Source organism: Pinus tabuliformis, chromosome 2_1 (genome assembly GCF_031772625.1).
Source record: "Pinus tabuliformis cultivar Carrire ecotype Pingquan chromosome 2_1, CPIR1, whole genome shotgun sequence".
Lineage (NCBI taxonomy): Eukaryota > Viridiplantae > Streptophyta > Pinopsida > Pinales > Pinaceae > Pinus > Pinus tabuliformis.
In genome coordinates, this window is record NC_142299.1 from 46,957,168 (window position 1) to 47,245,525 (window position 288,358).

The following is a 288,358-nucleotide window of genomic DNA, read 5'->3' on the forward strand; positions in this document are numbered from 1 at the left end:
TGAAGAGATCAGCCAAGTAGCTAACCAAAGCATGGAAACCGTGCTTAAAGAAATCTGCTTGGTAGCCTTCTTCATCGATTGCTTTGTTTCTATTCATCAACCCAAATGGCCTCTCTAATATCTCTGTCTGAGAATAGGTAAAAGGAAGAGGGTGGGGAGGTAACATGAATTTGGGTCTGCTAGGGAATATGAATTTGGAAGTGTGAGAGAACATGGATGTAGGGTCGAGATTAGGTGGAAGAGAGGAGCGTCGGGGAAGGATGGTACGCCAGAATTGTTTAGGGGAGTGGATAAGGAGAGCAGAAAGTTCTCGTCTTCTATGGGAGACAAAGAATCGTTTCTTGTGACAAAGGAGACGACGATAAGAAGCTCTGAGGTCGGAGTAGAAGGGTTGAGAGTGGGTGAAAGCATATCGAAGTTCTCGATGTAGAGTCTTGCATTCATCATTGTACCATTTGTTCATGGGGCAAGATCCAACTCAGCTATATTTAGAGAACGAATGGCTTTGTCTAATTATTAGAGGTTTTAGAGTTTTTGTTTGAATCCAATTAATTTTTTTTTTGTTAAATCTTGATTTGTGTTGTTTAAACCAGTGTAACAGGGATCGCCGAGTACTCGCCAGTTAAAATCGGATCGGCCTTCAAACAAGCAGAGTCAAAACTCTACAAGTCAAATCGTGTTAACCGAGTTTGACTCGTGGTCAACACGAGTTTGACTCGCGAGTCTGCGATTGGGCTGATTTTCGTGTTTTTTCCCGATTCCCGTCGGTTTAGGATTGTCACTTTATCAGGTTTTCATTGTTCACTACGCTGCTGCCAGTATCATTGTTCACTTCGCTGCTGTAAAGAAACCTCATTCTACGACACCGCAGAGAGCTTTCCAGATAGATGCCGCAGAGAAGCCGCATTCCACGATGTCACAATTCGCTTTCTAGACAGATGCTGCAGTTCGCTTTCCAAACAGATGGGCAAAGAAGCCGCGGTTCACTTTGAAAATTTGCTAACAGACAGGTTTTCTAGTTTCCACTATGAACCGTGGGATAGCCCTAGTCTAGTAATCCTCCATCTTCGTTAGTAAACAACTTATCTGAAGCATGCACGCGGTACCACATAGGTTCTAGGCGAAGGAGTGGGCTTCAAAATGGAAATTTCTTGAGCGGTCCAGGAAGTCGCGGAAAATCCTCTGTCAGCTCTATCTAGGTAACTTCTATTTCAAAGTGGGATATAGGTCTATAGGTTCTATGGGTAGCTTCTTTGTTTTCATCCCTGTTGGGGGATCTACCCCTTCCTAGTCGAGTTACTAATTAAAGTTGGGAACTTATCATAAAAGAGTGCCTTCAGAGTGTCCTTAAATGTGTTCACAAAGAGCCTGAAATATCTTCAGATAACATGGCATTGTGACCTCGAACACACCTCAATAAAACCTAGAGTAGACTGCAAATGTTCTCAAAGAGGGTCTCTAATATTATGTAAAGTAGACAAAGGAAACAATTACAATGCCTCATTGGTTTTTAATATAGACAGAGCACCCTCTTATAACTAAGAAAAAAGGGATTTCATTTAATTTTTTAGATTTCTAGCATATTTTAGATTTTTGGATCATTTTTAAATTTATTTTTTTATTGTCTTTCACAGGAGCCACAAATTAAATAGAAGCCACGACTCCAAATCTTAACAGAAACCACAAATTAAACACAAGTCCAAAACAACAACAATGCCGAGGGAGAAGGACTTTGCCTGGGCTTATTGTGACAAGATTCCCGGAGACCCCAAGCTAATTTGTAAATTTTGCAAAGCGAAATGTAGTGGAGGCATTTATAGATTCAAGTTCCACCTTGCACAAATACCTGGCCATGATCTAGGTCTTTGCAACAAGGTTGACGATAATGTCAAACACCAAGCAACCTTGGCCATTGATATGTTGCGTCAGCATAATGCCAAGAAAGCAAAACAAAATAGTGAAATAGGAACTCTTGGAGTTGACAGTTTTTCTTCCACTACCCCCTTGTCACCTCCCTCTGTTGAATCCTCAATGTCTCTCCCAAGTTTCCCACACATGCCTCCAAGTCCAAGTCAAACTCAAGGCCAAATGAGTCCCTCCTTCAACACTGGAGGTGGAAACATAAACACCTTTTTTGCTTCCCGCACAAAACCTGGTTCCCAACCTACCCTGGATGCCACTGGTTGGAAAAAAATATCCATAGTCAAGCAAGGAAGGCCATTGCTAACTTTTGGTACTATTCTAACATACCTTTCCACTGTGCCAGAAGTCGTAATTGGCAAGCTATGATTGATGTAGTTGTTGTTGCAGGTCTAGGGTTCAAAGCCCCGACATCAGAAAGCCTTAGGACAGATTTGTTGTTAGAGAGTGTTGAAGATGTCATGCTTGTGCTAGCTGAGTTTCGTTCATCATGGGTAGAAACAGGGTGCGCCATCATGAGTGATGGATGGACATATTAGAGGAATAGAACTTTAATAAATTTCATTTTATCTTGTTCCGTAGGCACAATGTTTCTCAAATCAGTGGATGCTCCAAACAAGGTTAAGATTGTCCAACTTATTTTTGAAATGATGGAGGAAGTCGTTCAAGAAGTGGGAGAAGAACATGTTGTACAAATTGTCACCGATAATGCAGCTAATTATATGGCTGCTGGTAGACATTTTGAGATTAGGCACCCCACTATTTTTTGGACCTCTTGTGTTGCCCATTGCATAGATTTAATGCTTGAGGACATTGGTAAGCTTCATTGGATACATGAGGTTGTGGAGAAGGCAAAATCCATAACCAAATACCTATGCAACCACACTATTGTCCTAAACACGATAATAAAATACACTGAAGGTAAAGAAATTGTTCGACTTGCAGTGACTAGATTTGCAACAAATTTCATATCTTTGCAATCTGTGGTTGAGCAAAAGATAAATCTGAAGAGGATGTTCTTGGGACCTGAGTGGATGGCATCTAAACATTCCAAGACCCTTGAAGGCATTGAAATTCTTGCACTTGTGTTTAATGATGGTTTCTGGAAAGATGCCGAAGAGCTTATTGCTGTGACGGAATCAAATGTTAGAGTTCTTAGGTACTTCAAGTCTTTTAACTTTTTCATTTTTTAAATTTCATTTCAAGCTTCTTTTTATTTACAATGTTTCATATTTCTTTAAATTTGAATGCTTGAACTTTCAAGATGGTTGATGGTGACAACCCCACTATGGGTTACATTTATGAGGCGATGGATCTCGCAAAGGAGGCCATCAAAAGAAGACATGGGGATGATGAGACAAAGTATATGCCTCTTTGGGACATTATAGATGCACATTGGGATAGGCAATTGCATTGCCCCTTACATGATACTGGGTACTTCTTAAACCCACAATATTTTTATGATAAGAGCAAATTTAATGAGGATGGGGAGGTTGGCAAAGGACTTATGACATGCATGGAAAGGTGCTTCCTTGATCCATAATTTCAAAGTCGTGTCTTTTCCCAACTACAAGATTATAGGGCGCCATCTAAATTGTTTGCCTGTACCAATGCTATAAGAGAAAGGTCTAAGATGTTGCCAGGTACCCAGCTTGAAGGCTTCATCAATTCATTAAATTTGTTTAAACTTTATTTTGTATGTTAAATGTTTTATTAAATTTTCTTGTCTTTTTAAGTTTTTACTATTTAGTACTTCTACTCACAAACCCTTTCCACTTGTTAGGTCTTTGGTGGCAAAACTTTGGTAGTGATATGCCAGATTTGAAGAGATTTGCCATTCAAATCTTAAACCAAGCATGCAGTGCTTTAGGTTGTGAGCGCAACTGGAGCATGTTTGAGAAAATACATTCTAAGAAGCGCAACCGATTGACACAAAAATGCTTAAATGACCTTGTATTTGTCCATTACAATCTATGACTTCGCAACAAACAAATACTAGGTGAGACTTGAGAGATTGAATTTGAAGGTTTCATAATCTAGTTCATACTTTAAAGTTCAAACTTCAAACTTCAAAGTGAAACTTTAATTCACATTTCAATGTCTCATGATAATGACAGGTTTGGATCATTCACCAATCAACCTTGAAGAGATAGATTTGCAAACTACAAATGCAGCAGACTGGGTCCAATTAGAGGAGGCTCCTTTTTTAAGCCTTCATGACTTGGAGAACTTTGAGAGTCAAGCAAGCAAAGGAGTGGGAGGAATCGCTTCTAGTTCTCACTCTTAAGAGTCTTAGACTCCTAGTTACTGATTTTTTTCTGATCAGTATGCACTTTTTTGTAAACTTTTAGAAGCATATGCTTCTGGTTCTATGTAGTCACTGGTTAGGACTCAGGGGTCAAGACTCAGTACTTTGGATCATGTTTGGACTCATAACATATATGAGATACTTAGTCATTCATGATATTTTGGACATCTATTGATATTATGCATTGTTTGGACATGCCTTTACCAAATTTTAATGAAAAATGTTTTTTTTTTTTTTTAATTCAATATATGTGTATATTTTTATGTAATGAATTCACTGATTTTTTGCCGATTTTTGCCGATCTGATTAAAACTCTTCGCTCTTTTGCCTCGCCGATTCCGAGTCTGGTAACACTGGTTTAAATTGGGTTTTTGACTATATATATGACACTTGGATCATGGAGAGCTCAAAACTCAAAGTTGTGATTCCAACAAATTCCTACCAGATTCTAAACAAATTAAACTGGAAAATAAACCAATAAACCTCCAAAACATTTAACCGATAGACTTTGGCAAAACTAACATGTTAATCTCTTAGCCCCTTTAGGCTTCGTTGAACCTTTTTAACGGAAGCCGATATAAATACAAACTGATAATCTCGCATCCCTTGGATCATATTGACCAATCTCTTGGTTATCATATTTTACTCGACCACATGTAAAATAATTATGAGATTCACAGTGATACATAAAATGAGTAGTGCTACATTTCTGCTCAAACAGCTGAAATGGATAGATCACAAGATAAGCTCCAAGGTAAAGGCCTAGCAGCCAGCTTCATGTTAAGTTCTACGTTAACTTTTTTAATCGTCTGTTGGACCCTTTTTTATTTCTTTCTGACCAATAAAAATAAAAAATGATCTCAGTATATGTGCACAAGAATAAGAACCATCTTCAATTTCTTTGTTCCTTAAGGACTGACTAAATTGCCAGATTGTACGACCTAAAAATGCAATGACGGCAGCAAATGATGCCACACCTAATATCATGAAAAGGCACCAAAAGCTTTCCAGCCGAAGTTGAGAGGAATCAACTTGATTGGTTTGCGAACCACAACGATCTTGGCTCAACCATTTATCATGAATTCTCTGAAGATCACCAGTTTCTGAGAGGGTCAGGATTGCTGTTGACAGGTCAATTGCTAGCTGGGAGCCCTTTGGGAAACCCTGTGCAGGTGCCAATGACAAAATAAAATAATTTAACCAACCGGACAACTTAAGAAATAATGAAAAACCCAAATTATCATTTTGAGTCATAACACTAAGGGAAAAAGGCTATATGGCTATGAGAAAGAGTGCTTACAAATCCCCATCCTCCTTTTGTGAATTCTGAACCCACAGTTGAGAAACTGCATTGGGTTGATAGAAAGAGTTGGATAACTGGTAATGTGTCCACAATTGCTACTACACCTCCTTTGCTTGGACCTAGAGACAATGCTCTGGCATAACTTGCTGGTGAATCCACGGGAATAAGCTTAGATTCATCTATATTGAACTCCTCTACTAGATAGTTTTTAATAAACGATCCTGCTGGATATCCTATTGGTATGTTGCTTCCTCTCAAACTGTCGATACCTTTCACTGTTGCTGAAAGCTGTTGTACCGTGAGAATTGAAGTCAGAGATGCAGTATAACTTGAAGTGACGATTAAAATAACAAATAACCATACGATAAGCACAGTTCGTACGACGTTGCTCTCCACTTTTTCTCCTGCATTAGCTCCAAATTATTTGCCTTGAGTTGCACACACCAAGATATAGATATACATTGACATGGACCTTCTTCTAGAGCAGACACTAAACTACTGCATTCCCCTAGTTACACTACGAGCTCAATCTTTGACAGAGTAACTTCCAGGAAATTATTCACAAGCTGAAATGGTACGAAATTATGAAAATCGAGAAAAGCCTTAGTATGGTTTGCAGTTAACAGTACTGAAAACATGTAAGGATCAATAGTAAGTTTGACAGGAGAAATACAGAGTTAGTTAGTTTACTCACTATGGGCTCTAAACAATGTCGAGATGCTGAACCTGCACAGAAACATAATGGAAGGCCATAAGGTGTCTCGACATTTATGTTAAAATTCGGCTTCAATCTATCCCACTAAATCACTGAACCAGTTATTTAAAGAAAAACAATATAATATCTTATCTGAGTAATGCACTCATTAATGAACATTATATCCTACTCCAACAGGAGAAACAGACTTCAATAGGAAAATAAATTCGAAGAATCGGTTCAATTAATGTCTTAAAAGGATGATACAATACAAAACCTCTTTGGTAACAAATATCATATAACCCATGAGGCTTCAAACAAGTCTTATCAAAACTGAGTTATGATTTTTTTTTATTTTTTTATTTTATTTTTTTTACAGGTGTGAAAACCTATCATAACTCAACTCAGTTGTCAAACCAGCAGCGAGGACAGTCATTTATAGCAGTTATCCGCGAATGCAAGCTGACTCATCACCGTTATTCAAAGAAAACCATGCCACTTGGAATAACCCCCTGGTGGTCTGTAAGGGGGCAAGCTTTCACTCCTGCCAGATGCCTCTGGGTCTTGGGCTGTTAACCTGTTTCCTTATGTCCGAGGAAGACGAGCTCTTAACCAAGCAGAAGCAGTTTTATGGCATATTCCAGACCCAATAATTCACACATGCTACCTAATTTCAGTTTCCCTTCAAGATATATAACAAGCCAATTTCATTATTGGATGTACAATAGAAAAGTGGATTGTTATAAGCTGTCTTCCACAATCTGAACATTATCATATTATTTGTAACACTCCGGTTTTGACAAGTAGAATGGGCTAGAATTGGCTATAAACTTGGATACGTGTCAGTTAAGTATGACCATTGATTTGTAAATATGTACATTGTAAATATACTAAAAGACTGCAAGCAGAGATGGAATTTGACAGGCAAATTGCCTATCATGAGGCAATTTTCCTATCAAATACAGCTAAAAATTCCTCCAGCTCATCAAGTTCTTTTGTCAAACTGTTGAAACAAGCTCCAAATCTGTCAAAATGGTCAAATTTAATGGGTGCTTGAGTTTCGAAATTCCTACCCTGGCCGCAAGCTAAGAGGGTTAAAATAACGAGCTGAGTCCATGAGAAGTGAAGGGGGGCTTAGGAGACTGAGACAAAATAACAATATTTTATTACTGCCCTCCTTTTATCCTAAGTTTTCTAACTCTTTTGTCTATGCTAATTAATTGTTTGCCAACCTTGGGAAATAGCTGTACAAGAGAAAGATACACGGACTTTGAATTCCTGCAATATACCCAAGATTGAACACATTGCAGTCTACAAAATATTGCAGCCTTAAAAACTATTTTTTAATAGATTTTTATGCATAAGAAAGGAATGAGTTGGGGACAAGCATGGTTGGAAAATTTCTAATGTTATTTTTTCATGAACATCCCCTTTGTGCACTTCCAAATTAGCCTTATTAGGGAGATAACATTGCTGCTCATGCATCATGAAATAAGCTTCATAATCCTATATTATGTCAACTTTGTCAACATGACCAGAAATTTGCAGTCTTGACCTCAGAACCATCATCATCCATGTCATAGACGACATTTCTATCACAATAAAAGTAACTTATATCTCATTTATGTCTTTTAATGTGGAGAAAAGCATCAATATTTACAATCTTATGGTTGTCATGATATTCATTAAATGAGGGTTTCTCTAAAAGAATTCTTCTTTCAAATTGCCAAAAGACATCACAAAACTCAAACACTTGGAAATGAATGCAAACCCTTGTTTTCATGTGGAGGAAAGTGTAATGTCCCCAATTTTGATTTTCGGCAATAGAGACGATTTTGGAAAGAGGAGACATTTCTGGCATTGGTGTGAAAATTCCTAAACCCGAAATCCCTACTACAACAACTGACGACATTTCTCCTATTTGTTATATTCCTTTAAACAAATTACTTGCAGTTTCCTACGGAAAATATTGAAATACATACACTGCAATCTTCACTTAATTAAATATAATGCAGAAACAAGAGACTGAGCAAGAAAGAAAATACAACACAATGACACTGTTATTTTTGGACAAATGTCCCCGGAAAAACCCAATGCGGGAAAATCAGTGTATCAGCTCTGAAGTTTTATCATTAAGCAGTAGTAATTTATGAATACAATCTTTGGATGTCTTCCCGACAATCCAATTACAGAGAATATCACTGACAGAGAGATTTGTGAGATTACCTCACACTATACTGGCAATCCCGGCTGATCCAGCCCTTGAATGAATAGCCCCTGGCTGCCTCTACACAGTGTCTGCATCAGCCTAGCATCACACTATCTAGAGACCACGTCACTCTTCCCGGTTGATCAATTTGCCTTTGAGATTCAAACTTCCGCTCTCCTGGTCTCACACCCCAACTTCCAGCTTCTGAAATCGAACCCTCCAGCAAATTTCAGACTCCCTCAAGGCTTCCCCACTGCCTTTGTGTGGCCCTCCGTGCCCTACGTCAGCCTCTCTGGATCTGCACTACCTCTGTTGTATCTCTCTCTGCCTTCTATGCTCAGTATTCTCAGATTAGGAGAAATCTCCAATTGGAACTATCTTTTCCCCTCATTGCAAAATGCTCACTTCGAATTTCTCTCCGGCAGCTACTTTGCTTCAGAAATTCAATTTTCTAAACTCTACTCGATGTGTTCTCCAAGTGACCCTCAAGCCTCTTCTTATATCTTCTTGTTGGACAACCAATGACCCAGATTAACTTATAATCAATGGCTCAGATCATTTTGGCTTGATCTTTGTCCTCTTCTGGAAGTTTCACCCACAATTTAGATTAATACATATTAATTATTTTAATTTCCTAAGTTTAGAATTAGGAACCCATTAAAAATAATTAATTATTTTAATAAAAATATCTCTGGGTGGAATTTCCCAAAAACATTTCTAGGTTTTGGAGAATGCATGCGTCTAAGCCTCCCTGCAAAATTTGAGACTTAGAGCACATCTGGTTCTACCAGAAATCAACATTCCCTCTTAGCGAGAAATGTACTTTAGTAATGCAAACTGTTTATGCATCATCGTGTTCTGAAACATCTCCCTCTGCATTGTTGATGTTTGACGTCCTGTCCACCAACTACTATGCAAATGATGCATCTGTCTTGTTGTTGACCCTACCACTGTCAACACAATATCCGTACTGCAACTTCCTCTGAATTCTACATCCATGCTACTGCTGGCATTGCCACTACCAACTACCCCTGCACTGCAAATTTTTGTTGCTACTGCTTAAGTCACCGCGTTTGTGTTCATGTTCGAGTTTGGCAACCTTGAAATTCGAATAAAGTTCGACGCCTAAAATTTTGCTAATAAAATTCGGCATAAAATTCGACATATAAAATTTGAAATATTATATATAATTTATGTTTAAGCAGGCTGAAAAACACATTTAGCCACAGTTATTCACAAATAAATCATGTAGATTACCTTATAAAAAGCAAGAAATTGCCATTAACTTTCACTAAATCCATACAAACAATTACAAATTATTCCGCAGTCGATACATCACAATGGAATTATATGCTGATTAATAGAAATATAAATTTACAAAAAATAATTGTTGTTTTAGTTAGTGAATTCTATTAACTAAACTGGAAAAAAATTCATTATTCATCCCGATGATTCAACCGTCTTGATGGGTTGGTTGACAGAAACATTACTTGAAGAAGATTGATTATTGCTCCCATTAGAAAAGTCTGTCAATTGGATTAAAAACCTTTCTAGTTTTTTCAATGATTCCAAATGCCCTAGTGGCCTAGTTATCCAACTTCCAGGTGGCTCGTTATCCAACTCCCAAAGGCCCGATTATCTCACCGGTTGGTGGTGGAGTAAGCGAGTGTGACTTTGGGTGGGTATATTTTTGTGTGGTGCCAAGTTTTAACCTCAAATTCATTAGGGTTACCAAACTTACCATTTTCAATTTTTTTTAATTAAAACCATGGAAAAATGCCGAACCACAAAACCATGAAATGAACTTCAACAAAATTTTGGCAAATTTTGTCGAATGTGTTCATGTTTGTGTTCGGCATAAAGTTTGGCAAACAGAAATGAATTTGTTCGAATTGTTTTGAGGTTCGGTGAATTTCAAATTCGAAGGACTAAATTCACCGAACTCAGTGACTTAGGCTACTGCATCAGCAATGGAAAAGCACCCCAAATTACTAAGTTGGTGTTCAATATGATGCATATCGTTGCTGGAGTCTGACTACTGTTAGTCTCTGCGCTAACCCTTTGAAGCCTCTGCACTGCTACTGACCTCTGCTCTGTGCCAACTGCACTGCTGCCAACTTTGCTCTGCGTTGCTCAGTCTCTACCACTCCTAGCCACCGCAACCGTCACTCCCGCACTCCTCAGAACCAACTGACACTGGTCCATTCTGCTACTACTGATTTGGGCTCCCGTAGAAAGGTATTGATCCGAGAGGTGGGTTCCTCAAGGATCCTACCCATCTATAGTCCTTTCAAACTACAACTCTAAATCATCCCACCTCCCTCCTGGAGGTATCTCCGCTGTCATGGCAAACTCCTCCTCCTCGATCTTCGTGGGTGCAACCTTCAGATCGTGCTTCTCATCCTTGTCCCTCTTCTTGAGAGGACACCATGTAATGTAGTGACCATATTCACCATAGCTGAAGCACTTGATCTTCGACACGTCCTTCTACCGCCTTCGTTGCTCCTGCTGCCCCTTTGCTGTGAGGGTTGCATTCTCCTCCTCTTCCTTGAGCTTCGACCCATTGGTGCTACTTCTGTCAAGTTTTCACTTGACCAAGTCTCTCCACAGATCCTCTTGCTTAAGAGCTACCCACATTCCATCCCAATCTGGCAAAGTCGCTCTGCCCAGGATACTCTAGACAAAAACTTGCCACTCCTCTGAGATTGAATTTAGGGCCAGTCTTACCATCTCAGAAGCTTGAGGTGTCGACCCCACAGCTGCCAACTCGTCATGGGTCTCCTAAAGCTTTGCAAGGAATGGATCAATGCATTCCCCCTCCCGCATCTGCATGGATCTTAGTTTCTGCTCCAAGTACATCTTTCGTTGCTCGGAAGATCCCTAATACAGTGCAGACAATGCATCCCACATCTCCTTGGCAGTATCTCTGCCAGTGATTTGACTGACTATATGATCCTTCACTCCATTGAGGATCATTCTCTTTGTCTTCACCATGTCTCCCTTGTACTTCTTGAGGATCTGGATCCGCAGGCTCAACCACCATGTTGTCGACGTAGACTTTGAGAAAATGCTCATCCAGAAGGCACGACAGCCTTGCCTTCTAGATCACATAGTTGGATGCCCCATCCAACCTGTCCTGATCTCTCAGTCCCCTGGCTGCCATTTCTGCCAAACAAAAATGTCGAATAGCCTCCTCTCTCCTGCTGCTTCTCAACAAATGAGAATTCAGATTTCTTAGCTGGAAGTCCTCTGAGGAATAATTCCCTCAACCATGTCTCTCACTTCCTTCTGACGTCTTTCTGCCCAGCAACCGCCTGCAGAAAACTGCATCCCACTAGAACCCCCTCTTCGTTGAAGCTTCTGCTGCGTTGTTCCCTCTGCCACTCATAGATCTTGATCTGGCAATCCTACCTCTTTGTCAACTCACTCAAGACAGAGATTTGCCACAAAAACTTGCCCTCCTGGCCTAAACTATGCAATCCCTCTGGCGATTCGAATTGTTGCCTCTGCAAGAATTTCAAATTCCCTTCTGCCTTCAGCGTTGGGCTTTCCAACTCTGCTCTTTTTGATTCACCTGCAACTCTGATACCATGTGAAAATTCGGAAACCTCAAATCCCTACTGCAGCAACTTATGATATTTCTCCTATTTTTAAATTCCTTTAAATAAATTACTTGCAGTTTCATATGGCAAATATTGAAATACATACACTGCAGCCTTCACTTAATTAAATATAATGTGGAAACAAGAAACTGAGCAAGAAAGAAAATACAACACAATGACACCGTTATTTTTGGACAGATGTCCCCAAAAAAACCCAACAACAGAAAATCGATGCAACAACTCTGAGGGTTTTATTATTAAGCAGTAGTAATTTCTAATTACAATCTCTAGATGCCTTCTTGGCAATCCATTTACAGAGAATATCATTGACAGAGAGATTTGTGATATTACCTCACACTATACTGGAAATCCTAGCTGATCCAACCCTTGAATGAACAGCCCCTGGTTTCCTCTGTTCAGTGTTTGCATTAGCCCAACATCACACTATCTAAGGGCTGCATCACTCTTCCCGGCTGATCGATTTGCCTATGAGATTCAGACTTCTTCTCTCTCGGTCTCACACCTCGGCTTCCAGCTTCTTAAATCGAACCCTCCAGCGAATTTTGGACTCCCTCAAGGTTTTTGTGTTGCCTCTGCGTGGCCCTACATCAACCTCTCTGGCTCAACATTGCCTCTGTTGTATCTCTCTCTGCCTTCTCTGCTCAGTATTCCCGGATCAAGAGAAATCTCCAACCCGAACTATCCTTTTCCCTCACAGCAAAAAGTTCACTTCGAATTTCTCTTCGGCAGCTGCTCCGCTTCAGAAATTTGATCCTCTGAACTCTACTCGATGTGTTCTCTAAGTGACCCTCAAGCCTCTTTTTATATCTCCCTGTTGGACAACCAACAACCCAGATTAACTTATAATCAATGGCTCAAATCATTTTGGCTTGATCTCCGTGTTTTTCTAGAAGTTTCACCCACAGTTTAGATTAATACCCATTAATTATTTTAATTTCTTAAGTTTAGACTTAGGGACCCATTAAAAATAATTAATTATTTTAATAAAACTGTCTCCGGGTGGAATTTCCTAAAATGATTTCTGGGCTTTGGAGAATTAATTGTCTAAGCCTCCCTGTTGTTGATTTTTGGTAGCATCGGATGTTCTCTAGCCTTGAAATTTGAAGGAGAGGCTAAGACACATGAGATCTCCAAGAGCCAGAAATCATTTTGAGAAATTCCACCTGGATGAGGAGTTAATAAAATAATTAATATTTTTAATCGGTTCCTAAGTCTAAACTTAGAAAAATAAAAATATTAATGGCCATTAATAAAGATAAGGGTGAGAAACTTCTAAGAGACGAGGATCAAGTCTATCTTAATCTTAGCTATTACTTAGAGACTTAATATCGGTCGTTGATTCATCAAAAGGAAAAGTATAAGAGAAGACTTGAGGATCATTTGGAGACATACCAACAGATACTCATTATCTCAAGGAAAATCAATTCTCAAGAGAAGGAGATCGATTTTAGAGGGAGAGTTGCAAGGTGGAGGAAGAGGAGGGCATCAACAACAGTCTGTGACTGAGGAGGAGGTCACGTGGGGACAGTGAGAGAGCGCAGAGAGAGATGCAGTCTAGAGGAGAGACAAAGCCCTCACACAGGTTGACGCAAAGGGACGTAGAGCCACGCTAAGCCACACAGATTGATGCAGAGATGATGCAGGAGTGAGAGAAGGGTCTCCAAAGTGTCAGAAAGTCAGAAAGGGAAAGTCTCAGGTGTTTTCTTTCAGTTTCTATGTAAAATCATTCCTTGTAAAAGCGATTGTTGTTGAAGATTAATAAAACCCTCATTCGCTGCACCGGGTTTCCTGCATTGATTTTTCCGGGGACAATTGTACAAAAACAACTGCGTTGATGTGATTGGTTCTTGTGCATGTATTTTTTCTGTGTAATTATGTGATAACTGCAGTAGAATTTATTTTAATATTTGCTGAAGGGACTTCGTGGATAACTTATTGTGAAGAATAAGTAGGTGAAATAAATCAGTCGCTGCAGTAGAATTTCAGTTTAGAAATTTTCACTTGGTATCAGAGGAGAGATCCGACAACAGGAGAGAAAAATCGACTAGGGGTCAAGACCATGATGCAGGGGCATCAACTCAAAGGGATTCACATAGATTTCCAGAAGAATGCACAAGGGACATGGATCATGATTATTCTATGTTAGCTTCCAAATTGGAAAAATAAGTCGCTTGCCTAGCAAGCTCTGCCTCATCTGAGGTTTGGTATATAGACAGTGGAGCTTCCCAGCATATGACAGGAATTCGAGAATTTTTTTCAGATTATTAGGAAGAGAGAATGATTTTTCAGATCACCATGGGAAATAAGGCAGAGTGTACCCCAGTAGGAAGAGGTATTGTAGTATTTCAAAACGAAGCAGGAGAGAGGCTTCGAGCAACCAATGTGCTACACGTGCCAGGATTGGGGATGAACTTACTCTCTGTATCTCAACTTCAAAACAAGGGCTATGATGTTTTCTTCATTAAGGAGAAAGTATATGTCAAACACCCGAGTTGGAAAAAGAAGGCCTAGATTCGAATCAGAAGTAACAGGGTGTACAGGTTACAGCTAGAATCACCAATGGCACTAATAGGCAGCAATGGAGACAAAGATTTGAATGAACTATGGCACAAAAGGATGGGACACTTACACTATGGGGCTTTGAGAATTCTCAGGAAAAGAGTATTAGGAGTTCCAGAACTAAGTAACGAACAAGATGATGTATGCAGAGGGTGCGCTCTGGGCAAGTATGCCAAACTAGCGTTTTCCAGAAGTAACAATAGAGCTAAGAGTGTGCTAGGGTTGATCACTCGGACATCTGCGAATTGATGTCCACAAGAGCTCTTATTGGTGCCGAATACTTCGTCACCTTCATCAATGACCATTCCAGGAAGACTTGGATCTACTTTCTGAAAACCAAGGATGAGTTTTTTGGTCGATTCAAAGAGTTCAAGGCTCTAGTGGAGAATCTGATAGGAAAGAAGATAAAAGTGTTGCACTCAGACAATGGTAGAGAGTATGTTGACAAGGAATTCACCAATTATTGCGCTAAGGAAGGCATCAGAAGAGAGTGGACAACTCCCTACAATCTAGAGCAGAATGGGGTAGCAGAAAGGAAAAACATGACTATTGTGGAAGCAACAAGGGAAATGTTGTATGATCAGGATATGCCCAAATTTTTGTAGGTAGAAGCATGCAGCACGATAGTTTATCTCTAGAACAGAACTCCTCACAGGGCATTAGGCAAAATCACTCTGGAAAGGGTCTTCATCGGGAAGACACCTGAACTCAATCATTTCAGGATATTTGGGAGTTTAGCGTATTGCCGTATACTCGAAGAAAAGAGAACGAAATTAGATCAAATTGCTGAGAAAGGATATCTTGTGGGATATAGCGAGAATGCTAAGGCATATAGAATCTATCTTCCAGGGAGTAGGAAGGTAGTGGTTTGGCAGATGTAAAGTTCATGGAGGACAGAGCTTTCAGGAAATCCTAAGAAATTCCTTCCGAAGAGCAGTCAAAAGACAAACCGTTGGTCCAACCACTTCGACCAGTAAAAACTAGTACCAAAAATTCCCCTAAAGACAACTTCAGAACAGGAGGAATCTCGGGAAGAGGACGCGCTAATGAATGTACCCACTACCACTGGAAAAACGAGCCAGGAACTCTGACAGATTCTACGGGATGCAGAGGACTTCATTGGTGCACCTAGGAATAATAAAAGGGAGCGAAGACAGCTAGACAGATACCAGGCCCTAGTAGCTCAGGCTAGAGTACCTTCTAGTTTTTAGGAGGTCGTTCAGCATAAAGTATGGGTAGATGCTATGGTGGAGGAATACAGTTCTATAATGGTCAATGATGTCTGGGAAGTGGTACCTAGGCCTTTGGACAGGTCAATGGTAGGTTCAAGATGGATCTACAAGGTCATATGTTGCAGACGGCAGTGTGGAGAAATACAAAGCTAGGTTTGTGGCTAAGGGTTATGCTCAAAAGGAAGGGATAGATTACAAAGAAACTTTCACCCCAGTAGCCAGGTATACTTCTATTAGAATTGTGATATCTCTTGCAGCACAGATGGGGTGGGAGATTCACCAAATGGATGTCAAGATGACATTCTTGAACAAGGTAATAGAAGAGGAAGTATACATTGAACAACCAGAGGGTTTTGAGACACATGAGAAGAAATCTCATGTGTGTAGATTAAAGAAAGCCTTGTATGGGCTTAAACAGGCACCTAGAGCTTGGTACGGTCGAATTGATGGCTACTTGCAGAAGATGGGGGTCGTCAAGAGTGACGCAAACCTTAATCTCTACTATCGTGTCGTAGAGAATGAGCCTCTAATCCTAGTGTTATATGTGGATGATGTTTTCCTGATAGGATCATCCAGGCTCATGAAAGACTGCAAGAAGAACCTACCCACAGAATTCGACACGAAGGATTTGGGGCAAATGCATTATTTCCTGGGGTTGGAATTTTGGCAACAGAAGGGTGAGATCTTCCTTGGACAAGGGAGATATGCTACAGAGATCTTTAAGAGATTTAGGATTCAGGACTGTATATCTATGGCTACTCTAATGGTCACCAACTGGAAGAAGATTGATGCATCAGAAGATAAAGACATTGATCCCACCTTGTACAAGAAGCTTATTGTTGATTTCGGGTAGCATCAGATGTGCTCTAGCCACGAAAATTAGTGGGGAGGCTAAGGCACATGAGATCTCCAATACCTAGAAAGGGTTTGGGCAGTTCTAAACAGTTTGGGAGATATTAAAATAATTAATATTTTTAATGGAGTCCCTACGTCTAAACTTAGGGAAATTAAAATATTAATGTGAATTAATATAAAACTATGTTAGAATGGTCCAAAAGACATGGATCAAGCCAGATCTAATCTTAGCCGTTGATTAGGGATTTAATCTCGACCGTTGATTTGTCAACGAGAAAAGTATAAGAGGAGGCTTGAGGGTCACTTCGAGAACACACTAGAGTGATCAGTCATTCTATTCTCTAGAGCGGGGTTTGCTAAGAGAGATAGAATTAGTGATTAGTCGCAGGGAGGGGCAGTTAGTACGAGGTAGAGAGGCAGGGATAGTGCCAAGAGACCAGCGCAGAAGCAGAGAGAGGTAGACGCAAAGCCAGAGGGAGCCACGCAGAGGCAACAGAGACTGCACAAAGCCAGAAGGGCCTGCATCATCCATGGTGCACACAGAGCCAAAAGGGCCTGTGCATCGACGCAGAGGCTACAGGAGTGACACAGAGAGCCGGAGAGGTTGTGCAGAGCCTCAGTAGGCTGACAAAGAGGGTTTCAGGCTGACGCAGAGGCCAACAGGGCTGACGTTGAGCTTCAGATTGTGCTGGAGAGGGATTTCGTGGAGCAGGCTTTCCGAATTCCTGTTTCCAAAGAGAGGTATTGCTGCCATATTTTTTATCTCTGTCGGGTTAACCAGTCTGGAACCCAGTGTACTCAGAAAAGAGTTGCTTGATAATAAAACCCTTAGATAGCTGCACTGGTTTTCCCACATTGGGTTTTTCCGAGGACATTAGTCCAAAAATAACGGTGTCATTTGTGTGCTTGTTTCCATTTCCTTCAATTGATGATCTGTAATGTGTTGAGCATGCACTTGTATTTATTTTCAGTATTTACATGGTAAATAACTTGTTAATTAACAAAACAAGTAGGTAGGAATAAATCAGTAAAGTGCATGGAGGGTTTCTAACGAGTTAGACTTAGAAATTCCAACATGGTATCAGAGCGTGGTTGCAGATCACAGGAGAACTGAGGACATCAATAGAGCAGAGCAGAAGCAGCAGAAAACAGTTGTCCCAAGTGACAGAAGTTGTTCCTAGCAGCAAAGCAGCAAGGAAGGGGTGACACAGTGCCTGCATCATCAAGTTTGAGCCAAGAAGAGGTTGCGCAGAGGTTGAAGGAGGCAAAGATAGGCTCATGCAGAGCCACGCAGAGGCCAGAAGGGCTGACACAATTGGCTGAGGGAGCTAGTTTGCCATGCCGGGATTGCGCAAAGCCTAGGAGCTCTCACCTTCAGGTTGTTGGGGTTTAGGAGTTTTTGGGTAAGTTGCAGAGTGGAGCTGGTGGGGTAATGTAGTTAGAACAGAACCTAACAGGGCAAGGCCAAGGAGGAGGGAGTTGCTACTGAGGGTTTCTAGCCGAGAAATCCGGATCAGTGGTGCAGTTGCACAGACGATCAGAGTAGGGGCATCTCGACATCGATAGAAGGGTTTCTAGGAGGGAAATCAAGGCTCAGAGGGAGTCATATTGAAAACTTCGAGGAGGAAAGTAGAAGTGCAACACGACACTACACGGAGTAAGAGACTAGGACAGACTGGACGAAGCCTCAAACTTCACAGTTTGGAAGGCCAAAATCTTATCTGTACTTGACAAAGCTCATGTCAAGCACTTCGCCTTGAGGACGATAGCGATCCCAGTTGACCCAACTGATAACGATAAGTATAAGGAGGCAATAGTGAGAGCCAATAGCATCATCCTTGACGGGGTCAAGGACCATGTAGTACCACACATTACCGAGAAGGAAACGACAAATGAGATGTGGGAGACCCTAAAGAAATTGTACCAGCATACTTCTGTGCAGAAAAGGATGTTACTAGAAAATTAGCTGTGGTCATACCAGATGAAGAAGGGAGAACCGATCAATACCTTCCTCGGTTGACTGAATGAGATCCGAGATCAACAAACTTCCATAGGGGCCACGCCGGATCAGGAATTGATGGTGAGAACAGCCCTAAACGCAGTCTCGGAAGACTGGGAGGTATTTGTCCAGAGTATACTGGGTAGAGTGACCCTTCCACATTGGGAAGAAATGTGGGCAGCTCTTCGCCAAGAAGAGATCAGAATGCTAAGCAAGATGGGAAGCAGTGGTAAGGGGATCAGAGTCAAGAAGGAGGAGGAGGATGATGTTTCTCTAGCATCTGAGGGAAAGCAAGAGAAATAGAAGAAGGACCTCTCCAAGATCAAATGCTTCAACTGTAGTGAGCTGGGTCATTATGCGACCCAGTGTACAAGGAAGAAGAACAAGGGAGAGGCCTCCGAGACCAAGGCAACGCCAGCAAGGGCAGAGAAGGAAGTGGAGACAAACGATGAGTGTGCCATGAGTGCAAACATGCCACTTAAGTGGAAGTGGGGAGACATCGAGCTGTAGTTAGACAAACTACAAGTGATGAGGGGTATGATCCTCGAGGTACCCAGCCTCTTGGATTAGACCATGCTACGGGAGCCCCGAAGAGGAGTAGCAGGACTGGCGGATGTGGGTAGATACAAATGCAGATGAAGCAGCAGAGAGAGCTACAATGAAAAATTCCCAAGACAGCGCGAGGCTAGTAGGTTGGAAAAGTGCGAGAAGCACAGGAGTGTTGCACTAGTGCAGAATGGCACAGAAAGGTGCAACGGTGCGAGATGTAGGTAGTTGTTGCAGAAGCGCATAGGTCAGTAGAGGGAGCACTTGTTAGCGGCAGAGGGAGATTCAACATTGGGAGTGTTTCTAGCCTGGAAGGGATGTCAGAGCTGGGTGGATCAATTACTTACTTCTCAGTAATTGAGTTGCAGTGTATAAGCCGTATGCAATAGCACAATGCAACATGATGAGAGGGGATGCAGTGCAGATGCAGTGCCGGGAGGATGGACCAGCAGTAGAACGGATGCAGATGGAGTTGTTGTACGGATGTAGCAGTGTAGAGGATGTTGGGCAGTAGGCCTAGCATTAGCACAAGGACTGATGCCGGATAATTAGAGTGATGCTCAGTGAGGAATATTACTAGAGCACAGTCCTGGCTAAGAGGGAGTGTTGATATGGGGTAGCAACGGATGTGCTCTAGGCATGAAAATTGGTGGGAAGGCTAAGGCACATGAGATCTCCAATACCCAGAAAGGGTTTGGGCAAATTCTAAACAGTTTGGGAGATATTAAAATAATTAATATTTTTAATGGAGTCCCTAAGTCTAAACTTAGGGAAATTAAAATATTAATGTGAATTAATATAAAACTGTATTAGAATGGTCCAAAAGACATGGATCAAGCCAGATCTAATCTTAGCCGTTGATTAGGGACTTAATCTCGGCCATTGATTTGTCAACGAGAAAAGTATAAGAGGAGGCTTGAGGGTCACTTGGAGAACATGCCAGAGTGATCAATCATTCTATTCTCTAGAGCGGGGTTTGCTAACAGAGATAGAATTAGTGATTAGTTGTAGCGAGGGGCAGTGAATACGAGGCAGAGAGGCAGGTACAGTGCCAAGAGACCAGCGTAGAAGCAGAGAGAGGCAGACGCAGAGCCAGAGGGAGCCACACAGAGGCAGCAGAGACTGCACAGAGCCAGAAGGGCCCGGGTCATCCACGCAGAGGCTGCAAGAGTGATGCAGAGAGCCAAAGAGGCTGCACAGAGCCTCAGTAGGCTGATGCAGAGGGTTTCAGGCTAACACAGAGGCCAGCAGGGTTGGCGCTGAGCTTCAGATTGTGCTGGAGAGTGATTTTGTGGAGCAGGCTTTCCAAATACCTGTTTCCGAAGAGAGGTATTGCTGCCAGATTTTTTATCTCTGTTTGGCACCTAGTGTACTCAGAAAAGAGCTGCTTAATAATAAAACCCTCAAATAGCTGCACTGATTTTCCCGCATTGGGTTTTTCCAGGTACATTAGTCCAAAATAATGATGTCATTTGTGTGCTTGTTTCTGTTTCCTTCAGTTGATGATCTGTATCGTGTTGAGCATGCACTTGCATTTATTTTCAGTATTTACATGGTAAATAACTTGTTAATTAATAGAACAAGTAGGTAGGAATAAATAAGTAAAGTGCATGGAGGGTTTCTAACAGGTTAGAATTAGAAATTCCAACACTTATAGGTTCCCTGATGTATCTAGTCAACAGCAGGCCAGACATTTGTTATCTTGTCAACACTCTCAGTCAGTTCATGGTGGAACCCAAGAGGGCGCACTCGGCAGCATCCAAACATGTTCCCATGTATATTTAAGGAACAATCAAGCATGGACTATTGTACACCCAAGGCAATGACATCGGGATGAGTGGGTTCACTAACGCAAATTGGGCTGGAAGTTTAGTAGATCGGAAAAGTACAACTAGGTACTATTCAACATTGGATCAGGAATGACCTCCTGGTGTAGTAGGAAACAGAAATTTGTGGCACTGAGCTCAGCTGAAACAGAATATATGGCGGCTAGCACAGCTTCGTGCGAAGCCATATGGCTTAGGAAATTGCTTGTGAATCTATTCAAGAGAAGGATGGAAGCGACCAGGATTTTGTGTGATAAGCAGAGTTGCATCAAGCTCTCTGAGAATCCAGATTTCATGATCAGTCGAAGCACATTGATATTAGGTCACTTTGTCAAAGACTGTGTCCAACGTGGAGCAGTACAGTTGAGGTACACTCGTACAAGAGAAAACGTGGAAGACATCCTCACCAAGGCTCTAGGAAGAACAAAGTTTATTTATTCCAGGGAGAATATGGTGATGGTGAAGAATCCATTTCAGTAGCAGAAATGGATAAGTGTCGGAGTTACAGTGCGGCAGTTAGCAGTGGTAGTGCTATGGGAACAATGATGCAGCATATTGAGAGGTAGTTGCAATACAGATGTAGCAGTGGCAGTGGCAATGTCATGGATAGTAGTACAGGAAGCAGTAGTGCAGGGGATGTGAGGCAGCAGGCCAAGCGTCAGCACAGGTACTGATGCGGAAGATCAGTGTGATGTTTCTGTGGTGAAGCATTACTAGGGCACATTCCTCGCTAAGAGGGAGTGTTGAGTTTTGGTAGCATCGGATGTGCTCTAGCCTTGAAATTTGGAGAGGCTAAGGCACATGAGATCTCCAAGACCCAGAAATCGTTTTGAAAAATTCCACCCAAATGAGGAGTTATTAAAATAATAAATATTTTTAATCGATTCCTATGTCTAAACTTAGGAAAATAAATATATTAATGGGAATTAATAAAGATAAGGGTGAGAAACTTCTAAGAGACGAGGATCAAGTCTATCTTAATCTTAGTCGTTGATTAGAGACTTAATATCGGTCGTTGATTCATCAACAGGAAAAGTATAAGAGAAGACTTGAGGATCATTTGGAGACACACCCACATATACTCAGTGTCTTGAGGAAAATCGATTCTCAAGAGAAGGAGATCGATTTTAGAGGGAGAGTTGTAGGGTGGAGGAAGAGGAGGGCATTAGCAGCTGTCCTCTACTGAGGAGGAGGTGACTCATGGACAATGAGAGACAATGCAGAGAGAGACGCATTCCATAGGAGAGACATAGCCGTCACGCAGATTGACACAGAGGGATGCAAAGCCACTCAGAGCCACGCAGAGTGACACAAAGGTGATGCAGGAGTGAGAGAAGGGTCTCCAAAGTGTCAGAAAGTCAGAAAGGGAAAGTCTCAGGTGTTTTCTTTCAATTTCTCTGTAAAATCATTCCTTGTAAAAACGATTGTCACTGAAGATTAATAAAACCCTCATCTACTGCACCGATTTTCCTGCATTGGGTTTTTCCAGGGACAATTGTCCAAAAACAATTGTGTTGATGTGATTGGTTCTTGTGCATGTATTTTCTCTGTGTAATTATGTGATAACTGCAGTAGAATTTATTTTAACATTTGCTGAAGGGATTTCGTAAATAACTTATAGTGAAGAATAAGTAGGTAGAATAAATCAGTTGCTGCAGTAGAAATTCGATTTATAAATTTTTACACCTGCAAAATTTGAGACTTAGACCACATTCGATGCTATCAGAAATGAACAATTGGGACTTAGGAAGAAAAAGGAAAATCATAGCCTTAGTGGAATGTGGGGCCACAAGGAGAGAGAGTTCAACCCAAAGTAGGCAATTCACACTAGTGAAAAGAGGAGGAGAGAGAAGAGGTGTGAATTTGGAGAGGGGGCGACCAAGAGAAAAGGGGGTGTGAAGTAAGAGAGAGAAAGAGTGGGGACCACAAAAGAGAGAAGATGCCAACAAATTACAAATAGAGCTTGAGGGCATCACTCTTGGCATCTTTGGTCATTTTACAATTCAACATTATTTCTCTTGAGTTGCTTAGCCAAGAAACCCGTTCTATTCAGCACAAGGAATTTCCAAGTGGGAATTCCACCTCTACCTTCGATGAACTTTGAGGGTCACCCTATGAGAGAAACTAGAAAGTCCATCCCAGGATTTCATTGATCCAAAATTGCAGATCATCATCATTTGGTGCATGCTTCACCCAGGGTGCAAAAGCAGTTCGAATTGCTTGTGTGGATACTAGCTACCGAGGAGTAAAACACTAGAGGATTCATAGGGATTTTCCTCCTTTCTAATCAGAGATTTTGTAGTGTTATTGCATGGATTGGGGGAGAGGCATTTCAGAGTGCTGGAGTGCTCCATTTTTGGCATGCATAGGGGTTCACTAGAGAGGCTGCACAGGAACCGAGAGGACAAATGTTGATGGGAGTTGGGCTAGGGGAAATAAGGGTTTTCTAGAGGAATTTATATAGGAATTGGGGAGATCAATCCAACAAATATTTTTGGGGCATTCTTCAGTAGTTATTTCTCCTATAGCTTGCATTCGCTGGCTAATAGAGCCACACGCACTTGTTGGGGCCATCCGGGGTCGATGGATTCAGCCTAAAACCTTTTGGGTTTTTGTGGGTTTGGTGAGAGGAGTCCAAGATTAATTTTACATAATTTTCCAAAAAAATTTGACAGTATAAATTCTAGATTAATACCAAACTTCTGGTAGCAGTTTTTCCGGAGTAGGGCGTATTTATTTGGGAGAGCCATTCTACCACTTGGGTCGATGATGTTTTATAGGGTTTTGTTGGGTTTATAGCGAGGAGGCCACCCATAAATTTTCAACTTTTTCTGAGCACTCTTTAGGGCAGATATTCTAGTTTCATTCAGCAGCCAACAACAGAATTATTGGGGGCAGTGCACAGTTCTAGATTGGGCCAGTATTTCCTTAGGATCAGAGTTGTACCACCCGGGGTTTGCATAGCTTGCATAGCAAGCTCGAGTTCTATTGTTCCTCCCTACTTATGTACTCTGATTTTTCATTATTAAGAAAAATGGCTCAGTTGTTGAATTGTATTTTCCCAACAATTTTGATGTGTATAAGTGGTATTTTGTTTATGGTTGTTGTTTCTTTGCATATGTCTCTGTTATTTGCTGTAAATTTCAATTTGGATCATTACATAAAGATGGATTCTTAGATGCTCTTGCCATCAAGTTTTCCACTAGAGCCTTGAACTCTTGGAACCAACTGAAGACCTCATCCTTGGTCTTCAAAAAGTAGATCTAGGTCTTCTCGGAGTAGTCATCTATGACGATGACGGAGTACTCGTACCCTTTGAGAGATTTAGTGGACATCGGGCTGGAAATGTCTGAATTGTGAAAATTTGGAGGCCCAAATTTCTACTGCAGCAACTGATTATGTTTCTCGTATTTGTTAACTACTGAACAAATTTATTTATTGTTTCCTACAGTAAACACCAAAACTAATACATTGCAGCCTTCACCATTTAAATAAAATGTGGAAACAAGAAACTGAGCAAGAAAGAAATACACAAGACATCTACAGTTATTTTTGGAAAAATGTCCCCAGAAAAACCCAATGTTAGAAAACCGATGCAGCCGTTGAAGGTTTTATTATTATGCAGTAGTTTTTTTAATACAATCTTTGGATACCTTGCTGGCTATCCAGTCTAGAGAGATGAGTGAGATTACCTCAAGCTATCACTGGAGATCCTGGTTGATCCAGCCACTGAATGGGCAGCCCCTAGCTACCTCTGCGCAGACTCTATGCAATCACTACGTAGGCCCTGCATCACAGCTATTGAGCTTTGCGTCACTCCTCCCGGCTAATTGATTTTCCTCTGAGACTTCGACTTCTGCCCTCCCGGTCTCACACCCCGACTTTTGGCTCTGGAAATCGATTCTCCAGCAAATTTATAGATTTTCTCTGGGCTTCTGCACTGCCTCTGTGTGGCCCTACATCAGCCTCTCTGACTCTACGCTGCCTCTGTTGGATCTCTCTCTGACTCCTCTGCTGAGTATTCCCTAATCAAGAGAAATCTCCAACCGGAACTATCCCTGCCCCTCACTGTAAGAAATCACTTTGAATTCCTTTCCTGCCAACTGTTGTGCTTCGAAAATTTGAAAAATCGATCTTCTGATCTCCACTCTATGTCTCTTCCAAATGCCCATTGATGTCCTTCTCATAATCCTCCAGTTGAGAACCAACAACCCATATTAGATTCTAATCAATGGATTAGATCATTTGGACTCGATCTTCGTCCTCTTATAGAAGTTTCACCCACAATTTAGATTAATACCCATTAATTATTTTAATTTCCTAAGTTTAGACTTAGGGACCCATTAAAAATAATTAATTATTTTAATAAAACTGTCTCTAGGTGGAATTTCCCAAAAAAAAAAATTGGGTATTGTGGAATACATGTGTCTAAGCCTCCCTGCAAAATTTGAGACTTAGAGCACATTCGATGCTACCAAAAATCAACACTCCCTCTTAGCGAGGAATGTGCTCTAGCAATGCAACCTGTTGAAGCATCACCATGCTCTGTAACATCTCCCTCTGCGCCACTGATGTCTGACATCACTGCCCATCAATTACTGCACAAATGTTGCATCTGTACTGCTACTGACCCTACCACTTTCAATACTGCATCCGTATTGCAACTCCCTTTGAAATTTTGTATTCATGTTGCTACTAGCCCTGCCACTGCCAATACTACATCTGCATTGTAACCTTCTCCAGCTGTTGTTGCTACTGCATTAGCAATGGAAAAGCATCCGAAATTACTAAACAAGTGTTCAGTATAATGCATATCAATGTTGGAGTTCTAACTGCTCCTAGTCTCTACCCTGACCCTCTGAAGCCTCTACGTTGCTACTGACCTCTGCTCTGTGCCATCTGCACTACTACCAACTCTGCTCTGCATTGCTCAGTCTCTAGTGCTCCTAGTCACTGCAACTATCACTCTGGCACTCCTCTGCACCAACTGACACTACTCCATCCTACTATTACTGATCTGGGCTCCTGTAACAAGGTATTGATCCGAGAGGTGGACTCCGCAAGGATCCTGCCCATCTGCATTCCTTTCGAACTACAACTATAGATCACCCCACCTCCCTCTTGGAGGTATCTGGGTTGTCATGGCAAACTCCTCCTTCTCGATCTTCGCAAATGCAGCCTTTGGATCATGCTTCTCATACTTGTACTTCTTCTTGAGAGGACACTGTGTAGCGTAGTGACCGAATTCACCACACCTGAAGCATTTAATCTTTGAGACATCCTTTTTCCGTCTTCGCTGATCCTGCTGCACCTTAGATGCGAGGATTGCATTCTCTTCCTCCTTGGGCTTCAACCCACTGTTGCTGCTGCTGTCATGTTTACACTTGACCAAGTCCCTCTGCAACTCTTCCTGCTTAAGAGATGCCCACATTCCTTCCTAGTTCGGCAAATTCTTCCTACCCAGGACGATCTAGACAAAAGCTTGCCACTCCTCTGAAACTGAATTCAGGGCCAGTCTTACCATCTCAAAAGACTAAGGTGTTGACCCCACAACTGTCAGCTCGTCTCGGGTCTCCTGAAGCTTAACAAGGAACGGATCAATTCGTTCCCCCTTTTGCATCTGCGTGGATCTCATCTTCTTCTCCAAGTACATCTTCCGCTGCTCGGAAGATCCCTAATATAGTGTCGACAAGGCATCCCACATCTCTTTGGCAGTCTCTCTGCCAGCAACGTGACAGACTACATGATCCTTCACTCCATCGAGGATCATTCTCTTGGTCTTTGCCATCTCTCCCTTGTACGTTTTGAGCAAATTTGGATCCGTAGGAACAAATACCACACTGTCGACGTACGTTTTGAGAAAATGTTCATCCAGAAGGCACAACATCCTTGCCTTCCAAATCACATAGTTAGATGAACCATCCAGTCAATCCTAATCTCTCAACCCACTGGCTGCCATCTCTGCCAACAAACTGTCAAATGACTTCCTCTCTCCTCTGTGCAACACTAGGCTAGCCTACACACTCCCTGTTGGAGTCAGTAGATCTGTTGCTTAGCAAATGAGAATTCGAATTCCTTGGATAGGAATTCTCTGAGGAAGAAATTCCGTCAAGTGTCTCTCTTCTTCCTTCTGACATCTTTCTGCAGAACAACTGCTTACAAAAACTACGTCTCACCAGAAATTTCTCTGCACTGAAGCTACTATTGCATTGCTCCCTCTATCGCTGACAAATTTCGATCTAGAAATCCTACCTCCTTGTTGACTCACTCAGAGAGAGATTTTCCACGAAAATCTTGCCCTCTTGGCTTGGACTACACTATCCCTCTGGGGATTCAATTTGCTACCTATGGAGCACTTCGACTTCCCTTCTTCCTTCAGCGCTAGGCTCTTTTGGCTCTGCTCTCTTGTTTCACCTGTAGCTCCGATACCATGTGAAAATTTGAAGGCCCAAATTTCTACTCCAGCAACTGATTACGTTTCTCCTATTTCTTAATTACTGAAAAAAATTATTTATTGTTTCCTACAGTAAACACAGAAACTAATACACTGCATCCTTCACCATTTAAATAAAATGCGGAAACAAGAAACTAAGCAAGAAAGAATTACACAACACATCTACACAGTTATTTTTGCACAAATGTCCCTAGAAAAACCCAATGCGGGAAAACCGGTGCAGCAGCTAAGGGTTTTATTATTATCCAGTAGTTTTCTAAATACAATCTCTGGATGCCTTGTTGGCTATCCAGTACAAAGAATATCACTGACAGAGAGATGAGTGAGATTACCTCACACTATCACTAGAGATCCTGGCTGATCTAGTCACTGAATGGCCAGCCCTTGGCTGCCTTTGCATAGTCTCTACGCAATCACTACGTAGGCCCTGCATCACAACTACTGGGGTCTACGTCACTCCTCCCAGCTGATTGATTTGCATCTGAGACTTCGAATTTTTCCCTCTCGGTCTCACACCCCGGCTTTTGGCTCTGGAAATCAATTGTCCAAAAAATCTACGGATTCCCTCTGGGCTTCTTGTTAAAATTGGCAACTAGGGCCAAACTTCATGTGCGTCATCATATTTAGGGCAGATGATATTTTTCTTGGATCCCTCTCATCGAGAGGTGTAGGATTGATCTAAGGATCATCCGATTTTGATAATTATTCATGGAGTTATGAATTTATTTGTGTTATAAGACAATTCGTCAAGGTCGGCCAGCAACTAAATAACACCCACATGTGCTCAACATTTTAGTATAAAAAGAGGTGACTTGATAGTCATTTCTACACACACTTCACTCTTGATTTCTCTCCACTTGTTCTGGGTTTTAGTGGAAGAGAAATATAAGAGAAGAAGCCCTAAACGCAGAAGGTAAGATGCCCTAGTATGAGCCCTAGACACAGTCAAGAAGGAGGGCTACTCGCTGCCCTGGTCTCTAGAAGTCCTAGATGCAGTAAGGAAGGAGCCCTAACATGATCTACGCATGACCTAGCCGTAGTCGTAGATAATCTACGCATGACCTAGAAGTAGACAGAGAGGTAGAGATAGTGCCGGGAAAACTAGTGCAGTAGCCAAGGAGAGTGATGCAAAGCCAGTCAAGGCTCACGTAGGGCCACGCAGAGGCAGTCGAGAGCTGCGCGGAGCCTTAGAGAGGCCAGCATTGCTGACGCCGAGGACCAGAGGGCTGATGTAGGGCCTCCCAAGGCTGACACAGACTCATCCAGGGTGACGCAGGGCCAGCGCTGGGCAAAGAGGGGCTGACGCAATCCAAAGAGAGGCTAACGTTGGGATTTTAGTGGCAGATTAGTGCTGAGGAGTTGCCAAAAGGATTATCCAGGATTTCAGCCAAGAGATTTGTCAGAAACTGAGAGGTATTACTGCCAAGGAAATTCTCTGTTGCGTAGGCCAGTTTCGGCACCTAGATTGTACTCTGATATTGCTTAATAAGAAAACCCTCAGATAACTGCACCGGTTTTCCCACATCAGGTTTTTCCGAGGACATTGGTCCAACAATAATGGTGTCATATGGTGTGATTGTTTCTGTTTCCTTTAGTTGTTGATCTGTAATATGTTGAGCATGCACTAGTGTTTATTTTCAGTATTTAAATTATAAATAACTTGTTAAGTAAAATAACAAGTAGGTAGGAATAAATCAGATAAAGTGCATGGAGGGTTTCTAACTAAGTAGACTTAGAAACTTCAACATGGTATCAGAGGGTGATTGCAGATCACAGGAGGACTAAGGACATCAGCTGAGCGGAGCAATAGTAGCAGAAAACAACTGTCTCGAGGTGACAGAAGTTGTTTCTAACAGAGTAGCAATAAGGGAAGGGTGAATAGTGCCTGCATCATCAAGGGTGAGCCGGGAAGAGGTAGTGTAGAGGCTAAGGAAGGCAAAGGGAGCCTCACGCAGAGCCACGCAGTAGCTAGGAGGGCTGACGCAGTTGGCTGAGGAGGCCGGGTTACTGGTGTCGGGATTGTGCAGAGCCTAGGAGCTCTCACCTTCAGGTTGCTAGGGTTTAGAAGGCTGTGGGAATATTGCAGAGTGGAGCTGATGAGTTACTATAGTCAAAACAGTAGCTGATAGAGCAAGGCCAAGAGGAGTTGCTACCGAGGGTTTCTAGCCGAGGAACCCGAATCAGTGGTGCGGTTGCACAAGATGATCAGAGTAGGGGGCATCTCAACAACAACAAAAGGATTTCCAAGAGGGAAATCGAGACTCAGAGGGAGTCCAAAAGAGAACTTCTAGACGGGAAGTAGAGACCTAGAGGAGTTGAACATTGAACTTCCAGGAGGGAAGTAGAAGAGCATCATGGCACTACACAGAATAAGGGACTAGGATAGAATGGACGGAGCATCGAACTTCGCAGTCTGGAAGGCCAGAATCTTATCTGTACTTGACAGGAATCGTGTCAAGAACTTCGCCTTGAAGGTTATAGCTATCCCAATCGACCCCAATGATAATGACAAGTATGAGGAGGCAATGGCGAGGGCCAAGAGCATAATCCTTGACGAGGTCAAGGACCATGTAGTTCCACACATTGCCGAGAAGGAAACAACATATGAGATGTGGGAGGCCCTTAATAAATTGTACCAGCATACTTCTGTGCAGAGAAGAATGCTACTTGAGAATTCGTTGAGGTCGTATCAGATGAAGAAGGGAGAACTGGTTGACACCTTCCTCGGAGGACTGAATGAGATCCGAGATCAGTTGACTGCTATAGAAGCCACACCGGATCAGGAGTTGATGGTGAGGACAGCCTCGAATGTTGTGTGAGAAGACTGCGACGTATTTGTCCAAAGTATACTGGGCAGAGGGACTCTCCCGCCTTGGGACGAGATGTGGGCAGCTCTTCACCAGGAAGAGATCAGATGACAGTCGAAGACAGGTAGCAGCAGCAAGGGGATCAAAGTCAAGCAAGAGGAGGAAGATGTTGCCCTAGCATCTGAGGGAAAGCAGAAAAGCGGAAGAAGAAGGATCTCTCCAAGATCAAGTGCTTCCACTATGGGGAGTTGTGTCATTATGCGACCCAGTGTCCAAGGAAGAAGAGTAAGGGAGAGTCTTCCGAGACTAAGGCAGCGCCAGCAAGGGCAAAGAAGGAAGTTTTGACAGACGATGACTGTGCCATGAGTGCACATACACCACTTGAGCAGAAGTGGGGAGACATCGAGCTGTAGTCAGGCAGACTACAGGCGATGAGGGGCAGGATCCTCGAGGTACCCAGCCAACAGACGATGACTATGCCATGGGTGCACACGCACCACTTGAGCGGAAGTGGGGAGACATTGAGTTGTAGTCAGGCAGACGACAGGCGATGAGGGGCAGGATCCTCGAGGTACCTAGCCTCTTGGATTAGACCTTACTACAGGAGCCCTGAAGAGGAGTAGCAGGACTGGCTGAGTGGGTAGAGATGGATGCAGATGAAGCATAGAGAGCTACAGTGTAGGAGTCTCGAGACAACGCGAGGCTAGCAGGTTGCAGCAGTGCGAGAGGCACAGGAGTGTTGCACCGGTGCAGGATGGCACAGAGAGGTGTCCAACCGTGCGAGATGCAGGCACTTGTTACAACAACATAGAGGTCAGAGAGGGAGCACTTGTTAGCAGCAGAGGGAGCTTCAGCATCAGGAGGGTCTCTAGCCCAACAGAGAGGTCAGAGTTGGGAGATCACTTACTTACTTGTCAGTAACTGACTAGCAGTGCAGCAGTGGGCAGCACGATGCAACATGATGAGAGGAGGTGCAGTGCTGGGAGAAAGGAACAGCAGTAGCACAGATGTAGAGGGAGTTGTGGTACAGATGCAGCAGTGGCACTGGCAAAACCATGGGCAGCAATACAGGATGCAGTAGTGCAGATGATGATGGGCAGCAGGCTTAGCATCAACACAGACACCGATGCCGGATGATCAGGGTGATACTCAGTGAGGAGTATTACTAGAGCACACTCCTCGCTAAGAGGGAGTGTTGATTTTGGGTAGAATTGGATGTGATCTAGCCACGAAATTTGGTGGAGAGGTTGGGGCACATGAGATCTCCAATACCCAGAAAGGATTTGGGCGGATTCTAAACAGTTCAGGAGATATTAAAATAATTAATATTTTTAATGGAGTCCCTAAGTCAAAACTTAGGGAAATTAAAATATTAATGTGAACTAATATGAAACTATGTTAGAATGGTTCAAAAGACATGGATCAAGCCAGATCTAATCGTATTCATTGATTAGGGACTTAATCTCAGCCGTTGATATGTCAACACGAAAAGTATAAGAGGAGGCTTGAGGGTCACTTGGAGAATACACCAGAGTGATCCGTCATTCTATTCTCTAGAGCGGGGTTTGCTAAGAGAAATAGAATTAGTGATCAGGAGTTGCAGCTGAGGGGCATTGAGTACAGAGAAACATAGAGGCAGAGATAGTGGCAGGAAAACAGTGCAGTAGCCGGGGAGGGTGACACAGAGCCAACCAGGGATCACGCAAAGGCAGCCAGGAGATGCACAAAGCCTCAAAGAGGCCAGCGTCGCTGACACAGGGCCTCCCAAGGCTGATGCAGACCCATCCGAGGTGACGCAAGGCCAACGCTAGGAAGAGAGGGGCTGACGCAATCCAGAGAGACGCTGACGCTGGGGTTTCAGGGGCAAATTAGTGCTAAGGAGCTGCCGAAAGGATTATTCGGGGTTTCAGCCAAGAGATTTGTCAGAAACTGAGAGGAATTACTGCCAAGGAAATTCTCTGTTGAGTAGGCCAATTTCGGCACCCAGATTGTACTCTGATATTGCTTAACAAGAAAACCCTGAGATAGCTACACCGGTTTTCCCACATTGGGGTTTTCCAAGGACATTGGTCCAAAACTAATGGTGTCATTTGGTGTGATTGTTTCTGTTTCCTTTAGTTGTTGATCTGTAATATGTTGAGCATGCACTAGTGTTTATTTTCAGTATTTACCTTGTAAATAACTTGTTAAGTAAAATAACAAGTAGGTAGGAATAAATCAGATAAAGTGCATGGAGGGTTTCTAACTATGTAGACTTAGAAACTTCAACATAAGTGCTGCCCTAACTCCTAATGCAGTGATGGAGGAGAGGCCGAAGTGTTGTCCTAAAGGAGATTCTGGGACAACGTGATATAGAGGAGACTAAGGAGGCCAAGCCGTGGATGTTTTGAGGTCCGTTCTCTTGTAACAGACTGGGTAAAGGGACCTTGCTAGGCTGCAGCTAAGGTAGCATTCTAGCAAGGAAAAGAAGGCAGCGTGGAGCCTTCTAGGATAAGTTTTGAGGGTTGGTTGCTACAGCAAGAAGGTTGAATGTGTTCAAGGCTAAATGCAGGTCTGTTGGGCAGCAAACAAGGTATGGAACACTGTTTTGAAGAGGGTTGCAGGTGACAGCAAGGACTGTGGTAGGCCGCAGGCCTAACCACTTCAAAACAAGGACAAGATGGGAGTGTTTGGGGCTGTATAGTGCCCAGAACAACAGCACGAGTGGAGAGAAGCCTTACTAGCATAGGTTGCAGTTCATAAGGGCAATTCTGGGCCAAGATTTGTGGACGGTTAGGGACTATTGTGTGCCCTAACTAGTCCCAGAAATTACAGCTGTAATAAAGTGACAAACAACAGCGTTTGTATGGTGTGTTGGCAGCAAGGTAGATGGGACAACAAGGACATGGTGCTTGCTGGAGCTTGGTACTTGGGACAACAAGCTATGACATGGCATAACATGCTAAACAGTGGGATAGCAAGCAATCATAGGAGAGACAATGAATGAATAATAGTGGGACAACAGTATGACACGTGGGACAACTGTGGTAGCATGGTGCCGCAATTGCACATGGGACAGTTGTGGCAGTGTGGTGCAACAATGGCACATGGGACAGCAGTGGCAGCATAAGGTGCAGTAGTATGATCTGTGCAGCATGGTCATGAGGTCCAACATAGTGATGAGGGGTTCAACACGGTGAAGTGCAACGTGATAATGAGGTGCAGCACAATGATAGGTGAAGGAGTCACCTTGGAGAATCAGTTGAGGCAACACGTCTTCAACTGAGTTCAGCTATCTCATGTATCATCTTCTTAGAGATGATCTATGCTCTTATTTAGATGAGTCAAAGTGTTGACTTTTTTTGTAAATGTACTATCTCTCTCTCTCTCTCTCTGTGCTGAAAAATTGATGAACATATAAGAAGAATTGATCAAGGGTTTCCCCACATTGGGGTTTGTCCATGGCTAGTGCCACATCTTGTGTCCTCTTGTCTCAGCTTGTCTTCTACGATCTATGTTTATGTTCTATCTGCAATTTACTTTAATGGTTATGTGATTGCTAATCTGGAAAAGATATTGAGCTAATTGTGAAAATTGAAATAAATTGCTCTAAGCATAGAACATACCTAAAATTAACATGGTATCGGAGCTGAGGTGAAGACAAAGCCCAAGCAAGAGTGAAAGAGCAATCACCGAAGACAGTTGGGAAAGGACAAAAGGATCAATGGATTCCTCATCCCTCTTCTAATTCACCAAGGATGAAGTCGAAGCAGAGAATATTATGACAATGGCGCAGCGGAAGATTCTAATGGCCTATAGATCACTTCACTGGGAAGTCCGGATCTAAGGGTGGAAGGAAAGGCAAATTCCTTGTTTGTAATAAGTTTGGCCATTATGCGAAGGAGAGTCTGAGGTAGGGACACATCACTTGATGATGATAACCATCATTCTAGGGACATCTTCAATGACTGGAGGAATGACAGGTAATGCAGGTCATCAAGGAAATAGTCGACTCTTCAAAGAAAGCAAGGAACCCCAGATATGAAGAATCAAATGTTGTTTCTAATAAGATAAAGAAGTGTTATCTTATATTGGCCCTCTCCTTTAGACTCACTGGGAATCTGGCTTATTGATTGTAGTGCTTCAAGGCACTTCATTGGATAGAAGGGTTCTCTCTCTAATTTGGTAGAGATGAAAACAATAGTGGGATTATACTTGGAATCGATGCCACCTATCTCAGAAAGGGTGTAGGGAATGTTACCCCTCAATTGAATGAGTGTAACTTGATTCATTTACAAGAATCTCTTTTATGTACCTGATCACAAGAAATACCTGGGGTCCATTTCGGCAATAGAAGTCAAAGGTTTTAAGGTGGCATTCATCGATGGAAAGGTACATGTTGAAAATGAAATTTTCAAAGATGTTTTTTCTCATGGGTTCAGGGTTTGGCAATTTGTATCAAGTTACAGGAAGTCCATTGGGGACCATGTCAGTTGATGCATCTCATCTATAGCACCAAAAGTCTACTTTATGGGGCCCTACCCGATGTGAGTTAGATGGTGACAAGGATGCCTGAATTCAAAAAGAGCATGAAGGTACATGTCTGAGATGTGCCGAAGGAAAATCTTACAAGGGGACCATTCCCCTCATGTAGCAGGTCCACAGGTTTGGAATAACCTGAGGGGTTTGAGATTCATGATCGGGAATCTCATGTATGCAAGTGGAAGAAAGCCCTCTATGGCTTGAAGCTAACACCCCGGGCTTAATATGAGAGGATTGATAGTTGTCTGATGAAGTTGAGATTCACTAGGAATGACGCTGATCCAAACCATTGCTTGAAGTTGTGGATGGTAGATCTCTCATACTAGCACCTTATGAGGAGGGCCTCTTTCTGACAGTCGTAGACCCTCTCATTTGCAAAAGTAAGAGGGAGTTGGATTCCAGATTTGGAATGGTGAACTGCAAGCCCATGACTACCTTGAAGGAGCTTAACTTTCAGAAGTTATGTGGTAGTGATGCTGAACTAGATTTGGGAAATGCCACTGAGTTTCATAAACTCATTTGCATTGGTGTTCTTGGTGAACTTCCAGATATATGTTTTGCATTTAGCATGTTGGGCTCATATTTTGGTTGAGCCTCACTAGATTGGTGCCAAGAATCTTCTCAGATATCTTCGGGGCATAATCTCTCATGGATTGAGATACACTACCGGAAATATGAAGCTGCATGATTATTCGAATGCTAACTGGGCAGGAAGTGTGGAAGATCTCAAGAGTACTTCTGGGTGCTGATTCTCTTTGGGTTCTTCTCGATATCCTGGATGAGCAGAAAGCAGAAGATGGTTGCTTTGAGCACCGCTGAGACCGAATATATAGCTACGAGTATGATCTCGTGTGAAGCTGCCTAGTTTTGGAAGCTCTTCAGTGAGCTGTTTATACACATGATGGATACCACCGTGATCTTTTGTGTCAACCAAGTGGGATTCGATTGTTGAGGAATCCCGTATTCTATGATTGCTCCAACATATAGACATCAAATACTACCTTATCTGGGATATGGTACATCGATGAGCGAGGAGGCTCCATCGCATTGACACTGATGTACAGGTCACAGACTTTCTGTCAAAGCTCCGGCGAAAGGTCAAATGTGTGACTTTCTCGAACGACCTGGAGTCGTTGAGAGACCCTCTTATGAGGGTCTTGCATGATGCATGCATCGAGCTCTGGGAGCTCCAGGGGGTTGGGGTACTTCTTGGAGCAACAAGCGACCGTAGGACGACTCACCCTCCCCTAATGGTGCACTGTGTACAGGGTGAATGGTTCAACCTTCCCCTGTGATACCCCGTGGCAACTTATGGACAAGATGAGTGGTTCTCTTGTCGAGGCATCCTACCCATGCAATCTGGGACTCATGGGAAGTACCTCTCATTTGGCCAATGAGCAGGGAAATGGAGTTAGGGACCATAGTAGTACTATCGATGGACGCATCGTTGTATCTACCATACTCCCTATGCTATGATGACCTCCATTGATCTAGGATCAATGAAACTGATTTGGGATTAGTATGAATGGTTTGAGACACTCTCTTGTGATATTGATCTAGGATCAATGAAATTGATCTGGGATCAGTATGAGGGGTTTGAGACACTCTCTTGTGATATTGATCTGGAATCAATGAAACTGACTTCGGGTTAGTAAGAGTGACATAACTCACTCTCTTTTGGAACTGATATGGGATCAGTAAGATTGGTATGACACATTCTCTTCATATGGAATTGACTTTAGGTCAGTAGAGAATGGTATGGGACATTCTCAATCAATTATTCTTCTTCATGGTTCAGCAAAGCAAAGCAAAGTAGTGCAGGGCACTGATGCCAAAGATAGTACAGTCAAATAGATGGATCAGCGAATGGAGTTCTCCCTAGTTGAGAGGGAGTCTTAAAATTGGCAACTAGGGCCAAACTCCATGTGAGTCATCATATTTAGGGCAGATGATATTTTTCTTGGATCCCTCTCATTGAGAAGTGTAGGCTTGATCGAAGGATCATCTAATTCCGATAAGTATTCATGGAGTTATGGATTTATTTGTGTTATAAGACAATTCGTCAAGGTCGGCCAACAACTAAATTACACCCACATGTGCTCAATGTTTTAGTATAAAAAGAGGTGACTTGATAGTCATTTCTACACACACTTCACTCTTGATTTCTCTCCACTTGTTTTGGGTTTTAGTGGAAGAGAAATCTAAGAGAGGAAGCCCTAAACGCAAAATGTAAGGAGCCCTAGTATGAGCCCTAGACGCTGTTGTCGCGCAGATTGGCACGACAACGCTCGGACCGGGGGCTGTCACTCTGATCCCCGATCCCTCCGTTTAAGCCCGTCTCCCGCAGCTAGGGGGGTAGACCCTGCGAGATAGTGAAGACCAACTGCCAAACAGTTGGGTGGGAGACACGATACACGATATGATAAGCACTAGATGGATTTAGAGATTTAATAGACCAGTGCCTTGTGGAGTCAATTTGTAAATGATTACTTTTTAAATGATAAATAAACATGGACCATGAACAGCAACCATCTATCATCAGCTAAATCATGTGACCAAAACGATATCCGGCAACTGAAAGCTTTGAAGAGATAAATGCCTTAAACCACCATGAGCATCGTGAATTATTAACCAGACATTGGATTTCGTGTCTCGACTTGAAAATTTAGCATGAAAGATATAACATGATATTCGTATCTCGACTTGAAAATTTAGCATGAAATATATAACATGATAAACAACTGAAACTGGATCCAAAAAAAGAAAAATTTCCAAATTTTTTTTTTTTTTTTAAATGAAATCTAAAGATTAGTCTAAAACTAAACTACAAATAAAAAATTAAACTAAAAGTAAAATTTTTTACTTTTTTATTTTTTATTTTTTTTTATTTTCATATAATAAAAATCTATACAAAAGAAACTAAACGATTTATTAAAAAAAAGTTTAAAATCTAAAAAAATTAAACCAAAAGAAAACCTAAAACACTAACATTTTCATTTTTTTGATTTTTATGAAACTATTTAGAAGGAAAATTAAAATCTAATTGAAATCCTAATTCTAAAGACTAATTAAAATCTAAAACAAAACTATAAAAAATTTAAATCTAAATCTATTTGAAACCTAAACTAAAGCGTAACCACTAAATAACCTAAAATTGTAACTATAATAAAACAAATTAAAATCTAAGAAAAACATCTAAAATCTAACATTAAAAAAAATCTAATTAAAAATCTACGAGAACTAAATATTAAAATCTATTTTAAATCAAAACTATATAAAACATATATCTAAACATGTTAAATCCTAAGAGCATTAAGATGAAACGAAACCATAAAATAAAGACTGAGCAAAAAGGAGGCTACGACAGCGGAAAACGCAGTGGAAGGTAACCCCTGCTGCCGGCGTATAACCAGAACCCCACGCAGATACGCACGACGGTTTGAGGAGAGCCACGCTGACCAGACAGATGGGTAAAGGAGAAGAAACCGGCCTGCGGCTTGAAAGCACACACCAGACAAACGAATGATATAATGAATCGTAAACCTGGCTCAGCGAAAGGATAAATGCGCAAATATGAACCACGATGAAAGAACAGTCAATGGCGGCGGACAGAAAGGGAATCAAATCGGTTTATCGTTTTCATAGCACAGATTGACGGCAACTGCGTGAAGAGTTTCAATGTGATAGCAGATGACAGCGATGGATAAAACATTGACTAATTCGAAGCTTAGCTGAAATGTCTGCGAACGATATAAAAAAAAAACTTTTAATCCTTACCACAGTTAAATACGCAGCAAATCGTGTGCCAATCTGTGGTCACGTCTGGAAAAAGCCGCCGATCCATAACACGCGCTTTTTTGTTTTTCTGAGGAATTCTGCGTTTGAGGGATTTCTTACTTGAAGAGAGACTGTTCACGCCATAAAGCTTCAATAAATGTTTATCTTGAATATGCTACCGCAGATTTGGCAGTTTTAATGGCGGAAGAAATGAGATAGAAATGCAGCGTGGAGGGAATGGCACACGAATCCAGCGGAAATGGCAGACAGAGAACCCTTAACCCACGTGGTTTGAAATGGCAAATGCCCACAGGATGACCAACAGCAGCGTGGAAAGATAGCTCTTTGGACAACGAAGAAATGACCCTGCAATTTTTTTTTTTCTTCAGATCTTAATTTTGTAACCTGCAAAAGAAAGAGAACTTAAGATGGAGTATGCCAGAAAAGAAACTAAAAACCCTAAACCCTAAATGAAGACTGCATAAAGCAAAATATGAAACCCTAGATCAGCTAATTAATTTACAGATTTTTTGGCCCCTGAAATGCCAGATTTGACAATAATCGCAGTAATGTTTTCAGTATATCAGAAATTTTGAACTTCACTATGAACAGAAAGAAAATCTCTCAATGTAAAACAGAAAAGAAAACTTTGAATGATTAACCCAGGGAACAATCAGCTGGGCTCTGCACAGAAAATGCTCGCGGGAGTTGGCTGGTTCAGCCGAGAACTTCCCCGAACGCCCACAAAATTTCCTTCAAAAAATGTTTTCCTGCACATCTCAAGCAACCATCAGCAAAGAGAGAGAGAAAGCTGCTAGATCTCAGGAAATAATGGAGATACCTGCCATTATTTCAGAAACCCTAGCAGCCCTCAAACCCTAGCAGGTGAACAAGATACCTGTGCTCACACTACTCTAAAAACAAGCTATGATTAATGGCTGAAAACTGAAATATGCAGAAAATTAAAGATCTCACAGCAATTCCAGAGAGCAACACCAACACGATTTGGACCCCAAAGTCTTTTTATTAACCAGAAAATCAAATTTACAAGAGAGCTTTTCAGTACAGACTCACAGATCAGATGAATTGAAATGACCCCCTAAGACCCTATATAAAGGAAATGATCCTAACGGCTAGTTCGAGTGATCCATGTAGAAATAATCTCGACCGTTGATGAGGATCAAGACATCTCTTGATCTCATCCGTCGATTTATTCACTTAAAATATTATTATTTTATTAGTTAGGGTTTTTGCTTGATTTTTTTAATTTTTTATTATTTTTCATTATTTTATTATTTTTATTCATTTTTTAATTTTTTAATTCATTTTAAAATGGATCACTGAAATAAACCTTCGGAAACATCACCTAGGACCTAGGACTTAGGACTCATGAGGGGATTTAAAACATTTCTCGACCCTCAGAACACATTACATCATGACTTTTACAAAATTACATCTTAAGGGACAAACCCATTTAATACAGACCCTCACAAAACACCCAGCTCTGCGACACAACGATAATCTAGCAGATCAACACACTAGGATTCTCCTAAAGTTCAAATGACAAAATCAATCCCGGCTTTGGGGTCAGGTTTGAAGGAAAACTCTGCCGATCCGTGGATCGGTGAGACAAAAAACCTTCCGGGACGTAGATTATCATCAGAAAGTTAGGTCCACCTAGGCAAATTACATACATGACTTCATGTCTGCTAAGATTATTTGCAATTAATACATGCAGACTGGGTTTACAATCAAAAAGATCAAACTGCTGATGATGGCAGGATGGCACGGACATGCTGCTCAGGAGCTACCCCTCTCTGCCAACAGAAAGGAGGTGTACTGCATGGGCAGTTGACCAGTAGTGGTCAACAGACGCAATCAAGAAGGAGGGCTACTCGCTGCCCTGGTCTCTAGAAGTCCTAGATGCAGTAAGGAAGAAGCCCTAGCATGATCTACGCATGACCTAGCCGCAGTCGTAGATAATCTAAGGAAGGAGCCCTAGCATGATCTACGCATGACCTAGCCGCAGTCCTAGATAATCTACGCATGACCTAGAAGTGCTGCCCTAACTCCTAACGCAGTGATGGAGGAGAGGCCTAAGTGTTGTCCTAAAGGAGATTCTGGGACAGCGTGATATAGAGGAGATTAAGGAGGCCAAGCCGTGGATGTTTTGAGGTCTGTTCTCTTGTAATAGGTTGAGTAAAGGGACCTTGCTAGGCCACAGCTAAGGCAACATTCCAGTGAGGAAAAGAAGGCAGCGTGGAGCCTTCTAGGATCAGTTTTGAGGGTTGGTTGCTACAACAAGAAGGCTAAATGTGTTCAAGGCTAAATGCAGGTCTGTTGGGCAGCAAACAAGGTAAGGAACATTGTTTTGAAGAGGGTTGTAGGTGACAGCAAGGACTGTGGTAGGCCGCATGCCTAACCACTTCAAAACAGGGACAACATGGAAGTGTTTGGGGCTGTATAGTGCCCAGAATAGCAGCATGAGTGGAGAGAAGCCTTACTAGCATAGGCCGCAGTTCATAAGGGCAATTCTGGGCCAAGATTTGAGGACGGTTAGGGACTGTTGTGTGCCCTAAGCAGTCCCAAAAATTACAGCTGTAATAAAGTGACAAACAACAGCATTTGTATGGTGTGTTGGCAACAAGGTAGATGGGACAACAAGGACATGGTGCTTGGTGGACCTTGGTACTTGGGACAACAAGCTATGACATAGCACAACATGCTAAACAGTGGGACAACAAGCAATCATAGGAGTAGTAATGGATGACTAATAGTGGGACAACAGTATGACACATGGGACAGCTGTGGTAGCATGGTGTCGCAATGGCACATGGGACAGTAGTGGCAGCGTGGTGCAACAATGGCACATGGGACAGCAATGGCAGCATAAGGTGCAGTAGTATGATGTGTGCAGCATGGTCATGAGGTCCAACATAGTGATGATGGGTGCAGTGTGGTGCAACATGGTGAGGTGTAGCACGATGACAAGGTGCAGCACAATGATAGATGAAGGAGTCACCTTGGAGAATCAGTTGAAGCAAAATGTCTTCAACTGAGTTCAGCTATCTCATGTATCATCTTCTTAGAGATGATCTATGCACTTATTTAGATAAGTCAAAGTGTTGACTTCTGTTGTAAATGTACTCTCTCTCTCTCTATTGAACTATTGAAGAACATATAAGAGGAATTGATCAAGGGTTTCCCCACATTGGGGTTTGTCCCTGGCTAGTGCCACATCTTGTGTCCTCTTGTCTTGGCTTTTCTTCTGCAATCTATGTTTATGTTCTATCTGCAATTTACTTTAATGCTCATGTGATTACTAATCTGGAAAAGATATTGAGCTAACTGTGAAAATTGAAATAAATTGCTCTAAGCATAGAACATACGTAAAATTAACACTTCTGCGCTGCCTTTGCGTGGCCCTACATCCACGTCTCTGGCTCTGCATTGGCTTTGTTGGATCTTTCTCTGCCTCCTCTGCTGAGTATTCTCGGATCAGAAGAAATCTCCAACTGGAACTATCCCTGCCCCTCACTGTAAGAAATCACTTCGAATTCCTTTCCTGCCAACTGTTGTGCTTTAGAAATTCGATCTTCCGATCTCCACTCAATGTCTCTTCCAAATGCCCATCGATGTCCTTCTTATAATCCTCCAGTTGAGAACCAACGATCCAAATTAGATTTTAATCAATGGCTCAAATCATTTGGACTCGATCTCTGTCTTCTTCTAGAAGTTTCACCCATAGTTTAGATTAATACCCATTATTTATCTTAATTTCCTAAGTTTAGACTTAGGTTCCCATTAAAAATAATTAATTATTTTAATAAAACTATCTCTGAGTGGAATTTCCCAAAACGATTTTTGGGTATTGTGGAATACATGTGTCTAAGCCTCCCTGCAAAATTTAAGACTTAGAGAACATCCAATGCTACCAAAAATCAACATGAATGTACAAGATACAACACACCATCTAATCTACTATCACTTCAAGGGAATGCTACCTTAGCTTACTTCCCAAGTACGCACACCCTGCACACATCATTGTTTTCCATGCTCAATTCTGGAACACTCGTCACTATCTCCTTGAGCATCCTCAATGCTCCATGGTGTAAATGTCCCATTCTCCTATGCCATAATTCATTCAAGTCTCTCCCACTGCGACTGGTGCTGGTTATTAGTGCCTTTGGAGAATCAAGTTGCAACTTATGTAACCTATTGCTACGAACCCCAATCTACTTCACCTTCTCCCAATTCTGATGTTTGATGAACACATTCTTCCCTATAAAGTGGACATCATATCACTTGTCCTATAGTTTAGAAATGAAATTAGGTTCATTACTAACCCTGGCACATGCAACACATCTATAACACTGGTGGTTTCTCTTGACTCTCTCTGAATCTCAATGGTTCCTCTCCCAAATAAAGTACATTTAGTTTTGTTTCCCATCTGGATCTGGAAGTCCATCTACTCCTTATAGTTGGAAAAGTGGTCTCTAACTCCTATCATGTGTGCTAATGCTCCATTGTCTATATACCAGACACCTTGTGAAGTCAAGCTAGAGAGGCAAGCTATTTGAGCGAATTCATCTTCCAATCTAGAAAACAAATCCATATCACCCTGGTCTCTAAATCTTTCTACACCCATATTTGGAAAATTTAAGTACTCAAATACACCATCTGATCTACTATCACTTCATGGGAATGATGCCTTAGCTTACTTCCCAAGTACGCACACCCTGCACACATCATCGTTTTCCATGCTCAATTCTGAAACACTCGTGACTGTCTCCTTGAGCATCCTCAATGCTCCATGGTGTAAATGTCCCATTCTCCTATTCCATAATTCATTCAAGTCTCTCCCACTGCTACTGGTGTTGCTTATTAGTGCCTTTGGAGAATCAAGTTGCAAATTATGTAACCTATTGCTACGAACCCCAATCTACTTCACCTTCTCCTAATTCTGGTGTTTGATGAACACCTTCTTCCCTATAAAGTGGACATCATATTACTTGTCCTATAGTTTAGAAGGTAAATTAGGTTCATTACTAAGCCTGGCACATGCAACACATCTATAACACTGGTGCTTTCTCTTGACTCTCTCTGAATCTCGATGGTACCTCTCCCAACTAAAGTACATTTAGTTTTGTTACCCATCTGAATCTAGAAGTCCATCTGCTCCTTATAGTTGGAAAAATAGTCTCTAAGTCCTATCATGTGTGCTAACGCTCCATTGTCTATATACCAGACACCTTGTGAAATCAAGCTAGAGAGGCAAGCTATTTGAGCGAATTCATCTTCCAATCTAGAAGACAAATCCATATCACCCTGGTCTCTAAATCTTTGTACACCCATATTTGGAAAATTTAAGTACTCAAATACACCATCTGATCTACTATCACTTCATGGGAATGATTCCTTAGCTTACTTCCCAAGTATGTACACCCTGCACACATCATCGTTTTCCATGCTCAATTCTGGAACACTCATCACTGTCTCCTTGAGCATCCTCAATGCTCCATGGTGTAAATGTCCCATTCTCCTATGCCATAATTCATTAAAGTCTCTCCTACTGCTACTGGTGCTGCTTATTAGTTCCTTTGCAGAATCAAGTTGCAACTTATGTAACCTATTGCTACGAACCCCAATTTTGGTGTTTGATGATCACCTTTTTCCCTATAAAGTGGACATCATATCCCATGTTACTTGGGAGCGGGAACGGGGAGCGGGAGCGGGGAGCGGGAGCGACCATTTTCAGAAGCTCCTGGTTTGGGAGCGAATCCGGGAGCGATTTTTTAAAAATATATATATTTTTTATATTTTTTAATTTTTGATACATATATGTCAACAAAAACATGTAGAATGATGAATTAGACATAAAAAACATAAAAAAACATAGATTGATCATTGAACCATATCACATCAATCATCTAGAAATTATAATCGTCATCAACCATGTCCACAAGTTAGTAAAATACATATTACAACTGCAACATATTGAGTCTTATAAATCATGATTCATCAAATTCAATATTAAAGTTTCAACTTCAAGCTTTCAGAATTGAAAATTCAATAACATTTATCATCATTGATCACCAAAGTTGTACTTGTAAGCTAAGTTTAACCATTACAAGAAGTAATATCGAAGATATTTCTAAGTCCTAACTTCTAACTCTTAACATGATATGAAATGTTAAAAATTTATAAAATGAAACATGAATAATGAGATGAAATGAAACAACTTTAGTCTTTCACAAAGCATCATATTCATAATTCACAATCATTACCAATGAGTTATAATTGCCAAGGCCCAACTTCAAACTTCAAATTTTCATTGTCACAGTGATATAATGTTTACATTGTACAAAAAATATCATAATGATATGAAAGAGTCAAGATTCAAGAGTCAAGGACTCAAAACTCAACAGTTATGAAAACTAAAGTCTAATAGAAACTAAAAAAGACAAGTAAACTGTAAATCTACATGTGGCCCTTGCCACGAGAGTCTCCAGGAGTATAAGCAGGTCCTGGTGGTCTTCTAGGAGTCTCCCGCACAGACCGACGACCAGAACTAGAACCTCCACGCGAGGGTGTAGATGGAGGTGGCGACAGCAAAGGAACAAGACTCGGACCTCGAGCACTGCTACTGGATGGCGGAGGTGGAGGTGGAGGTGGCATGGCTGCTGCTTCATTTTCATCCCTTACAAGTTCCTCTTCTAGTTCTTCAATATGTACAATGCCATCCTCCAAATTGTCATCCTCTGGGTGATTGTCCCAAATTTTATATGTGGGATCCTCATTAGCGCGATCATGGTAATGACTCAACAACCTCAAGTTGTAGTGCACATAAACCAAGCTTTCTGCTCGATTTTCATTGAGTCTGTTTCTTTTCACATTATGTATATAACTGTAGGTGCTCCAACACCTCTCTGCAGAAGAAGAATTTACAACCTGTGAAAGAACTTTTTTTGCCAATTTTGGCAAAAGTCCGTGGCCGCCATATGTTTCCCACCATGTGAGAGAATCAAATTTATCTTTGTCATCCATTGCATGGAAGTTACCATACAAACCAGTGCCACTGAAGTATCTGCCTATTTCAAGGCGCACAGCTGCACATTCCTCCCTGTCAGGTACCAACTTTTCTAATGCTTCCAGATATCCTTTAGTTACCTCTTGATCTAAAAGGGATTTGGTCCTAACCCCACCCCCTGCTACAGGTTGGCCCAACCAAGATGTAGAGTAGTATTTTGGCGTAAGGATATACGCCAAGCAATGTAGTGGAAGGTTAAGCCTATTCCACCGTTCACACACACAATCATGAATCAATTTGTACAAGTTGGGATCTCTATTATGAACAATGTCTTTTATTTCCCCCAACATGGTATCCATTTTCTCATACACCTCGCCAATCACTGGTTTGTCTGTATCTGCAAACCGAATCATGTGATAAATTGGCTTGGTGAAATCCAATACCTGCCTCACACTTGTCCAAAACTGCCCATCAAGAGCGGCCTCCTCCACCATTTCAAAACCTGCCATGTCAGCTACATTTGTAGCCCTTTCCTTTAACACCTGCCAATGTGGACTTGATACCATGCTAGCTAATGCCTCTCTTACCTTCAAAAGGCGCCTGAAGGTGAGGTAATAGCTACCAAATCTAGTCCTCGCAATCTTCAGCAACTCCAATCTCGAGTGATTGTGGAAAAGGCCATGGGTATTGCTATGATTTGTAATAAATTTTATCATTTGTTTTCCTTTCTTGTACAAATTACCAATCCATTGGTATTGTTCATTTTTGTTTTTGACAATATCATGCAACAGAAGGTTCAATGTGTGAACCAAACATCCAGACCAAAATATGTTCGGGTATTTATCCTCAATAATTGCTCCCGCTGCCTTACAATTAGGAGCATTATCAGTGATGACTTGGATGACATTGTATGGACCAATACGCTCAATTGTTTCAAGTAATGCTTCTGCAATGTTGATGGCGGCCTTCAACTTGTTTGAGTAATCATGTGCAGCTAGAAAGATGGGACCACTAAGAGACACAGCAAGAACACTTATCAATGGCTTGCCTTTTACATTTGTCCATCCATCAGATACAATGGACACCCCATTGTCAGTCCAAGAACTTGTCATTTTATTCAAAGAATGTGATATTTTTGCTTTTTCATGATCAAGGCCAACAGTTCTTGCCTTGTCATACCCAGGGCTCTTGTATCCTTTAGGGGCATCATTTATGGCAGAAACCATTTCGTGCCAATAAGGTGAGCGTAGAACATTGAATGGTATCCCACATGCATAGAGAAACCTGTAAACTTTTGAATCCACATCATTCCTACACCCCTCATCAAGGAAATCTGATATGGTTCTATGCCTTAAAGATGATGACCCTGTGCCTCCATGTCCATATCCACTGCCTTGGGAGGATGCTGAAGGAGTTCTTTGTGATTGTGAGCTTGGTTCAAAGAAACCCCTTGATTTTTTTGTTCTGTATTGGGCTTCCTCCTCTTCCCTTATGTATTTGGCTCTATCTGCTGTTGACACTGTTGTACAAGTTTTGATTCCTATTTGCTTCTCTCCATCCCATGGCCTTTTCCCGCAAAGGTGTCTTCTAGCACGGGTGTATGAACCTGTGTAATCAGTGTTGCAATGGGGGCAATGAAATTTAGTGGTTCCACCCCCTCTCCCTGTTTCAGCCCTGTGAACATATTTCCACAATGGAGTTTGGTCTTGTTTAGTTTTTTGAGGGTCATGTTCACCCTCCTCCACCTCCTCCTCACTGGGGTTTTCACCCATTTGACTTTCTCCGGCTTCTTCATCCCCCTCTTCAGTTTGGGGCCCCCTCCGTTTCCTACTCTCCAGCACCATAATAACCATAAAAGGGACCAGGAAGAGGAAAATGCCAATAATTATCGCCAGGTCCATGGTGTTTGATGTTTGTAGGGTTTTGATTCTTGAATCTGCAAATTAATTTAATTTATTGGGATTAATTAATTTAATTTAAATACATGATCTTTAAACTCAAACAACTAAATTAAATTAACTAAACTAACCACCTAACCAGCTAAACTAACTAAATTACTAAGTTACTTACCTCTGCAGGCTTGCTCCTCGCTCTTTGGCACTTGCTCCTCACTCCTCAGCACTTGCTCTTCGCTCCTTTGCTCTTGCTCTAGCTCCAAACTCAAGCTCAATGAAGTTATAATGAATTTTTTTTGGCCCATTGAGCTTATAAAACTAAAAAAAAATTCTAATTTTTTTTTTTCGGGTCCGGCGGATTTTTTTTCCGCCGAACTGCTCCTGGCCCGGCTCGAATCGCTCCCGGAGCGATTTTTAATGTCCGGGAGCGATCAAGGAGCGATCTCTCCCCGATCACTCCCGGGCATTAAAAATCACTCCGGGAGCGCCGGAGCGATCGCTCCCTGTGTCGCTCCCTAACAGACCAGGGAGCGCAAATTTTTGTAAGGGAGCGCGCTCCCGAACCGCTCCCGCCCGGAGCGCGATTCGGGAGCGGGTTCGAGGGGGGGGGCGCTTCCCCGCAACACTGATCATATCACTTGTCCTATAGTTTAGAACTGAAATTAGGTTCATTACTAAGCCTGGCACATGCAACACATCTATAACACTGGTGCTTTCTCTTGACTCTCTGAATCTCGATGGTACCTCTCCCAACTAAAGTACATTTAGTTTTGTTACCCAACTGAATCTGGAAGTCCATCTGCTCCTCATAGTTGGAAAAGTAGTCTCTAAGTCCTATCATGTGTGCTAACGCTCCATTGTCTATATACCAGGCACCTTGTGAAGTCAAGCTAGAGAGGCAAGCTATTTGAACGAATTTATCTTCCAATCTAGAAGACAAATCCATATCACCTGGTCTCTAAATCTTTCTACACCCATATTTGGAAAATTTAAGTACTCAAATACACCATCTGATCTACTACCACTTCATGGGAATGATGCCTTAGCTTACTTCCCAAGTATGTACACCCTGCACTCATCATCGTTTTCCATGCTCAAATCTGGAACACTCATCACTGTCTCCTTGAGCATCCTCAATGATCCATGGTGTAAATGTCCCATTCTCGTATGCCATAATTCATTCAAGTCTCTCCTACTGCTACTGGTGCTGCTTATTAGTGCCTTTGCAGAATCAAGTTGCAACTTATGTAACCTATTGCTACGAACCCCAATATGCTTCACCTTCTCCCAATTCTGGTGTTTGATGAACACCTTCTTCCTATAAAGTGGACATCATATCACTTGTCCTATAGTTTAGAACTGAAATTAAGTTCATTACTAAGCCTAGCACATGCAACACATCTATAACACTGGTACTTTATCTTGAATCTCTTTGAATCTCGATGGTACCTCTCCCAACTAGAGTACATTTAGTTTTGTTTCCCATCTGGATCTGGAAGTCCATCTACTCCTTATAGTTAGAAAAGTAGTCTCTAACTCCTATCATGTGTGCTAACACTCCATTTTCTATACACCAAACACCTTGTGAATTCAAGCTAGAGAGGCAAGCTATTTGAGCGAATTCATCATCCAATCTAGAAGACAAATCCATATACCCTGGTCTCTAAATCTTTCTGCACCCATATTTGGAAAATTTAAGTACTCAAATACACTGGAGAAATCCTGGGTATAAATATTCATGTGCTTTCCTCTTCCTTGCCTTGAGAGGATCTGCTTCTGCAAAACCCTTTGCTACAAATCTCTATGTAGATATGCTCTGCAAAATATTTGATCTGCCTTTGGAAACCCTTGCTGACAACCTCTCTGGTTGCAGCGGCAACTGAGACAACTTGATTTTCCTCCAGATCACCTCCTTGAATTGAAAATTGAACTCCTGCCTTTGCAATTCATACTTCCTAGCTAGGCCTGCACAGATTTGGGTTTTTGTGCTTCAAATTTCTCTTTGAACTGCACAACCCTTGCTCACTTCGCTCTAGAACCTTTCTGATCCGATCTTTTGGTCTAATACCATGTGAAATTTCCATGATTGCAATAAATTGGAAATTAAACTTCTATCTACTACAGATTATTTGTCTTCTGTAAATTTATTTTACGACAAATAATGATTAGATCACTTTGCAATCTTCACAAATAAAAATATGTTGTGAAAGATAAAAACTGGATATGCACACACATACAATAAAAATAACGTCGTTATTTTTGGACAAATGTCCTTGGAAAAACCCCGAAAAAAAGACCACTACAGTAGATGAGGGTTTTATTATATTTAGTAATTTATGAGAAATTACAACTGGTTGCCTTTCATTGGAAAACCTTCGGCAAACAGTGATCTCTTCTGGTAAAATAATCTGGACACTAACTGTCTCCCTTTGCAATTGGATATTGCCTCTCTCCTAGCAACTCGCACTTCCTGGCTATTCACATTGTGTGGATGGAAATGCACACTACAGTCTCCAGAAATTCGTTCAGCCTCTAGAAACTCCTCCTAACAAACCATCCTGTGTCCTAGACTACTCTTGGCCCATGCGCTTTGCCTCTGGATGATACATCTAACCTCTATCTCACTGAACAAGCTCCTCTACTGCTCACATTGTCAATCGACTACTCGCACTTGCTGAATACGATCTCCTCTTACAGATAATTCAACCTCCTCTTCCTATCTCCCAGGCACCGAAAAATACTAAGGAAACCTCCTTTGGAACCTTTCTCCCGAATCTCTGTTGAACCCCTGCTACTAATGCTTCCCTAGCTTCAACTGCGCCCTTGTTGAATACCTACAATTAGGTAGTCAAACTACTCTCTCTACTGATTCCATGTCTCTTCTCCAAACCCTTCGACTTGCTCTTATAATATCTCGTTGGAGTCCCAACGGCCACTATCACATCTCAACCAGTTGTGAAAATTCCAAAATTGGAATCCTATTGCAATGACTGGTATTATTTCTTCTAACTGATAAATTAAATATTTAGTTTATTACTACAGCAACATCGAAATAAACACACTGCAACCTTCACAAATAAAAATTGTGGAAATAAAATAGATGGAACTGAGAAAATAATAGCACACACACACATAAAAATGACACTGTTGTTTTTGGACAAAATTATCCAGGAAGACACAATGCGGAAAAACTAGTGCGGAAGATGAGGTTTTATTTTATTAAGCGGCAGTGAAAATTTGAGTACATCTATGGATGCCCAACTGACAATCTAAACAACAAGAATATCTGGGCAAAATTATTGAAGGGAATTACCCTTCCTCCACAAGTAATCCCGACACAACCTACCTTCAGAAAACTCGGCCTCCTGAAGCCTCTACGCTGCTCTGCATAGTCTCCTTGACGTCAAGCCTCCAACTGGCCTCTAATGAAGTCGTTATGCCTGCCTCTGCTAAGGAAATCGTCTCTTTGACACTCTGGAACCTTTGCTCGACCTCTGGATCTGAGAACGAAATTCTCTCCAGCAAATCGAACTGCCAATCTTAAGCAATCATGTAGTCATTTGCGTTGCCTCACTGGGAATAACTCAACCCTTTTGCTACTGCCTCTCCGGATTTGGAAAACTTCCTCCGGACTCATATTCCCTACCCCTCACTCACTGCTTCAATCTCTGGCTCTCAGGCATCTGACTGCTGCTACTCTAGAAATCGAACTACTCAAGTGTCTTCTCCATCACCACAACGATATCTTCTTATAATCCACTCTTGGGCACCAAAAACTAAGACTAAATGTTAATCAATGGCTAGGAACATCTTGGAATTGATTCGTGTGAGTTTCTAGATGATTTGCACCTGGAATTAATTAATTCTGATTAATTAACCAGATTCCCTAAGTTTAAACTTAGGAAATATTTAAAAGCTTGTTAATAATCTAACTAAGTCATCTCTAGGTGGAATTTCCATAAACGATTTTTGGGTTTTGGAGATCTCATGTATTCTAGCTTCTTCACCAAATTTTGTGGCTAGAACACATTTGATGCCACAAAACTAACACTCCATCTTAGCGAGGAATGTGTTCTAGTGTTGCACACCCTGCCACAACACTATGTCTCTGTATCACCTTTTTCAGGTTGTTGATGTTTGACAAGAAACTCTGCTGGAAATGACCGCATTTCTCCCTCGGTCACAGTGTTGCTCCCACAGTCACAATGTTGCTTCCTCAGTCACTGTGTTGTTTCCTCGGTCATTGTGTTATTCCCTCAGTCATTGCATTGTTTCCTTAGTTATTGTCCATCAACCACTGCGCTGACTCTAATTCATCTTCCACTGACTATAGTTAAACCAAACTGTTGCATCTGTGCTGCTGATGACACTACCATATGGCTACCAACTCTGCATCTACACTGCAACTCCTTCTCATCTATTGTTGTTGCAACCGCAACTAATGCAACTGACAAGCATCCAAAATATTGAATCAACTGTGCTCAGTCTGATGCATCCGTCTCCCGAGTCTCTGATTTCTACTAGCATCTGCACTGTCATTGAAGAATCTGTGTTGCTGCCGACTCTACATTGCTACAAAATCTGCACCGTGCTCCCATCATCTGACTGCTACTAGTCTCTACAATTGTCACTCGGTCTCTGACTGCATCAACTGCCATTGATCCATCCCGCTACTGAATACTATGGGCCCCTATAGTAAGGTATTGATCCATTAGGTGGACTCCTCAAGGACCCTGCCCAATCTATGTAGTTCTTTGGGACTCTAATCTACTCATACTGTTGTTGCTACTACTTTGTTGATGCTTCAGCACGATTGTTGTGACTACTGCAATAATGAGTCCAATCTCTCAGATTCTGAAGCACTAGATTTCATAAGGTTGCTCCCTCTAAAGCTAGACTCCCTTTGAGTCTCGATCTCACTTTGGGAAATCTCTCTCCTCCCTCCTGGCAACTCACACTCTCCTCCTGTACTGGAAATTGGACTGCGTAGCTCTGCACTAAGAATATTCTGACTGGAACTGCACCGACAAACTGCAACTGGGCAATTCACAGTAACTGTGTCACTACATCTAGCTTTGCAACTATCTCACGTGTACTGACTACAACTAGGTTTGCAATTGTCATCTAAATGACTGGTTGCATTTGCTTACACTGAACTGCTACTATGATAATGTGGGCCCCCATAGCAAAGGGATGGTCCTACTGCAACAACTTGGAACTGATCTCACTGATCTCTTTGTTGCAACTACGTTGGACCCTGACCATCTGACACACTGGAGTCTCATACTCCTCCTCCTGGATCCGGTGTTCCACTATCTCCTTTCGAGCCTTGTCCCTATCTGGGACCCTTCTTTGCTTTGCAACTAGCACTAGACAACTCGCACCTCCTCCAACACCTGTTGCCGACAATTAGAAGTCGATTAGCTATCCAAATCTGCAATCTGACGAACTCGTACGACCTTCTGCAACTGGAAAAATTAGATCTCTAAAACTAGAGATCACTTGAGAGAAATTTTCCCTCTGTTGTATGTGCTTTTCTCTTCCACCTTGTTACTCCTGCCACCTCAACTCATACCTACAAGTTATTGAGAAAAGCCTTCAACCCCACAAGGTGTGGTTGGTGCCAGGGAATTAAGAGAGAGGGATGTCACACTAAATCCCTTCTCTCTCCATTTAAGTTATCTCCTAGGTTAGCTAAGGGGGTGGTCCCTAAAGAAAAACTAAGTTAAAAATGTGAGTTTCTAAGAGAGTTGTTAGAGTTGAATAGATTAATTCTTAAGATTTATATGCAAAAACTGATATGAGCAATAACCATCAAGCATGAAATACATAAACAACCAGTGTCTTCAGAGTATTGCTCTTTAAAAAATGAAATTGTATTTTCTTAAAATGAAGTGAAATGCTTTCAAATGGAAAGCCAAAGTAATCCTGGAAAGTGAAACAATAAATTGTTAGCACAAGAGATTATAAATGTTTTTAAGATTAGTATGTCTACAAATCAAAGCATGGAAACTATCTTGCTGAAAAGGATACAATTAGAAATCTACTTGTGAGAATAAGATGACAAAAAAAAATCAAATGTTAGACTAATACGACAACATGAATTTAAGTTTGCAACCCAAAATAATAGTACTCGAAAGTGAAATCAATCATTCATGACAATACGCAATTAAACCAAAAGGTAAGCCAATTTCCAAGTACAAGAAAATTAAACTTGTTAAAAATTAAAAGAGATTACAATGCTTGCATCCAAAGTGCCTCTTGAAATAACATTTGCATGTGAGACTTTAAACCATCAAGATAGCAAGAAATTTAAGAACTTTGCAAATAAAGTAAATGTGATGGAATTTTGTTCTTAGTTTATTTTATTAATTAGTGCTAAGGAAAAGTCACAATTGAACTCTAGTCCTGAGACGTCATCCTCGCCCAAATATTTGGATCTCACAATGAAGATTCAATAGAGGTAGACGGTCCCTAAAAAGTCTATTCAACTAACTTAAGTTGGAGGTAAGTTTTTAGTGATGCTTGGGGCATGTAAATAAATTAACCAAACAATGAAAATTAACTTCAACTTGAAATGTATTTGTTTGACAAGAAATAGAATGTTACTTTATGGAGAAAATTTGTCCAAATACTTGATGCATGTAAGATGTGTTTAATGATGAAACATAAGTAGACTTGGAACTATGTTCAAGCCAAATAAGATCAAGAAAAAAAATGCTTGCATGCAAAAAATATGAACTTGTTATGGATTTAAAACATGTAGTAAATTAAATTAAAGTGCATGCAAAATGAGTGTGATGCATGTCGTGTTAATTTCCCAATTAGATTATATGCATGCAAAGTGAAACAAACCAACAAAATCAAACTACCAAGCCTCTCCAAAAGTTGGAGAGATAGAGATACCAATGGGTAAAACCCACGCTCCCAAAATTAGAAGATTTATTAGTTATTACAAGAAGGAAAAGACAATGAAGTCTTCTCTAAAATCCAAAGAAATGTGAAAATTCCTAAACCGGAATCCCTAGTACACCAACTGATGATATTACTCTTATTTGTTAAATTCCTTTAAACAAATTATTTGCAGTTTCCTAAATATTGTAATACATACACTACAACCTTCACTTAATTAAATGTTATGCCGAAACAAGAGACTGAGCAAAAAAGAAAATACAACACAATAGACACTGTTATTTTTGGACAAATGTCCCCGGAAAAACCCAATGCGGGAAAACTGGTGCAGGAGCTCTGAGGGTTTATTATTATTAAGCAGTAGTTTCTGAATACAACTCTAAATGCCCTACCGAAAATCCAGTTATAGAGAAATACAACTGGTAGAGAAGAATTGTGAGATTACCTCGCTCTACCCGGCAAATCCCGACTTTTCCTGCAGCTGAATCAACTATCCCTGTCTACAACTACGTTGAACCTACACAGTAACTACGTGGGCTTGCGTGGAGCTCTCTAAGGCTTTGTGTCAGCTCAACTGGGAAACATCTTGCCTTCTGGAGCAGTTTCCAACCCTCCCAGCTCAGAAATGCCAGCTCCTCTGCAAAACTCAAACTTCTGCATGGGTGACTGAGCTACCTCTGCATGAACCCTTTTGGCTCAGCGTTAAGCTTTGTGTGAGCCCTTCTGGATCAACGTTAACCCCTCTGGTGTCTCTTTTCCTCTCTCTACTACGTATCTTGGGCTCTGGAGAAGATACTCCAACCCAACTATCCTTGCCCCTCAACTGTAAGAAATCTACTCAATCAGAATTTTCTCCTGAGAACTTTCTCACTTCAGAAATTCGATCTCTTGATTTCTTGGTGTGTTTTCCAAATGACCCTCAAGCTTCCTTCAATAATCTTCTCGTTGACATTCAACGGCCCAGATTAAAATCTAATCAATGGCTAAGATCATTTTAGCTTGATCCTCGTCTTCTTCTAGAAGTTACACCCACAATTAGATTAATAACCATTAATATTTTTAATTTCCTAAGCAATGTTACTTGGGAGCGGGAGCGGGAGCGGAAACGGGAGCGGGGGCGACCATTTTCAGAAGCTCCCGATTTGGGAGCGAATTCGGGAGCGATTTTTTAAAAATATATGTATTTTTTATATTTTTTAATTTTTGATACATATATGTCAACAAAAACAAGTAGAATGATGAATTAGACATAAAAAACATAAAAAAACATAGATTGATCATTGAACCATATCACATCAATCATCTAGAAATTATAATCGTCATCAACCATGTCCACAAGTTAGTAAAATACATATTAAAACTGCAACATATTGAGTCTTATAAATCATGATTCATCAAATTCAATCTTAAAGTTTCAACTACAAGCTTTCAGAATTGAAAATTCAATAACATTTATCATCATTGATCACCAAAGTTGTACTTGTAAGCTAAGTTTAACCATTACAAGAAGTAATATTGAAGATACTTCTATGTCCTAACTTCTAACTGTTAACATGATATGAAATGTTAAAAATTTATAAAATGAAACATGAATAATGAGATGAAATGAAACAACTTTAGTCTTTCACAAAGCATCATATTCATAATTCACAATCATTACCAATGAGTTATAATTGCCAAGGCCCAACTTCAAACTTCAAATTTTCATTGTCACAGTGATATAATGTTTACAAAAAATATCATTATGATATGAAAGAGTCAAGAGTCAAGAGTCAAGGACTCAAAACTCAACAGTTATGAAAACTAAAGTCTAATAGAAACTAAAAAAGACAAGTAAACTGTAAATCTACATGTGGCCCTTGCCACGAAAGTCTCCAGGAGTATAAGTAGGTTGTGGTGGTCTTCTAGGAGTCTCCTGCACAGACCGACGACCACAACTAGAACCTCCACGCGCGGGTGTAGATGAAGGTGGAGACAGCAAAGGAACAAGACTTGGACCTCGAGCACTGCTACTGGATGGTGGAGGTGGAGGTGGAGGTGGCATGGCTGCTGCTTCATTTTCATCCCTTACAAGTTCCTCTTATAGTTCTTCAATATGTACAATGCCATCCTCCAAATTGTCATCCTCTGGGTGATTGTCCTAAATTTTATATGTGGGATCCTCATTAGCCCGATCACAGTAATGACTCAACAACCTCAAGTTGTAGTGCACATAAACCAAGATTTCTACTCGATTTTCATTGAGTCTGTTTCTTTTCACATTATGTATATAGTTGTAGGTGCTCCAACACCTCTCTGCAGAAAAAGAATTTACAACCTGTGAAAGAACTTTTTTTGACAATTTTGGCAAAAGTCCATGGCCGCCATATGTTTCCCACCATGTGAGAGATTCAAATTTATCTTTGTCGTCCATTTCATGGAAGTTACCATACAAACCAGTGCCACTGAAGTATCTGCCTATTTCAAGGTGCACAGCTGCACATTCCTCCTTGTCAGGTACCAACTTTTCTAATGTTTCCAAATATCCTTTAGTTACCTCTGGATCTAAATGGGGTTTGGTCCTAACCCCACCCCCTGCTACAGGTTGGCCCAACCAAGATGTAGAGTAGTATTTTGGCGTAAGGATATACGCCAAGCAATGTAGTGGAAGATTAAGCCTATTCCACCGTTCACACACAATCATGAATCAGTTTGTACAAGTTGGGATCTCTATTATGAAAAATGTCTTTTATTTCCCCCAACATGGTATCCATTTGCTCATACACCTCGCCAATCACTGGTTTGTCTGTATCTGCAAACCGAATCATGTGATAAATTGGCTTGGTGAAATCCAATACCTGCCTCACACTTGTCGAAAACTGCCCATCAAGAGCAGCCTCCTCCACCATTTCAAAACCTCCCATGTCAGCTGCATTTGTAGCCCTTTCCTTTAATACCTGCCAATGTGGACTTGATACCATGCTAGGTAATGCCTCTCTTACCTTCAAAAGGCGCCTAAAGGTGAGGTAATAGCTACCAAATCTAGTCTTCGCAATCTTCAGCAACTCCAATCTCGAGTGACTGCGGAAAAGGCCATGGGTATTGCTATGATTTGTAATAAATTTTATCATTTGTTTTCCTTTCTTGTACAAATTACCAATCCATTGGTATTGTTCATTTTTGTTTTTGACAATATCATGCAATAGAAGGTTCAATGTGTGAACCAAACATCCAGACCAAAATATGTTGGGGTATTTATCCTCAATAATTGCTCCCGCTGCCTTACAATTAGGAGCATTATTAGTGATGACTTGGATGACATTGTATGGGCCAATACACTCAATTGTTTCAAGTAATGCTTCTGCAATGTTGATGGCGGTCTTGAACTTGTCTGAGTAATCATGTGCAGCTAGAAAGACGGGACCACTAACAGACACAGCAAGAACACTTATCAATGGCTTGCCTTTTACATTTGTCCATCCATCAGATACAATGGACACCCCATTGTCAGTCCAAGAACTTGTCATTTTATTCAAAGAATGTGATATTTTTGCTTTTTCATGATCAAGGCCAACAGTTCTTGCCTTGTCATACCCAGGGCTCTTGTATTCTTTAGGGGCATCATTTATGGCAGAAACCATTTCGTGCCAATAAGGTGAGCGTAGAACATTGAATGGTATCCCACATACATAGAGAAACCTGTAAACTTTTGAATCCACATCATTCCTACACCCCTCATCAAGGAAATCTGATATGGTTCTACGCCTTAAAGATGATGACCCTGTACCTCCATGTCCATATCCACTGCCTTGGGAGGATGCTGAAGGAGTTCTTTGTGATTGTGAGCTTGGTTCAAAGAAACCCCTTGATTTTTTTGTTCTGTAATGGGCTTCCTCCTCTTCCCTTATGTATTTGGCTCTCTCCGCTGCTGACACCGCTGTACAAGTTTTGATTCCTATTTGTTTCTCTCCATCCCATGGCCTTTTCCCGCATAGGTGTCTTCTAGCACGGGTGTATGAACCTGTGTAATCAGTGTTGCAATGGGGGCAATGAAATTTAGTGGTTCCACCCCCTCTCCCTGTTTCAGCCCTGTTAACATATTTCCACAATGGAGTTTGGTCTTGTTTAGTTTTTTGAGGTTCATGTTCACCCTCCTCTAGCTCCTCCTCACCGGGGTTTTCACCCATTTGACTTTCTCCAGCTTCTTCATCCCCCTCTTCAGTTTGGGGTTGGCCCCTCCATTTCCTACTATCCAACACCATAATAACCATAAAAGGGACCAGGAAGAGGAAAATGCCAAGAAATATAGCCAGGTCCATGGTGTTTGATGTTTGTAGGGTTTTGATTCTTGAATCTGCAAATTAATTTAATTTATTGGGATTAATTAATTTAATTTATTAATTTAATTTAAATACATGATTTTTAAACTCAATAAGCTAAATTAAATTAACTAAATTACTACCTAACCAGCTAAACTAACTAAATTACTAAGTTACTTACCTCTGCAGGCTTGCTCCTCGCTCCTTGGCACTTGCTCCTCGCTCCTCAGCACTTGCTCCTCGCTCCTTTGCTCTTGCTCCAGCTCCAAACTCAAGCTCAATGAAGTAACAATGAATATTTTTTTGGCCCATTGGCCTTTTAAAACCAAAAAAAAAATTAAAAAATTATTTTTTTTGGGTCCGCGGAATTTTTTTCCGCCGACCCGCTCCCGGCCCCGCGCGAATTGCTCTGGGAGCGCCGGAGCGATCGCTCCCTATAACGATTCCTAACAGACCAGGGAGTGCAAATTTTTTTGAGGGAGCGCGCTCCCGAAAATCGCTCCCGTCCGGGAGCGATTTTGGGAGCGCGCTCCCGAGCCGCTCCCGCCTGGAGCGCGATTCGGGAGCGGGTTCGGGGGGGGGGCGCTCCCCCGCAACATAGTTCCTAAGTTTAGACTTAGGGTCCTATTAAAAAATATTAATTATTTTAATAAAATTGTTTTTGGGTGGAATTTCCCAAAACGCTTTCTAGGTTCTTTGGAATACATGTGCCCAAGCCTCCCTGCAAAATTTGAGGCCTAGAGCACATCCAATGCTACCCAAATCAACACAACCTCTTAGCAAGGAATGTGCTCTAGCAATATACATTGTTGCATAATGCTTTGACTCTGAAGCATCATCCTCTGCGTTGCTGATGTCTGACATGTTGTCCACCAACTACTGCGCTGCTACTGCAATTGAACTATTGTTGACACTTCCACTGTCGACACTGCATCTGTACTACAACTCCCTCTCAAGAGTTGCATCTATGTCGTTGCTAGCACAGCCATTGCCAACTACTACTAAACTGCAAATTGTTGTTGCTACTCCATCAGCGATGGAAAAACATCCAAAATTACTGAACTAACTGTGTTCGGTATGATACTAGGCGAATGTTGGAGCCCGATTGTTGCTAGTCTCTTCATTGGCCCTCTGAATATACTGCGTTGTTGCTGACCTCTACTCTGTGCCATATGCACTGCTGTCAACTCTGCTTTGTGATGTTCAGTCTCAGGTGCTCCTAGCCACTGCAACTGTCCCCCCGACGCTCCTCAACACCATCCAACACTAGTCCATCCTGCTACTTCTGATCTGGGCTCTCATAGCAAGGAATTGATCCAAGAGGTGGGCTCCTCAAGGATCCTGCCCATCTATAGCTCTTTCGAACTACAACTCTAAATCACCCCACCTCCCTCTTGGAGATGTGGTTGCCATCTCTGCCAAATAGAAATGCCGAATAGCCTCCTCTCTCCTCTGGGCTGTTGTTGGTCTAGCCTACGCACTCCCTGCTGGAGTTAGTAAACTGTTGCTCCTTTTTGTTGCTCAACTCTAGAGAATTCGAATTCCTTGGCTAGGAATTCGTAGAGGAAGAAATTCCCTCAGTCGTGCTTCTCTTCTCTCTTCTGACGATCTTCTACCTAGCAAACTGCCTGCAGAAAAATCTGCGTCCCACTAGCTCTCCTCACGTTGAGGCTTCAACTCTGCTCCCTCTGCCCCAACAAAGATTCGATTTGGAAGCCCTTCTCTCTGTCGACTCTCTCGGAGAGAGACTGTCTCGAAATTTTAGCCCTCCAGCTAAGAATTGCGCAAACTCTCTGAGGTTTTCAACTGCTGCCTCCTGTAGCTTTTCGATTTGCCTTTTTTGTTCAGCGCTGGATTTATCGGCTCTGCTCTTCTTGCTTCACCTGCAACTCTGATACCATGTGAAAATTCATAAACCGGAATCCCTACTGCAACAACTGATGATATTACTCATATTTGTTAAATTCCTTTAAACAAATTACTTTCAGTTTCCTACGGCAAATATCGTAATACATACACTGCAACCTTCACTTAAATATTATGCAGAAACAAGAGACTGAGCAAGAAAGAAAATGCGACACAATTGACACCGTTATTTTTGGACAAATGTCCCCGAAAAACCCAATGCGGGAAAACTGGTGCAACAACTCTGAGGGTTTATTATTATTAAGCAGTAGTTTCTGAATACAACTTTGGATGCCCTCCCGACAATCCAGTTACAGAGAAATACAACTGGTAGAGAAGAATTGTGAGATTACCTCACTCTACCTGGCAAATCCCAGTTGTTTCAACAGCTGAATCAACTATCCCTAGCTACAACTACGATGCGCCTACGCAGTAACTGCGTGGGCCTGCATGGAGCTCTCTGAAGCTCTGCGTCTGCTCAACTAGGAAATGTCTTTCCTTCTAGAGCAGTTTCCAACCCTCCCGCTCAGAAATGTCAGCTCCTCTGCAAAACTCAGACTTCTGCATGGGTGACTGAGCTACCTCTGTGTGAACCCTTCTGGCTTAGTGTCAAACTCTGTGTGGGCCCTTCTGGCTTAGCGTCAACGCCTCTGGTGTCTATCTGCCTCTCTCTGTTGTGTATAAGATACTCCAACCCAACTATCCTTGCCCCTCAACTGTAAGAAATCTACTCGGTCAGAATTTCCCCACAAGAACTTGTCACTTCAAAAATTCGATCTCTTGATCTTTCGGTGTGTTTTCCAAATGATCCTCATGCTTCCTTAAATAATATTCTCGTTGAAATTCAACGGCCTAGATTAAAACCTAATCAATGGCTAAGATCGTTTTAGTTTGATCCTCGTCTTTTTCTAGAAGTTACACCCACAATTATATTAATACCCATTAATATTTTTTATTTTCTAAGTTTAGACTTAGGGTCTCATTAAAAAATATTATTATTTTAACAAAATTGTTTCCGTGTTGAATTTCCCAAAACGCTTTCTGGGTTCTTTGGAATACATGTGTCCAAGCCTCCTTGCAAAATTTGAGGCCTAGAGCACATCCAATGCTACCCGAAATCAATAGAAAAGTCTTAACAAATTGTCATCAAACCATAGACCTTTCTTTGCCGAAAATTTCTGCAATTTGAGGCCCACAAAGGCTCAACAAAATGAAGATTTTTTTAAGAATTCAAAGAAGATAAGCCTCCTCTATGGCCACGACCAAGAGAGAGAAGTGATGGCCAAAATGAACTCAACCTCCCTCAAGAAGAATATGGCCAAAATGAACTCAACCTCCCTCAAGAAGAATATGGCCTTGTCTAAGATGAACTCGGCCTAAAGGTGGAAGTAATCACTAAATCCAAGCTCCAAGGTCCTACATGCAAACTTGTAAGTAGCTTTTTGATGATGAATCCCGCAAGTAGCTGCAAGTGAACAAGTTAGAAATAATATACAACAACAAATGTCTCAAGAAACTACAAAGCATGTTACAAAAATAATCTACAAGAGGCTAGGCCAAAGAGTATGAGCAAGCTCTCCTCTTTGACTAGCCATAACTTAGCTCTTTGGAATAACCAGATATTGATAAATGAAGTGCAATATGTGAAAAATAAAATTATTTTAAGTTTGATATTTTGATGCAAGAAATAAAAGCTTTAAGAAACTTGAAATAATCCTTGCCAGACACAAATAAGATATAGATGAGACTTTGGAGTTCAACACATGTGGGTTCTCTTTGAATATTTTTCAATAATGGGTTGATTCCTCCGAGAATTTCCCCTCATGCTTGAAAATATTGACCAAAGAATGATTCCTCTACAAAACTTCACCACAAATCATTAAATCCATATGAAATTAAATAAGTGCAGTGGAAATAATTCCTAGAGATACATCTATTATTCACTAGAAAATTTCTTTTCCTAAAGCAAATGTGTAATTCTTACGCTAATATGAGATAGTTGCATACTATCATGATTTGAAACAGGCATGAAAGAAACAATGACATGAGGAAATAAGTGGAAGCATAACAAAAAGTCAATAATTTACCACATATGCAAGGAGAAGAACACCATCACGCTTTACCCCAAAGACTATTGTATTATATTGCAAGTAGTGAATACAATCCCCCAGAGCCTCCTCAAACACAATAGCTCGTATTACATGATACAATATGAGATCCCATAACCTCATTATATAGAGAGTTGGGAGCAAATCCCAAGGAAGAATGCATGTGAGAACTAAACTTGTAGAAAATCCCAAGAAAGAACAAGTCGAGTTCCAAGTTGAGAAGATCGAGACACCAAGGCAAATTGAATTCCTCATGTGGCACCTAAATAAAATTGATTTCTCTATATGGCATAGTAAACATATCCATGAGTGAACCAAAGCAATGAGATAACTCTCGTCAAACCAAATCAAACTCGAACCAAAGTGTTGCCACCTCAGATGATGATCTCAAAGATGCTTTGTGCAAATCCCTAGGAACTACGTGATCTCCTCCAAGTGAAACTCGTAATCCTCCATGTGACGTGCTAAGTGTAGAAGAAACTCGAGCTAAAAGTGAGAGAAGGCCCCACGAAATCTTGAGTCTAAATATTCCATAGAATATTCCTTCAGTACATGAGTTCCTTTAATAAATTTGATTTTCCACGTGCAATTGTTGCTTTATCTCTGGGAAATTCAATTTTGCCAAATAATGGTGTATTTATGATGTAGTGTGCTCAATCATCTTCCACATGTCTGTCGACTCAACTCTTTGACTTAAGATAATTTTCAATTCATTTCCACGTCATTTTGTCACATGGAATAATCTATTTCTTTCTATTTTATTTAATTCTAGCCTAATTAAATGCCACAGTTTCTACTAAACTTAGGAAATGTGGGTTTTGGGGATCCAAAACACATTATTAACCCTTCAAAGTGTGTCATAGTAGAAATTTGAGGTTAGAGGTGTAATTTTTATTACTCATACCCCATACAACTTCTCTAGACTACACTTATTACAATTTAAATACAGTTTTATTTGCACTTTTTGACCTACGGGAAATCTAAAAAATTAAAAAATTACTGCCTAGACCTAACAAAATTCCATGATTTTTTTTGTGATCTAATATGGTAATATACATCAAATCTAGACACTAACATGTGTCAGGGGCTCAACCTTCAAACCGTCACCCTGGCTTTGGGGTTAAAAATGAGTGAAAAAACCTAGAAAATTATCCGCCTCTAAAAAAGAAGGAATAATTAACCAGATAAAAAAACACTCCAAGGTGTACTCATTCCCTGATCAATTCCCAACATCTTAGGCCTGTTACAGACTCAAAACTCATCATTACTAGTATCACTTATTACAATTCCCCACAGGGTGTGGTATCTAGGTACAAGAAAGATGATGAGAAATAGAACTAGAGTTTAAAAACTTTGTTGACTGATGATATCTAATGGTACAAGTCAGTGTTGAAAATATCGGTATTAAAAAAAATATCGGTGAGAGTCCTGAAAACATCTTATCGGCGAAAATATTGGCAAACATAAAAAAAATCAATTTTTTTCTTCAGATTTTTAAACATAGCCAATATTTTCAAAATATGGTGATATTTAGTCGATATTGTCAAAATATCGCGATATTTACTCGGTGATATATCGTTTTGCCGAAAATATCTCAATATTTTCAAATATCGTCGATATCGGCGATATTATCAACACTGGTACAAGTGTCCTTTGGTACATCCTTGGGCATGGAGTCTTCATATAATCATCAGGTGCCACTCCAGTGGTCAACACACCCAATGTTGGTTTTGCTGCTGCAAAAACCATTTGCGTCCAACCAAGGAATCTGCTAAGCGAAAATGAGTTGCAGCTGCTCCCTCTGACTGTTGGAATCACTCTCTTGGGCAAATCGAATTTTTTGCACCCCTGCAACTGAAAACGAACTACTGGCCCAACAATTCGGCCTGCTTGTCTGAGCACTGCATTGCCTTAATAATTTCGGCCTACTACTTGCTCTGAGCAACAAAATTATTTCTCCACTTTTGACCTTCCCGGATGATCACTCACGCTCTGATACCATGTGAAAATTCTGAAATTGGAATCCTATTGTTGTAATTGGTATTTATTCTTGTATTTGATAAATTAATTATTCAGTTTATTGCCACAACAACATCGAAATAAACACACTGCAACCTTCACAAATAAAAACTGTGGAAATAAAATAGCGTTGGAACTGAGAAAATACTAACAGACACACATGAAAATGACATCGTTGTTTTTGGACAAAAGTCCTCGAAAAACCCAATGCGAGAAAACTGGTGCAGTAGATGAGGGTTTTATTTTATTAAGCAGCAGTGAAAAACGTGAGTACATTTATGGATGCCCAACTGGCAATCCAAACAACAAGAACATCTAGGAAAAATTATTGAAGGTTATTACCCTTCCTCCACAAGAAATCCCGGCACAACCTGCCTTAAGAAAACTCGGCCTCCTTAAGCCTCCGTGTCAACGTCTGCGGAGTCTCCTTGACATCAAGCCCCACCAATCTCTGATGAAGTTGTTATGCCTGCCTCTGATGAAGAAATCATCTCTTCGACACTCTGGAACCTCTGCTCGACCTCTGGATCTGAGAACGAAATTCTCTCCAGCAAATCGAATTGCGAATCTAAAGCAACTGCACAGTCCTCTGTGCTACCTCACTGGGAATAACTTGACCCTCTTGCTATTGCCTCTCCGAATCTAGAAAACTTACTCTGGACTCATTGTCCCTGCCCCCACTCATTGCTTCGATCTCTGGCTCTCTGACAACTGACTGCTACTACTCTAGAAGTCGATCTGCCAAGGAAATCAAACTACTCAAGTGTCTTCTCCATCACCACATCGATCTCTTCTTATAATCCATTGTTGGAGCACCAACGACCAAGATTAAATCTTAATCAATGGCTAGGATCATCTTGGAATTGATCCGTGTGAGTTTCTACATGATTCACACCTTTACTTAATTAATTCTAATTAACTAACCATATTCCCTAATTTCAGACTTAGAAAATAATTAAAAATTGGTTAATAATCTAATTAAGCCATCTCTAGGTGGAATTTCCAGAAACGATTTATGGTTTTTGGAGAACTCTTGTATTCTAACCTCTCCACCAATTTGTGTGGCTAAAGCACATCCGATGCTAAAAAAACTAACACCGATGGCTAAAATCATTTTGACTTCGTCAATTAACTTTTCTGAAAGTATCTAGAGCAAAATCAAACCTCCTCAATTAATTGACTTTAATTAACCAATTTTCCTAAGTTAGACTTAGGAATATTTAGTTATTAGCTAATTAATTTAATTGAGGTGTCTCCAAGTCTTTTCTTGTGAAACTTTTTGTGGGTTTTGGAGATCTTGTGTTCCTTAGGCTCTTAGGCATCATAGAGACTAGAACACTTTCTGTTGCTACTATAATCTAGCATGGAAAAATAGTGTTGATGAAAGGGTAACTCAATTGATGTAAGTGCTTCCTCCACAATGGCGCTCATGGATGATGGCCTTTCATAACCCATGTATAAAACTATGACACTACTCATGAAGTACACCACAGGACATATTTGTTACATCTATTAATGATTTAAGGGTCAACCTAGGAATAGTTACTCCCCCTAGAGCTAAGAGCATGTGATAAGGGCATTTGATGGTCATCCCTTACTTAAATCTGGAAACTTGTATAAAGTCATAAGCTAGTCTAAAGTTTGATGATGATGCTCTTTGCAATATATTTACATGATTTTATAGGCCACATTTTATGTTTCAATGACTTGTGTCCATGTTAGATTATTTTACTTGATACCTTGAGCCTGCACTTGATGGTGATCCAGTTGTATCCATGGTCCTTTGGAGGATGTTGATGATACTTCATTAATACCTCTTGGAAATTGATGACACGGATTGTGGAGGGCCTTCTTTTATACCTAGGGAATTGCACCTCTTTTGATGGATGTTGAGCTTGATGATGACTTGCTATGCTCTAAGAGACACTCCCACACCTCCATCACCTTGGACACTACCCATTGGAGCTGGGATGTTGCATCTAGAGGGTGACATTATTAGTTTCATAGCATCAAGCAAGTGTTATAGTGTCAAATTTGGCCAGAGAGGCTAAGGAACACAAGATCTCCAAAACCCATAAAATGTTTCAGGAGAAAACACCTAGAGATGGCTCAATTAAGTTAATTGGTCAATAATTTAAAATTTCCTAAGTCTAACTTAGGAAAAGTGATTAATTAACAGTAATTAATTGAGAAAGGTTAGAATTCTCTAGAAACTCACACAGATCGAGTTGGAGATGGTTTTAGTCGTTGATGGGGATCTAATCACAATCATTGGTTCACCAATGAGAGATTATAAGAGCAACTTGATGGGTAGATGGAGAATACACTTGAGAAGTTGAGTTCCTTGGAAAATTGAGCTATCCAATTGCAAAAGTCACACAAGGAAGAAAATTTCGAGCCAAAAGGGATGCAAAGACAGAGAGGGAGTAGAGACAGTGATTCTAGAGGAGTCTCCAGTTCCAGAGAGGCAACAACAAAGAGGTCGAGTTATTCCATTAGTGGTTGTGCAAGGACTGCACAGGCAACTTCAGTGAGGTAGTTTGATTTGGCTGAGCAGGGGATTGATTCAATTGCCAGAGGCCAGGAAAAAATTCCAGAGAGATGGAGGATCGATTCCAGTAGCAACAACAAGAAAAATGACTTGATCAGAGGCAAATTTAGGCAGTGCATGTGAGGGCCTGTGCAAGCACTGCGCAATGGCTTGTGGAAGGGTTCTTGAGAGCCAATTTTTTTCTAAGGCAGGTTATGTCAGGATTTCCTGTAGAGAGACAGAAAATTCTCTCTACTAATTTTGGCCAAATTATTGCCGAGGATAGTTAGTTTGGCATCCTGATTGTACTTAGATTTTCACTGCTACATAATAATAAATCCCTCATCTGTTGCACCGGTTTTCCCACATTGAGTTTTTTCGGGGACATTTGTCCAAAAATAACTATGTAAATTTCATTGTGTGCTCCATTATTTTCTCAGTTCCAGTATTTTATTTTCTGAAGCGTTTTTACAGTGAAAATTGCAGTTGTGATTTTATTCATTATTTGTCATAGCAAATAAACTGCACTTAATATTAATGAGTTAGAAGAATAATTTGCATTTGCTGCAATAGAGTTAAAACTTCACATGGTATCATAGCAGTATTGAAGACAACTCAAAATCAAATAAGAAATTTGTGTAGGCCCAAAGGGAGTTTTCCAGCATAATTTATGGGTCTGCGTAGAAGTCTAGCCAGGCAGTGTGAATTGTTGGGTAAGGGTTCGATTTCTATTTGTGGGGGAAGAAAAAGTTCAAACAAGCTCAGTAGCAGTTCCAACAGGCAGTGGTGTTGCCAGGAAGCTATTTCGGTGAGCAAATCAGAAAATTCGTTGAGTAGATCTGGGTACAATTGGTTTGTAGCTAGACCAGCAGTAACAAATCAATGTCATGTGGAAGAGAAAAACACATGAAATTATACTCAGGATATCTTCAGTAAATATTCCACAATTCTCCAATATGGCCACAAACAGATTTGATATTCAGGGGATTACAAAATTGTCTTCTAGATTGGAGGACGAATTTGCTAGCTCAACTTCACAGGGGGTCTAGTATATAGACAATGGAGTGTTAGCTCATATGGTAAGAGTTACAGGATATTTCTCCTACCACAATGAGGATGAGATGGACTTCCAGATAACTATGAGAAATAAGACTAAATGCACTCAAGTTGGGAGAGGTACTGTTGACCACTACATGTCAACTTCCCATAGCAGTACACCCCCTTTTCTTCGCAAAAGGGATAGCGCTTGATTGACGTGTCCGTGCCATTCGACAGTCATCGTCGACTTGATCAATTTATGTTGTAAACCCAGTCTGCATGTGTGAATTGTAAATAATCTTAGCAGAGTTGAGTCATGTATGTAAATTGCCTAGGTGGACCTAATTTTCTAGTGATAATCTACGTTCCGGAAGGTTTTTTGTCTCACCAATCCATGATCGGCAGAGTTTTCCTTCAGCCTAACCCCAAAGCCGGAATGAATTTTGTCATTAGAATCTTAGAGGAATCCTAGTGTGTTGATCTGCTAGATTATATTTGGTCGCAGCACTGGATGGTCTATGTCAAATGGGTTTTCCCCTTTCAGATGTAGAATTGTAAAAGTCATGATGTAAAGTGTCTTGAGGGTTAGAAAATGTTTTAATCCCCTCATAAGTCCTAAGTCCTAGGTCCTAGGTGATTTTTCCAAAGGCTACGTTCGAGGATCCATTTAAAAATAAAAATTGAAAATTGAAAAAATAAAAGAAATAAACAATAAAAAAATAAAAGATATAAATAATTTTAAATATATATATATATATATAAAATTAAAAAAATAATAATAATAATAATAATAATAATAAAATAATAATAAGTCAAATTTTTGAGTAAATAAACGCGGAATTTTAATTTTTAATATATTAAAATGCATTTAAAAATTCGACGGATGAGATTAAAAGAAATCTTGATCCTCATCGATGGTCGAGATTAGTTTGACATGGATCACTCGAACTAGCTGTTGGGAATTTTTCCTTTAAATAGGGTGCTACGGGTCATTTGAGATGAGATTAGATCTAAGAGTTTGGTGCTAAAGAAAGTTCTCTTGTAGTCATTTTTTGTGCAATAAAGAAAGACTTTGGGGTTAAAAATCTTGCTGGTGTTACTCTTCTGAAAGTGCTGTAAGATGATTTATTTTTCTGCATAATTTTATTTTCAGCTATTGATTTTAGCTTGATGAAGATTGATTCAGGCACAGGTATCTTATCTGATCTCTGGGGTTTGAATGATAGTTTAGATTCTGAAATATAATGGCAGGTATCTCCATTTGATTTGGGTTTCACTATTGTTTTCTACTTCTATGTTAATAGTTGATTTTAAGTTGTGCAGGAAATCTTAGTTTTGAGTTTACCGGGCGTTAGGGGAAGTTCTCAGCTGAACCAGCCAACTCCCGGATTGTGTTTTCTGAAAGAGCCTAGCTAGTTTTTAATCTCGGGTTTATCATCTGAAATTTTTTATGAATGCATGCAGGGTTTTCTGAAGTATCTCACATTAAAATTAAATTCTGATAATATTACTGTGATTATTGACAAATCTGGCTGCTTAAGAGTCGAAAATCTGTAAATGCTGTAATTATTTAGTTAGGGTTTTCAGTCTCGTTTTTTTTTGCACATATTATTTTGGGTTTTCTTTTCTTTTGCGGGTTACAGGTGCAGGTTTTGAGAAATATTTCAGGGTTTCATTCAGAAAATCTGGAGCAGTTGGTTCAAAATTTTAAAAGCCCTGGTAAATTTTAAGAGGGTTTTCCGATCCATTTATTGGCTGTCTGGGGTTTCATTATTCGGAGGAAATTTGTTTCAGATGTGCACTGTTTTGCATCCATCAAACTGCAGCATTGGCCATTCAAATCCACGTACACCTGCACATTATCCATCTGATCGCAACTTTCAGCTGCCAACAACCTGCACACACAGCAAGCCAACAAAACCATCAAACATACTCATCCTTCCCATGTCCACCATCGAATCCGTATCCAAACGTAGTCATATTTCTACCCATGCCCTCCTATTTATCTGCCTGTCGAGCTGCCTTCTCCTCACTCATTTCTCACACGCCGTCTGCTTGGCATCTATCTGGTTAAAGGACAAGGATATAATAGTCAAGGTAGAGGACAATCTCAAAATAGAGGTCAAAGCAGAGGCAGAGGACAATCTTCAGGAAGAGGAAGAGACTTAAGTCAAATTGTATGTCAAAGATGTAATAAATTTGGCCATTATGCTGAAGATTGTCGAACATCACTTAATAAAATTCCCAAGTTTCAGCAGTATTCAACACAATTTGCAACTGATCAAGATGAAGATAACTCAGAATATGTTTTTACTTCCTCACCAGCATCACAAATTTCATCCCATCTTAGAAGTGACTATGAAGATGCATGGATCTTGGATTCCGGGGCAACTCAGCACATGACTAGTCGACGTGATTTTTTCTGGAATTTTCAAGATTGCCAACTTAATTCCATTTTTCTTGTTGATGATACAAAACATACTCCTTATGGAAAAGGAGTAGTAAAAGTTTTTCTCCCTGGTATTGGAGAAAAAATGATTTCCAATGTATGGTATGTACCCAGTTTCAAGAAAAATTTGCTCTCTTTAGTCACGATTCGACAAGCAGGACATCAGGTGATTATGGAAGATGGTTTAGTGAAGATTAATTCAGTGAAACAGAACTTGAAAACAGTTATGACAGGTTATGAAGATGGAAAACTGTTACGGATGAAAGGGACAGTTATTCCAAGGCATTCTGATTTTGCAGGGGCAGTGACTACAGGTATTTCACCTATAAGACTATGGCATGTAAGATATGGACATTTGAATTTTGAGAGTCTTTCTCAATTGCAGAAACAAGGAATGGTTAAAGGACTTCCCACATTCAAAAGGGAAAATGCAAAATGTGAAGCTTGCATTTATGGGAAACAAAATCGCGAAAGTTTTCCAACAAGTTCATGGCGTGCAAACAGGCGGCTACAACTAATTCACAGTGATGTTTGTGGTCCACTACAAACTTCATTTGGTGGTTGCAAATATTTCTTACTATTCATTGATGATTTCAGCAGAATGACTTGGGTTTACTTCTTGAAGAACAAGTCAGAAGCATTTGATAAGTTTAAACTTTTTCGCCAACTTGTTGAAAATGAAGTAAAAGAAAAGATAGGTACTCTCAGGACGGATAATGGGGGAGAATTCACTTCAAATGAATTCAAAACTTATTGCAGTGAAAATGGCATAAGACGACATCTCACTAATGTTTACACTCCACAGCAAAATGGAGTAGTCGAAAGAATGAATCGCACTTTGTGAGGAATGGCGAGATCCATGTTAACATTCAAGAGGTTAAGTCCAACATATTGGGCGGAAGCAATACATACAGCTGTCTACTTAAGAAACAGATCTCCAACTGCTTCTTTAGACGGAATCACACCTTATGAAGCTTGGTTTGGTTTCAAACCTCGAGTTAAACATATTAGAGTTTTTGGGTCAGTGTGTTATGCCTTAGTTCCGAAAGAAAAACGAACTAAGCTTGACTCAAGAAGTTTAAAATGCACAATGATTGGCTATTCTGATGAGAAGAAAGGGTATCGTCTTTTGACCAATGGAAAATTCATTGTGAGCAGGGATGTCATTTTTGATGAAACAGAGAGTAAGAGTGCTGAAGAAATTGAAAATCTTCTTCACAAATTAGAAACTAAGGGAAGTAAAAGAAATGGAAAAATGCAAAGTCAACCAACTTCACCAAATTGGTATGAACTTGATTTTCCTTCCTCTGAAGATGAGTCATCCAGTCAATCTACATCAACAACATCATCTGGGTCTTCTAGTAGTTCATCCGCATCTCCAAGCAGCAGCAGTTCTTCAGACAGTGAGTCTCCACATTCTTCACCTGAACGACGTACATCAGTTTATATTAATCCTCTTTACAATGATGGGGAATTTACAGAAGCACAAACAAGTGAGCACCAACTTCCGAAATGGGCAGTTCAACTTTTGAAAGATGTAAAGCCTGATGAACAGAATAAAACTGGCACCAGAAGGACACATAGAAGTGAAGGCAATTTTGCCTTGATAGCAAATGATTTTATTGAACCTTCCACATACAAAGAAGCAGTAAAACATAAAGAATGGCAACAGGCTATGGTTGAAGAATATCAAGCAGTAATTGATAACAACACTTGGAAACTTGTTGATTGTCCAGCAAATGTTAAACCCATAGGATGTAAATGGGTTTACAGAATTAAGTATAATCAGAAGGGTGAACTTGAAAAGTATAAAGCACAACTTGTCGCAAAGGGTTTTGCGCAGCAGGAAGGCATTGATTATGAAGAAACTTTTGCTCTAACAGCTAAATGGAACACCATTCGATTAACACTTGCATTGGCCGCTCAAAAAGGATGGAAAGTTCATCAAATGGATGTGAAAAGTGCTTTTCTCAACGGGGATTTACAGGAGGAAGTGTATATGACCCAACCACCAGGTTTTGAAGTTGAAGGACAAGAACATAAAGTCTGCAAATTGATCAAGGCTTTATATGGATTAAAACAAGCTCCCCGAGCTTGGTATGCAAAGATGGATGAATACCTTAAGAAAGTTGGTTTTCAACGAAGTGAATCTGATGATACTTTGTATGTGCGACAATAGGGCAAATATCTGGTAATTCTTGTTATGTAGATGATTTGATCATCACTGGCAATCATGATGATCATATTGCACAGGTAAAAAAGGAGTTACATGCAGGTTTTAAGATGACAGATGTGGGATTACTTCACTACTATCTTGGAGTTGAAGTCTTCCAACGTCCACATCATATTTTCATTTCTCAGAGTAAGTATGCCACAGAGGTTCTTCAGCGATTTGGCATGCAAGATTGCAAGCCCGTTCTCACCCCCATGGAGCAAAACTTGAAACTTTCAAAATTTGAAGGGGGGGAAAGGTGGACAGTACAACTTACAGACAGTTGATTGGCAGCTTGATTTATTTGACAAATACTCATCCTGATCTATCTTATGCAGTCAGTATTCTTTCACGTTTTATGCAGGAACCACGAGACAGCCACTGGAATGCAGCCAAAAGAGTTCTTCGATATATCCAAGGAACAAAACATTTTGGTCTTCTTTACACAAAGACTAAAAATTTTGTACTTGGTGGATATTCTGATGCCGACTTTGCTGGGAGTATTGATGATCGAGCATCAACATCAGGTTATTTAATGAATATGGGGTCAGCAGCAGTATCTTGGAGTTGTAAAAAACAAGCTACAGTGGCCACTTCTTCAGCAGAAGCAGAGTACATTTCAGCATGGGAAGCAGCATGTGAAATTGTTTGGTTGCGCCGAATTTTGCAGGACTTGGGCATTTCTCAGGCAGAAGCTACATCATTGTTCATTGACAGCCAGTCAGCCATCAAACTTGCCAAGAACCCAGTTTTTCATTCAAAGACAAAGCATGTGGACACCAAGTATCATCATATCAGGTCTCTCATTGCCAAATATGTCCTCAAACCAGTTTATTGTCATTCCGAAGATCAGATCTCCGACATTTTCACGAAACCGCTTGGCAGAATAAAATTTACTAAGTTCAGGGATGAAGTTGGTATCTGTTGTAATGTATCTTTGGATCATAGGGGGGAATGTTAGATGATCCAAAAATAATTTATTATCATAGGTTATAAAATTGAAATAAAATAATTATTAATTTAAGAAATTAAATTAATAATTATTATTCTAGAATGATTAATTAATGGAGACAATTAGAAATTAGTATATTGTTGTAACAAGATATGACTCTCCAAATGTGTCGTATCTTAGGCTCTATTTTAGGAGATTAGTTAGCTAGTTGGTTTGAATAGCATTTAATATAAATGGACACTTGTTATTTAATAAGTGATCCATAATTAGAGGTAGTTAGGACATGGAGCTTATAAATAGCTCATTGCAAGAGTGTTTGGTTGTTCGGGTGTAAACTCTTGCAAAATCAATTATGTAATTGTTTTTTTCTGATTAATAAAATTACGTGTCTAAGGACACTTCTGCCATTAAGTCGCACCTCCACCCTCTACGGTTTTTATCGCAGCCTTCTCTCACTCGCGTGCTGCCTACCGTATTTTTCTCAGATCCCTGCTCCTTATTCATCAAACTCTCCTCCATTGCCTCGACCTACATCACAAGCAAGCGTTAAACACGTTAAAATTTTCATCGAAACCTTTCATTTTCCACCATTGCCTCTTCTTCCTACGCAGCGGCCCACCGCTCTCCTCATTCTCTGCTATATTTATCGATGCTCTCCAATCTGCGGCTTCCTTTCCCTGTCACCTACGTCCTGCCTTTCCAAACCTGCAAACGACACTATTGACTCCTCATCCGCCGTCCAAGCCATCGACCTCTCCGCTGTCTCAAACCTGGAGGACGCAAATAAAAAATAAAGGGCACATTTCGATTTGTTTTTTTGCTGGTTTTAATGTGTGATGGTTAGATTTCCTTTACCCATTCGATTTTGTTACATACATTTCATTAGCCGCAATTTCCTTTTTTTAGTTTATTTTTATTTTTGTAATATGAAGGGTCTCGTTTCTATTGAGGCTAGGTTAATTCTTTTATTTGTATTTTAGTTGAGAGTTAGTTTTAGCATTTTAAATTCATTAGATTTTTCAGCTTAGGTTTTAGTTCTTCGCTTTGTATTTTTTGTTTTAAGTTTAGATTTGTTTTGATTTTGATTTTAAAAATAAATCATAAAATCATAAAAGGGTTTTTAGTTTTTTTTAAACAAAAAATTAAAAAAAAAAATTAATAAAAAAATAAATTTTCATTTTCATTTTCTTATATAAATTAGGTGTTAGATTAGAGTTAAGTTTTATTTTAGGATTTAGATTTAATTTTTCTTATAGTTTAGTTAAATTTTTTTTTTATATAAAATAAAAATTATATATATATATATATAAATAAAAAATAAAAAAGTTAGATTAGTTTTAAAAAAGTCATTTTTTTTAATAGGTTTTAATTTTGACTATTTTTAGGTTTTAGTTTTAATAAATCTTTAGTTTTAGATTTGGATTAGGATTTAAGTTATTTTGTTTGGTTTTTTCATTTAAAAATATAACAATAAAATATTCATAAAAATTAAAAATATATATATATAAATAGTTTCTCTTCTTGTAGTTTAGATTTTGATTAAATTTAGCTTGGATTTAATTTTGTTTAAAGTAAATTTCTTTTAATTAGATTTTAGATTTAAAGCTTCATTTAGTTTTAAATTTTGTTTTATTTGAAAAATATAAAAATATTTCGGGAAAGTTTTTTGCCAGTTTAAGTCTTGGCTCGGGGATTTGCCATGTTTGCGAAATATCTTTTCTGCTGAGGCTAAATTTTTGATGTGGGATTAATGTTTATCATTTTCATGTGGTTAAATATGCTTGAATGATCATTTAAAGATTAGCTATATGAATGTGATCTCTGGTTAACATTTGAAATTACGTGGTTGTTTAAAGCATTTATCTTTCGAAATTTTAATTGCTGGAATATTGTTAAGCCATTGAGCGTTTATCGATTATCTCACATTTGGTAAAAGTTAATCTTTGTTTGAGTTGTTTGATGGTAAACGATTATTAATGAGTTCATATTTCTGCAGCATTTGATAAATAATCGTTTAATCATTTATTTCATAAGGCACTGGTCTATTAACTTAATAAAATCATTTTAGTGCTTGTTTCCTCTCGTGTCTCCCAAACCAACTAGTCCACAGTTGGTCATCCATTGTCCCATAGGGTCTACCCCCCTTAGCCGTAGGAGACAGGCTTAAATGGAGAGATCGGGGATCAAGGTGACAACCCCCAGTCTGAACATTGTCGTGACAATCTGTGAGACAACAGGTACCATTTAGATTTAGAGGGAGTCAGGAGCAAGCACAAACATTACAGATGCATTGCATGCACCAGGATTGGGTATGAACTTGATTTCAGTATCCTAGTTATAGGATACGGGATATGATGTCCACTTTGTAGGGAAGAAGGTGTTCATCAAACAACATGACTACAAGAAGGTGAAACAGATTGAAGTACGAAGCAACAAATTGTACAAGTTGCATTTCGACACTCAAATGGCACTAGTGAGCAATGGCAGTAATAGTTGGATGTGGAAATTTCCTTAAATTGCAGCAACTGGAAATTTATTCTTCTAACTTATTAAAAATTAACTGCAGTTTATTTGCTATGACAAGTAACGAATAAAATCACAACCACGATTTTAACCATAAAAAGGTGTGCGGAAAATAAAATGTTGGAAACTGAGAAACACAGAGTACACAAAAATACGACATCGTTATTTTTGGATAATCATCCCTAAAAAAACCCAATGCGGTAAAACCGATGCAATAGTTAAGGGTTTTATTATTATGTAGCAGTGAAGTTTTGAGTACAATAAAATGGATGCCAAACTAGCAATCCTTTCTGAGAGAAATACTAGCAAAAACACTAAGGGAAATTTACTCTCCTCCACAAGCAATCCTAGCTTAGTTTGGCCACTCGAACTGGCTAACTCGGACCACTCTGCCCAGCTTTTGCACAAGCCTTACACAGTGACTCACACGAATTGCCTGGATCTACCTCAAATCTGCCTCTGACTGCTGCTTTGGAAATAATCCTCCAGTCCTATCGAAAATTATTCCAGCTCCCAGCAACTGAATCCACCTCCTCCAAAATCAAATTGTCTCACTAAGGGCATTGCACAATCCTTGCGTAGCCTCCTATGGAAATAACTTAGCCTCCTCTCCTGACTCTCCAGAACTAGAAAATTCCTCTAGAATCATTGTCTCTGTGCCTCTGCGTCCATTCTGGCTCGAACTCTCTTTCTCTGCTCGACCGTTGTAGCTTGATAACTTGATCTGCCAAGGAACTCGCACTACTGGCTTCTCTCTCGTGTGTTTAGCTCCACCCCATCGACCTCCTCTTATAATCTCTCGTTGGCTCACCAACAACCATGATTAACTCATAAATGGCTAAGATCATTTCTGAGTTGATCCATGTGAGTTTCTAGAGAAATATCACATTTCTTAATTAATTCTTGTTAATTAATCATTTTCCCTAAGTTAGACTTAGGAAAAATTTAATTATTGATTAATTAACTTAATTAAGTTATCTCTAGGTGTTTTCTCCTAAAACTTTTTCTAGGTTCACGAGATCTTGTGTTTCTAAGCCTTTCCGACAAAAGTTGAGACTAGAAGCCCTGTACAACACTACAAAAATCAACACTCTCTGAGCGAGAAAGGTGTTCTCTCTATCTCATAACATAATTTTGTGAAAATTTCACTACTGGAATTCTATTGCAGCAACTGGAATTAATTCTTCTAACTGATAAACAAATTAAGTAGTTTATTGCTATGATAACAATGAATTAATCATAGTGCAATATTCACAAATAAAAATATTGCAAAAGATAAATTGGACACAGAGAAAATACCGGCACACACACACAAAAATATAATACAGTTATTTTTGAACAAAAGTCCCCAGAAAAACCCAACTTGGGAAAACCAATGTAGCAACTGAGGGTTTTTATTATTAAGCAGTAGTGAGAAATTCAAAGTACCATCTATGGATGCCCAACTGACAGTCCAATCAACAAAATAATCTGGCCAAAATATCTGTGAGGCAAATACCTCAACACCAAGCCTGATCCAACAACGACAACTGGCAAAACTAGCTAGTCGTATAGCCTCTGCATGAGCCTCTTCGCAGTACTTGCGTACACCCCAACTTGCTAAGCCCCATAAATGCTAGAAAAATGATGTCCTAGCTGACTCTGCATCTGAAAGGAATTCAATTGGCCTCTTGGAGAATTTCCGGACCAACTGCAATTGAATTACCCTTTCCTTAAGCAAAATCGATCTCCCTCTAAAGATAATTGTACTACCTCTACGTAGCTTCTCTGGGAAATATGGCCCTTCTGTTTTTTTACTCTCTAGAACTAGAAGACTTCCTCCAGACTCACTGTCTTTGCCCCTCTTTGTCTCTGATCCCCTCTCTGGCTTAACCTCTTTTGACAAACTATTAATTCTTTCTAGAAAGTCGAACTGCCCAAAGAAATCAATCTCAAGTTTTTTCTTCCATCTACCTATCGACTTCTTCTCATAATCTCATAGTGGGACTCTAACGACCAAGATCAAATCTTAATCAATGGTTGAGATTATTTCCTAATCGATCTGTGTGAGTTTCTAGATAAATCTCACCTTCCTCAATTAATTACTGTTAGTTAATCACTTTCCCTAAGACTTGGGAAAAAATTAATTACTAATTAATTAACTTAATTAAGCCATCTCTAGGTGGATTTTCCTTAAACCTTTTTTGGGTTATGGAATCCTAGTGTTTCCTAGCCTCTCTAACAACTATCAAGACTAAAACACCATCTGATGCTACAAAAACTAACACTCCCTCTAAGAGAGGAAGGTGTTTTATTTGAAAATTTCATTTATTACAGCAACTGGAAATTATTCTTCTAACCGTAAATTAAATTATGCAGTTTATTTGTTACAAACAAGAAAGAATAAAATCACAATTGCAATTTTCACCATAAAAATACTACGGAAAATAAAATACTAGAAACTAGCACACACATAAGAATTTTGACACAGTTATTTTTGGACAATTGTCCATAGAAAGACCTAACGTGGGAAAACCGGTGCAAAAGATGAGGGTTTATTATTATTCTTCAGCTGTAATTCTGAGTACAATAATTTAGATGCTCTATTGGCAATTTAATATGAGGAAAATACTGACAAAATTATTGTGAGAATTTTCTCAAACCATAGCTAATTTCTGCCACCAAAATTGCCTCCCTAGCCACATGCTGAACCTTCTGCGTCACCCTTTGCGCAGTGCTTGTAAAGAACATCTAGAGATTTCGGCTTTCCTCTCGGTGCCTCTTCTTGGGACTCGAATATTTCCTCCTGGAATGTTGCTAACCTCCTCTACCACCTGCTACTCACCCTCTCGCCCTATCTTCTTTACTAAATCTCTACCACTAAGAAAATCAAATTGCTTGGGCAACTGAGTATCTGCACTGGTGTGTTCTCCATCACCACATTGATCCCTTCTTATATCTCCCCGTTGGGACTCCAACAGCCAAGATTAAATCTTAACCAATGGCTAGATCATTTTTGGATCGATCCATGCGAGTTTCTAAATGATTCTCACCTTATCTCAATTAATACTGATTAATTAACCATATTCTTTAAGTTTAGACTTGGGAAATAATTAAAAATTGACTAATAATCTAATTGACACACTTCTAGGTGGAATTTTCAGAAACGATTTCTGGGGTTTTAGAGATCTCATATATTCTAGCCTCTCCCCCAAATTCCATGGCTAGAACACATCCGATGCTACAAAAACTAACACTCCCTCTTAGTGAGGAATGTGTTCTATGTGAACATTCCTCAAATTGGAATCTTATTGCAACAAATAGTATTATTTCTCCTAATTGTTAATTAATTTAACAATTTTTCTGCTACAGAAAATAACAAAATAAACGCATTGCAACCTTCACAAATAAAATACTACAGAAAAAATAATGCACTTGAAACTGATAAATGCTAGCACACACACATAAAATATGAGACAATTATTTTTGGACAAATGTCCCTGGAAAAACCCAACTTGGGAAAACCGATGCAGTAGTGAGGGTTTTTTAATTATGCAAGAGCGAAAATCTGAGTACAATTTGGATTCTTGAAACTGACAATCCAAAACAAAAAATTCTGGGAAAAATTATTGAAGGGAATTTACCCTTCCTCCAACAGCAATCCTAGCATACCCTGCTCTCAAAAACTCATCCCTCTGACCCTCTGCATCAACCTTTGTGTTGCTTTGCGTATTTTGCTTGACACCAAGCCTCCAACCAGTCTCTGATGAAGTCGTTATGCCACCAGCTGTTAAGGAAATCGTCTCTCTGACCTTCTGGAACCTCTGCTCGACCTCTAGAACTGAGAATGATTTTCTCCCCAGCAAATCGAACTGCCCTCTCTGAAGCTACTGCACAGTGTTCTGTGTTGCCTCACTGGGATAACTTGACCCTCTTGCTGCTGCCTCTCCAAATCTAGAAATCTTCCTCTGGATCACTGTCCCTGCCCCTCACTCACTGCTTCAATCTTTAGCTCTCTCAGGCAACTAACTGCTGCTACTCAGGGAATCGAATTGCCAAGAAATCCAACTGCTCAAGTGTTCTCTCCATCACTGTTTTGATTTTGGGTAGCATCAGATGTGATCTAGCTCCGAAATTTTGTGGAAGGGCTAGAATTCATGAGATCTCCAAGACCCAAAAATTGTTTGGAGAAATTCCACCCGGATTATGAGTTATTAAAATAATTAATATTTTTAATGGGTTCCTAAGTCTAAACTTAGGAAAATAAAAATATTAATGGGTATTAATAAAGATATGGGTGAGAAGCTTCTAAGAGACGACGATCAAGTCTATTTTAATCTTAGTCGTTGATTAGGGACTTAATCTTGGCTATTGATTCATCAACAGGAAAAGTATAAGACAAGACTTGAGAGTCATTTGGAGATACACCGGGAAAATACTCAGTAACTCGAGGGAATCGATTCTCAAAGAGAAAGATTTCGATTTCAGAGGGAAAGTTGCAGGGTGAAGGAAGAGGAGGGTTTCAGCATCAGTTAGAGACTGAGGAGGAGGTTACATAGTGCCTCAGAGAGACAGCGCAGAGGGAGAGCTCTGAGAGATAGCGCGAGATGGGATGAGTTCTCACACAGATGACGCAGTGCTCATGCAGATGATGTAGGGATGACGCAATCCTCACGCAGATGATGCAGGGGTGACGCAATGAAGGCTAAAGGGTTTCTGGGGTGTTATAATTTCTCCTAGCTGAGGAGGAAATTATCTCAAGTGTTTTCTCGAAGATTTCTCTATGTACTGCAAAATCATTCCTTGTAAAGAGATTGTTGCTGAAGAATAATAAATAAACCCTCATTTACTACACCGGTTTTCCTGCATTGGGTTTTTCTGGGGACAATTGTCCAAAAATAACTATGTTGATGCGATTGATTCTTGTGCTTGTATATCACTGTTATTTTTTCTCTATGCTATTATGTGATAGCTGCAGTAGAATTTATTTTAATGTTTACTAAAGTGTTTTGTAAACAACTTATTGTGAGAAATAAGTAGGAGAAATAAATCAGTTACTGCAGTAGAATTTCATGTTACAAATTCTAACACACCACATCGAATTCCTCTTATAATCCACTATTGGAGCACCAACAATCAAGACTAAAACATAATTGATGGTTAGGATTATCTCTGGATCGATCCATGTGTGTTTGTAGATCATTCTCACCTTATCTCAATTAATACAGATTAATTAACCATATTCCCTAAGTTCAAACGTAGGAAATATTTAAAAATCGGTTAATAATCTAAGTGAGACACTTCTTGGTGGAATTTATAGAAACGATTTCTAGGTTTTGGAGATCTCATGTATTCTAGCATCTCCACCAAATTTCATGTAATTAACCATATTCCCTAAGTTCAAACTTAGGAAATATTTAAAAATCGGTTAATAATCTAAGTGAGACACTTCTTGGTGGAATTTATAGAAACGATTTCTAGGTTTTGGAGATCTCATGTATTCTAGCATCTCCACCAAATTTCATGGCTTGAACACACCGGATGCTACATAAACTAACATTCTAGTGCGACACACCCTGCCACAACACTTTGTCTCTATATCATCTCCCGTTACACTGCTAATGTCTGGTTGCTGCTACCCACCAACCACTGTGCAACTCTGATATGCACATCATCTGTGCTGCTGCTGACACTGCCATACTTCTACCAACACTGCATCTACACTGTAACTCCCTTTCATCTGTTTCTGCTGCAATTACAACATCTGCGACTGAAAAGAATCCAAAATACTGAATCAACTGTGTTCAATATGATGCATCTTGTTGGACACCTAATCGTCTAAGGGTTGGTGTGGAAGCTGAACAGCCAAATGGAGTCCAAGGGACCACTTGGAATATGAAACCAAGGGTCACTCCTATGTATTATAAATCTGTATCATTGTGAATAAGAAAAGCAATCTAATGTATCTTTCCTATTGCCTCTGCCATGTATGTGTCTAACATGGTATCAGAGCGGGCGTACTCTTGCCCTGCTCCAATTTGAGCCACTGGTATTGTGGCCTTTCTCTGCATGTTAGTTTTGTTTGACAGAACTGCACCTAAGTGCTCTGCCATTCCTCGCCAGAAAATTCTGGGCAAGCCAGACCTGAGCGTTTTTAGCGTGTCAGCTCTGCCTTATTGCTAAAGCCCGTCAGTGTTGCATCTGTCATCTCTCTTACTCTTATTTCGGAGATTCGTCTTGTTTTTATACAAATTCAAGGCATCATCGACATGATTATTTCTCTTACCTAACCTCACTGTGCCCTGCAAGATTATTCACACCTGCAATTATGGACGTTACTCTACCTGTTATTCTCTGGTCTAAAAATTAAATTTTGTGCCAGTTTTCTGCCATTCCACCTGCTCATCAAAATCACAATCTTCCTGCATTTCCTTGCTATACGTTACCATGGCATGTCTCTGTTAGAGTCATTCTTTACCGTTTTAAGTTCCGTGGATTTGGTGATGCCATTATTTTGGCTGACTGTGTCATTCTTAGCAGCATTCGACATTCTGAGGATCAAAAATCCCTATGAGGCATAACGGAGAAGCGAAGGATACCACTTCATCCTTGAGATCATGGACATCGCCAGTGGATTCATCCTTTGGAAATCAGTAAAAAAAACGGTCGAATCTTTCTCTGGCATGGTTATGAGGAACTATGATATTGTGGAGGACTTGAAGTCCTGAGATTAATTGACTTGTTCTTCTAGCGGTAAATTGCAATGAGAGAAAGAAAAAAAAACTGTGATGAATCCATTGGCAGCCCATACGCTACCTGAACGTTGGATTATGCACGCATTCGATTGTTGAGCCCCATGGTTTATTCTTTGTGCATCAATTCATAGTCTCCATGACTCCGGTGCATTGTTGAAGTTGGATTGGCTGAGAGGGAAGTATTAGCTTCTGAAAAATTGGTTTTGCCCGAAGTCAAATACTCTTATCAGTGATTCGCTCGACATTTATTATACGGTGAGACTCATGCCCTCTCCCCTCATTTTCGAATATTTTTTGTTATATTATCACATTCTTATTCAGTTTGGTTCAGAATTCCTTAAATTGATCAGCCAATCTCGAAGAATTTCATAGCACGCCTATGATGCTTACATAGATTCTTCTTCTATTGCCCCCCAACTCTACCTAAAAGACGTAAGATTTCTGTCATTTTCCTTGCCAGGATAAATATATTCTCTCTTGCAGGAGGTTTTGCAGTCTGTCCCTAGCTAACTACTCATAAATTCTCATTGTTTTCATTATCTACTTATACTCAAGCTAAGGATAAACATGATTCAGTGGAACAAATTCACGATACATAGTTTATATAGATTCTTCTCTCTACTTGCCACAGACCTTGTTCCATCAGTTCAACCTTCTTTGTGACATTTTGGACCTATCCTAACCCCTATGATTATTTTTGGATCACGACGAAGTATAGGTTGTCTTGTTTGATCTATTGTTACAAAGAAGACTTTTGCTGCAAGAAAAATCCAAAGGGAAAAACATAATAAGAAAGAGGTTCAACAGGAAAATAGTTACAAAAAGGTTAGCTCCAAGCCTTGTGATGTTGAATCCTTAGTGGAGATATCTTTCCAGTCTCCAATGTTCCGACAATTTCTTAGAGGCAGAGGAGTGGAGGAGTATTGCGAGCAGGGTAGCGTAGAGAGCTAGAGAAATAAACCCACGGCTCTGATCATCTATCAAAGGCAATAACACTAAAGGTGGGCATATTTTATAAACAAAAGTAATACAGAAAACTTCAAGCCTTCAACCATCCTTCAAGGCCTTGAGAGGCATCCTTCAAGGCCTTGAGAGGCTCAATAGCAAGGGATTATTTTTAAGTAAGGAAAATTGATGAGTTCCCACAAATTATCGAGGAAGGATCAAGTCAAGAAATTGATGAATACTTTTCTGATGTGAGGTATAGGCTGGTTATATCTGTAGTGAGTAATGTTGGTCGCTCTATTTAATTTTATATGCTGGTCATGAGTGAACTGTTATGCATATGTAGTGGATTACAGTCATTGTTGCTTGTTGGTTGGAGGATTAAGTCTTTGTGTTTAAGTCCTGGTATGTACATTGAATAGAGCTATTGCACACTGGTTATTTGGTGCACATTTACAGAGGATATTGCAGTAACATTGAATTGTGAGTGACTGTTGCTTCTTCCTCATTGGTTAATAGTTGTGATCGGTTTCTTTAAAGTGTAAGTTTGATAATGAAGAAAATGACCAGACTTGATAATGCATTAGAGTTGTTAAATACTCTGATACATTCCAGTGTTGATGGGATGGTAAAAATCAGTAAGGACACTCTTTCTGACATTAAAATTTGTCTACAAAATGCACAAGAAAACATGGAATTTTTGCAGTTGGAGTCCCAGTTCCAGCGAGATGAACTTCAACAGATTTCATTTGAGGTGTTACCTTCTGGGATTTGTCATTCTAATTTGTTTTTTGCTCAAAACAATCCTCTGTTCAAGGTTAAAACAAACACCCATCAACAACCAGCAAGTGATAAAATCAGTAAGGTTGAGGAAGATTCACATTTAGTGCCTAATGCAACAACAAATTTGCATGCAAAAGCATAAATTCAGCCTGCACTTCCCAAGTCGGTCATCAGACCTTGGGAAGAGCTTGTCCACTATAAGCACATAACATGTCTTGGATATGACAAGGATGTGTCCTTTCGTATTCCAGATTACTCAAAGTCCATTCAGTTTCAGAGTGCTGGATTCCTTCATGACAGTTCACCTTCAGTTGTTCCACACTCTGCTCCTCTTCCACAACAACAACAGATTGTGAAATTCCAACACTGTGACTGAGATGGCCATATGAAAGATCACTATTTTGATCTTCATCCATGTAAGCATTGTCACAAAACCAATCATTCTTCAAACAGATGCTTCAAAAACAAGCCTCCTGCAAGAACAGAGATCCATATTGGATGGATTGCTTCTTGGCAATGGGCTTCAACAGTTGAGAAGATATTTCGCTCATACAACAGGATTTGTTCTCGAATATTGAACAGTCTTGCAGTTGAGTTTTCTCCATCATCTCACCTTGTATCTGACAAGGGGGAAGTGATGGTCATCCACAAGCTTCAAAGCCACATCAAGCGAACCTGAGCCATAACCTGCCATACCAAATTCAGAGTTGTAGCCAGAGACAAAGATGCCCCTGAGCATGCCTTCAGTTGGTGATGCCTCTTCAAAGAATTGGTGACAGTTCCTCTAGCAGAAGACTTCAGCTTCTTGTCAGTTTTGGAAGAGTTCTAGGAATTGCATTAAGCATTCCAGAGTTGGTGGTAATCCTTAAACCATCACAGGTTGAGACCTCCCTTTTCAGGTTGAGGTTCTCCCTTTTTATGTGGGGTGAGACCTCCCTTTCAAGGTTGAAGGTTTCCCTCTTCAAGACGTCACGAGCACTTCCTCTAGCAGAAGTGTTGAAGTTTCTAAGTTTACTTAATTTAGAAACCCTTCATGCACTTTTTTCTGATTTATTTCTACCTACTTGTTAATTTTTCTTTAACAAGTTATTTACTAAGTAAATACTGAAAATAAACACCAGTGCATGCTCAACATATTACAGATCAACAACTAAAAGAAACAAGAACAAACACACCACATGACACCATTATTTTTGGACCAATGTCCCCGGAAAAACCCAATGCGGAAAACCGGTGCAGCTATCTGAGGGTTTTATTATTAAGCAATATCAGAGTACAATCTGGGTGTCGTAATTGGCCTACCCAACAAAGAATTTCCTTAGCAGCTATACCTCACAGTTTTGAGAAATCTCTTGGCTAAAACCCCGGAAAACCCTTCCAGCAGCTCCTCGGCACAAAACTACTCCTGCAACCCCAGCGTCTGCCTAATCTGGACTGCGTCAGCCCCTCTTTGTCTCACGCTGGCCCTGCGTTAGCCTTTCTTGGCCTATGTCAACCCCAGGAGACCCAGCGTTAGCTCTGGGAGCCTTTCCATCAGCTATGCTGGCCGCTCTGGTGCTCTGCGCAGCACTTGGCTGCCTCTGCGTGAGCCCTTGTTGGCTCTGCGTCACCCTCCTTAGCTGCTGCACTGCTCTCTCGACACAATCTCTGCCTTCTCTGTTCCTCTGTACTCAATGCCCCTCAGCTGCTCTCCCGATCACTGATTCTATCTCTCTTAGCAAACCCCACTCTAGAGAATAGAATGATTGATCATCTGGTGTGATCTCCAAGTGACCCTCAAGCCTCCTCTTATACTTTTCCTATTGACTATTCAACGACCGAGAGTACGTCCCTAATCAACGGCTAAGATTAGATCTGGCTTGATCCATGTCTTTTGGACCACACTAACACAGATTCATATTAATACTCATTAATATTTTATTTTCCCTAAGTCTAAACTTAGGGACTCCATTAAAAATATTAATTATTTTAATATCTCCTGATATGTTTAGAATTTGCCCAGACCCTTTCTGGGTATTGGAGATCTCATGTGCCCTAAACTCTCCACCAATTTTCGTGGCTAGAACACATCCGATGCTACCCCAAATCAACACTCCTTCTTAGCGAGGGCTGTGCTCTAGCAATACTCCTCACTGAGTATTACTTTGATCATCTGGCATCGGTACCTGTGCTGATGCTAGGCCTTCCTGCCCAACATCCTCTGCACTGTTGCCCCCTGTACTGCTGCCCATGGTTCTGCCACTGCCACTGCTGCATCTGTACAACAGCTCCCTCTGCATCCGTGCTACTGCTGGTCCTTTCTCCCAACATTGCATCTGCACTGCACCTCCTCTCATCATGCTGCATCGTGTTGCCTATCGCTGCACTACAACTCAGTTACTGAGAAGTAAGTAACTGATCTCCCAACTCATCTCCCTGTTGGGCTAGAAACACCCATTGATGCTGAAGCTCCCTCTACCGCTGACAAGTGCTCCCTCTCTCTGATCTCTGCGCTGCTGCAACAACTCCTTGCATCTCGCACCGTTGCACACCTCGTTGTGCCTTCTTGCACTGGTCAACACTCTTGTTCCTCTCGCACCGCTGCAGCTTGCTAGCTCTGCGTTGTCTCGGGACTCTTGCACTGTAGCTCTCTCTGTCGCTCCATCTGCATCCGTCTCTACCCACTTAGCCAATCCTGCTACTCCTCGTCGAGGCTCCTGTAGCAAGGTCTAATCCAAGAGGCTGCGTACCTCAAGGATCCTGCCCCTTGTCACCTGTAGTCCACCTGACTACAACTCGATGTCTCCCCACTTCCGCTCAAGTGGCGTGTGTGCACTCATGGCATAATCATTGTCTGTCAAAACATCCTTCTCTGCTCATGCTGGCACTGCCTTAGTCTCGGAAGACTCTCCCTAACTCTTCTTCCTTGGGCACTGGGTCGCATAATGACCCATCTCCCCATAGTGGAAGCACTTGACCTTGGAGAGATCTTTCTTCTTCCGCTTCTCTTGCTTTCCCTCAGATGCTAGGGCCACATCCGCCTCCTCCTGCTTGACCTTGATCCCTTTGTTGCTGCCCACATCTCGTCCCAAAGTAGGAGAGTCCCTCTGCCCAAGATGCTCTAGACAAACACTTCCCACTCTTCGGAGACAGCATTCAGGTTTGTCCTTACCATAAGCTCCTGATCCGGTGTCGCTCCTATAGCAGTCAACTAATCTCGGATCTCATTCAATCCTCCGAGGAAGGAGTCAATCGATTGACCCTTCTTCATATGATACGACCTCATCTGGTTCTCGAGTAGCATTCTTCTCTGCACAGAAGTATGCTAGTACAGGTTCTTGAGAGCCTCCTGTTGTCGCGTGGATTGGCACGACAACGCTCAGACCGGGGGCTGTCACTCTGATCCCCGATCCCTCCGTTTAAGCCTGTCTCCCGCGGCTAAGGGGGGTAGTCCCTGTGAGATGATGAGACCAACTGTCGACCAGTTGGTTGGGAGACATGAGATACGATATAAAAAACACTCGATGGATTTGATTAGTTGAGCAGACCAGTGCCTTAAGAGATTGTTGTAAAAACGATTACTTGTTAAATGATATAGAAACATGAACCATGAACAGCAATCATCTATCATCAGCAATGCTCAAGACGATATCCGGCAACTAAAATTTTTAAAAGGTATGGATGTTTTAAAACCACCATGAATCATAACCATTAACCAGATATCAATTTCGCATCTCGACTTGAAAATTTAGATCTCAGCATAAAAAATATGACAATTTCCGAAAATCACTGGATCTGACGAAGAGAATTTTCCAAAAAATATTTTAAATTTTTTATTTTTATTTTATATATATATATATATATATATATTTAAAAAAAAAAAATACAAACAAAAAGAAAATCCTAAATCTAAACTAAAACCCTAAAAATCCCTTTAAAAATATTTTTTTATTTTTTATTTTTTATTCTAAAATCAAAAATAAAATTAAAATTAAAATCTAATTAAAGTTAAATCTAAAAAATTTAAAATCTATATACTACACAAATTTCTAAACTAAACTAAAAGAAAAATAAATTTAAATCAAATTAAAATCTAACTAAACCTAAAACTAAGGACTAATATATACATCAAATCTAAACATTTACCAAACGCTGATATGTACATATACCCTCTTTTTTTTATATTTTTTTTTTTTTAAAATGAAAATCTAAATTTTAAAATAGAACTAAACCAAAAATTAAAATGAACCTAAATCGGATTAAAAAAAAAAGAAATCTACGCTAATAGCTAAACCCTAGACCTACGTCAACACACAATACGCATTTATATGACCATAAGAGAAATCGATTTTACCTGTTACATGGACGCAAACCGCAACGACTCTATCGGCCACCGGAGGAAGGGAAACCCAGCATTGAAGCTTAGAAAAAAAATTACAGTCGATGGCAGAAGGATATTTTACCTGGCCCGTAGCAGCAAAATGATTTTTCTGAGCCGCAGATTACCTGTTGCCGACGTGAATGAACCTCGATGCCCAGCTGATTCAAAACTACCCGAAAATTCCTCACCAAATTCGCGGTTGCAGGTTTATTAAATCCGAAGTGAGAGCAGGACTGATCTGGCAGTTTTGATGATAAATCTATGCAGGAGACAAAGGAAATGCGATTTTTTTTCTTTTTTGTGAGGTAACAACGGTGTTTTGGGTTGTTATTTACCCGCAGAGAGAGAGAGCTGAACGCGTGGTTTGAAGCTGCGGATTCGGGCGAAGGCTGTATCCAAAACGCATCAAGAGAAATCGCGGAATCTGAAGAACGTTAACACCTGGGCGATACGTTTACCTGAATCGAAATGCAACTGCGCTCAATCTCCTTGAATGTATGAATGGATACCGAACCGATTTTGAGATCTGATATTCTTATTGTGACTGTCGGCAGCTGGAAATCACTTATACATTCGGTGCAGAACCGAAATGATTTATCTACAAATGATTCTCTGCTAGATAACTGATAACACTTGCGTTTTCCAGCTCTTGGACGGTGGATTAAGCAGGGCACTGACAGCAAATAGAGGAGAAAGCGGCTGAGCGTTTGCAAATAGACAATAAACACAGCCAATCCTTACCAGACCAATCACGCAGCAGACATTTTCATTTACGATTTGGATATCTCCGCGCACAATGCACCCAATCGATGTCTTTAACGTTTAACTCCTGAAATATTTACGAATGGAACGATAACCTGAATGATTATGAGCTTATCCTGGCACGGCTTCAGGTTGATTGCAGCGTCTTTATGCTTTACACCAGGACTTTGACTGCGTAAAGATGAAGATCCAAGGGTTTTCAACAGCAAGAAGGATCACGCACAATCTCAAAAAAAACCTGAAAAGAAACCCTGTTTCTGCAAATACAAGAAAAGAAAACCAAAACCCTAGTGAAAACTGAATAAAACAAACATTTAAAACCCTAGATCAGAAAAATTTAAACCCTAAGACAGCTGATTAATTTACAAATGTGGCCCCTTAACAGCCAAATTTAGCAATAAGCACGGAAAACATTTTAAAGAACAGAAATTTCAGATCGTCACTGTGAATAACTTCAGAAAATCTCTCATGCAAACTTAGAAAAATAAACCGAATGATAGACCCAAGATCAAATCCAACTGGGCTCAGCAAAAAATACTTGCGGGAGTTGGCTGGTTCAGCCGAGAACTTCCCCGAACGCCCACAAATTTCCTTCAATGATGTTTTCTGCACAGCTCAAAACAACTGTCAATAAAGAGGGCAAAAAATGCTGCTAGATCTCAGGAAGTAATGGAGATACCTGCCATTACTTCAGAAACCCTAACAGCACCCAAACCCCAGCGAGTGAGCAAGATACCTGTGCTCACAATACTCTACGAAAAGCTATTATTAACGGCTGAAAATAACATATACAGAAAATGAAACAATCTCACAGCATTTCAAGAGAGGAACACCAGCAAGATATGGACCCCAAAGTCTTCTTTTATTAACCAGAAACAGATTTACAAGAGAGCTTCTTCAGTATCAGACTCCAGATCGAATGATCTGAAATGACTCCCTAAGACCCTATATAAAGGAAATGATCCCAACGGCTAGTTCGAATGATCCATGTAGAAATGATCTCGACCGTTGATGAAGATCAAGACATCTCTTGATCTCATCCGTCGATTTATTCAATTAATTTTTTATTATTATTTTTTAAATTTTTTAAATTTCTTATTATTTATTATTTTATTATTATTTCTTTAAATTTTTTAAATTTTTTAAATTTTTTTTATTATTTTTTATTGATTTCATTTTTTTTTAATTTTTAAATTTATTTATTTTTTATTTATTTTATTATTTCATTATTTTTATTCATTTTTTAATTTTTTAATTCATTTTAAAATGGATCATCGAACTAAGCCTTTGGAAACATCAACTAGGACCTAGGACTTAGGACTCACGAGGGGATTTAAAACATTTTTCGACCCTCAAGACACATTACATCATGACTTTTACAACTTACATCTCAAGGGGACAAGCCCATTTAACACAGACCCTCATAAATCACCCAGTTCTGCGACACAACTATAATCTAGCAGATTAACACACTAGGATTCTCCTAAAGTTCTAATGACAAAATCCATCCCGGCTTTGGGGTCAGGTTTGAAGGAAAACTCTGCCGATCCATAGATCGGTGAGACGAAAAACCTTTCGGGACATAGATTATCATAGAAAGTTAGGTCCACCTAGGCAATTTTACATACATGACTCTGATCTGCTTAGATTATTTACAATTCATACATGCAGACTAGGTTTACAATCAAAATGATCAATTTGCTGATGACTGCTGGATGGCACGGACATGCTGATCAGGTGCTGCCCCATTCTTGCAAAGAAAAATGGGGGTGTACTGCATGGGTAGTTGACCAGTAGAGGTCAACACCTCCCACATCTCAACTGCCATTTCCTTCTCGGCTATATGTGGTACCACATGATCCTTGACCCTGTCAAGGATAATGCACTTGGTCCTCACCATCGCCTCTTCGTACTTGTCGTTATCATTGGGGTTGACTGGGATAGCTATAACCTTTAAGGCGAAGTTCTTGACATGATTCCTATCAAGCACTGATAAGATTCTGACCTTCCAGATTGCGAAGTTCGATGCTCCATCCAGTATATCCTGGTCTCTTACCTCGTGAAGTGCCATGACGGTCCTCTACTTCCCTCCTGGAAGTTCTTTGTTCGACTCCTCTGAGTCTCTGCTTTCTGTCTAGAAGTTCTCTTCTGAACTCCCTCTGAGTCCTGATTTCCCTCCTGGAAATCCTTCTGCCGCTTCTCGAGATGCCCCCTACTCTGATCATCTTATGCAACTACACTGCCGATCTAGGTTCCTCGGCTAGAAACCCTCGGTAACAACTCCTTTGGCCCTGCTCTATCAGGTACTGTTCTAACTACAATAACTCACCAACTACACTTTGCAATATTTCTATAGCCTTCTAGACTCCAGCAACTACCTCTCTTTGAACTGCGTCAGCCCCTCTCTGCCTCACGTTGGCTTTACGTCACCCCAAATGGGTCTGCGTCAACCCTCTGGTCCTCTACGTCAGCAACGTTGGCCTCTCTGAGGCTCTGCATAGTTGTGGCTTCTTCTGCGTGGCTCTGGCTGGCTCTGCGTCACACTTCTTGGCTTCTGCACTACTAAAAACAACTTCTGTCACCTCGGGACAGCTGTTTTCCATTGCTATTGCTCCGCTTAGCTGATGTCTTTTAGTCCTCCAATGATCTGCAATCACACTCAGATACCATGTTGAAGTTTCTAAGATTACTTAATTTAGAAACCCTTCGTGCACTTTTTCTGATTTATTCCTACCTACTTGTTAATTTTTCTTTAACAAGTTTTATACAAAGTAAATATTGAAAATAAAAACCAGTGCATGCTCAACATATCACAGATTAGCAACTAAAAGAAACAAGAACAAACACACCACATGACACCATTATTTTTGGACCAATGTCCCCGGAAAAACCCAATGCGGGAAAACTAGTGCAGCTATCTGAGGGTTTTTTTATTAAGCAATATCAGAGTACAATTTTGGTGTCGTAACTGGCCTACCCAACAGAGAATTTCCTTAAAAGCTATACCTCACAGTTTGAGAGAAATATCCTAGTTGAAACCCCGAAAATCCCTTCCGGTAGCTCCTCAGCACAAAACTGCTCCTGCAACCCCAACGTCTACCTAATCTAGACTGCATCAGCCCCTCTCTGTCTCACGCTTACCCTGCATCAACCTTTCTTGGTCTGCGTCAACTCTAAGAGCCTCTGGCCCCTCTAGTGCTCTGCGTAGCACTTGGCTGCCTCTTTGTGGCCCTGCGTGAGCCCTTGCTGGCTCTGCGTCACCCTCCTTGGCTGCTGCGCTACTCTCCCGGCACAATCTCTACCTTCTCTGTTCCTCTGTACTCAATGCCCCTCAACTGCTCTCCCCATCACTGATTTTATCTCTCTTAGCAAACCCCGCTCTAGAGAATAGAATGACTGATCATCTAGTGTGATCTCCAAGTGATCCTCAAGCCTCCTCTTATACTTTTCTTGTTGACTATTCAACGGCTGAGATTAAGTCCCTAATCAATGACTAAGATTAGATCTGGCTTAATCCATGTCTTTTGGACCACTCTAACACAAATTCATATTAATACTCATTAATATTTTATTTTCTCTAATTTTAAACTTAGGGACTCCATTAAAAATATTAATTATTTTAATATCTCCTGATCTGTTTAGAATTTGCTCAAACCCTTTTTGGGTATTGGAGATCTCATGTGCCCCAACCTCTCCACCAAATTTTGTGGCTAGATCACATCCGACGCTACCACAAATCAACAAGAAGACCTCAACTTCTTTCCAGACTTGGAAAAGTTCTGGGAACTGCACTAAGCATTTCAGTGTTGGTGGTCATCCTTAAACAACCTCCCTTGATACCAACATTTCAGGGAGCACATTCAGCCTAGTGCTGCCATGCATTTTTGCACGTTTTGTATTACAACTCTCTTCTTGGACTCATACATAACCCTTCAGATTAAGGGGGGGGGGAATGTTGGATACCTAATCCTCTAAGGGTTGGTGTGGACGTTGAACAGCCAAAGGTAGTCGAAGGGACCACTTGGAATATGAAAATAAGGGTCACTCCTATGTATTATAAATATGTATCATTGTGAATAAGAAAAGAAATCTAATGTTCATCTTTCCTATTGCCTCTGCCATATATGTGTCTAACACATCTATCTCCCGAGTCTCTGACTGCTACTATCATATACACTATCACTGAAGAATCTGCGCTAGTTCCAACTCTGCACTGAGCCACCTGTTCTGTTGTCAACATTGCACTGCACTCCTCAGCATCTGACTGCTACTAGTTTGCCACTGTCACTCTGTTGCTGACTACATCAACTCCCACTGATCCATCCTGCTACTGAATACTGTGGGCCCCTGTAGTAAGGTATTGATCCATGAGGCGGGCTCCTCAAGGACCCTGCCCAATATTTGTAGCTCTCTGGGACCACAGTACCAAATCTTCCCACCTCACTCCTGGAGGTATATCTGCAAACTCCGCAAAGTATTCCTCCAACCTGGAGGACAACTTGTCAATTTCTGCAGAAGTTGCCTGATGGTCATGCTTCTCCTCCTTGTCCTTCTTCCTGAGAGTACATTGCGTACTATAGTGGCCGAACTCACCACACCTGATCATTTGACCTTTGACAGGTCCTTCTTTCTCTGCTCCCCCTACCCTTTGATGCGAGGACCACATTCTCCTACTCCTTCACCACCTTCGATCCATTGTCATTGCTGCCACTGATGGAGCTCTTTAACAGAGCTCGTCTCAACTCCTCCTACTGCAAATCGACCCACATTCTATCCTACTCTGGTAGCTAATCTCTGCCCAATATGCTTTGGACAAAGACCTGTTACTCCTCTGAGACACTGTGAGTGCCAATTGCACTACCTCTGTGGGTTGAGGCACTGTCCCAATCACTGACAATTGGTCTCGGACCTCCTGAATCCTAGTAAGGAAGGGATCTATGCCTTCCCCCTTTTGCATCTGGATGCATCTCAACTTCTCCTCAAGAAACATCTTCCGCTACTCGGAAGTTCTTTGGTATAACATGGAGAGAGCATCCCACATCTGTTTGGAAGTATCTTTTCCAACTATATGTGACACAATATGGTCCTGAACTCCATCAGAGATCAAACGCTTCGCCCGCACAATCTCTTTCTTGTATTCTTTTTGTTGATCTGCATCCTAGGGAACTGCCACTAGATTATCAATATCGACTTTCAGGCCATATTCATCTAGAAGGAAGGACATCCTAGCCTTCCAGATGACATAGTTGGAAGTTTCATCGAACCTATCCTGATCACAAAGCCCTGTAGCGGCCATCTCAACGAACTGTTGAAAACTCCCTCTTTCCTTCTGCTTGGATATTGCTCTGCTCTTCACACTCCCTTTTGGAGTGAGAGGATCCGCTCACAACTACTATCAATCTGCAAGGAAAATCAAACTTCTTAAGACTAGAAGTTCTCTCAGAGGAATTTTCCCTCCGTGTGTGCTTTTCTCTCTTCCACCCTGATGCTGGCTTCGCTCTAGCGAATCGCTGCAAAATCTTTTGTGTCCAGCTAAAGATCTGCCCAACGAAAAATCTGAGTTGCTCCCTCTACCTCTGGAATCATTCAATGTGGAAGGATCAAATTTTTCAGCTCCTCTCTCAGAAAAATCGAACTTCTTCAAGCAACTCAGCCGCCTGGCAAAAGACTGCGCTGCCCTTGGGAATTTCGACCTACTGCTCTGACTGAGCAGAGAAATTCCTTCTTTTCGCTTTTGAGCTTTCCGGCTGATCAATTGTGCTCTCATACCATGAGAAAATTCCTCAAACTGGAATCCTATTACAGCAACTGGTATTATTTCTCCTAATTGTTAATTAATTTAACAATTTTTTTGCTATGACAAATAACAAAATAAACACACTTCAACCTTACAAATAAAATACTGCAAAAAAAATAATGCACTAGAAACTGAGAAATGCTAGCACACACACATAAAATATGAGACAATTATTTTTGGACAAATGTCCCCGGAAAAACCCAACTTGGGAAAACCGGTGCAGCAATGAGGGTTTTTATTATTATGCAATAGTGAAAATCTGAGTACAATATGGATGCCTGAAACTGGCAATCCACAACAAGAAATTCTGGGAAAAATTATTGAAGGGAATTTACCCTTCCTCCACCAACAATCCTGACACAACCTACCCTCAGAAACTCGGACCTCTAACCCTCTGCATCAGCCTCGGTGCTACTCTGCGCAGTTGGCTTGACGTCAAACCTCCAACCAGTCTTTGATGAAGTCATTCTGCCACGAGCTGCTGAGGAAACCATCTCTCCGGTCTTCTGGAACCTCTGCCTGGCCTTTGGAACTGAGAATGATTTTCTCCCTAGCTAATTGAACTACCCTCTCTGAAGCTATTGCGCAGTGCTCTTCGCTACCTCACTGGGATAACTCAGCCCTCTTGCTACTGCCTCTCCACATCTAGAAATCTTCCTCCGAATCAATGTACCTGCCCCTCACTCATTGCTTTGATCTTTGTCTCTCTCTAACAACTGACAACTACTACTTAGGAAATCGATCTGCCAAGTTCTTTCCATCACCACATCGACCTCCTCTTATAATCCATTGTTGGAGGACCAACGACCAAGATTAAAAAATAATTGATGGCTAGGATCATCTCTGGATAGATTCATGTGAGTTTCTAGATCATTCTCTCCTTATCTCAATCAACATTGATTAATTAACCATATTCCCTAAGTTTAGACTTAGGAAATTATTAAAAATTGGTTAATAATTTAATTGAGACACTTCTTCGTGGAATTTCTAGAAACGATTTCTGGGTTTTAGATTGTTGATTTGGGGTAGCATAGGATGTGCTCTAGCCACGAAATTTGGTGGAGAGGTTGGGGCACATAAGATCTCCAATACCCAGACGGGGTTTGGACAGATTCTAAATAGATCAAGAGATATTAAAATAATTAATATTTTTAATGGAGTCCCTAAGTCTAAACTTAGGGAAAATAAAATATTAATGTGTATTAATATGAATCTGTGTTAGAATGGTCCAAAATACATGGATCAAGCTAGATCTAAACTTAGCTGTTTATTGGGGACTTAATCTCGGCCGTTGAGATGTCAACAGAAAAAGTATAAGAGGAGGCTTGAGGGGCACTTGGAGAACATACTGAGGAAGACCAGTCAGTTCAATTTCTAGAGCGGGGTTTGCTGAGAAATTGAACTAGTCGTCTGGAGAGCAGTCAGGAGGCAGCAAGTACGGAACAAGAGATCAGCGCAGAAGAGGTAGATGCAGAGCCAGAGGAAGCCACGCAGAGGTAGCAGAGACTGCGCAGAGATAGAAGGGCCTACTCATCCACGTAGAGGCTGCAGGAGTGACGCAGAAGCCTAGAGAGGCTGCGCAGAGCCTTGGTAGGCTGACGCAGAGGGTTTCAGGTTGACGCAGAGGGTTTCAGGCTGTAGCAGAGGTCAGTAGGGCCTACATTGGTGTTTAGGTATGTTCTATGCTAGAGCAATTTATTTGGATTTTTACAGTTAACTCGATATCTTTTCCAGATTAGCATTCAACATTAAAGTAAACTGCAGATAGAACATAAACATTAATCGCAGAAGACAAGCGAAGACAAGAGGACACACGATGTGGCGCTAGCCAGGGACAAACTCCACAATGTGGGGAAACCCTTGATCAATTCTTCTTTTATGTTCTTCAAAGTTTAGCAAAGAAAGTGAAATAGATAGTACATTTACAATAGAAGTCAACATTTTGACTTTTGATATCTGCAGAGATCAGTTGAAGACATATTGCTTCAACTAATTCTCTAAGGTGACTCCTTCACCTATCATAGAGCTGCCTCTCATTCATTTGCTGCACATTACCGTGTGACACCTTGCTGTATTGTCACATGTGTTGAACCTTAATGACTGAGTTGCTCTCATCTTCATGCTGCATCTTCCATGGTCTTATTCATCATCAAGCTGCCCATGCTCATGATCTCATTCTTCATTATGCTGCTCATGATCTCATTTATCATCACGCTGCTCATGATCTCATTTTAATGCTGTTGTAGGATTTCATAGATCCTCTTGCCATAGGAATACATTGATGATACATGTGCCAAGGATTTCCTCATCGAATATTTATCTCATCATAGAGTCATAGCAAGACAGTAATATAACTTACTATGGTTCCATGACCTTGACTGTGACTCCATTTGATTGTGACTTTGCTTGACTGTTGTTTCATGCCTTTGTTGTGGCTATGCCTTCATGTATTGACCCAATTCATAGATCATAGTTGCGTCCTTATCCTACTGAATATGACTGCACCTAATACGTCTCCTTTGCCTGTGTATAAGACTTGTCTCCATGACTGCGTAGAAGGTGACTTCATTACAGTGTGTAAATGTCCTGTTACAGCGTGTAAATATCTTCTCTTACTGCTGCTAAGTATTTATATTACAGTGTGTAGATGTCTCTATTGCTATGTATACATATTGCCATTACTGCATATACGTATCTCCATTACCAGCATATATATATGCCTGATCTGAGTATATGGGAGCCTCCTTGACTGTGTAGATTAGGGCCTGCGTATAACACTTCTGGACAGTGTATTAGGGCCTGTGTATAAGGCTTCTGGACATTGTATTAGGGCCTACGCATAAGGCTTCTTGATAGTGTATTAGGGCCTGTGTATAAGGCTTCTTGGACAACGTATTAGGTCTCTATCTACTGCGTAGATCATCCTCATATGCCTGCGGCTTCCTGTTGTTAGGACATCACCTTTGGGCCAATGTATCTTCATTGTGTCTCTCTTTCACCAAAACCCAAAGACGTGGAGAGGAGGAGACCACACTTGAAGAGGATGTGTCTTCCAAATGATTTCATGTCCTCTATATTTATACTAAAAAAGTAGATAATGAATAGACAAGACTATTGGGCTTCTGAGCCTACATAGGATGTTGGCTGACTTGACAATATGTCTTATAATACAAATAAATTCATAACTCCATGAATACTTATCGGAATCGGATGATCATTAGATCAATCCTACACCTCTCGATGAGAGGGATCCAATAAAAATATCAGCTATCATAAATAAGATGACCTACATGGAGTTTGGCCCTATTTGCCAATTTAACACTCCCTCTCAACTAGGGAGAACTCCATCCGCTGATCCATATGTTCGATTGTACTATCTTTGCCATCAGTGTCCTGCACTGCTCTGCTCAGCTTAGCTCTGCTCTGCTCAGCTTTGCTCTGCTTAGCTCTACTCTGCTCAGCTCAACTCTGCTCAGCTCTGCTTAGCTCTGCATTGCTCAGCTCAGCTCTGCTCTGCTCAGCTCTACTCTGCTCAGCTCTGCTTAGCTCTGTTCTGCTCAGCTTTGCTTTGCTAAACCATGAAGAAGAAGAATTGATCGAGGATGTCTCATACCATTCTCCACTAAAAGTCAGTCTCAAAGTGTGTACCACTGGTCCCAGACCAGTCCTCAACCGACCCGAAGTCAGTGTCATAGTAGGTACAACTCCTACCACTGGTCCCACACCAGTATTCTACTGACTCGAAGTCAGTCTCAGAGTATGTACCACTGGTCCCAAACCACTCCTCAACCGACCCGAAGTCAGTGTCATGGTAGGTACAACTCCTACCACTGGTCCCAGACCAATATTCTACGGACTCGAAGTCAGTCTTAGAGTATGTACCACTAGTCCCAGACCAATCCTCAACTGACCCGAAGTCAGTGTCATAGTAGGTACAACTCCTACCACTGGTCCCAGACCCATGTCATTGATCCCAGATCAATGAAGGTCATCCTAGCATAGGGAGTATGGTAGATACAACGATGCGTCCATCAGTACTACTATGGTCCCTATCCTCATTTCCCTTCTCATTGATCAAATGAGAGGTACTTCCCACGAGTCCCAGACAGCATGGGTAGGATGCCTCGACAAGAGAACTAGTCAATCCTGTCCACAAGAGAGCGAATCATCCTGTCCCACAAGAGATTGAATCATCTTGTCCACAATCGCCATGGAGAACACATCATCCAGGCCTCACAGGAGAACTAATCATCCTGCTAGACAATCGTCATGGAGAACACATCATCCAGACCTCACAGGAGAACTAATCATCCTGCTACACAATTGTCATGGAGAACACATCATCCAGACCTCACAGGAGAACTAATCATCCTGCTACACAATCATCATGGAGAACACATCATCCAGACCTCACAGGAGAACTAATCATCCTGCTACACAATCGTCATGGAGAACACATCATCCGACCTCACAGGAGAACTAATCAACCTGCTACATAGTCGCCACGGGGTGTCACAGGGAAAGTTTTGATTCGTTTACCCTGTACATGTACACCACCAGGGGATGGTGAGTCACCCTGTGGTCGTATGTTGCTCCAGTAAGAATTGCAAGCCCCCAGAGCTCCCAGAGTTCAATGTATGCAACATGCAGGACCCTTTTACAAGGGTCTCTCGACAACTTCAAGTCATTCGGGAAAATCACAAATTTAATCTTTCCCCGAGGCTTTGAGAAAGTGTAGTGACCTATACATCATCTCAATGCGATGGAGCCTCCTTGCTCATCGACTTACCATATCCGAGATAAGGCAGCATCTGATGTCTATCTACTGGAGCAATCATTGAATACGTGATTTCTCAATAATTGAATCCCACCTTTGGTTGTCACAGAGAATCACAGTGGTATTCATCATGTATACAAACAACTCACTAAAGAGCTTCCACAACTAGCCAGCTTCATTACGAGATCATACTCGTAGTTATGTATTTGGTCTCGGCGGTGCTTTTAACAACCGACTTCTGCTTCCTGCTTATCCATGATATTGAAGCAGAATCCAAAGAGAACCAGCACTGAGAAGTGCTCTAGTGATTCTCCACACTGCCTACCCACTCAGCATTCGAATAATCGTGCAGTTTCATATTTCCGGCAGTGTATCTCAATCCATGAGATATTGTGCCCTGAAGACATCTCAGAAGATTCTTGGCACCAATCCAGTGAGGCTCAACCAAATATGAGCCCCTCGTGCTAACTGCAAAACATATGTTCGGACGAAAATTCACCAAGAACATCAACGCGAATGAGTTTATGAAACTCATAGGCATTTCCCAAATCTGGTCCGACATCACTACCATATAACTTTTGAAAGTTAAGATCCTCGAGGTAGTCACAGGCTTGCAGTTCACCATTCCATATCTGGAATCCAACTCCCTCTTACTTCTACAAATGAGAGGGTCTGCACCTGTTAGAAGTAAGTCATCCTTATAAGGTGCTGGTATGAGAGGTCTATCATCCACAACCTTCGGATGGTTTGGATTTGTTTCACTTCTAGTGAATCTCAGCTTTATCAGACAGCTATCGATCCTCTCATACTATGCCTGGGGTGTTTTGCTTCAAGCCATAGAGGGCTTTCTTCCGCCTGCATATGCGAGATTCCTGATTATCAATCTCAGACCCCTCGGGTTGTTCTAGACCTGTGGACCTACCACATGAGGGGAATGGTCCCCTTGTAAGATTTTCTTTCGGTACATCTCAGACATGTATTTCATGCTCCTTTTGAATTCAGGCATCCCTGTCACCATCTGACTCACAGAACTTCGGTGCTACGTGACAATGGATATGGTTCCCAGTGGACTTGCTGCAATTTGATATAGCCCTAAACTCAAAAACATCTTTGAAAATTCTATTTCCAAACACGTACCTTTCTATCAATGAGTGCCACCCTGAAACCTTTGACTTCCATTTTCGAGATGGACACCAGGTTATTTTTGCGATCAGGTACATAAAAGTGATTTTGAGGTTCCTTACTTTCTTTGAAGAGTTGACCATTTCCTTGATGCCCTGCATTCCCAGTCATTCCTTGGATCATTGAAGATGTCCCTGGAATGATTGTTATGTTCATCAAGAGATGTGTCTATGCCATTCAGACACTCCTTCGCATAATGGTCAAACTTATTGCAACCAAGGCATTCGCCTTTCCTTCCACCCTTAGATTCGAACTTCCCAATGAAGTGATCTTTAGATGGGCCATCAGAAACTTCCGCTACGCCATTCTGATAATATGCTCTGCTTTGACTTCACCCTTTGTGAACTTAGAAGAGAGATGTGGAACCCATTGATCCTTTTATCTTGTCCCTATTGTCTTTGGTGATTGCTCCTTCACTCTTGCTTGGGCATTGTCTTCACCTCAGCTCCGATACCATGTTAAGTTTAGGTATGTTCTATGCTAGAGCAATTTATTTAAATTTTCACAGTTAGCTCGATACCTTTTCCAGATTAGCAATCACATCAACATTAAAGTAAACTGCAGATAGAACATAAACATAAATCGCAGAAGACAAGCCAAGACAAGAGGACACACGATGTCGCGCTAGCCAGGGACAAACCCCACAATGTGGGGAAACCCTTGATCAATTCTCCTTTATGTTCTTCAAAGTTCAACACAGAAAGTGATAGAGATAGTACATTTACAATAGAAGTCAACATTTTGACTTTTGATATCTGCAGAGATCAGTTGAAGACATATTGCTTCAACTGATTCTCTAAGGTGACTCCTTCACCTATCATAGAGCTGCCTTTCGTTCATTTGCTACACATCGCTGTGTGACACCTTGCTGTAATATCACATGTGTTGAACCTTAATGATTGAGTTGCTCTCATCTTCATGCTGCTCATCATGCTGCATCTTCCATGGTCTTATTCATCATCACGCTGCCCATGCTCATGATCTCATTCATCATTATGTTGCTCATGATCTCGTTTATCATCATGCTGCCCATCATCTCATTTTAATGCTGTTGTAGGATTTCATAAATCCTCTTGCCACAGGAATACGTTGATGATACATGTGCCAAGGATTTCCTCATCAAATCCTTATCTCATGATAGAGTCATAGCAAGATAGAATATAACTTACTATGGTTCCATGACCTTGACTATGACTCCATTTGAATGTGACTTTGATTGACTGTTGTTTCATGCCTTTGCTGCGGCTATGCCTTCATGTATTGACCCAATTCATAGATCATAGCTGCGTCCTTATCCTACTAAATATGGCTGCACCTAATATGTCTCCTTTGCTTGTGAAGTGTCTCCTTTGCCTGTGTATAAGACTTGTCTCCATGACTGCGTAGAAGGTGACTTCATTACAGCGTGTAAATGTCCTGTTACAACGTGTAAATATCTTCTCTTACTGCTGCTAAAGTATCTATATTACAGCATGTAGATGTCTCTATTGCTGTGTATACATATTACCATTACTGGGTATATGTATCTCCATTACCAGCATATATATATTCCTGATCTGAGTATGTGGGAGCCTCCTTCACTGCGTAGATTAGGGCCTGCGTATAAGACTTCTGGACAGCGTATTAGGGCCTGTGTATAAGGCTTCTTGACAGTGTATTAGGGCCTACATATAAGGCTTCTTGGATAGCATACTAGGTCTTTGTCTGCTGCGTAGATCATCCTCATATGCCTGCGGCTTCCTGCGGTTAGGGAATCACCTTTGGGCGAGCATATCTTCATTGTGTCTCTCCTTCACCAAAACCCAAAGGCGTGGAGAGGAGGAGACCACACATGAAGCGGATGTGTCTTCCAAATGATTTCAAATCCTCTATATTTATACTAAAAGCGTAGATGATGAATAGACATGACTATTGGGCTTCTGAGCCTACATAGGATGCTGGCCGACTTGAAAATATGTCTTATAATACAAATAAATTCATAACTCCATGAATACTTATCGGAATCGGATGATCCTTAGATCAATCCTACACCTCTCGATGAGAGGGATCCAATAAAAATATCAGCTGTCATAAATAAGATTACCCACATGGAGTTTGTCCCTAGTTGTCAATTTAACAGTTGGGTTTAGATTCTAGAAAAGTGTTGGAAGTTTGTCTATGTGTAGGTAAACTAGTTTGGCACCCTGTTGTACAAGAAAAATGCTGAATAATAAATTCCGGGGACATTAGTCCAAAATAACTGTGTCAACGTGTGCATATGTTTGTTTCTGTATTATAGTGTGATATCTGTAGCAGTATTTATTTTAATGTTTGTTGAAGTAATTTCATGAATAAATTATCATGAAATAAGTAGGAAAAATAAACCAGTTGTTGCAGTGATAGAATTTTCACATGGTATCAGAGCAAGTAATCAAAGACAGAAAGGGAAAATAAGTTATGGGTCGAGACCACGATGCAGAGGCGTCCACCTCAGGGGACTCACACAGCTTTTCAGAAGATTGCACAAGAGAGAGAGATTTCGATTTCTCTATGTTGGCTTCTAGGTTGGAAGACGAAGTGGCATGCATGACTAGTGTTGCATCATCAAAAGTATGGTATATAGATAGTGGAGCCTCGTGGCAGATGACGAGAATCAGGGAGTGTTTCTCAAAACATCGAGAAGAGAAGATGAACTTTCAGATCACCATGGGGAACAAGGCAAAGTGTACTCCAGTAGGAAAGGGTACCATACTTTTTCAGGAAGAATTGGGAGAGCGGTTCTGTGCCACAAATGTGCTGCATGTGCTAGGATTGGGGATGAACTTACTTTCCATGTCACAACTACAAGGCAAGGGCTATGACGTCTACTTCATCAAGGAAAAGGTATACGTCAAACACCCGAGCTGGAAAAAGAAAGTGCAGATCGGGATCAAAAGTAATCGGTTGTACAGATTAGAACTAAAATCTCTAATGGCACTAATAGGCAGTCATGGGGACAAAGACTTGAACAAACTATGGCATAGAAGGATGGGTCACTTGCACCATGGAGCTCTGAGAATTCTCAGGAGCACTGTAAAAGGAGTTCTAGGTCTGAGTACGGAACGAGATGATCTATGCAGGGGATGCGCTCTAGGAAAGTATGCCAAGGCAGCATTTCCTAGGAGCAACCACACGGCCAAGAGTGTACTAGGATTGGTACACTCAGATATCTGCGGACCTATGTCCATCAAAGCACTCAACGGTGCCGAGTATTTCCTTACCTTCATTGATGACCACTCGAGGAAAACTTGGATCTATTTTATAAAAACCAAGAATGAAGTTTTATGTCGATTCAAGGAGTTCAAGGCTCTAGTGGAGAATCTGACAGGTAAGAAAATAAAAGTCTTCGCTCAGATAATGATGGAGAATATGTTGATAAGGACTTCATTGATTATTGCGCTAAGGAGGGCATCAGAAGAGAGTGGACAACTCCCTACAATCCAGAGCAGAATGGGGTGGCAGAAAGGAAAAACAAGGCTATTGTAGAAGCAGCTAGGGCCATGCTGTATGATCAGGATATGCCAAAATTCCTGTGGGCAAAAGCATGCAACACAATTGTCTACGTCTACGTTCAAAACAGAACTCCTCATCGGGCATTGAGCAAGATTACTCCAAAGAAAGTCTTCACTGGGAAGACACCTGAAGTCAGTCATTTCAGGATATTTGGGAGTTTGGCATATTGTCGCATATGCGAAGAAAGAGGAAGAAGCTGGATCAGACTGCAAAAAAGGGGTATCTGGCAAGATATAGCGATAACACTAAGGCATACAGGATCTATCTTCCAAAGAGAAGGAAGGTAGTAGTACGACGAGATGTAAAGTTCATTGAGGAAAGAGCTTTCAGAAGATCTCGCGAAATGCCTTCCAAGGAGCAGTCGAAAGAGGATATGTTGGTCATGCCTCTTCAACCAACGAAAGTGAAGAATCCTTCCTCAGATCAGGAAGATTCTTAGGATGAGGAAGAGGAGAGAACAGAAGCACCTATTGACAGAGGAAGAACCAGCAGGGAACTTCATCAGATTCTGCATGATGCAGAGAACTTCATCGGAGAGCCAAGGAATAGTAAAACAGAGCGAAAACAGCCAAACAGGTAGCGGGCGTCAGTAGCTCAAGATGGAGAGCCTGCTAGCTTCAAGGAGGCAGCTCAACATCAGGTCTAGCTAGATGCGATGGTGAAGGAGTATAACTCCATAATGGTAAACGATGTCTGGGAGTTGGTATCAAGGCCTCAAGACAGATTTGTGGTAGGTTCAAGATGGATCTGTAAGACCAAATATGCTACGGACGACAGTATTGAAAAATACAAGGCCAGGTTTGTGGCTAAGGGGTATGCTCAAAAGGAAGGGAATGACTATGAGGAAACCTTCGCCCCGTTAGCCAGGTATACATCTATTAGGACCGTGATATCTCTTACAGCCGAGATGGGATGGGAGATCCATCAGATGGATGTCAAGATGACATTTCTGAACAGGGTAATAGAAGAAGAAGTATACTTTAAACAACCAGAGGGCTTTGAAACTCATGAGAAGAAGTCTCATGTATGCAGACTGAAGAAAGCCTTGTATGGGCTGAAGCAGGCACCAAGAGTGTGGTATGGTCAAATAGATGGCTACTTGCAGAAAATGGGGTTTGTCAAGAGTGACGCGGATTCGAATCTCTACTATCTAGTCATAGAGAGCGAGCCACTTGTCTTAGTATTATATGTGGTTGATCTCTTTGTGATAGGATCATCTAGACTCATTGAAGACTGCAAGACAAATCTAGCCACAGAGTTCGATACGAAGGATCTGGGATGAATGCACTATTTCCTAGGGTTGGAAGTTTGGCAGCAGAAAGGAGAAATCTTCCTTGGGCAAGGAAGGTATGCTACAGAAATCCTGAAAAGGTTCAGGATGGGAGACTGTAAACCTATGGCTACGCCAATGATCACCAACTGGAAGAATATTGATGCATCAGAAGACAAGGATGTCGATCCCACCCTATCCTGACAGCTCATAGGGTCCTTGATGTATCTAGTCAATACCAGGCCAGATATTTGCTACACTGTCAACACCCTCAGTCAGTTCATGGTGGAACCAAAGAGGGCTCACTGGGCAGCAGCCAAGCACGTTCTCAGGTATTTACAGGGAACAATTGATTATGGGCTCTTGTACAACAAGGGGAAGGATATCAGGTTGTGTGGATTTACTAATGCAGATTGGGCAGGAAGTTGAGTGGATCGGAAAGGTACCTCTGGGCATTGTTTCAACATTGGATTAGGAATAACCTCCTGGTGCAGTAGGAAACAAAAGTCCGTGGCTCTGAGCTCGTCTGAGGCAGAATATATGGCAGCAAGCACAACTTCGTGTGAGGCCATATGGCTTAGAAAACTGTTGGTAAACCTATTCAGAAGAAATGAGGTGACTAGGATCACGTGTGATAATCAGAGTTGTATCAAACTCTTTGAGAATCCAGTATTTCATGATAGGTCAAAGCATATTGATATCCGATGTCACTTTGTCAAAGATTGTGTCCAACGAGGAGTTGTACAGTTGAGCTACACTCCTACAGGGAAACAAGTGGCAGATATCCTCACCAAGATGCTTGGAAAGTCAAAATTTGACTACTTCAGGGAAAATATGGGGATGGTAAAGAACCCCTTTCAAAAGTAGTGTGTTAGCAGCACGAATGAAGAGTGAGTTGCAGTGCAGATGCAGTGTTGGGAGAAAGGACCAACAATAGCACAGATGCAGAGGAAGTTGCAGTGCGGGTGCAATGTTGGGAGAAAGGACCACCAGCAGCACGGATGTCGAGGGAGATGTTGTACAAATGCAGCAGTGGCAGTAGCAGAGTCATGGGCAGCAGTACAGGAGGCAGCAGTGTAGAGGATGTTGGGCAGGAAGGCCTAGCATCAGCATAGGTACCGATGCCAAATGATCAGAGTAATACTCAGTGACGAGTATTGTTAGAGTGCAGTCCTCACTAAGAGGGAGTGTTGATTTGGGGTAGCATCGAATGTGATCTAGCCACGAAATTTGTTGGAGAGGTTGGGGCACATAAGACCTCCAATACCCAGAAAGGGTTTGGGCAGATTCTAAACAAATAAGGAGATATTAAAATAATTAATATTTTTAATGGAGTACATAAGTCTAAACTTGGGGAAAATAAAATATTAATGTGTACTACTATGAATCTGTGTTAGAATGGTCTAAAAGACATGGATCAAGCCAGATCTAATCTTAGCCATTGATTAGGGACTTAATCTCGTCCATTGAGATGTCAACAGAAAAAGTATAAGAGGAGGCTTGAGGGGCACTTGGAGAACACACTGAGGGAGACCAATCAGTTCAATTTCTAGAGCAAGGTTTGCTAAGAAATTGAACTAGTGGTCTGGAGAGCAGTCAGGAGGCAGCAAGTACGGAACAAAGAGACGGGAGATCAGCGCAGAAGAGGCAGACGCAGAGCTAGAGGAAGCCATGCAGAGGCAGAATAGACTGCACAGAGCCAGAAGGCTTGTGTCATCCACGCAGAGGCTGCAGGAGTGACACAGAAGCCCAGAGAGGCTGCGCAGAGTCTCAGTAGGCTGATGCAAAGGGTTTCAGGTTGATGCAGAGGTTTCAGGCTATAGCAGAGGTCAATAGGGTCTATGCTGGGTTTAGAAAAGTGCTGGAAGTTTTTCTATCTGTGGGTAAGCCAGTTTGGAACCCTGTTGTACAAGAAAATTGTTGAATAATAAAATCCTCCCTTGCTACATCGGTTTTCCCACATTGGGTTTTTCTGGGGACATTAGTCCAAAATAACTATGTCAATGTGTGCATAGGTTTGTTTCTGTATTACGGTGTGATATCTGTAGCAGTATTTATTTTAATGTTTGTTGAAGTAATTTCATGAATAACTTATGATGAAATAAGTAGGAAAAATAAATTAGTTGTTGCAGTGATAGAATTTTCACATGGATATCTCATGCTTTCTAGCCTTTCCACCAAATTTTGTGGCTAGAACACACCCGATGCTACAAATAGTAACATTCTATTACTGCACACCCTGCCACAACACTTTGTCTCTATATCATCTCTTGTCACGTTGATGTCTGGCTGTTGTTGCCTACCAACTACTGCGCAACTCTGATGCTACATCCGTGTTGCTGCTGACACTGCCATATCGCTGCCAACCCTAATCTACACTGCAACTCCCTCTCATCTGTTGCTGCTGCAACTGCAACTACTGCAATTGAAAAAATTTGTCCCTGCACTGGAACGGGTTCTCCACCATACCCATATGTTCTCTAAAATAGACGAACTTATCTCTCCCTAGAGATTTTGTGAGTATGTCTACAACCTACTCTTCTGTAGGAACATACTGTAGCTGGACCGCCCCACACTGTACACAATCTCTAATGAAATGACACTGAATATCTGTGTTTGACCTATCATGAAACACTAGATTCTCGGAGAGCTTGATGCAACTCTGATCATCACAGTAGACTCTGGTCGCCTCCATTCTCTGCCTTAACAAGCTTACTAGCAGCTTCCATGCCATATAGCTTAGCACGTAGCTGTGCTTGCTACCATGCACTCTACTTTTGTAGAGCTCGTAGTTACCAACTTCTACTTCCTGCTGCACCACAAAGCCATCCCTAATCCAACGTTGAAGCAATACTCGGAGGCACTTTTCCTGTCTACTGAACTGCCTTCCCAATCTGCATCTGTGAATCCACATAGTCTGACGTCATCCCCTTGGGTATATCTTAACCCATACTCGAATGTGTCCTGCACGTGCCTTCGAATATGCCTCGTTGTTGCCCAATGTACCCTCTGTGAAAATTTATGAATCTAATACATCAAAAACCACTACTACAATATCTGGTTTATATTCTCCTACTTCTTCTTTACATTAACAAGTTATTTAATAATATAAACATCGAAATAAATACTATTGCAACCTTCACAAATATATAGAACACAAACTAAAATAAACTGAGACAACACAAGGGACACTGTTATTTTTGGACAATTGCCCCCGGAAAAACCCAATGTGGGAAAACCGGTGCAGCATATAGAGGGTTTTATTATTAAGCAAATTCTGAATACAACTAGGGTGCCAGAAATGGCTCACCCTTAAGAGATTTTCCTTGGCAACCACACCTCTATCCGAAGATAGATATTCTGGCTGATCAGCAGCTGGATGAACGATCCCACAGTGAATCTGACTATTCCTTGTGCTAGATAGCGAACGCTGCTCGACGCACTCTCTGGAACTGCGTCACCCTCTTAGGGACCGTTGCACCCTCTCTGGCTCTGTGTCATCCAATCAGCTCTCAATTTGTCTCACTAAATCACCTCAGCGCCGCCTCTGAATTCCTCTGCGTCAACTACATGAGCCTCTATGGCCTATGCGTCAACTCCATTGGCGCTCCGCGTGCTATGCGTTGGCCTCCTTAGCCTCTGCGTCAACCCTTGTTGCCTCTACGTCAACCTTCCTGAGCTCTGCACTGCCTCTTTAGGTACTCTGCTGCCTCTCTGGTATGTATTCCTCGGTCTCCTACGAGCTGCCCCTCACTGCAACTGATCACTTGTTCGATTTCCTCAGCAAACCTCGCCCCAAAAAATCGAATTGATTGATCTCTCTTGGTGTCTTGGTGTATCTCGAACTGACCCTCAATCCTCCTCTTATATTTTTCCTATTGACAATTCAACAGTTGAGATTAAGTCCTTAATCAACGGCTAAGATTAGATCTAGCTTGATCCTCGTTATTTAGAACTTTCTCACCCATATTATATTAATACACATTAATATTTTAATTTTCCTAAGTTTAGACTTAGGGTCTCATTAGAAATATTTATTATTTTAATATCTCTCAATCTGGGTGGAATTTCCCCAAACGATTTCCAGGTCTTGGAGATCTCAAGTGCCTTAGCCTCTCCACCAATTTTCATAGCTAGAGCACATCTGATGCTACCAAAAATTAACACTCCCTCTTAGCGAGGAATGTGCTCTAGTAATGCTTCACCAAAGAAACATCACACTGATCCTCCACATCGGTACCTGTGCTGATGCTTGGCCTGCTGCCTCATATCCTCTGCACTGTTGCTTCCTGTATTGTTGCTGATGACACTACCACTGCCACTGCTACATCTGTACTACAGCTCCCTCTCAACATGCTGCCCCTAGCATTGCCACTATTAACTGCAGCACTGCAACCCAGTTATCGAGAAGTAGGTAACTGACTTCCCCAAATACTCACATCCTAGACAGTCTGGAAGCCTCGTGATGCTCAAGCTACCTCTGTTGCTGCAACCTCTTCTGCATTGCTACAGAACTTTGCACTGTAGCCCTGCCTTCTTCTCCACCACACCTTGTTCCACCCGACAACTATCATCATGCTATTGTCGTTAAGGTCTCCCGTAGCCGGATGTGATCCAAGAGTTTGGGCACCTCAAGGATCCTGCCCCTAGTATGTAGTCCTCCTGACTACAACCCGATGTCTCCTCACCTCTTCCCTAGAGCTGCATGAGCACTCGTGGCACAATCTTCATCAATCTCGACCTCTTTCTCCACCTAAGCTATAGCTGTCTTTGAATTGGAAGTCTCTCCCTTGTTTTTCTTCTTGGGACACTGGGACGCATAATGTTCCAACTCTCTACAATGGAAGCACTTAACCTTGGAGATGTCCTTTTTCTTTCTCTTCCCTTGTTGTCCTGCAAATGCTAGAGCCACATCCTCCTACTCCTCTTTCTTGATTCGACCTCCCTTGCCACTACTCCCCGCCTTGGTCATCCTCCTCATCTCTTCCTGGCGAAGAGTTGCCCACATCTCGTCCCAACCAGGAAGAGTAGCCTCGCCCAAAATACTTTGGACAAATGTCTCCCACTCCTCGCAGACTGCATTCAGTGAAGTCTTGACCATAAATTTTGGATCCCGTGTAGACCCCACGGAAATAAGTTGGTCGCGAATCTCCTGCAACCTGAGAAGGAATGGATATATCTGCTCTCCCTTATGCATTTGATATGACCACAGATGATTCTCCAATAGCAACTTTTGCTGCACAAAAGAGCCCTGGTATAAGGTGGTTAGGGTGTCCCACATCTCCTTTGTTGTGTTCTTCTCAGCAATATGTGGTATGACATGATCTTTGACCCTGTCTAGGATCATGCACTTCGCCCTCGCCATTGTCTCCTCATACTTCTCATTATCAACTAGGTCAACTGGGATAGCCACTACTTTCAAGGCAAAGTCCTTGATGCGATGTTGATCCAGGACTATCAGGATCCTGGCCTTCCAGATGACAAAGTTGGAAGCCCCGTCCAACCTGTCATGATCCCTCAATTCGTTCACTGCCATCTCTTCTCCTCTTCTAAACTCCATCCTAGTCTTGACTTCTCTCCTGAAAATCAACCAACTGTCGAATCACTCCTCTCCAATCCCCCTGTGCTGTTGCAACTCGGATCTGGATTTCTTGGCTAGAAATCCGTCGAGGTAGGGCTTCACTCTACCTCGGTTCCATATCCTTAGACACTATTCTGCTTAGACAGAAACAGCGTCCCGCCATCTCCTCAAATCACAATCTGTACAACTCCCTTAGCCCTGGAAACTACAAAATCTGAGCCCTTCTGACTCTGCACAATCAATGAGATTTGGATCAGCTCCTCCTGGCCTCAACGTCAATCATTCCTTGCTGAGAAAGATGATCAGGCACTGTGTAGGCCTAATTTGCCTCCTTTTGTCTCTGCGCTGGCCCTTCCCTTGGCTCGAAATGTTGACGCAGGCTCTGCGTGAGCCTCTGCGTCACCCTTTTAGCATTATGTCACTTCTTCCCTTGTCGCTTCATCTCTGGAACAACGTTGTCTCTCGGGAGAGATGCTTTTGCTGCAAATTTTTAGATTTCTTTTGCTGGCGTCTTCAATCCTCCTGTGATCTGCAATCACTCTGATACCATGTGAAAATTTCTGAGTCTAATACATCAGAAACCCCTACTACAATATCTGGTTTATTTTCTCCTACTTGTTCTTTACATTAATAAGTTATTGAATAATATAAACATCAAAATAAACACAATTGCAGCCTTCAAAAATATACAGATCAGAAATTGAAAAAAACAAAGACAACACAAGGGACACCATTATTTTTGGACAATCGTCCCCGGAAAAACCCAATGCGGGAAAATTGGTGTAGCATATAGAGTGTTTTATTATTAAGAAAATTCTTAATACAACTAGGGTGCCAGAAATGGCTCACCCTTCAGAGAATTTCCTTGGCAGCAATACCTCTATCTTGAGACAGATATTCTGGCTGATCAGCAACCAGATGAAAGATCCCATAGTGACTCTGGCTATTCCTTATGCTCGACATCGAAAGCTGCTCCATGCACTCTCTAGAACTGCGTCACCCTATTTGGCTCTGCGTTAGCCAATCATCTCTCAGTCTGTCTCACTGAATCACCTCAGCGCAGCTTTTGAAGCCCTCTGCGTCAACTGCGTCAGCCTCTATGGCCTATGCGTCAGCTCCTTTGGCCCTCTGTGTGCTCTACACTGGCCTGCTTAGCCTCTACATGAACCCTTGTTGCCTCTGTGTTAGCCTTCCTAGGCTCTACACTGCCTCTTTCGACACTCTACTGCCTCTCTGATATGTATTCCTCAGCCTCTTGCTGAACAACCCCTCACTGCAACTGATCACTTGTTCGATTTCCTCAGCAAACCTCGCCCCAGAAAATCGAACTGACTGATCTCTCTTGGTGTCTTAGTGTATCTCCAACTAACCTTCATCCTCCGCCTATACTTTTCCTATTGATGATGCAACGACCGAGATTAAGTCCCTAATAAATGGCTAAGATTAGATCTGGCTTGATCCTCGTTATTTAGAACTTTCTCACCCATATTATATTAATACACATTACTATTTTAATTTTCCTAAGTTTAGACTTAGGGTCTCATTAAAAATATTAATTATTTTAATATCTCTCCATCTGGGTGGAATTTCCCCAAACGATTTCTGGGTCTTGGAGATATCATGTGCCTTAGCCTCTCCACCAATTTTCATGGCTAAAGCACATCCAAAGGTACCAAAAATCGACACCCTCTTCGGTTTACCATGAATTGACAGAGGATTCACTAAGAAGCAAATATTTGGCCTAGTGTTGACCAAACACATGAGAGACCCAGTAAGCTTTCTATACAAGGTCAGGTCGACATCCTTGTCATTTGATGTATCTATCTTCTTCCAGTTGGTGATCATGGGTGTAGACATGGGTTTATAATCCTGCATTCTAAACCTCTTCAAAATATCTTAGGGTATCTTCCTTGCCCAACAAAGATCTCCCCATCTTTCTACCACACTTTCAATCCTAGAAAATAGTGCATCAACCCCAAATCCTTCATATCAAACTCTATTGCCAGGTTCCTCTTACAGTCCTCTATGAGCCCTGATGATTCTGTCAAGAAAGGATCATCCACATACAAAACTAGGATGAGTGGCTCACCCTCTACCATCAAATAGTAAAGGTTGGGTTCTGCATCACTCTTGACGAATCCCAGCTGCCAATTTGATCATACCATGCCCTGGGAGCCTGCTTGAGTCCATTCAGAGCATTCTTCAGTCTGCACACATGAGTGCACTTCTCATGAATCTTGAAGCCCTCTGGTTTTTCTATGTAGACCTCTTCCTCTATCACCCTGTTCAAAAAAGTTGTCTTGACGTTCATCTACTGAATCTGCCATCCCATTTGAACTACTAGGGATATAATTGGCTGGATAGATGTGTATCTGGAAACTGGGGAAAAATTGCCACTCATCTTAGATAGAATTGAGGGCCAGTCTAACCAACTAGGAATCTTAAGGTATAGACCCCACAGCTGATAACTCATCTCGAGTCTCCTAAAGCTTTGTGAGGAATGGATCCACACGCTCCCCCTTCTGCATCTGAGCAGTTCTTAGTTTCTGTTCAAGGTACATCTTCTGCTGCTTGCAAAATCCCTAATACAGCGTAGACAACACATCCCACATCTCCTTAGTAGTCCCTTGTTGATTTTTGGTAGCATCGGATGTGCTTTAGCCATGAAAATTGGTGGAGAGGCTAAGGCACATGAGATCTCCAAAACCCAGAAATCCTTTGGGGAAATTCCTCCCGGATGGAGAGATATTAAAATAACTAATATTTTAATGAGACCCTAAGTCTAAACTTCGGAAAATTAAAATATTAATGTGTATTAATATAATATGGGTGAGAAAGTTCTAAATAATGAGGATCAAGCCAAATCTAATCTTAGATGTTGATTAGGGACTTAATATCAGCCATTGAATCGTCAACAGGAAAAGTATAAGAGGAGGCTTGAGGGTCAGTTGGAGACACACCAAGACACCAAGAGAGATCAGTCAGTACGATTTTCTAGGGTGAGGTTTGCTGAGGAAATCAAACAAGTGATCAGTTGCAGTGAGGGACAGCTCGGCAGGAGGCCGAGGAATACATATCAGAGAGGCAGCAAAGTGTCGGAAGAGGCAGCGCAGAGCCTATGAACACTGACGCAGAGGTTAAGGGGCCAGCACAGAGGATGGAGAGGGCCAAAGGAACTGACGCAGAGGCCATAGAGGTTGACGCAGAGCCAGAGAGGGTGATGCAATCCCTAAGAGGGTGCGTGGAGCAGCTTTCGCTGTCCAGCACAAGGAACAGCCAAAGTCATTGTGGGATCGTTCATCCGGTTGCTGATCAACCGAAATATCTGTCTTCGGATAGAGGTATTGCTGCCAAGGATATTCTCTGAAGGTTGAGCCATTTCTAGCACCCTAGTTGTATTCAAAATTTTCTTAATAATAAAACCCTCTATATGTTGCACCGATTTTCCCGCATTAGGTTTTTCCGGGCACGATTGTCCAAAAATAACGGTGTCCCTTGTGTTGTCTCAGTTAATTTCAGTTGTTGATCTGTATGTCTGTGAAGGCTGCAATTGTGTTTATTTAGATGTTTATATTATTAAATAACTTGTTAATGTAAATAACAAGTAGGAGATAATAAACCAGATATTGCAGTAGGGGTTTCTGATGTGTTAGATTCAGGAATTTTCACATGGTAAGAGCGATTACAGATCAAGGAGGACTGAAGACACTAGCAAAAGAAATCTGAGGATTTGCAGCAGAGAAGCAGTTGTCCTGATAGACAACATTGTTCTAGATTTGAAGAGGCAAGAGGAGTGACGCAGTGCTAAATCGATGACGCAGAGGCTCACGTAGGGCTCGTGTCAACATTCTGAGCCAGGAAAAGAGCCAGCGCAGAGCCAGAAGGGGGGCAGATCAGGCCTACGCAATGCCTAGTCATCTTTATTAGCCAGGAAGGATTGACGCTGAGGCTAGGAGGAGTTGATCCAGCTCTCACTGTGATTGCGCAGAGCCAGAATAGCTCAAATTCTTCAGTTGTCGGGGCTAAGGGAGCTGTGCAGATTGTGCTTTAAGGAGCTAGTGGGACGTTGTTTCTGTTCGTGCAGAACCGTGTCTAAGAAGATGAAACCAAGGTAGAGGGAAGCACTACCTCAATGGATTTCTAGCCAAAAAATCCAGATCTGAGTTGCAGCAACAAGGGGGATTGGAGAGGAGTGATTCGACAGTTGGCCAATTTCCAGGAGGGAAGTCGAGACTTAGAGGCAGTCTAGAAGAGGAGCAGAGATGGCAGTGAACGGATTGAGGGATCAAGACAGATTGGATGGGGCTTCCAATTTTGTCATCTGGAAGGCCAGGATCCTGGCAATCCTGGATAAAAATCGCATCAAGGACTATTCCTTGAAAACCGTAGTTGTCCCAGTTGACTCGAATGCTAATGAGAAGTATGAGGCCATGGCGAAGGCGAAATGCATGATTCTAGACGGGGTCAAGGATCATGTAATACCACATATTGCTGAGAAGTCAACAACAAGGGAGATGTGCGACACCCTGACCACCTTATACCAGGGCTCTTTCGTGAAGCGCAAGATGTTATTGGAGAATTAGTTCAGGTCATATCAGATGCAGAAAGGCGAGGAGATAGATCACTTCCTCCTCAGGTTGCAAGGAATTCGTGACCAACTTACTTTTGTGGGGTCTACACCGGATCCAGAGTTTATGGTGAGGACTGCTCTAAATGCAGTCTCCGAGGACTAGGAGACGTTTGTCCACATTTTGGGAAGAGAGACTCTCCCCAATTGGGAAGATATGTGGGCAGCTCTTCGACAGGAAGAGATCAGGAGGTTGACCAAGGTGGGGAGTAGAGGTAAGGGAGTTCGAGTCAAGAAAGAGGAGGAGGAGGATGCGGCTCTAGCATCTGCGAGACAGCAAAGGAAGAGGAAGAAGAAGGACATCTCCAAGGTCAAGTGCTTCAACCATGGGGACTTGGTATATTATGCATCTTAGTTCCCCAGGAAGAAAGGCAAGGGAGAAGCTTCTGACTCAAAGGCAACTCCAGCAAAGGCAAAGAAGGATGTCGAGACTAGTGACGATTGTGCCATGAGTGCTCATGCACCTCTAGAGAAGAGGTGGGGAGACATAGAACTATAGTCGAGAGGACTACAAAACGTGGGGGCAAGATCCTTGAGGTGCCCAAACTCTTGGATCACATACAACTATGAGATCCCTTAATGACAGTAGCATGATGAGAAGTGTTGGGTGGAGCAAGGTGTGAAGGAGCGACAAGGCAGTGCTAGAGTGAAGAAGTTTGTAGCAACGTAGTGGAGGTTGTAGTAGTGCGAGAGGCACAAAAGAGGTTACAGCAACACAGTGGTAGCAGAGGGAGCACAGGATAGCAGCAGAGGTAGCTTCAGCATCACGAGGCTTCCAGACTGACGGGGATGTCGGTATTTGGGGAAAGTCAATTACTTACTTCTCAGTAACTGAGTTGCAGTGCATCAGTTAGCAGTGGTAGTGCTATGGGCAGCATGATGCAGCATTTTGAGAGGGAGCTACAGTACAGATGTAGCAGTGGCAATGTCATGGGCAGCAGTACAGGAAGAAGCAATGCAGTGGATGTGAGGCAGCAGATCAAGCATCAACACAGGTACCGATGCGGAGGATCATTGTGATATTTCTATGGTGAAGCATTACTAGAGCACATTCCTTGCTAAGAGGAAGTGTCGATTTTTGGTAGCATCCAATGTTCTCTAGCCATGAAAATTGCTGGAGAGGCTAAGGAACATGAGATCTCCAAGACCGAGAAATTGTTTGGGGATATTCCACCCAGGTGGAGAGATATTAAAATAATTAATATTTTTAATGAGACCCTAAGTCTAAACTTAGGAAAATTAAAATATTAATGTGTATTAATATAATATGGGTGAGAAAGTTCTAACTGACGAGGATCAAGCCAGATCTAATCTTAGTCATTGATTAGGGACTTAATCTCGGTCGTTGAATCGTCAACAGGAAAAGTATAAGAGGAGGGTTGAAGGTCAGATGGAGACACACCAAGACAACAAAAGAGACTAGTCAGTGCAATTTTCTGGGGTGAGGTTTGTTGAGGAAATCGAACAAGTGATCAGCAGGAGGCTGAGGAATACATATTAGAGAGGCAACAAAGTGCCGGAAGAGGCAGCCCATAGCCTAGGAAGGCTGACGAGGAGGCTAAGGAGGTCAACACAGAGGACGTAGAGGGCCAAAGGAGCTGACGCAAAGGCCATAGAGGTTGACGCAGTTGACGCCGAGTGCTTTAGAGGCTGCGCTGAGGTGATCCAGTGGGACAAACACGGTGCTGATTGGCTGACACAGAGCCAGAGAGGGTGACGTGGTCCCTAAGAGGGTGACTGTTGAGCTGCCTTTTCATCGAGATTTTTTACGATTTTTATCGAATAATTATATGCTTGTGCCTGGTGATTTTAATAATTATTATCCTTTCTATGCTATTATGTTGTTAGCTAGAGGCATTCAGAGGCAAAAGTTGTTGAATTAAGAATTCTTCTTGTTTAGTTATTTTGTAGTGTTTTGTTTAATAATGTCAATAATAATATGCCTTCTTGGTGGCAGGTGAATAAGTCATGTACTAGCAGTTTTCGTACCAACAGTGCAGGAATGCTTCCTGAAGCACATTTGAGTAAGGATTCATCTCATTCACAGAAAGCATTAATGTCATGGACAAAATGTTATTATAATTTCATATGTTCTAATGTTGGTCCAAATGCAGTAATATACACACCCAATAGGAAGTTGCAAGCCACCTTCTTCAACAACTGCTCTTCTATTTTTTTCTCCAGACTCCAGCAATACCGTGTGCATTACCTATCTTCCTCAACCGTACAGTAGACCGGTTTCTCTTTGAACAATGTTTTTGTGGGTGTTGAATCACATAGTCTATCCTAAGCTAGTCGAGAGGATAAGGCGAAGGCGCGGTGTGTGACTCTGTTTTGATGCTCTTGTATTTTCATCAGCACTGGATGGAGGACGCATTAATGATGGAGCTCAACTCCATGGTATTTGTAATGGTTTTCTAGATGTACAGTGTTGCAAATATAAGTTGTCCCAATTGTGGGAAGCAGGTCGCTCCATATCCTCTGAGCACCGATGATACCTACGGGAACCCAAAATACCACATATTCTGTAACAATAATCATTTGGAATTCAAGTTGGAGAATGGCACTACTTATTCAATCGTGAGTTTTGACCCATCCACTTTCACTCTAGTGATTAGACCGCCGGCACTAGCAAACGATACATGCATTTCTACATATTTTTGGGATGGTGGACTTGTTCTCAATGACACTTTGCCATTCAACATCTCTAAGCGCAACACCGTCATGTTGTTTAAATTGCTTTGAAGCTTTATTGCTTTCCCCTCTCAACTACACCTCAAGTAGCCTTTGCCATCAGTTTGTGCGGGACACGAAAGAAGCCAGGACCTGCCAAAACAAGCTCTGTTGCACTTATCTCAAGGACAGTGCCATGATGTCTCATATAATATGCCTGCGCAAGGAAGGTTGTAGTGCCTTCACAAGTGTGGTCAACATCAATACTACATTGCCAACAAATGATTGGAACTATGGAGTTGAGATCCAGTAAGAAGAGTTGTGACCCAGTAAGAAGAGTTGTGACAAATGCAGTAGACGGACTGGAACTTGCCAGTTGTGCGTTGATGTGCCTCTGCTAGCAATGTGTGAGGGTCAAGTTATTTCTAGAAGCCGATCACCAATTCGAACCTAATTGGAAACAAATCCTCTTGTTTTGATCTTAATTGATTTGTATTAACAAAAATCTGAAATTTATATGCCAATGTAACAATCGATCCAGTTAATTAGGGGCAGCGCTGCTGCTATAAAAGAGAGCATTGCGCACTAATAGAGGAGCAAGCAGATCGCAGACTGAAGATTGAGATTTGAACCAATACATTGTATAACTTAAGGGTGGTTTTCAATTGCGCACTGAGAGGAATCTAAGCCCGGTGGAAAGATCCTTGGAGGGGACCACTGGAGCCCAGCGTTGTATGATTTAGCATGTATGTAATTGGATTTTAGTAGCAATACGATTCTGCACTTAATTTATATTTCCCAATTCTTTTGAATTTTCTGAAGAAGTGTTTTGATTTAGCTACTGCAGAACCAGCGACCTGGGTGGTTGGGCCCATCAATCAGTTCATTTCCTAAATTACTTAGGATTTATTTATTTTGTTGCATTCTATTTTCCGCATTGTGTGGTGTGATTTAAATTATGTTATGCAATTTCATTTTACAGATTTCCTTTATGTTTTATTGCATAGGTTTGATTAATGAATTTAATTATGCAGTTACTCTTTAGAATTTATTTATGTTCAAAGTAATTAGATTAAAAATAGCGTACAGTTAACAAGTGCTTCTTTTCTCATTTTCATTATTTGTCTGTTCAATCTATTTTCTAACGAAACATATCTCTAGTTTGCAAGAACTCACAACATGGATAATAATGGTATAAGATCAATAAGGTTTTCATTTAATTCGTTATTCATATTGTTGGGCACTTGTGAACAATTTAGATTATCATATGAATTGATCTTGAAATTTTAAGGAAACAACATTTATTATCATAACTTAAATATCAAGATTAGTTTGAACAAACTTTATTAACATAAGTAAAGTATTACTTTATTAACATAATTAAAGTGTCTAGTTGGCATAGTGCAGACTGCAGAGTCAGCAACAAAGAAGATTCTTCACTGACAGTGCAGATACTAGCAGCAGTCAGAGATTCAGATGACAGATGCATTACACTGATCACAGTTGATTCAGTGTTTTGGATGTTTTTCAGTTGGAGATGTTGCAGTTGCAACAACAAGAGATGAGAGGTAGTTGTAGTGTTGGCAGTTGTATGGCAGTGTCCGCAGCAACACAAATGCAGTGTATATCAGAGTTGCACAGTGGTTGGTGGGCAGTATGCCAGACATTAGAAATGTGACATGAGATGATGCAAAGACAGGGTGTTGTGGTAGGGTGTGCCGCACTAGAACACATTCCTCGCTAAGAGGGAGTGTTAGTTTTTGTAGCATCGGATGTGTTCTAGCCACAAAATTTGGTGGAGAGGCTAAAATACATGAGATCTCCAAAACCAAGAAAACATTTCTAGAAATTCCACCTAGAAATGGCTTAATTAGATTATTAACCAGTTTTTAAATATTTTCTATGTCTAAACTTAGGGAACATGGTTAATTAATCAGTATTAATTATGTCAAGGCAGGAATCATATAGAAACTCACACAGATCGATCTAGAGATGATCCTAGCCATTGATTATGTTTTAATCTTGGTCGTTGGTGCTCCAATAGAGGATTATAAGAGGAGGACGATGTGGTGATGAAGAATTCAATTGAGACACTTGAGCAGCTCGATTCCCTGGCAGATCGATTTCGTGAGTAGAAACAGTCAAATGCCGAAGAGAGATCCAGAGATCAAAGCAATGAGTGAGGGACAAAGACAACAAGGCTGGAGGAGGCATTCCAGATCCAGCGAGTGCATTTGCAGAGGCAAAAGAGCCACAAAGAGGCTAATGTTGGGGCAGTGCGGCAACCTCTAGAGGCAAGATCGATTCGCTGAGAGGGAGAGATGTCATAAGTTCCATAGGTTGGGAAGGAGTTGCAAAATGCCAGAGAAGCATATTTCCAGCTATCAGAAGGTAGAACGACTTCATCGGAGACTAATCAGAAGCTTGACGTCCAGCAGGCTGCACAGAGGCTGACGCAAAGGGTCAAAGGGCTGAATTTCTAAAGGCAAGTTGTGCCAAGAGTTTGCCTGCGGTGTGAGAAAAATTCCTCACTAGATTTTTGCTAGTTTTTTTTCTCCATAGGATTACTAGATTTCAGCATCCAGTTGTACTCAGAATTTCTCACTACTATATAATAATAAAACCCTCAGTTGTTGCACTGGTGTTCCTAGGTTGGGTTTTTCCTAGTTGTCTCAAATTTTATGTGTGTGCTAGCATTTCTCAATTTCCAGCACATTATTTTTCCACAGTGTCATTTGTGAAGGTTGTAGTGTATTTATTTCAATATTTTTCGTAGCAGATAAATTGTTAATTAATTAACAATTAGGAGAAATAATATTAGTTGTTGCAATAGGGTTCCGGTATTGGAATTTTCACACGTGGGCAATTTCTCTTCCACCCAGTGTTGATTCTACAATTTCAAAACTGCTCCAAAAATAATTGCGCACAAATCTACCCTGCGAATTTACTGATCTACTTCCCGAATTTACCACTGCTCGCTGGAATTGCTTCTAGACAAATCGAACTCTCCCTGCCACCTGCAACTGGAAAATCGAACCCCTGTCAAGCAATTTGCACTGCTTGGCTAACCTCTACACAGACCCTGAAGAAATTGTGTTGTTGCTCCCTCTGAGTTGTGAATTTCTCCCTCTTCATCTCTAAGCATCTGATCTATCAAACCTGGCTCTGATACCATGTGAAAATTTTCTTAAATTGCAGCAACTGGAAATTTATTCTTCTAGCTAATTAAAATTAAGTGCAGTTTATTTGCTACGACAAATAATGAATAAAATCACAACTGCAATTTTCACCATATAAAAAGGTTGCAAAAAATAAAATGCTTGAAACTAAGAAATATAGAGCACACAAAAAAATATGACACCGTTATTTTTAGACAATTGTCCCCAGAAAAACCCAATGCGAGAAAATGCAGTAGCTGAGAGTTTTATTATTATGCAGTAGTGAAATTTTGAGTACAATAAAATGGATGCCAAACTAGTGATCCTCTCTGAGAGAAACACTAGAAAAATCATTGAGGGAAATTTACCCTCCTCCACAAGCAATCTTAGCTTAGTCTAGCCACTAGAACTTGCTAATTCAGACCACTCTGCCTAGCTTTTGTGCAAGCTTTGCACAGTCACTCACACGCATTGCCCGTATCTACCTCAAATCTTCCTCTAACTGACTGTTGCTACTTTGGAAATAATCCTCTGATCCTCTGGAAAATTATTCCAGCTCCCAGCAATCGAATCCACCTCTTACTCAGCAAAATTGAATTGCCTCATTGAGGATACTGAGCAGTCCTTGTGCAACCTGCCATGGAAATAACTCTGGTTCCTCTCTTGACTCTCTAGAACTACAAACTTCCTCTGAAATCACTCTCTGCCTCTCTGCATCCCTTCTAGCTCGAACTCTCTTCCTTTGCTCGACCTTTGTAGCTAGATAGCACAATCTGCCAAGGATATCACACTACTGGCTTCTCTCTCGTGTGTTTAGCTCCAACCCCATTGACCTCCTCTTAGAATCTCTTGTTGGCTCACCAACGACCATAATTGACTCCTCATCAATAGCTAAGATCATTTCTGAGTTGATCCATGCGAGTTTCTAGAGAAATATCACATTTCTTAATTAATTCCTATTAATTAATCATCTTCCCTAAGTTAAACTTAGGAAAAATTTAATTACTGATTAATTAACTTAATTAAGCCATCTCTAGGTGTTTTTTTCCAGAAACATTTTCTAGGTTATGGAGCTCTTGTGTTTCTAAGCCTCTTCGCCCAAAGTCGAGACTAGAACACTTGTCCGGTGCTACAGAAAGCAAAATGGGAAAGACCTGAATGAGTTGTGGCATAGGAGGATGGGTCATTTACATCATGGAGCACTTAGAATGCTCAGGGAGACAGTACCAGGTGTTCCAGAATTAGGCACAAAACATGATTATGTGTGCAAAGGGTGCGTGCTTTAGAAATATGCTAAGGCAACATTCCCAGGAAGTGACAAAAAAATCAAATGGTGTGTTACAGCTTCTACACTTAGACATTTGTGTCCCTATGTCCACTAGATCTCTCGGAGGGTATGAATACTTCATTACCTTCATTGATGATCATTCCAGGAAAACCCGGTTCTATTTCTTGAAGACCAAGGATGAGGTCTTCGATCACTTCAAGGAGTTTAAGGCTCTAGTGGAGAATGCGACAAGGAAAAGGATCAAGGTGCTTCACTCAGATAACGAAGGTGAGTATACAGATAGTGTCTTCACAGGTTTTTGCGCGACGGAAGACATCAGAAGGGAGTGGACAACTCCATACAATCCACAGCAAAGTGGGGTAGTAGAGTGGAATAACAGATCTATAGTTGGGGCTGCAAAAGAAATGCTATATGACCAAGAATTTCCCAGGTTCTTATGGGTAGATGCCTGTAACAGGGTTGTGTATATTCTGAATAGGGTTCCTCACATGGCGTTGGGGAAGATAACATCAGAAGAAGTCTTCTCAAGGAAAAAGCCAAGATTCAGTCACTTCAGGATTTGTGGCAACACAGCTTATTGCCATATACCGGATGAGAAGCATAACCAAGTTGGATTAGACTGCAGAGGGGTTATTTCATTGGGTATATGAAACCTCTAAGGCATATAGGATCTATGTTTTTTGCAGCAGAAAGATTATCGTGAGACGAGATGTAAAGTTTATGGAGGATAGAGCCTTCAAGAAATCTCATGAGATGCCAACAGGTGATTGGAGTAAGCTAGTAGAAGCTCCATTGGTTCAGCAGCAGGGGTAGGCATAGGGACAACTACTAGGATGACAACAAGGTCAGTCACAGGGATCCAATACAATTATCAGTACCAGCGCATCTTCAAGTGTAGGGGATCCAGTAAGTTTGCACCAGAGGCAAGATGAGGAGTTGGTTGATCTTCCCAACACTAGTGGTCGAACCAGCAGGGAAGTTCTTCAAACATTGAAAGATGCAGAGGAGTTCATTGGAGCTCCAAGGACGAACAAGAGAACGCAGACAACCATACAGGTACCAAGCTTTGGTGGCATAGGTTGAAGAACCTTCAAGCTGTTAGGAGGCCGCAGAGCATCAAGTGTGGGTAGATGCAAGGGTAGAGGAGTATAGCTCTCTATCATGACAAACGATGTTTGGGAGGTAGTGTCGAGGCCTGAGGGTAGGTCAGTTGTGGGCTCTCAATGGATCTATAAGATCAAGTATGTTGCAAATGGCAACGTGGAGAAGTACAAGGCTAGGTTCATGGCAAAGGGGTATGCACAAAATGAAGGGATAGACTATGAGGAGACCTTTGCCCTAGTTGCCAAATATACTTCTATCTAGTCGGTTATATCACTAGAAGCACAGATGGGATGGTAGATTCACCAGATGGACGTCAAGACATGTTTCTTGAATGGGTTGATAAAGGAGGAGGTATATAGAATAGCTAGAGGGCTTCGAGACAGATGAGATGTGCACACATGTGTGCAGGTTGAAGAAATCTTTGTATGAGCTCAAGCAACCTCCTAAGGCATGTATGGTTAGATTGATAGCTACTGCAGCAAATGGGATTCGTCAAGAGTGGCGCAAATCCAAACCTTTACTATTTGATGGTAAATGATGAGCCACTCATCCTAGTGTTGTATGTGAATGACCTCTTCTTGACAAGGTCATCAAACCTCATAGAGGACTGCATGATGAACCTGGAAACAGAATTTGACATGAAAGATTGGAGGCTGATGCATAACTTCCTAGGCTTGTGTTGTAGCAGCTACAATCATCCTCCAACATTTTGCCTTAGCTTCATTTTGGAACCTCCCTACCAACCATCCTTAGCAACATGTCTTGCACTACCCAGGTACTTATGCTTTCAGTTGCGTTGTTTTGGCTTATCAGCTTGTGTACGCTAACTTGTTTGCCTTTTACCTGCAAGCTGACATCTCATGACTTGGTCTTCAACAGGTCCTTATGCTGACTCGGAGAATTGCGCAGAATTGGAAGGCAACCAACCTTGCTCTCCAGAGTTGTGCAAAACATCAAGGTAGCCAACTTCTCTCTAAAATTGCGCAGAGCATGCAACCTGACTTCCCCTTGAAAATTGCACAGAGTAGCGCATTACTGGGCTTGCTCTTAGAATTTGCGTAGTTCTGGATGGCGGCCTTGGCTTTAGTCCAGAAATTGCACATAGTTTGAGGGGCAGCCATAGCCACTCAGCCCAGAAACTGTGCAGAAGTCATCCCGAGGCTTGTTGTTCGTTGCATGTGCTCATAAGTTGATCGGTTCCATCCAAGACTGTGCAATCTTGCTTTGCATGCATGAGCATTTTTTCCTGAAAAAGCAAAAAGAATCCCTAGATTTTAGGGATCTATATTTAACAGATGGGGGTTACATGAAAAACTCGTTTTAGAAACCTCCGCCAAGTGTCGCTTTTTCCTAGAATTGTGGCATGCACGTCATAAGCCTTGATCTTGTCAAAACTATTTTTTCGACGCTTCAAAGCTCATTCTTCACTTCGATCTTGGAGCTCTGGCATTCCAATGCATCTAGAACATTCAACGCATCCATGTGCGGACATCATCCACTGGATTGTCTCACATACTAATCCAGAGACAATGGTGTTGAGCAGTGTCAGTGGAACATGCTTTCTATCTTCAGGGCATAGGACTTTCAGGATATGTATCACTTACCACAGCCAGTGATCACAATGGATGCACCCTTCACCAGGCCCAACAGTAGTGGAAACTCAAGAGACATCTTGAAGAGTTGGGTGAGAGAACCATCTACGTTGAGGAAAACACCCAACCTAGTAAACAAGACAAAGATACTCGGAAGGCTTATCATTTCTTGGTCATCTTTGCATGCCGCTTACACGGCTAGGAGAGTACAGAGACCTTCCTGCAGAGTTGGGTGATTGTGTTGGATCAATTGGCGAATGAAGGAAGATATTTCAATTGGTCTGACATGCTGGCTCTCCAGCTGAAGGGGAAAGTAACAGATGTCTGACATCTGCCCAAGGGCCAGTAAGCAAAGCTCTTCATGTCCGCCTCCATTCTTGATGCAATCTATGTCCGTTAGCAATTCCCTGGCTTGGGTTGGGCAGGTACACCTTCAAAAACCTCTGTGCACACATATTGCATGTTGTTCTCTAAGTGCAGCTTTCGTGGAGTTATACTATAGCTATCGGACCACTTCGTCACCCCGGTTTACAAGATGATCTTTGAGCAAGATCCACCTTGCATGTCACAGGCAACGATGGAGGCATTGGTTAACATAGCATATTGGTATGCCTCACCCCTTGGCACCTTCATCCGGATGTACAGCGCGGAGAAGGATCCGCATGTTTTACCGAAGTTTTCCATGGACAAGCTGGTCATGCAAGAGGTTGCATACCACATCTTGACAGGGTTGTCAGCGAGACAACACAGGAAGAAGAAGGCGCCTTGGTTGGCTCTTCCTTTGCGGATCGGGTTGTATGAAATCCAGAATCTCAAGCATGTTGAGGCAAAGATGGAGGAATTCAAGAGGTTCACCTTCGGCACTAGAAGTTTCAATCCATATGACCCGCATCGTTTAGTAGAAGACCACTATGCGAGAGTGCATCATCCTTGGATCCACGGGGAATGTCATTGGCTTGAGGAAGACCCATGGAGATACTACTACAACTCCTTAAGGCTCGATGAACCAGTCAGAGTAGTTGTAGAGTGGTTAGAAGCGCACAAGGTAGCAGCATCTTAGAGAGCAGCAACATCAGCGTCAGCAGAGGGCAGTGACCTGCGCTTGACAAAGGTAAGAGGAAGGTTTTCGACAGTACAAAGGCAGAGAAAAGATGCAAGTTCAAGGCAGATCCACTTGTGTTAAGAGAAGCTTTGGAGAATGAGGAAAAGAAGCAACAATGTGACAGAAGGATTGCGCAAAGACAGAGGGAGAAACAAAAGTTGGAGGAGGCAGAAAAAGAGTTGCAGGAGTTGAAGCAACAACTCAGGGAAGAACAAGGGTTGCGCAAAAAGGAAAAGCAAGCGCAACAGGAATAGGAACTGCAAGAGGCGCAACATGCACACATTGATGAAATTGTGCCAATACAAGTTATTGATTCATTAGAACAACAGGCAGATAGCCAACGGGGTGAGCAGTTGTAGGAGCAAGACTTTTTCCAGGAGATAGAATAGATGGACACGGATGTGGTGCAGCCAGAGCAAGATCAGGATACAAACCTCATGCCCAAAGACTAAGAGGTCACTCCACCGGTTTCACCAGATCCGGGAGCAGAGCAAGTCCCAAGTGATCAAGGAGACACTGAAATCCTTGAGGACAATCAGGAAGCAGATGTGCACAACATATCCTTCGATGAGTCACAACAAAAAGTTTTGCAGTCGTGCAGAGTGTCCACTTTGGATGTCCATGTATCTCCTGCGCATTTTCAAAAACTAGTGATCATGTCCGATGTGCGCAGACATCCAGCTGCATTGGCCGATGCTACAAAGGCATATGCCTTAGCCACCAGCTCAAGTGTGAGATTTATGATAGCTGAGAGTGAGTGCATGGCTAAGGAGTCGCAAACGGCCAAACAAGGAGAAGAGAAAGCTATAGCATCCGCCAAAGCGGAGTTGAATAAATCGATACTGGATAAAGTATTGTCTCTCGAGATAATCATCCGGACGTTGTACTTCAGGTTCGTCACTGTGCATGATTTAGTTGTCCATCTTAATTGTTGATTTGGGGTAGCATTGGATGTGCTCTAGCCATGAAATTTGGTGGAGAGGTTGGGGCACATGTGATCTCCAATACCTAGAAAGGGTTTGGGCAGATTCTAAACAGATCAGGAGATATTAAAATAATTAATATTTTTAATGGAGTCCCTAAGTCTAAACTTAGGGAAAATAAAATATTAATGGGAATTAATATGAAACTGTGTTAGAATGGTCCAAAAGACATCGATCAAGCTAGATATAATCTTAGTCGTTTATTAGGGACTTAATCTCGGTTGTTGATATGTCAACAGAAAAAGTATAAGAGGAGGCTTGAGGGTCACTTGGAGAATACACCAGAGTAATTAGTCATTCTATTCTCTATAGCGGGATTTGCTAAGAGATATAGAATTAGAGATCGAGAGTTGCAGCTGAGGGGCATTGAGTATAGAGATACAGAGAGGCAGAGATAGTGTCGGGAGAGTAGCGCAGTAGTTGGGGAGAGTGACACAGAGCCAACCAGGGCTCACGCAGAGGCAGCTGGGAGCTGCGCAGAGCCTCAGATAGGCCAGCATTGCTGACGCAGAGGCCCAGAGGGCTAACGCAGGGCCTCCTAAGTTTGACGCAGACCCATCAGGGGTGAGGCAGGTCTAGGGCGGGCAGAGAGGGGCTGACACAGTCCAGAGATAGGCTGACGCTGGGGTTTCTAGGGTAGATTGGTGCTGAGTAGCTGCCGGAAGGATTATCCGGGGTTTCATCCAGGAGATTTGTTGAAACCTAAAAGGTATTACTGCCAAGGAAATTCTCTGTTGGGTAGGCCAGTTTCGGCACCCAGATTGTACTATGATATTGCTTAATAAGAAAACCCTCAAATAGCTACACCGGTTTTCCCACATTGGGTTTTTCTGGGGACATTAGTCCAAAAATAATGGTGTCATATGGTGTCATTGTTTCTGTTTCCTTTAGTTGTTGATCTGTAATATGTTGAGCATGCACTAGTGTTTATTTTCAGTATTTACATTGTAAATAACTTGTTAAGTAAAATAACAAGTAGGTAGGAATAAATCAGATAAAGTGCATGGAGGGTTTCTAAGTAAATTTAGAAACTTCAACATAGTATCATAGGTTGATTGCAGATCACAGGAAGACTAAGGACATCAGCCGAGCGGAGCAATAGCAGCAGAAAACAGTTGTCTCGAGGTGACAAAAGTCATTTCTAGCAGATCAGCAACAAGGGTGACGTAGTGCCTGCGTCATCAAGGGTGAGTCAGGAAGAGGCAGCGTAGAGGCTAAGGAAGGCAAAAGGAACCTCATGCAAAGCCACAAAGTAGCTGGTAGGGCTAACGCAGTTGGCTGAGTAGGCCAGGTTGCTGGTGTTGGGTTTCCGCAAAGCCTAGGAGCTCTCACCTTCAGGTTGTTGTGGTTTAGAAGGCTGTGGGAATATTGCAGAGTGGAGCTGGTGAGGTACTGTAGTTAGAATAGTACCTGACAGAGCAAGGCCAAGAGGAGTTGCTACCGAGGGTTTTTAGCCGAGGAACCCGAATCAATGGTGCGGTTTCACAAGACGATCAGAGTAGGGGGCATCTCGACAGCGACAAAAATATTTCCAGGAGGGGAATCAGGACTCAGAGGGAGTCTAGAAGAGAACTTCTAGACGGGAAGTAGAGACTCAGAGGAGTCGAACAGAGAACTTCCAGGAGGGAAGTAGAGGAGCATCATGGCACTACATGGAGTAAGAGACTAGGATAGACTGGACGGAGTGTCGAATTTCATAGTCTAGAAGACCAGAATCTTATCCGTACTTGATAGAAATCATGTCAAGAACTTTGCCTTGAAGGTAATAGCTATCCCAGTCAACCCCAATCATAATGACAAGTACGAGGAGGCAATGGCGAAAGCAAAGAGCATCATCCTTGACGGGTCAAGGATCATGTAGTACCACACATAGCCAACAAGGAAACGACATTTGAGATGTGCGAGGCTCTCAAGAAATTGTACTAGCGTACTTCTGTGCAGAGAAGAATGCTACTTGAGAATCAGTTGAGGTCGTATCAGATAAAGAAGGGAGAGCCGATTGACACCTTCCTCAAGGATTGAATGATATCCGAGATCAGTTGACTGCTATAGAAGCAACATCGGATCAAGAGTTGATGGTGAAGACAATCTTGAATGTTGCCTCAGAAGACTAGGAGGTATTTTTCCACAGTATACTGGGCAGAGGGACTCTCCCACCTTGGGACGAGATGTGGGCAGCTCTTCACCAGGAAGAGATCGGACGACAGTCGAAGATGGTTAGCAACAACAAGGGGATCAAAGTCAAGCAGGAGGAGGAAGATGTTGGCCTAGCATCTGAGGGAAAGTAGGAAAAGCGAAAGAAGAAAGATCTCTCCAAGATCAAGTGCTTCCACTATGGGGAGTTGGGTCATTATGCGACCTAGTGTCCAAGGAAGAAGAGTAAGGGAGAGTCTTCCGAGACTAAGGGAGCGCCAGCACGGGCAGAGAAGGAAGTTTTGATAGACGATGATTGTGCCATGAGTGCACACGCACCACTTGAGCGGAAGTGGGGAGACATCAAACTGTAGTCAGGCGGACTACAGGTGATGAGGGGCAGGATCCTTGAGGTACCCAGCCTCTTGGATTAGACCTTGCTACGAGAGCCCCAAAGAGTAGCAAGACTGGCTGATGTGGGTAGAGATGGATGCGGATGGAGCGGCAGAGAGAGCTACAGTGCAGGAGTCCTGAGACAGTGCAAGGCTAGCAGGCTGCAGCAGTGCGAGAGGCACAGGAGTGTTGCACCAGTGCAGGATGGCACAGAGAGGTGTGCAATGGTGCGAGATGCAGGGAGTTGTTGCAGCAGCGCAGAGGTCAGGGAGGGAACACTTGTTAGTGATAGAGGGAGCTTCAGCATCACGAGGGTCTCTAGCCCAACAGGGTGATCAATTACTTACTTCTCAGTAACTGAGTTGCAGTGTAGCAGTGGGCAGCACGATGCAGCATGATGAGAGTAGGTGCAGTGCGGATGAATTGCTAGGAGAAAGGACCAGCACCAGCACGGATGCAGAGGGAGTTGTCGTACAGATGCAGCAGTGGCAGTGGCAGAACCATGGGCAGCAGTACAGGATGCAACATTGCAGAGGATGTTGGGCAAGAAGGCCTAGCATTAGCACAAGTACCGATGTCGGATGATCAGAGTAATACTCAGTGAGGAGTCTTGCTAGAGCACAATCCTCACTAAGAGGGAGTGTTGATTTGGGGTAGCATCAGATGTGTTCTAGCCACAAAATTTGGTGGAGAGGTTGGGGCACATGAGATCTCCAATACCCAGAAAGAGTTTGGGTAGATTCTAAACAGTTCAGGAGATATTAAAATAATTAATATTTTTAATGGAGTCCCTAAGTCTAAACTTAGGGAAAATAAAATATTAATGGGAATTAATATGAGACTGTGTTAGAATGATCCAAAAGACATGGATCAACCTAGATCTAATCTTAGTCGTTAATTAGTGACTTAATCTCGGTCGTTGATATGTCAACAGAAAAAGTATAAGAGGAGGCTTCAGGGTCACTTGGAGAATACACCAGAGTGATCAGTCATTCTATTCTCTAGAGTGGGGTTTGCTAAGAGAGATAGAATTAGTGATCGAGAGTTGCAGCTGAGGGGCATTAAGTACAGAGAGACAAAGAGGCAGAGATAGTGCCAGGAGAGCAATGCGGTAGCCAGGGAGAGTGACGTAGAGCCAGCCAGGGCTCACGCAGAGGCAGCTGGGAGCTACGCAGAGCCTCATAGAGGCCAAATTTGCTGATGCAAAGGGCCATAGGGCTGACACAGGGCCTCCTAAGGCTGACGCAGACCCATCCGGGTGATGCAGGGCCAGCGCTGGGCAGAGAGGGGCTAACACAGTCCAGAGAGAGGCTGACGCTGGGGTTTCTAGGGCAGATTGGTGCTGAGTAGCTGCCGGAAGGATTATCCGGGGTTTCAGCCAGGAGATTTGTTAAAAACTGAGAGGTATTACTGCCAAGGAAATTCTCTGTTGGTTAGGCTAGTTTCGGCACCCAGATTGTACTCTAATATTGCTTAATTAGAAAACCCTTAGATAACTGCACCATTTTTCCCACATTGGGTTTTTCTAGGGACATTAGTCCAAAAATAATGGTGTCATATGGGGTGATTGTTTTTGTTTCCTTTAGTTGCTAATCTGTAATATTTTGAGCATGCACTAGTGTTTATTTTCAATATTTACATTGTAAATAACTTGTTAAGTAAAATAACAAGTAGGTAGGAATAAATCAAATAAAGTGCATGGAGGGTTTCTAACTAAGTAAACTTAGAAACTTCACCAGTTGGCAGCAATGTTGTACTAGGAGAGCACGCATCTTGACAGACATAAACATTGTTGTCGATCACATGCAGATATGGACAATGAAGTACAAGGGAGCCTCATTGTACTTGCCAAAGATGATGAAGGCAAAGGTAGTGGAGTTGAAGGCACACATCCAGAGTCAGATCTGGAACTATGAGGAACTCCCACAGCTCATCACCAGCTTGCAGGCTTCACATGCACGAGTGTTCAGGAGCATGGATGTAACTGTACGCGCGCATGTGATCCCATTCATTGGTACAATCACCGAGGCGAAAGCAAAGAGCCAAGTCCGATGAGAGCTAGACATGTACTTCGAGAAGTAGATGCACATAGCGACCAACGCAGATGAGCGCAGACACTATGCACCAGTATGTCGTTGGTCCGGTTGCACTCAAGACCATGATGCGAATGTTATCTAACGAGTTGGACAAAGGTGCCAAATCAGTGTACCCAGATGCAATAGAGGCAAGAGTTCGTTTCAAAAAGTTGTCACCACGGAGTACGCGAACACCATAACAGACTACCAAGCTTGGCATCAATTTGCTACCATCGATCACCAAGAGGATGTCGACGAGTTAGTCTTCCCACAGTTGTCTGAGTCTCAGTGATGCCTTGTATGGCTTACTCAAGCCCATTTTGTCTCACATGGGTACATGTGCAGATTGTATTGTAAACATGTTGTAAAGTGAAAGACCAAGTGTCAATAGTAGAATGTAAACAATCACGTGTAAGTTGAAGAGTCATGAGGGTAGGCTAAGAGTCACAGAGGGGAATGTCAAGGGTCACCCCACCCTTTTGTATATAGAGAACCTCATAACTCATTGTACGGGCTTTTGGAAGCCAAGCTTCTGATAGGTATAACTTAGAGAAAGCTTGGAGTGGGTTGTAACGAACCTTGGCTTCTCCACAGTGCAGAGCGAGTACATCTCTTTCGAGGAGCAGACGACAGTGACTGTAACGTTCCGCTATCGGGGCTAGTGGTTGCCATGGTTGTATGTATGATTGGATCTTTCACTCTTTTAATATAACAGAGCAACATGTTTCATGCATATATTGTTATTGTAGTTCGGCTATCCTTGTTACTCTAACGATGTATGTAGTTGTAATTTACGCATATATGTATGGACTATTCCGTGTGTTTGTATGAATCTTATTGAAGCGTGTTGTTGGTATAACTCATCACTTTGGATCATCGGCTATCTTGCTTTCCATTTCGTGATGTCTTTCAACTCGTGTGTTCCCTTTCAAGTTGCATGCTATCACAGCCTTCTAAGGGGTGCACTCTTCTCCCCTTCCGTGTGTTAGAGCCTTTCATGCACCTTCCCTGACTTGTTGCAAGGTCACACCCTTGCTTCCAAAAAGGACATCTTACTTACCTCTACGCACAACCGGAGTCAAGGCAATACCGTACTACCCATTACTGGGACCCCTACTCCAAACGATATGAGGTCTAGTTGGGACTTCTTACCGAGGAGATCCCCTAACATGTTGGTGGGTCTAGCACTGTCAACATTTCTGGCGCTAGAAGGAGGGCCAGATGACAAGTTGAGTCCTCACATACTATTTTGAATCTTTGCACAGCTATCATGGATATTGTTATAGTTAACCCTCTGCAATGTTTGTCCAACAAACATCCCTTTGAAGTCGAGAGCGAGTTCTTTGATGTCTTGTCAGAACTCGCGTATGATGGTGAAGGCAAAGTGGCCTAGCTGGAGCACTTAGATTACTTCCACACATTCATGGAGAATGTGTAAGGTTTTAATGAAGTAGAGGTCAGTATGTTGCTTGCACACACACTTCGTGAATACTCATTTCTATGGTGCTGCACGCTACCTCCTAATTGCGAGCACTCATTCAAACAATTCAGTGATCTAATAGAATCTGTTTTTCACCATTTTGATCCTGAAGCACATGATAAAAAATTGTTAAAACAACGGAAGGCCCCGCATGAATCGTTAATGGATTTTTGTCAGCGCTTCCATCTACTCTCTTTTGAAGCTCCAAGAAGTCAAATGGAATTCCAATATCTTTGGGACAAATATGAGTATGCCTACATCCAATCGCTTTGTCTACAAAGGAAGAAAATCGCAAACCCCGCTCAGCATATTTCGGTGATAGAGCTGCGCAATATCAAGCGGACACAGTTGTTGTCACAAGTGACTGCCCGCCTTCCCCTCATCAAACAGCTCCACCCCGCAATGTGATGTGGGAGAGCGTGCACACAAGTCTATTCAACTGTTACATTCTCCCTCCTTCACTACACTCAATTTCTGCGCAAATTTGGTTGGGAATCCCATGGGTTGTCATGCGCACTTGTTACCTCAACCTCCCTCTCCGCGTTCTATTGATCCTCTGGATTGTACTGTCTTGTGTTCTTCCTTTCCGGACTCTACACTTGTTGTGAACGAAGATCAAACTATCGATGGAGTTGATATTTCACAACCAACCTCCACTGTCATTTACAATGAGTATCACTGGGAATCTGACCATGAACCCGCGGAGAAGAACGACATCCTTTGGTTTGCGCCTCCTCTGCTTTTTCCTGACATCTTTGGTGATTCTACTATCTCTAATTTTCCTTGCGTAAATCTAGCCACTTATGCATCTACTTCTGGTCATTCGCAGAACAAACCCGATATCGGTCCATCATTTGACAGCGAAGAGGACAAATCTTTCATTGAAAATTCACTTGATTTTTCATCTACATTTTCCGAAAATGCAGAGGGTGAACATTCTTACTTCTCATCTACCCCTTTGTATGATTCATCAAACCATGAGGATGTCGATGAACTCATTGATTTTTCTAATCATAGCTGTCGTGATCTCTTTACTCCTATATTTGATCACGATGTTGATTCAATCATTGTTGATCTTTCAAAGCCACCCGTTTATGATGATCTATCTGTCAATGAAGTTGAAACCCTGCAGGTTGTCGAGGCACTTCAACCCGAGCTGATGGTTATGTCAGGCCCTCGCTGTCCTGAGGTTGGTTTCACTTCTAATTAGGAAATTGTTGAACTACCCAAGGCTCCTCATCACTCATCTGTATGCATTAAAGATCAATCCAATACACAGATTTCGCTTCCTCCACCTAAATCACATGATCCCATCGCTCATGCATTGGAGGAATCATACACAGCAAGCACACTTGCAAGACGTAAGTTGTCTCTCTTTCTCATGTTTGCTTGTCTATCACAGTCAAGAGAGTGTGCATGCTTATCATCTGCATGCAGTGTGTCACAACACCATGTTAAGTCCATAGAGTGCTTGTCTTGTGCTTTCACTCCTTTCTTTTATGTCGACGCGTTTAAACTTGGAGTGTGTTGATATTTGTTGACCACTACCGGTCAACTACCCATGCAGTACACCCCCCTTTTCTTTGCAAAAAGGGGGAGCACCTGATCGACGTGTCTGTGCCATCCTGCAGCCATCAGCAGCTTGATCATTTTTTTTGTAAACCCAGTCTGCATGTATGAATTGTAAATAATCTTAGCAGATATGAGTCGTGTATGTAAATTGCCTAGGTGGACCTAACTTTCTAATGATAATCTACGTCTCGGAAGGTTTTTCATCTCACTGATCCATGATCGGCAGAGTTTTCCTTCAGCCTGACCCCAAAGCCGGGATGGATTTTGTCATTAGAATTTTAGGAGAATCCTAGTGCGTTAATCTGCTAGATTATAGTTGTCTCGCAGAAACTGGGTGATTTATGAGGGTCTATGATAAAGGGGTTTTCCCCCTTAAGATGCAAATTGTAAAAGTCATGATGCAATGTGTCTTGAGGGTTGGAAAATGTTTTAAATCCCCTTATGAGTCCTAAGTCCTAGGTCCTAGGTGATGTTTCCAAAGGCTTAGTTCGATGATCCATTTAAGAAAATAAATAAAATAAATAAAAATTAAAAAATTAAAAAATAAAATAAATAAAAAATTATAAAATAAAGCAAAAACCCTAAATAATAAAATAATAATATTTTGAGTGAATGCATGCAAAATATTAAGTTAACAATTTCGATGGATGAGATTAAGAGATGTTTTGATCCTCATCGACGATCGAGATAATTTCGACATGGATCACTCGAACTAGCCGTTGGGATCATTTCCTTTAAGTAGGGTGCTAGGGGTCATTTCAGATCATTGGATCTGTGAGTCTGGTACTGAAGAAGCTCTCTTGTAATCTGTTTCTGGTTAATAAAAGAAGACTTTGGGGTCCAAATCTTGCTGGTGTTACTCTCTGGAAGTGCTGTGAGCTAATTTAGTTTCTGCATATTTTATCTTTCAGCCATTAATAATAGCTTATTGCAGAGTATTGTGAGCACAGGTATCTTGTTCACTTGCTAGTGTTTGAGTGGTGTTGGGGTTTCTGAAGTAATGGCAGGTATCTCCATTACTTTTGGGATCTAGCAGCATTTTTGCCCTCTTTACTGATGGTTGTTCTGAGCTGTGCAGAAAACCCTTACCGAAGAAGATTGGTGGGCATTTGGGGAAGTTCTCGGCTGAACCAGCCAACTCCCGCACGGATTTTTTGTTGAGCCCAGTTGGATTTGATCCTGGGTCTATCATTTAGTTTATTTTTCCTAATTTGCACGAGAGATTTTCTGAAGTTCTTCATAGTGAAAATCTAAAATTTTTGTTCTTTAAAATACTTCTGTTCTTATTGCTGAATCTGGCTGTTAAGGGGCCAAAATCTGTAAATTAATCAAGCTGATCTAGGGTTTCAAATTTTTGCTTTATACAGTTTTCATTAGGGTTTTGTTTTCTTGTACAGGGTTTTCATCAAGATCAAATTTTCAGAAGGAGTTCGCGGCTGCCCAGATTATAGCAATCCTCTGCTTAAAATCGTGGCCATCTTTCACTGCTTTCACACCATTGTACTCTGCGAACAAGCATCAAAATTCTGCTCCCTTTACGTTCAGAATAAAAGGAAATGCAGTAAAATATTGCTTGCTGGCCGGTGAAGAAAAACGTTTTAGGCTCTGGTTATCAAATCCGCTTCAAAATCTCATCTTTCTGCATCCGGGTGCCATGCATGAAACGTAAGCCTGGAAACAAAAAAATCGATTTTAGCTGCAGGCCTTCAACTCAACGTCCTCAGGCTTGCAGATCTGTAAGCGTTGGGCGTAGAGGGTTTCAAAATCGTAGGGAAAGAGCGTGGCTGCCGCTGGCTTTCATTCACGCAGACGAGCATAGTTTTTTCAGGCTTTGATTACCCACGTACAGAGAGCAAGGTTCGGGATGATATAACGTGGGGAAAGGACGCATCTCAGGAAAACCGTTTTGATTTTTATGAACCAGGTAAAACAATACGAGCCAAATAAATTCTACAGCCATTATACGAGTCTGCCTGCGTCTCATCTCCAAATCGCAGTTACGCCCTTCTCACCTGCAAACACTCAAGCTTCCTCTTCGCCCGCCCTCACATTCCACCGTCTGAACGTTTCCTCTCTGCGTTCAAGTGAAAATGGTGGCTATTCTGTCGTCGAAAGCCCTCAGGTAACAGCTGCAAACTGTCCGCCGTCTTCACTCTCGGGCCAGGTAATGACTGCGTATTGTTTTTTTGTCTTAGCGCGAGTAAGTCTGGAGTATTCATTTGCATTTTCAGATCAGGGTCACGATTTCATTGTTTTATTAACTCATATATCAGCGTTCAGCCATATAGTAGGTCTATTTTGGATTTAACGTCACAATATACATGTGCGCAGATGGGTGGTTCTTTTTGGGAATTCGATTTAGGATTATTTTATTTTCATTTATATTCAATTTTCATTTTGACTTAGGTCATAGTTTTATATGTTTAGGTTTTAGATTTGTTATTTAATTTTTTAATTAAAATCATAAAAGTTTTATAAAAAAATATAAAAAGGTTCCTTTTATTTTAGATTTTGTAAATTTTTGTTTCAAGTTTTAATTTAGTTTTAGATTTAATGTCATTTAGATTATTTTTAGATTTTTCTTTTTAGGTTCATTCAGCGGTAATTTAAAATATATATATATATATATATATATATATATATATATAATTTCTTTTAAGCATAGATTTAGATTTTAGTTTCGATTTCTTTTAAATTTATTTAAAAAAAAAATTGAAAAGCATAAAAAAACATCGTGGAAATTTTTGCCAGATTCAGTTGTTTTCCTTAGGGAATTATCATGTTATATCTTTTATGCTGAGATTTAAATTTTCAAGTCTGGATACGAATATGATATCTGGTTAATGATTTATGATTCTCGTGGTGGTTTAAAGCATTCATCTCTTCAAAACTCTTAGTTGCTGGATATCGTTTTGGTCATTCTAAGAGCATTGTGAGTTTAACTGATATCTTGCGATGACAAATGATTGTTGTTCACGGTTTATGTTTCTATATCATCTAACAAGTAATCGTTTTAACAACAATCTCTTAAGGCACTAGTCTGCTAAATTAATCAAATCCTTTTAGTGCCTTTCATATCGTGTCTCCCAACCAACTGGTCGACAGTTGGTCTTCGTCATATCATAGGGTCTACCCCCCTTAGCCACGGGAGACAAGCTTAAACGGAGAGATCGAGGATCAGAGTGACAGCCCCCAGTCTGAGCGTTGTCGTGTCAATCTGCGCGACAACATTTTTTGGCGTCGTTGTCGGGGATACTTTATTCTCGGTGTTTCAACGATTTTTTATCATTCATCTTCTCATCTTTCTCATCTCTCATTTGAGCTGGCAGATTAAACCTTTGGGGTTATCATTTGGATCTTTTATTGCCTTATTTTTCGCCATATCAGTAGCATCTCTTCGGTTTGTTTCTCGTTTGGGTGGCGACTCCATTTTCTCATTTTTCCCAGACAAGAAGCTTTCCTCGTATCTGCTTGTGGTTACTTTTTGGATCCTAGAATCACACTCATTGTTCAAGTGGCGACTCCACTTCTTTCATCTATTAATTTTCTTGAGCAGAAGTCTCTTTCTATCATCCATTTGATCCCTTATTATTCATCATGGATTATTCATTTAAACCATGTCATTTTACTGATAATCTCCATGATCTTCCGAAAGAGGCCATTTCTAAATTATTTAAGTTCTCGGGTGGTGATTCGGTCGCTGTTAGACAGCATTTAAATAGGTTTACTTGTGTAATGATCATATATTGTAGACTTCCTCAATATAATCATGAAGATTTCAAGATGCGTCTATTTGTCCATTCTTTAAAGGGTGATGCTTTGAATCGGTTTAATAGTTTTCCTGAAGATTCCTTCATTTCTTTGCAAGACATTGTCAATGCTTTTAAAGATAGATATGGTGATCCAGATAGCTCGCCTTGTGCCCCTAAAATTGTGCAACAAAATGAAAGTAATCTTGTAAAAGGTCCAACTGTCCAAAACAATTCTTCATATCAGAATGTGTCATCCACCTGTACTATTGACGATCAAGTTCATGATAATGGAAAAGCAGGGACAAGTGACAACGAAAAGGAAGATCAAAAGCAAATTATACAAGAACTAATGATGCTGGTAAAAAATATGGAGATTAATCAAACTAATTACATCAATGATGTGAGAACTTTATGCACCCACCTGGAAAAACGTAATAGGGCGATGGAGATTATGCAAAATCAGCATGCTAAAGAAATTGACGCCATAAAGACTAATCATGACACAGGATTTAGTTTCATGCAAAGCAAAATGTCAAGCTTGGAGGAAAATATGGCGACCATGAAAGCTGATCATGATAGGGAAATTAATTCTATGCAAAACAAGTTATTAATTATGGATGAAGAAATGACTATCATGACGTTCGATCATAATAATCAGTTGGCCACCATGCAAGCAAATCATAAAGAAGAAATAAACTCCATGCAGCATTGCTTGACGAACATAAAGGAAAAGAACGATAAAGTAATAAAGGATATGGAAGAAGACCATGCCAGGCAAATCAGTGCTATAAAGGTTGAACACTCTAGTCAGATAAATGCCATTAAAATACAGGTTCAAAAGCTTCAACAATGGTCAGAGGATGAGAGAAACCAGGGGACATCAACAGATCATGAGCCTTCTCATTTGTTACAACAAGTTCCATCTTATTATGAGGAGGTCATTGGTTCGATTGAAAGATGGTTAATTGAAGGTGATCCAGATAGACTTAAAAATCAGATGCAGGATAAAGAAAGACATATCACACATATCTTACACACTTCATCTGATAGTTTTGAAACAGAAAGTTCCATGTCATCAGTAATACAACCTGCCTCAAAGAAAAAGCGCAAGAGAAAGAAAATGAGAAGAAGGTTTGATGCATCAGACGACCGCGAGCAGCTTGATTTTCGGATAGGAAAAAGTCCTACCTTATGCAGAATTGGACATGGCACATCCGACAAGCAGCCGACAGATTTGCCTGAAAGCAGGCAAATGCTCAGTATACACTATATTGAACACATCTGATGCCATGGGGCATCCTTTGTATTGTATTTCTAACCCTACTCCTTTTTCAGCATTTTATTTTTGTTTTAGGATTAGATTTACTTTTCTAGATAGTTAATAAATGAAGAGCTTTTATCTTTCCTGTGCTTAATGTATATGATGATTTTTGGATGGACGCTACTTATTTTTGTGTTGTATGGATGTAGATTCTGGATTCTCACATTCCTACAGAGCAGCAACGTGTCCCCAAGTAGAGCCAGATGTTGACCACTACCGGTCAACTACCCATGCAGTACACCCCCTTTTTCTTTGCAAAAAGGGGTAGCACCTGATCGACGTGTCCGTGCCATCCTGCAGTCATCAGCAGCTTGATCATTTTAATTGTAAACCCAGTCTGCATGTATGAATTGTAAATAATCTTAGCAGATATGAGTCGTGTATGTAAATTGCCTAGGTGGACCTAACTTTCTAATGATAATCTACGTCCCGGAAGGTTTTTCGTCTCACCGATCCATGATCGGCAGAGTTTTCCTTCAGCCTGACCCCAAAGCCGGGATGGATTTTGTCATTAGAATTTTAGGAGAATCCTAGTGAGTTAATCTGCTAGATTATAGTTGTGTCACAGAAACTGGGTGATTTATGAGGGTCTATGATAAAGGGGTTTTCCCCCTTAAGATGTAAATTGTAAAAGTCATGATGTAATATGTCTTGAGGGTTGGAAAATGTTTTAAATCCTCTCATGAGTCCTAAGTCCTAGGTCCTAGGTGATGTTTCCAAAGGCTTAGTTCGATGATCCATTTAAGAAAATAAATAAAATAATAAAATAAATAAAAATTATAAAATTATAAAATTATAAAATAATAAAAAATTATAAAATAAAGCAAAAACCCTAAATAATAAAATAATAATATTTTGAGTGAATGCATGCAAAATATTAAGTTAACAATTTCGACGGATGAGATTAAGAGATGTCTTGATCCTCATCGACGATCGAGATCATTTCGACATGGATCACTCGAACTAGCCGTTGGGATCATTTCCTTTAAGTAGGGTGCTAGGGGTCATTTCAGATCATTGGATCTGTGAGTCTGGTACTGAAGAAGCTCTCTTGTAATCTGTTTCTGGTTAATAAAAGAAGACTTTGGGGTCCAAATCTTGCTGGTGTTACTCTCTGGAAGTGCTGTGAGCTAATTTAATTTCTGCATATTTTATCTTTCAGCCATTAATAATAGCTTATTGCTGAGTATTGTGAGCACAGGTATCTTGTTCACTTGCTAGCGTTTGAATGGTGTTAGGGTTTCTGAAGTAATGGCAGGTATCTCCATTACTTTTGGGATCTAGCAGCATTTTTGCCCTCTTTACTGATGGTTGTTCTGAGCTGTGCAGAAAACCCTTACCGAAGAAGATTGGTGGGCGTTTGGGGAAGTTCTCAGCTAAACCAGCCAACTCCCGCAAGCATTTTTTGCTAAGCCCAGTTGGATTTGATCCTGGGTCTATCATTCAGTTTATTTTTCCTAATTTGCATGAGAGATTTTCTGAAGTTCTTCATAGTGAAAATCTGAAATTTTTGTTCTTTAAAATACTTCTGTTCTTATTGCTGAATCTGGCTGTTAAGGGGCCAAAATCTGTAAATTAATCAAGCTGATCTAGGGTTTCAAATTTTTGCTTTATACAGTTTTCATTAGGGTTTTGTTTTCTCGTACAGGGTTTTCATCAAGATCAAATTTTCAGAAGGAGTTCGCGGCTGCCCATATTATAGCAATCCTCTGCTTAAAATCGTGGCCATTTTTCACTGCTTTCATACCATTGTACTCTGCGAACAAGCATCAAAATTCTGCTCCCTTTACGTTCAGAATAAAAGGAAACGCAGTAAAATATTGCTTGTTGGCCGGTGAAGAAAAACGTTTTAGGCTCTGGTTATCAAATCCGCTTCAAAATCTCATCTTTCTGCATTGAGGTGCCATGCATGAAACGTAAGCCTGGAAACAAAAGAAAAATCGATTTTAGCTGCAGGCCTTCAACTCAACGTCCTCAGGTTTGCAGAGCTGTAAGCGTTGGGTGTAGAGGAAAGAGCGTGGCTGCCGCTGGCTTTCATTCACGCAGACGAGCATAGTTTTTTCATTACCCACGTACAGAGAGCAAGGTTCGGGATGATATAACGTGGGGAAACGACGCATCTCAGGAAAATTGTTTTGATTTTTATGAGCCAAGTAAAACAATACGAGCCAAGTAAATTCTACAGCCATTATACGAGTCTGCCTGCGTCTCATCTCCAAATCGCAGTTGCGCCCTTCTCACCTGCAAACACTCAAGCTTCCTCTTCACCCGCCCTCACATTCCGCCGTCTGAACGTTTCCTCTCTGCATACAAGTGAAAATGGTGGCTATTCTGCCGTCGAAAGCCCTCAGGTAACAGCTGCAAATTGTCCGCCGTCTTCACTCTCGGACCAGGTAATGACTGCGTATTGTTTTTTTTGTCTTAGCGCGAGTAAGTCTGGAGTATTCATTTGCATTTTCAGATCAGGGTCACGATTTCATTGTTTTATTAACTCATATATCAGCGTTCAGCCATATAGTAGGTCTATTTTGGATTTAACGTCACGATATACATGTGCGTAGATGGGTGGTTCTTTTTGGGAATTCGATTTAGGATTATTTTATTTTCATTTATATTCAATTTTCATTTTGACTTAGGTCATAGTTTTATAATTTTAGGTTTTAGATTTGTTATTTAATTTTTTAATTAAAATCATAAAAGTTTTATAAAAAAATATAAAAAGGTTCCTTTTATTTTAGATTTTGTAAATTTTTGTTTCAAGTTTTAATTTAGATTTTAATTTAGTTTTAGATTTAATGTCATTTAGATTATTTTTAGATTTTTCTTTTTAGGTTCATTCAGCGCTAATTTAAAAATATATATATATATATATATATATAATTATTTCTTTTAAGCATAGATTTAGATTTTAGTTTCGATTTCTTTTAAATTTATTAAAAAAAAAAATTTGAAAAGCATAAAAAACATCGTGGAAATTTTTGCCAGATTCAGTTGTTTTCCTCAGGGAATTATCATGTTATATCTTTTATGCTGAGATTTAAATTTTCAAGTCTGGATACGAATATGATATCTGGTTAATGATTTATGATTCTCGTGGTGGTTTAAAGCATTCATCTCTTCAAAATTCTCAGTTGCTGGATATCGTTTTGGTCATTCTAAGAGCATTGTGAGTTTAACTGATATCTTGCGATGACAAATGATTGTTGTTCACGGTTTATGTTTCTATATCATCTAACAAGTAATCGTTTTAACAACAATCTCTTAAGGCACTGGTCTGCTAAATTAATCAAATCCTTTTAGTGCCTTTCATATCGTGTCTCCCAACCAACTGGTCAACAGTTGGTCTTCGTCATATCATAGGGTCTACCTCCCTTAGCCGCGGGAGACAGGCTTAAACGGAGAGATCGGATATCAGAGTGACAACCCCCGGTCTGAGCGTTGTCGTGTCAATCTGCGCGACAACAGTATTCATTGTTATATCTTTCATGTTTGTTGGTTAACTTGACCATCTTGTTCGCGAACCATGCCTTCACCAACATGGGTCAACCAATGCACCGGTGGTTGCATTGGAAATATCACTTCACGTGAGCAGACCCATGCACCATTAGCTTAGGAGTAGGAGTAATGTTTGCTTTATGTCTTCTTTACTTGCATGGATGTTTGCTTTCTTACTTTGTTTTTTGGTTTGTTTGTCTACTTGCTTTGCTTTCGCATTTGCGTCTGCTCTTTGCTTTATTGTTTTGTTTGCTTGTTTACATTGTAGGTTAGTTTCGCATGAAACTGTGTGCGACTCTTAAGACAAATAGGGTAAAGTACACAAGGACTTGTACAACTATCAACACTTGGCTATCCGTCGCCCTCTCTCTTTATGCAAAACTTGTTGTCTTCATTCAATGATACACCAATGGAAAATACGTTCTGTTCAGAGTGAATCTTGGTGAAAACACAACACTTGCGCTCTAACTAGTACCACCTACTCTAGTCGGTTGTTTTTGGGTTAACCCTTGTCAACTCAGTCAAGTAGAGTAAGGTGAGGAGGAAAACCTTAACAAGTATGTCAGAGGTATATATAACATATTTCTCTGAAGGAACAACCTCTTCCGCTCTCAATAAGTCGGGATCCCTCTTCTGCCACTAAAATAAATAAGTGCCTATGCATAGTTCTTTAAAAAATGAGGATATGAAAATATGAAAATTTTGAAAAAATGAATAAGGTGAAAGAAGAGAAAGGCTTCCTATGCAGAGAGGTGATGCAAGTAACTTCATCGGGGAACTAACCAGGCTCACTGGTAGTGGAGCAATGCTTGTGTTATTGCGTGACTCTGTCGGGGTACTGTCTAGGCCTGCTGGCAGTGAAGCAACACCAAAGATTAAACTTAAACTCTGAAAACGATATTACTTGTGCACCAATATACCCCTCATCCCCAATTGAAACAACTAAGTTGACTTGGCTTGGAATGTGTGCTGACCGATCAAGAGAATGGCAGGTGCTACATCTTTCACTCAAGCTAGTGTGGAAACCACGATGATCAAAGAATCGAACAATACTTCTGGAGGAGTTAGACTTGCTTTTCATGAAACAAGGTCCATTCAGAGAGCTATAGTTCTATCAGTGTGTCGTCAATGCTATAGCGGCTCCAACCATCCTCCAAAATTTTTCCTTAGCTTTGTTTTGGAGCCTCCCTACCAACCATCCTTAGCAGCATGTCTTGCACTTCCCAGGTACTTATCCTTTTAGCTGGGTTTCTTTGGCTTATTAGCTTGTGTTCGTTAAATTGTTTGCCTTTCACCCACAAGCTGACATCCCGTGACTTGGTCTTTAACTGGTTCTTGTGCTGACTTGGAGAATTACGCAGAAATGGAGGGAAAACGGCCTTGCTCTCCAGAATTGCTCAGAACATCAAGGCAGCCAACTGCTTTCCAAAATTGTGCAGAGCATGCAAGCTACCTTGCCCTTCAAAATTGCGCAGAGCAGCCCATCGTTGGGCTTGCTCTCAAAATTTGTGCAGTTCTAGCTGTCAGCCTTGGCTTCAGTCTAGAAATTGCGCAGAGCTTGAGGGGCAGCAAAAGCCACTCATCCCAGAAACTGTGCAGAAGTCATCTTGAGGCTTGGTGTCCATTGCATGTATTGACAAGTTGACTGATTCCCTCCAGGACTGTGCAACCTTGCCTTGCATGCTTCGGCAGTTTTTCCCGGAAAAGCAGCAAGCATCCCTAGATTTTAGGGATCTATATTTAACAGCTGGGGGTTACATGCAAAAGTCATTTTATAAAACTCCCGCCAAGTGTCGCTTTTTCCTAGAATTATGGCATGCGCATCATAAGCCTTGATCTTGTCAAAACTATTTATTCGATGCTTTAGAGCTCATTCTTCACTTTGATCTTGGAGCTCTAGCATTCCCAACACATCTAAGAACATTCGACACACTTATTGCAGCTTTTCTGGGTAAGTTCACTTTTCATGTCTTTTGCTGCTTTTCTATCACTTTTTGTATTTTGGTTTGTGTTAGTGTTGTTTGCTTGGTTTCATTGAATGCTTGTTGTTGTTTTCATGCATGTTAACTTGTAAAAGCATTGTTTCAAGTTTTCAATTGCATCTCCTTGCTATCGCATGCATGATATTGTTTCTGGACTAACGATCGTCATTGCGGTGACTTGCTTCACACACTTCATTGTTTTCCCTTCTTACTGAATCCTGCACTTACTGATTGCATGCATGTTCATTCACTCATGTCTGCACCCAGCTTCGCACATGCATTTAATCCTTACTGTTTTGAGTCGCTCTTCGACGGTCTGAGATGTCTTGTCCCGGACCTTGCCTTGCCTAACTTGCATTGTGCATTTCTGGGATGGAAGGCCTTGCCTTGCTCCCAGAAATTGCGCAGAGCTTGCCTCACACTAGCCTTCCAGGATAGGCTCTACGCAATTCTGAGATGCAATGCCTAATTTGGCCCCCAGAATTGCGCAATGAAATTTTCCCTGGTTGCAGTCATGCTGACTGAAACTGCGCATTACGCAGTTCCAATCCTCAGCAGGCCAAGCTAGACTGTGCTCTGCATAGTTTCAGCAGTCAGTCAGCTCACTGGCAGTCTGGACTGTGCTCTACGCAATTTTGGCAGTTAGTCTCCCAGCCTCTCCCAGTGAAAATTGCGCAAATTTTCCAGTCAATCACCCAAGTGTGTTGCATGTTAGTCTTCAAGTTGCTTTTGGTTTTCAATTGACAATTTGCTTGCCATGAGTGTTGCTCTGTCTCCGAGTATCATAGGTGTTCATTAGTTTCTCAGAAGTACAGGTCTAATGGATTCCAAGAGAGCAGGGTCAAAGGACACCATTGAGAGCGCAACTGGAGATGTGGTCGAGCAAGTGTCTATGAGCTTGCCCATCTATGAAGACACTAAGTTGTTCATAGACAAGGAGATCAAGATCAAATGGCAGGACATCAATGACATATTTTCAAGCACCTTTGAGGAGAATCTAGAGGACCGCAAAGTCTATGTCAACATACACAAGTCTGGCTTGTACCGAGTGTGAAAATTCCTTAATCTAACACATTAGAAACCCCCACTGCAATTACTAGTTTACAATCTCCTACTTGTTCTTTACATTAACAAGTTATTTAATTGCATAAACATCGAAGTAAACATGATTGTAGCCTTCACAAATATACAAATCATGCACTGAAATAAACTGAGACAATAACAGAAGGGACACTGTTATTTTTGGACAATTGTCCCCAAAAAAACCCAATTTGGGAAAACCGGTGTAGCATATAGAGTGTTTGTATTATTAAGCAGATTTCATGAATACAACTAGGGTGCCAGAAATGGTTCACCCAACAGAGAATATCCTTGGCAGTAGTACCTCTATTCGGACACAAATATTCTGGCAAATCAGCAAACGAATGATCAAACCTCACAGCTACTCTGGTTGTTCCCTATGTTGGACAGCGAAAGCTGCTCCAAGCACTGCTCTAGAACTACTTCACTCATCGAGGAGCTGCGACCCCTCTCCCGGCTCAGAATCTGTTGATCTTCTCCTAGTCCGCCCCACAGAATCTCCTTGGCGTTGCCTCTGAGGCCCAACATCAGCCTCTATGGATTCTGCATCACCTGTGTCATCCTTCTGCGTCCTTTGCGTCAGCACTTCGACCTCCGCATCAACCTTTCTAGGGCCTGCGATGTCTCTCTCGGCACTGTGTTTCCTCTCTACTATGTATTCTTCATCATCGGATGAAAATCCCTTGCTGAACTACCCCTCATTGCAACTTTGATCGCTAACTCGATTTCCTCAGCAACCCTCACCCCAGAAAATCGAATTCCTTGATCACTTGGTGTATCTTCAACTCACCCTCAAGTCTCCTCTAATAATTTTCCTGTTGACGAATCAACAGTCGAGATTAAGTCCCTAATCAATAGCTAAGATTAGAACTAGCTTGATCCTCGTCAATTAGAACTTTCTCGCCCATATTTTATTAATACACATTAAAAATTTTATTTCCTCAATTTAGACTTATGAACCCATTAAAAATATTAATTATTTTAATAACTCCTCATCTGGGTGGAATTTCTCCAAATGATTTCTGGGTCTTGGAGACTTCATGTGCCTTAGCCTCTCATCCAAAAACAATGGTGTTAAGCAGTGCAATGGAACAGAACTTTCTACCTTTGAGGGTAGAGGAATTTCAGGAGATGTATCACTTACTGCAGCCAGTGATCACAATGGATGCACCCTTCACCAGGCCCAGTAACAGTGTAAACTCAAGAGACATTTTGAAGAGCTAGGTGAGAGAACCATCTAAGTTCAAGAAAACACCCAACCTAGTATACAAGAAAAAGATAATGCGGAAGGCTTATCAGTTCTTGGTCATCTTCGCATGCCGCTTATACGATAGGGAGAGTACAAATACCTTCCCGCAGAGTTATGTGATCGTGTTGGATCAGCGGGTGAACAAAGGAAGACCTTTCAATTGGTCCAACATGTTGGCTATCCAGCTGAAGGGGCAAGTAACAGATGCCCGGCATCCGCCCAAGGGTCAGCATGCAAATCTCTTCATGTACCCCTACACTCTTGATGCAATTGTGCTGGTTAGCGGTTCCCTGGCTTGGGTTTGGTATGGACTGTTAGTTTTTGGTAGCGTCAGATGTGCTCTAGCCATGAAAATTGGTGGAGAGGCTAAGGCACATGAGTTCTAAAGAACCCAGAAACCGTTTGATGAAATTCCACCCAAACTGTATTTTATTAAAATAATTAATATTTTTAATGGGGTTCCTAAGTCTAAACTTAGGAAAATTAAAGTATTAATGGGTATTAATCAAAATATGGGTCAGAATGTTCTAGAAAGCGGATCAAGTCAAGTTTTAATCTTAGCTGTTGATTAGAGACTTAATCTCAGCCATTGAATTCTCAACGAGAAAAGTATAAGAAGGAGGCTTGGGGTTCATTCCAAAACACACAGATGGTTGATCAGACAGTTCGATATTCCTAGGGCAGGGTTGGCAAAGGAATTCAAACAAGTGATCAAGCAGTGAGGATTAGAGGTAGTACTGGAATGAAGTGACTTCCTTTTCCAGTGAATATACTTTAGAGAAGACAGTGAAGGGGCAGAAGAGGCAACGCAGTGCTAGGGAGGGGCAATGCGGCAACTGGAGGAGGTTGAACCACTGAGGGATAGCAGAGATCAGTGTCAAGAATCACTGTCAATGATTGACATATGAAATCTCAATTTCTCAGCAACAAGGTTGACGTAGTCAGAGGGAGACTCCACGCAGTGACTGCGTAGGCTCACGCAGAGACTATGCGGTGGGTCATCAAGGAGCTAGGGCCAGTGCAAAATCTCCACACTCAGTGTGAGAAAATTCTCACTATTCCTTCTATCAGTTATCTTCTCTGATTGGATTGCCATTTCTCTAGGGTATCTAGATTGTATTCAGAAATTTGCTGCCAATAATAGAAACCCTCATATCTGTTGCACCGGTTTTCCCACATTAGGTTTTTCCAGGGACTATTGTCCAAAAATAAGTGTGTCAATGTGATTGTTCAAGTGCTAGTGTTTCTCTTTCTTTTCTCAATTCATAATTTGTGATGTCTGTAGTTGAATTTATTTTGATATTTAATGAAGCATTGGTAAATAACTTATTATTGTAAATAAATAGGAGAAATAAATCAATCACAACAGTATAATTTTCACATGGTATCAGAGAACAGATCAGGCAAGATGGCAGTAATTTTTGTAATATAGGGTGGTGGTGCCACATTGGCAGCAAATCGATCTCCAAAAGATTCATGCAGTCCCTTGCAGAAATTACCAGCAGAGAAAAATAGCACTGAGAACAGTAGGGATCATAATATTTCTGAATTAGCTTCCAAGCTGGAATAGGAATTCGCTTGCTTATCAAGTTTTGCATCAGCTGAGGATTGGTACATTAATAGCTGGGCTTCAGCTCATCTGATTGGAGAACAAAAGTATTTCTCAAGCTATCAGGAGGAATAGATGAACTTCGAAATCACAATGGGTTACAAGATGAAATGCACCCAGTAGGAAAGGGAACCATTACATTCCAGACAGTAGTAGGAGATATTCTTCGGGCCACTAATGTACTGCATGTGCCAGTTATGGGAATGAATTTGATTTCAGTATCTCAATTACAAGATAAAGGATATGATGTATACTTCATTGGTAACAAAGTATATGTCAAGCATCCTAAGTGGAAAAGAGGGCCCATATTAGAACTCGAAGCAATAGGTTATATAAGTTGCAGCTTGAGCGTCCTATGACATTGATAAGCAATAATGTTAGTGGAGAGAGACTTGAATGAATTGTGGCATAGAAGGATGGGACACTTACATCATGGGGCGTTAAGGATGATCAAGGAAACTGTTATGGGGGTTCCAATGCTTACTACCAAGCATGATGATACATGCAAAGGTTGCGTACTAGGCAAGTATGCCAAAGCGGCTTATTTCAGAAGAAACAATAGAACTCAGAGTGTATTGGGTTTAATACACTCATATATTTGCAATCCAATGTCTACAAGGGCTATCAATTGTGTTGAGTACTTTGTCACCTTCATAGATGACCATTCCAGGAAAACTTGGATTTATTTCCTAAAAACCAAGAATGAGGTCTTTGATCGGTATAAGGAGTTTAAGGCTCTAGTGGAAAACCTGACAGGAAGGAAGATCAAACTATCGCACTCAGATAATGGTGGGGAATGCATGGATAAAAACTTCACAGATTTTTGCACCAGAGAAGGGATCAGAAGAGAATGGATAGCACCTTATAATCCAGAGCAGAATGGAGTCGCAGAAAGGAAGAACAAAACTATTGTTGGAGTAGCAAAGGCGATGTAATATGATCAGAATCTACCCAAGTTTTGATGGGAAGAAGCATGCAGCACAACTGTATACATTAAGAATAGGACCCCTCATAGGGCTTTAGGAAAGAAGATGTCAGAGGGTGTTTTCACGGAAAAGAAGCCAAAAGTGAGTCACCTCAGGATATTTGAAAGTGTGGCTTATTTTCATATTCTAGATGAGAAGCGGAGCAAGTTAAAGCAGACAGATGTTGGATATCTCATGGATTACAACAAGACTTCAAAGGCATACCAAATCTACATTCCAAGCGCTAGCAAGATTTTAGTAAGGCGGGATGTAAAGTTCATGGAAGATAGAGATTTCAAGAAATCTCGAGAGATGCCTTTTGAAGAATAGTTTGAGGATGTTCCTCTTGTCTAGAAACAAGTAACAAATCGAGCAAGAAGACAGGTATCTGGTTCAATCACTATAACCAGTACTAGCATCTCCTCAAGAAAAGAGGAGCCAGGAGTGTCACAGCAGGTACGACAACTAGAAGAACATATGGAACCTCCCACCACCAGTAGAAGGACTAGCCGAGAAGTACAACAGACTCTGAGGGATGCAGAAGAATTTGTTGGAGCTCCTAGAGCTGAGAAAAGGCAGCGTAGACAACTTGGCAGATACCAAGCATTGGTAGTTGAGGTTGAAGAACCCTCTAGTTTTCGTGAAGCCGTACAGCACCAGGTGTGGGTGGATGCCATGGCGGAAGAGTATAGTTCCATTATGACAAATGATGTCTGGGAAATTGTACCAATACCAGAGAACAAATCAGTTGTAGGTTCAAGATGGATCTACAAGATCAAGTATGCTGTAGATGGCAACATAGACAAGTATAAGGCTAGGTTCGTCACGAAAGGATATGGGAAAAAGGAAGGAATAGACTATGAAGAGACCTTTGCCCCAGTAGCTCGGTATACCTCTATCAAATCCATTATATCCCTTGTAGCGCAGATGGGATGGGAGATTCGTCGAATGGATTTCAAGACAACGTTCTTGAATGGGGTGATAGAAGAAGAGGTGTATATAGAACAGCCGGAAGGTTTCGAAACACATGAAAAGAGAACTCGTGTGTAGATTGAAGAAAGCCTTGTATGGGCCGAAACAAGCACCCAGAGCTTGGAATGGTCGAATTGATAGCTACTTACAACAGTTGGGATTTATCAAGAGCGATGACGATCCCAATATTTATTATCTGTTAGTAGAAGATGAGTCCTTAATTCTGGAATTATCTGTGGATGATCTATTTTTTACGGGATCATCCAGACTCATAGAGAATTGCAAGAAGAACCTGGAAATAGAATTCGACATGAAGGATTTGGGGCTAATGCACTATTTTATGGGATTGGAAGTTTGACAGCACGATGGTGAGATCTTCCTTGGCCAAGGTAGATATGCGTCAAAAATTCTGAAAAGATTCAGAATGCAGGATTGTCGACCTATGGCTACGCCTATGATTACCAATTGGAAGAAAATAGATGCATCCGGAGACATGGAAGTGGACCCCACCTTATACAGACAACTCATTGGGTCGCTTATGTATCTAATCAACATCATACCAGACATATGTTATGCAGTGAACACCCTTAGTCAGTTCATGGTAGAACCAAAAAGGGAGCACTGGGCAGTAGCAAAGCACATTCTCAGGTATGTGCAGGGAACAGTCAATTTTGGACTAAGATACACCAAGGGAGATGATATCGAATTGAGTGGATTCACTAATGTAGATTGGGCAGGAAGTTCAATAGACAGGAAAAGTACCACTGGGTATTGCTTCGGTATTGGATCTAGGATGACCTCCTGGTGCAGTGAGAAGCAAAAGTCCCTAGCACTGAGCTCGGCTGAAGCTGAGTATATGGTAGCTAGCACAGATACATGAGAAGCTATAGGCTCATAAAACTGCTTGTAAATCTATTCAGGAAGAGGATGGAAGTGACAAAAATCTTTTGTGATAATCAGAATTGTATCAAGCTCTTTGACAATCCAGTGTTTCATGATCGCTCCAAACACATCGATATTCGGTGTCACTTTATCAGGGACTGCATTCAACATGGGGTGGTACAGTTGGAGTATACTCCCATAGGAAATCAGGTAACAGATGTACTCACCAAGGCTCTAGGAAGAACAAAGTTTGTTCAATTCCGAGAACAAATGGGTATGTTGGAAAATCCCTTTCAATGGCGTTATGCAGCATTTGAGAGGGAGTTGTAGTACAGATGCAGCAGTGGCAATGACAGGATCATGGGCAGCAGTACAGTAGAAGCAACAACATTGTTGGTGGCAGCAATAGTGCAAAAAGGAGATGCTTCAGAGACAGAGCAACATGCAGTTGGACATTGTCACTAGAGCACTTTCCTCGCTAAGAGGAAGTGTTAGATTTTGGCAGCATGAGATGTGCTTTAGCCATGAAAATTGGTGGAGAGGCTAAGACACATGAGTTCTAAAGAACCCAGAAACCGTTTGGTGAAATTCCACCCAGATTGTATTTTATTAAAATAATTAATATTTTTAATGGGGTTCCTAAGTCTAAACTTAGGAAAATTAAAGTATTAATGGTTCTTAATCAAAATATGGGTGAGAATGTTCTAGAAAGCGAATCAAGTTAAGTTTTAATCTTAGCCATTGATTAGAGACTTTATCTCAGCCGTTGAAGTCTCAACGAGAAAAGTATAAGGAGGCTTGGGATTCATTCCAAAACACACATAGGGTTGATCAGTCAGTTCGATATTCCTAGGGAAGGGTTTGCTAAGAAATTCGAACAAGTGATCAAGCAGTGAGGATCGGAGGCAATACTGGAAGGAAGTGACTTCATGTTTCAGTGAATATACTTCAGAGAAGATAGTGAAGGGGGAAAAGAGGCAGCGCAGTGCCAAGGAGGGAAAACATAGCAACTGGAGGAGGTTGACGCAGAATCACTGAGGGATAGAAGAGATCAGTGTCAGGAATCATTGTGAGTGATTGACAGATGAAATCTCGATTTCTCAGCAACAGACACAACAACATCAAGGGGACGCAGTCAGAGGGAATCTCCACGCAAAGGCCACGTAATGACTGTGTAGGCTCACGCAGAGACTGCGCAGTGGGTCATCCAGGAGCTGGGATCAATGCAAAATCTCTAGATTCAGTGTGAGAAAATTCTCACTATTTATTCTATTAGTTGTCTTCTCTTAGTGGATTTCCATTTCTCTAGCCATCCAAATTGTATTCAGAAATTCACTGCCAATAATAGAAACCCTCAGATTTGCTGCACCAGTTTTCCCACATTGGGTTTTTCTGGGGGCTATTGTTCAAAAATAAGTGTCAATGTGATTCTTCATGTGCTGGTGTTTCTCTTGCTTTTCTCAGTGCATAATTTGTGATGTTTGCAGTTGAATTTATTTTGATATTTACTGAAGCATTGGTAAATAACTTATTATTCTAAATAAATAGGAGAAATAAATCAATCAATGCAATATAATTTTCACATGGACACCTTCAAAACCTCTGTGCACACCTATTGCGGGTTGTTCTCCGACTGCAACTTCTGTGGAGTTATACTACAACTATCAGACCACTTCGTCACCCCGGTGTACGGGATGATCTTTGAGTAGGATTTGCCTTTCATGTCACAGGCAGCGATGGTGGCATTGGTTAACATAATAGATTGGTATGCCTCACCCCTTGGCACCTTCATCCGGATGTATAGCACAGAGAAGGCTCTACATGTTTTACCAAAGTTTGCCATGGACAAGCTGGTCATGCAAGAGGTTGCATACCACATCTCGACAAGGGTTGTCAACGAGACTAGATAGGAAGAAGGCACCTTGGCCCGCTCTTCCTTTGCGGATCGGGCTCTATGAGAGCTAGAATATCAATCATGCTGAGGCTGAGATGGAGGAATTCAAGAGGTTCACCTTTGGCACCAGAATTTTCAATCCATATGACCCGCAATGTTTAGTAGAAGACCACTATGCAAGAGTGTATCATCCTCGGATCCACGAGACATGTCATTGGCCTGAGAAATACCCATGGAGATACTGCTACAACTCCTCAAGGCTCAATGAACCAGTCAGAGTGGCTATAGAGTGGTTAGCAGTGCACAAGGCAACAACATCTCAAAGAGCAGCAACATCAACAGTAGTAGAGGGCAGCAGACCTGCACTTGACAAAGGCAAGAGGAAGGTTGTCAACAGTGCAGAGGCGGAGAAAAGCTGCAAGTTCAAGGCAAATCCACTTGTGTTAAGAGTAGCTTTGGAGATTAAGGCAAAGAAGCGACAACGCGACAGAAGGATTGCACAAAGACAAAGGGAGAACTAGAAGTTGGAGGAGGCAGAGAGGAGTTGCAGGAGTTGAAGCAACAACTCAAGGAAGAACAAGAGCTGCGTAGAAAGGAGAAGGAAGCGTAGCAGGAACAGGAATAGCAGGAGGCACAACATGCACACATTGATGAAACTGCGCCAATATAGGTTATTGATTCATTAGAGCAACTGACAGATAGCAAACAGGGTGAGCAGTTGCAAGAGCAAGACTTTGCCGAGGAGATTGAACAGATGTTGGAACAGATGGACACGGATGTGGTGCAACCAGAGCAAGAGCAGGATACAGACCTCATACTCAGAGACCAAGAGGTCACTCCACCGACTTCACCAAATTCGGGAGCAGAGCAAGTCCCAAGTGATCAACAAGACACCGAAATCCTTGAGGACAATCCGGAAGCAGATGTGCACAACATATCCTTCGACGAGTCACAACACAAAGTCGTGCAGTCACACAGAGTGTCCACTCCGGATGTCCATGTATCTCCAGTGCATTCTCAAGAACGGGTGATCGTGTTCGATGTGCACAGACATCCAACTGCATTGGCCGATGCTACACAGGCATATGCCGAAGCCACCAGCTCAAGTGTGAGATTCTTGATCGCTGAGAATCAGCGCATGGCTAAGGAGTTGCAAATGGTCAAGCAAGGAGAAGAGCAAGTTATAGCGTCCGCCAGAGCAGAGTTGAAGAAAGCGATACTAGATGAAGTATTGTGTCTCGAGACAATCATGCAGAAGTTGTACTGCAGGTTCCTCACCATGCATAAGTCAATTGTTCATCTTAATGGTTGGCAACAGCGCTGTGCTAGGAGAGCATGCATCTTGATAGACATACACACTGTTGTCGATCACATGCAGATATGGACAATGAGGTACAAGGGAGCCCTGTTGTACTTGCAAAAGATGATGAAGCCAAAGGCAATGGAGTTGAAGGCATGCATTCGGAGTCAGATTCATAACTTTGACGAACTCCCACAGCTCATCACCAGCTTGCAGGCTTCACGTGCATGAGTGTTCAGGAGCATGGACGTCATTGTGTGCACGCATGCGATCTCATCCATTGGCACACTCACCAAGGTGAAAGCAAAGAACCAATTCTTCCAAAGATGGACATGTACTTGGAGCAATTGATGCGCATAGCCACCAACGCAAATTTGTAGATGAGCGCAAACACTATGCACCAGTATGTTGCTGGTACGGCTGCACTCAATACCATGATGCGCATGCTATCTGACGAGTTGGACAAAGGTGCCAAATCAGTGTACTCGGATGCAACAGAGGCAAGAGTTCACTTTAAGAAGGATGTTGCCATGGAGTATGTAGACACCATACCAGACTACCAATTTTGGCATCAGTTCGCTACCATCGATCACCAAGAGGATGTCGACGAGTTAGTCTTCCCACAACTGTCTGAGTCTCAGTGTGTCTTGTATAGCTTACTCAAGCCCATTTTTGTCTCACATGGGTACATGTGCTGATTGTATTGTAAACATTTTGTAGAGTGAAAGACCAAGTGTCAATAGTAGAATGTAAACAGTCATGTATAAGTTGAAAGAGTCATGAGGGTAGGCTAAGAGTCACAAAGGGAAATGTGAAGGGTCACCCCACACTTTGCTATATATAGAACCTCATAACTCGTTGTACAGGATTTTGGGAGCCAAGCTTTTGATAGGTATAATTTAGAGAAAGCTTGGAGTGTATTGTAACGAGCCTTGGCTTCTCCACAGTGCAGAGCGAATACATCTCTTTGGAGGAGCAAGCGGTAGTGACTGTAACATTCCGCTATCGGGGATAGTGGTTGTCATTGTTGTATGTATGATTGGATCTTTCACTCTTTTAATATAACAGAGCCAACACATTTCATGCACATATTGTTATTGTAGTTCGGCTATCCTGGTTACTCTAATGATGTAGGTGTTGATTTTTGGGTAGCATCGGATGTGCTCTAGCTCTGAAATTTTGTGGAGGGGCTAGAACACATGAGATCTCCAAGACACAGAAATCGTTTGGTGAAATTCCACCCGAATTGTATTTTATTAAAATAATTAATAATTTTAACGGGGTTCCTAAGTCTAAACTTAGGAAAATTAAAATATTAATGGGTATTAATGAAAATATGGATCAGAATCTTCTAAGAGACGAGGATCAAGTCTAATTTAATCTTAGTTGTTGATTAGAGACTTAATCTCTATCGTTGATTTCTCAACAAGAAAAGTATAAATGGAGGCTTGGTGTAAGTTGGAGAACACATAGAGAGAGAGTGAGGAAATAGATTTTCTGAGGTGAGAAATTCTCAGGAGGGAAATCGATTAGGGAGATCTTGTAGCTGAGGGGCAACCATAGTTCAAGAATACTGACAGAGAGGTAGAGAGAAGCTTGTGGATGCAGCGCAGTAGCCAAGAAGAGATGATGTTGGGCCAGTCTGGGCCCACGCAGCCTTGATGCAGAGCCAGAAGGGCCAACACAGAGGGAGAAAGTTGGCTTCCGCATAGAGAGTTGGAATTTTTGGGAAAGCTGATGCAGTGGGTAGAAGAGCTGACGCAGAGCCTCAGAGAGCTCAACGCAGGCCCACATAGTTACTGCAAAGGGGCAGTGTAGTTGTAGTCGGGGCCCGCTAGGTTTTGCTATCGGATCACCCGGATTTTGTTGGGTGAAGTGAGGGAAAACTCACTCAAGTTCTCTGCCATTTTATTGCCAGGAGGGCAACCAACATTTGTATTCAAAACTTCTACTTAACAATAGAAAACCTTCAGAGCTGCTGCACCGGTTTTCCCGCATTGGGGGTTTTTTGGGATGTTTAGTCCAAAAATAAGTATGTCCTTTGTATGGTTGTCTCATTTATTTTTGAGTACTTGATTCGTGTAGTGGTGTAGGCTGCAATGTATTTACATTAATATTTTTTTTAAGAATTCTGGAAATAACTTATTAAATTGAAGAACACAAGTAGGTAATGCAAATCAGTTTACTGCAGTAGAATTTCTGGTTTGTTAGATTCAAAAATTTTCACATGGTATTAGAGCGATTGTAGATAAAGGAGGACTGAATCCATCAGCAAAAGGACAGAGGAAAATCTGTGTTGAAGACAGTTGTCCCGAGAGAGCGTTGTTTCTAGCTGAGAGAGCAAAGGAGGGGTGACACGGTCACCAAGGGAGGCTCACGCAGAGCCTGCATCAGCCTAATTAGCTGACGTTGTTGTTGTAGAGGGCAGAGCAATGATTACTGGGCCAGCGCAAAGACTGTTGAGTCTCATTTTTTCGGTTGCCGAGGCTAGAGGTGCACCGTAGACTTCATCTATAGTTGCTGGTGGGGTGTTGATTCAGTTGGTGCAGAACAATGCCTAGTGGGGCAGAAGAAAAGTAAAGGGAATCAGTTCCTCAAAAGATTTCTTGCCAAGAAATCTAGATCCAATTTTGAGCAACAACAAAGAGAGATTAGAGAGTGGCGGTTCGACAGTGGTTGGAAGAAGGATTTTCGTGAAGGAAATCAAAATTTAGAGGGAGCTTGTTCCTTAGAGGATTTCTAGCGCCAAAGAAATCTAGATCCAACTTTTGCTGGGGCAGCAACGAAAGAAGGAGAAGAGAACCAATTCGACATTCATTTGAGCAGAGATGGCCGTTAACGAACTGAGAGATCAGGACAGGTTGGATGGAGCATCCAACTTCGTCATCTGGAAGGCTAGGATCCTGGTAGTTTTGGATAAAAATTGCATCAAGGATTATGCCTTGAAGACGGTTGTTGTTCCAATTGATGTTGATCCTCTCAAGAAGTACGAGGAGGCTTAGGCAAAAGCAAAGTGCATGATCTTGGATGGAGTCAAGGATCATGTGATCCCACATATTGTTGAGAAGGACACAACAAGAGAAATGTGGGAGGCCTTGACCACCTTGTATGAGGGAACTTCCGTTCAGCGGAAGATGTTGCTTGAGAGTCAGCTAAGACAGTTTCAGATGCAGAAGGGAGAAGAAATCGATCCCTTCCTTCTCAGGTTGCAAGGGATCCGTGACCAGCTAACTTCCATAGGGGCTACACCAGATCCTGAATTCATGGTCAGGACTGCCCTAAATGCAGTCACTGAAGACTGGGAAACATTTGTCCAAAGCATCTTGGGTAGGGCTTCTCTTTCCAGTTGGGAGGAGATATCGGAAACTCTTCGACAGGAAGAGATCAGACGGTTGACCAAGGCGGGAAGTAGCAGCAAAGGAATCAGATTCACGAAGGAGGAAGAGGAGGATGCAGCTCTCGCATCAGTGGGACAGCAAGGGCAGCATAAGAGGAAGAAAAAGAACATATCCAAAGTCAGATGCTTCAGATGTGGAGAAATGGGTCATTTCGCCACTCAGTGCCCTCGGAAGAAGGGCAAAGAAGACAAGTCTAACTGAAAGGATGCTCCAATGCAAGTTGATAAGGACGATGATGAGGATTACGCCATGAGTGCTCATGCACCTCTAGAGAAGAGGTGGGGGGATATTGAACTCTAGTCGGGAGAATTACACAAAGGGTAGGATCCTTGACATCCCCAAACTCTTGGATCACATATGGCTACAGGAGCCCTTATTGACAATAGCAGAATAATGGGAGTCAGTTGGTGCAACGAATGATGGAGCAACAATGGAGGAGCTAGAGTGCCAAAGTCTAAAGCAGCACAGTAGAGTGTTAAGTAGTGCGAGAGGCACAGAGAAGATTCAACAGCAATGCAGTAGCATCAGAGGGTTAGCACAGATTAGCAGCAGAGGTAGCTTCAACCTCACAAGGTACCCAAACTGACCAATATGTCAGTTTTTGGGTAGCTTTTCAGTTGCTTACTTCTCAGCATCCAATTTGTAAAGCAGCAGTTAGCAGTGGCAGTGCTATGGGCAGCATGATGCAACATATTGAGAGGGAGTTGTAGTACATATGTAGCAGTGACAGTGGCAGTGTCATTGGCAATAGTACATATTGCAATAGCGGAATGGATGAGGGGTAGCAGGCTGAGCATCGCAGCGCAGAGGACCGACGTCGTGGATCAATGTGATACTTCTGCTGGGAAGTAGTGCTAGAGCACATTCCTCGCTAAGAGGGAGTGTTGAATTTTGGGTAGCATCGGATGTGCTCTAGCTCCAAAATTATGTGGAGGGGCTAGAACGCATGAGATCTCGAAGACCCAAAAACGTTTCGTGAAATTCCACCCAGATTGTATTTTATAAAAACAATTAATATTTTTAATGGGATTCCTAAGTCTAAACTTAGGAAAATTAAAATATTAATGGGTATTAATGAAAATATGGGTGAGAAGCTTCTAAGAGACGAGGATCAAGTCCAATTTAATCTTAGCCATTGATTAGAGACTTAATCTCGTCCGTTGATTTCTCAACAGGAAAAGTATAAATGGAGGCTTGGGGTCAGTTGGAGAACACACAGAGAGATTGAGGAAATCGATTTTTTGAGGTGAGAAGTTCTCTGGAGGGAAATCAATTAGGGAGATCTTACAGCTAAGGGGCAATGATAGTTCAGGAATACTAATAGAGAGGCAGAAAATGAAAATTCCTACACTCGAAGGAACCCCTACTGCAGCAAATTTGAATCTACGGCACCTACTTAATTTTTAAATTACATTCATCAAGTTATTCTTCTGAATATTGAAGCAAATTACTTTTGCAACCTACACTAATAAAATATTTGATCTCATGAAACAGAAAACAAAGCAAAGAACAAGATACATAGGACACACTTATTTTTGGACACAATAGTCCCCGGAAAAACTGAATGCGGGAAAACCGGTGCAACACCTCTGAGGGTTTATTATTATGCAGGAGAAATATCTGAATACAAATCTAGGATGATCATCTAGCAATCTTTCATAGAGAAAATACTGGCAGAAAATCTGAGTGAGTTTTACCTCACTTCAACCGACAAAATGTCGGCTGATCCAGCACAAGACAGGCTAACCCCGACTATTTCTACATTGGCTCTGCGTCAACCCTGCGTCACCTTCTCTGACCTATGCGTCAGCTCTCCTGACTATTCCAGCAGTTCCCGACAGTTCCAGTAGTTCCCGGTAGTTCCAGTAGTTCCGACAGTTCTGGATTCTGCATGACATGCAGCTTTTCTGTGTCAACTCTCCCAGCTGTTCTGGCAGTTCCCGGTAGTTCCGGTAGTTCCCGCAGTTTCGGTTGTTCCGGTAGTTCTAGATTCTGTGTGACAGGAAAATTTTCTGCGTCAGCTCTCCCGAATACTACGCTGCCTCTGCGTCAACTTTCTCCACCTCTCTGTCAGTATTCTCCAGAAATTCCTTCTTCCCGATTCTCTCTGCCCCTCTGTTGAACAATGATCACTTAGTTCAAATTTCTCAGCTTCCTAGCCCCAGAAATCGAACTCCCGATCAATTCTCTTTCTCTCTCTGTGTTTCCAAATGAACCCCAAGCCTCCATTTTATACTTTTCTTATTGAGTCTTCAATGGCCGAGATTAAGTCTCTGATCAATGGCTAAGATTAAAACATGACTTGATCCACCTTCTAGATCATTCTCACACATATTTTGATTAATACCCACTGACATTTTAATTTCCCTAAGTTTAGACTTAGGAATCCATTAAAAATATTAATTATTTTAATAAAATACAATTTGGGTGGAATTTCATCAAATAGTTTCTGGGTTCTTTAAAACTCATGTACCTTAGCCTCTCCACCAATTTTCAAGGCTAGAGCACTTTCGATCCTACCAAAAACTAACACTCCCTCTTATCAAGGAAAGTGTTCTAGCAACAATGTCCACCTGCATGCTACTCTGATTCTAAAGCACCTCCTTTCTGCACTGTTGTTTCCACCAACATTGTGCTATTGTTGCTACTATACTGCTGCCCATGACACTGCCACTGCTACTGCTGCATCTGTACTACAGCTCCCTCTCAAATGCTGCATTTGCTATGCTGCTAGCACTGCCACTGCTAACACTGCATCTGTACTGCAACTCAGTTGCTGAGAGAAGCAACTGAAAAACATCCAAAATTAGTTGAACTTAACTGTGTTCAACATAATACAATGAATGTTGGAATCTGACTGTTGCTGATTCTAACACTTTGAATCTTCTGCGTTGCTACTGACTCCCGCACTGTGCCAACTACATTGTTGTCAACCTTGCTCTGCATTGATCAATCTCTGGACCCAGCTACTGCATCTGCCCTCCAAACAATCCACTACATCATCTGACACTAAGCCCATCTCGCTATTGCTGAATCTTAGGCTCTCGTAGCAAGGAATTGATCGAAGAGGTGGACTCCTCAAGGATCCTGCCCACATGTAGTCCTCCTGACTACTCAATATCATCCCATCTCCCTCCAAGAGATGCGTGGGCACTCATGGCATACTCATCCTCGTCAATATTTGTTGAAGCAGCCTTCGGATCATGTTTCTCATCCTTGTCATTTTTCTTCAAAGGATATTGGGATGCATAGTGGCCCATTTCACCATAATTGAAACATTTCACTTTCGAAATGTCCTTTTCCTTCGGCTTTTGTTGTCCCTTTGATGCTAGAGTTGCGTTCTCCTCCTCCTCCTTCGTCTTTGAGCCACTCCCACTCCTTCCACTGAGGTTGAGCTTCACTAGGTCCCTCCTTAACGCCTCCTGTTGAAGAGCCGCCCACATCTCCTCCCATGAAGGTAGTTTCTCTCTGCCCAATATGCTTTGGAAAAAAACTTGCCATTCATCCGAGACTCCATTCAGGGCTATCCTCACCATCGCGGTTGGTTGAGGAGTGGACCCCACTACAGCAAGCTAGTCTCTAGTGTCTTGAAGACGCTGAAGATAGAGGTTCACCCCTTCTCCTTTCTGCATCAAAGTCCGCTACAACTTCTGCTCCAAATACATCTTCCGTTGTTCGGAAGAGCCTTCATATAGAGATAACAAGGATTCCCACATCTCTCGTGCTGTATCCTTGCCCTGCAAGTGTGAGACCACATGATCTCGAACTCCATTGAGAATGAGCCTCTTTGTCTTCCCCTGCTCAACCTTGTACTTCTTTTGATTGTTGTCAGTAGGAACAACTACAACACTATTGACGTAGGCCTCTAGATCATATTCCTCCATAACAGCTAAGATCCTGGTCTTCCATATGACATAGTTAGAAGCTCCTTCCAACCTGTCTTGATCTCTGAGCCCACGCGATGCCATCTTACTTAACTGTTGAACTAACTCCTCTAGTCACTACTTAGCACTGCTCAGCAAGTGAGAAATTCAAACTTTTTGGCAAAAAGTTCTCTAAGGAGAAAATTCCCCTTCTACATGTCTTCATTCTTTTACATCGTTGAGGCTCTGTGTCACTCCCTCTGCCTCTGCAAACTCACAAACTGGAAATCGTACCTCTATATTGTCTCACTCAGAGAGATTTCCTCAGATCTGCTTCTCGGCAAGGACTGCACAATCCCTTCTAGGGCATTTGAATTACTGCCAAGTTCTGCTTTTGGCCTCACTACTCAGCACTGGATCCGCTCTTCCCTGTTACAAAATCAACGCTTTGATACCATGTGAAAATTCCTAAACTCGAAGGAACCCTACTGCAACAAATCTAAATCTACTTCACCTACTTGATTTTTAAATTACATTCATCAAGTTATTCTTCTGAATATTGAAGCAAATTACTTCTGGAGCCTACACTAATTAAATATTTGATCTCATGACACATAAAATAGAGCAAAGAAAAAGATACATAGGACACACTTATTTTTGGATACAATAGTCCCCGGAAAAACCCAATGTGAGAAAACCAGTGTAGCAGCTCTGAGGGTTTATTATTATGCAGGATAAATATCTGAATACAAATCTAGGATGCTCATCTAGCAATCATTTACAGAGAAAATACTGGCGAAAAATCTGAGTGAGTTTTACCTCACTTCACATGGCAGAATTCCAGTTGATCCATCACAACACTGGCTCACCTCGGCTATTTCTGTGCTGGCTCTGCGTCATCCCTGCATCACCTTCTCTGCCCTCTGCGTCAGCTCTCCCGGCTGTTCCAACAATTCCCGGCAGCTCCGGCAGTTCTTGATTTTGCATGACAGACAGCTTTTCAGTGTCAACTCTCTAGGCTAATGCGCTGCCTCTACGTCAACTCTCCCAGTTGTTTCGGAAATTCCTAGCAATTCCCAACAATTTCGATTGTTCCGACACTTATGGATTCTGCATGACAGGCAGCTTTTCTGCGTCAGCTCTCCCGACAACTGCGTTGCCTCTACGTCATCTCTCTCTGCCTCTCTGTTAGTATTGTCCGGAAAGTCCTTCCAAATTCTCTCAGCTATTATGCTACAGAATGATCACTTAGTTCGAATTTCTCAGCTTCCCAGCCCCAGAAATCAAATTCTAGACCAATTATCTCTCTCTGCGTGTGTTTCCAAATGAACCCCAAGCCTCCATTTTATACTTTTCTTGTTGAGTTTTCAATGACCGAGATTAAGTCTCTAATCAATGGCTAAGATTAAAACATGACATGATCTGCCTTCTAGATCATTCTCACCCATATTTTGATTAATACCCATTAATATTTTAATTTCCCTAAGTATAGACTTAGGAACTCCATTAAAAATATTAATTATTTTAATAAAATAAAATCCGGGTGGAATTTCATCAAACGGTTTCTGGGTTCTTTAGAACTCATGTACTCTAGCCTCTCCACCAATTTTCAAGGTTAGAGCACTTCCGATGCTACCAAAGACTAACAGAGAGAATATTGTGGGGGCAACGCAGTAGCCAAGAAGAGATGACACTAGGCCAATCTAGGCCCATGCAGCTTTAACGCAGAGCCAGAAAGGCCAACGCAAAGGGAGAAAGTTGCCTTCCACGCTGTTGACCACTGGGATGACACCTGATAATTATATGAAGACTCCATGCCTAAGGATGATCCAGAGGACATTTGTACCAACAGATATCATCAGTCAACAGAGTTGTTTACCTCTACTTCTATCTTCTCATCATCTTTCTTGTACCCAAATTCCACACCCTGCAGGGAATTGTAACAAGTGAATTAGTAATGATGAGTTTTAAATCTATAACAAGCCTAGGATGTTGGGACTCGATTAGCAAACGAGTACACCTTGGAGTGTTTTTTTATTTAGTTAATTATCCCTTCTTTTTCAGAGACGGATAATTTCCTGGGTTTTTTTACTCACTTCTTACCCCAAAGTCAAGGTGACAGTTTGAAGGTTGAGCCCCTAACACATCTTAGTGTCTAGAATCGATATATATTACCATACTAGATCACACAAAAAAAGCTGTGGAATTTGGTTAGGTCTAGGCAGTCATTTTTTAATTTTTTATATTTGCCACAAGTCAAAAATTGCAAATAAAATTGTATTTAAATTGTAATAAGTGTAGTCTAGAGAAGTTGTATGGGGTATGAGTAATCAAAATTACACCTCTCATCCTCAAATTTCTACCATGACACACTCTGAGGGGTTAATAATGTGTTTTGGACCCTTAAAACCCACATTTCCTAAGTTTAGTGGAAATTGTGGCATTTAATTAGGCTATAATTAAATAAAATAGAGATAAATAAATTATTCCATGTGACAAAATGATGTGGAAATGACTTGGAAATTATCCTAAGTCAAAGAGTTGAGTCAACGGACATGTGGAATATAACTAAGCAAACTGCATCATAAATAGACCATTATTTCATAAAATTGAATTTCCTAGAGATAAAGCAATAGTTGCACATGTGGAAAATCGAATTTATTAGAGGAGCTCATGCGCTGAAGGAATATTCTATGGTATATTTGGACTGAAGATTAGGTAGGGCCTCATCTCACAGTTATCTCATGTTCTTCTACTCTTAGCACTCCACTCTTGAGGATTACGAGTTTCACTTGGTGAAACTACGAGTTACACATAGAGGAATCACACAGTTCCTGGGGACCTATGTAGAGCTATCTGGGGATCATCTACATATGTGGCATCACTTAGTTTGAGTTTGCATTTATTGACTGGAGTTATCACGGTACTTGGATTCACTCATGGATGAGTTTACTATGCCATATATGGAATTCGATTTTCCTTGATGTGCACATATGGAATTCGATTTTGCTCTGATGTCTCTATCTTCTCCACATCAAACTTGACTTATCTATCCTTTGGATTTTATCCAAGTTCAGTTATCACATGCATTTTTCCTTGGGATTTGCTCCCAACTCTCTATATAATGAGGCTATATGCTCTCATATTGTACCATGTAATGAGCTATTGGGTTTGAGGAAACTCTGCCATTTTTTACTTGCATACTTTTTTAATACAATCAAGACTTTGGGGCTATCTGGCCAGTGTTCTCTTGGCGTTAGGAGGTGACACCCTTTAATGCTACTTCTACTTCTATTGTGTTTAATTTCTTTCACATATTGAATTAATATTAGTTTATACTTGCCATTTTTCTTGGATTGATGTGTGCAAGCTATCTTGCACATATCATTGATTTAGATTAGTATTCTAGGGATAGGCTTGCCAATTCATTTTAGAATGAATGCTTGGTTTATCTTATTCATTATATTGCTCTGATCTTGTGCAAACTAATACGTGTTCAAGTGTAGGAAAGATTTTTTGTATTGTGTGCAGGAATCCATCTAGAAGTGGGAGAAATCTCAATTAGATCAACTCACTCCTAGAATCACAACGATCCAAGACTCAACGATTTTTTCGCTCCAAGTTTTCCATCCAATGAAGAGCAAAAGGAAGTTTTCTTACTCTAGCTACTTGATCATCCATTTAAATTCAAAATACTTCTTTGATTCTAGTTCTTCCAAAGTTATATCTTCTATTCAAAAGTCATTTCCAAAGCTGGGAAATTATGGGGGTTCACTCCCATTACTTGAGCCAGTACTTTCTAAATTAAATTCTAAGTTTAGTTTTGGTTTCTTTTTTCTAATTTCACACTGACAATTGGTTTCTTTTTTGTGTTTTTCATCCCATAGGCTTGAGCATTGGGCAACAAGGAGCTTGAGGAGAAGCTTTCGAAAACTACTCACTCATGTGTATGCAGGACCCCCTCACGCTATCCAAACACTGATTTTTAGGCAGGCCATAAGCACTTGGGAGAGAGTTGCAAACTCATCTAGGCCATGGGCCTTTTGAGCCTTGTGAATCTCTTTTGGAGAGTTTTTTCCATCTTCAAGTTTGTTGTTGTTATATTCTTTTTGGGGAGAGAGTCTAACTTTGTTAGAGTCCCATCTTTTTAATGATATCTCTCGTATTGTGGGCCACCCACTAAGAGGCATTTTTACCCACTTTAAGAGCTAGTAAAACATAATAATAATAAAATGTTGGGGGGAGCTTGAGATTTTTCCCATGGCATCCCCCTTCCTCATTTAGTGGAGGGATTCTTGTGGGTGGCCTGACGTTGGTTCTAGTTTTTCTTATCTTTCTAGCTTTTAATTTCATATTGTGCATGCTTAAAATCAACACATTTCACTCCACATGCAAATTTTTACTAATCTTGTATTTAAATTCCTACATGCATACGCTTCCAAATTGTAAACTTGAGAAAATATCATCTTATGTGTAAACACTTCATACTTTGGCAAGTTTTAATTGTTTCATAATTTCTTCAAGTATATGCTTCACTACTTTGTCAATTTATGCTATATGTCATAAAAACTATTTGAGCACTGTCATTTATTTGAAACAATTGTAGCTTAAAGAAATATATTCCATTTTACTTACTTATTTTCCATTCAATGGTGCAAAAACATATGATCTTATTTACATTTTAGCCTCTCAAGTTTTGCAAACTATTTCTCTTTGAAGCATTTGCATGAAGCATTAGTTTAATTTGGGGAATTAACACAATTTGCACTTCATCTAGGCATTTTAGTATAGAAAGGCCCCAAGCCTCACTAAAACTTACCTCCAACTTAAGTTGGTTGAATAGACTTTTAGGGACCCTCTACCTCTATTGACTCTTCATTGTGAGATCCAAATAGTTGGGCGAGGATGAGGTCTGAGGATTAGAGTTCGATTGTAACTTTGCCTTAGCACTAATTAATAAAATAAACCAAGAACAACATTCCATCACATTTGCTTTGATTGCAAAGTTCTTAAATTTCTTGCTATCTTGATGGTTTAAAGTCTCACATGCAAATCTTATTTCAAGAGGCAATTTGGATGCAAACATTGTAATCTCTTTTAATTTTCCAACAAGTTTAATTTTCTTGTACTTGGAAATTTGTTTATCTTTTGGTTTAATTGCATATTGTCATGAATGGTTGATTACACTTTCAAGTACTATTATTTTGGTTTGCAAACTTAATTGCATCTTGGTCTAACATTTGAATTATTTTAGGTATGCTTTTTGAGCAAGATAGTTTCCATGCTTTGATTTGTAGACTTATTCATCTTAAAAGCATTTATAATATCTTGTGCTAACAATATATTGTTTCACTTTTTAGGATTATTTTGGCTTTCCACTTGAGAGCATTTCACTTCATTTTAAGAAAATACAATTTCATTTATTAAAGAGCAATACTTTGAAGGCACTAGTTGTTTATGTATGTTATGCTTATCTTATGTATTGATAGTTATTGCTCATATCAGTTTTTCTTATAGATCTTAAAGAAATAATCTATTTAACTCTAACAATTCTCCTAGAAACTCACATCTTTTTAACTTAACTTTTCATTAGGGACCACCCCCCTTAGATGACCAAGGAGATAGCTCAAACAAAGAGAGTCGGGATTAGTTTGACAACCCCTTCTCTGAGTTCCCTGCCACCAACCACACCTTGTGGAGTTGAAGGCTTTTCTCACTGACTTGTAGGTAGGTGTAGGCGGTAGGGTCAACACAAGCAGGGAGTTAAAACTGCCGAAACAGCCAGGAAAGCTGACGCAGTGGGCAGAAGAGCTGACGCAGAGCCTCAGAGAGCTCCACGTAGGCCCACGCAGTTACTGTGAAGGGGCAGTGTAGTTATCGTTGAGGCCAACCAGTTTTGCTGCCGGATCAGTCAGATTCTGCTGGGTGAAGTGAGGTAAAACTCACTCGGGTTCTCCGCCATTGTATTTCTCTATCTTTGGTTTGTCGGGAGGGCAACCAACATTTGTATTCAGATCTTCTGGTTAATAATAGAAAACCCTCAGAGTTGATGCACCGGTTTTCCCGCATTGGGTTTTTCCGGGGACGTTTAGTCCAAAAATAAATGTGTCCTTTGTATGGTTGTCTCATTTATTTTTCAGTACTTGATTTGTATAGTGGTGTAGGCTGAGTGTATTTACATTAATATTTTTTGAAGAGTTCTGAAAATAACTTATTAAACTGAATAACACAAGTAGGTAATGCAAATCAGTTCACTATAGTAAGATTCCTAGTTTGTTAGATTCAGAAATTTTCACAGTATGTAGTTGTGATTTACGCATATACGTATGGACTATTCCATATGTGTTTATATGAATCTTATCGAAGTGTGTTGTTGGTATAACTCATCACTTTGGATCGTTGGCTATCCTGCTTTCCATCTCGTGATGTCTTTCAATTCCTGTGTTCCCTTTCAAGTTGCGTGCTATCACAAGCTTCTAAGGGGCGCACTCTTCTCCCCTTCCGTGTGTTAGAACCTTTCATGCACCTTCCCCGACTTGCTGCAAGGTCACACTCTTGCTTCCAACAAGGACATCTTACTTACCTCTTCGCGCAACCGCAGTCAAGGCAATACTATACTACCCACTGCTAGGACTCCTACTCCAAACGGTTTGAGGTCTAGTTGGGACTTCTTACCGGGGGGATCCCCTGACATGTTGGTGTGTCCAGCACCGTCAACAGCTGGGAAGTATGGTAGAAGGACGGGGAGATCTTCCTTGGTCAAGGGAGATATGCTACAGAGATTCTGAAGAGATTCAAGATGCAGGATTGTAGATCATGTCTACGTCTATGATCACAAACTGGAGGAAGATAGATGAATCAGAGGACAAGGACGTTGACCCCACCTTGTATAGACATGTTATCGGTTCTCTCATCTATTTGGTCAACACTAGGCCAAATATATGCTTCGCAGTCAACACTCTCAGTCAGTGTATGGTGGGACCAAAGAGAGTGCATTGGACAGCAGCGAGGCACATTTTGAGGTATTTGTGCAGCACAGTCGAGTATGGATAGAGGTATACTCGAGGCGATGGTGTTAGACTATGTGAATTCACAGACGCAAATTGGACAAGTAGTGCAGTGGATAGAAAAAGGACATCAAGGTGTTGCTTCAACATTGGATTAGGAGTGGTTTCTTGGTGCAGCAGGAAGCAAAAGTCATTAGCACTGAGCTCTACAGAAACAGAGCATATGGCAGCTATCACAATAACATGCGAAACTATATGGCTTTAGAAGCTGCTGGTAAGTCTGTTTGGTCAGATGATGGAGGCGACCAGTATCTAATGTGATAATTAGAGTTGCATCAAACTCTTTGAAAATCTAGTGTTTCATGATAGGTCAAAACACATATATATCCGATATCATTTAATTAGAGATTGTGTGCAGCAATCCAGCTATAGCATGTTCGTACAAAAGAACTGGTTGCAAATATACTCAGAAAATCTCTAGGGAGAATTAAGTTCGTCCCATAACTGCATTGTACTTGGTCATTTGGGTTGTATATTGAACAGTAAATTTCTTTGACAACATTCCTCCATTGACTAGCTTCACGACTAGTAGCTGAGTAATCCCCTTGGAGACACCCGTTGAGTGGAGGGCAAAACTAGAAACCATGCACATTTAATTCTTGCGAAGGAGTACTCATCAAGGACTACAATATCTAGTTTCACTACTAAATTCAACCTACTGATCAAAATCTTGTAACTATGCCTGCTGAAAACAGGGTACTACAGAAACATCTAGCTGGGGGGTCTTATCCTTTCTCAATAATGAGTTAACCAAGACGTTATTCCACAAACTGCACTCCTTAAACCTTCTCCACGACTAGTATTTGAGTAACTGCATTCGAGACACCTATTCACGATGGTGAAGCCATAAACCATGCACTTTTAATTCTAAAGAAAGGACAGTTTTCGGTTGGATATCCCTGATAGCAGATCTCACCTTCATCTCTTGAGGCACCTCTAACTTTCCAAGACATGAGCTTGATCTTCATGTACAACCTGTCAACTACCTGCTCCAAGACTGAAGATGGATTAGACAATTCAAAGTTCAAACCATGTTTTATACACAGTGGAATCTTGTTTAAATGTTGAGAAAGTATTATTTGCTTGAGCTGCCACGTCCTCTTGATTTTTGAAAATGGGGTTTAATTCAAGGTCGGTTATTTCCATCTTGTTTTCTGACAGCTTGAAACCAATGGTACAAATGCTATCAGAGATGGAGTGCTTTTGGAACATATGGACAAAATTCTATAGTTAATATAGAGGAGAAATCTGATTTAGCGTAATGGTCAGTTAGAATCCACTGTTTACCAGTCAAATAGATTGCGTTATACAGTTAATTTTAGAGTAAAATGTTTATACCAGGTTAACTATCTATAATTAAAGAGGCCTATTCTGGCGTATCTCGGGATGCCTTGACTCTTCTTATGTTGTAAATTATTGATATATTTGACTTTTGAGCTACTGGATATACTCTTGGGTTATAATGGAAACCAGTAGGTCTAATCTCGGGCATCACCCAATTCACTATAATGAGTTACCAATTCTCATGATCTAAAGAAAAACTACATATAATTATCCTCCTCTCCAAGTTGAATGCAAATAGATCTGGATACTTAACCAAATGCTCCAATGGAAGTCCCACAGAATTAACCATAAAATCGACATTACGCTTCATTTTCTCCACTGAAAGCTAAGTTCGTCTAAAAGCCCTAGCAACCACGGTGCCTGACTACATAACTCAGAAATTTGTTTTCTCTGAGAAACCTAAACATCTCAAACACTGCAATTTTCGTTCTATTGTCTCTTTCGTTAGTCCCAAAATCACACACAGGGCAACACCAAACGACTTTGATCCCTTCTTAAACCCCAGATTCTCGACCTGTTTAAATAAGTCCATGATTTTTTCCTCTGAAGTCTTCAACAGAAGGGGTCGGACCGCCACTAAATGTGTATAATGTTTTACTATCAAAGCCCGATCTTAAAAAAAGTGAAGCTCTCGATTTAAGCTTATCCTCTCCAGTAGGTCGTTTCAATCCAACAGAGAAAATCAGATCTTAAGTGGTTCTCTTTCGCCAAAACATTGCTGTCAATTTTGACCAAAAAGTCCGCTTGCAAGGTTATGGGAATGACGCTGTAATCGATCTTGTCTCCTACCATCAGTCGACCCAGTGTTTGCATCCTTCTAAATACCGAGGTTCGGCATTCAGAGAATTGCATGGGCTTCAACATTTCAACAACTCGGTGCTCATCAGTCCTAAATTCGAATTCAGCTCAAGTAGTTGCACCTGTCCTACCTGTGTTCAACAGAAAGCCTGAATTCCGGCTTTGGGTGCTCCATTTACTGATTCGCTTCTCCCCCATTCGCTGGATCTGACGTGAAGCCGAGAATCAAGTTTTGCAGCGCTCAGGCGTGCAGGTGTTGGGTTCTTCATTTATTTTCTAGGGCATGCGGGTATTGGGTTCTTTACTGACAGGCAACTCGAGGATAGCAACAACAGAGCAACAGTGAGGAGCAGGGCAGATAACTGACAGGCAGCCCAAGGATGCACGTCAAGTGTTTGACGGAATCTGCCCACTAAATTCGACTATGACTAATACCAAGATGGTGGTAGATGGGTTTTCTCTAAATCCTTTGATGAATTTTACTGCTGAGGAAAAGACAGAGACAAAAGAATGGGTTCCAAATCCAGGGATTGGATTCATGCAACATAACGAATTGTGCCAAGATGACATGTTTAGCCTTGTTGAATTATCAGCTATTGAAAACCAGCAAAAGCAAGTGGTAGTCAGCCTAGAGTCCGATTTTTCATTCTGGACAACCTTGGTAAAACAAATGCTGCGGAAAATGGAATTTCTCGAAACTGAGAACAAGCAACTCCATTCAGAAATACACACCCTCTTTGCCAGAGTTTCGGAAGTGGAGGGAGATAATTTATCCCTTAAGAATATGTTACATGAAACTAAAGAACAAGAAATTCTCCATCCTCCAAATGGTGCACTGCATGCAAAAATCCTTGACCTTAAAAGCAAGAAAGATGAAATTTGATCCCAACAAGCCACCCTCAAACAAGAAACGGAGACACACATCAATTCTTGGGTACAGGTGGTTCAAGGGAAGGATAAAACTCCTACTCCTCTTGCAGCAGTTGAGGAGGTGATGCAAGCAAAACTTGGGGAAGAACGCAACAGACGGGCAAGAGAATTGAATCTCAAGGTGAGAGGTCTCCCTTTACCCCACCCCTCACCGGATCCTATGGAAGTGGGGGCTAGGTTCCTTCGGGACACCCTTAGCCTCCCCGATATAGCTTTGGACAGAGCTTGGCTGGGCTACGACTCCACTCTCTTCCTCAGGTTTCAGACTGCATCTGATCGACTCTGCGCCCTCAGGGCTAAGCGGAAGTTGTTTTCTCTTCCCAACAGGATTTTCTTGGACGAGGACCTCACTCGAGCACAGGTTGTGGAACTTAAACAATCCAGAGAACAAGTTATGGCAGCACAACAGGCAAGGAAATGGGCGGTTATCAGGAATCTCTGGGCAGTCATTTGGGACTCCTTCCCACCTGGGTGGAAACCCCGAACTGGAGGTTCCAAATGACAGGCCCACTTGGGGAGGCGACAAGGTACAGGAATTTCTATCCGTTGTTGGAATGGCAATGGATCTTTCTGGTCATCGCCAGGACTCTTGTATGATGCTCTCGAATCAATGGACATCCTCTTCATGACCGAGACTCGTGTGAGCCCTGTTCGACCCCTCCCAAATATTGTAGGTTACCATTGGATCTCAATTTGTAGCAGGAGACGAGGAGCTTAGGAGGGGTCAGAGGATCAGGTGGAGTTGCTTGTTTGGATAGTGACTCACTCCAGAACAGGGTATCTTTGGTAGCCGAAGATGAGTTTGCCAGGTTTATGTGGATTCGGATTAGCGTTAGAGTCTCTCCTCCGAGGGACATCTACATTGCAGTTTGTTACTTCCCCTCAACCTCTTCACCATTTTCTATCCATAATGGCTCAAATGGGGATCCCTTTATAGACTTGTACACCGACATCACCCGGTACTGTATTGTTGGGGAAGTCATCCTCCTAGGTGACTTCAATGCTCACACTAGAGATCTCCAGATCCCTCTCCATGACCGATCAGAGGATGTATTTTGTAATCGAGGGATAGATCCAGATTCAGTAGGGCTTCACCAGATGTCAGATGATGCTTTAGGGCCCATTACATTTTATGGTAAACATCTATTATAGTTGGGGGAATCTCAGTAGTTATTGATTCTAAATGGTCTCCCCTGTTTCCCAGACTCTCGCTTCTTCACTTGTCGGCCATATGGCGGGGGTGCGAGTGTAGTTGATTATGTACTAGCTAGCCATAACTTGCTCCCTTTTATTCGCCATCTCTTCGTCTCCCGCATCCCCCTTGCTGATCATGCACTTATTTCCTTCTCTCTCCGGTTTGACCTTCCCCTTCCACCCCATCCCTCCCCTCAGGGCCCACCCTGAACTACCTTCCAATTTAACGAAGGAGACCCTGACATTTTCTCCTCTACCCTACGCAAGATACTCCCATCGAAAATCTAGTTCTCCTTGCTTGAATCTGCTTCCACTAAATACACCTGTCTTTCAGCTGCCATTTGGGAAGCAACACTCAAATCCTTCCGCCACTTCGCTCGTTCCACTTCCATCTCCCCTAAAGTTGGATCTTGCCCCATGAACAAATGGTACAATGATGAATGCAAGAATCTAAATTGAGAACTTCGATATGCTTTCACCCACTCTCAACCCTCCTACTCCAAACTCAAAGCTTCTTATCGTCGTCTCCTTTGTCACAAGAAACGACTCTTTGTCTCCCATAGAAGACAAGAACTTTCTGCTCTCCTTGTCCACTCCCCTAAACAATTATGGCATACCATCCTTCCCCGACGATCCCATATTCCACCTGACCTCGACCCTACATCCATGTTCTCTCATACTTCCAACCTTTATGATATTCCCAGGCAGACCCAAATTCATGTTACCTCCCCACCCACTTGCTGTTATCTATTCTCAGACAGAGATATTAGAGAGGCCATTTGGGTGATGAACAACAGCAAAGCAGCCGATGAGGAAGGCTACCAAGCAGAGTTATTTAAGTACAGTTTTCGTGCTTTGGTTAGCTACTTGGCTAATCTCTTCAACCATGTAGTTCGTGAAGGTTTTCACCGGCATGGGCACAGCACATCATCCATCCGATCTACAAATCAAGTTCCAGCTCAAATCCCAATAACTACAGAACGATCATGGTGGGTCACACGTTCTCGAAGTTGTATGCTACTATTCTACATAGGAAGCTCTCCAGTGACCTTGAGCAGAGACAACTCAGAGCTAGGGGACAGGCAAGTTTTCGACCGGATCATCAAACCATTGACCACATCTTCACCCTTCGCGTCATGATTGAGGAGGCACGACACCACTCTTCGAAAGTCTATTGTTGTTTCGTAGATTTTCGGAAAGCTTTTGACTCTATTCCGAGGGAGGCCTTGCTCTAGAGACTCAAAGATATTGGCATTTATGCAACCCTATTGACCGTTATTATGCGCCTATATGAGTTTGTTCTTGGTCGTCTTCACGCAGCCCATGGGATGTCTGATTTCATTCGAAGCACTATTGGATTTGAGCAGGGTTGTCCACTGTCCCCTACCTTGTTTGGGATCTATATTGATGAGTTGGAAGCATTTCTACATGAGCATATCCAGGACACTGATGGCTGCCTTCTTCACCAGGTTCTGATATCTATTCTACTCTTTGTTGACGACGTGGTCCTCCTCACCTCATCCCCAGAAGGATTACAGAGGTAGTTGGATGCCTTAGCTCTGTTCTGTGATCATCGACAGTTGATAGTCAACCTGGGTGAAACCAAGGTTATGATCTTCAATGGGGTGAATAAAACCTCAGACCTTCACTTTCTATTCAGAGGGGAGGATAATGAGATCACCAGCACATATACTTACTTGGGGGTGCAATTTTCAGTTCCCCGCTTCAGTTTGTTTCAGTTTGCAACCAACACTTCAACCTCGGATCAACAAAGGATATGGATCCTTAGCCCTTCTCAAGAGATAGTGCTTTCGACATCACTTCCAGGATATCTTGTCCAAGATGAGCCTCATGGACACCTTGATTCGTACCACTGTTCTATATGGCTCAAAGATTTGGAGACTGTCTTTACTTGAGTCAGACTGGGCTTCAGCTAAGAGATTCTAGATTCTTCTTCTCCGCCGCATCATTAGGTGCAAACTAACAGTGCCGCACACATCATCCTTCCAGAGTTTGGAGCTCAGCCCTTTCGCTTTAGACGATCTTCAGATTGGTTTCATTCTTGCATCGTGTCTAGGGCTTGGCAGACTCGATAAAGAGTAGGGACCGTTATCCTTACTTGGCATATTGCTCTTCCAAGACTATTGCCCATTCTACCCTCTCAGGCCGAGCCAGATGTTGGTTTACAGGAGTTTCAAACCTCTTAGAGTCAGTGGGAATTCAGTTGGATTGTCTCCCTCCTTTTTGATATTCCTTAGATGCTCCTGGTCACCTTTTACCTACTAAACAGGAGCTAAACAATATCATCAGGGAATACATCTATAGGCAGTTCATCTAGGTCACCTGGATCAATCCTCCAGGAGGGTTGCGCCCAAAGATGGCCTTCTATGTTGAGCAATTCTTGGAGTTGAGAGATGGGCTCATTGTTCGACCCCAGTATACATTTCACCACTGGATGCATGCTCTTCACATTCCTCTAGGCCAGTTCAGAGTAGGTTCTCATAGACTTCGGGTAGAGACAGACCACCAGGTGGATAGACTAGACAGACTCTGCCAGGTATGTCATTTATAGGAAGTGGAGACCGAGGTGCACTTCATCCTTGGATGCCCTATCTACTATGAGATCAGAGGAAGGTTTCATTGCTTGTTCAGAGATTCTCGGACCCTCGCCGACTTTTTCAGGTACCCCGATCAGAGATGTTTGGCCCTATATATGCAGGAGGCTCTTAAGTTCCGAGCACATATTCTTCAGCCTCCCATCAGACCAGACCCCACACAGAGGATCACAACATTTTTCAGGGTACTACCTTCAGACAGGGGCACCAAGAGATCGATTGATACCAGTACGTATCTAGACTCCAGATCAGTGAGGATCTGTGGGACCTCACCCTGCTACACGAGATCTCAGCAGCAGTTCCGTCTCAGATCCGTTCCTGGGAGACAGACTAGGTCCTCCAGCATTCAGCAGCGTGTGAACCCCCCCAAGACACGATTTAGTGGACAGTTTGCACTTGCCATCGGCTCTTCATCGGGCCAACAGACATTGTTGAGTTTCTTCAGCGTTATTCATTCAGCCTTAGATGTTAGGAGAGATGGGTTTGATCCTTAGACCTGGTAGGTCTTGGATCTTCACCGCTAGAGCCAGATGTTGATTTACTTCATGCATTGTATCTTTTATAGGAGACCGTTTCGTTCTCCCCAGTGTTGTTAAAAGCGTGATTTAATCGCGCTTTTTTCAAAAAAGTGCGCTTTTTTATCTTTGTCGTTTTAAACGTGCTTTTTATGGGTAAAAAGCGGCAGCTTTTTTTATAGCGCTTTTTTCGAAAAAAGCACGATTTTTTGGGAAAAAAGCGCGGAGGGCGACGGCAGTGGGTTTATAAACACGATTTTGGTTTTTTATTTCTTCATTTCCGACTGTGGGCGCGCGTAGGAGGAGGAGAAGCTGTTGGAGAGAGGAGCTGAAGGGTTTGGGAGCAAATCCAAGTGCTTGTAGGAGAAATTCAAGAGGAGATCACCAATTTCTCCATAAAAACTGTATGTAGATTAATTTTTTTTTTGTTTTCCTTGTTTAAAAACTTTGTTTTTCATTGTTTTTGGTTGGGAAACTTCATATGGGCACCATTTTCCTTTTGTTTTCATTGTTTTTAAAGAATTTTTTGTATTTTTTCATTGATTTGGGATGGGTAACTTGGTAAGACTATGTGAACCAATTTTTTATTTTTTTTTTCATTTTTTTTAAACATTGTTTATGTTTTTTCATTGTTTTTTGGCATTTTCCATTTGGTTGGGTAACTTGGGTTTGGAACTTTGGATTCCGGAAATTTGTAACTTGTAATTTTGTAAATGCTAAATTGTAATTTGTAATCCTAAATTCCTATTTCCTAATCCTTATTTTTCCATAGGTTTGCAAATTCAAAATTCAAAAACAAACATGCCAAGGAAATTGGATCCTTTTTGGGAATATGGTGAACCTATAGCTCCGAATGATAGACAAAACTTGAATTGCAAGTTGTGTGGAAAGGAGATACGCGGGGGGGTGTACAGGTTGAAGTATCACCTTGCACAAATCCCTGGACATGATGTGGGGCCCTGTATAAATACAAATCCTGAACTTATCCAAAGAGCCATGAGAGCATTGGGAGAATTAGAGCACGCTAGAGAGGCCAAAGAAGAACTCAAAAGGCAACTAAAAAGGTCAGCTGAAGGAAGTGGGCCAAGTGGCACTGGTTCTACTGCAGCGTCAGTCAATCCGGTAGTTGCATCATCATTTTTTGTTCCTCGAACCACACCTGGTTCACAACCAACTATCGGTTCAATGCTAAAAAGAACTGAAAAAGAACAAGTTGATAGGTTGATGGCAAAATTTCTCCTCTGGAGTGATATTCCTTTCAACATTGTAAGGAATAATCCATTTTTCCAACCTGCTGTTGATGCTATTGCCAGTGTTGGCCCGGGGTACAAAATCCCTTCTTATCATGATTTCAGAGGCCGGATTCTTCAAGATGAAAAGCGTGACTGCACCCAAAGATTGGAGGATTTTAGGGCATCATGGGCACAAACAGGTTGCATGGTTATGTCAGATGGTTGGACTGACCAAAAGGGGAGAACCCTTATAAACTTCTTGGTTAGTTGTCCCAAGGGGACTATGTTTATCAAATCTATTGATGCAACTCATCAAATCAAAGATGCAAGAACTTTATGTGATTTGCTGGATGTGTTTATTTTGGAGGTGGGTGCAGAAAATGTTGTCCAAGTCATAACGGACAATGCTGCAAATTATGTTGCTGCTGGTAGAATGCTTATGGACAGGCATCCTACTTTATTTTGGACACCTTGTGCTGCCCATTGTATTGATTTGATGTTAGAGGACATAGGGAAAATTCCCTTTGTCAAAGATATTGTTGACTCATCAAAAAGCATCACAAAATTTATTTACAATCATACATCTGTGCTTAGCTTGATGAGAAAATGCACCAACAACAAAGAGTTGGTGCGCCCCGCCATTACACGGTTTGCGACGAGTTTCATATCTCTTCAACCCTCTTGAATTCTATGTGGGATTTGAAGAGAATGTTTCTTTCAGAGGAGTGGTGTGCTTCGTCAATAAGCCGCAAACCAGAAGGAGAGGCCGTATGCAGACTAGTTTCACACCAGGAAGACTTCTGGGCGGGAGTGCAGGAGGTGTGCGCCGTTACTGAACCTTTGGTAAAGGTTCTTCGGTTGGTTGATGGTATGAAGCCCGCAATGGGCTATTTGTATGAAGCCATGGACAGGGCCAAAGAAGCCATTTGGTCCTACTATGATGATAAGGGAGATGATGGGTTTCAGAAACAACTCCTTCTATGGGAAGTGATTGATGAGCGATGGAACAACACACTCCATCGTCCCATTCATGCTGCTGGGCTTTTCCTGAACCCTGCATTTTCTTATGCATGTGGGTTTGATTTTGATGCTGAGATCATGGATGGATTCTTATCCTGTGTCCAGAAGATGGTGCGATCTCCAGAACAACGTATAGAGATCTCTAAACAGATTGAGACATATAAGATGGCAGGTGGCACATTTGGCTTTGAGATGGCTATCATTGATAGGACGATTAAAATGCCAGGTATTTTTTAGTTTGTAACTTTGTACTTTGTAACTTTGTTTCAAATTTCATTGTCTCTTCAAATTCCATTTTTTTCTTATGTTTATTTAAAATTTTATTTGTAATTTTGTTGTAGACACATGGTGGAAGATGTATGGTGGCAGAGTACCCCTTTTGCAAAAGCTTGCCTTACGCATCCTCAGCCAAACATGCAGCTCCTCAGGATGTGAGTGCAATTGGAGTGTATTTGAAAAAATACACAACAAGAAGCGCAATAGGTTAACACTTAAACATTTAAAATATTGCGAATTTCCAAATAAATTTTTGAATTCATTAAACAATATTTTTTTTATAATATTAATTATTATTTCATGAAGTTTGTACAGGTTGGAGTCCCAGCGACTGAATGACATGGTCTATGTCTACTACAATCTTCAATTGTGGGTGAGGCAACTTGAGAGGACACCTGATATGGATGCCATCTCATTGGATGGGATTGACACCACTGCTGAATGGAGGGTTGAGGCCGAGAGGCCTCTCATGGATTCCACTGATGATTGGTTAGTGCAGGATGAGGGGGAGGAGGAGGGGGAGGAGGAGGAGGAGCAGGAGCAGGAGGAGGAGCAGGTGGAGGAGGAGGAGGAGGAGCAGGAGGAGGAGGTGACACCGCCTACCCGGGCTACCACTACCACCAGTAGAGGACGTGGTCTCCGTCTACCTCCTGTAGCTGCTACTTCTAGTTCTTCAGCTTCTAGAGCACGTCAGACTCCACTGCCATTTCCACCAGCACAGGCACCAGCATCTACATCTATAGGGAAAGGGAAAGGGAAAGCTGTGACATTTTCTCGCAAAAGGGGAAGAGGAAATCAATAGGATTAGACTTTCATTTTATTGTATATGACATTATGACATGATGAGATACATTATCATATTTTTTGTTGATATTTTGAGGCTGAGTTGGGACTCAGGAGTCAGGACTTACTATTCAGGACATGATTCAATGTTATGTGTGATTTTAGCGCTAGAAATGATATTAAACATCTTATATATTAGTTTTTTTTATCATATTTATGTGTCAATGTATTTATTTTATGTTGTAGATGGTTTAGATATTAAAAAAATTGAAAAAAATGAAAAAAAATGAATATTTTTGTGCCAAACGTTTTTTTCCCGCTTTTTCCGATTTTTTCCTCTTTGTTCCCCACGCCGATTTAATCCCGCTCGCACTTTTCACAACATTGGTTCTCCCGCTTTGTATATACATCAGTGTGCTCAACAGTGTATTTGACCTACTTTGTGGTCATTAGTTGGACATAAATATAATTATCTTATCTTACCTTATCTTATCTATCGTAAATATTTTCTTGGGTTATAATGACAACCAGTGGGTCTGATGTTGGGCCTCACCCAGATCACTCTAATGAGTTACCAATTCTCATGATCTATAGAAAAACTCTATATAATTTTTGTATGAGAATTTTTCTAAAAGAACCACAAACACTTCCTTGTCTTCTTCCTCCGTCGATCTATTTGCAATAGATTATGCTTTGGGTATGTCTTCCCAGTAATATAACACCCAATCATATTAAGATCCACATGCTCGAATATAACATGATTTGAAAGGTTTTTATTAATGGGCTCCTGGTATAAAAACGAATTCATCAGGCAACTCAGGCAAAAGTCAAGCAGGATTCACAAGATAGACATGCAAGTCATTGCCGACTTTCAACAACATGGATGCAACGCCCAAATTCAAGTATCACTGTTAAACTCATAATTAAAAGCCGAGAAAGGTTTTCCATCTTTCAAACAAAGAACTCAAGGCATTTCAGCATATAGAATAACCTCCAGATTAAATAAGAAGATCGGCCATGAACTGACTTTAAAAATAATATGTATAAAAAAATAGCATTCAAATTCATTTACCAGAGAACAGTCAGGACTTGCTTCTTTGGCTGTCCCTGAAAGTCGCAGTTTGTTTTGTGCTCCCAACTCCACACAACAGCTGCTATGACAAGAAAAAAAACACCGGTCGTACACCACATCTCTATTGTGAATGGTTGCAGGAAAGCCGAAGTGCCACTCGAATTTCTTTCTTGCAGAGGAGCCACCACAGCTAGGCCAGCTTCTATGTAAGGTTGCGTGAAGTCCACAAACTTCGACCGCCTTGTTACAATTGTAATGTCCCCAACTACTGCATCAAATTTCTACAGAAAGCCAGCTATAAATAGCTGTACTGAATATGCATATGTGATTTAATTTTGATGAGCTGAGCCATGCTATGCAAGAAGTAGAAAATGCAAGGGAATATGTCAGGGAGTTATGATCATTGGAGCAACAAAAATCTTAGCATATACCAACCTTTAAGGCAACCTGTTGCACAAGCTCATCGTAATCGGGATTTGAACGTCCATTTCCAAAAGGTACAAACGTGTATGGAACAGCATAAGGTAATAGATTCACTGCAGCAACAAAGACATCAATGCAGAAGCCCTTCGTCATGTTGGTACCTTCTGTTATTTTCACAAACTCTTGAAATCCAACCTTTCTGGGTACACCTATGGCAAGGTGTCTACCATTGTTTGGAAGTGCCCACCCACGTGGCACGAGTTTGTTTTCACCTGGCCATGTTACATCATAAAGTTTCTGACCTACACCATGTATGGTGTGTGAGTTGGAACCTCTTATTTCTGGAGGCACAACAGATAACCCTGATTCATTTGCCCAGTAACCCACCTTGCGATACCCTGTTCCAACAATATTGATGATCTCAAAAGTGGAACCAAGTAAGTCCCCGTTTTTATCGAATTTCACTGGACCAGTTAATCCTGTAAAATTAGTTTGCAACAATATCTTTCGCAATTGCGGGCCTCCTCCAAAGGCCTTTAGTTTTGCTAGCTCTGTTTTATTTCCACTTGCATTGGATAGCTGAGGATAATCTGTAAAATAAATATTTCCACCCTGGCTTAAGAAAGTATCAATGGAATGTGCAATTGTCCAGACAGCATCGTAAGCATAGAATCCAAAAGCATTTAAGCGGGCATCAACACTGCCAGCTTTGTGTAGGTTGTTCCATCTAACAGTAAAATCATGCTCCTGATTTGAAACTGGAATATGCCCACGTAAACCAATGACTCCTTGGAGTGAGTTCATGGTATCATAATCGAGTATGGTAGAGTCCAAAGCAGATGACAGCCAACTTGTGGCTATCCAGACATAGCCACTGTTCAGCATTCCAATATACAATGCTTCAGAGAAAAGATTCAGACCTGCATCAGGATTCATATGTACCACAAAGATTCGGGATTCCATCATTGCCAATTGCATCAAAACACTGCCAATGTCACTTTTACTGGCTCCTGGAGGCAATGCTGCTTTATAAAAAAGTTTAGCTCTTGCATTTCCAAGTGCATCATTCAATGCAGATATTCCATTTCTCCCATAGTCATCATCTATATACACAGCAACAACACTCCTCCAGCCATATTCACCAATCACAGCAGCAACTGCTGACATTTCACAGAAATCACTTTGTATCACGCGAAGAAAATAAGGGTATTGAAATGTGGTGAGAGTTGGGTCTGTTGCTCCAAATGACAGAATTGGTATATGGAGTTCACTTGCTACATGAGAAACAACATGAGCCAGCACAGAGAACTGTGGCCCTACTATTGCCACATTATTCTTTTTCATTAACTCCAAAGCTGCAATTATAAAGCACAAAGTATGCCATAACAAACATCAGCCACGTAAATTTTGTGAAGAAAAGACCCTCTAATTCCCTAGAAAAGCTTGAAAAGGAAATGAAGTTCATGAGACTATATATATGTGTGTGTGGAAGAAAAGTCCTGAACAATATCACGTAAATCTACCTTCAAGAATTGTGTGCCAAACACAACAAGAGCTAATAAAAAAGGAGCAAGTATTCAGTTAATAGGATGATTTTGTAAAATGAAATTTTTTTGTACATGCAAAGTGTTACCACTTGAAAATGCAGGTCTTATTTTGCATTTTCATGGCCTTTCTTCTCTTGCCAAGCACAGCAGAGTATCCTTATAGTTCAATTGAAGTTGCAGGTGCAGGGAAAGATTTGGGAACCATGCACATGTTTTATTTTACCCAAGCAACATTCATCATCTAAAGCAAGAACAAAGGCGTAGAAGAGTGTTGTTGGAGGCTCTTCCGGAAGCATACTTCACCATGAGGTTCCATTTAGGCACATTGGACACGTCTTTGGAGTTATGGCTACATGGCCTACATTACCATTTGTTGCATCGTTGATGGAGCACCCTATTCATAGCTTGAACCCACTTGGGATTGCAGGATGGACGATATGAGACCACATTGATGGACAATATGAGCTAGAGGGAGACTTCGAAGATGAATCCCCTACCATCAAAGATGCCGAACGCACAACATATGATAGGGTATGGGTTAAACAAAGCCCAAAGAAGCAAATGCCCTACCTTGCAGGAGGCCTTAAGCATGCCATGTGGCAAGGAAAAAGGCTAGAGGAAGAATGCCCTACTTAGAAAGGTACTATGTGGCAAAGAAAGAGCCTAGAGAAGGAATGTCCTACTTAGAAAGGTGCCATGAGGTGCTAAACACATTTTTATGGTAAAAAGCAATGTCACAAACATCGCAATAATATTGTGATGTCACAATTTTTACGATAAAACAATATTATCACCAGTAAATAACATGATATTTTCAAAAATAAAAATATTGTAACAGTGTCGTGAGATGTATGAAAATATCACCACAAAGGCACATAAAGGCAGTTTTTTTGTTTTTTTTGGTTCATTTGGCAAACAAAAAGAAGGGTTTGGACTCTGGAGAGAAAAAGAGGAGATCAATTTTGCTTGAGCCAATGATGAAGAGGACACCGTTTTCCTTTTGTCATCACTATGTTTTTTTGGAGTGGAGATTGATTTCCCTCAACTATAGACACACTTGCAAGTATGTGCATCAATTTGCAATATCTTTTCAGATTTTTGATAGGGTTTTCTTAACCCATTACGTAAATTTTCTCAGCTTGCTAGGGAGGGAATGTGTTTTTCTTGCCATGATCAATTTATCATGGAGTTGGGATTGATTCCCATAGCCAGTGGTATGTTTGTAGGTTTGTCCACCTCTTTTTTGTTTTTTCATAATTTTGTTAGGTTTTGCATGCCTATCAATTTTCCCTCTTTTTAAAAAGAAAAAAAAATTATATTGTATTTAATGCCCTTAATTTACAATTAAATCAGACAATTAAAAAAAAATACCCAGACTTTGCAATTTATTCGAACATTCAATTTAACTAGAATTTAACAATTTAGCCACAGAAAAATAATTGGATAACTGTCTAAAGGCTTTTCTAGTTTGTTGTTGCTCACGCTCCTATTGCCAAACCGACTTTTCCTCCCAGCCTATCTGGGATCTACCTAGCTCGTTCCCAGACCCAGAAAACTTCGATATTGAAGAATTTTGGCCCCATGCCCAAAATTCCAAGAACAATTGCTCAGATTTTTCCAAAATTTCAAACTCATTCTTCAATGGTGTATCCTTCTCCTTCCCCCCTGTTCCTTTTTCTCCTCTGTCTTATATACAATTCCCCTCCTTTAAATCGTCGCCGGCTTTCTTCTTTCAACCAAGGGTTAGGTGTAGTCGAACCTATGCATGAATCTGCCACCAAAGGCAAATAATGAGTTTTAATTGAGAGGTTAGATTTGATTTTTTTCTTGAAGTTTGAAACATTAACACGATTTATTGCATCTCATGATTTTTATAGAATTGTTTATAATTATAACTTATTTATATTATTTAATTAATTTAATCATAAATTATATAAATTATAATTTGTAATTATAATTATATTTCTTTATTATTTTTTTATGAATATTTCTTTATTAATTTACTCACAAATATAAGCTTTAAATTTTCTTGTGAGTTAGGTATTCAATTAGTGTGCATACTAGTGCAATATATGTGGCACATGCATATGTAGCTATCATATGCATGCTAATATTCCCATTTGTACGTAATTTGAGATGGGTCATTACATACATCCCTCCTTCAGAAAACTTCTTCCCAAAGTTAGGGTTTCTATAGTATTTTAGTGTTTAGTATAATCATGTAAGGATTATATTCCGTGATTGAATTCTTGTTTATAATATGATAATGCGATGACACTTTTTTTTTATTGTTATATAAAACATTCATGCATTGTCCAGCTGTGTTCCCAAGCTATTCTAGAATCACCCTATCCTTCATCTACTGGAATATGCCATGGCGTCAACCAGTGTGGAAAAAGTCCCGATAAAATCGGGATTTATTCCCCAAAACGCGATTTTTTCAAGAAAAGGATTAAATCGGCCGATTTTTTGCCGACTTTTTAAGAAACGAAAAAATCGGGATTAAATCGAAAAAGTCGGGATTAAATCGGGACTTTTTCCAAAAAATCGTGGTAGTTTCTTTAATGATTTTTTTTTCTTTGAAAAAATCGGGATTTTATTGAAAAAATCGGGATTTTATTGAAAAAGTCGGGATTTTATTGAAAAAGTCCGGATTTTTTAAAAAATGAATATTTTTGTATTTTTTTAATTTTGCCGACTTTTTGCCGACTTTTTCGAAAAACTCCCGACTTTGCCGAGTTTTTCAACTTTTGGACCCTTGCCGAATTAATCCCGACTTCGACTTTTTCCACATTGGCGTCAACTATATTGACCTAACCATCCATAAAACCACAAGGTTGATAGCATCAACTATATCGACCTAATTTTCTAGTAGGCATCTAGCAATCATCATCACATGTCTAGGGGAGCGTGACCTACACAGTCCTCCCATGACTCCAGGTTTTAGAGGATAATCAGTGAGCAACACCTCCACCCCTCCTAGTAGGACTAGGTTCAACACCCTATCATGAAATCTCATTGAGCTTTAACTGTTCTTGGAATTTTGTCATCACGTGGTTGGTTTGGCCATGATATCATCTGTAATGAAAACCCTTATCCACACATTATAACATATGCATCAATATATTTAAAGAAAATTGTATTCAAATAACAATTTTTTGTGCATTCCAACTATGTTTTTATCTACAATATTGATCTTTGAGTTTATATAACGTATTTGGCTATGTCCATCCCATATATCTGTAAGTTAGCTTTCATATTAAGTAGTCAGATGTAGTCATTCTTCTATTTCCATCTTATCATTCATGTTGATATGTAAAGTAAAAATTATAAACATCACATTCATGTCATAATTCATAATTCATATTAGTATCATGTACCAGCAATGTTAAGCAAATAATAGACTTTATATTGGTATCCATGTACCAACAAGTTTAAGCAAATAACATATTTCGTATTGGTATCCATGTACCAACAATGTTAAGCAGATAATTTAAAATCATTCTTACGTCTAACAGTTCAAAATAATAGTCTTTAGACTTAGGAACGCATTAAAAATAATTAATTATTTTAATAAAACTGTCTCGGGTGGAATTTCCCAAAACGATTTCTGGGTATTGGAGAATGCATGTGTCTAAATCGCCCTGCAAATTTTGATACTTAGAGCACATTTGATGCTGCCATAAATCAACAATGTGTCGATGTCGAACATAGAAAATAAATTGTTGGATTACTGGCCATTAATGAATGCCATTAACCAACACAAGACTACTCACCATTGATGTCAGTGAGAGTCAATATGCCTAAGTACATCTTACTAGGTATGAATATATGTATCGTAGTCAAGTCACCTAGAAGATCCGACAAAGAGGGGACATTGATGTATTCCCACTGTTTGTTGGCGAGAGAACTTTCCATTAAGGCATGCAAGCCTCAAGGTACTTGAAAGATCTCTAGTCTTGATCCCAGATGATGTGTCGGAGTTGATGGGTCAAGAATTTTTAAAAGGGAGGCCTTAATGAATCCTCCATCATCTAACGCGAGTATAAAAGAATAATTTGAAGGACCATAGATGAAGATTTGCATTATGAAGCAAGTTTTATTTGTCAAAAAAGAAGAGAAAATGGGGTGACTCAGCTTTGTAAGGGAGTTGAATGACTTTATTTTTGGATTAAGGGTGAGTGAAAATGTGGCAAGAAAGTATGAATTTTGCAAAAGGAAAATGAGTTTTGACATCATGATTTGGTAGTAGGGAGATGGAAATTATATGCCTAAACTAAGGTGAATCCTTCACCTCAATTATAAAAGCTTGTCTTAAAACAAGGTTGTTGGGAGAAGTGTTGGGGAAGGAGGCTAAGGCCTCATTAACGATACTTACCCAGGGCTTCTAGCAACCCAAGTGCCTCCATTCGTACAAGGGACTCAGCCACAAGAGAACTACAAGGTCACTCGTTTTAACTGTTGTTTGAAGAGTCAAGCTCCTCAAATTGAATAATGAAGACGGTGGTCCTAACTTTCTATCAACCAAGCTTATGCTTGGAGGTAAATTTTAAGGATGCAAGTCTAAATCTAGGATGAAAATGCAATTGTTTCAATAAGATTCGATTATAACAAGATGCTTCAATATAGGAAATGTTAAATCACTTGTAATCGAGGCTTATGATAATCACTTAGAACACAAGATTACTAGCTTACAACAATGATTCAATTGAAGCAAATTTAAGATCACTAAATGAAACAATATAAATGCAAGAGATGACAATCAGATGTTAATGTTATGAAACAATAGCTCAAATGCCTTTAGTTAATAGTGCTTATTAAGATGTTCTTCACTTATATTATTATGATAGTTTGAAAAAACTGAGAATTATATGAATAAAGCACAAGTGATGGAAAATGAGATTGCTAACAAGAAGATATCAGAAAAACCATTTCAAATTTAGAATGCAAAAGATCAAATAGCCAACCAGAGATGATAGAGAAAACATGCAACTCAAGAGATTAGATCTAACTATGATGACAATGAAACTTCAACTAATCAAATGAGAGCAAGAAAAGAGGTTAGTAAAACAAATGCAAAGAGAAGCTAAGCTAAGAAGATGAGAGATCCTCCCTTTTAAATAAGGAGGGGGATACCAAGGGATTGAATCCCAAGCTCCCTTCAAGAAAAATATCACTTTTATTATTATTATTACAATGAAGAAGAAACCCTTTAGACAGTGAGAAGGGCTCTTCCAACCTTGAGGAGATTACAAATATAATTTAGGACCTTACAACAACCAACTCCTCCTCAAGCTTCAATACATCAAAGAAGAGGATACAAGCCTATAGATGATGAAACTTTAATGGAAAACGAATTGCTCCCAACCTCTAAAAAACTAACGGTCTTGATGAACATAATCCTCAAAAAGCTCACAGCCTTGCAAGGAGAAAGGCTAGAATTTTTTTAATAAAATTTATATAATAAATTAATTTTTTTAAGCCTTTAGACTCTTAATTCTTTTTTTATAACCCTTCAAGTGAATATACTTCAAATCAGAGAGGGTATGCGACCTTTCTTTAAGCCCTCAACTAGGAGAAATAGGCCTTTGAAAACCCTGCGGCTTTCCTCCAAAAATAGTCTCAAAAATTAACCTTCCAAAGGGTAACTTCCAGCCAAAACTTTGATGAAAAACCCTCCAAAAATATGTCGATTTCTTTTGCAAAAATTCAAGGGTTAGTCACTTGATACCAAGAGAAAAATATAAAACCCTTAAAGGCTTGCGGCTAGGTGAAGCGAGCTCCAAAAGGTCCGTGGCTAGTCCAAAAATGATCAATAAAATTATGTAAGCCACAAAACCAAAATTAAAAGTGAAACCCTTCTTTGAAAGAGGTTAGAGAGGCCTCTAGGCTTGTGGCCCTGAATAGAGAGGTGTGAAAATTCTATCACTGCAGCAACTGATTTACTTTTCCTACTTATTTCATTGTAAGTTATTCATGAAATTACTTCAAAAAACATTAAAATAAATACTGCTACATATATCACACTGTAATACAGAAACAAACATATGCACACATTGACACAGTTATTTTGGACTAATGTCCCCGGAAAAACCCAATGTAGGAAAACCGATGCAGCAAGGGAGGAATTTACTATTCAGCAATTTTCATGTACAACAAGGTGCCAAACTGGCTTACCCACAAATAGAAAAACTTCCAACACTTTTCTACACCCAGCGTAGGCCTTACTGACCTTTGGTCCTCTGCTATACCCTGAAACCCTCTGTGTCAGCCTATTGAGGCTCTACAAAGCCTCTCTGGGCTTTTGCGTCACTCCTACAGCCTTTGCGTGGATGATGCAAGCCTTCTGGCACTACGCAGTCTCTACTGCCTCTGTGTGACTTCCTCTGGCTCTACATCTACCTCTTCTGCGCTGATCTCCCGTCTCTCTGTTCTGTACTTGCTGCCTCCTGATTGCTCTCCAGACCACTGGTTCAATTTCTCAGCAAACCCCGCTCTAGAAATTGAACTAACTGGTCTCCCTCAGTGTGTTCTCCAAGTGCCCCTCAAGCCTCCTCTTATACTTTTTCTGTTGACATCTCAACGACTGAGATTAAGTCCCTAATCAATGGCTAAGATTAGATCTGACTTGATTCATGTCTTTTGGACCATTCTAACACAGATTCATATTAATACACATTAATATTTTATTTTCCCTAAGTTTAGACTTAGGGACTCCATTAAAAATATTAATTATTTTAATATCTCCTGATCTGTTTATAATCTGCCCAAATTATTGGAGATCTTATGTGCCCCAACCTTTCCACCAAATTTTGTGGCTAGAGCACATCCAATTCTACCCCAAATCAACACTCCCTCTTAGCGAGGACTATGCTCTAGAACTACTCCTCACTGAGTATTACTCTGATCATCCGGCATCGGTACTGTGTTGATGCTAGGTCTTCCTGCCCAACATCCTCTGCATTACTGCCTCCTATACTACTGCCCATGACTCTGCTACTGCTGCTGCTGCATCTGTACGACAACTCCCTCTGCATCCGTGTTGCTACTGGTCCTTTCTCCCAACACTGCATCTGCACTGCAACTTCCTCTACATCTATGTTGTTGTTGGTCCTTTCTCCCAACACTGCATCTGCACTACAACTCCCTCTTCATTCGTGTTACTAATACACTACTTCTGAAAGGGGTTCTTTACCATCCCCATCTTTTCCCTGAAGTAGTCAAATTTTGACTTTCCAAGGGCCTTGGTGAGGATATCTACCACTTGTTCCCCTGTAGGAGTGTAGCTCAATTGTACAGCTCCTCGTTGGACACAATCTCTGACAAAGTGACACCGGATATCGATATGCTTTGACCTATCATGAAATACTGGATTCTCAAAGAGTTTGATGCAACTCTGATTATCACACATGATCCTGGTCACCTCCATATTTCTTTTGAATAGGTTTACCAGCAGTTTTCTAAGCCATATGGCCTCACACGAAGTTGTGCTTGCTGCCATATATTCTGCCTCAGACGAGCTCAGCGCCACAGACTTCTGTTTCCTACTGCACCAGGATGTTATCCCTGATCCAATGTTGAAACAGTACCTAGAGGTACTTTTCCGATCCACTGAACTTCCTGCCCAATCTGCATCGGTAAATCCACTCAACCTGATATCCTTCCCCTTGTTGTACAAGAGCCCATCAACTGTTCCCTGTAAATACCTGAGAACGTGCTTGGCTGTTGCCCAGTGAGCCCTCTTTGGTTCCACCATGAACTGACTGAGAGCGTTGACAGCATAGCAAATATCTGGCCTGGTATTGACTAGATACATCAGGGACCCTATGAGCCGTCGGTATAGGGTGGGATTGACATCCTTGTCTTCTGATGCATCAATCTTCTTCCAGTTGGTAATCATTGGCGTAGCCATAGGTCTACAGTCTCCCATCCCGAACCTTTTTAGGATTTATGTAGCATACCTTCCTTGTCCAAGGAAGATTTCTCCTTTCTGTTGCCAAACTTCCAACCCTAGGAAATAGTGCATTCATCCCAAATCCTTCATATTGAGCTCTGTGGCTAGATTCTTCTTGCAGTCTTCAATGAGTCTGGATGATCTTGTCAGGAAGAGATCATCCACATATAATACTAAGATAAGTGGCTCGCTCTCTACGACCAGATAGTAGAGATTCGGATCCGCATCACTCTTGACAAACCCCATCTTCTGCAAGTAGCCATCTATTCGACCATACCACGCTCTTGGTGCCTGCTTCAACTCATACAAGGCTTTCTTCAGTCTGAATACATGAGACTTCTTCTCATGAGTTTCAAAGCCCTCTAGTTGTTCAATGTATACTTCTTCTTCTATTACCCTGTTCAGAAATGTCGTCTTGACATCCATCTGATGGATCTCCCATCCCATCTGGGCTGCAAGAGATATCACGGTCCTAATAGATGTATACCTAGCTACCGGGGCGAAGGTTTCCTCATAGTCAATCCCTTCCTTTTGAGCATACCCCTTAGCCACAAACCTGGCCTTGTATTTTTCAATACTACCATCCGCAACATATTTGATCTTGTAAATCCATCTTGAACCTACCATAGATCTGTCTTGAGGCCTTGAAACCACCTTCCAGACATCGTTTACCATTATGGAGTTACACTCCACCACTGCATCTAGCCAGACCTGATGCTGAGATGCCTCCTTGAAGCTGGCAGGCTCTCCATCCTGAGCTACTAATGCCTGATACCTGTCCGGCTTTTTGCTCCCTTTTACTGTTCCTTGGCTCCCCAATGAAGTTCTCTGGATCACGCAGAATTTGATGAAGTTCCCTACTGGTTCTTCCTCTTCTAATAGGTGCTTTTGTTCGCTCCTCTTCCTCAACCTGAGAATCTTCCTGATCTAAGGAAGGATTCTACACTTCCATTGGTTGAATGGGCATGACCAACGGATCCTCTTTCGACTGCTCCTTGGAAGGCATTTCACGAGATCTTCTGAAAGCTCTATCCTCCATGAACTTTACATCTCGTCGTACTACTACCTTCCTGCTCCCCGGAAGATAGATCCTGTATGCCTTAGTGTTCTCGCTATATCTTGCCAGATTCCCCTTTTCTGTAGTCTGATCGAGCTTCTTCCTCTTTTCTTCGGGTATGCGACAATATGTCAAACTCCCCAAATATCCTGAAATGACTGACTTCAGGTGTCTTCCCAGTGAAGAATTTCTTTGGAGTAATCTTGCGCAATGCGCGATGAGGAGTCCTGTTCTGAACGTAGACAGTTGTATAACGACCCAGCTAAATTGACCCATTATAATAAAACAAATGTGATGAAATTTAAACAATAAATATGTTAAGTTTATAAATACAATTTAAATTTATAAACATATATGAGTTAAAAATTTTATAAAATATATAATTAAACTTTATAATATATATATTAAATTTACAAAATATATAATTAAACTTTATAATATATATATATTAAATTTACAAAATATATAAGTGAACTTTATAATATAAATTTTATAAAGTATATAATGGAACTTTATAATATATATATATATATATATATGTTTAAATGTTATAAGATATATAACTAAACTTATAAATAAACATATGCTAATAGTGTAAAACTGAACCATATGCTATAGCATACATAAAAATCATTACAGGAACCATTAAAAGGGGGCGCGTCCAAACCAACTGAAAATTTATGGCAGAGCGCACCTTGCCGGGAAAAGATCTGAGAGTTAATGTGCATGGAGGGCGTGTCGAGTCGCAGGAAGGCGGTGGCTGCAGGTAGGAGGGCGGCCACCGCCAGGCCCGTCGATAAAAACCGGGAGCCTGGATCGAGAAGGGGGGGAAAAAAACCAGAGAGGGGCAGAGAGAACCAGAGCAGAAATTCACCAGGAGAAAACCAGGAGAAGATAATTATCCATTGGAAGAGCTTTAAGCCGTCTGAGGTTCTGGGCACGGAGGGACAGAGAGCTTCTGTTGAGCAGCTTTCTGGATTGAGTAGCTAGGTTTGCTCAGTCTGGTTGGGTGGTACTGGTCTCCCGAAAATTGGATCAAAATAGCCACGGCATCACCAGCAGCAGGATCACCAGTTCAGTAGCAGAATCAGCAGCAGTTAAGGTAAGTACAATTAATTTTTCAGGCTTTCTGTATTTCAGATTTTAGTTACTGTGTTTTGTCATTACATATGGTATCAGAGGGTGTTGTTCAAACCCTTTTCGACCTTACAGGCCACAATTTGTTGTTCTTGGTAACGTAACACAAAATATTATATTCTGATGTTCACTGTACTGTTCTATTACGTTCTAACTTCTGGTCTATGCAATGGTTCCCCACGGATTTAACATCCTTAAAAAGACCTATGCAAAAATAAAATCAATATTTACAGTAAAAACTAAAGTATTATTATTTAATAATTATTGTTTACTTTCAATATTAAGAAGGAAAAAGAAAACAAAATTGCAAATACTATTTTGACTCTTGACTGTGATAATGAACTCTTTGGAAGCCTTATTGGAGACATTAAAGGAATCAACTAAGGCTAAAAGCAAAGAGGAATTTCAGCATGTAGCCACCAGTTCAGCGGAACCAAATAATTTGGAGCCCAGAAGATTGAGGGAAGACATCTCTAGAGAGCTTCAGAAAATTAGACTCCCAGAATTTTCGGGAGGTCGAGCTGGTGAACGCGCTGAGGCATGGTTGGAAGGGATGAACCGGTGCTTTAGGTTAAGAGAATATTCGCCTTCAGCAAAAACAAAAATTTCCGTGTTTCAACTAAAGGAAAGTGCCTTGATTTGGTGGGGAAATCTGGAAAAGCAGCTGCACCTTACATCGGATAATGTTCCTTGGGAACTATTCGAGGAAAGGTTCCGCGCAAAATATTTACCTCCATACTTTCAACAACAGCAAGCCAGAGCCTTTCATACACTAATTCAGGGAAGTAAAACGGTGGAAGAGTACGAAATAAGGTTTATGGAGCTGGTAAAATACATTCACTACTTAGACTCTGATGAACGTCAAGCTGAACGCTTCATATTTGGGTTAAATCCTCGCATCAGAGCCTTGGTAAGTATGTGGAAACCATCATCTGTAGCCGAGGCAGTCGAATGTGGCCGTTATGCAGAAGAGCACCTTGGAATCAAAAAGGATATGGGGCCAGCAGGGCCTTTACAATCAGGATTTCCAGGGAAGGCTCCCCGGAACTTTTTCAGAGGAAGTAGCTCGAGGCCACCTTACGGTAACAGGTTTACCCCAAGTGTGGGGACAAGAGTTCCCATGGCAGTAAACACTATAGCCGCGGAATCGTCCAACACCAGACCATGGGCATCGTGGGGGACTACCGGTAGAGGAAGGAGTGCGAGAGGAATCAACATGGGAGGACGCGGCTCGTTCTCTAGAAATTCACACCTTGACTCAAGAGGATCAGCGCAGCTCAATTGTTGGGGATGTGGGGGGCCACATTTCCAGCGTAACTGCCCAGAAGCTTCATTGAATATATTTCAAAGGACTGGGAAGGAGCCGATATCAGCCAATCGAAGTAATCATAGAATTCATGCAGTAGTCAACCACAACCAAGCAGCCCATCAATCCACTGTAGTGGAATCTTCAGGTATTATCAATGGCGTAAAACTCAAAATCTTATTTGATACTGGTGCCACAGATAGTTTCATTTCGTCATATGCATTAAACAAATGTGGGTTGGCAGCTCGTAGACAAAATGATTTCCACCAAGTGGAAATGGCCTCAGGAGAACTCCAAACCGTGGGCTTGAGTGTGGATCAATGCAAAATTGACCTAGGGGTCTGTTCGACTAAACTAAAAGTCTATGTCACAGCCTTAGGGACGTATGATCTTATCATAGGTATGGATTGGCTGGAAGCTCACCAAGCTTGGGTGGACTGTTATGGAAAAAGGCTTTTGGGCATAAATGATGAGGGAGAAGTAATCCAAATTCAAGGAATCAAGAGGGAAGTTTCTTTACGCTACATTTCGGCAATGCAGGTGAAGCGTTGTTTAAGAAAGGGTTGTCAGGCTTATGCAATTCACGAAGTAAGCCAAGAAAAAGGGCCATCCTTAGAACAATATCCGGTGTTAGCCGAGTTCCCGGATTTATTTCCAAAGGAACTACCTGGATTACCCCCAGTAAGAGAATTGGATCTCACTATTGAATTAAAGCCAGGTACCCAACCGATCTCTAAAACGCCTTATAGAATGACAGCTCCAGAACTTCAGGAATTGCAAATCCAGTTGAAGGAATTACTCGATATAGGGCATATTCGGCCCAATACCTCACCTTGGGGCGCTCCTGTAATTTTTGTGAAGAAGAAAGATGGATCCTTAAGATTATGCATAGACTATCAAGACTTGAATCGAGCTACAGTAAAGAATCAATACCCTATGCCGCGAATCGATGATCTTTTCGATCAAATGAAAGGAGCTGCTGTCTTTTCAAAAATTGACCTTCGATCAGGGTATCATCAGCTAAGGATTTCTGAAAATGATATCTCTAAGACTGCATTCCGGATACGTTTTAGGCATTATGAATTTACTGTGGTACCATTTGGGTTAACAAATGCGCTAGCCGTATTCATGAATCTTATGAACAGTGTTTTCCGTTAGTATCTTGATAAATTTGTACAAGTCTTTTTAGATGATATTCTCATCTATTCCAAGAATGAAGAAGAGCATGAAGAGCATTTGCGGCTAGTATTTTCCTGCCTTAGAGAACGTCAGTTATATGGAAAACTATCCAAGTGTTCTTTTTTTCAGGAAAAGATTCATTATTTGGGTCACATCATATCAGGTGAAGGGATTTCAGTAGATCCTGAGAAGGTAAAAGCGATCATGGAATGGCCAATACCGAAAAATGCACATGAGATACGAAGCTTTATGGGTTTAGCTGGTTATTACCAGAGATTTGTGGAGGGATTCTCCAAAATCGCAAAGCTAATCACAACCCTTCAGCGTAAAGGTGTTAAGTATGAGTGGACCGAGGAATGTAATAAAGCATTCTCTGAACTCAAAAGACTACTCACCAGTGCACCAATCCTAAGAGTCCCTAATATGGGCAAAGACTTTACGGTATGTACTGATGCATCCAAGCAAGGGCTAGGTGCAGTGTTGATGCAGGATAAGGGAGTGATAGCTTATGCTTCCAGAAAGCTAAAACCTCATGAAGAACTCTATGCTACTCACGATTTAGAATTGGCCGCTGTAATGCTAGCTTTAAAGATTTGGAGACACTATCTAGTGGGACGAAATTTTACACTTAAAAGCGACCATCAAAGTCTACAATATTTGTTCACCCAAAGAGACTTAAATGCCAGGAAAAGGCGATGGAGTGAATTCCTAAGTGAGTATGACTTCGGAATATCATACATTAAGGGAAAATAAAATGTAGTAGCCGATGCCTTAAGCAGGAGACCTCGGATATTTCTCTCATACCCATTAAAGTGGACTTAAGACAACAAGTACTGGATCATCTTACAAAAGACAGCTGGTATTTAAAGGTGAGAGCAAGTCTCGAGGGTATTAAGGCAAAAAAATCTAAATTTGAGGGTTATGAATTAGAAAACGATGGGATCTTACGATTCCATGGAAGGATGTACATTCCTGATGATAAAGATCTTCGAGATACCATCCTTGGGGAAGCCCACAAAGCAATATATTGTGCTCATCCTGGAGTAGGGAAAATGTATGCAGATACCAAGAAACTCTTCTTTTGGGCAGGCATGAAGTGTGATATCACTCAATTTGTTGCAAAATGTTTGGAATGTCAGCAGGTAAAGGCAGATCATTGTCACCCGGCGGGCCTCTTACAACCCCACGACATTCCTATGTCTAAATGGGAGACCATTTCTATGGATTTTATCACTGGACTACCTCTTACTTCTCAAAGACACAATGCCATTCTGGTAGTGGTGGATAAATTAACGAAAAGTGCCCATTTCATTCCGGTAAGAGATACTTATGATGTTGCTGACGTGGCTCGAATATTCATAAATGAAATTATCAGATTTCATGGAGTACCTAAGAAGATTATATCTGATAGAGATTCGCGATTCACTTCCAGATTCTGGACTTGCATGCAGACAGCCTTAGGTACTCAGCTAAATTTAAGCACTGCTTACCATCCTAAGACTGATGGGCAAACTGAAAGAGTAAATCAAGTACTTGAAGACATGTTGCGAATGTATGTAATGGATCAACAATCACACTGGGAAAAGTATTTACCCTTAGTCGAATTCGCATACAACAACAGTTACCACAGTTCGATTGGGATGCCTCCATTTGAAGCTTTATATGGCAGACCTTGCAGAACACCGTTAAGTTGGGACAAGTATAGTCCTGGATCAGCAACTTGGGAAAATACAGAGGACATATGTCAGAGATACCCTAATTTATGTCCATTTTGAAGAACTTTACACTATGTTTAGTAAATATTTACTTCACTACAGTCAGAGAATCAGAAACATTTTGAATGATTATGGATAAACATGAAACTTTATGGCATAATATATGTTTAAATTTCGGCTGGTACATGGATACCAAAATGATATATGTGGTTCGTTTTACTAAATTATAGTTGTCAAATAAGATTAAAGGCCGTTAAATGATTTTACTTCTGATAGAAATTGAAACAATATAAATCTATTTTATTTATGCATGTCAAAGATGAGCAACTGGAATGGAAGACAGGAAGCGAATACATCCTAAATAAAAGTCAAAATACATGCATAGAATATGACAAAATATGTTATGCTATAGTATCTTATGTAAATAATACATAAGTTATTTTGAATATGCTGATGCACATTTTACAAATGCATGGGTAAGTGTATGATTGCAGATAAACTTGCAGATAAACTATGATTGCAGATAAATGATCCAATCTCCAATTTCCGGGATGACCACGTGATGACAGAACCTCAGATCAGTTAAAGCTCAAAGTGATTCTATGATAAGGTATCAGCCCAAATTTTACTGGGAGGGGTGGAGGTGTTACCCACCGTTTATCCTTCGAACCCTGGAGTCATGGGAGGACTGTGCGAGTCACGCTCCCCTAGACGTGTGATGATGACTGTCGGATGCCTACTAAGAATCAGGTCGGTATAACCGACGCTGTCACCTTAGAGTTATGAATGGTTAGATCAGTGAAACTGACGCCACGACATACTCCAGTAGAGGACGGATAGGATGGGAGCGGAAGAGATTAGGAAGGATAGGATGATTTTGAATAGCTTGGGGAACTAGATAGAAAAGGTCATGTCCATTAAAACCTTGAACCTAAAACTCTAAACTTCGGGACAAAGTTCTCAGAAGGGGGGGTGTATGTAACAACCCAGCTAAATTGACCCATTATATAAAGTTTTAAACTTTATAATAAAACAAATGTGATGAAATTTAAACAATAAATATGTTAAGTTTATAAATACAATTTAAATTTATAGACATATGAGTTAAAATTTTTATAAAATATATAATTAAACTTTATAATATATATATATTAAATTTACAAAATACATAAGTGAACTTTATAATATAAATTTTATAAAGTATATAATGGAACTTTATAATATATATATATGTTTAAATGCTATAAGATATATAACTAAACTTATAAATACACATATGCTAATAGCGTAAAACTGAACCATATGCTATAGCATACCTAAAAATCATTACAGGAACCATTAAAAGGGGGCGCGTCCAAACCAACTGAAAATTTATGGCAGAGCGCACCTTGCAGGGAAAAGATCTGAGAGTTAATGTGCATGGAGGGCGTGTCGAGTCGCAGGAAGGCAGTGGCTGCAGGTAGGAGGGCGGCCACCGCCAGGCCCGTCGATAAAAACCGGGAGCCTGGATCGAGAAGGGGGGAAAAAACCAGAGAGGGGCAGAGAGAACTAGAGCAGAAATTCACCAGGAGAAAACCAGGAGAAGATAATTATCCATTGGAAGAGCTTTAAGCCGTCTGAGGTTCTGGGCACGGAGGGACAGAGAGCTTCTGTTGAGCAGCTTTCTGGATTGAGCAGCTAGGTTTGCTCAGTCTGGTTGGGTGGTATTGGTCTCCCGGAAATTGGATCAAAATAGCCACGGCATCACCAGCAGCAGGATCACCAGTTCAGTAGCAGAATCAACAACAGTTAAGGTAAGTACAATTAATTTTTCAGGCTTTCTGTATTTCAGATTTTAATTACTGTGTTTTGTCATTACAAGTTGTGTTGCATGCTTCTGCCCACAGGAATTTTGGCATATCCTGATCATACAGCATGGCCCTAGCTGCTTCTACAATAGTCCTGTTTTTCCTTTCTGCCACCCCATTCTGGTCCAGATTGTAGGGAGTTTTCCACTCTCTTCTGATGCCCTCCTTAGCACAATAATCAGTGAAGTCCTTATCGACATATTCTCCACCATTATCTGAGGGCAAGATTTTTATTTTCTTACCTGTTAGATTCTCCACTAGAGCCTTGAACTCCTTGAATCGACAGAAAACCTCATCCTTGGTTTTCAGAAAATAGATCCAAATTTTCCTCGAGTGGTCATCAAGGAAGGTAATGAAATACTCGACACCGCTGAGAGCTTTGACGGACATAGGTCCGCAGATATCTGAGTGTATCAATCCTAGTACATTCTTGGCCCTGTGGTTGCTCCTAGGAAATGCCGCCTTGGCATACATTCCTAGAGCGCATCCCTTGCATACATCATCTCATTCCATACTCAAATCCGAAACTCCTGTTACAGTGCTCCTGAGAATTCTTAGAGCTCCATGGTGTAAGTGACCCATCCTTCTGTGCCATAGTTCGCTCAAGTCTTTGTCCCCATGACTGCCTATTAGTGCCATTGGAGATTCTAGTTGTAATTTGTACAACTGATTACTTTTGATCTTGATCTGCACTTTCTTTTTCCAGCTCGGGTGTTTGACGTATACCTTTTCCTTGATGAAGTAGACGTCATAGCCCTTGCCTTGTAGTTGTGACATGGAAAGTAAGTTCATCCCCAATCCTGGCACATGCAGCACATTTGTGGCACGAAACCGCTCTCCCAATTCTGTCTGAAAAACTATGGTACCCTTTCCTACTGGAGTACACTTTGCCTCGTTCCCCATGGTGCTCTGAAAGTTCATCTTCTCTTCTCGATATCCTAAGAAACACTCCCTGATTCCCGTCATATGCCATGAGGCTCCACTGTCTATATACCATACTTCTAATGATGCAACACTAGTCATGTGCGCCATTTCTTCTTCCAACCTGGAAGCCAAGATAGAGAAATCAAAATCTCTCTCTTGTGCAGTCTTCTGAAAATCTGCGTGAGTCCCCTGAGGTGGATGCCTTTGCATCGTGGTCTCCACCCATAACTGATTTTCCCTTTCTGTCTCTGATTACTTCCTTTGATACCATGTGAAAATTCTATCATTGCAACAACTGATTTACTTTTCCTACTTATTTCATCATAAGTTATTCATGAAATTACTTCAACAAACATTAAAATAAAAACTGTTGCAGATATCACACCATAATACAGAAACAAACATATGCACACATTGACACAATTATTTGGACTAATGTCCCCGGAAAAACCCAATGTGGGAAAACCGGTGCAGCAAGGGAGGAATTTATTATTCAGCAATATTCTTGTACAACAGGGTGCCAAACTGGCTTACCCACAAATAGACAAACTTCCAGCACTTTTCTGAACCCAACGTAGGCCCCACTGACCTCTGCTACAGCCTGAAACCCTTTGCATCAACCTGAAACCCTCTGCGTCAGCCTATTGAGGCTCTGCGCAACCTCTCTGGGCTTCTGCGTCACTCCTGCAGCCTCTAGGTGGATGACACAGGCCCTTCTGGCACTGCGCAGTCTCTGCTGCCTCTGCGTGGCTTCCTCTGGCTCTGCGTCTGCCTCTTCTGCGCGGATCTCCCGTCTCTTTGTTCCGTACTTGCTGCCTCCTGACTGCTCTCCAAACCACTGGTTCAATTTCTCAGTGAACCCCGCTCCAGAAATTGAACTGACTGGTCTCCCTCAGTGTGTTCTCCAAGTGCCCCTCAAGCCTCCTCTTATACTTTTTCTGTCGACATCTCAACGGCCGAGATTAAGTCCCTAATCAACGGCTAAGATCAGATCTGGCTCGATCCATGTCTTTTGGACCATTCTAACACATATTCATATTAATACACATTAATATTTTATTTTCCCCAAGTTTAGACTTAGGGACTCCATTAAAAATATTAATTATTTTAATATCTCCTTATCTGTTTAGAATCTGCCCAAATTATTGGAGATCTTATGTGCCCCAACCTTTCCACCAAATTTCATGGCTAGAGCACATCTGATGCTACCCCAAATCAACAAGAGGGTAGAAATGCTAGAAGACCCTCCAAAAAATTATTCATTGGACTAAAACCCTAGCCGTCTAGGCTAGGTGAGGGCTTAACCTTCAAATAATTGATTTTTCCTTGATCCTTGAGACGACTCAACCTGCAAAACAAAATCAAAGAAAAACCCTCGTCCTCCCTTCAAACCTGCAAGGAAATAAAGAAAAGAAAAACCCCAAATTGATATATACAAGATGAGTAAAATATATACAAGGGTTAGGAAAAATATATACAAGAATCTATTCACAAATTTACAAGGGCTACTTCAAGGAATATATTTCCTTGATTAGCAAATAATGTCTCTTAATAGTAGACCTATTTAGTTGAAGCACAAATAGATAGAGAGAAATATATTTTAGATTTTAGATGAGCAATAGCCAAGAATCTCTGCAAAATAAATCATTAGATAAGTCTTTGAAATCAAACAAAGCAGGCTCTTCAATCTCTATGTCTTGAGAGTTGGCTAGTCCAACCAAAGATGTCCCCTAACACCCAAGATTTGAATCACCAATGATCTCTACACACTTAAAATTAAATTATTAGATCACAAGGGGTTAAATAACACAACAAACTAAAAGATCTAGAGATGCCTGCTAGATTAATTAAATTTAAAATGTCCCTCTAACCCAAGAACTAATGCAAGATACTGTGCAAATAATTAATCCACAACTTGATAGTGAAATAACAATTATTGAATTTAAACCAAATAGAGCATTAAGCAAAATATTTAGAAAGAATTTACCATAGAGAATAGATGAAGAACACCACCATGAATTGACCCCAAAGACTTCTTTATTACTCCAGAAAAAATATTACAAACTAGCAGAGTTTGACTTAGAGCTCGATTACAGATCTCATGATAATTACAATGAGGAGCAAGAGCTTCCTTATATAGAAGATGAGAGAGCTAGAACCCTCCAAGTGGACAATATGACTAGTTGACTTGATATGTGGCTTGATCCCTCTCAGAAAAATTCGATCCCTTGATTTGCTGCACAAATCCAACAGAAAAATTCAATTTCCTTGATTGATGAGTTGGATGGACCAATCTTTGACTCTGGAGTAGTTTTGGACCACTGGAACGTCTTCAAAAACATTTTCCTGGAAATTCCCTCATTCAAAATAACCACGTGGACTAAACAATTCGATTTTCTTTGAAAATAATTCCTTCTTCTGGCCCAACGAATTTTTTGTGGGAATTTTCTGCCTTGGAAATGGGACTTTTCTCATTTTTTGATTTGATTCCTTTTTTGGGAAAGCCCTCATCAATTTCTAATTATTTTTCCACTAAGTGAAAATTTTATTTTCTCTCATTTTAACTTTTGACCAATTTCCGACTAATTATTTTGAAATTTTTCCCGGAAAATAAAAATAATGATTCTAGAGGGTTTTAAACATATTTTCCACCCTCAAAGTGTGTCTAAATAGAAAGTTTAGGATTTGAGGTGTAATTTTAAATACTCATACCCCCTATAACTTCTATAGACAACACTTTTTACATCTTTACATCAAATATTATATAAAAATCTCATCTAGAAGGGAATTTTGACAATAAAAAAATGACCTCTAGACACAACCAAATTTTGCAAGATTTTAAACATGATCTAGTATAATAATTTGCATAGACTCTATACAATAGGACTCACCTAAGACTTCACCATCAAGCCCCACTCTAGCTTTGAGGTATGCTTGGGAGAAAAGCTCTACTAATTATTAAGTGTTGAAAAACACAAACAATTAGCAAAGGAAAAAGAACTCGTTAGACTAAAACTCTCTAGAAAAAATATCAGGCTACCTAGATGTTTTACATGGCTTCATAAACATACTAGAATCATAATGGCCCACAGGGATGCAGAATTTGGATTATAACTGAAGAGCTGAAGCTGCATAATGATGAAAAAAATTCTTACTGCTCAGACATGTGTTCTGCTCATGAGGTAGTTGATACTTGAGTGGTCAACAAGTCTCATTGACCTCATTTGATCATTTGTGGACATCAGTATAACTTTTTTCTTATTTCGTTATTTTTGTCAAACTGACAATTACTCTCTATTATATTATATGGGTTATGGGATAAGACATGGTATATGGTTACATTATCTTCTTGATAAAGGTTATTATGTGCTTCTCATGAATCTCTCACACTGAGTCACAAAGGGCATATAGTATATACACAGGCTAGTGTATGATTAGAAAAGGGTTGCATGCCATCACATTGTGGAACTCGTTTCTTTATTCAGTCTCACCTCTGTGATCATTTTGAGGCTCAATGTCCACAGATGAGTATGCAAAATTATAGTGATGATATTCAGTGATGCAGATATTCAGACCAATATTTTCATTTTTTTTTCCAAGCTGTCAACATTGCTGATTTTTTTGAGTTTTTAAGTCCAAGTTTAAGCTTTTGATATTTTCCCCGATATTTCCAATGAGTTTGTTTCTAGACTCTCATTAATATATTCCCTGGAATGATATTTGCAACATTAAAGATATCTCACACTCTTTATGTTGCTTTTACAGGGTGTTGATAATTCTATCAAGTGAGGACAGATAACAAAAATGAACATACATCATCTAAAAATCCTATCAAGCAGGGACAAAAGTACTAAAATTATCGTACAGAGTGAGGACAGGTGTTTAGAATGTTTTATGCATAATAATCATTCTGCAGAGTGAGGACAAAGATGCAATGAACGATGTATGCTGAAAGTCTTGCTGCATAAGTCAATAATTAATCACTCATCTGATTGCCTATTTGCCTTGGCAAGCAGGCCGGGAAAATGGGTAATTGACATTTCCTTGTTCTAGCAAGAAAGCTAGCAAGTTGTATATTTTGGCCAATTCCTAGTCCCTTTTCGTAGGCTGGCATGGAGACCCTAGGTTATTGTTTAAATATTAACATTTATATATCTCTGTCTTTATCTCGGGGTAGGAGCTTGATGCTCAGACTTCCCCTGTTATGCTGTTGTATGGGGCCTCTGTCTGTTCCAGTTTTCTTTGCTGTCATATACAGTCATTTTCTGTATCCAAGTGGCTCTTATCTGATGGGTGGGGTCTTCTTTCCGATTCTATCTGATGTACTTGCTTTCTGGACTAGTTGGCCCGTCTAGAGCTATTGCAGGTTTTTGCAGTTGTCTGTTGCAGGGTCTTAACTTGGATGAATGTAACAGTTTTTCTTTTCTTAATGCAAAGACTGTTGTTTTTTCTCCGTGAAAAAAAAAGCAAGCGAAGGTGATCTGGTGCAGATTAGTCACTATTGCATAAAAGATAAGTAATGTTGACTTCTATAATACATAAGATTTTGTTGTACAGGTTATGCATGGATAGTTATTAGTTTGTAATATTTTTCCCTCAGATTGTTCTGTTCTTCCTTTGCAGTACAGATAACAATTAGTACGTGTTGATCTACAAGTAACTAAAAAGGGTATCGTTGTTGAAGTCGAGCAAAGATTATGATATAAAATTCAGGAAGGTGTTATTGCTAGTTCTACTAGCAATCGCAAAAGAATGTTCTTGTTGCTCAAATTGCGAGGAGTCAAGGAGTAAAAACCATTGTGTTTGGCAAGCATGAAGCCAGGAGGGAGGTGCTTTTCTCAATGCTGGTGGAAATGTTATACATTCATTCTGAAGAAGTGGCATATATTCAAAGGTAGCATGTAAAAATTTTAATCAGTGTCTGTCTGAATGGTATCTCAATTTTGTACAAGGTCAAGGCCCCACTAAAAGGGGATGCACTAGTATGAATATATTAAACAGTCTTATATTGTATAATTTACTGTGTGAATCTAAAGTCATATTATAATGTGTACATAAAAGAACAAGTGTAATTGATGGCCTTAAGATAAATAAAGGAAAGATTGTGATATGGCAAGTTGAGTTGTTACTTTGTGATCATGAAATGTGCAGAATTGCCAGAATGAAGAAACACAAGAGAGTTAAAGCCCTAAAACAGTCAAAGAATCTAACGGAACACATATTGCGGACTGAATTAGCAAAGCAGATACGAGAGGCTTGCAAAAGAAAAATTCTCAGTTTGTAGAAAAATTAATTACCAAATTCTGTAAAGCTAGTTGGAGCAATTATTGAATTAATGATCATCGAGAAACATGGTAAGATTTTTGTGACGTTATCGAAGAACCAAGGACCCTGATGGAGAGACTTGAAAGCTATTGATTATACTAAAGCCATCCCATGAAAGATAAAAAGAGACATAAATTTAGGAACCATCCAATGTGGACAGCAGAATACTATTATCAAAGAATCGTGTAACGTTGAGAAAAGAAATATTCTATTAGTATGTGAATATGTTGATGGCGTTGGGCTTCTCCTCTTGTTTGGCTGATGAAAATCCTATTGGATGGTAGGGAAGTTATTTTTTTTTAGTTTTTTTGAGAAATTTAAGGGTGCTTTTCTCATATTATGGATGGCATCTTTAGTTAACTAGTCAGCATAGACTAGTGCACCTCAACCAAGGAGTTTGAACTGGAAACCTGTTTGCATGGAATTAACCAAATACCTAACAATAATGGCAACAACTAATTGAATTGACCTCTTGAGAGTTTCCATGGAATTAACCAAATACCTAACAATAATGGCAACAACTAATTGAATTGATCCCTTGAGATTTCTTCAAAGGAAACCCAAAAACTGTTTCCTCACATTCATGAATAACATTCATAGGAAACCCATTACTAAACCAAAGAGATTTGAACAAAAACTAGCTAATATGGAATTAGCCAAATACCTAGCAACAATGAAAACAACTTACCGAGGTAACCCCTTAAACAACTGAAATTAAAATGATAAAAATGCTTCGCACTTATGCCTCAGGTGGATTGTGCTACAAAAAGGGGAAGCGAGCGAGAATTACGCCGGATAACAAGCTGGATAGATCACGAGTGACTTGTAAAGGCATGATGCAAATCATGATGAAGCATTGAAGAAAAATGAACGGCCATAAGAGCATTATGTTCTTGCAAGTTTAATTTGCAAATCCAGTCTCACAAGGATTCTAATAAACTGTAATGCTACAAAAAAAAAATTGTCATGTTGGCTGAAGAAGGAGCTTCTTTATCCTAGCTCAGACCTGTTTGATCTTGCTTGTCATCTTATATGGATGTGCAGCAATTCATATTGGTCAAGTGCTAACTGAAAATGATCTCTTGTTGCTAGGTACATTGGACGTTAATGTGTATGTTATATATGAGCTGATTTTGCTACCAGAAAAATGTATCAAAGGTATTGGGATTCTGGTTGAATGGTATATTTGTAAGACTCAAGAAGGCCTTCACATGTGACTAGCATATTACTCACAAGAATGCTTGTCTTTTTGTTTTGTTTTGGCATTTTTTTTTGTTAAATCAGAATGAAAATTTCTGGAGAATTAGTAACTTCAAAATATCGGCTACCACTATTATACCAGATACAATCATTTCATAAATGCCACAAACGAGCCAGCTACAACATGTCTCTGGAGATTTAAACCCAACTGGGAAGACAAATTATTTACCAAACCACTGGAACTAAAATACACCCACAAAAATGTTTTTACCCATCCATATATAACATCATTAACATCATTACTTGTTACTCCTTATATAGATTCTGTTGCTTTTAGCTTTGACCAAGTTTCCATGTTTATAGTCCATCATTATTATGACTAAATTCCATCTTTAACTTAACGAATTCAAATAACTACTTTGTGGGCATTCCTGAATTCGGAACTTTTTAAAACTTTCACATCTAGATGATTGGGTAGTGGTTAAGCAGTGACCGTGGTGGGCTATTTGGCAATTCTCCAAGTTACAATTCCCCTAAATCTGCTGCAAGTCTGGAATGATTTTGACTACAAAATATCCTTATAACTTAAATTTTTAAAACTTTGACATCAAGGTCTGGAATGATTTTGACTACAAAATGTCCATATAGCTTAACTTTTTAAAACTTTGACTTCTAGATCTTTGACATCAAAGTCTGGAATGATTTTGACTATAAATATCCTTATAACTTAACTTTTTAAAACTTCGACATCTAGATGATTGGGTAGTGGTTAAGCAGTGGCCGTGGTGGACTATTCGGCAATTCACCAAGTTACAATTCCCCTAAATCTGCTGCAAGTCTGGAATGATTTTAACTACAAAATATCCTTATAACTTAACTTTTTAAAACTTTGACATCCATATGATTGGGTAGTGGTTAAGCAGTGACCGTGGTGGGCTATTTGGCAATTCACCAAGTTACAATTCCCCTTAATCTGCTGCAAGTCTGGAATGATTTTGACTACAAAATATCTTTATAACTTAACCAGATGAAAGTGTTAGTTTTAATGGTTGTTTTGCCACCCAAATTATTATTTTGGTTCTTTTTACTACAGGGAATTGGTAACTGGTTGGAGTATTGTTAGTTTTAATAGTTGTTTAGCCACCCAAATTATTATTTTGGTTTTTTTTACTACAGGGAATTGTTAACTGGTTGGAGTAATTTAAGCGAGGTTCAAAATTAAATCTAGCGGCTGCCACTATAACACCAAGAGTAGATCCAACAATCTGTAAGTCAGATATACCAACAATTTATGGCTTAGCAAGAATCGAAATAGTTAGCAGCAATAATACCCAACCTCTCAGGGCTAACCTCTCAGCGCCAGTTGTAATGCTGTGGTTTTTGAAATAAAGGTAGGGTCAGACACATATGGGGCATCTGGGCAGCCATGGAAATTGTATTTACTTAGTTTGCATTCCTGTTTGGGCAAGGAAAATAACTGAACAAAATAATTAAACACGCTGAAAAGCAACACTGGTTTCTATAAAGCTTATCATAAACTACATAGCTTCACAAGCATCTGTACATTGTCAAAAGCATCTAAATTGATGTTTCAAGTACGGTAGTTAGAAAGTTCATGTCAACAACATCAAACCATATGCGTTGGGCATAGCACAGTACCTGCTGCAATGCCTGTGAAGGCACTGCAACTGGAGTCCATCATCGTAAGCACCAACTGAGTTTCATTGAGCAAAGAAGGGCTGTTATTAACGTCCTCCACAGCCATCTCAATGGCCTGTTTAGCTACTCTTCCCATGGTGGTATTGTATGCCAGAAGAGCACCCACATTCACAGTAGCAGAGGGAGGAGGATGACTCGTGGGAATGCTACCGCTCGATCCATTTTCATCATCATGTGCACAAATACATGAATTGGAGATGATGAGTATCCAGAAAGCCAGAAACACAACTGCTACCAAATTGAAATGGTTCTCCATGTGTAACATCTGATTCATTTGATTCATTGATGCACAGAGCTCTCGGACACCTTCATCAGGTCCTGAATAGGTTCCCCTGGCTTCAGATAACTGATTATAAATTTCTAGTTTTTCTACTGGAGGACAGAGGAATACTAATCAATTCACCACCCACATCAATCAGGGTGTACGCATAGGCCTTGACATTAATGGCAAAAAGAAATAACCCATTGATGTTTCTTGTGTCCCAGTAATATAATTTTGCACGTCGTTTTTTACCTTTAGGTGCCATCTTACAAAATGAACATTTATTCTTTACCGTTATCCAAAGGTTGATAAATAAATTTTTGGAAAGATTCTTTGAAGGACGAGTCTATGTAACCATAATTTTCTTGCTTCGTTAAGATGAGATCCATGCTCATCTCATCGCAGGATGACGATGTGCTGATTGTTAATAGGGTGCATTTAATAAAAAGTCAATAAAAAAATTTGGTTATCTCAATTAAATGAAGTGGTTAGCAATTGATTTTACAAAGTATTTTGAAATATATTTATTCATTATGGAAAATGTTTGGTTATCTTAATTAAATGAAGGGGTTAGAAATTTATTTTACAAAGTATTTTGAAATATATTTATTCATTAAAAAAAGTCAATAAAAAAATTTGGTTATCAAAAATTAAATGAAGTGGTTAGCAATTGATTTTACAAAGTATTTTGAAATATATTTATTCATTATAGAAAATGTTTGGTTATCTCAATTAAATGAAGTGGTTAGAAATTGATTTTACAAAGTATTTTGAAATATATTTATTCATTATGGAAAATGTTTTTATAAGTTTAATATGTATTTTTAATTAAAAGGATTTATTATATTTGAATTTATTGCTATGTTAAGGACTAATTCTCATAACTTCGTTGTGACGCAGGGTACTGGAAAATGCCAAAGGAAGTGTGGGAGGAAAGAGTGTGCATCTTTTGTTCTTCCCGGAAAGTGGAAACAAAAAAACATTTCATTTTAGAATGTGAAGCCTTCAAAGATAACACAGAAAGTTATGCAAATATGTTGGTAGCTAGCTTTTGGGATAATCTATTTAGCGAGGGGTTTGTCGATAAGCTTGGAGCATTTATTTTGAATCTTCACAGAAAAAGGACCGAATACATCAAGTAGATGAAGAACCAATCTGTCCCATAAGCTATCTTTAACCTCGTGGACGTTAAAATAATTTCTTTCTTTCTTTTAATTTGACATACATGTTTCCTCTTATTAATCAAGTAAGAGAATTGTTTTTGTTTATATGAAGACTTTATTGTTTATTTTTAAAAAAGTATATATACATTATTGATAATTATTGAAAAGAAAATAAATGTTTTTCATTATTACATCTACTCAAGTTATATTAGTTGATTTATATAATAGATTATAAGTCATATTTTTATTAGTCACATTTTTATCGTAATTTATAAAATATATATCATTATATATTTATTTTCAAGTGAATATAAATTTTGGTTTTCAATAATTAAAATAATAAATAATAAAAAAGTGATAATATATATATGCATAGAATTTTATTCCATTACATATTTTTTTTTTTCTAATTTATTAATTTTATTTAAAATTTAATAATTATATATATATATATATATATATAAAATTTAAAACTCAATTTTATTTTAAGAAAGTCCTATTCTAAAGAGATAATGTAAAGAATAATATACTAAAAAATATTTTTAATTTTCTCGATTTGGGTTTTCAAGGTAAAATCTCTGTGTTTGTCATTGCATCTTTTATGTTTCATTAAGAATACATTTACATCAACTAATTATATAGATTTAAAACCTACATTAGTTATCAAAGCAATTTTGACTTCAAGGGGATGCTTTTGTGGATAAGTGGTTTTGCTAAACACTGTGGTAGACCTCATTACAATGGAAAATCTATGGAATTGATTCTTGTGGTGAAAAGAAATGGTGAGTAGTTCAAAGATAGAGATTGTGAAATTCAATGGGTATAATTTTGAGTTGCAGAAGATCAAAATGCAATATCTATTGGTGGAAACATATCAATGAATTATTATGGATTTCGGTATTGTACCAACAAGGATGTCAACCGATGACTTGACCAAGTTGGATCAAAATGCAAAGAACACAATACAATTGTGTCATTTAGATTTACTATTACTTAATGTTTCGAGAGAAGTTATAGTGAAGGAATTATGAAACAAGTTAGGGACTTTGTATAAGTCTAAGTCCCTCATAAACAAATTGTTCCTATGGAAAAGGTTGTATAACCTAAGGATGAAGGATGGAGACTCAGTGCGATAGAGAATCTAAATCCCTTCATTAATTACGGAAAGTCAGTTATTATCTGTTAATATTAAACTTAAAAATGTAAACTTTGAAACGAGAACTGATACAATTACCCATTTTTTTGAGGTACCAAAAAAATCATTTGATTTTGATAAGTGTTGATTCAAAATACACCTTTATTTTTAGCATTAAATTTTTTAAGAACATTTTTAAAAAATGTTAATGATTTTCATGTTGATTTTGAAAAGTGTTGATAAGGCATCAACCCCTTTTTTAGAGTGCTTATTTTTTACAGTTTAAATTTTCTAATGTATTAGGTGTGGATAATTTTTTTAAAATTTTGGTAATTTTTATGTGGATTTTGAAAAGCATCAACATTGTTTTCTAAGGCATATTTTTGACATTTTAAAATCAACTATCAAATTGACACATAATGAGATCGGTTCGCTAGTTGAGAATCAACACAGACACTGCAGGAAAAAAATAAATTAAAATGAAAAATACAAAGAAAATAAAAATTAAAACATTGAAAAAATAAAATAAAAAATAATAAGAAGTAAATAAAATATACATATTAAAAAAAAACATAACTAAGCAAAAAGAAAATAAAAATTAAAATATTGAGAAAAATAAAACTAAAGCAAATAAAAATTTTAAAATAATAATAAGTAAATAAAAATATATATTAAAATATAAACGAATTAAAAACATGGCAAAAGCAAAAAAAAAAAGGCAAATGAACAAACATACATACAAAGTAAAAAAAAAAAAAAAAAAAACAAAATTAACTTAATAATGATAAAAAATTAAAGAATTGTATTAATTTTTTTTTTAAATACAAGAAAATAATTATAAAATAAACATAATTTAAGAAGGAAGAAAACGAAAAAAAATAGATATGAAAAACTATTAGAATAAATAAATAAATGTATAAAACATAAAATTAAAAATAAATAAAGTTGTTGGCCCAGGCTCGTTGGACCGCAAGGGGTGGTGACCTGATTCTCAGAATCAGGCCTCCACACCTGGGCTTGTTGGGCCACGGGGCCTCCACCCCTTGGGTTTGTTGGGCCACGGGAATTAGAGGAATTTCGAGGTCTAAAATGGGTCTCCTAAGGAAATTATAAAATCATAGTGGAAAGAAAAAAAATAAGACTTGATTACGTCATCAAATGTTAGAGGGAAAAGAAGAAAAAATATTTTTCAACTCGTATTTTCATTTTATCTCCCTATGGTTTTACTCAAATTTAGAGAGGAAACACTCATTAGACGCAAAATTTGATTCCCCATCCAAGGAGTACCCATTTTGCATACTTTCGATGGACCCTACTACATGAAAAATGAGAAATACATAAAAAACCTGATTGGAATCACGATTTTTCATGTATTTCTCGTTTTTCGTGTAGCGAGGTCCATCAAAAGTATGCAACATGGGTACTCCTTAGATGAGGAATTAAATTTTTCATCCAACGAGTATTCCCGCTTGAAATTTGAGTAAAACCTTAAGGAGATAAGTTAACAATACGAGTTGAAAACAGAGTTTTATTATTTTATTTTTTTTAATATTTTTACTCTTTTACTCCAAAAATGGTGAATCATCCCCATGGTTGACACCATCATCTTGAATCCTATTGCTTCTTATAAAGTTTATTTTGGTTGTACATTTTTCTTAGGAAGCTCATTTTAGACCTCAAAATTCCCCAAATGGGTGGGGTTGGAGGACACTAATTAGAATCTGGCCTCCACCCCATGGGCCCGTTGGGCCATGGGGGTGGGGTGGGGGAGCGCTGTTGAAATCAGGGTTCCACCTCTTAGGCCCGTTGGGCCGCGAGGGTGGGGCAAGAGAGGGTTGCACGCAATGCCCTCCTGCACCACCCTCGGGGTCCATTGGGCCGCGGGGGTGGGGCGTGAGAGGGTTGCACGGATCCCTCTCTTGCCCCACCCTTGTGGCCCAACGAACCCAGGGGTGGAGGCCCGATTTCAAGAATTAGGCCTCCACCCCCTAGGCCCTTGGACAGCAGGGGTGGGGCCTAAGTTGGTGATTTTTTAATTTAATTTAATTTTTATGTTTTATGAATTTTTTATGTTTTAATTTTTTTAATAAGTTTCAATATCTATTTTTTAATGTTTTTGTTCGAGATTTTATTATTTTTTATTTATTTCAAGTTTATATATATATATATATATATATATATATTTATCATTTTTAAGTTAATTTTCTTTTTCTTTTTTCAGGCCATTATATATATATATATATTTTAAATTTTTTGCCATATTTTTAATTTGATTAATTTTAATATATATTTTTATTTACTTGTTATTATTTTTTAAACTTTTGTGTTTTTTCATTGTTTTAATTTTTACTTTCTTTTGTATTTTTCAATTATATATATATATATATATATATATATATATATATATATAATTTTGTTTTGTTTTTTCTTGCAGGGTTTATGTTGATCCTTGCAACCTGATCCCATTTTGTGTCAATTTGGTAGTTGATTTTAAAGTTTCCATTCTAATGTATCAAGTCTGACCCCACAATGTGTCAATTTCATGGCTGGCCTTTAAGCTTTCATTACAATGGATTAGTTCACCTATATTGCATGTCAATTTGATAGTTGATTTTTAAATTTTTGTTGCAATGTGCCAAGTTGTCTTAGGCTAAGATTTTAAAGTTGTTATACTTTTAGCATTTGAAAAAAAAAATACTCTTCGTATAATGACTCTTTCTTTTTTTTTCTAATGCAAGAGACGTTCCTTCCCAGTCAATTAATTGAAAAATAAATTACAAGACATACAGAAGTCCATCGGACAAAGGGTGGCTCACCGCCAGAGGCAAGGCCCCCAACCAGAACCTAAGACCCACAAAACCAACTGAGAAACCCTGACACACCAGTGAATATTGTGCCCTTCCATGAAAGAGAAAAGCGCTGAACAATGAAAAGTAAACCTCGAAGCCCCGGCTCCACAAAACTGCAAGGACAACCCAGAAAGTCAAACTCTACGGTTACAACTGTCGGTCGTAAATGCGTCGAAAGGCTCCGAAATCCTATAAACTAGCTGCCAAAACTTAGCATTAGATTTTGCTCCAACCAAACAACACAAAGAAATCGGACCGTTGGATAGCATCTCTGCATCCAATGGACCAGAACGTTATTGCTCCACAGAAATGCCCGAGCTTTGCCTTGCGATAAGGGTGGTTTATAATCTTCTCCCTCCACCATGTGTCGATAGGTGAATGGTATCGCTCTCGAAAAGCATGTTTGGTCAATTTAGAGTGTCCTAAATTGCTATATTAATTTTCAATCCGGGCGTCGTAAACTGTCGAAGTGTGGTGCACTATATGTGCAAGATAACCTATTTCTTACTTTTTGTCGTTTTTGAATTTTTTATTTGTTTTGGGGGTTTTTATCTTCGTTTATCTCCTAATGAGAAATGAAAATTCTAAAAGACAAGTATGGATATAAATATTCAAGGCAATTATGTCCTTTATAATGATTTCCAAAACTTCAAACTCAGAAGATCTTTAGAACATGCAATGATGAAATCAATTCCTAAAAGAAAATAAAAATGTGCCACTATTCTAATCAAACAAACAGTGAACTATTGATCATGAAACCATTATCCCTGCTGCTGTCTAAATACAAGAGAAATGAATTAAGCTACTGTACTCAAAGAAATCCAAAAATTGCAAGTAAAGTAGAGCTAAAATCAAATTACATCAATTCATATTCTGACCCCTCGACTGTTAGTCTCGCTATGGCTTTCGGAGGTAATCATAAACGACTTGAGCAATCTGATATCTATTTGCAGAAAAGTAAACTTAAAATCAAATCACATCAATTCATAGTCTGACCCCTCGCCAGTTAGTCTCGCTATGGCTTTCGGAGGTAATCATAAACAACTTGAGCAATCTGATATCTATTTGCAGAAAAGTAAACTTAAAATCAAATCACATCAATTCATAGTCTGACCCCTCGCCAGTTAGTCTCGTTATGGCTTTCGGAGGTAATCATAAACAACTTGAGAAATCTGATATCTAATTTGCAGAAAAATAAAACTAATATCAAATTACACACTCATACTTCAATCCCTCACCATTAGTCTCGCTATGGCTTTCGGAGGTAACTGACAATGATATGAGTAATTTAATATCTAAGCTAACTAATAAAGCCAATGAACAGAACTGAAATAAACAAAACAAAGCTGGAATTAAAAGCTAAGAAAAGTAAGTCAGCAGAAGGACAAGATTGATTCCATGTCATTAGTCATTGTGAAAACTATATGCAAATGCCAGGGTTGCCTATTGTAATCTGGAACAAATACACTGATTAGCGTTAACAACAATGTAAAGCATGTAAAATTATGGACAAAAATAAAACGTTAGTACCATAAGAAATGCAATATATACAAGTGAATAACTATGGCATAATGAATTTAAAGAAGCACAGCATGAAACTGTACAACAATATGAAACAAAACCTCGGCGTGTGCAGGGGCCCTCTGCAAAACCTCAGGCAACAACTATCAACCATGAATTATGCTCAGAAACAGAGTCTTCTCATATATTCAGAACGCAGTCATAACAACGAAACAATGTCACGACACAGTGGGCTCGTTAACAGTCAACAATACATTCAAAAAGACTAACTATTATGCATATGGAAACGCATTATTTATAACAGAAGGCTACATAACTGATTTCCTAAAAATTGCGCTGACAGAGGACACATGAATGACAATGTCCATGGATCTAGCATCATGGCTACCGTGATGATTAAATCTATTGAGGGTGGCTGTTGGATTCTCCTTATGGAGCAGTCCACAGGGGTCGATATGTCCCCAGAGATCTAGGAATGGCCACGCAAGTCTTCACGTGTTTGGAAACAGAGTCCTGTTGCTGTAGGACTCCTATATTTGACCACCGCTTGACAACCTTTGACCATGACCTTCTTTGATGAATTCGATTGAGCCAATAGGACTCGGTCCATGTCCACGTCATTTTCAACTTGCCCATGTGGCTCGATTTGCCTGAAGACACCTGCAATATATACTTTAACAAAAAGGCTACGGAAATTTGAACTGGCTGCGGAAAGTGACAAGATTCCACAACTTATGAGCAAAAATATAGTTCAAATAACAAACACAGAACATGGTTAGAAAACCACTTTATGTGCTCTTTTAAACTCAATATGAAATGATGTTGATAGCTTATGAGGTCCAGGTGGATGGAGAAAGTTTAAGAAAATGTGTAGGAAAAGTGTGGTTTCGGGGCTCAACAAAGCAGAAACCACCAGACGCTTGAAAGTGGTGCGATCAGAAGGAAACCGCTTAGGAAGTGGTTTTTCCTTCTAAAAGAAGAAGTCGAGGGAAAAGAAGCTACCAAGCATCTCCTAATCACCTTTCATGACCTCTAGGATGATAATTTCGCTTAACCACCCCTTTTGAATCAGATTGAAGCGTTTAAATGACTAAAAGGAGGGGGACCCGTCGAGAATGACTCATTGCGACTTTTCCTTTTCAGTTTCATCCCGAAACACTTTTTTGTCCTCTTCCGCAAGATTGTGATAAAGAGTTTTCAAATTGTCATTACGCATTGTTTTCCATCCTGTCGCAACCTTGCTTGTCTTGCAGCTAACTCCTTGGTTGGCAAGGAAATCGCCAGTATGTTAGCCTTTCTGCGCACATGGTTGAACCTGATTGAGAAAAGCCCCTGAAGGTGACCTTGAATACGCTGAAAAACCCTGATTAACTTCCAGTGCTGAGAGACTTTCTCTGACTCTGAACCATAACTGATTTTTTTAACTGAGTTAATAACTAACTCAGAGTCAGCTTCAATGATTACATTGTGGTGGTTTTCCTGCTTCAATAACTCTAAGCATTTCTCCATGGCCATTAATTCCACCATGTTGTTGGTCTCTCTTCCTAAATGACAAAAGAAGAGAGAGAGGATGTTACTTGCTTCATCCTAAAGAACCCCTCCAAAGCCAGCAATTTCGGGGTTGCCTTTAGAGGCTCCATCTATATTAAACTTCAAGAAACCTCTCAGAGGAGGTTGCCAAAAATCTTTTCCAGACTCCCTATTACTTGTGATTCTGTTCTGACTTAGGGGGATGATCCCCTGCAAACCTAACAGCCTGAGAGTTCTCAATTCAACTCCTGTGGGAGGATTTTTGGGAAGATTCTTGACTATTGAGCCCACCATCTCCTTGATCTGTTTTAAGATCTGGTCTAACAGGTGAGGCACCGGGTTCCTTACATTTTTGAAAATTCTCATGTTCCTTTCCTTCCATATATTCCAAATAATGAAACTTGGTAAGAGGGACCAAGCAAGGTTGAGAACTTCATTATCCGAAAAGTTTCTCCTCCACCTGTTGAGGGTGTTAGTAATGCTCTCCTTGTCCCTGTCAGACTGTTGAAAGATATTGGCGAAAGCCTCCCAAAGTCTGGAAGTGAAATTACAGCTGTTGAGAAGATGTTCCATATTTTCCTCTTGGGCTTCACAGAGCTGGCATATGGAAGGTCCAAGTATGCCTCTCTTTCTAATGTTGTCCCAAGTCAAGATTTTCCTTTGAAGGACCAGCCACATGAAGAGTTTGATTTTCATCCACCCTTGAAGTCTCCAAAGGTTAAGCCAGATTCTATTCGGAGCCTGGGAATTCAGCTCAAGGAGAATACTTTTTGCTTCCTTGATATTAAAGCTTCCTTTAGTATTGTTTCCCCATCTGAGTTGGTCTTGCCCTTCAGTCACCAAGATCATTCTTTGTTCCAGCATTTTTCCAATATTCTCTGCTTTTGTTTTCAACATTTCATCATTCCTGCAGTCTATATTCTTCCATATCCTCCATTTTCCATTCTCGTGGGTGTCAGTCTCATGCTTAAGGCTCCAAAATTCCTCTGTTAGAAATTTTGATTCTTGTTGCCATTTGTCTTCCCAGAAAAGAGCAAGGTCACCTTCTTTGATTTCCCAGAAGCTGTTACGTTGAACTAAACTTTTGTTTTCCCATGCTTTATTCCAGATGGCTGAGCCTTTTATGTTTCCAGACATCCTTATGAGTTCAGTTTGATTCCAGGAGCTAGCATATTTTTCTTTCCATATGCTGGCCCATTGAGCCTTGGGATTTTTAACCCACCTCCACCAAAGTTTAGCCCCTAGAACTTTACTTAGGATCTCCTGGTCATCTAAGCCAAGGCCCCCATGAATCTTGGGTTTACAAACCTTATCCCATGAGACCAAGGCCCACTTCTTTCGAGCTTCCTCCCTGCCGTAGAGAAAATCTCTTTGGATGTTTCTAAATTGCTGCAAAACTCCTTTGGGTGCCGGAAGAGCTGATAGCATGAAAGTTGGAATTGATTGGAGCACTGCCTTTATCAGCACAAGTCTTCCTGCCAGATTTAAGGATCTGATCGTCCAGTTATTGACCTTATCCTGCATTTTATTGATCAGCGGTTCCCAAATGCTCTTTTGCAAGGGTTTCACTATGAGAGGAACTCCCAAATACTTTGAAGGGAGGGAATCCCTCTAAAAGCCAAGAATTCTGGAGATATTCCTCTGAATGGCAATATGAGTATTAAAGAAAAAAAAAATTGATTTGAAGAGATTAACTTCCATACCTGAAGCCATGGCAAAATCACTCAGAATTTGTTTGTACGCCCGAGCCTCTTTGACCGTGGGGATACCTTGTAACATAGTATCATCCACAAATTGCTGATGTGTTAAAGCCTGACCATTCTCCTTTAGAAGAAGACCTTGAATTTTTCCCATAACTCTGGCATGCTTGATAGAACGGCCGAGACCTTCCATCATAAGAATGAATAGGAAGGGGGAGAGTGGGTCCCCCTGCCTAAGACCTCTAGAAAGAAGAAAAACCTCAGAAGGAGAGCCATTAACTAAAATTGAAAAGTTGGAAGAGGTAACCAAGGCCATGACCCATCTCACCCAGTTGTGATCAAAATCAAACGCCATTAGCACTTTTCTGATACAGGTCCAGTTCACTTTGTCATAAGCTTTTGCTATATCTAGTTGCATGATCATACCAGCTTTCCTGGTGCTTTTTAATGAGTGGACCACCTCATGAGCTTGAATAATGTTGTCCAGAATTTGTCTCCCTTCGACATATCCTGATTGCTCCCCCGAAATCAGAGAAGGAAGCAGAGGTTTAATTCTATTGGCCACCACCTTGGATATTATCTTGTAAACAACATTACACAGAGCAATTGGTCTGTATCTGTCTGGAGTTTGAGCATTTTCCTGTTTAGGGATTAGGGAAATGAAAGAGGTGTTCAGAGCTCTTAAGATTGTTTTATTGATCCTGGAGTCTTCCACAACATTCAAAATATATTTTTTTACAATGTTCTAGCAAGCTTTAAAGAAATCTACATTGAATCCATTCGGGCCAAGAGCTTTTTTATTATGCATGTCTTTAAGAACTTCATTGACCTCTTCTTCAGTAACTGGTCTATTGAGGTTGAAGTTGTCCTCTCTGGACACCAGCTTCGGTATATGCTTTATTAAGTCCTTGATGTGCTGTTCTCTTTCTGAATTACTTTCCTGGGCTATCTCTCGGAAGTGTTGAACTAACACCACTTCTATATCTTCATGGGATTGTAGCAGTTGTCCATCCTCATTTTTTATTGAGGCAATTCTGTTGTGAGATCTATTCGCCATGGTGGCTCTGTGGAAAAATCTTGTGTTACGCTCTCCTTCTTTTAGCCATTGAACTCTAGATTTCTGTCTCCAGAATATCTCCTCTTGTTTACTCAAGTTTTCCCAGTCTTGATGAAGTTTCTCCACTAGCTTGTTTTTGCCTTGATCAAAACCTTCTGAAATCATAGCTTGGTTGAGTTTCTGCATTTTGTTTTCCACTGATGTATTTTCTGCAAAGATATTGCCAAAATTTTTCTTATTCCATTCTTTGAGCCTCATTTTTATGTGCTTTAATCTTTTATGAAGCAAGAACATAATGGTTCCCTGGATCTGAAGATCTTCTACCCACCATTTTCCAATATTACTGATGAAATCTGGGTGTGAAAGCCAAATATTCTCAAATCTGAAAGGTCTGTTCCGGGGGGTACCTATGCCCTGGATCTCCATTTGGATAGGCCAATGATCTGAGCCACCAATAGGAAGAACACTTGCAATTATTTCCTTATTTAAAAGCATTAGATCCTCAGAGATAATAAACCTGTCCAACTTGGATGCAACCTGAGACTCCCCTCCTCTTTTGTTATTCCAAGTGAAGAGGCCATTGTTTGTTTCCACATCCACTAATTTCATATTGTCTGTAAAGATTTGAAATGCTAAAGAGTCTTTACTTAATGCTCTGATTCCACCTTTTTTTTCAGAAAGAGATTTTATCATATTGAAATCTCCTCCCAAGATCTAGGGTATTCCTGCCTGCCTCTCCTGAGATAGCTAAGGGAATCTGTCAGCCTAAGTTTCTCCTCTATCCTTTGAGGGCCATACACATTACTGACTATATAGGTGCTCCTATCCCCTATAGGCTAAATCACTACTGATAAATAATTCCTGGCAGCCTCTGCATCAATTATAACAATCTTTAGAGGGTTCCAAAGAGTGAGAATGCCTCTAGCTGTGTTATCTGCTTTGACTTCTAGATAATCAAACTTACTGAGCCATTTTTTATGCAGTTGCAGGATACAAATTATATCTGAAGCAGCCTGTTTCATTCTACTGCTAAGCAATCTCTATTTTCTTTTACTTCCTAGTCCTCTTATATTCCAAGAAAAAACTTCATTATTAAATGTTTGTGAAGGAGTAGCTGGTAATATCTTTCATCTTTCCTGAGTCTATCATGAGTTTTCCACACTCCATCAGTAGCTCGTTCTGCTTTTTCCTACCTCACTTTTTTCCTTGGTTTCTGGGTGCTAAACCCGGAGTAGATTTTATTGTTTTCACTCCTTCGTTACTCGGCCTGCTTCAGTTTTTGGCTCCCTCCGTGCTATTTTTCTGAGTTTTCCATAAGTATAATTGTTGTATTCTATTGAGCTCCTCCTGGGGTAACGAATCTACTCCACCAAAAGTACCCTGAATTAAGAATCCTTCCAGGTCAAGGTGTTCTCTTTCCAGTATCTCTTGTAGCTCAGTTTCCTCCAGTTCCATCTCACTCTGGGTCATTTCCTGGTCAATTTTTGGTTCTGTGTCACTCAATATTTGCTCTATCTGCTTGTCATTTTCCTATGTTTTTTCATGGTTTCCTTCTTTTTCCTTCTCTCTTGTACTACCTTCATTTGCTTTATTTTCTACTAGTTTATCATCGTCCTCTTCCAAGACTTGGAACTGGTTCCACCTAACCTGTGATCCTTCATTATGTTGTGTTCATTGCCCTTTGTTGCCACTCTTTCCTTTATGGAATGTCTTGTGAAAGCTATTCGGGTCTTTCATAGTGTTAGGTTTGCTTTTATTCTTTGTTTTACCTAGAGGGCAGTCTCTGAGAAGATGCCCATGTTCATGGCACCTATGACATCTAATCGGAATATGCTCATAGTCCACCGTTTGAACCCATTCTTCATCAAAAAATTCCAAAATCACCTCATCTGGTAGAGCTCCTGATAGATCCATCTCAACACATATCCTTGCAAAGGAAGTGTATCTTCCACTTCTAGTAGCTTCTGAAGCTTTGACAAACTTACCTATTTTGTTGCCTATGGCAGCTAACGATTCAGGTTGCCAGTAATCAAGAGGTAGAGAATAGAGTCTTACCCAGACCAGGACTGAAGTGAACGTTTCTCGTTCCGGGGCAAAGTTCATTTTCCAAGGCCTCATGTAGAGGCCTGCTGCTGCATAGAAGTAGGGCCCTCCTTCAAACACTTTGTCTTTATCCTCAATATTTGTGAACACCACAGTGAAGAAACCCTTTGACCCCAGGTGTAGATCAATGCTTCCTTTAGGTTTCCAGTGGTATTTGATCCATGTTAGTAGAGCTTTTTCTGTGGGCCATAGTCCTATGAATTTGTAGAGGATTACGTAGGTTTGCATGTGCTCCCTGTGCGCCTGCAGAGCAGGAACATTTAAAACAATTCTGGGTGTTACTTCAGCTTTGGGTTTACAAGGTCCTTTTTGCTTTTTGTCTTTTGTTTCCTGCCTTTTGTCATTTTCCTCCTTGTCCTTAGTGCAACTGTTCTCTTTTCTTTTGGCCGCTTCTTCCTCCTCTTCTGTGTTATTCTTTCCCTCTCCCGCGAATTCTCTGAATTTTTCCGAGGGATTCTTGCCCTTGTTGGCCACAATCTCTTTGAAGGAAGGAGAAGGACTCCCTCCTCCACATCCCTCCATGGATGCAAACTCCCCTGAAGCTTGAACTCAGGTCGCGCACTTTTTTTCCCGCTCCGCTCTCAAGAACCGATTCAACACCAATCCTTGTATAATGACTCTTTCATTCAGGTATTCATTTAAAAAAAAATAGTCATAGAAAATTTTCATAATGCCATAGCTGAAATATGTTGAAAACTTAAGGTTTTTTGTAGTCATGATATTTGGTTTTAATTCCATGGTAAATTGTAAAATTTTTAAGGGTTTTCTGAGTCATGACATTTATCCTTAATGACATTGCTAAAAAATGTTGAAAATTTACCTAAAAAAAACATTATTACAACATCAACACTTTTTGTTTCAGGCTATTTTTTGCACAAAAAAAAAGTTTTTATTGGGTTTTATTGGCATTTTTAAAAAACATTGAAAAAAACGTTATTCCAACGTCAACATTTTTCGTTTTCGAGTTGTTTTTCATGTTTTTTTTGGGGTTTTTTTGGCTAGAGTTCTCATTTTGAGTTTACAGTTCCCATTTCAAAGTTTACATTGTTAATTTTAGATGAAGATAAGTGTATTAGTTTGTTGTGTTCTTTACCACACTTGTGGGATAGTTTGGTTGTTTCCATAGGTATTAATGCAACTACCTTAAGTTTTGACGATATAGTATCATCCTTATTACCAAAGGAGCTGAGGTTAATATGGGGTTTGAAGGGCACCCGTAACCCCACTTTATGGGGTCAAATTTTGGTTTTGGACCATATGTTAGGTTGGGCGGACCCACTTATGGTTTTATGCATGATTTTCGCACATGTTTTTTGGACGCGATGGTTTTCGGTCCATGGTATTGGACGCGATGGTTTTCGGTCCATGGTATTGGATGCTTCGGCATGTATAAATATGTATTGTATAATTGAAAGGAACATAATGAAAAATCAAGCTGGTAGTCCCGGTTTTGGGATCCAGGGAAAAATCTCTGTGCATATGTGTTTTATGGGTTATGCTCTCACATTGTTTATTTTCTTTGTTTAAGAATTCGTATGCAGGTAATTTCTGTACAGGGTTAAAACCTACATTTGGTAGCGGAGTTGTTTTGGCTTCAAGGGGACGCCTTTGTTGCTGAGGGGTTTCGCTCGGGCCCGTGGTAGACCCTGTTTAGTGGGAGATCTGCGAGATCAATTCTGGTGGTGAAAGAAGATGGCGAGCAATGGAAAGATAGAGATTGAGAAGTTCAATGGTCAGAATTTTGAGTTGTGGAAACTCAAGATGGAGGATCTATTGGTGGATAAAGATCTAAGGATCGCGGTAGATCCGGGTACTAAACCATCGAGAGTGACCGATGAAGAATGGAAGAAGTTGGATTGGAAGGCAAAGAGCACAATACGATTGTGTGTCTCAGATTCAATATTGCTGAATGTATCAGGGGAAGCTACAGCAAAGGCTTTGTGGGTCAAGTTAGGGACTTTGTACCAATCTAAGTCTCTGGTGAATAAATTGTTCCTGCGGAAAAAGCTGTATAACCTAAGGATGAAAGATGGAGATTCGGTGACAGAGCATCTGAATGCATTTAATACTGTGGTAAGTCAGTTATTATCTGTTGATATTAAAATTTCAGATGAAGATAAGTGCATCAGTCTGTTGTGTTCTCCACCAGATTCGTGGGATAGTCTAGTTATTGCAATAGGTAGCAATGCAACTGCTTTGCAGTTTGATGAAATAGTCTCAGCCTTGCTGACGGAGGAGATGAGACGGAAAAATATGGACAACCAGAATGGTGATGCCTTGTCTGTACGAGGACGGTCCCAGAACAGAAACGAAAATAAGTCATCGAGTGGGAGATCTAAATCTAGAGGGAGATCTAAATCTCCAGGAAAACCTACAAAGGTGGTGTGCTGGAAATGCAGAAAGGAAGGGCACTTCAGAAGGGATTGTAAATCTAAAGCTCCTGATAAAGGAAAGGGATCTGATGATTCTCCTTCTGCAGAGGCGAAAACCACCTCAGATGAAGGTGGGGATGTGTACTTGGCTTCTTCAAGTACACATGTAGATCATGAGGCATGGTTGATTGACTCAGGTGCATCCTTTCACTTCACTCCCCATAGAGAGTGGTTCTGCGAGTATGAGAAATATGATGGTGGTGATGTCTTCTTAGGAGATGATAGGAAGGCTAGAATCATTGGTCGGGGAAAAGTAAAGTTGAAGTTGCAAGGTGGAAGGGTTAGAACACTTCCGGGTGTTCTACATATTCCTGCATTGGCTAGAAATCTGATTTCAGTAAGCAAGTTGGATGATGCAGGTGTAAAGACGGTGTTCGAGAAAGATACCTGCAAGATGGTTCGAGGAGCACTGATATTAATGCGGGGAGTTCGGATTGGAACTCTGTACAAGCTGCAAGGTAGCACTGTTGTTGATGGGTGCAATAGTTCTATGGTTCCTGAAAATGGAGTAGAGAATCTAGTGGTCTCTGGAGAGAAGACCATGTTGTGGCATCAAAGGCTTGGACATATTGGAGATAAGGGCCTTCGAATACTTCATGGTAAAGGTATGGTAGAAGGTATGAATAATAGCTCTCTGGATTTTGATTTCTGTGAAAATTGTGTATATGGGAAGCTGAATCGGGTGAGTTTCCCCTCTGGTGGTAAGAGGACGAAACAAATATTAGAGCTCGTGCACAGTGATGTGTTTGGACCTGTGAAGGTTCCATCACTGGGTAAGTCTGTGTACTATGTATCATTCATAGATGACTTCTCAAGGAATACATGGATATATTTTCTTAAGAAGAAATTTGAAGTCTTTGACAGGTTTAAAGAATTTAAGGCTCTGGTGGAAAATCAGATAGAGAAGAAGATAAAGGTGCTGAGGACAGATAATGGTGGAGAATTTTGCAGCAAGGAATTTGAAGAATTTTGTAAGAAGTGTGGTATAGCACGATAGAAGACTACTCCATATACACCTCAGCAAAATGGAGTCGCAGAAAGAATGAACAAGACGTTGATGGAAAGGGCAAGAAGCATGCTCAGTGGTGCCGGGTTAGGACAAGAATTCTGGGCAGAGGCGGTGGATACTGCATGTTACCTGATCAACAGATCACCTTCATCAGCGTTGGAGGATAAGACTCCACAAGAAGTATGGACTGGTAAGAAACCCTCTCTTTCACATCTAAGGGTATTTGGATGTGATGCATATGTACATGTTCCAAAGGAGAAACAAACCAAGTTGGATAGTAAATCTGAAAAGTGCATCTTTATTGGATATAAGGATGGTTTAAAGGGTTATAAGCTTTGGAACCCAGTCACATGGAAGGTTGTGTACAGCCGAGATGTGTTGTTCAGAGAGGTAAAAGATGTTATTCAACATGAAGTCCAACCAAAGGAACCTGAGAAGATAGAGTTTGAGCCAAAGGAGGAAGAATTACACTCTGCAGCAGAGGAGGAATCGGAAGATGAAGAGCCACAAACTCCGGCTGTGAGAAGATCAGTTCGAGAAAGAAGGCAGCCAGAAAGGTATAGTCCATCTGCTTTCAGTTCAAATTTTGCTTTGTCTGTTACTAATAATGATCCCAGAACTGTGAAGGAAGCAGTGGATTCAGAGGATGGAAAACTCTGGAAAGAGGCCATGGTCGATGAAATGGAATCTTTGCACAAAAATGAGGCTTGGGATCTGGTGGAGTTGCCGGCTGGAAGGAAACCCATTGGCAACAAATGGGTGTTCAAGAAGAAGACAAATGCAGAAGGAAAGGTGGAGAAATAAAAAGCTCGGTTGGTAGCAAAAGGTTATTCCCAGGTGCCGGGAATTGATTTTGGTGATATTTTTTCTCCTGTTGCCAAGGTAACTTCTATTAGATTACTTTTATCTGTTGTTGCTGCTTTTGATTTTGAGGTAGAACAGATGGATGTGAAGACATCATTTCTTCACGGGGATTTGGAAGAAGAAATCTACATGAAGCAACCTGAAGGCTTTGCGGTGAAGGGTAAGAAAGAATTGGTATGCAAGTTAAAGAAGTCTCTGTATGGGTTAAAACAGTCACCAAGGATGTGGTATCAGAAATTTGATACATTTATACGGGGACTTGGCTTCACCAGAAGCAAAGCAGATCATTGTGTGTATTTTAAATTAATTGGTGACCGTATTATTTATCTGGTCTTGTATGTGGATGATATGTTGCTGGTTGGAAATGACAAAGAAATTATCCAGGATTTGAAGACCCAATTGTCCTCCAAATTCGACATGAAAGATCTTGGTGCTGCAAACTATATTTTGGGCATGGAAATTAAAAGAGATCGGTCAAAGAGGAAGCTCTGGTTAAACCAGAGGAAGTATGTCGAGACAATACTCCAGAGGTTTAATATGCAGGATAGTAAACCGGTGAAGGTTCCTATTCCTGTAGGTGTGAGGTTATCTGCTAAACAGTGTCCCAAGACACAAGAAGAGGAAGAGGACATGTCCCGTGTTCCATATGCAAGTGCAGTGGGTAGCCTGATGTATGCAATGGTCTGTACTAGACCAGACATTGCACATGCAGTGGGAGTATTGATCAGGTTTATGTCAAAACCTGGGAAGGAGCACTCGACAACAGTGAAGCGGGTTTTCAGGTATTTGCGTGGCACTAGTGATTATGGTTGTGCTACCAAGGAAGACCAGGATTGGACAGAGTGTTGGATATTCATGGCTTTGTTGATGCAGATTGGGCTGGAGATCTGGATCAGAGAAGATCTACAATTGGGTATGTGTTTAACCTATTTGGAGGTGCAGTCAGTTGGATGAGTAAGAAATAATCTGTAGTGGCACTATCAACTACAGAGGCAGAATACATGGCAGCCACTCATGCAAGCAAGGAAGCAGTTTGGTTGCAGAGATTGTGTTCAAGTATGGGGTTAGTACAGGGAGCTATAAGAATAGACTGTGACAGCCAAAGTGCAATTTTCTTGGCAAAGAACCCTGCTTATCATTCAAAGACAAAGCACATTGATGTTCAATATCACTTTGTGAGGGATATGATAGAAGACAGAAAGGTGTTGCTGGTAAAGGTGGACACTTTGAAGAATACTGCAGATGCATTGAAAAAATCTGTGAGCTCTGAGAAGTTCTCTTGGTGTAGAGAAGCAATGGGAATCTCAGGGCTGAAAAATGACTAAGCTCTCTTGTGGCCCCCTGTGGAAAGAAAACAACAAGTGGGAGATTGTTGGGTTGTGTTATATTCTTTCCACGTAGTTAATAGGGGGTTTGAAGGGCACCCGTAACCCCACTTTATGGGGTCCGGGGTAACGCCCCGGAAAATTTTGGTTTTGGACCATATGTTAGGTTGGGCGGACCCACCTATGGTTTTGTGCATGATTTTTGCACATGTTTTTTGGACGCGATGGTTTTCGGTCCATGGTATTGGATGCTTTGGCATGTATAAATATGTATTGTAACATTGAAAGGAACATAATGAAAAATCAAGCTGGTAGTCCCGGTTTTGGGATCCAGGGAAAAATCTCTGTGCATATGTGTTTTATGGGTTATGCTCCCGCATTGTTTATTTTCTTTGTTTAAGAATTCGTATGCAGGTAATTTCTGTACAGGGTTAAAACCTACAGGCTAGAGTTCTCATTTTGAGTTTACAGTTCCCATTTCAAAGTTTACATTGTTAATTTTAGATGAAGATAAGTGTATCAGTTTGTTGTGTTCTTTACCACACTTGTGGGATAGTTTGGTTGTTTCCATAGGTATTAATGCAACTACCTTAAGTTTTGACGATATAGTATCATCCTTATTACCAAAGGAGCCGAGGTAGAAAAATATGAAAAGTTAGAACATGATGTCTTATCTATAAGAGGATGCTCCCTGAATGGAGACAAAAATAAGCCCTCAAGTGGGAGATCTAAATGTAGAGGAATATCTAAACTTGTCTAGGAAAATTTATAAAGGTATGTTGGAGATGCCAAAAACAAGGGTGTTAGAAGAAAGGCTATCAATCCAAAATTTCTAAGAAAGGGAAGGGATCTATTGATATCCCTTCTATAGAAGCAAAATCCTCCTCAAATGAAATATGGGATGTGTACTTAGTTTCTTCGAGTATACATGTAGATTATGAGGCATGGTTGGTAGAATCAGGTGCATCCTTTTATATGACTCATCATAGGGAGTGGTTTTGTGAATATGAAAGATATGATAGCAGTGGTGTATTATTAAAAGATGACTTGACAACCATAATCATAGGACGATGAAAATTCAAGTTGAATCTTATGGGTGGAAGGATTATAACACTGCTTGGTGTTCGACACATCCCTGGATTGGCCAAAAATATGCTTTATGTAAGCAAGGTGAGCGATGCAGTTGTAAAAACAATGTTTGAAAACGATATCTGCAGGATGATTTAAGGAGAAATGACGTTATTGAGGGGATTTTGAATAGAAACTATGCATTAACTATTAGAAAGTAATGTTAGAAATGGGTACAACAATTTCATTGTTCCTAAGAGTGGAGTAACAAAATGAAAACTCTTATAGCCTCTAGAGAAAAGACTATTTTGTGGCATCAATGACTAGGACATATCGGAGAGAAGGGACTTCTCGTACCACATAGTAAAGATATGGTAGAAGGTATGTATAATTTTCTATGGATTTTGGTTTATGTGAACATTTGTTATATGGGAAGCAGAATCATGTAATATTCTCCTCTAGTAGTACAAGTTCAAAGGGAATATTACAATTGGTGCATAGTGATGTGCATGGTTCCATCACTAGGTAAATATATGTAATATGTCTTATTTATGGATGAATTCTTGAGGAGTACATAGATTTATTTCCTTAGGAAAAATATTGAAGTCTTTGACAAATTCAAAGACTTTAAGGCTCTTGTGCAAAATTAGACAAAGAAAAAAATTAAGATATTGAGGACTGATAATGATGGAAAATTTTGTGGGAGTGAATCTAAAGATTTTATAAGAAGTACAACATAACAAGGAAGAATAATACTCTATACACATCTTAGGAGAATGGAGTTGGAGAAAGGATGAAAAACTAACGAAGAAAGTAAGGAGCATGCTCAATGATGTTGGGTTGGGACAAGAATTTTGGCAGAGGTAATGGACACTATGTGTTGCCTAGTAAATAGATCACCATCATCACCATTAGATGAAAAAACTCCACGTGAGGTATGGATTGGTAAGAAACCCTCTTTCAAACATCTCAGGGTATCTGGTTTTGATGCTTATGTACACATTCCGAAGGAGAATACGAGTAACCTGGATAAGAAGGCTAAAAAATGTACCTTTATTGGATATAAAGATGGTCTTAAAGGTTATAAGCTTTGGAACCCCAAAATTAAGAAGGTTTTGTCTAGTAGAGATGTGGTATTGTTGATGTATTTTCCTGTCAAGGAAAATATTCAATCTCCTATGGCCTTTTTCATGTTCCCTCTGTGTTTTTATAGAGATTGTACTCCTCTTTTCATTCACTCAAATAATCAATATAGCTCAAAGCACAAAAAGATGACCATTCAACACATTCACCTATGAGTAGAGTAAGTGTTTAAAAGGAAAATAAAATAATAATATCATAAATACACATAATCTGGCTATTTATTCCATGATACATATCCATAGAAAAAAAGTATAGAAACGGGCTAGATATTAAGAGAAATATAAAATAATTCAATGCATTCAAAGATCATAAAAAAATCATCGGAGAACATTCATGCGATTTCATTTCTCATTTAAAAGTCTCGAAACCACAAATGACATCAATCTCAAAAATATCTCTCTCAAAGAGTCAAAGAATAATTTTATAGACTTTAAGTTTAAATAAGGTAAGTGCCTAAAGCACTTTACAAAATCGATATACTTAAACATAAAAAGTAAAGGCATTCATCCCTAAGGAATTGGGATTGGGCTTCCATGGACCAAATGATATGAGGTTACTTGGAAGCAAAGGAGAAACTGTAGTCATGGATTTGCTTTACAAATATATAATACAATTCATAAAGTTGGACGATCAAAGGATGGGGAAAAAGAAAGAGAATTTCTTCAAAACAAGGTAAAAGACACACAAAATTGCAGAAAGATAACTAATGGAATGAATCCTCTCTCTCTTTTCGGAAACAATTGTTGTTGGAGTATATATTGGATTTTGAAAGTCCGTTAATCTAACCGTTGACGTAATTATTTAGGATTAACAATTCTGTTTAAATATTTTCTAAGCCAATCTTAATGTACTCGTTCATCAATAAGATGATTATTTATTGTTTTACTCTTAGTAGAAATATTTCCCTCTCTATGTCCTTTGCATCTAATCTTAGTTGCTCGGTACTTTATAGTTGGTCTTCATTGTCGTTGACAAATGTAACCAACCATTTCTTGATCTCATCTTTTAGAAAATCAATCAAGTTGTTGAAAACACTAGCCCATGATGCTTTGATAATATTCAACTCTTCCCACAACATGTATTTTGGAATTAGCATATAGAATATTTAATAATTATGATTCCTTGTTATTCATTGACAACTTTTACAGCCCTAAAGAGATTATTTCTCCTACGATCATCAATACTTGAACATTTAGAAATAACATATTTTAACCTTTTAATCCCTGCATGCCATCTTACCTTGATTTGCTTGATTCTCTTCCTTGATGGAAGTCCTTGTTGGTTCTTCTAGAGATCAATAAGAGGATTGTTTTAATAATGAAATTAATTAAATAATTTTCAACAAATTGTTGATCATGCTCCAAATATTTCTTTAAGCGTTCAGAAAATGAAGCAATTCTTTGAGACAAATTTCTTAAATGTAAAATAATTTCCCAAGCTTCCTAAATTATTCCCAGTTTCTTATTAATATTTAATGGGACATCGTCTCTGATACCATTTAAACATTTTGTTGTGTTCTTAACTTTTTAGGGTGTGCTGGGGGTGATTGCTATTGAAGCTTTAGGTACTTGAATAGATGAAGGGGCATAAATAGAGGTATAAGACTAAGAGCTTCCTCCGGCTCACTTATATTTCTTTTTAACCTCATATTTGCAACCTCTTGATTACTAAAAAAGTGAGAAAGTGCATTCCCTATAGTCATTTGTAACTTCAAGAGTCCAGTTGTCCTACTTCTAAGACAACAACTTCTAATTTACACCTTTTAGTAATTTTTTTTTTTGACATGCACCTTTTCAAACTGGAACTTTCTATAAGCCCTGTCATAATGCATGTTGTGCATGCTCGATGTATGTTCTTGAAAAATGACTAGCTCTTCAATATCCAACTCTTCAATAGTTTCTACCTCTCAACTAAACGTGATTCTACCTAGTCATTGATGATAGTATTGTTTGCTTCCATATATGTGGGTCCTTTCGCTTATTGTGGCCCTATTTTACTTGAACTTTTACTTTTGGAAGAAGTAACAATATGGGACATTTCCAAGATGATATGATGGGGTGGTTCTTCTCCATAGTCTCCACTAGATCATCTTGCATTACTCTCTCCTTGGATTATAATGTTTCCATGTATTTTGTGGGTCAAGGAGGAACTATGATCGGTATGTGGGGCTAAAGAGCGTTGTGCATTAGTAGGATCCCCCCCCCTTTCTTTGGTATTTTCATTAGAATTAGTGCTCGTTCACTTGCTACATCCTCGTAATGTATTTCTATCTCATTTTCCTTCAATATTTCTACTTCATTTTCTCCACTCTCTTCAATAGTACTTATAAATAAATTTTAATACCATGCAATTTCCAAATGATTTTTGAATATACCCTTGGGATTGAATCCTTGGGTAGGTTCAACTTCAATCAAATTAAAAGGCTTCAATATTTCATAACATTTTGTGAGATGCGCAGATTTCTTCACTATAACATTTGTGACAGTGAATGGATAAATTGTTTCTTCTTTTTCCTATCCAACAAGAATTGACCAAGAAAGATATTTTATACAAACTTCTGCAACAAAATACCTATCTAAAACAAGCATAGGTAGCAACAATGGTCTATCCTCATACCCATAAATCCTAATATATGTTTGATTTTCCTCTTCTACATGCACTCATCCTCTAAGAAACCCTTGAGATTTTGAAGATATCCTTTGGGGCTCATTTCTTATTAGAATGTGTCTGAATTCTTTGACAAACTAGTCTTGGATAAGGCAAAAGAGAAACAGGGAATTATGTCTCCATAGAACAAGGTACCATAATTACACCATCTTTATTTCTAGGCATATTTATCTTAAGGGGTAGGCTATTGAATAAACTAAAGATAACAATGACCAAGGTCGTCATGAAAAATCTATGGGTATTTTGGAAATTAACCAATTGGAAGGAAATTTTGTTAAAACTAAAGTCTTCCCAATAAAGGGTAACATCCCTTTTAAAAGAAAAGTATAATATGTAAATAACTGACTTGGGTACATGAGAATTCGATTTTCACCCCATGATGTGGGAAAACAACCATGAAAAGTCTTTATAAGGCTCTGATAATAATGAAATATAAATATAGGAAAGGCTGGATAAAACATGTGTATACCAGAGAATGAAGTCTTCGATAATATTCATTCTTCCACCCTACGAATCAAGGAATGAGTCCGCTTTAGGAAATTTAAGTTTCCTATTAGCTCTAACAACCTCAAAATCTTCCTAGAAACCTTAGGAGTTATCAAACAGGGTCCTTCTTCTACTAGTCTTGGAAACAAATCAATTGGTGCACCAATAAAAAATTTCCTTGAAATCAAACATCTCTAGAATACATGTAACATTAGCTAGATCAATATTCCAAATTATATTTTTTTTTTTCTCCTATGGACTCAAATTCAAATACCACTAATAGGAAGTCGACCAATGGAAGTTCCCATTCTATCATGCAAGCTAATTAGTTGTATCCCCACAAATGGCCTCCTTCTTCCTTTTAATCACCATATTTCTTATTTTTTAATACACTAGATATGTGTGACATATCAAAGAGGCTTTATGGAGATCTTAGCACTATAAATCTCAATTTACAATAACATTTAGTAATACATCCCTTCATCACATAACACCTTCATTGGCCCATGTGAGAATGATAACAAGAAGTTAATAACTTGTGTTATGTATTTTAAGTGGTGTACTAATGGATAGTTCACATAGTACAATATCGATGCCTTTTCACCTTAGAGATTAGTCTTTTTTAAATTAGTTTTCAATTAGCCTCGAAAGGAGAAAATGACTAATTTTCACCGAGTGTGGAGTATAAGCAGAGAAATGGTATTATAGTATGCTTTATGTGAAAGCTTTACATTTGTGAAAGAATTGGTGGCGAGTCTTACACACAATTGAAAATTGGCCAACTATGGAGTAGTGAAGGGGTGAGTAGTGTGCAAAGGGGGGAATTTGCAGAAAATGGGGAGGTGTGGAGTGTAGGGCCATGAAAAGGTTCTTCACATTAATTTTGAGAAAAATGATTATGGAGTTTGGGGTAAGAAAAAGTAAACATGATGGAGATGATGTTACATGAAAATAAATCTACATATTAGCTACAACTATGGGATAGTTATTGGACATAGTGTTGTCATTGATAAAAACGAGTGCCATTGATGTCAAAGGGTAAGTCAAAGGAAGCATTATGATAGTCTGATGGAAGTATGTCAATCCAATGGTTTGACAAGATAATATGATAGTCCAATGGTAGTGGCGATATGACAATCTGATGGTTTGAAAAGATCACATCAAATGATGTCAAAGTGGCTTGAAGTTTATTAATATTTTATTTAATATATGTTGTTCAAATAAATACATAGATGGTGTGTTTGGATAGTCCTATCTAAGACCTTTCCAATGGTATATCGCACTTGGCCAAACTCTTCTCGAATGAGAAGATATGTTAGTTTTAAAAATCACGTTAGAAAAAGGGTGAAAAGGGGTAAAAACCCAAATTTGTTAAAGTTTAGGCATGTTCTAAAGAGGATCTATGTTTTATTTGGAAATTGATGTTAGTTGGTGCCCAAATTGCATGGTATTTAACAAGTTAATTTTTTCACAACTTGAGTAGATACGACAATGAAAGATGTTATTTGGTTTGACGTATGGTATATTTTATGCATACATGCACAATTTTTACAGAGGTTAAACCACCCCCCTCGCCACGTGGATGTGTCACACATGCATGTAGGTGGACCAGCGACACAAAAAAACGTGGTAGCATAAGACTAATAATGACATGGACACAATGATGTGGCAGCATGACATAGTGACACATGGCAGATTTGGTTGGCCAATAGGGAAAATTTCAAGTGACACATGGCACCACTCAGTGAGTGCCACATTGTAATGGTGACATCATGTTGAAATAAACATCAATTTGTTTATGGACCCATAGGTCCAAGTTATTTGGTAAGTTCCCATCGGGATTTAAGTGCCAAAATTGAATCTATGTCGACTCAAATTTTCAATTTGTGTCAGTTCAAGAGGCATTCACACACATACACACATGTGCGTGTGTGTATGTTCTCGTGGTGCCAAATGGATGTGAGATATAATTAATACATCTATATTAAGTGGAGAATACTGAAGGGGGCTTTGGTTGGTTGAAGCATGAAGGTCTCCCCAAGGCACTGTTTGCCATAATATTTTGGAGGATTGAAGGTTCTGTAACATGTTGTGTTGCTTGAAGAATTTTTCTATTTGGGTGGTCTGATTGCACTGATTTGTAAAGGTTGAATGCTCTGAGGCTAATTTGTATATCTTTGTGTGGCATGATTTCATCGTTGAAGGTCAAAGTCCCTGTTATCACCCCAAGAAACTCACCTAGGTTGTATTTCAGTGATGCTCGGGAACATTACAAACTCAACAAAATGTTGGATAAATGGTGGATGAATGAAAGAAATGTTGCATATTCAAGCCAGAAAACTACTTCTACTATTCTTAACCCCAGACATGGGTGAACACCCCCAAACTACAAGGATTTTAACCACCAAATACTCACAGTTTAAACAAAATGTGATGATGGAGAAGACTGACTACACTAGCGGATACACAGGATCCTGTGATGGCCAGCTGCAACTGGTAAGGAGGTCTGTAAATCTATTATCTAATACACAGACAGGATGGTAGCTCTCTGGTATTAAAACAACAGAAACCTGCAAGCAAATTCAATGATACATGCTAAATTCTAACACATAAGTGGGATGACAACCCCTCTGATGCTAAACATTCACATCACATGAATTAATGCAAAACAGGCACAACCTGGAACATAGAAGAAGTGAAAAGTGAGCAAATGACAACAAAAGAATCTTGTATTAGTTGGAAATGAAGACCAGAAGCTGCAGGTCTCACAGTAGCTACAGTCTCTAGAAGTTGAAGCTTACAACAAACTAACGCTCATCTAACACTCATCAAACTGATTACATCATTTTTCTGGGTATATATAGAATTTGTTTACAAAATATCTCTGCTAAGTTATGCATGGAGGCGTCTTAATGGACCACCAACCAAATTTACACATAGATATGGGCCTCTGATACATTCTAACTGTTTTAATTAAAAAATTTGACATTCTCAGGTACTTTGGTGTACTCCTTGAACAGGTGGAATGTTTCCTGCATAAATGTCCATAACTGCTGCTAGAGTTCAACTGCTCGAGGCAGTACTTTCTCGTCCTTGACCGTGCTGTTCTTGAATGCAGGTAGCTGAGGATTTGAATACGCTGAAAATCGAATCATCTCTCGCTTCTTCGCGTGCAAAACAAGCCAAAAACTCGGCAAAATTCATCAATTATGGATGAAGGTCCGAGGAGAAATACAAGTCATTGGATTACTTAAACAAATGATGCAGATTGGATTCTGGAGGCCATCGGGGGGAAATGAGGGCCGTCGGGTCACCGTTGGGCAGATCCGACAGTCATCGAACACGGGTGCTGCAGGGAGTTTAAACGGCGGGGAGACAGCGGTATGGAGGGCGGGCGGTTTCCCCGCACCGCTTATCGGATGATGGCGGGATCCGTACAAGGCAATGTGATGGAATGAGAATGGGATACGTGTCTGACGAGATGGAGGGTAAACCGCTTTTCCTGGGAGCTAATGGGTGTGCAGGTCTGCGGAGCGGGGAAAGCGATTATCGTCGAATGGTGAAGCAGGATGATCAGACGGCACATAGTAACTGCACGGGATTATTGTTGACACGGCGGGTGATGTGACATGTAAAGCTGCGGGCCCGGGCTCTATTAAAACTAAGGGTTATGAATTATATTATATGCACGGTGTTATAACAAAAACATATGTTAATATAATTTATAAAGCGCTATCGGGGTTTTTAACATTTAACATAAAAATGTCCTGGGATTAAAGGGAAAAGGGGGTTGTGAAGGAATTAAGTGGGAAAAATGAAAAGGGGAAGGATAAAAAAAATCTGCCATAAGCTCCTTAGCCACCAAAACCATCATTTTCTAACCTAATTTTAACCCTTACACCCTGAATTTGTAGTAGAGCTAACAGTCCCTAAGGCTAGTTGGCATAGTTTTTTGTGTGGCTTAATTGCACTTTTGAAGGTCGAAGGCCCTCAGGCGAATTGGCATAGTTGTTTGCATGGCTTAATTACACTTTTGAAGGTTGAAGGCCCTAAGGCTAGTTATCATATTTGTTTCATGGAAGAAAGCACTTAGGTACAATCATTATTGGAGTTCTGTAAGGCACTATTGATATGTTTTGTTCGTGGTACGAAGGTATAGAGCCCTGGAAGGCACTGTTGATATATTTGGTTTGTGGTCAGAAAGTACTGAGCCTAGAAGGCACTATTGACATATTTAGTTAACATGACCCAATTGGAGTAATAATTTGTAAATATCGAAGTCATTATGGTCTGGAAATTGGCATATGTTGTTTTGTGGCTCGATTGGAGGTCAAATGCATTGAGGCACTGTTCTACACTCTTGGTTCGTTGGAAACCTAAGACATAGTCATTATATTGGAATCTGAAAGGCTTAGTCATTATATTGGTTTCATTGAAAGCCTGAAGGCATAATCATTATATCAATTTCGTTGAAGGAACAATCATTGTATTGGAGGCCCAAAGGCACAATCATTATCTTGGAGGCCTGAAGGCACAATCGTTATGTTGGTTTCGTTAAAATCCCGAAGGCTCAATCGTTATATTGGTTACGTTGGGCCGAAGACACTATCATTATATTGGTAACCTTAGAGGCTTGAAGGCACCATCATTATATTGTTAACGTTGGTTACATGAAAGGCCCAAAGGAACATTTATTATATTGGTTACGTTGAAGGCACTATTGACATACTTATTCATTTGAACTCCAAAGGAACTATTGGCATATTGGTTACGAGGTCGAGTCTAACACGAGACAAACTTGATTAAGCCTGAAGGATTATTATTTTGACAATATCAACGTGACATGATTGAAAAAATTGCATTGAGTTTGTTTATTATCATCGAAGATTGGTTGTTTTGTTTTGTTAGTAGCTCAGAGGTCACAAGTTCAAGCCTGGTTGGACTGAAAAAAATATGTTGTTTTTGAGTTATAGACACGCTGGAAGGTGAAATTTGTCGCACATATAAAAGAGAAAATTGTAGAATTGGATAGGTGCATTTTGTAAAATGTGCCATGAAAAGAGCAGTTTTTCACATGATTAATTTTTGTTATGTTTTGGGGTGATCTTAATGTCCAAATTTATTTATGAAATAGGGGAGATGGACCAAATACTTTTGTGATCTAATAGGGCGTTGTGAGGAGCCACGCAATTTTGATGTCAAAAAGATATATTTTATCATGTTGATATGTTTTGGGTTCATGGGCATATGTTTTTTTTATAGATAATCAGAATGAGAATTGAAGAAGTTGTTATTGTTGCAGATTGATGAATAGAGAGTGATGGTACTTATATGAATAGGTTTATAGTAGAATATTTTTGTTGATTATTTTGGATCCAGTTTTAAATATTGTTAAAAGTGGTCCACTACAGTTTAAAGAAGGAGGTGGGTGCCTCCATTGAGTTTGTTTCCTCAATCAGGTTGAAGCCTACAATAAGCCAGTTCTTGCATACTTTCGAGGTTGTGCCTCAATCAGGTTGTCGATGCTTGCACATTTTAGGGATTGGTGCCTACAAATTTATTTTTGGGGGTTGGTGCATCCAACAGGTTGGTGCCTGCAAATCTTTGTAATAAAAACTAAAGAAGATGAAAAGAATTTTTGGTTTTCTCCTACAAGGGTTTCAACATACATTTGGTGTTCTCTTATGATGATGCTCTTTAATGATGCATGATTATGTCTTGTTTAAATTGATGAAAACTAGCCATTACACTAATTCACCACCCTCTTAGTGTAATAAATAGTCTAAAAATAGTAACCCATTGTGGGTTATTAAGAACCTATAAGGTCTTGAATCCATTGGGCATGGAGTCAAAATCCTTTAATGAACACACGCAAATAGGTTGAATTATGAAACAAGTAAAATATATATGACTTTCTACACTTCTATGGTATAGAGGATGTGGAAATATCTAGGTGAAGAAATTCTTAGGGTTCTTCCCATTAAATAGGAATTTTAAATAATGTTCATTCATTCCCTTCAAAATATATGAATTTCAACCATTAATCTTATATATCATATAAGGTCCAATCCATAAAGCGTCAAATTTGGTATTCATGGAAGATTTCTCCTTGGCTTTGTTCCATGGTAAAATGACCTCGCCTTTTGAGAAAGGCTTGTCTATAGCTCCTCTATTAAAGTTATTGGTCATTGCTTGTTGCATCTTCTGAATATTATTGAAATATTTTTCCATTTGTTCTTCTAAATGAATTAATTGATGAAACCTCATTTGCATAGGTGTGATTCCTTCTTCATCTTGTATTTAGGTTGTTGTAGGAAATGCATTAATCTCTAAATATATAGGCAACCTTGCATATTTTTCATACACCATATGAAATGAAGATCGAATTGTACTCCCCTTTGGTGTGATTCCACTGGATCATAAGGCATTCAACAAATTTTTATATCAGTTCCTCTAATTACCAGCCACTATCTTCATCAAAATTGGTATTAGAGTTTTGTTTGTTGATTCGTCCAAGCCATGTCCTTGTGGATAGTAATTTGAGGACTATCCCATTAGTATACCATATTTAGCACATAAATATGTAAATTTCAATCCAATAAATATTGAACTATTGTCTATGATAATTTTTTCTAGAATACCAAATCTTGCAAAATATTTTCTTCGAGAAACTCTATAATGTTCTCTATGTTAGCTTATTTCAATGCTACTACTCCAAGCCACTTATTGAAGTAATCTATTGAAGTTATGACATATGTATTCCTAACAATTGACTTAGGATTTATAGAACCAATAACATCTAAAACCCATTAAGAAAAATTACTCTCAACTGAAATAGTCTTTAAATGCATTAAGACCTTTTTTTCTCTCCCCAAAAAATTCTAATAAGGTAGACATATTCTTATGAAGGAATATGTTTTTTTTTTAAGTTTGAGCCAAAAGAATATAGCTTTGATAATTATATGAGATGTTATTGTTGGAGGAGAGTGTCCTCCACATACACCTTCATGCCTTTCCATAATAATTTCAAGGGTCTTTGCATTGCAAAAACACCTTAATAATATTCCATCATGATTTATTCTTAATAATATCCTAGACACTAATACATAGGCATTTGATTTCATTTTTAGTGTCCTCCTTTCTTTTTTTCTCATCCCGTTCGAGTACTATCCCGATTTCAAATCAAATATGATACCTTTGTACACTCTCATCTCAATAATGGTTCATTTTGATCTTTTTCATTATGTGAGCCACTATTTATAGCTTAAATCCCTCCAACTAATTTATATAACCCTTTCCCTTTTACAGTCTTTAAGGTTTTTATTTTAATATCATACTCTTCTAAAATTTCCAACCAACTTTCCCATCTTCCTTCCTTGATTTTTTGTGTTAATATCATTTTAACTAGTGGGTGTGGTGCGTAAGTTGTCCTATGAGATGTAAAGATATAACTTTTGAAATATGAAATACCTTTATCAGTGTGTGAGCTTGTTTCTCTATCAGAAAACATTTCAATTCATGTTCCTGTAATGATTTTCTCATAATAGAGATCAAATGTTCTTCTTGACTCTTTCCTCTAATTTATAACTTGGGCTATGGTCTCTTCAAATGCAAAGGTGTACATGATAAAATCTCTTGCAAAAAATGGACTAACCAAAATTGGAGCCAAGGAAATTGTTGATTCTATATCTAAAAATTCATTTCTTTTCCTCCATCCTCTCGAATTTTATATCCTTCTTCAATAGTTTGTTTATGGTTATGACAATGGAAGAATATTTTGGAATAAATATACTAACAATGTTGATTTTTCATAAAAATGATTGGACTTCTTGTGACTCATTAGAGCCTTCAATTCTACTATAGCTTTGATTCTTTTGAGATCAATGTATATTCCTTTTACACTCAAATATGACCAAGTAACATCCCTTCAAATATTGTGTTGAAATGTGGCAACAAGAATATTCCAATTTAATTTGTCCTTGAATTAAATTGTGAATTAAAAGTGAATTTAGTCTTAACAACTACTTGGAAATAATTAATTAAGTTATTTTGAGTTAATTACTTGGAGAAATTCAAGTTAGAAGTCTTTCTGAAGTCATGCAAGAGTTATCCCTTAAATTAAGGAGATAAGATTGAGTTATATATGAGTTGTAATTAGTTAACTCAGTTTACTGAGTTAAGTCTAGTTAAATTAGTTCCAAACTGTTTGATGAACTAATAGAGAGTTAACAGTCGGTTGATGCATGCATGCACTCAACTAGTATACTCCAGTTAACTGAAGATTCCCTCATCATAAACTCATGCATGTCTATTCTGAGAAAGACATAGTTGAGATTAAAGTTAAGGACAATGTACTATCAGTTGCATGTGTTTTCTTATAAAGAAAACTCATGATTGCAGAAGGAATCATTCCTTGAGGATTGCACAGTTTTGACAGTGTGTTAAAGCAGTGTTCCACTTGGTGAGGTCAGAATCATCCACTAGGAGCAGCGCAAGGAAATAGGAGCTTGGAGGGCACAGAGGAGAAGGCTTGTGAGAAGACAAGATTTCCTGTGAGCATCTGTGAGGATTGTACTAAGAGCTGGCTAGTTGTGAGAGCTAAGGCTTTGTATAATTCCTATGTATGTCCACCTTGTATGATAATACAAATAGTGAGGTTTTCAGCTAAGGCTTTCCCCAAAGTATTTTCATGTGTATTGTGCATTGATTATTCTTCTTCTGGTTATATTGTTCAGCTTGATCTTTAAGCTTCCGCAAATTGATAGTAGAAATAGGTTATAGTATTCTGCTTTGATTTATATTGCATTATCGGGTTAACCTACAGGCGGATTTTCTACATATTGCAAACAAACACTCTTCAAATTAAGAGATATTTCATATAGTCTATTCCTTTCAAAAAAACTTTGCAAGTGCTCCCAATGAGAGGTATAAAGCTTGGAATAGACATTAAGGTCATCTTGATAATCTGACGTGATTTTCCTATCATCTCCTTAAACACATATTACATGGCTCTTTGAAATGTTGCTCCTGCATTTTTTAGTACAAATAACACTCAAAAATAGGCATAAGTTCCCCAATGTGTTGCAAATATTTCCTTATGTTTGTCCTCCTTGGCTACTAATACTTGGTTGTACCCTGAAAATCCATCAAGCATGGACATCACTATAGATCTTATCACTTGTTGTAGTAGTATCTCCATGTTTGGCACATGATAATTATCCATGAGAGAAGCCTTGTTAATATCACAAAAATTAACACATAACCTTATCTCTCCATTCCTCCTCCTAACCACAACCGGATTGGAAATCCATTTAGAATGTCTAGTTGGAAAATTGATTCCTTCTTTCTCCATTTTGTCAATTTCCAATTTAACTAATGGTTTCATCTTTGGATTGTCACTCTTGGATTTTTTTATTTTTTTTTCTCACTAGATTGATCACTTCCTTTAAATAAATGACAAGTTGTATGATTTTTTTGTCATATTCCTTTAAATTCTGATAAGTCCGCAAAACAATGTCTTAGAAATTTTTAAATAATCCCACATATTTGTCAATTTCATGTTAAGTGCAATTGCTTCCAATGTTTGACCACTTTGGTTTTTGTGAAGTTCCAATATTTATCTTCTGGACATCCTAAAATTTCTTTATTAATGGCTCTTTTGAGAACTAAGTAGTGTGAATTTGATCATATCTATTGAAAAGGGATTCAAGACATACTAGTATCTTGTTACAAATTTTTGATGTTTCTTTCTCTTTGATATCATCTTCAGCCGAAAACTTAACATTATGCTCATCATTACCAAATATTTTCCAATACTCTTTGTTATCTAGAACAAATGAATGAAACATGAGTTTGATATGAAATGAATTGTGTTTTTTCCTCAGATTGAAAAGGAAGCTTCTACTGCCAAGGAATCAATTTTCCCCCCTCTTGGTACAAAAGAATTCTCAATCAATTCCCAAACCCACTCTGCATAAGCCTTCAACTTATTCTTCTTAGTGTTGTACATTTTTTGAATTTGATTAACAATTAGTTCAAAATATCCCATAACAATAATATCCTTGATTTTCATTTGTTAAGACAATAAAAAAAACCCTTAACTAGCATTTTATATTCAACTTTATTTTTGGTACAAAAGAATTGTAAATGAAAGGCATTTGGAAACCATTCACCTTGAGGATTTTTAAGTATTACACCAACTCTTAATCCAATGCTTGAAGAAGCACCATCAAAGAACATTTTCCAAAAGCCTTGAAATACATTATGGTTACTAATATTTACATAATTTAGTACAACATAGTTCTCATGACCAATATTAATATAGCTGAATACGTGTTGAACATTGTTCTTTTCAAAGAAGATTGGAATCTTTAGTTTGCGAGGAACTCTTGTTAGTCTATCATCCTTATTTGGGAGCATCATATAATTTCCATTATTCATCATATACCCCCGAAGACAAAATTCCATTCTCTTCCCAAAACAATTCCATATGCAATATGAAAGTCCACCATAATTTTTGTAAACACAATAGTGATATGAGTGTTGAACTTATCGATGCACAAAATCCTTTGATCTCCCCATATGTTGGTACTTTTCTTGAGTCAATTGTGTAGATAATTTTTCATGCCTAATAATATTTGATGCAATCGATGCCAATTTCTCACATAATGTAAAGTGGCATAATATTATTTGTAGCACCACTATCCACTAAAATATTATGCAACACAAACTCTGGTGTTTCCAAAGATACGTAAAAGGGAGGAAACTTTTCCTCGTGAATTCAAAGGAGGAGTATGGCATGTTTGTTGATTACTAGTGACCATTGGCTCTACCCTTGTGTCAATTATGTATTTATTTTCCATGGCTTTGAGGATATTTTATCTTTTTTAGGAATATTTACCACACCTAAAAATGGAAAAGTGATTTGCAACTTATTTAAATCATCCATGACATTGTATTTCATTTTCCCCATGTCAGATATTTATTTCCCGTATTCAAAATTTTCCTAATTCTTTCTTGTTGCAAATTATTTTGAATAGAAGTCTCCCCTTGAGCTCTTGTTATTGTTTAAGGAGTTTGACCTTTTCCCTTCACCATTTAATTTCGCTCTTGTTTGAATTGTATTGCATTGCTCCATGTTAATAAATTCATGATCTTCTTGAATCGATTCTTCTTCTAAAAATGACATTGTATAATCTCCCATCTCCATAGATTCGGAATAGTTGGATTTTTTTTCATTATTGATATGACATAATTCAACACTATGATCTTTTTCTTCCAATTCTTGATCACCCATCTCTATAGCGCTTAGATTCTTAAATAAAGGGGCCCTTCGTCCCCTTGGAGGTACATTATCAACATTCTAGCTTGTTTCCATCCTCTCCCTAAATCCATATGTTGGTCCACCAATATTTCGTTGTTGTTGAGGTTGTTGGTCTTCTCCTCTTCTCAATCAAACTATCTCATTATGGATTTGACTTATAGCCATGTTTAGTTGTTCAATTTATGAATCTATCTTTTAAGAGGAAGGTTCCTCTAATGTAGAACATTTTGTACATTAGGGAAAATAACATGGAAAATTATTATCCCAATTATTGTATCTTGTACATTTCGAATTATTTATGGTCATCTTGACTAAGAAATTTTCAAAGAAAACATTTCTCTTTGAACTTTTCCCAAAATAATTTTAGGATAAACATTACTCTCCAACATGTTTTCTCCCATTTCTTGTGATTTTCTCATAGCTTCTTGTTGGGTGTCAATATGTGTAGACTTTAAAACATGTTATACATTGGAAGGCATTGCATTCTTAAAACATTCGAAGATAATTGGATCATTGGGACAATCTTTCTGAGGAATTTTTTGTAGGGTTCTGAAAAGTTAAAGATTGAAATCTCTAATTTTTCTTTCTTTTCAAAATGAATTTGGGTAGACTGGGTGAGGAGAGTATGATATGCAATGGGATAGGGATATCTTCCTTTGAATATGGTTTCGATATCATCAAACTAAGTAATTTATCTTGAAGGAAAGGAAAGGTAAAAACCATATGCAAGTCCAATTAGAGTTTGAAGAAACATCGTTACCATGACATCTTCATGTACTATCCTGTGTATAACCCAAATAGCCGTTAATTTTTCCATGTGTTTACCTAGATTCAGGATGTCACCATTAAACACAAGCAATACTCCTTGATGAAAACTTGGTAACAAATGTTGCTCATATTCCATGGCTAAGGGACTTACTTGATGTCTTTGCCTTTACTATCTTTGTCTTTCATTGTTTCCTTCTTCTCACCTTGCTTCTCGCATTTCTTGATTATCTTCCATTTCTTCCTTTTCAAGTGGGAAGAAGAGTGACATGTCTTCATTCGCAGGGCTTCCTACTTCCTTAGAAATCTTCTTACTTATTCTATTCAAAGGAATTTTTAGAATATTGGACTCCTCCACCTTCAAGTCCTTTCTTTACTAGATTCACCTTTCTAGATTTTGTCACATTGGGAGTTCTTATTGGACAAGTGATCTGCAGCTGAATGTTAGTTTTGCTGTGTTAATTTCAACTTCAGATTTATAAACAAATGCTTGTCCATTACTTCATGTACATAGGTTATTTTATGGTGTTTGTGATTGTAATCAGTTAAATTTTGTCAATTTTTTTATGACATTCATAAGCAAAATAACATAAAAATGAAGTGTTGAATGAGTGATCAGAATCTGGATTAGGGGCAAGAATTAGCTCAAAAATAAAAATGACCAGAATCACATGAAAACTGAATGGTTGCATCCATCTGGGTGATACAATCCTAACGCAACTCGTTTCGTTCAAAACGGAGTTCGTATGAGAAGTTAGAGCCCGCTGACCGTTTCACTAAACAGGGAAAATTTTGGTACAGGTTGATTAGGCATCCATACAGCCTAGTCAGGAAGGAGAATATTTCTTGGAATATTCTTGTATAGGAGGACAAGTCATATCACGCCAAGTGGCATTTTTTAATTGGGTCTACATGGATGAGGTGAACCAATGAAAAGGTGACACATGGCAAGCCTAGAGGCTGCCATGTGCCCTCTCAGAGGTCATTTAAAATTTTTATGGAGGCATCGAGGTTCGACCCCACGACCTCCCCTCCACATCCAAAGCTCTTAAAAATATCCGCTATGCTTTGTTTCTTAAGCTATATAGCTGACCGCATAAACTTATTATTTAGTGGGTTAAGGGTTGGCGGTTAGGAGGGCCAGCCCGCAAGCCAGCCCTCCATGTGAACACACCAACCCACGAAAGCGATAACAACCAGTGGTTAATGTTACATTGGCAAACAAAGTGAAACAAAAAAAACCGCTAACAGTTAATGTAAAGACATGTGACCTCCATTGCGAGATCGTCAGGGTTACAGTTAGCAAAAGCCATGGGTATTGCGCTAACCATCTCCTAACTGCGCATGTGACATCCTATACGAAGACCACCAACAGTTAGGCTAACAGTTAGCCATAACTGCACAGGTTAGCGCTAATCCGGGATTAACATTTAATTAATCGCCACTTAACCTTAATTAAATCACAGTTAAATTTGGCGGTGTTTTTGGCGGTTTCTGACAAATTTGTCGCCAACTCCAAATTTGGTGGCCTTAACTGGAGTTCCTCCAATTTTAGTGGAGGTTTACTAGGAGAAAATTGTTTCTCTCATAACTTGGGAAAAATTCGACCAAATGGAGATTAGGAAAAGGTGTTGCTAGATTATTTCGAGGCTCTAAACACAATGGAACAGGTTGCAGAGGCAGAGAGGCACTTTTGTATGTGATTTTTCCACGTTGAAGTTTAAGGAAACTGAAGGCCACCAAGAGAGGAGGACAAGCCTAGATCAGCAAGAGACCAATTGTAGAGGTTGGAAAGTCATATTTGAGGTTTTTGGATGATCTGAGTCCATTGAAGAAGGTTATAGAAGATGTAGAGCATTATAAACTTTACTTTTTTCCATTGTAAGAAAATATAGAGGCCCAAGCCATGAAAGCTGGACCAAGGATATGTAGCTCGGGAGGGGTGAACTCCTTTATCAAAACACTGTGTTAACTATTTTTCTTGATGTTTTACTATTCATTTACTTGTTGTTGTTCAAAACTTAATTTTTATGCTATTTTTCTTATAAATGTCACCAAAACTTGACAAAATTTAACTGATTACAATCATAAACACCATAAGAGAACCTATGTACCTAAAGCAATGGACAAGTATTTGTTTATAAATCTGAAGTTGAAATTAGCATAGAAAACTAACATTCAGCTATAGATCAAGTTGGTATTGGAGCAAACATTTATTTTCTTAATTGATTGATAGTTGTGCAAGGAGAATTAACAGTGTGCAAGTTTATGTGATGGCAGTTTCAACAAGTGATGTCTCTAATCTCTCTTCCTTAGCAAGATTCTTTGATGAAGAGATGTTGCAAGAGATTATTGAAGATAGGAAGGAGAACACTATAATTCAAGAGGAGTTGATGGCCATGAAGGAGGAGAAGCAAGAGCTTCTTGAAAAGATGCATGAGATGGAGATTTTACTCTATGATGCCAAGGAAACCCTAGCCAAGTATGTGCATGAACATGAGGTAGGAAATTCAAGTTTATCTTCAATTTCCTCTCAAAATGAATGTTTTGGTGCTTTTGAAAGACACACTAGAGGAATAGGGTCCAAATTATTGATGAATATGGTCCAAATTATTGATGAATATGGGCTATGAAGGTAGAGCGTTAGGCAAACATGCACAAGGCATAGTTGAGCCAATTGTTGTTGAGGAGAGACCTAGGTATTTGGGTCTTGGTTATGGACAACATGATGGAGAATGCTCCAAAGGCAAGGAGGCACATGAAGGTGTTCCAAGAGGGAATTTCATTACATGTTCATACCCTCAAGCTTTTGAAGTTTGTGTTCATGAAGAATGCAAAAGTTTTATACACACTTTGCAAGAATATGCTCATAAGCATGCAACTAGTGGAAATGGAAAACAAGAGAATGTCGAAAGCTCTAAGGTCATTGAAACCATTGTTGGTATCACCGAAGAGAGACAATATCTCATCAAATTTACCTCCTCAAGAAGGCAACAAAGGTGAATGTGAAAGGTATAAATCTACCTTTAATCAAGTTTCTTTTGATTATGATAAACATGGTAAATATTCACATAAGAATTGGATAGAATTTACATGTTCTTTTTGTGGTTTGAATAACCATACTGTTTCGAGATGTTGGAAGAGGATAGCCATACACAGGAAACATTCAAAACCAAAGAGACAAAAAACAAGAGGCCCATTGGATAATGGAAACAATGTTGTAAAGAAGATGCAATTGTGTTGCACTCATTTCCATAAGCAAGATCATCTCATAGACAAATGTTGGACTTTATATCCAACAACTCATCCATGACATTTGAAAAAGGTGGAGAGAGACTTTGGAAAGAATGAAAAAGGGGATTTCATAATTGATGTGGGTCAAGATGATTCACAAGATGATGTGCAGCTTAAAGAAGCACAATGGGAATGGTTTGGAAAGAGGTGGTTTGATTTCTTATCCAAATAAGTCTTGCATTTTTTTGTTGATAGATGCACTTTTTTGCCTTAAGAATGCATTTCTTTGCCTTATGAATGCATTACTTTTCTATTGAAAGTATGTTGCAACTTGTATGATGCAAGATGTTGAAAGTGGAGTTCTGTTTGACTCACTTAAATGTAGTGAAGAAGGCAATTTGTGGTTACAAGTTTGTATGTGAATACATTTCTTTTGAATGCATTTTTGATGTTGCATATTTTCGCAAGGAAGGTGTGTGAAAGTGGGGTATGTTACTCACTTCATTTGCAAAAAATTTGTCAATTCAACTCTTATGTACCCATACATGTTTTTTGGCTTATTTTACTTGTGATTATACTTGAGGGAGAGTTGAAGAATTGTAGACAGACATGAGAGTTTGTGTGTGTGTGAACAATGGAATTGTTGCTAGTTTCATTGTGTTTGGATAGATGCATGAGTGTCGACTTGTGTTGATTGTTGTCACATGTATATCATATTGACTCGAAAGAGTTGATTTTATCTCCAAAGATGAAAAGAAGATATTGACGGATTATTTCATGAGATGTGAAATTCTTGTTGTTTATGAAAAGAATCGTCAAGTTGTTGTACATGCTTATGTTTGGCTCTCAAGTCAAGTCAGTTGCTTGAAGAAGTATGTTTTTTCGACTTATGTTTAGTCGATGATGTTTTTTCGACTTGTGTTAGTCGATGGTTTGTACACCAAGATGCAAGAGTACATGGCGATGTTACATGATGTGACAATTGTTTCTTTGAAGGAGAAAAAGAAGAGGTCGTCGATTTGTATTTCTTGCATAATGTGTTTTTCCATTTAATGGTTGTATTTGTGACAAGATGTCGTAGGATTTTGGAAGGTCCATTCTTGAGCAAGATGCTCATGCTTAGCCTTCATTCTCAAATCATGACATGAGTAGCATGTTGAACTAAAGGATGATAGAGGCAAGAAGCGAAAGTGGACAAGATGCCAAAAATTTGGAGCCATTGTATGTGTTGACGCCAAGATTCTCAGTGGGAAGGCTGTCAGATTGTATCAATTTTTCAAGCACCGAGGGATTGATGTGGTACAAAAAAGGTATTTTGTAGCCAGAAAGTGTCCAGCAAGTGTTGGATTGGGTCAACAACAAAAGGAGAACAATGGTTGAGGGACATAGCCATTTGCAAGGCAAGGCATGTCAGTGAACCCAAGTGGTTGTCATGGAAACTTTTCAAGTATAATTAGTTGATATAACTTGGGAAAGAGCAGATTATTCAGCTCTCATTAGATAACCAACTTTTGTGGGTCCAAAAGAATGTCAGTGGGAAGGAGTGATCAGAATCTGGATTAGGGGCAAGAATTAGCTCAAAAATAAAAGTTCTCATAATTTCTCGAAATCTGAACAAATGCATCCGTATCGGTGATACAATTCCAACAAAACTCGTTTCGTTCAAAACAGAGTTTGTATGAGGAAGTTAGAGCCCACTGACCATTTCACCAAACATGCAAAATTTTGGTACATGATGATTGGGATGCTGACAGGGAATCCGTACAACCCAGTCAGAAAGGATGAGGTGGACCAATGAGAGAGTGACATGTGGAAATCCCAGAGTCTACCACGTGCCATCTCATAGGTTATTTAAATTTTTTATGGAGGCCCTGGGATTCGACCCCGCGACCTCCCCTCAGCATCCAAAGCTCTTAACCGTCTCCGCTATGATTTGTTTCTTAACCTATATAGCTGACCACATAAAATTATTATTTAATGGGTTAAGGGTTAGCAGTTAGGAGGACCAGCCCATAGACCATCCCTCCATGTGAACACACCAACCCATAACAACCAACGTTAATGTTACATCGGCGAACAACATGAAACAACAAAAACCACTAACAATTAATGTAAAGACATGTGACCTCCAATATGAGACTGTTAGGGTTACGATTAGTAAAAACTGCAGGTTTTTCACTAACCCTCTCCTAACCGCGCATGTGACATCCTCCACGGAGATCGCCAACAGTTAGGCTAACGGTTAGCCATAACTGCGTAGGTTAGCGCTAATACAGGATTAATGTTTAATTCATCCCCACTTAAACTTAATTAACTCATAGTTAAATCCGATTGTGTTTTTGGCGGTTTCCAACAAATTTGGTGCCAACTCCATATTTGGTGGCCTTAACTGGAGTTCCTCCAGTTTTAGTGGAGGTTTAATAGGAGAAAACTGTTTCTCTCATAACTTGGCAAAATTCGACCAAATTGTTGGGTGTGGAGCCTGATTATCTTCTATATTCAAAGGTATCGCCACATAGGACCCCAGCTCGAAATGGGGGCGGCAACGCCGCCCGTAAAATGTTCGCTGCAGGGGGGATCCAGGGGGGGGCGGCTGCGACCTTTGGGAACCCCCCCGGCGGGGGGTTTCGGGGGCAGCGCCCCCGAAGCTAAAAACAGCTATAAAATTGCCTTGTAAAAGTATAGTAATTTCTAGTCAATCTGGGCCGTTCATTAGGCGGATGATCTGACGGTAGAACTTATGTTTAGTTTAGGGTTTTTTGCCCTAGAAGGCAACCCCTGTCTTTGTATGAGGGTATTGTATTTGAGGCTGTGTGATAGATGTGTATTCTGTGAGCGAGAAACAGAGAGGTGAGACTGTGAGAGAAAACAGAGGATATTACAGTGGATTTGCTGTAGGTTGTGTCTCTTCATTTTGCTGGATAATAGAAAGGAAGGACTGGCTGTTCGGGGTGGACGTAGCCCAAACTGGGTGAACCACGTATATCTGTGTCTCTCTTGTTTTGTGCGTTTTATGTGCTTATATTTCTGCAATATTTTATGTGTTCCATTGCTCCGTAATATATAATTTTCTAACAACTGGTATCAGAGCCGAAGGTCTATTTGGCTGATAAACTCGCAGGAAAGAAGGGTTCCTGGTTCGAGTGGGAGCAATGGCGGAAGATGGTAAGTTTAGGGTCGAGAAATTTAATGGCCAAAACTTCTCGCTATGGAAGATGCAGATGGAAGATTATATGTATCAGAAAGATCTATACCTACCATTGGGCGGAAAAACAAAGATGCCGACGGGTATGAAAGACGAAGAATGGAACCTTCTCGATAGAAAGGCACTCGGAACAATACGGTTGTGCCTTGCTGCGTCAGTCGCCTTCAATATTTCGAAGGAAACCACGACAGAGGGTTTGATGCAGACGTTGTCGAAACTATATGAAAAACCCTCGGCCTCAAACAAGGTATTTCTTATGAAACAGTTATTTAATATGAATATGTCGGAAGGTGGATATGTTGCAAACCATTTAAATGATTTTAATACAGTTACAAGTCAGTTAAGTTCTGTAGGGGTAAACTTTGATGATGAAGTTAGAGCTCTGTTATTCTTGTGCTCATTACTAGAAAGTTGGAATGGTTTGGTAATGGCCATTAGTAACTCCGTTTCTGGATCTGGTACTTTAAAGTTTGATGATGTTGTCGGTGCTATCCTTAGCGAGGAAATGCGACGGAAAAGCTCCGGTGAGACATCAGGAAATGCTTTGAGTGCAGAGTCTAGAGGAAGAAAAATGGAAAGAGGAAAGAGCTCAAGATATCAAAGTAAATCAAGGAAAGGCAGATCCAAGTCCAGATCGGGGATAGTGTGCTGGAAATGTGGAAAGAAAGGACACCTAAAGAAAGACTGTAGATCTCGGAAGGGAAAAGAAGGAGATGCACAGCAAGAGAACAATCATGAAGCAAATGTGACAGGTGAGGTGTTACAAGATGCTTTGATTCTTTCTTTTGAAAATATTACTGATTCCTGGGTGGTAGATTCAGGGGCTTCATTCCATGCCACACCTGATAAGAAATACTTTCATGACTATGTTCAAGAAGATTTTGGACAAGTTCGTCTGGGTGACGATAAACCCTGTAAAATCGTTGGAATGGGTAAGGTTCTTGTAAAACAGCAGAATGGAAACCAATGGCTATTAAAGGAGGTAAGGCATGTTCCAGATCTAAAGAAAAATCTGATTTCAACAGGGCAGTTAGGCGGTGAAGGTTGTGTGACAACTTTCACAGATAAAGCTTGGAAGGTCACTAAAGGAGCCCTGGTAATAGCAAAAGGCGAAAAGGTTGGTACATTGTATTTATGCAATGGTATTTCTAACTCTGTTAATGCTTTAACTTCCAGAGGAGCAGATGCAGCATTATGGAATCATAGGCTCGGACACATGAGTGAAAAGGGGATGAAGATTCTTCACTCAAGGAATTTGTTGCCGGGTTTGAAGAATGTTGATTTGGACTTCTGTGAGAACTGCATTTATGGAAAACAGAAGAGAGTCAGATTTCTCAGAGTTGGGAAAGAAAAGAAGAATGAAAAATTAGAGCTTGTGCATACAGATGTATGGGGACCTACTCAGGTATCATCTCTTGGTGGTTCTCGTTATTATGTTACTTTTATTGATGATGCAACTAGAAAAAATTGGATTTATTGTATTAAGAATAAATCTGATGTATTTGATACTTTCAAGAAATGGAAAGCTTTGGTTGAGATTGAGATAGGAAAGAAATTGAAGTGTCTTAGATCAGACAATGGAGGTGACTATTGCAGCAAAGAGTTTGATCGGTACTATTCAGAGCATGGAATTCGCAGAGAGAAGACAGTTCCAAGAACACCACAAGAAAATGGTGTGTCAGAAAGGATGAACAGAACAATCATGGAGCGTGCAAGGTGCATGAGATTGCATGCAGGATTGCCTTTACAGTTTTGGGCAGATGCTGTAGATACTGTTGTTTATCTAATAAACAGAGGGCCTTCAAGTTCCTTGGATGGTGGTGTTCCAGAGGAAGCATGGACAGGTAAAAAGGTAAACTACTCTATTTTAAAGCCTTTTGGTTGTGAGGCCATTGTCCATATTGATAAAGAAAATAGAACAAAGCTTGAGGCAAAGTCAAAGAAATGTACCTTTATTGGATATGGTGTTAATGATTTTGGTTATCGCTTATATGATTACGAAAATCACAAAATCATTAGGAGCAGAGATGTAATATTCAATGAAAAGGTCTTGTATAAGAATCAGTTGCAGGAAAAGAAACAGGAAAAGGAAAACAAGGAATACACAGTTTTTGATGAAATCACTGAAAAAGTAAAGGTGCCTGAAAATAATAATAATCAACAACCACAACAACAACAACCACCACAACAACAACAGGCACCCCAAACACCTGAAAGTGGTGTTAGAAGATCTACCAGGATAGGTAGACCGCCTGAACGATACTCTCCTTCATTATATTATTTATTGTTGACTAATTCCGGTGAACCCGAATGTTATGAAGAAGCAATGCAGGTTGAAAGCAGGAAGAAGTGGGAGGTAGCCATGGAAGAAGAGATGGACTCCTTAATGCATAACCAGACTTGGGATTTAGTCAGGTTGCCTGTAGGAAAAACTACATTGAAGAATAAATGGGTTTACAGGCTGAAGGAAGAAGATGGAGGAAAACAGAGGTATAAAGCTAGACTTGTGGTGAAGGGGTTTGCACAGAAGAAAGGTATTGATTTTGATGAAATATTTTCTCCTGTTGTTAAAATGACTTCAATCAGAACTATTTTAAGTCTTGTAGCAGCTGAAGATTTGCATCTTGAGCAGTTAGATGTAAAGACAGCCTTTCTCCATGGGGATTTGGAGGAAGAGATATATATGCAACAACCACAAGGATATGAGGTGAAAGGGAAGGAGAAACTAGTGTGCAGGTTGAAGAAGAGCTTGTATGGATTAAAACAGGCTCCAAGGCAATGGTATCTAAAATTTGACAAATTTATGTCTGAACAAGGTTATACTAGATGTCACTCTGATCATTGTGCTTATTTGAAAAAGCAAAATGATGGCAGCTATATTATATTGTTATTGTATGTAGATGACATGCTTGTTGCAGGATCTAACATGCAGGAAATAAATGTGCTCAAAAGAAAATTGGCAAATTCATTTGCAATGAAGGATTTGGGAGCTGCGAAACAAATCCTTGGTATGAGAATAACTAGAGACAGGAAAAATCGTAAATTAACATTGTCTCAGAATGAGTACATACAAAAGGTGTTGAAAAGATTTAACATGCACAATGCAAAACCAGTTAGTACACCTTTTGCTAGCCATTTCAAACTTAGCAAGGAAATGTACCCAAAGACCCAAGAAGACAGGGATTATATGTCTAAAGTTCCATATGCATCAGCAGTTGGAAGCTTAATGTATGCAATGGTCTACACAAGGCCTGATATTGCACATGCAGTGGGAGTTGTAAGTAGGTACATGAACAATCCAGGAAAGGAACATTGGATGGCAGTAAAATGGATTCCCAGATATTTGAAAGGTACCACAAATCAAGCATTATGCTTTGGTGGTTCAAACATCTCCCTACAAGGATATGTTGATGCAGATATGGTAGGTGACACAGATAACAGGAGGAGCACTACAGGATATGTATTTACTGTTGGAGGAACAGCTGTCAGTTGGGTTTCAAAAATCCAAAGTGTTGTTGCACTTTCAACAACAAAAGCAGAGTATGTTGCTGCTACAGAGGCTAGTAAAGAAATGATTTGGTTACAAAGGTTTATGGGTGAATTGGGTAAGGAGCATGATATGGGCACGTTATACAGTGATAGCCAAAGTGCCATTCATCTTGCAAAGAACTCAGCGTTTCATTCCAGGACTAAACACATACAGCTCAAGTACCATTTCATACGATCAGTGTTAGAAGATGGAGAGTTGAAGCTGGAAAAGATACACACTAGCCAAAATCCTGCAGATATGCTAACAAAAGTTGTAACCATGGAGAAACTGAGAATATGCTCAGTTTCAGTTGGTCTTCAAGGATGATGATGAAGATGAGAAACAGCCAGGTCCAAAGAGAAGTCATTGTCCAGCAAATGGAGCAGCGATGGAGTTGCTACAATTAGTCTCCAAGTGGGAGATTGTTGGGTGTGGAGCCTGATTATCTTCTATATTCAAAGGTATCGCCACATAGGACCCCAGCTCGAAATGGGGGCGGCAACGCCGCCTGTAAAATTTTCGCTGCATGGGGGGTCCAGGGGGGGGGGGGGGGCGACTGCGACCTTTGGGAGCCCCCCCCGGTGGGGGGTTTCGGGGGCAGTGCCCCCGAAGCTAAAAAACAACTATAAAATTGCCTTGTAAAAGTATAGTAATTTCTAGTCAATCTGGGCCGTTCATTAGGCGGATGATCTGACGGTAGAACTTATGTTTAGTTTAGGATTTTTTGCCCTAGAAGGCAACCCCTCTCTTTGTATGAGGGTATTGTATTTGAGGCTGTGTGATAGATGTGTATTCTGTGAGCGAGAAACAGAGAGGTGAGACTGTGAGAGAAAACAGAGGATATTACAGCGGATTTGCTGTAGGTTGTGTCTCTTCATTTTGCTGGATAATAGAAAGGAAGGACTGGCTATTCGGGGTGGACGTAGCCCAAACTGGGTGAACCACGTATATCTGTGTCTCTCTTGTTTTGTGTGTTTTCGGTGTTTATATTTCTGCAATATTTTATGTGTTCCGTTGCTCCGTAATATATAATTTTCTAACACAAATGGAGATTAGGAAAAGGTGTTCCTAGATGATTCTTACGCTCTGATAAGGTCAAGCCTAGATATGCCAAAGACCAATTGTAGAGCTTGAAGATTCATCTTTGGGGTTTTTGGATACTCTAAGTCCATTGAAGTAGGTTTCAAGAGCTGTAGAGTATTATAAACTGTCATTTTTTCCATTTTGAGAAAATACAAAGGTCCAAGCCATGCAAACTGAACCAAGGAGATGTAACCTAGGAGGAGTGAACTCCTTTACCAAAACACTATGTTAAGTGTCTTTCTTGATGGTTTGCTATTCATTTACTTGTTGTTGTTCAACACTTCATTTTTATGCTAATTTTCTTATGAATGTCACATAAAACTTGACAAAATTTAATTGATTACAATCACAAACACCATAAGAGAACCTATTTACATGAAGAAAAGGACAAGCGTTTGTTTATAAATCTGAAGTTGAAATTAGCACAACAAAACTAACATTCAGCGATAGATCAACGAGATCTCCCTAGCATATTTCAATTTATTATCTAGTTTTGTTGTTTTCAAGACCAAGTCATTTAATTGTTTCATGATATTTCCTTGATCTTCCAAACCAATGAGAGGATGAGACTGGATCGGATCAGGACGAGTCATTTATTGGGAATATAATATAGAATGAATCGTCGCTCGAGTATTGTCACCAAAAGTGTTGATGTATTTTCTAGTCAAGGAAAAGAGTCAACCTCATAGGGCCTTGTTCAAGTCCCCCCTATGTTTTTGTAGAGGTGGTACTCTTCTTTTCATTCACTTAAACATTCAAAATAACTCAAAGCATAGAGATATGATCATTCAACACATTCTCCTATGAGTGGACCAAGTGTTTTAAAGCGAAAATAAAATTTTAAAATTAGAAATAAACATAATTTGAAAATTCATTCCACAATATATATGCATTCATACATTATGGGCAAAAAACATATAAATAAAATCAATAGACATAAAGTAGAGAAGTGGTCTAGATATTTAGAGAACTCTAAAATAATTTCATGCATTCAAAGATCATAAAGAGTAATATGATAAAATTCATTAGATTTCATTGTTCATCTAAAATTATCAAAGCCAAAAATGACACGCACTCCTGAAAATAGGTCTCAGTGAGAGTTAAAGAATAATTTTACATACTTTAAGTTTAAACGAAATAAGTGCCTAGAGCACTTCACAAATGTCTTGATACTTAAGCATAAAAAGTAAAGGTGCTCATCCCTACGAGACTGGGATTGGGCTCCCCTTGACCAAATGATATGAGGTTACCTGGAAGAAAAGGATACACTTCAATCAAGGATCAGATTTGCAAATATATAAGACAATTCATAACGCTGGGTGACTAAAAACTAAGGAGAAAGAAAGGGAATTGCATCAAAGCAAGCTAAAGAATACTCACAAAATTACAGAAGGATAACCAATAGAAGTAATCCTCTCTCTCTTTTTGGCAACACCTATTTTTAGAGTATATATTGACTTTCAAATGTTTGTTAATCTAAACCTTGAAGAAATTATTCAGGATTAACAATTTTGTTTAAATATTTTCTAGGCCAATCTTCAATGTACTCCTTCATTAGTGGAACAATTGTGTCTTGTTTTACTCTTAGTGCAATTATTTCCTCCTCCATGTCCTTTTTTTTTTTTACCATAGTTTATTAATAGTTAGTTGGTATTAATTGTCATTCACAAATGTAACCAATTACTTCTTGATCCCATCTTCTAAAAAATCAATCAAGTTGTTGAAATCGCTAGCACATGATGCTTTGATAGTATTCAACTCTTATTGAAACATGTCTTTGTTGAAAATAGCAACAAGAAATGTTAAAAATAGCATCAAGAAAAATCCTAATTTAATTTGTCCTTGAATTAAATTAGGAATTAAAATGTAATTAGTTAACTTGTAATAATTAACTAAGTTAAGTTAACTTAGTTGGCTTAGTAAATTCGAGTTTGGAGTCTATCTAGAGTCATGTAGAGTGATCCCTAAATTTTAGGGGCCTAGGTTGAGTTATTATTGAGTTGTAATTATTTAATTTAGTTTAATTGAGTTAAATTCAGTTAAACTAGTTCTAACTGATGGAGGAACTAGTGAGAGGTCAAGTGAATTAATTTGGATTTTAATCACATGTAGTGATCAATCATATAACTGATAATTCACTCATAAATAACTCATGCATGTTAGTTTTGAGAAAGACCTGGTTGAGATTGGAGTTCAGGGACAATGTACTATTAGTTGTAAAATCATCTAAATTAAATAGGTGATGCATGAAATCAGAGGAATTATTATGGATGGATTGCGCAATTATGGATGAGGAATTTCCCAATTAAATATGGGATAATTACCTAGGAAATTGCACAAGGAAGTAGGATCTTGGCAGGAAACAGATTTGGCCAAATATTGGCTTCAGCTAGTTTGTGAAGCAGTGAGTGAGATTGTACGTGTGTAGAGATTGTTCTGGTTGAAAAGCATTGTATTTTCTTCTCAGATCTTCTAGTTAATGCAATATACAGACAGAAAGGGTATTTAGCTGAGGCTTTCCCCATAAAATTATTGTGTTATGTGTGATTGAAATTATTCCTTTTCTACTTTGTGATTTCATCGATCATTTTTTGTTTTCGCTAATGAGTAGAGTAGATTCAAGTCAATTGTTTTAGCATATCACAATCTGCAGTTTGAATCTACAATAAAAATATACATGGTATCAGAGCTATATTTGTATAAATTCTCATGGTATCAGAGCGAAATCACAATAGAAGAGAATAATTTGAAGTTGTCCTTGCAGATTGATGGAGCTCTAGTTCGGGTAGACCCATAAGACCCTATATGCAGACTTCTTAATGGAGCTAGAAGACTGCTAGTGGGGAGATTAGTGAGCCAATGTTAGTGACACAAAAAGGAGTTGTGATCATTGACATTAGTAGAATGAGGAGCAAAGATATTTCCAATAGGGAGATCGAGACTTAGAGGGAGTCTAGTTTCAGAGGGAGTAACCCTATGGAAGCTAGTACTTCAGGATCTGGGGAGATCAAACTCATTATTGCAGTAGTTGCAGTAGCAGTGTGGAAGCAGCAATAGATAAGTAGCAAAAACAATATGAGTAGATCAGATTTAGCTCATGCATGCAAATCCTTGAGGAGCAAGGCAAAGGTTAGAGACTTGGTGGTTGAGAGGGAGCATGAATTACTTCTCAACATGTAACCTAAGATGTAGCCTCAACAAGCTGTGGAGGAGTCACAATTAGAGAAGCAGAGAGGAGACTGAGTGGAGACATCAAGTAGGGGGAAATTTCTAGCCAAGTGGGCAGAGGGAGCACATGCAACCATACCTCCAGGTGTGAGGTGGGGCGATATGAAACCATAGTCCCAAGAGTGCAGAAATTTGGGCAGGGTCCATTGAGGTGTTTTTGTCTCATGGATCATTACCTTGCTACGAGGGCCCACAGTATTCAGTAATAGGAGGATCAATGTCAGTCAGATACTGAGGAGTGTAGAGAAGTGTTGACAACAGAGAAGAATGCTCAATAACAGAGTCAACAACACCACAATTTTCCCATTAGACAATTGAAGACACAATTGATTCAGTTGATCATGTTTGGATGCTTTTTTTGGGTTGCAGATGTTGCAATAACAACAACAATAGTGATAAGTGTTGCATGCAGAATATTCCAAAGGTATTGGATCAAGATAGAGTTGAATTCATTTATTGTTGAGAGGGAGTGTTGAAAATAGCAATAAGAAATGTTAAAATAGCATCAAGAAAAATCCTAATTTAATTTGTCCTTGATTTAAATTAGGAATTAAAATGTAATTATAATTCTCATATCAACTTGTAATAGTTGACTAAGTCGAGTTGGGAGTCTATCTAGAGTCATGTAGAATGATCCCAAAATTTTAGGGGCCCAGGTTGAGTTATTATTGAGTTGTAATTATTTTGGTTTAATTGAGTTAAATTCAGTTAGACTAGTTCTAATTGATGGAGGAACTAGTGAGAGTTCAAGTGAATTAATTTGGATTTAATTCACATGCAGTGATCAATTAGATAACTGATAATTCACTCATAAATAACTCATGCATGTTAGTTCTAAGAAAGAACCAATTGATATTGGCGTTTAGGGACAATGTACTATCAATTGTAAAATCATTTAAATTAAAGAAGTGATGCATGCAATCAAAGGAAGGCATATGGATGGATTGCATAGTTATGGATGAGGAATTTCCCAATTAAATATGGGCTACTTCCCTAGAAAATGCGCAAGGAAGTAGGAGCTTGGTAGGAAGTAGATTTGGCTAAGTATTGGCTTGCGATGGTTTGTGAAGCAACGAGTGAGATTGTACATATTCAAAGATTGTTTGCGTTAAACAAGCATTGTATTTTCTTCTCATATCTTCTCGTTAATGCAGTATAAAGATAGCAAGGGTTTTTAGCTTAGGTTTTCCCCATAAAATTATTGTGTTATTTGTTATTGAAATTATTCCTTTTATGCTTCATGATTTCATCGATCAATTTTTGTTTCCGGTGATGAGTAGAGTAGATTCAAGTCAATTGTTTTAGCATATCACAATATGCAGTTTGAATCTACAACAAAAATCTACAGCCTTTTGGAATTAGCATAGAATCTCTAATCATTTTGGGTCCTTGCAATTCATTGAAAACTTTTATAGCCTTGAAGAAAGTATTTCTTTTGTGGTCATCAATACTCAAACATCCAGGTATAACATCTTCTAACATTTTAATCCTTACATACCATCTTGCCTTGCTTTTCTTGATTCTCCTCTTATAGAATGACTTATTGTTTCTTTTAGATATTACTAAGAGTATTGATTTTATTAATAAAATTCATTAAATCATTTTGAACAAATTGTCGATCATGCTCCAAATCTTTCTTTAAGTATTTAGAAAATGAAGAAATTTTATAAGATATAGTTTTTAAATGTAAAGCAAATTCCCATGCTTCCTCAATTATTTATAATTTCATATTAATATTTACTATGACATAAGATCTAATAACAATAAACAATTTTTTTGCTTTCTTAACTTTCTAGGATGTGCTAAAGGTGATTATTGTTGAAGCTTCAGGTGCTTTTTTAGGTCTCCAGAATACTAGTGTAACCCCCATACTATTATTATTGTGCCCCATAGAAACCTACTATTATTATTGTTGAACCCTTACATTATTATTTTTACGTAGGCCCTAATTATATTTTAACCCTTTAGACTCCTATATATACCAAGGAGGTCTTGTCATTTAAATCATCCAAGAATTTTTCCATTTACGTGATGTAAATGGAGGTTTCCCCCTTGAAGTGGCTTATTATTTATTTGTTGATCTATATATATATATATATTTTTTTTATGTTTCTATGCTATTTTTTATCTATATACATAACATAATTTGGTATCAAAGCTCTTGATCCTATAGTTTTTATGCTTCAAACATGTTATTTTTGAATTTTTGCTATAAATTTGTTCTGTGAAGCTGCAGACCATGGAATTTCTAACACATGGAGATGAAATCTTGATGAACATATGATTACACTTTCATGCCTTGGTTCGCTATATTTTCGGAGATATTGTCTAAGGAAGTTAGGGTTTTTTTATGCTCTAGAATTCAATCTCAAACATGTGTCCCAGGGAAAATTGTCATAACTCTCCCTTTGAGCATTAGATTTGAATTCAATAAAAAATAACCAAAATTTCACAGACTCTATTTTTTCTAGTAGGAGTTTCAGGTTTGAAAGTTGAAATAGTGGCATGTCGCATCCTATACAAGTTTTCTCTACCGAATCAATCCATAATCAAGTCATCTTGGGAGATTTTGCATAGCTTTATCTTGAAAAATCCAATATCAGTCAGACTTATAGCATTGGAAAGAAGACATAAAGATCTATCTCAGGATGTAATTTCAGAGTTTGGGAGGCCAAACTCACAGAGATCTAACAATTTCAAGGTTATCTAGTTCGACAAGCTCAAAATCAAGCTCTTAAAAGGTGTGTATTTTGAAATTTGCATAAATTTTGTTTGAAAAATTAGTTTGAAGTGATTCAGAGGGAATAGTGAAGCATAACAAGTGAAAAAAAATTCACTCTCACAAAGAGAAACAAAAGATGAACTGAAAGAAATGATGAATTTTAAGATGGATGGTTTAAAAGCAAAAATAAGAGAGGACATGGAAGGTTTGACAAATTTTCTACAAGAAACACTTCATAGTGGTGACAAGGTATTTCATGAAACTCATGATGAGAACAAAAGTAATGTGAATAATGATTCTATAGACTCTAACTTTGGGTTGAAGACCAACCATATTCCAAATATCAATATGAGGAATTTTGATGGCAAGAATCAGATAACATGGATACCACAAATGGAGAAGTTCTTTGATCTACAAGATGTGAAACACACACAAAAGGTATGGATTGCATCTTTATATTTAGAACCCAATCAATTTGTGTGGTATCGATGGCTTTATTCTCGTAAATCATTTTTCACTTGGATGACTTTTATGGAGGAATTAATAGAACATTATGAGGATACAAAGAGAAATACCTTCTTTAGCTAATTTATAATATGAAAGAAAAGGCTTCAACTTGGGAGAACATTGAGGACTTCCAAAGATTGAAAATAAAGGTAATTTATATTCTAGAGGAGCATCTAATTCATGTCTTCATAGGAACTTTAAAGGATAACATCCAACATGATATTCGCCTCTGGGAACCTAAGTCATTGGAGAATGCATTCAGGGTGGCAAGAAAATTTGAAAGCAAAATTATGGCAACAAGGAGGTCTTCCATTCACAACTATAAATATGGAAGTGTTGTCACTCCTAGTATCCCACAACCTACAAGGTTGACACCACAACAACTGGAGGGAAAAAGAGAAAAATGGTTTTATTACAATTGTGATAACAAATAGACTAAAGGTCATAAGTGTGATGAGAAGAAATTATTTTACATAGATTGTGAAGAGGAGGAATAAAATGAGCAAGAAACATCAAAAGAAGAAGATATACACTAGGAACTATCCCCAACAGTTCAAAAAGAAAAAATGAATCTGACCATATCTTATAATGCATTGGTGAGAATTACCACCCAAACTTTCAAGATAGAAGGTTATATCAAGAAGAAAAAGGTAACAGTGTTGATTGATTTAGGTAGTACTCATAATTTTATTCATTCGAAGATAGCCAAGGATTTGAATTTCTCTCTATATCAGCACTAGAGTGTCAAGTGATGTTTGCAAATGGAGAAATTATAAATTTCCCATGGAAGTGCCATAATATCAATCTAATGATGGGGGAATTTGTATTGATAAGTCCAATTCTTTCCATTATAATGGGTGGTGCTGATGTATTATTAGGATTCCAATGGTTACAATCTTTGGGGACGATAGCTTTTAATTTTAAAGAAATTTTCTTGATTGCTTTTGGGAAGGAAAGGAAATTGAATTAAGGGGTATTGCAAGGAAACCTGGGAAGATAATCAACTCTGATAGCATGACAAAGTTTTTGAAGAAAGAACAACAAGGGGTAATTGCACAATTATGCTCACTAGATGTTCAAACATCTAAGTCATGCACTTCTCTAGATATCCAAATAGTCCTTGACAATCATTCCAAGGTATTTGAGACTCCCAAAGGTCTCCCACCTATACATGATCATGATCACGCTATTGACTTGATTCCAGGAAGTGTTCCTCCAAACACAAGACCTTATAGGTATCCTTATGCCCAAAAGAGTGAAATTTAACGTATGGTTGTAGAAATACTAGAGGTAGGTATAATTCACCCTAGCCAAAGTTCTTTCTCTTCTCCAATAGTATCTGTGCACAAGAAGGATGGATCATGGTGTATGTGTCCAAATTATAGAGAGCTCAATAAGCTCACTATTAAATATAATTCCCCATTCCCGCCATTGATGAATTGTTGGATGAAATACATGGAGCAATTTACTTCACCAAGCTATATCTTCATTCAGGATATCATTAAATTAGATTGAAGATAAAAGACATTCTAAAAACAACATTCAGAACTCATGAAGTTCATTATGAATTTTTGGTCATGCCTTTTGGCCTTACTAATGCACCTTCCAATTTTCAAGGTTTGATGAATTCCATTAACAAAACCATTCCTTAGAAAAATTTTGTTAGTATTTTTGATGATATACTAATCAACAACAAGTCTTGCAAATATCTTGTTCAACATGTTGATAGGGCTCAAACTATTGGAGGAGAAACAATTATATGCAAAACCCTCCAAATGTTTATTTGGGGTAAAGGAAATGGAATATTTGGGTCATATTGTATCTCATGAGGGTGTTAAGGTAGACCCTACCAGAATTAAAGTCATCAAGGAATGAAAAATCCCCACAACCTTAAGGCATATTTTATTTTATTTTATTTTTTATTTTTTATTTTTATTTTTATTTTTATTTTTATTTTTTATTTTTATTTTTATTTTTATTTTTATTTTATTTATTTATTTATTATTTATTATTTATTATTTATTTTATTTTATTTTATTTTATTTTTATTTTATTTTATTTTTATTTTTATTTTTATTTTTATTTTTATTTTTTATTTTTTATTTTTTATTATTTTATTTTATTATTATTATTTTTATTTTATTTATTTATTATTTTATTTTTATTATTTATTATTTTATTTTATTTATTTATTTATTTATTTTTATTTTTATTTTTTCAGGTTAATAGGGTATTATCACAAGTTTCTTAAGAATTATGGGAAAATAACAACACCACTAACAACATTACTAAAGAAAGATGCATTCTTTTGGACTTTAGAAGCAACTAAGGCCTTTGAACATATTAAATAGGCAATGTGTTGAGCTCCAGTCTTAGCTACACCAGAATTTAAATTATAATAATAATAATAATAAAATATTGTGAAATGTGATGCCTCAGGAAATGGAATTGGTGTTGTTTTAATGCAAGAAGGAAGACCCATTTCTTTTGAAATTTGTGAAATCAAGGGAAAGTATTTACACAAACCTATTTATGAGAAGGAAATTTTGGAAATACTACATGCCCTGAAGCAATGGCACCCTTACCTAATGGGAAGACACTTAAAGGTAAAAACATATCATGATAGCCTTAAATACTTCTTGGAACAAATATTATCTTCATAAAAGCAACAAAAATGGGTCACAAATATGTTGGGTTATGAGTTTGAAATCATTTACAAAAAAGGGAAGCAAAATGTTGTTGAAGATGCACTCTCAAGAAGGAATGAAGATGTGGAATCATTGATCTATGTTATTTTTATTATCCATGATGATTGGATAACTGAAGCAAGGGATGAATGGAAGAATGACGAAGATGTGTGGACACCCATTCAAAAGTTGCAGCAAGATCCCAATGCATTTGATATAATTATATGGAAAAATGATTCACTATGGTACAAAGATCGTTTATATCTATGCAAGAACTCCCAAATCAAACAAAAATTTCTTTTGGAATTTCACACCTCTCTTATAGGAGGGAACTCAGGATTTTTAAAAATTTACCACGGCACCAAGAAGGATTTTTTTGGGGATGGCCATAAATATAACATTTAGAATTTCATGGCAAAATGTTTGGTTTTCCAACAAAGTAAAGTTGAGATAATTAAGTCCCTAGGTCTTTTACAACCATTAGCCATTCCAAGTCAACAGTGGGAGGAGGCTTCGATGGATTTTATCATATGTCTACCCAAGTCCGAAGGAAAGAGTGTCATCATAGTGGTTGTAAGAACCCAGGGTTAAAAGTTCATGTAATAATGTTAATAAAGGAAAAATAAGACCAAGGTCATGGGACTCGTATTCCATGCTAAATGTTGGGCAAAAAATCCTAGTGGGTGTTAATTTGGTTTATTATGGCTAAAGAATTGGCAAAGTCAATGGAAAAGGCTTTGAAAATGAAAAGAGGCATTTGAAAATAATGGAAAATAATAGGAAAGGAAGGTGAAAGGTCATAGGTTGCATGTGAGAAGGAAATTTCAGAAGGAAAATAGAGGAAAATGAAGAAAATAGAGGCCTCAATATTAAAAAGGATTATGAGGATCAAGTCGCAACATTTTGACAGTTTTGGGTTGGAGCTCTCTCTCTCTATTCCCTCTCTCATACTCTTGAACACTAAGAGCATTCTTGGAGCACTCTACCATTGGAGAAAGAAATGCAAAGGGAAGATAATAAAGTAAAGGAAAGCAAGGAATATTTGGATCAAGTGGCTACAATGGAAATACTTGTAGGTATCGAGTTGCATGTATGATTTATTTGCTATTTTTAGCATGAATGGTACATGCATGTGCGTATTTGGTTCTCTTGCTATCGTTGGCATGGTTTTTTCTAAGTGCGACAGTGGTTTCAAATTTTCCTTTCCGTTTCCAAATAGCCATGGTGTGATGGGGTTCTTTCAATTGGTTTAACTTTGGATTGTTAGATGGTTTTGGAAGTGGGTGAGTTGGTCTCAATAAAATTCCCAAGGGCCTAGGAATCCATTGACTGGTAATGGCAGGATTGTGGTAAAACCTGTGGGTGTAGACGAGAAAATTCCTCAAGACATTGGTGAAAATATTTGAAGGCATCCAACCTTGTTTAGGTCCTAGTGATCCCTTGATCAGTTTTGGTAGGATTGTGGTAAATCCTCATAATTTATGTTCTAGTTTGGGCATGGGAATATCTTCACTAGTAATGGTAGGATTGCGGTAAAGCTTAGTTGCGTAGGTTCTTTTTTTGGACCTAGGAGTGCCTTTACTGGTTTTGGAAGGATTGCGTTAAAGCCTATGGAAGACCTAGTTTTTTTGTTGTGAGTCCTACATTCATGCTTGGAATATGGCACGGGGTTGATTGGATGAAAGAAAGATTTGGTTCAACCCAATCTATGGTCGGGTGGTACATGGAAGTCCCTAACTTGGTTGGATTTTGCATATGTTAATAGGAGCTACTTTCCTCTTGTATTTCATGAGTATTTATACTTGTTATTATGTGGTGTTAATGATTGTTTTATCATTGTTATTATTCTGGATATATGCTGGTTATAAGCATGGTTTCATGGAAGATCTTAGTTATGGCTCTTATCATGTTTTGATTGGTAAATGAATTGCTATTGAATGCATGAACTAATAGATGTTTTTGTAGTGATTATGAGAGGACATTAGAGCTTCTTGATGATTTTCAGATAAGTATGAGACCCTGATGTTTAGATATGCATCTATGACTTGTAGATTACATGTTCATAATGTGTTTGAGGAAATGTTTGTCATGGTTAGGCCTCATTAGGTCAAGTTTTTAACTAAGTTTTACATTAATTGATTTTCCCATGTATCATTCTAGAAAGTTCTGGGTAGAGGTCTGGATGTTAGCCTTGAAAAAGTGGCTCCAGTTTAGGGGTCACATGCACAAAACTTGGAATTATAGACTGTAGTCACTAGGAGGAAGGGTTATCCATGCGATTGGAGGGTCACAACTACTGGCTTTCCTTGTTATGCAAGCGACTAGGAGTCCAGATCACTAAAAAGGCAAGTTAGTTCAGGGTTTGGGTACCTGGAGTGGTTATTTAGCTCTTGTTGGTCCTATTGCTCCTAAGGAAGGTTAGTAAAGTTTTGATTTGTCGATTCCACTTCCTTAACTTTACTTAGGAGGTTGAGTCATGTCATAGTAGCCCTAAACTCATGTTTACCCTGGTAGGATGATGAAAGTGGGTAAATATGGGAGGTGTGGTTACAAATTGGTATCAAAGCATGGTTCAATGCTTCGTCTGGATGGGCAGAATGTATTTATCATGCATGCATGCTAGTTGTCAATATGGTTATTATGCATGCATTTCCATGGTCATGGTTGTCATGCATGAGGTCATGGTATGAATTTGGTATTGTCATGCATGATTTCAGTATATTGATGTGATTATATTATACTTGTATCATGCTAATATGGATTGATTTTGTAGATGAGATAGCCTCCCTTGAACTTCAGTGAGGTATGTTGAGTATGTTTATATTTTGGTTTAGTTGAAATGATATACTTGTAGTAAGAAGAAGATAAAATATGACTAGAAAAATGGTGGATTATAGTTCATGAGACTCCCCTTACAGATTAGATGAGCATCCAAGAGATGAATACTCTCTGGACATAGTAGACACTTTGAGAAGTTTGAAGGCAAAGATAAGAAGTTGTAAAGCAGATAATGATAGGATCATTCAATCATAAGAGAGACTTTCCAGGGAACAGGAGAAGAAAGCATAGGTCAATTTAGTCATCCTTCAGAACTTTTCATATTTGTAGAGACATGGACAACCATAAATCAGTTATGGATAAGAGGAAAGGATTAATGGAGCATATGGTAGCAGGCCTCATGGTGGGCACAGGTCAGATAGAGATGACACAATTAGAGATGGAAGGTTCTTGGATACCCTTGATATGAGATGCAATGGACATGGGTTTTATTCTAGTTTTGGTTTAGACGAGTATCATGGTCATCATCGCTATCATGATTACAGGAGAAGTGACAGGGGGTATTTTCCAGACGAGTTCAAGAAAGCTAGCCACCTAAATTTGATGGAGAGTTGAAGAAATCGAAATATGAAAATGCATGGTTGCTTGGAATGAAGAAATTGTTACGCTACATGATTAAATAGAGAACATGAAGGCTAGAATAAATATTTTCAGTCTTAAAGGGAAAACAAAAATCTGGTGGGAAGATGTGAAGTGGGTTAGAGACATCAGGACAAAGGAGTTTAGTTGGCATGAATTTAAGAGACTTTTAAGGAAGAAGTACTTTTCATAGAAGTACTATGACAGTAAATATAAGGAGTTCTATGAGCTAAATATGGGATCGATGACAAATGAGGAGTACACCACTAAGTTCTTGGAGTTATTGAGGTATGTACCATATCCTAAGGATGAGAAGGCCAAGGTTCAGATATTTGTTAGTGGATTTCCATTAGCATTGAAGGATCGGATTGTGTATGATGAGTCTCAATCGCTGGAAGAAGTATCTAGGAAGTTAAATCATTGTTGTGAGCAATCAAAGCGTAAGACTGAGTCTAAGAAAGGTTGGAAAGGGAATGACAAGAATAAAGGTAAATGACCACCAAAGCGAACAAGACCTCGGGATGTAGGTGAGAAAGAGAATGTTGTTCCTTACAAGAAGTTTAAAGCAGTTGATAAGGGACATGGGTCATAGCATAAAAGAGGTAATGGTAGGATACAATTGCAGTGTTAAATATGTGGTAAGGAGCATCTCAAGAATTATTGTCCATCGTATCAGGGTGGTAGGTCTCAGATCTACAATGCTAAGGAGGCACAGACAGATGGGGATGTTGGATAGATCATTCCTTGGATCTATGCAACATTGGATAAAAGGATGGAATATCACCAGACATCTATTATCAAGATGGACATTAAGCTTTGTGATCAAGTTGTTTCTATTTGATTGACCCTGGATCTAATTATAATTATGTTAACCTTGACTTGGTGGATAAATGTGGTTTGAGAAAAGAAGTGCATGCAGAGTCTTAATTAGTGTATTTGGCTATAGGTACTAAGAAAAGAGTTCATTGCTAGGTAAGATATTTTGCATTTGAGTTAAATGGTATGCCTACATCAACGCATATGAATGTACTTCCATTGGGATCATATAGTATGCTTCTAGCTATGGATTAGTTATATCTTCACAATACTAAGGTGGATTGTTATGAGAAGGCTATTGAGTGCTTGGATGAAAATAGAGAATAGAGAAACTTATAGGGTAAGAAGAATGCTACATCGGTTTGGATGGTTACAACTATGTAGGAACAGTGTAGTCGCATGAAAGAGTGTGTGTTATTTGTAGTGCATATTTCTAGTGATAAAGGTAAGGATGTTATGGATGTGAAAGTCTTGAAGAGGTACCTGGTCTTGCAAAAGTTTCAGGATGCATTTCCTATAGTGATTTTAGATTTGTCGCCTCACAGGGAAGTGGAGTTTTCTATTGAGTTGGTACCATGGGAAGCACCAACATCAAAGGCATTGTACATGATGAGCACACTAGAATTAGTGGAATTGAAGTTGTAGTTGAAGGAAATTATTTACAAGGGATACATTAGGCCAAGTGTGACACCTTAGGGTGCACCAGCATCGTTTGTGAAGAAGAAGAATGGTACTCTCATGTTGTGCATTGATTATAGGAAATTGAACAAGGTAGGCATCAAGAATAGGTATCCATTGCCGAGGATTGATGACTTGTTTGATTGGTTGAAGGGATAATTAGTGTTCTCGAATATTGACTTGAGATCGAGATATCATCAAGTACGCATCAAAGAAGAGGACATCTAGAAGACTGCTTTCTGAACTAGGTATGGGAATTATGAGTTTGTTGTGGTTCCTTTTGGTTTGGCCAATGCTCCAACTACTTTCATGTGTTTGATGAATAGTGTGTTGCATCCTTATCTGGACAAGTTTTTTATTGTATTCATTAATGATATATTGATATATTCTAAGAATGAGAAATAGAATGTCGATCACTTAATAATGATATTGATATTGCTAAGAGAGCATAAATTATATGCCAAGCTTAGTAAATGTAGTTTCTTTTAGAAAGAGCTACATTACTTGGGACATGTTGTTTCCAAGGAAGGCATAACAGCGAATCCAAAAAATATCACAACTATCATGGAATGGGAAGCTCCTAGGAATGTGGATGAGGTCAGATCATTTATGGGATTAGCAGGTTACTACAAGAAGTTCATCAAGAACTTCTCATAGATTACCTCAACTAACATCACTGTAGAGGAAATGAAGGAAAATTGAATGGATAGAGGAATGTGTAGCTAGTTTTGAGAAGTTGAAGCAGTTGTTGACAAATGCTCTAGTTCTCAAGATCACGGATCCGTATGAAGAGTTAGTGGTGTGTACAGATGCTTGCAAGAGAGGACTTAGTGGAGTCTTGATGCAAGAGGGATAGGTGGTATAATCTGAATCAAGGAAACTAAATGAGCATGAGAAGAACTATGTGACACATGATCTTGAGTTGGCAGTGATCATTCATGCATTGAAGATGTGGAGGCATTATATTCTTAGCAGGAGGTTCATTCTAATGAGTGATCACAATGGGTTGAGGTACTTTTTTGAAAATCAAATTTGAATGCCAGGCAAGCTAGGTGGTTTGCCACACTCAGTTAGTTTGAATTTGAGATCAGGTACATTAAGGGGAAGGATAACAGGGTTGCAGATTCTATTATCAAAAGAGTATAGGTAAATCATATAACAACTATGAGATCATATGGGACAAATTTATAGGATCAAATCTTAGAGGCAGGATAATAGGATGACAAGTACATGGAGCTTAGTCATAGGTTACAACAACAAGGTACAAGTGAACATGATGTGGACTATCATCTCATGGCAAATGGTTTGGTCAAATTTAGGGACATGATCTATGTGTCGTACAATAATTAACTCAAGAAGATTATCTTGAGGGAATTTCATGTTAAGCCATATTCAATTCATCTGGGATATAAAAAGACATTTTCATTGGTTAATAAGTTCTACTACTGGTCGAATATGAAGAAAGAGGTAGCTAAGTTCATTACAAGGTGTTTGGATTGTCAATAGGTAAAGGCAGAGCGTAAGCATCTAGGTGGTCTACTACACTCAATTCCGATGCCAGAGTGGAAATGGGAGGTCATTTCCATGGAATTCATTATAGGTTTGTTGAGGACATCTAGACAACATGATTCCATCATGGTTTTGGTTGATAGGTTGACTAAGGTAGCTCACTTCATAGTTGTTAAGTCTACTTATTCAACTAGTGAGGTAGCAAAGGTCTTCATCAGAGAGATAATGAGTTTGCATGGTGTTCTGAAGAATATTATGTTAGACAGAGATGCTAAGTTCACTTCCAGGTTTTGGGAGTTATTTGTAGGTTTGGGTACAAATTTGGACTTAAGTATATCTTATCATCCATAGAAAAATAAGCAGACAGATAGGGTCAAGAAGATTCTAGAGGACATGTTGAGAATGTATGTTATGCACCAGTAGAGGAGGTGGGATGAGTATCTTCCACTCATTGAGTTTGCTTACAACGATGGGTATCAAGAGTCACAGAGGATGAGTCTATTTGAGGCACTTTATGGGTAAATTTGCAATAGTCCCATGAACTGGAGTGATCCAGTGATCAAGGTTCTGATAGGACCAGACATGTTGACAGAGATGGAACAAGAAATGCAGGTTATCAAGAAGAATATAAAGGCAACACAAGATAGACAAAATATTTATGTAGATCAATACAGGGAATTTAAGGAGTTTTAGGTTGAAATACATGTGTACTTGCGCGTCAATCCCAAGAAGAGATCCTTGAGGATTGTTTCATGTACGAAGTTAGCACCTTAGTATTGCGGGCCTTTCAATATCCTTGAGAGGATTGCACCAGTGGCCTACAAACTTGTACTGCCTCCAACAGTGAAAGTCCATGATGTTTTCCATGTTTCATTGCTTAAAAGATATGTGAAAGATGTTGATCATGTGATTTATTGGTCTATACTACAAGTGGAGGCAAAAGGAGAATTCCATCCGGAACCTCAGTGCGTTTTCCAATGGAAACAACTTATGTTATGGAACTGAGCAACCGATCAAGTTAAAGTGTAGTGGACGCACTTTGGACCTAATGAATCTACATGGGAGAGGGCTAATTAAATGTGGGCTATGTATCCTTCATTGTTTTTTAGTTGAGATAAACGAGTTTTGGTATATGTATATATTTATCTATGGTTGTTATTGTAAATATCAGAATGAGTTGTGTTATAAATCTCCAATAAGCGATATGGTTGTCATGTTGGTTTTGATTTTCAACAGGTCCATTATAAACACTGCATCGAGCTAAGTTATAAATCTCCATGGGAAGTATGTTTTGGCTTTCAATGGTCTTGTTGATTTTAGGTGTCATAGAACAACACAAATGGTGTTCCCATAAGGGGGAGGTGTATGTAACAACCCCGGGTTAAAACATCTTGTAATAAAGTTAATAAAGGAAAAATAAGACCAATGTCATGGGACACGCATTCCAACTTGCTGAATGTTGGGAAAAACATATTAGTGGGTGTTCATTTGGTTTATTATGGATAAGGAAATTGGAAAAGGCAATGGAAAAGGCTTTGAAAAGGAAAAGAGGCATTAATTGACATTTTATCTATGAAAATAATGGAAAATAGGAGGAAAGGAAGGTGAAAGGTCACATGTTACATATGAGGAGGAAATTGAAGGAAAATAGATGAAAATGAAGAAAATAGATGCCTCAATAATAAAAGTTCTTATGAGGATCAGTGCACAACCTCTTGACAATGTTGGGTTGGACCTCTCTGTCTATTCTCTTGTTGGGTCTCCAAGATGTCTTCAAAATGTCATACACTTTCACCTTCATTCTCACTTTTATTGCCTCATTTCATCACCTTGTCATTACATAACCCTACAATTTCATTACCATATGGGTTCATATTTTGTATTTTCAAAAGTTATTAGTTTCAAGTATTTAGAGTGAATTTATGATTAAAAGTTAGAAAAACAACATGTATTTACTTATACCTAAAGTAGGAATGAGTTTGGTGACATGTGTATGTGATTTGGAAGCTTCCAAGACACTCTTATGTGGCCTCCAAGGATCAATTTCGAATTCTCTTCAAGTTTGGAAGGAGATTTTGGATAGGAGTCAAACATATCTCATAGGAGAAAATCATGGATAAAAGGATATGTGTATAATTGGTTGAGATTTTTAAGCATCTAAGCAGAGAATTGTGGATCTCCATTAATGAGGTAGTTTCTTTAATTTTTGTATAAATAATAGAGCCTTCTCCTTTCATAGGGGGGTGGTAGTAGAGGAAGAATTTGTAATGTGAAACTTGTAATGTTGGAGAGGTTTGGAATCATGGAAGCAGATGTAACACGAGGATGTAATAAGACAAGTTAATAGTAAGTTTGTAGTATAGATTTTGAATTGATAATTATAGATCCTTTTTACGTAATTTGTGAATTTATCATGTTCCTGTGAATTTTGCAAAGTTGCTTAGATTAATAATTTCAATTTCATGCAAGAGTGCTTAGATTAATTATTTCATTTATGAAAATGCATGCTTTCAATTCTCACAAATGATTTATACTTTTGGAAGTGTGTGGTGTGATTTATTGCTTTCTAGAATAGATTTATTTCTATGTCAATTGCCATTTTTCATTTAATAGATTAAGATTTCTCTTTAAAAATTGGAAACCGATCTAGCACATATGGTGCACGTGTGGCTCGCAAGTCCAAGGACCCCAGGTTGATAATTTATGTTAAGGAATTTAAGCAATTACATATGGTGCACGTGTGGCTCGCAAGTCCAAGGACCCCCAGGTTGATAATTTATGTTAAGGAATTTAAGCAATTAAATTACCTCTACATTTTGGCGCCATTGCCGGGGAGGCACACATAGGGATCAACCTTTGATTTTGAATTTTTATTTTTGATTCGCTTCAAGTTTTTCATTTTATTTTTTTTAATTTCATTTTTCATATAATTTTAGTTTTCATTTTTGCACAATGCAATTTCATTTTCTAGAAATCATTTTTGCGCCATAGAATTCTAATTAGTTTACTAAATTTTGTATATATATGTCTAACTTAAAAAATAAAATTAAAAATAAATTTATTCTAGGACAGAATAAAAATAATAATTAGATTTTGACAAAATAAAAATAAACATTGACAAGTTTTTTTTTTTAGTTTTTGTGGTGTTGTACAAGCCATCACATTTTCTAGTAATTTGCAGGGAATAATACTTTCATGGGATTGAATGCAAGATCCTAGCTATTGGAATAGTTCTAAAAAAAAAACCTCAAATTCCATGAAACTTGGAATTGGTATGAAGTTTCAGAAATCGCTCCTTGATATCAAGTTTCAGAAATCGCTCCAGGATATTCGCTATTGATTTTGATGATTTCACTATATTGAGCCACTTCTGAGAGGGATTTTTCTTGCTACAATCTCAATGACCAAAATCTGATATAGAAACTAGCCAAAATTCTGCATGAATTTTTGGAAGTCTTGATTTTCTGAGATTCTACTTGATTTTCTGACAGTTTTGGATGCCCAACCCCTCCTCTTGGTTAGTTACTACCCTACTACTACTACTTTTTATTCATCCCCATTTTGAAATGTATACTACTTGGTGCTTGCTCACTGATCTCTACCAGATTCCAGAGGATTTATAGTCTAACCTTCAAATTCTTGCTTGCTCGAAATAGATTCATCGTTTGGGATGGATTTGGATCTGGTAAGAAAATTATCCTCATCTCTATCTTCCATACCTAGTTGATCTCTTTATCTCTCTCTTGATTTGTGCTCAATCAAAGAAAACTGAGATCAGGGATACTTCTAACAAATCAGTTTCATTAAGAAAAGACCGCATGAGAAGCACTTAGTCCGGGAACTATAGCCTAACCCAAACTTTGAAAGGTTGGCCATCAAAGAAATAGGATTTGAAAGCGATGGTAGTGTCCAACGTCTAATAGAAGAGACCCCTACAAAAACGAGTCAAGCAAAGTCCTTTTCCCATAAAACCACTAGTTCTAGAGTTTTATGCTTCTCCATTTTTTTATATTCTTATTTGACCACAAAAATGTTTCTACCTTTCTTTTAAAAACATATGATTTGCCAGTTTTAACGAAGAAAAGCCATCCCGTGGCTATGGAGGTTGTTTTGGACCTTACGACGATTGGTTTGGTGGATATGGTAGTGGGATGATTGGTAGTTATGGAGGCAGAGGTGATGGTTATGGCATAAACTTTGACTCATCAGGTGTTGACAGTGCTTACGGAAATGGTGGTGCTTGTGGGAATAGAAGGGGAGCCTATGGGGGTAGTGCCAACGGACGATATCATCCATATTCCAGTAGAATAAATCCATGCTTCAAATCCCATTTAAAAGAGTTCAGGTGGGATTTTCTGTCCATAGAGGCATCTGCAGAGAGTAATAGATGCAAGGGACCAATGCTATGGGCGGTCATTGAAGTTTTCACGAAATAATCAGGAGGGGAGTAACAACGAGAGTGAGAATCCATCTCAATGATCTGGTAAGAAATCACATTAATACACAACTTCAAAGTAACAGAGTGTTGCTTTGTTAGCATTAGGAGTATGGATTCACTGCAAAATATTTAGGTTGTGCAATTATATACACTTAATATGATGGATGCTCGTGCGAAACACATGAACCTGTGCTTCAATCAATTATGAAACTGAGCTTGCCACTAGAGAGAAAAACTGAATGGATAATTAGAAGTCATGTTAAGGAAAGTATTTGGAAAACTACACGAGGAGGAAGAATTGTATGTAGTGAGTGTAATTAATACTCAACATGGTTCCTAGCACAAATCACACCACCAAATTTTCCATTCACCAATTTATCTTATTTGTTCAAATCAAAGTGGTTGTGTTTTCCATTTATTTTATCACCTTTTAATGTTCAATCATATAAATGATTATGTTTCATTATTATTGGTTATACATGCCGTGGAAAATTAAGGAGAAAGAGAATCGAATGCAAACATCGAGACCAAATGCATAAGAAAAATCTATCATGATTACCAAAAGATCAAATCCAAGAAAATATACAAGTGATTGATGACTTAGTACCTCGCTTGGGAAAATGATCTTGTCGATTTTGTGAAAGTCAGTGCGAATGACCATCTGTTCAACAATTACATTGGGGCATTGTCAAGACTCAGTGGATTAGATACACTCGCTACAGCTTCAAAGGGCCTGGAAGTAGCAACAGTGAAACGCCTCACAAAAGGTCAAATTCATGTTACCACACAGACCTTTGAACCTGAACGTGATGAAATGAGTGCCAATCTTCGCTTGATTTTCATTTAAATATAAATTATAATTTTTCACTTTCATTTGCATTTGATGGACAAAATTCGACTGAATTCTTGAATTTGATAAATATTTTATTGATAGGAGGAAGGATGGTACGATTCTGTTCCTCGTAGGAATTACACCGCTTCAGGACATGCTCGAATAATGATTTAGATTTGTTTTCATTTTTATTTGATGAGTTTGAGCATTTCCCCTCAGTAAATTTTTCAAGTACAACGGAGGAATAGGACTGAGTTTGACATTCCCTCCTTACCATTCTCCTCCTATTGATGATGTTCAGATGCTGTTGAAAAATGTGACATTTTCAGATGTGCCCATAAATTCTACTATAGAGTTTAATTTCATTTTTTTGTCATCGACTACATCATGGATTCCGGATCCCCTGTTCCCACAAACAGAAACTTCGGCATCTACTGGGACACTGACAATATTACCCCTAGGAAGTGTAGGCCATAAAGGCCCAACACAAATGTGAAGGTCATCCTTAGCGTAGGTGGGGACTCCATACATAATAAAACCTTGGAGTTCAAGCCATCATAGGTGTCTTTCTGGGTAGACAACGTCGTCTCCTTGCTCTCAAAGATAATATGCGTCTATCAGCTGTGATGAACACCACAAATCAAGATTCATTAAAAAGTGAAAATTATTGATCATTTGATGATGAATTACTTATGTGATTGCTCTATAAGGTATTTGTTTATGTCTCAAAGACTAGTCCTGTGATTTTGTATTTACAGGATATTGAGAGACTTTTATTCAGACAAGAGACATTGAGGCCATGCTGTGAATATTGTAATGTCTACGCCTTTTTGTGTGATGCATTTTCTTTAGAATAGAAAAAATTTTCAGTATTGATTAGCTCATATTCAGTGATTCCCATATTGCTCTCTTGAGTTGGTTCATAGTGAGATCTGCGAGCCTATGACCACTCTACTACACACTGAAGGTAGCCACATTCAAAGCATTATGGGCATGCCTGTAGAACAAAGGCTTTGAATCTCCCCGTCGACCAAAATTTGAGATTGTTGTTTGCTTTAAACGCTTTTTCCTGATTCCAACCGCCTCTTCCAAAGTTATTATGGCAATATAATAAGCTTTTCCTACGCTGAGATAAAAGCCCAGGATCTAACCCACCAATTATTGTCTTTCGTTGTGGAATTAATCAAAGAAGCGAAGCCATGGAGTTAAAGCCATTCACAACAAATCTTGCAGTTGCATTAAATTTGATTGAGGTGTGCAACAAAATGATACTTTTGGAACAATGAGTCATGGAGAAGTGTAACTGATAGAGAAACTATACATAAAGCAATGGAATAACAAACAAATCTCTCTACTATCATTCAACCATCGAATGTTTTACATCCAAATAAGCAAATCGAAAATTCCTTGCATTTTTTTTAGTAATAAATAAAACCAGTGGGGTATTTTCTAGTTTTCTGGAAGAGGTACTATTTGATTATTTGATATGAAGATTGTACTGATTATTTGTTCATAAAAAAATGCATAGCTGTGTGTACTTAACTGTTTGTTCAACATTTTAGCTACAAAAACTGTGCACATTCTGTCGCTGAAAAACAATTCTGCAACTTTGTATTTAACTCAATGAACTATTTGTCAATAATGCACTATAGTAAGAAATTCATGATAAGCGTGCCATATCATTTTTCCACTTCATCTTTCACATCAACATCATGTTGCCATGTCACATTTACACGTGACTATTTTCAATGTTTCACAAAAAATTCAAATAAGCGTAACTTTTTCATACGACATCGGTTTTCGACGATTCAAATGTCGACGAAAAGATCGCGATGATATATACACAATGAGAAAGCTTTCATCAGAATTTCAAATAGTAAAGAATGAATAAATTGCTAACAAGGCATGATAGGTAAACGAAGGCACTAATTTCGAAACAGGTAAAAATTCATTTGATTGTCTTTCGTGAGTTTGTTTTATTAGTACCAATTCTCAATTTTTTTGTGTAAATGTCATAAATAGAGAGATTGATCACCTCTCTCTTTTGATAATCTTACATTTCATTGCAGAAAAAAGTACTAAGATTTTGCCGGTTCCAGGAAGATAAAACAAATCACCACAAGCAAAACATTGTCTCTCAAAGACCACATTTCTTTAAAAAAGAACATGATCATAGTAACATCAAAGATGAGATATCCAAGCATAAGCACATGATTTTGGATAAAGAATGTCAAATCACTTCCATCACATCATCAGAAAGTCTCTCATAAACCAATTTTACAATCGCATTCCTACTCATTCAGTCAATAAAATCTTAATCTCATTTTTATTCATAGTCATTCTACTTTCCTGCCTCAATTTCATTAACCTATAACCTAGAAATAAAACCATTCAGCTCCCCTACAAAGCTGATTCATCCATTCCCCTTTTCATTTTGTCAAATAAACCTTGATCCATTGCCAAAAATTTCATCCATAGTCCCTCAAAATTATTATTTTTTGCTCGCGTTAAATGATGGAGGATTCATTAAGGCCTCCCTTCTAACAGGTCTTGGCCTATCGACATCATCACATTATCTAGCTTCAAGGCTAGAGTCCTTATTAGTACCTTGAGGCTTGTATGCATTGATGACAAGTTCTTTTGCTGACAATCATGGTAATCCATCAATGCCCCTTGATCGTTGGATCTTCAAAGTGGCTCGACATCAACTCATCTATTCGCACTTCGCAAGATTTGCTTAGGTACCTTGCCACTCATTGACATTAATGGTTATTTTTCCTCACATTGGTTAAATACGTCCATTAATGGTCGGTAATCCAATGAATTCTCTTCATGCTCGACAACAACACATTTATTCGCATGACTAGAATTGTACCATCAATTTTGTAGTAGGTGAAGACTATATCACTTCAACATTTTGTAGCGGATACAATAGATTTGGCAGTAGAAATAAAGAATCCACTTTCACGACCTCATCCACCATTTATGAAACCAAGAAGCAGATGATTCTACATTCTATTCCATGATCCAGCAGTAGCCACAACTTTTCTACATATGCACAACTTGTCCACTTCATAGGTAAGTAAAGATATGTTCTTTTCTAGTTTTTAATCATATAATTCCTTTAATAATGAAATTATAATTTTTGGAAAATGCTTCACCATATTCCCTTCTCATTTCATAAAAACTTAAAATACCTTTAGTTGGGATGGGGGGATACCAATTCATGTTCATACCTCATATCACATTCATATTTTATCACCTTTTATGTCACACATCATCCTAACCAACATACTTTTCCAAACAACTACTATTGCATTATGATTCAAAAAGTTATATGTTTTGCAAATAATGATAGAAGAATGAGCACATTAGATGGCTGATTAAATGATTTCAAAAGTCTTTTATGCAACACAAAAATAAGAAAAGTATTGTTACACAAGAACCAATACTAATGAAATTTGGTTGCCACACAAGAACCAACCAAAGTAATATGTTGCAATCAAATGTTTCTCAAAAGAACACTTTGCAAAAAGGAACAAAGTTATCAAATGATTGTGCAAAGTAGAAAGAAGAATCAACATCAGCCAAAGTTCATATAGAAGCAAAACAATTCAAAAGATCAAATCATGATCAATGCAATAGATTGCATGAGGACATGCAATAACTTCAGTTGGGGGGTATGTTGGGTCTCCAAGATGTCTTCAAAATGTCATACACTTTCACCTTCATTCTCAATTTTATTGCCTCATTTCATCACCTTGTCATTACATAACCCTACACTTTCATTACCATATGGGTTCATATTTTGTATTTTCCAAATTTATTAGTTTCAAGTATTTAGAGTGAATTTATGATTAAAAGTTAGAAAAATAACACGTATTTACTTATACCTAAAGGATGAATGAGTTTGGTGACATGTGTAGGTGATTTGGAAGCTTCCAAGACATTCATATGTGGCCTCCAATGATCAATTTCGAATTCTCTTCAAGATTGTGAGGGGATTTGGGATAGGAGTCAAACATATACCATAGGAGAAAATCATGGATAAAAGGATATGTGTATAATTGGTTGAGGATTTTAGGGATCTAAGGAGAGAATGGTGGATCTCCATTAATGAGGTAGTTGTATAAATAATAGAGCATTCTCCTTTCATGGGGGGTGGTAGTAGAGGAAGAATTTGTAATGTTAAACTTGTAATATTGGAGAGGTTTGGAATCATGGAAGCAGGTGTAACATGAGGATGTAATAAGACAAGTTAATAGTAAGTTTGTAGTATAGATTTTGAATTAATAATTGTAGATCCATTTTATGTAATTTTTGAATTTATCATGTTCCTTTGATTTTTGCAAAGTGTTCTTAGATTAATAATTTCAATTTCATGCAAGAGTGCTTAGATTAGTCATTTCATTTATGAAAATGCGTGCTTTCAATTCTCACAAATGATTTTTACTTCCGGAAGTGTGTGGTGTGATTTATTGCTTTTTAGAATATATTTATTTCTATGTCAATTAGCATTTTTCATTTAATAGATTAAGATTTCTCTTTCGAAATTGGAAACCAATATCTAGCACATATGGTGCATGCGTGCCTTGCAAGTCCATGGACCCCCGGGTTGATAATTTATGTTAAGGAATTTAAGCAATTAAATTACCTCTACATCTCTCTCATTCTCTTGCCACTTAGATAATTCTTGGAGCACTCTAGCATTAGAGAAAGGAAGGTAAAAGAAGGACAAGAAAGCAAAGTAAAGCAAGGACCAAGCAAGGAAGAGTTGGATCAAGCAGCTACATCGAAATTACTTGCAGGTATCGAGTTGCATGTATGATTTACTTACTAGTTTTAGCATGTATGGTACATTCATGTGTGTATTTGTTTCTCTTGTTTTCATTGGAATGACATTTTCCAGGTGTGATAATGGTTTCAACTTTGCCTTTCCATTTCTGGATAGCCATGGTGTGATGGGGTTATTTCATTTGGTTTAGCTTTGGATTTCTGGATGGTTTTAAAATCGGGTGAGATGGTCTCAGGAAAATTCCCAAGGGCCTAGGAACCCCTTGATCGATAATGTTGGGATTGTGGTAAAGTCTGAGGGTGGAAATGGGAAAATTACTCAAGGCATTGGTGAATAAATCTGGAGGCATCCAAGCTTGTTTAGGGCTTAGTGATCACTTGAACTTTTTGACGGGATTGCGGTAAAACTTGGTAGTGTATATCCTGGTTTGGACCTAGGAATCCCTTAACTGGTAATGGTGGGATTGCGGTAAATCCTGGTTGTGTAGGTGCTCATTTCAGGCCTAGGAGTCCCTTGACCAGTTTTGGCGGGATTGCGGTAAAGCCCGAGGAGCCCTGGTTGTTTTTTTGTGAGTCCCACATTCATGCTTGGAATATGGAACAAGGGTGATTGGCTGAAAGAAAGATTTGGTTCAGCCCAATATATGGTCGGGTGGTACATGGAAGTCCCTGAATTGATTGGATTTTGCATATGTTAATAAGAGATACTTTCCTCTTGTATTTCATGAGTATTTATACTTGTTATTATGTGGATTTTATGGTTGTTCTATCATTTTTATTATTCTGGTTATATGCTAGTTATAAGCATGGTTTCATGGCAGATCTTAGTTATGGCTCTTATCATGTTTTTATTGTTAAATGAATGGTTATTGAAAGCATGACCTAATATATGTTTTTTCAACAATTATGAGAGAGCATTAAACCTTCTTGATGATTTTTAGATAAGTATGAGACCCCTATGTTCAGATATGAATTTATGACCTGTAAATTACATGTTCACAATGTGTTTGATGAAATTTTTGTCATGGTTAGGCCTATTTAGGTTAATTTCTTAACTAAGTTTTGCATTAATGGCTTTGTCCTTGTGTCATTCCTCAATCTGGTAGTTCTATCAAGTTTTGGGCAAAGGTATAGATGTTATCCCTTGAAAAGTGGGTCAGATTCTGGGGTTGCATGCACATAACTGGGAATTATAGACTACAATCTCTAGGAGGCAGGGTTATCCAGTGACTCGAAGGTCACAACCACTGGATTTCCTTATTATTCAAGTGTCTGGGAGTCTAGATCACTAAAAAGGCAAGTTAACTCATGGTTTGGGCACATAGAGTGATTGTTTAGCTCTTGTGGGTCTTGTAGCTCCTGAGGAAGTTTAGTAAAGTTTCGGTTTGTGAATTCCACTTCCTTAACTTTACTTAGGAGGTTTATTCATGTCATAGTAGCCCTCAACTCATGTTTATCCTAGTAGGTCGATGAAACTAGGTAAATATGGGAGGGGTGGTTACAATATTAGTTGATAGAATTACCAAGTATGCACACTTTTATGCACTATATCATCCTTTCAAAGCCAGTACATTCACTACAACATTTGTGGAAACAATTCAAAACCTACATGGAAACCCAAATATTATTGTAAGTTACAAGATCCCATTTTTACTAGAAATTTTTGGACATAATTATTTCTTGCCTTGGTGCGCAATTAGCTCATAGCTCATCTTATCATCCTCAATCTAATGGGAAAACTAAGATAGTGAACAAATGTTTGGGAGGATATCTTCGTTGCTTTGTATATGATAAAAAAACACAATGAGTCAATTGGTTACCTATGGTAGAATGGTGGTATAACACTTCTTTACATACCGCAACAAAAATGACCCCATTTATGGCACTTTATGGATAACATCCACCGTCCATCACATCGTCTTTAAGAGACAATTCTAAGGTTCAAGAAGTGGAAGATCACATTGAGCATCAACAATAGTTCTACAACTCTTAAAGGATAACTTGACTCTGGGATATAATCAAATGAAACAACATGCATATTAGCATCATAGTGAAAGAAGTTTTGATGTGGGAAATTGGGTATTTTTATGGCTACAACCATACAAACAAATATCCCTCAAGCAAGCTAAGAAGGATAATAACTTATTACCCAAGTACTATGGCCCTTACAAGGTGTTGCAAAATATTGGTACTACAAATTGGATTTTCCTGCATCTTCGCGAGTACACCCAGTTTTTCATGTTTCATGCTTAAAGAAGGTTATAGGTGAAAATCTCCTAGTTCAAGCTATATTTCCAGGACTTGATGAGGAAGCAAAAATCATATTGGGTCCTAAAAAATCATGGAAACAAGAATCTCGCAGTTACGAAATCGATCAATTTCAGAGCATCTTATTAAGTGGAGGAGGTTATTTGCTGAAGATTCCACATGGGAGGATGAGTATTTCATACAGAAGCATCCAAAAATACTCAAGCATTGAGGAAAACACTATTTTGAAGGATGGGGGCATGTTAGGTCTCCATAATACTAATGTAGCCCCCATATTATTATTGTTGTGCCCCATAGAAGCCCACTATTGTTATTGTTGGACCCTTACATTATTATTGTTATATAGGCCCTAATTATATTTTGACCTTGTTAACAATGTTGGACCCGCCAACATGTCAGGGGATCTCCCCAGTAAGAAGTCTCAATTAGACCTGATACCGTTTGGTGTAGGAGTCCCAACAGTGGGTCATATGGTAATGCCTTGATCGTGAATTCACACAAAGGCAAGTAAGTTGTCCTTGTTGGTATCAAGGGTGTGACAGCTGCAGTAAGTCAAGGAAGCTGCATGAGAGGTTTTAACATAAAGAGGGTAAGGTGAGTGCATCCCTTGGAAACCTGTACTCAGCTTGGAAGGGAACACACGAGCAAATATGCATCACCGACTAGAAAGCAAGATAGATGGAAATCCAAAGTGATATTCAAACCAACAACGCATCTGCAACAAGATTCATACAATTGCATACAGAATAGTTCATACACAAATGCGTAGGTTTAATAACATACATTGCTACAACAACTAGAATAGTCCAACTACAATAACAAAATATGCATGAAAATGTGTTGGCTTTGTTATATTAATAAGTGTAAGTTCCAGTCATACAATACATCCATGTACCCCCTCTAGTCCCAATAGTGGAACGTTACAACCACAACCGCCTGCTCCTCCAAAGAGACATAATAGCTTTACACAGTGGAGAAGCCAAGGCTCATTATAATACTGTCCAAGCTTTCTCTAAGACACTCTTATCAGAAGCTTGGCTGACCAAAATCCCTTTACAATGAGTTATGAGGGACTATTTATAGCAAAGGGTGGGGTGACCCTTGATATTCCCCTTTGTGACAGTTCATCTACCCTCATGACTCTTCATCTACTCTATGAGTGTTACATCTAAATATCGACACTTGAATTACACTTGACAAGACGTTACATTACAATTCTTATGTACCCATGTGAGAAAAAATGGATGGAGCAAGCCATGCTAGACATCACTATGACTCAGACAACTGTTGGAAGACCAACTCTTCGACATCTTCATTGTGGTTGATAGTAGAGAACTGATGCCAAGATCGGTAATCCGCGATGGTGTCCTTGTGGTCCAAGGTGACATCTTTCTAGAACTTGACTCTTACCTCCATAGCATTTGGGTACACTGCTCAGGCTCCTCTGTCCAACTCATCTGAAAGCATGCGCATCATTGTCTTCAATTCGACCAGACTAGCAACATACTTGTGCATGGTGTCTACACTGATTGGCAAGTTTGGGTTGTTGGCTATGTGCATTAACTCGTCAAAGTACAAGTCAAGCTCTAGTCCGACCTGTGACTTTGTCTTCTCCTGGGTGAGAGTCCCAATAAATGGGATCGCATGTGCACGCACCACAACATCCATACTCTTGAATACACATGAATGGGAAGCCTATAGACTAGTGATGAGCTGTGGGATATCTTCATAGTTTTGATTCTAATTCCAAATACGTGCCTTCAACTCAACCACTCTGGGCTTCATCATCTTAGGAAAGTGAAGTGGGGCTCCCTTGTATCTCATTGTCCATGTTTGCATGTAATAAAAAATAGCATGCATGTTCGACAAGATACGTGCTCTTCTAGCACATCGCTGCTGCCATCTGTTGAGATGCACAACTGACTTATGCATGGTACCAAAATTGGAATACAACGCCTGCATAACTATGTCAAGGGACAATACTTCATCTAGTATTGCCTTCTTCAATTTTGCTCGGGCAGATGATGTAACCAACTCTCCTCCTTGCTTGGCCATCTGAAGCTCCTTAGCCATTCACTCATTCTCAGCTATCAGAAAGTGAACACTTGAGCTAGTGGCTTCGACATATGCTCTGGTAGCATCGACCAAGGCTGCTGGATGTTTGCGCACGTAAGACATGATCACTCGTTCTTAGAATTGCATAGGAGATGTATGATCATCCAGAGTCGACACTCTATGAGATTGCACAAATCTATGTTGAGAATCGTCGAATGAGATGTTGTGCATCTCTCCTTCCGGCTGACCTCCAAGGATCTCAGTGTCTCCTTGGTCGCTTGGGACTTGCTCCTCTTCTGGATGTGGTGAAGCTGGTAAGTTGACCTCTTGATGATGAGGCATGAGGTCGATGTCTTGTTCTAATTCCTATTGCTCCATATCTATATCCAATTGTTCAAGGGATTTCTCTATCTCACGAGCAAAGCCTTGCTCCTGAAATGGTTCACCTTGTTTTCCTGATGCCAGATGTTGTGATGAGTCCACTACCTGTACGGGCGTTGTTTCATCTGTTTACACATGTTGCGCCCCGTGCTGTACCTATTGCTATTTCTCTTCCCTCTCCTATTTGTGCAACTCCTGTTCCTTCTGGAGTTGCTCCTTCAACTCA

At 39.6% G+C, this 288,358-nt stretch overlaps 1 protein-coding gene across 2 annotated transcripts; it reads right to left on the bottom strand.

Annotated features, from left to right (window-relative positions):
- Positions 1–4,773: 4,773 nt before the first annotated feature.
- LOC149198716 (glutamate receptor 3.1-like) lies at positions 4,774–210,787 on the bottom strand. 2 transcript variants are annotated; one of them, XM_089402131.1, is made up of 6 exons: positions 210,288–210,787; positions 183,450–184,792; positions 183,015–183,295; positions 6,226–6,257; positions 5,529–5,935; positions 4,774–5,392 (listed from the first exon to the last, which is right to left on the bottom strand). In XM_089402131.1, exons 1-6 carry the CDS (start codon positions 210,628–210,630, stop codon positions 5,030–5,032), a joined length of 2,769 nt encoding a protein of 922 aa, XP_089258257.1. In that variant the 5' UTR covers positions 210,631–210,787; the 3' UTR covers positions 4,774–5,029. The 2 variants fall into 2 exon arrangements, with proteins under 2 accessions (XP_089258257.1, XP_089258258.1); XM_089402132.1 differs by lacking the exon at positions 4,774–5,392 and having other exon boundaries at positions 5,601–5,819.
- Positions 210,788–288,358: the final 77,571 nt, after the last annotated feature.

What these genes read in the sequence shown, in the direction of transcription:
- LOC149198716 (XM_089402131.1), bottom strand. Translation starts at nt 210,630, where the DNA reads ATGAATCAAATGAATCAGATGTTACACATGGAGAACCATTTCAATTTG. An exon ending in CTTCACAGGCATTGCAGCAG is followed by an intron (nt 184,793 to 210,287) that starts GTACTGTGCTAT and finishes TTATAATTGCAG; the next exon opens with CTTTGGAGTTAATGAAAAAG. An exon ending in TGCAACAGGTTGCCTTAAAG is followed by an intron (nt 183,296 to 183,449) that starts GTTGGTATATGC and finishes GGCTTTCTGTAG; the next exon opens with AAATTTGATGCAGTAGTTGG.